The 288,358-nt window shown below is 43.1% G+C and overlaps 4 protein-coding genes across 10 annotated transcripts; 2 read left to right on the forward strand and 2 right to left on the reverse strand.

The window, feature by feature from the left end:
* Positions 1-9,689: 9,689 nt before the first annotated feature.
* On the reverse strand, positions 9,690-15,660 carry PKDREJ (polycystin family receptor for egg jelly). Its single transcript, XM_005534704.3, has one exon. The coding sequence runs from the start codon at positions 15,658-15,660 to the stop codon at positions 9,700-9,702; it is 5,961 nt and encodes a 1,986-aa protein (XP_005534761.2). The 3' UTR covers positions 9,690-9,699.
* Positions 15,661-15,974: 314 nt separating this feature from the next.
* On the forward strand, positions 15,975-33,861 carry TTC38 (tetratricopeptide repeat domain 38). Of its 4 annotated transcripts, none has more exons than XM_005527002.3 (14): positions 15,975-16,041; positions 19,366-19,443; positions 19,916-19,997; positions 20,348-20,519; positions 21,458-21,631; positions 22,468-22,543; positions 23,630-23,749; positions 26,010-26,069; positions 27,157-27,195; positions 27,916-27,997; positions 28,892-29,057; positions 31,025-31,184; positions 31,466-31,539; positions 31,983-33,861. In XM_005527002.3, the coding sequence occupies exons 1-14, from the start codon at positions 16,018-16,020 to the stop codon at positions 32,074-32,076; spliced, it is 1,401 nt and encodes a 466-aa protein (XP_005527059.1). In that variant the 5' UTR covers positions 15,975-16,017; the 3' UTR covers positions 32,077-33,861. The 4 variants fall into 4 exon arrangements, with proteins under 4 accessions (XP_005527059.1, XP_014111523.1, XP_014111524.1 ...); XM_014256048.2 differs by having other exon boundaries at positions 15,977-16,041; positions 19,259-19,443; XM_014256049.2 differs by having other exon boundaries at positions 15,993-16,120.
* Positions 33,862-34,818: 957 nt separating this feature from the next.
* LOC102101608 (protein mono-ADP-ribosyltransferase PARP12-like) lies at positions 34,819-70,500 on the reverse strand. Of its 2 annotated transcripts, none has more exons than XM_088055390.1 (15): positions 70,124-70,500; positions 66,621-66,753; positions 63,680-63,932; positions 63,465-63,569; positions 63,023-63,091; positions 61,620-61,688; positions 50,194-50,295; positions 48,727-48,850; positions 47,348-47,513; positions 45,453-45,573; positions 44,816-44,912; positions 44,312-44,390; positions 39,508-39,638; positions 37,495-37,646; positions 34,819-36,909 (listed from the first exon to the last, which is right to left on the reverse strand). In XM_088055390.1, exons 1-15 carry the CDS (start codon positions 70,396-70,398, stop codon positions 36,218-36,220), a joined length of 2,568 nt encoding a protein of 855 aa, XP_087911516.1. In that variant the 5' UTR covers positions 70,399-70,500; the 3' UTR covers positions 34,819-36,217. The 2 variants fall into 2 exon arrangements, with proteins under 2 accessions (XP_087911516.1, XP_014111520.2); XM_014256045.2 differs by having other exon boundaries at positions 44,312-44,393; positions 70,124-70,498.
* Positions 70,501-107,036: 36,536 nt separating this feature from the next.
* ETV6 (ETS variant transcription factor 6) lies at positions 107,037-230,647 on the forward strand. Of its 3 annotated transcripts, none has more exons than XM_014256016.2 (8): positions 107,037-107,210; positions 149,614-149,740; positions 201,677-201,841; positions 204,770-204,904; positions 209,454-209,996; positions 223,639-223,781; positions 226,091-226,191; positions 229,746-230,647. In XM_014256016.2, exons 1-8 carry the CDS (start codon positions 107,178-107,180, stop codon positions 229,849-229,851), a joined length of 1,353 nt encoding a protein of 450 aa, XP_014111491.1. In that variant the 5' UTR covers positions 107,037-107,177; the 3' UTR covers positions 229,852-230,647. The 3 variants fall into 3 exon arrangements, with proteins under 3 accessions (XP_014111491.1, XP_014111492.1, XP_087911089.1); XM_014256017.2 differs by having other exon boundaries at positions 149,617-149,740; XM_088054963.1 differs by lacking the exon at positions 149,614-149,740 and having other exon boundaries at positions 107,078-107,210.
* Positions 230,648-288,358: the final 57,711 nt, after the last annotated feature.

Genomic DNA, 288,358 nt, shown 5'->3' on the forward strand with positions numbered 1-288,358 from the left:
TCCATGAAATAACTCAAGTGACAAAGCACATGGCTGAGATCTCAAAAACCCTGTGTTCAACTGAGGTCTATACTCCCTAAGTGCTTCCCAGGACACTGTTCCCTATCTGCTCCTGTGCAGAATTCCAATCCAGTTCTGCAATGCCCATCTCCTCCCTCAAACTGGAGCCATTAAAGGGTTTGGGACCCCACTCAGGAGGCAGGTATCAGGAAGGTAAGTGTTGCAATGAAAAGACTGTGTCTTTTTCTTTGCTTCTGGTTCACCTTGAAATAGTTTTGGAAGCTTACCCCTGGCTACCTGCTCCCATCTAGCTTTCTATGGAAATGAGGCCAATGGAATCACCCTATAACTTGATGAAGTGTTGGCCCATTCCAGCCACATGGGACAAAGGAGCAGACACCTTTAAAAAAGCTTAGGTACCATAACTTTTGTGAAGACAGGCAGAATGGGAAGACTGCTTTATCCTCCTGGAGAATACCCATATATTTCTATAAGTAGGAGAATCTGCACTTAGGAAAGTTACTGTCCATCCTTCTGACAGACTTCAGGACTCACTACAAAGGTGTGGTCATCAGTCCCAAGATATAACACGTAAGAAGTCATGCTCCATCAATTTTGGTGCTAACAGATTACTTGTTTAAAATCCTGACCATTGCTTTACATTTGGGGAGCTTACTCTTCATTAATACCACTAATATTAGTTGAGAGTCACACCCTCAGCTTTTTCCAAAAGTATGGTGTGGTAAGTAGGCTTTTAGGATTGATTTTAGTCCACCAACAATCCTATCAAGCACAGCTAACCATGTGCATGCCCAAAAATTGCACCAATCCATGAAAGAAATGTGGTTGATTGTTTGCAAACTGGGTATCTTTGTTCACCTGCATCATTTTCTTGTACAGACAATTCACGTTGTAATTATCAAGAAAATTATAGCTTTTAGCTAAAAACCCTCATGCTTTTCATGGTGTGAAAAGTGTGCAACGGTGTTCTGCTGCAAACCAGTCAGCTTCTGGAAGAGAAGAGGGCTGGCATCATGTCACTAAAGGACACAAAATGATTCACACAAACACTTTTCAGCGTTAGAACAGGAAATAACCAATAATCTTTATTCTTTGACTCCAGTACTTATAGATTCTCAACAATGACCAGGGATTGGATAATTAAGTTCCCACTTTCCCAATCACACTGGTCATGTGAAATGTCCATCAAAAGATGTTTCTTTGAGAAGGAATGTGATAAACAACTTATGTTTATAGAACTTTCATGGGAAAGTAACTAAAACTATGAAAACATTATCAGAAGGTTTTCATTTTCAGGGCAACATCATGAGGCTATGAAGAGGTGAGCACCAGAAATGTGGGTTTGGGTGGTATCTCAGCAGGTAGGTTGTGTGTGCTCCCAGCTGAGCACATCCACAGCCTGTCAAAGGACAGCAGGGCATTACTACTCTTCCAGCTCTGAGCCCTCTTACCCTGCAGACCTGATTCAGTACACTAAGGCTCCATCCCTATTCATGCTTCAGCTCAGAGGTTTTCTTTAGGAACAAATTGCCTGACTATACCTCCTTACCACACAGGTTTGCACCACAGAACAGTTTCACAGCACACAAACCAGAGGGTTTCAGAAGAAACAGACCAAAAGATGTGCTCCAGAAGCACATCCAGAAGCACCTAACACACCCCAACCTGAATGTCTAGCTGGTGGCAATGCAACCTACAGACTGGCACCAGAGGTGATCTAAAACATCCCAAAACACAGAGAATGGGCAGCTTGTATCCAACACCTAAAACCTTGGTCCATAGTTTCAGTCTTGCTAAATCACACTAGTTACTAATGCAGTATCAAAAAAATACTTCCTAATCTTCTTCCATTTTTTTTTTCCTTATTGCTTTTAAGGAACTAAATTGGCTTGTAGAGGAATCCAACAGCTGCCAACAGTAGAACAAGGTAAGAGGCAGAACTGCAGCACCAGCAGAAAGCAGGGCTGAGATGAGGGACCTTCACATCCCTCTTTTGGAGACAGTAAGCTGCTATTTCTGCTTGCCCAACAGAGTGAAACTGAATCCTCAGAGACATCTGCTGACAAGGTAAACTAGGGGCAAGGTGAAGCAGAGCTGCGACTACTTGTCATCTAGTGTTCCAGAAGAACAGGGAGATCCTCAGAGACTACAGAGGCTTCATGACAGGCACCATGTTCAGAAAGCCCTAGACTGTTAAACTAAAAATTAATTTTGGAAATAATCTCCCTTACCTCATCACTTCTTTACCACCAGCCTTTCTACTGTCATTCCTGGCTTTTCAGTAGCACAGTAGCTTCAGATGTAACACAAATGGGGCTGGACACTGGATTAATAAATAAATTCACCTTGAGAACACCTTAGGAAACTATATTTTTTCATAAATGAGATGACCCTTGGATATGATTGACAGGGATGATTGAGAGCATTTAATTAATTCAAGTGCTTTCAGATTTGTCAGTTAGTTGCAAGTACATGCTACCCATTTCTCCCCGTATATTTCTACCCCTGTATATTGTAATTTGGATTCTCCAAGCTATGCACTAACTCAGCTAAGAAGTCTACACTTTGAACTCTGCATTTTAGGATTACCAGCTAGGTCCCCCTGACATACATAACTACCTTTTCTGCAGGTACCCAGCAGCAATAGCAACACACTCACTTGACTGAATGAGATTCAGACCAACACTTGTTTGCAATTTTTTGTAATCAGTCCTCCTTAAAAAGGAGAAATCATTAACCCCAAAGAAGTAGTGTATGGAAAGTCACTTGAATCAAATACAGAAGACTATAATGGTGACTTTTTCTTTAAAGTAGTGCAAAACACCAAGAACCACAACAACAAAAAATAAGTATTTATGGCAGTGAGGGTCATAGAGTTTGGAATGAATATGTCCTGATCCCACATTAAAATAACAGCCCTGGGTTCAGAGCTGAAGTACGTTAGATATAGAAACACCTGCTATCTCACAGACCATCGGCATGTAGAACAGAATCTGTTCAATGCCTGCCACTGGGAAGGAATGATATCTATGTACAAACACATTTTTGGCTACGCCAGTTGAAAAGCATATGATCCTGCCTGCAAGGCACAGATGAATTTATGATGCTTTCCATCTAACTCCTAGCTTACAAGTCACTGATAGCAGCTGTACCAATTTTTATTTCACTGGGAACATCATTTGTCCTGAGAGCTTGTCACATCAGCACTTGGGAAAGTTAAGGTCCCTAACTAAAGATGTGAGGTCAATGAATGCACAGATGTCAGAGTGAATGCTCCCATTCAGAAGTAATGTTTGCTGTACAACAAAGTAAAGCCATTTCCTTCTGAAGAAAGATATTTAGTGGCAAGTTTATGCATGTGCTTCACACCTTTAGTCTAAACTGCCAAGCAGGCAAATCCCAAGATGCTCTTTCTCACAGAGTCCAAAAAGTTCATTTGTTTTGAATACTCATGTTTTTGTCATAAACACAGCTGAGCCAGACACTGGTTTATCACACTGGTCAGCTCATTGGTTTGCCACTACACACTATCTTAGCAGGATGTGACAGTGTGACAGGTATCTGTCTGCCCTCCAGACACAGGAAGGAGAGTGAGAATACATTTTTCTCTACCAAACCAGCAGCAGAAAAAAGGATGTCTTGAGGAGAAAGTCTAGGGCACTAATCCCTTCTTAATAATGGCAGGTAAATTTGTGACCACAAATTTGGGAGCTGCCCAAATCATCACCAGCTGCTACCACTGTTTTGTCTTTTTACCTTGGAATGTTCTGAAGCAGCACCATGTCCCAGTAACATGTCACAAGTCTGGCTGGCTGACACATGCTGAACAGATTTTTGACAACAGCTTGTCTAGAACTGAATTCTGCCCAAGCATTTTCCACTCTGACTGGAAGCCACAAGGTACTTGAACACATCCTTACTTGATGCACATGCCCAGCTCTTCTGGAAAGAATACAGTTAATCATATGTTTGTGTAACCACTGAACTAACATGCTCCACAGGAGGAACAAGCTCCAGGATGTGTGTGAGGTTGGCTCATGTGTCCTGGCAAAAGGTGAAGCACATAGATTTCAGTGCCATAGTAAGGAAATAACTGAAGTAAAAGAAAGGCATGAGTTAGGTAGTGCTGAAAGAGCGTTTCTCCATGCTGTCTGCAACTGATACCTGATACAGACATGGGGAAATGGCTCTCAGTCCAGTTCTGTGGAGACTTCTAAGGACTTCAGGGCAATTCTGCTCAGAGCACTCTGCTAAGAGGCCTGGAAGGCATGCCAGAAATCATAAATCACCCTTAAATTGTCAGGGTCAGTGGCAAAGTAGTAGCATAGATAAGTAATCTGATTTTCTTTCCTTCAAACCTCATTAGCACAAGTATTTACAATGCATAGGTTAAGCCCCCTCTAAATACTCCACAGAAGACTCCTGTATTTCTGAGTCACTGATAAACTAGAGAAACCATACAAGAAACAAAGTGCCTATAAACAGATGTAGACTTTGATTTGAAAGGCTGTCAGATAAAACCAACATTGACACACCCCTAATCCTCTCCTACAAAACCCTTGTTTCTTTTACCTGCCAGGATTTTCCTGCAGTATCCACTGTTGATGACAATAATCTATTAAAATATTCACAGCTCAATTTTTTACAGGTAGGAATGCTCTATACTAGGAGAGCAGGAGTTCATACCCTGGCATGTACCAGTGTTTGACGTGACATATTTAAATACAGCACCAGCAATGCACTTGCCTTCTTCACAAAAATTATCTGCTGCCTAATTGATCAGGTAGTAGATAAAACAGCAGAACCTTCTTACTTGCTAGTTAATTCCAGGTAAACAACTTTCTTCCTCCTGTTCCTTCATGCTATAGTCCTGAAGGCATGTTTAGGTCACCTGTAGCTGCCTCCCTGCTCTTCCTTTGAGGTGACTTACCTCGGGTTCAGCATGAATTCAGGACTGTAATTTCACCAAGCGTGACCATTCACAACTTTCATCCTTACTCATTCTCCCAAAGATCACTTGATTGAATTAAATCTTGATTTTTTGCAGCACCCTTTTCCCTCAGGCTGGGGGGTTGTGCTGGCATTGCTATGCTTTATCTGCTTGGTAGGAACAGAGATCCCTGCAGGCTTCCCTCTAGCCATGGGTCACAGAGCAGGCCCCAAGCCATGCTCCTGAACAGCAGGTTCCATGAATTCCCCATGGTAGCAGCAGGATAAACAGTCTAGGCAGTCACTAGTGAAAGATGTGAAAGCCAGTGTGTTTTCTGAGCACTGTAGGGACAGAAGAGTAACACAGACAGAAAAATCAATACCCCTTCCTTAGGTAAAAAGGCTTTCCGAGCACACGATGAATCTCAAAAAGGCATCTATACCTAAGATCCATGGTTTAACACAAGCTGGGAAACCAACACTCAACAAAAACTGAGTCCAAGTGCCCCCTACTCAGAAATGGCAATGCAGCCTGCCCTAAATTAGGCAGCATTTAATAAGAACCTCAAATTAGGTATGAATTTAAAGCTTCACATGGCAAGGCTGCACAAGTCATCATGTACTCACAACAAAAGAGATCCGAACACTGAAGTGCTGCTGAAGTGATCATCAGTTCTGGATCACAGAACTGTTATTCTTTGCCAAAATGGAAAAACCAGACCTGAGGTCAGATTTCATTAAAACTCCTTCTGGTTCAGCCACAATAAAAAAATCAACCTACAGCCATAGTAACCCTCTGTTCTGAACTCATTTTGGCTCCCTTCCAAACTGCAGCTCCCTATTAGAAATTTGCTACATTAATAGCCATAGTGGAGAAGAGCAAGTTGCTCTATTAATATATAAGTGATGACCATTACTTTTTAAGTTGTCCTTAAAAAAAGCTAAGTGCAGGGCCATACTGAAAGTATCAGCTTGGTTAAGCACAATCTAAACTTAGTGCAATACTTTCCAACAGAGTCTAAAAATAGGAACACCAAGATTTTGTGGAAATACAGGAGGAGAAGCTAACACAATATTTCAGGAAATAAGACACTGCCATTTGACATAATCCTGAAAGGAAGAAATAGAGCTCCGGTGATTAATCTCCCTACAGAAAGCAAAGCTGGGACTGTAAGGAAAGACTGAGCCCCATGACATGGGGTTGCATGTGACAATGTCCGTGCTGTGGAGCTCGTGCCTGCTTTCTCCTGTGACCAGGAAGATGTTCAGCATTAACATACCTGGGAAAGGGAATTTTTTCCAATGAAGTGGAATGACTGCAACTCTCGGTTTGTTAGGACTGAGATCAAGTTGGGTACTGCAGAATGAAGTAAATAAAAACTATCCAGAAGGTAAAGCAAACAAAACTACCAGAGGGGTGAGGGATATGGGGTGAAAAGTGCCAGCTTCAAGAAAGTCTGGGAATAAAGACAGGCTTGTCCCTACTATACTTATAACTTTTGCATGCACACGGCCCAGCACACCTTCTGCAGCCATGTGCATTTCCTCAGGGACATACCGCTCAAGGTTTGTTATCCCATCTGGTGTGAACAGTAAGCACAGAAAAGCACCCAGAGAGATCCACTGACAGCACATCTGATAGAGCAAAGCCCATGGTCACCCAACCCTTAGCAGGGCACTTGCTGGGAATTCTGTCACAAAAATTTGCAAACAGGTTCCTTGTTTCACACCTTCACACCAAGCTCACTTCACTGGCAACAGTTTACAGTGGAAATTAAGTCTTTTAGTCAGGGGTGAGCAGCTTCCAAACTTCCTGACATACACATATGTCAAATTCCTGTCTTCTAGCAGGCACAAGACTTCCTGAACTTTTAGTAATGTCTTCAGGTTACTCTGTTCAACCCTGTTAGAAAGACTTGGCTTCTCAACTAGTACTTGGATTACTTTGCCTAAAAAATACACAGGTACTTCTTTCAACACCTGATGCATCTAACAGGTATCAAGGCACATATACAAGGACCACTTCCATAATTCTCTGTAGGACACAGAGAAATATGGGTTCTTAGATAGTTGAAGACCTATTTTATCACTGAGTGCGCCAGGCCATTCCTTTTGTGCATGCTCTGTACCCTGCACAGTCTGTTCTCCAGAGGGTCTATATTTATGCCTCCTTCCTTCCAGAAGTTCTTTTGGACAAATTTACTTTTCTGTTCATTACAGGTAAAACATAAAAAAAACTACTTTTTCTCACATGACAAATGTAATCATAGATGGAGATGTGCAGATCCTAGAATTTACTATAACAAGAGTGGACTACTCCTTCTGGGTCACATGCTAGGAAGGCAGACACATAAAATTTTCACAGTTCTGACTTTTTATCCAAGCAGCTCAAAATCCACTAAGAATTGGCAGCATCATGTCACAGATATTTAATAAAATTTTCTTTGGCTTTAGATCTCCAAGTGTCCAGCAAACACAGACAGGTCAGACTAAGATTTCACTGAGGTCCAAAAAGAAAGTGTGGGCTCGGAATAGGGTTAATTTAGCATCAGAGATGATGGGGTCTTGACAGAAATTGTATGTTTCTCATGTTTTTCAAAGTTTTTCAAAGAGCTGGCTATTGTTCTAGGTAGATAAGGCTTAAAAACATTGCGATAATGATAGTGAAGGCTTAAAAACTGTGATGTTTCATGCCAGATTTAAATGTGTACTTCCTTTCTGCACATACACATGGCTCCAAGCATGGGTAATAACTTCACTCTTGTTGGGAAAATTATGACAAAATAAAAGAACAGCTGTGGGAGAAGGCATAGTGCAAAGTTATTATGGCCTGTAGTTAAAAGCAGACTTCAAAGGAAGCACCATGGTTCAGGTGTTAGATGTGCAGCAAAAAAGAAAATAAAAAAAGCAGGTGAAAATGCTTTCACCAGGCTTTGACAAAAGGAGCAAAAAACACTTGCCAATCCTCTCTTCCTTTTTCCAGGCCTGGACTAAAGAACAAAGAAGCCCAAACCATTGCAACCACATAGATAACTAACTTCTTTCTTAATCCAAATTGCAGGTTTTGCCTATCTATTGGGAATTTGGGGGCTTTTTACAGCTTTTTCGGTGTAGTGATTTTTGTGCTAGTAAAAACACTGCTTCAGTCAACAGATCAGTGCAAAGGTGATGCACAGGCTAGAGAGCTTGGCATCTCTACCAGCCTGGGGAGCACATCTCCATTACAAGTCACTTCACCAACAGAATCCAAGTGTTTTCCTACAACTCTCATCAAACAAAAACCTTCTTTGGGCTGAACAACCTCAGACTGCTGCATCTGGGCCGAATAAAACTTTCAGGGGATCCTTCATCAGGGTCTTGGCATAACCTTGTCATATTTGTAGAGATCACAGACTCTGTTAGAGGTGAGGCACAAAGTGAGACATAGGTATCACTAAAATGCTTTCATTGTAACAGCTTATTTGCCCCTAATTTAAATGGGAAGTTAAGGCATGAGGAAAATATTTCTTCTACGGGATCCAGAAGCACGAAGGTCTTAAATTTTGTTTACATAAAACATGTCATTTAATTTGTAAGAGTATAGTTACATATCTTTATTAACTACTAGTGCACAGATCCACTTCTTTGGCTCAAAGGTGCCTGGAGCTGGAAGACAGTGGCCTCTAGCTCGGAAACCGTGAGTGTCTCCTGGTCGGCAGTGCCCAGCCAGCAGCTGCTTCCCCCGCTCCCCCACTCCCGGTTCCCCAGCCCGGATTCCGGTTCCCCCTCCCCTGGCTCACGTTCCCCTCCCGGATCCCGGTTGTCTGCCCGGCTCCCCGGTTCCCAGCTCCCCCAGGCTCTCCCTAGGTCCCCGTTTCTACCCCCACTCGAAGCTCCCAGTTCCTTTCGCTCCCAGTCTCCCGTTCCTCGGTCCCCTCCTCAGCTCCGCTTTGCTCCCCGATTGCCGGTTCCTGTGTGTCTCTCTGCCCCCCGCCCTCAACCCCCCATTTCCCGTTCCGTCCCGAGCTCCTGTTTGCCTCCCGATTCTCGCCGGCTCCAGTTTCCCTTCGGCACCCACTTCCTACCCAGTTCCCGGGGCTACCCCTTTCCCCGATCCCGGTTCCCGTTCCCCCACACGCGGCGCCCACCGAGCCACTTCCGGGATGGCGCGGCTCCGGGGTCTCCCTGCAAGGGGCAGGGGGCGCCGGGCGGGCGGCAGGGGGCGCTGTCCGCCCGTGAACACGTCCCGCCTTCCCTCATACCTTGCTCGGGCCTTGGTGGGAACGCCGTGTCCCCAGCTTGTCCCCAGCCCTCGGGATGGACACCCAGGTGTCCCTAGCGTGTCCCCAGCTCTCGGGATGGACACGCAGGCGTTCTCAGCGTGTCCCCAGCCCTCGGAGCGGACACGCCGGTGTTTCCAGCCCTCGGGGTATTTTTCACTCTTACATCAGCATGTGCTCCTTGGGCATCACCTCTGCGAGCTGGGCAGAGGAGTTGATACTGCCGTGAGATACAAGATCTCAGCCACAAAACTTGGGTGGGAGAAGTGTTTTGATAGCAGCTTCAACTCAGGGACTGGCTGAAGTGGAAACTGTTGGCATTCTCAGTGGACTATGCAAAATTTAATAGCAGTGATAATAAGACAAGGTGAGGGATGAAACCTTTCATGAAAATAAGTGTATTTATTTTAATTTTTTCCCTTCTCAGCATGTTTGCTTTCATCAGCTTCCAAAGGCTGATATTGCTTGGTGCCTCTGACATCAACAAGTTTCAGGTACCTCTCTCAGTTTCTTCAGCTGAGTTAATCTCCACACGCTTTTCCTGAGTTACCCATCTGATGTCTTCAGAGTATTTTGGACGAATTGTGCTCATAGCTGAGAAAAGTAAGGATTTCAGAACTGAATTGAAAAACACATTCTGAAGAAAGGAGGTTCCTGATGCTATGAGCCACTCTCGGGAAGTCTGGTAGCCATAGGACAAACCATAGAGCACAATGAAGAAGGACGAGAGCACAGTTATGCTCAGAACCAGTCCCCAGGCCACAGTGACACACCACCAGCACAGCAAGGGCTCAGTGTCTGGGATCTTGCGAAACTGCCTGATGGCAGTACTTAGGCTCCTTCCTCTGAAAAAGATGTCCCATTCTGCGAAATTGAAACTTGACTTCTGAGACTTATCCATCTCAGGGGAATTCACAGTTACCATCTGCTCCTCTGTGTCAATTACATTTGCATCTTTTTCAGATATTATGCAATTATTCCAGTACTCAGAATCTACCTTTGGGTACATCTTAGTCACAACAGGAGGAGGATCCTTCTGGGAATACTTAAATAAGGCAATTATTAACATTTCCACAGGGAGGGTAAGCAAAGCACATTCAATTCCTACTGTTACTGATCTCAAATACCTCAGGTATATCGGAGTTTCATCGTCCTTTTCTGCATTAAAGAACATAATGTTGACAAGCAAGCTGAATAATATTACTGTTAAAAATGTAGACAACCTTTGGAACCGGGTGAAACCCCCAACAATAACAGGAGCAAAAATTGAGAGCCATAGATGGTACTCTGTCAGTCTCCTGTTAAAATTAATAAGAAAATAGTCTAATTTAGGTAGAGGTGTCTGGGGGTCTGTGACAGAAAATTTCCAGTCTCGTGAGGGTTTGTTCTTGTCAAGGAAAAGCCATTTTCTGCACAGAAAGAACCAGACCTTCCTGGTGGACATGTCCTCAACTTCAGCTCTGCTTAAGAACCAGGTTGGAGATTCGCCCTCGTTTTTGAGCCTAACCCTGAAGGAACGAATATCTCCCAAGTTTCTCGCAGTAGTTATCAGAAAGCAATCAATGCTTCCCCGTTGGAAAGCTGGAGAAGGTTTGTGCCATAAACAACGGAATTTACTTCTGCCATACTGGCCGATGAGCTGCAAAAAGACCTCTACTTCGGTTCCAGCATTCCAGCGACTGCCTGTGTACAAAGTGACCAAAAAACTCCCTTCATCAGACGCCTCATTGTCTGGCAGAACGATTATGTACTTGATCTCCTTCTCAATCCTGTCTCTTCTTATAGCCCAGCAGCACAAAAGCAAGTAGATGGTAAAAATAAACAGCACTGTTATGAGGGTCAGTGGGTTTTTAGGTAAGTCCGCTATTAGGTTTCTCCCCAGATCTACTGTGTTGGGAAGAACTACTACCTTGGCTGCCAGGAACTTGATGCTGGGTGCAGGAAGGGCTGACAGACTCCTGCGATTCCGATCGGAGTCACAGACACAGTGTACCTTCTCCCAGTTGGTCAAGGAGCCAACCTTGCATGTGTCTTTGCTCCACTGACTTCCAATCCCATCCAGAAACAGGCAGTGGTCATTAAAAATGTATATGCCCACCACTTTCCGGTTTGGGTACCTTAAGATATAGCGTGTCTCAAAGACAATGGAGATGTTCTGAGTGTCTGCACCACTTTCCTGCACTATGGTTGTCAGCAGGGACTTAGGGAGACAGACTATATAGGGACCTGTAATCCTACAGTCAGCAGTGCTTGTCTCATTTCCACTTGCAACTGTTGGCATGTTGTGAAAAGCAACAAACGAGGCCACTGGCTGAGTGTTAGTGAGATTGGTACCTGTAAATATCAGCACCTTGAAAGTAGCTTTTAATTTTGTCATGATCTGGAAGTATATGTTCGTGGCAGTTTTATTGACCTCAAAACTAAATCCCCCAGTTGTGTAAGTTTCTGTTTTATCGGGTCCCATTACTAAATGAAAAGTTGCAAGTCCACCTTTCCTGCCAAGAAAAATGTCTGTTCTTTCAGGCATGATCGCAACTAGATCCCCATTAGCCTTAGTCTCTGCAATTTTATACCCCATGACCATTGATATGATATCTGATGTGTAACCTAGCCAAGGAAAGGGGCTCTCATCAAATTCAAAAATGGCAGTGGAAATCACAGTATCCGGGGTCACTTCTGAACCATCTCCTTTTCTCAGTGTTGGATAAAAGCAATTGTGGCAGGTGTATGTGGCAGGCAAGTAATTTGTCATGTTCCAGGCTTCATTTTTCTTCAGAGTGATATTCCAGTGTCCTGTTTCTATTAGAGTTTCTATTTCTTCAGGGACTTTTCCCCAGAAAACTATATCTGTTACGCCTTCCATGATGGAGAAAATATGTTTAATTCCATCTGCACTGACATTCTTGAGACTCAGAAGATCAGCTCTCAGGATGTTGGACAAGCATCTTAGTATTCCACTGGTCTGAATTTCTGCTTCCTCAGACCAATGGGTCTGACTCCTCTGTCTCTTCAGAATTCCTGTTACTGCTGTCAGTTTCCCAATGGCAAGGTCTTGTGACATAACATTCATTTTCTCAACTGCCTTTGTGACTTCAGAAAGAACAGCCACTACTTGGTTGACGTCCATGATGCTATTTACTGAAATATTCAAGGCTGTTTTAACCACAGTCTCCCGAAGCTGAGCCTGAGGGAGCTGGACAGTTGGTGTGCCTTTAACATAGTTTAAGAGTGAGGCTGCAAGATAAGCCAAATAACCAGCTCTAAGACGATCCCCAGTCTGCTGATCAGATGTTGATGCACTTAAATGCCTTGCTGAAGCCAGCAGTTCATGAAACACAGCCGAAAGGGATTGAGTTTTAAGTGGCTTCTTTACGTAGACACGTAAAGTCGCCTGGGTAAACGCCCCAATGGAATCACTGACTTGAATATAAAGTGTCAAAGTGTACCTGTGAGAGGGCACTCCAACTGGGAGAAGAGATGGAGGAGTTTTAGGCTCAGAACCAAAGTACAGAATTGTGCCAAATGTGTTTTCCACCACAGAAGTTATTGTGGTAGTTTGGGGTACGTCGGAAGCTACTATCACTTTGTATGTCAGAGGTAAATGGCTGTCAGAAAATCCTCTACACTTAACAACAAATTTTGTCAGAAAAGCTATACCGTGGCGGGGGCTGATGTAACACCTGCCAGCTCGAGGTGGAGTATTTACTGAAAAGGGTATTCTTGAGGATGAAGTCCTACCATCCCAGGTAGTTACACTTATGTGAAGTATGTAGGATGAATATGCAGGCTTTGTGAAAGTCAGAGCATGTATAGACATGTAAGCCCCAGACCTCCCTGTTGATGTTTTGGAAGCCCAATCAAAATGAATTTCTTTAGAGGTGTCTGAAAAAAGGGACCAGTAATATAGTGGCTTGTTGCTTGGCTTACAGTTTGAGCATTTTCCAGATATGGCAAATCTTTCTGTTGGAATTAAACTCCTCCCACAGTTTTCAAGGCATTTCATGTCCAGAATGAGTGGAGGGCCAGGATCCACCTCTACAACTTGATCAGCATAAGCCTGTCTTCTGCCCTTTTTAATTACCAGGCGAAAGTAGTATAAGGTGCTTCCTGGGAGGGATTCTGGTGGTATTTTTTGAATGGGACCTGAGGGTGTTATCCATCTCAAATCCTTCTGTAATGGATGGCATCTGTTTTTCAGGCTGAATTTCATAGCCGTATAGTCTGCTGAGTCTTTAGTGCAGTACCAAGTAAATATCAGCGGTCCTTCCTGTGCATCAGGATCAGAGGATTCAGAGCCGTCAAGAGTCCAGCTCTCAGAAAAACCCACTGTGCGGACTGAGCCCCCTGAAATATTTGCCAATAGATCGGCTCTCTCAATCTGAACATAAATAATATCACGGGCCTTGAGTGATATTGAGGTCCTAATTGGGACTACCTCAACAGTGAAATAAAACAGATACAACCCGTAATCTAAAGTATTACTGGGAACAGTTAAATGTATCATTTTTATGCCAAACATTGCAGAAGTGTTCACTGGATTTGACCAGTCCGGCTCAGTTTCTGTGTCCTTAGCAGGATAGACATACCATAAAGGCTTGACAGATATGCCAATGTGGCAGTCTACATTCAATTTGACAAAGAGGTAAAAAGATAGTGCCCTTTTCTTGTACAAGATAATGGATCTGGGATCAGGTCTCTGAATCCAACACCTGGTTATCCTACATTCTTTTTTCTCACAAACCACTGGTGCTTCTATGGCTTTTGCAGTATGGTTGTTGACCCTGACGCTTAAAAGAGCCGGTGTAGGTGCACTGCCGGTGCAGTTCACCTTTGCCACAAACCCCATGTATTTCTCTGCATCAAAGGGTAAAGCAGAGCGACGGACAAAACGCGTGGCATTTTTTACATGGTCTTTGTATGTGTATATGCTACTCTGGACAACATGGTCTTTTTTTGTGCCAAAAAGCTGCAGATGGAAGGTCCACTCGCACTGTAGCACTGGATGTCGTGCAGGGATAAACCATACTAAATAACTAATGTTCTGCAGAAAAGAAAGACGGCCACTGCTGAAAACATGGACATCAAGGTCTCTTTCTGCCAGTGATCTAATCAAAGCCCTCTTCTGATTCATATAAATGTACATTTTGAACTTGTACCACTGTATGGCCAGAAACTCTATGGTGAGTAAGTAGGAGAGCTCTTTGTATTGGTAGAACACAGTGTGTGTGTTAGGGCAATCTGTGGAAAAAATGCTATTGTTTTCTTTAGATGTGTAAAATGTTCCCTGGTTGTACCTGAAAATGTGAGTGCTGCTGCTGGTCTTCCCTGGGCAGAGGTTGACATGGATGGGAGTTTCTTTGCCAGCAGTTAAGCTCAGGGTACCATTGAGCAGGTGCAGTTCTCCCGTCAATTCCTCAAACCTCTTTCCATCAACATGGAAGTAAATGCTGGCCACCACTATCTCATCCAGGCTCTGAGGTGTAGAAATGGCACAGAAGTTGCTTGATGGTGTAAATGAACTGTAGGAGTGGAGCCAACCTCCTATAGCCTGTGTGTCTACCAGTCTGTAGGAAAGAGTACTCAGGGTAAGGGGCTGAAGCCACCAGGATAAGCTGAGGGGCTGCTGAGGAACACTAAGGAGCTTGGAGCTGATACTGAGGACATGCACCAAGTCAAGCTCCACCTTGAGAGAGAGGTTGAGGCTTACGTGAGGCATCTGCTCAATACTGACCAAAGCAACATGGATGCCGGGGCGTCTGTAGCGCACAGTCAAGCGGTAGCTGTAGTAGGTGGCACAGGTCTGTTGCAACTCGACTGTTGGGTAGACAGCAGGTGATGGTGTGTCCTGGTGCTCACTGCTGGGAAGGAGAAGGGTCGAGGGGACACCTCCCCGGCTGATGAAGCGGTACTGCCAGCCGGCACTCTTGAGGCGTGCACACCAGCCCAGCTCCACCGGCTGCCACACGTGGATAACGTGTGTCTGCGGCCAAAGCACGAACAGCCGCATATCCTGCCCCGAGATCTCGACGCTCACGTTGTGGTGAAAGCACTCGGGTGCAGCGCAGGAGGCAGACGAGCATTTCACTGTAAGAAGGCTGGAGGCCCCGGGTGAGGAAGCTTGTGCTGTCTGCAGCACCACCTTGCCTGACCAGCGTGAGATGTTCCTCACAGAGACCGAGTTCAGGTACCAGAGGCAGCAAGGTGGGGATGGTGGCTGGCCCTCCTTCCCCTCTACCTCCGGCCCTGCTCCTGGGGCCGGCTGGTAATGCAGGGTCACGGTGCTGTTCCACAGGCACGACACCCTGTGCTCGTTGTCCTGCCGCTGGAAGATTTGGCCGTGAGGGCCCGGGCAGCTGACCCGCAGGGGTGACGGCTGGAGACGGACAGGGGTCGCCGCCGAGCCGCGGCAGCAGCAGGCGAGCAGCTGCAGAAGAAGAAGAAGCGCGGCCATCGCGGCCAGAGGGGACAGGGCGGAGGACGGGGCCCGGCCTGCCGGGCGCTGCTCGTTGGGGTGGCCCAACGGCTGGAACAGCAACCCGCGGGCACCGGAGCCCCCTCGGGAGGGCAGCTGGTGAGAACACTATTTAACCTCGGACAGCGCGGACCGGAGGTCGGTCCGGAAGAAGCAACAAAGATTTTTGGACCAATAATCGCCACCGAATTCCCGCAGCCGTCCCTCAGCAGGGGCGCGTGGACTCCGCGCGTACCCGGCACCACCGCCCGCCGCTCGCGTCGGTGGCGGCCCCGCCCCCTTGGCCCCGCCCCTGCTCACGTTGGAGCCGCGGGACGGTGACACTGCGGTTGGACTATGGCTGCGCTGAGGGACTGCAAGGTGAGGGCAGGGCTGGCGGGCTGCGAGCGGCCGGCAGCGTGACGGGCTGCGGGGGGATGGCACGATGAGGGGCTGCAAGGTGAGGACAGGGCTGAGGGGCTGCGAGGGGAGGGCACTGCTGAGGCTCTGAGCCAGCGCGGCTCGGTCCTACCCGTGCCCTGCGCCCAGGGGCGGCGGGTGGGCCTCCATGGGGATCCCGGGGGCTGCCGACGGGCTTTGGGCTGTGGCGGGAGGGGAGCTAAGCCGGGCTCGCTGTGGATGGAGCTTACCTTCATACACTGGTGTGGGTTTCGGAGGAGGGAAGCTGCTGTTGGGATCTGGAAGGGGGGAAGGGTCGCTGTCTCATCGCTTCTACTGCGGAAGCAGATCCATGTCTGGGCATCTCTGGGTCTTGTTCCCAGCGCAGGGGTCCCACGGCACTCACCCGCCCTTTCCGTGGGCCTCAGAAGCGGGTCAGGCCTTAGATTAAATCAGCCTCGGGTCAAAGGGTGCAACCTACAGGAGCTGCTTATTGATTAAGCCATTTGCTCTCTTTCTGATAAACTCCTTTTATGGCAGTGTTTTGGTTAATTAGGGCAGTGGCAGGTTAAAACAAAGTCTTGAAGATTGCGTGTGACAGGTGCATGGTTGACAGAGCTCTGGGGATCTGTCATGCAAGGAATTCAAGAGGTGCTAACTGCAGGCCACAGAGAGCACAATTCTCAGAGTCAACTAAGGTTCTAACAGAGAAAAAAATACAGATAAACAGTCACCAGATCTCATGACTGAACTCTAATCTTAGAGCAGGGGAAAGGGCAAGGCTTTGGTCTCACCAAGAAGCAGTGAGAAGAGCAAAGGCCATGACTCTCTAATACAAGAAACATCACAGAGAAGACTCCTGGAGTTAGAGGATTGTGGGAGATCAGTGTAAGAGAGTCCAAAGGAAGCCGCTGTGGGAAGGGGAACTGATAATTGCCTTACAGACTCTTGAGGCTGATTTTTGCCCACTCACACGCCCTTCTGGATTTCTTCAGTCACAGTCTGAGGCCTCACTGAGAGAAGCCTCAGGACCAGAGTGTCCCAGGAAGTCTAGGTAGGACCCCTTATGTATGTCCAGGAGTACAAGGGGTGCTGCCTTTTCTGTGGTCCCAGTACTTTAGTTCTAGTTGGCAATGACAGATTAGGTTTGGAGCACATCTTTTACATCTCTTAGGAGCCAGCAGCTGCTGTGGGGTGGTTCTTCCCTGTACCCCATTGTCCTGATGTGCTAATAGTGGCACAGAGAAGTGGCATCCCTGATGTGACACAGTCTTGCTGCCATTCTCCTGTTGCCAGAGTGGGAGTTTTCCAGTGAGGAGTGAGTCAGGTGGGCTGTAGCCATAGCAGGACAGAGGCTTTTCAGAGGGGCTGGAAATAGCACTTACCTCAGCTAGATCGGCAGTGTCCTTAGTGATGGATGCAGGCCCATTTTCCGCTAACCCTTGTTCTGCTGGTTTGTTCTGGTGCCCACACACACAGACTTTTCCATTCTTGTGAATCAGCATCAAGTCCCCTCAGAATGGGACATAATTTTCCACTTGGCAAGTACCTCGAGCTGTTGTATAAAATAGTAAAACAGGCAGTGATCTGAACAAGGCTTGTTTTGGATGACTGATGCTGAGGATGGCTCCTCGCCTACTTTGCAGGGCACCATAGAAGATAGCCTGTAAGTAGCAAGCCTAACCTTGCTATCTGCCTGACTTTATTCTTTTTTCTGGATGATAAATGACATAGAGAATAAAAATTTTCAGGTCCCCCAAGGTTGCTGAATAGAGCTTAAAGACTAACTGGCAAAAAAAGATAGAGGGGTTTAAAGGTATGCACACAGGATTATAAACATGGCTGAAACCAGTGGAGAAACAGATAAGAAGGACTGCAGTGTTTTTTTGGCAAGTTATGTAGCACATACAACAGAGAGCAACAGAAACATGAAACAACAGCACGTGCCCAAAGTGAAAGTTCAAGGAAAGGTCACCTTTAATATCAAAGCATTCAGTGAATACAACCACCAGAGACCCCTTTTTATGACTTTCCAGGACCATAAAAAATGTCCAGTAGAAGGCAAATGCATTCAAATTCATTTTAGGAAATAGTTCTGTGTATTAGATAAGAAGCATATATTAATGAATATGTATGATTATGATGGATAAAGACCTTGTTGCAAAGTCTCACCACAGCCACAGAACAAGGAGAGTGTGTCCTGTGCAGGTAATGAATTCCTGCTTTCTAGTGCTTCAAATGGTGTTAGGAAATTTATTCTGGTCAATTTCAGTAACATGGATATAGCATGAATTGTAAAGAAAATGTGTAATTTTAGATTCAGGTCTACTCTTTCAGGCATGTAATTTGAAGACTCAATTACCTTAGCTGTTGGAATGTGAGCCTTTAATCCAATCACAGTGGGAAAGTTTTAGGATATATTAACAAAGTTGTCTTTGCCTGGTTACTTAAAAATTTTGACAGATTATTATAGATAGGAAATGCTTTAAAATGGAGGATGAGAAGAGCTGAACTCTTGCATTACCAGGAAGGACTAAGGCCCCATTAGGAGACATTTGAATTAGCTTGCCCCAGGTCTGGTTTTATAATATGTATTTTTGTAATATATTCTGTCCTCTGTGTACTGTATTAAAGTAATGCTGAACTGATTGGGGCAGCTTCTCAAATGAACTCTGCTCATTTACCAGCAGCTAGCCAGAAGATATTGTGCCTCCGTCATGTTATGTTACTAGAAACTATGGCAGCCCAATTCTGTTTTGCTTTTTAGCTTTATCCATTTCCCATGTGCTTATTGTTATCAGGCTTGTGTATAAATCTGTGATTGAAACTTTCAGTTGATTAACTCAAGAGATTTAGTGGATTTGCTCTGCCAGGCTGTTTGGTCTATAGGCTGATTCAGAAGAACATTATTGTTTATAGAAGATTACAGATTTATAGATTATAAGAGAACAGGGTTTTATTTTACCATATCTCTACTTCACACGAGGTAGCAGAGGAGGTCACCAGCAGCTGTAATGAATTCAGAATGTGCTGTCATTATGAGCTGGGCAACCCATCGGGATCTTCTGTTACACCTGGTGATTGTTGGCTTCTTTAGTCTCACTTCTCAGTCCACCTAATTGAGTCTTAGATGTAACTACAACTGAACAAAAGGTTTGTTTCTACCTCACACTGTCCTTTTAATTTTTCTTTTTAAAAGTGCACAGCAGATGAAGATACCAGAGCAGCATCAGTTTGAGCATTTGCCAGTGTAACCTGGAAGATGAGGGTGTAAAAGGACCATGTATGTGTTTGTTTGTTGTGCAGGCCTGGCAGGATGCTGGACTTGTCCTGTCCACGACCAGCAATGAAGCCTGTAAGCTCTTTGATGCTGTGCTGACACAGGTATGACTGAAAAGCGCAAGAAAATGTGATTTGAAGGGACTCGTGCATGAAACACTCATTACTGTAGTTGATATTTAAATTTCTTATCAGCTGGGAGAGCGTCAAAATCAGGTCACCACAGGAGTTCAGCCTTTAGCTGGCAGCAGGAAAACCTTTTAGCAGAGAGCTGTGCCAAAGGCTGCCATCTGTGGTGAAAACCTCATCCAGTGTGCTTGTTCCACTTGATATCAGCAAATCAGCCGGTTGACAAAAACCCGTAGAAATTCAGGGTAATTGGTTCTGCTGGTGACTGAGTTATATTCAACCCCAGTTTTTCTGTTTTTCTACTACACTAAACCTACCTTAATGCAATATTTGTCTTTTAGTAATTTGCCTCGCTTTTGTGTCTTGGTTTTAAGTATCTGTGAGAACAAAAAGAAGTCCAGTATCATAAAGGATTTCTCAAGCCTTTCTTGCTCTGTCTCTCTTACAGTATGCAACTTGGACCAATAATGAGAGCCTTGGAGGTATTGACAGATGTCTCTCCAAGCTAAAAGCAGCAGATCCAAACTTTAGTGAGTATAACCTTTGATTCTGAGCATGAAAAGTGCTGGATTAATGCCTGCTGTCTTGGTATTTATCTGACTTTGTTTATGCAAGGTCAGAGTGATAATTTCTAGAATTCTGTAAAACTTCCTCAAAATACAGAGCAGACAGAATGCTTTTGTGTGGTGCTTTTTTCTTTTCATTTCACATAATATTTGAGTAGCTGTCATGAAAACCTTCTGAGAACTTTAGGCTTGGGAGACTTCCTGGACCCCTGTGTCCACAAGTCAGTTTTATTGAAAATGCTCAGCTCCTCTGGTGTTTTGTGGAGCTGAAGGCTTTACTGTGAGCTCAGCTGGTGCTGTGCTGTTTCCTACAGCAATGGGACATGTCATTGCCAATGGCTTGGAGTTGATTGGCACTGGGAGGACCGTGAGACTCGACAAGGAGCTGGACAGCGCCGTGAGAGCCATGGTGGCACTTTCCAAGTCACAGCCACTGACAGAGCGGGAGAGGCTTCATGTGTCAGCGTTGGACATGTTTGCCAGGGGGTGAGTTCTCTGTTACCCTGCTCAAGGGACTATGAAGAGTTCCTTTGTCTACTGCAGGCAGAAGTGAAGGTTGGCAGTAGTGGTGTGTGATGTTAGCTGACATCTAGCAGAGGATTTGGGTTAGATGCCACAGATTGTCGCTGAATTTCTCTCTCCACCCTAAGTGCCATGTCTAGCTGGTAAGCAGCACTGTACGAGGTCAAATGCTCTATTGCCACCACTTCCTAGCATTAAACACTACACGTTTTAAATGTGCCACAGATCCATCAGTGTGGTTTACAGCTAGGAAATGAAGTGTTTGGCTACAGTAGGGTCCAGACTCAGATTCACAGAAAGTTATAGACTTCTCTTTCTTGTCTCCCTATGTCAAAACCCATTTTCCCTGTAAAAGAGGGAGATAAGAGTGTCACACGTGCTGTAGAGGTTCACTGCTTCATTCCATATGATAAATCTCTATAAATTGCAGAACATATGGGCTAATGATTCACTTTCATTATTTGTTTGCCAGACAAATGGTGAGCATATATTTACTTCACATCTCAGCAAAGGAAATGAGGAAGCTACTGAAGCCCTGCCACTGGATTTGATTCCCACAAAAGGAGAGGGAAGGAGTGTCTTTGTACATACAAAGTTCCATTAATTATGGTGGGTTCCTGTAGGAACTATTCAGCACTGTAGGAAAATGTTTAGATTTATGGTTTAAGCTTGTTTAATTTTCATTATGTATTACAGTGATACAACATGATTTGTTTCATGAGAGGTGCCAAATGAAGATAATCCAGTTATTAGCTTAGAAAAGACAAGAATTCTGTCAAGGAAAAGAATAAGGCATTTGGTACTGAATTTTCTATTTTTCAGCATAGTTTGAGTTCAGGACTAACAGTAGGGGCAGGCATGTGTGCCTTCTTTCAGTGATGGAAATAAGTTTTTATTTCTAGCCAACTTCCAAAAGCTTGTGATCTATGGGAGCAGATTCTGCAGAGCCACCCAACTGACCTACTGGCCCTCAAATTTTCCCATGACACTTATTTCTACCTGGGATATCAACGTCAGATGCGAGATTCTGTTGCCCGTGTTTATCCTTTCTGGACACGTGATGTTCCACTGAGCAGGTGGGTCATGCTTCATTTGGAAATTGCTCTCTACCTGGTGTCCATAGACTATGTAGTTTTTAGGGTCAGACTTACAAGTTACATGATCTTTTGGAAACAGACACGTAGACAAAAATCAAGAGTCTAGAAGTTATTCAAACTTGACCACAGATAGAATGTGTCTCCAGTATCCCTCTTGACACTGTTGTTGAGAGATTTTTCTTAAGTGAGCTGTGTCTCACTGCTGCCAAATATAGCATGTGGTGTGTAGCACACAGGATAAAATAATATCCTCACTCAGGGCAGTGGCAAAATTTGTTAATTTCTTCCCAAAAATACTATTAATCTTGATCCATTAAATAAATCAGGTGCACATAAAATCCCTAATTTTCCTTTACGCTGGGCCTTTATGGCTTAATTGGGATGATTTACAGCCAGTTTTAAAGGGCCACTTCATGTGGTTTTGTGGGCACTGGGGAAAATATAGAAGTTTGCCTTTGAGATGCTCAGATAGCTTTGGTGACAGCAGTGTCTCACTTCTAGCCTTTTAATTCTGCATCTTGCAACTGTTACGGAGATCAGCAGCTCGTTCTGTGTAGCTGGTGATTGCATTTCATCCAGAGATGGAAATACCCATTCTGATGTGCATCTTGTCACTGTTTGCCATGCTGGTGTCTCAGGGTCACTCATTTCCTCTGAGAATTAGCTTAGCAGTTCTGTATCCTGTGAGCTTGAACCCTTGTAAATTGCACTGCAAGGACTTTTTTGAGTTAAGTGCTCTTTCTAGTATGTTCTTTCAGGCCTGGATTAAACCTAGTTATAAAGGGATGATGTCCTCTTTTTCTCCCTTTTGTTAGCTACGTGAAGGGCTACTACTCTTTTGGACTCGTGGAAACAAACCTTTTTGACCGTGCTGAGAAGGTTGCCCATGAGGTAAACTCCCTACTGTTGGTGCTATAAGCCTTTAGAATTCTCAGACGGGGTGGTGGTTTCTACCAGTTGTTAGTCAAAGTAGCAGAGATATAAAACTCAACATGGAAATGCTCACAGAGCTTTGTGAGACTTGTTGATGACTATTCTCACATCTCTGCTCTACCAACGCAGTTTCACTGGACTGTATTCCCCTCACTTCCTTATGAGCATGCCCTGTCAGATGGGATCAGAACACCCCTATGAAATCCATATATCAGCCTATCTGCTACTTCCCACGTGTATGATTGGCTGTTTACTCCTATTAAAGAATGTTGGATTGTTTTGATGTAGGCTGCTCTTGACAATCAGTTCTGTTTGGCTTCCTGCTCTCTTTTTTCCCTAGATTCTTGTTCCTGGATTGTTGAACAATTAACTGTAACAATGTTCCCAGGGACCGATATTAGCCAGCCTTTTTCCTTTCTATGAAGATAGTAATTATACTTGACTTTCTCCAGTCCTCAGGTTTATCCCTCCAGGAGTCTTAGACACAATTAATCTCCAATGGGTGTTCTTGACAAAACTTCTGTTACATCAAATTGCTGAAAGTGACAATAGAGACTAAACCCTAAAACTTAACCTTTACTAGGTTTATGACTAACTTTGCAAAACACCAAAAGCCTAGTAGGAGTTGTTGGGCCAAGGAAGAGGAATTGGCTGAATACTCAGAGCTGGCAATTTTTTGGAAAAGAAATAGTTGTCTGCAAGACACTGTATCATGGAATATGTTGTGCCTGTGCCTGCAGTTCTTTCATTGATGCATGTCTGTGAAATAGATGTCATTTCACAGTCATAAAGCCTGCGCTTTAAAATGTTTTGCAGGTGTTCATCTCCCTGCAGCAGAAACTGGGAAGTGAAGTCAGCCAAGAAACATTCTCTTCCTTTTCTGTCCAAATCAGACTTCTGGGCTGTGGTTAGTTGGAGTGGTACAAGGATGTACTTAACTTGCAGCAAGTAAAAAGTAGTATCTTTTTTCTAGATAAGCAGTGATAAATGCCTGTATTTGCAAGTTTGTAAGGCTCATTGTGTTTTCCTGTTTTTCACTCATAGGCGTTGGCTATAAATCAGACAGATGCATGGTCTGTCCATACTATAGCTCATGTAAATGAAATGAAAGCAGAGGTGGAGAAAGGCTTAAAATTCATGAAGGAAACGGAAAATAATTGGAAGGTAAACATTTCTGAAAAAGCTCCTTTTAGGTTTTCTTTAATTCCTGCAGCCAAGTTCTTGAGTCCTCTGCCTGCAGTTCCTATCTGCAGAACTGTTACAGTCAATGGAGAGTTTGCATGTTGGAGGGAATCCTCCCTTGAGGCGCTCCTACTCTCCTTGCAGGTTTTTAAGCAGGAAGAAGTGGCATGTTATGAGGGACGTGACTGTCCCTATTTGTGATCTGTTGTGTGGTTAGAAAAATAAAGTGACCACTGGTTCTTTCACAGGCTTTTTACTTAGGCTGAGGCAAGTACTGACAGACAGTTGAGGTACCTGGCTAAATCTCCTCATGGGACCTAAGATAAGGAGGAAGATGACACAGTCAAATCAACTGCTTCAAAACACTAAAATACTTCTTTGCTTTGGGGAGGGAATTTTAGGAAAAACTGTGAAGAAAAGAGAAATTACTCTCTTACATCTTTTCTAGTGTACTCATTACTTTCTAGTGTATCAGTTACCTTATCCAACATGTTTGATACCATCTTTCAGAGTATTGAACAGGTTAATAAGTCTGTTATGTGGTCCTTTGCTGTAAATTAAGTTTCATTTTGTGTTTGACAGCATTTCCCCAGTGATTAAGTCTGTTATATTCAGAGCTGAGGGCTGTGAGGTTTGCCTTTGTTAGAACCCATAAGAGTCTATTTTAGAGTCATCTGAGCTGACTTCCACCTCACCCAAAGAGCAGTACTGGACAGTGAGACTAAAAAGGCTTATTTTGTGTTTGTTTTATTTTTTAAGTTAAGCATTCAGATACTGGGCTTGGAAGTGCAGTCTCTGGCTGAGACTAAGATAAGTGAGACTCCCCGTGGGAGAGTATCCCAAAAAACCTCAGCCCTAAAGAGACCAAAATCCTACATCAAGTGGTGCTCTGTGTGTGTGTCAGTAAGAGCTCAAAGAAGACTTGATCAACCCCTGCCTAGACCAGAGCAACCATTTCCTGAAAGAAATATGTTAGTTTTAATTAAACAGTGATGTAGGGGATAGTTTGGGTAATATCTTAAAAAAATAACAGTCAGTGACTTTTGGACCGATTTTTTAAAATTTTTTTTAACTCTTGCTTCTTAAAATGGTTTCATATCTCTGTAATTCATACTTTATCCAAATAAAATGAAGTGTAAGCTCACTTCTCTCTAGCAGTTTAATCTTTTTCAGAGCTCAAATTTAACAGCAGGGAAGAGGTTTTGTTTTATTTAGTCTAGGTAGTTTATTTAGTTGAGGTAATTCCATTATCTTGTTTCTATAACATTTGGAATGTCAGTATGATACTCAACTTGATATTATCAGTGTTTATGCCAAGCACGTAACTGCTTCTGTTGCTCAGGTTTGGTTTGTGATTTAATATTAAACAAGCAAAGATTACCAGAATGTTTATTTAAGGCCCTCCCATTTATTGGAAACCTTTACCTTTGTGCTTCCTGAAAGCGGTTGTTACAGTTTTCAGTATGACGATTTTCCACTTGTGAGACCATTAAGTTTAACTACAGAATGGGGAGAAAGTGGGAGGAGAGGGGTGAACCTTTCTGGTATTTTAATTTTCACCAAAGGATTATGGAACTACATTTGTCTATTTTTAATGCATTCACAAAAATGAACTGCAATTGCCTTGACTTCAGGCTAGGGAAAAGGATTTGAAGTTCTGGTGCCAGCTGGAAAGGACAGTGTGAAATTGGCGCAGTCCAGCAAAAATTCATCTCGGCTGTGAGCTGCTAGTGTGTTTGGCATCTCTTACAACTTCTGTAGCCTGTAGTAAAGCTTGTTTAAAAAGTGATTCCTCTTTGTCTGAGGTGGGTTCTAGATGGCTGGGACAAGTGGCCCTCATAAAGCCTCCATATCCTCCTCTCTCCACTATCTGGCCCAGTTACTTCAGACAAGATGCCTAAATTTTAGATGAAACAAATCTTACTCTTCTTATAGATGTGGATTAAATTTTTTGTTTTAAAAGGGTGCTGAAGAAAGATGAATTCTGAGGCATCCAAGTGCAACTCTTATCTGGAAAACGATATGGAGGACACCACATCATTGGGTTTGAGGTGTTGCCCTGAATAGCTGCAAGGTCAAGTGTACCAAATGAGAAGGTGTTCTGGCAGCTGATTTAAATGTCTTGTGTCTTTTGTGTCTCCTGAAGTACTTTGTTTTGCTGAAGGAGGAAACAGAAATCTGATTAGATAACTTGAAAAGGGAAGTTATTTTGTAAATAATTTCTTTTTCTTCTTCTCTCCAGGGAAGTGATATGCTTGCTTGCCATAATTACTGGCACTGGGCTTTATACTACATTGAAAAGGTTTGAGATATTTTCATACATGTGCTTTATAGTCCAGATAGGTTATCTAAAGCTCTTTAAAAGGCAGAACTAACATTTACTGGGCAGGGGGAGGGAGGGGGGTCATCTATTTAAAGGGATGTTTTTATAAAATAGCACAATGCTACATTTACAAAGTGGCAGTCCTTTATTACTGTTATTTGGAGAATTTTAATTGCATTGGTCAAAAGTTTCAGTATCTTTCTAAGAATGTTGAAATATTGCTGTGAGATTATTGAATGTTTGAAGATCCAATAGTCTCACTAATTACATTTTGCACAGTTACTTGATAGCAAGATGAAGTTAGATCTCTAATTTTGAGACAAAAATTAATAAAATTCTTACCAAATTCAGTACTTATTTTCTGGCCCAAAAATTTGCTGACTGTAAAAAAAAGAGGCCATAAACTCTAAATTGGGCTGCTAATGCTATTAATTATTGTTATTAATTCTTACTATTAATAGCCTTACTATTAAAGCCTTTAAAAATGGTTGAAATTTTACCCAGCCTGTCAGAATTTCCTTGGATTTAATGCTTAGCACTGGTGGGGTTCAGCTTAATAGGGAGATAAATGTGGCATCTTTGAGAAGGCAGCATCCTTTGGCTAGAAAGCAGAGTAACATAGAAGGAACATAATTTTCAACAGGATTCCAATAGTTTATTTATTTTGCCACTTCCTATCTATGTAACTTTTTTGAAGGCTACTTAAAACTGGGGTTTTTTTCCCATCTCTTTGCATACACCATGGGATGCACTGATTTTTGCAAAAATCCCTGAAATGAACATTAGAATGAGAGGCAATACCTCATGTATCTCCTTCTTGCTTAACTTGTAAAAGTATTGGTACTTATTCTTAGATGAAACCTTAACATACTGATCATTTTGCCTTATTAAATATAGGTTTTTCTGCTTTGAATACCTTGAGGTTTCTTTGACTTAGTTTGTTTTGATCAGGCAGTCCTTAAGAACTATTATTGCATCTATTGATGTGTTTGTCTGTGGTTGCTGCCAGTCAGTGCTGGTTGCTGTGTCCGCACATTAACCACGCAGTCCTCCTTTGCTTTTCCAGGGGGAATATGAAGCTGCTTTGACAATTTATGACAAGCATGTGAGTAGGGGCCTTTTTTTCTTGACTGAGGTCATGCAAGATTATGATGTGTGCTTTCTTCCTTCTGTGTGAGTTTGAAACCTATCACAGTGTGTGATCTGTGTATAAATATTGTTTACATCTCTTACAGTCTTTTAGGGAAACAATTTCTCAGCAGTTCTCGGGAAAATGCCCAGAGTGTTACATACTTTGAGTGACTGAAAGGGCTACAGTGGTACTGATTTCCATTCTGTCCATGTTTCTTGTTTTCCTATAAAGTCCAGTCACCTTTACAAAAAACAGGTTTTGCATGTTAGGTACAAAGTCAACTGCCTGGATTTCAAAACAATCTTTGTAAATAAGCAATATCAAATTAGATAAGAGCACATCTTTGTAAGGATTGTAAAAATACTGCAAGCATTAAGAAAGCTGCAGGACAGATTTCTATCTACTAACATTGATCAAGTGAAGTAATATTTATGGCACAGTTTTGGAAAAAATAAAATACCGTGGTGACTCTCCATATTTACTGAGAAAAACAACACATGTAAAGCCATATAATTTTCTGTCATTGCAAATTCCTGTATTCAAGAAAGATGCAATTAGGACTATTGCAAAACAAGTAATTTTGAATTAATAGAAGGATAAAATTAATTTAGTACTGTGAAAATAAGTTCGATAATCTGAGGAGGTTTCCACTAGCACATCACTTGGCAAGCCTATGAGTGCTTCTCATTACAGATTGCACCACCATGCCTGGCAAGTGGAAGCATCCTGGATATAGTTGATAACAGTTCGATGCTGTACAGGCTTCATCTGGAAGGTAGGATAATCCTTTGGCCGTTCTTTTTTATAACTAATTTTCTTTTTCCCTTGCCCTGGTGTCCATGTTGGGGAAGTATTTCAGTGTAATTATACAGCAAGCTTGATCAGTGTTTCAGAAGAACCTTGAGAAAAGCATAAATATAAAGTTCCTAATAATGTCCATAAGCTTTATTCTACTCAAGAGCTTCCATTTTCCATGCCAGTGTGGCATAGCAGTCAGCTCCAGCTAGCATAGGTCACATACTTCTTCTTTGACAAATTCAGTTCTCTTGTCCCTGGAGGTCTTGAGGCTGAGCAATCAAGTGCATAAGCCTCTAAAAACCCATAGCACTTTCTGGATGTAAATTTCCAGTTAGATCCCTTTTTTTTCTGTTTTGATCCTGATTGAAATAGTTGGTATGGGCATATCAGCTTCTGGCTTTTTGTACTCTTTTAACTCTGTGGCACTTCGCCTTTTTAAGTCAGTGTTTATACACTGGGGTTCATGACAGGGGACATGATGGGCAGACAGTATGTCACACTGTTCTGCTAAATCACTAATGATGTATTGGGGTTTTTATTAAATCCATCTTCTCCCTCTGTCTTGTGATTGCTGCAGATGGCTCGTGGTGAGCCGCATCTCCAAGACATTATGAGTAATCTCATAATAAAGCCAGAAGTTCACACAGTGCAGACTAAAATAATGCCTTGAAACTCTTGACAGTCAAGAAACTCTTAGCCCAGATAAGGCAGGCTGCAGCTGAGCCTTATTGCTGCATAAATCTTGCCACATCAGGAAATGTTCTCTTGAGTTCAGTAGGAATGCTTTTTATGCTGAGTGACTGAAAGTACATTGCAAAGTCATACTTCTGCATGTGGCAATGTTATTTAGAGAAGTATTTTTTACTCTTAGGTGTAAAGCTTGGGGACAGGTGGAATGATCTGCTTGGGGTTACGAAGAAGCACGCCAAGGATCACATACTTCTGTTCAATGATGTGCACTTCTTGATGTCTTTCCTTGGAGCCAAAGACCACAAAACTACTGAAGAGCTTTTAACAACTCTGCAGGAACTTGCCAGGTAAGCAAAGGATTTCCTGCATTGAGTTCAGTGAATAGCTCTCTGAACTTCAGGGCGATGATGTCTCTGGCTTGCTGAAGCTCCAACGTGCTCCTCCCTGCCTTAGCATGTCACTGGAACACATTTGGTTTAAGCAGGCCAACATCCAGTTTGGAGATCTATATCACTATTTATTTTTTAAATTAATATCTAGAGGGGTTTCTCATCTTTTTGAGCAGAAATCTTTTGTGTTTGAGGTCATGGACACCACCTGAGCAGTTGCTGTTTCCTTTTAGTGCGGTCACACTAAGCTGTGTTACAGACAAGGACTAAAATATATTAATAAGAACATTCTACAAAGTATGTCAGCTGTCTGTGGTGGATCTTTTCTGCTCTGGTCTAAAAAGTTAATAACAGAACAGTCGTTGGTAGTGATATTCTAATGGCTACTCTTTCATGTGTTGTTAAGTCCATCTGGAAATTAGGTTTCAAGTACTACTAAAGTAATAATCTAGAATATTTTGCTTTCAAATTAAGATACTTGAAAAAGTTGAATATTTAAATACTACATCCAAACAATGACTGTTTTGTGTTCCCTTAGTATTAAATGACTGTGAATTGCCTTGGTTTTTTTTAAGGGGTTGATACATAGATGCTTTAAACTTATTTCTTCCCCCCACTACACCCTTTTTTTCCTCTGTTTAAGCATCTGTTGCTTTCTTTGCCTTTAAAAAAGGAGGAAGGAGAACCTGAAATTGTCACTATTTGTTCCTGATTATATGTAGGTTCGAGGAATACTGTAATTTTTAAGAATACTTATCAAAACAATTAACTTTCAAAATACAAAACAAATAACTTTTCAAAGAAAGCCTAAGTATGTCTCATTTAAGTAAAGGAAGAAAATGGCAAATATATTTTGTTATTTATTCTATTGTTTATATATGTCATTTTATATAAAGTATAGAAAACTGCTCACCACAGAGGCTTTAACAAACATGTATTAATATGCTATTTATTCTTTCACTCAGTGCTTCCTTTCACCTAGCCTTAATAATATATGTGTACATTTTTAGCTGTAGTTTGAAATACTATAAAGCAGAAAAGATATTAGAAAGCAGACTATGAGCTGAAAGGGCTATATTCATGATTGGATTAATTTACATCTGTCACAAATATGTAATGTATAAATGGTACCCCAGAGGTGTTTTGTATGTACTAAGAAAGCAGTGATCCAACCTGGGCACAAACATCAGTCCCATCTGGCATTGCACCGGTATTTTTCCCTGGCCTTAGCCATGGAAAGTTGCTGGGAATTTTTCAGATATCCCATGGCACTCTCTGGTGGTTGGTGTCACAGGCTCCTTTCTATGGCAATGCTGGACAAAACGTGCAAATGAGGAATTGTTCCATCATTTTCATCACTGGCTGTCTCAAGCTGCTTCAAATGAACATCTGTTGTGCACTTTTATCTTTCTAGGGTGCCACAGTTTGTTTAAGGAATGATAAACACATAGGGCAGTGTTGCCTACAGGAGAATGAAGGCTGGCCCAGTGAAAGAAGCAGGAAGTTTTGTAACGCTGTCCTGAGAATGAGCTGGCTTGTAAGGTCATGACTGGGAGCTCTGTGCAAGGACTGGTGGCTGCATGTGGCCAAAGGACTACAAGTAGGATGTTCTGGTGGGGTCAGCAGAAGAGAAAGTGCAGTTTTCTTACTGTCCTAGCCCAAACTGTTTATTGCAGAGGTAGGAGGGGTTGGTCTTGTGCCTTTTGTGCCTTCAGGAGAATAAAAACTGATTGCTGGATGAATAGCAAAAAGGTGAAAGTAGCATAATCACACCAAAAGATATGACCTAAGTCAAGTACCTGAAACATCAGGCTTTGTACAGTAAAAAAAATAAAAACCTGTCTGCAGGCAGTGGCAGACTGGCATTGAAATATGGCCTATTTATGCTTTGGCTTATGGAAGTTAACCACTTGTTCATTCTACAGAGCACCTCAGGAAGACCACCAGCTTTCCCTGGCCCCTAGATTGGGGCTGCCACTGTGCCAGGCTTTGGTGGAGTTTGAAAACGGGAATTGTGACAAAGCTGTAGACCTGCTGTACCCAATCCGTTATGAACTAGTCCAAGTGGGAGGCAGTGATGCTCAGGTAAAGGAGATCCAGAAAAGACTTTTTGATGTGACTTAATCCTCTTTCAGTAGCCCCCATTAAGCGCTTAACTCATCAACAGCAATTCAGTCTTTGTGAAGTGCTGAACTGTGCTTGTGACTGAATCCAGTTTGCAAACACTTACTAGCAGGGTTAGATATTTATTTTTAATGTTTATATGTTTCCTTCCTTGAATTTAATAGTTTGGTAACCAAGATATTGGAATCAGCAATACATTATAAATTACTTAGTAGTTTTTATTTTGCTGATATTTTTTCCAGAGAGATGTTTTTAGCCTGTTGTTGATCCATGCTGCTTTAAATTCTAAATCAAAGGCCAAACGAAACTTTGCAAGGTGAGTATTTCCCCTGATAAATATTTGTGGAAGTAGCACTGTTGCTAAAAGTAAGAAGTAATGAATATATTCAAACCAATAAATTTAAGGCTAAAATTATATGCAAGCATTTGTGTTAAATGTAGCAACATTTAACCAGGATAAAGAAGTACAATAGCTTCCAATTCCAAAAGTCCGCTCTTGCAGCCTGGATGGATGATCTGTGTAAGTTCCAGGGCAGTTGATTTTCAAATGTTTCTGTCTTCAAATACGTTTTGAATACAAAATCCTGTTGACCATGTTTTGTGAATTGCTGCAACTCCAGTCAGTGCCACTGCTGACATCTGCTTTGCTGGGAAGTCAGAGGTGTGCTCTGCCATGTGGGCTTGCCTCAGCACAGCCTGTTTGGCAGAACAGTCCATCTTTACCATGTGCTCCTCACCCTCCTACTTCTCCTTTCACAGGTATCTCCTGCATGAACGTGATATGATGAGACCAAAGTCACCAATGACTGAGCGACTGATCCGGAAGGCAGCAGCCTTGCATTCCATGGCGTAAGGCTTTCCTCCAGCTTCAGCTCGAAGAGCCAGGACCTTTCCACTATGTCTGGGTGCAGGGAGTGCAGGGGTGCTCTGAAGGAACTTGGGGAGGTATTTGGGGTTAAAAGATCTGAGAGTAATTTCTGTAAGAAAGGACAGAGCTGTTGCATTTTTGAGGGTTGTTTCTTAGATGATTCCACCAGGAAAGAAGAAAACTTGCTGAGAATGCACAGCTTTCTGGAGCATCCCAAAGGCGCTACTGCTCTGGTATGTTTTCCTGAATGTTCCCTCTGACCCTGATTATACACAGTGCAGTAACAGTGCCTGGATTTCAGTCCTTCTTTGGCCCAGTTTGTTACTTGGCCTACATGTGAAGTAAACGGCTCAGGTAATTAAAAGGGAGCTTTTAAATAAAGCTATTAGGAAGGTGGGCCAAAGTCAATACAGGCATGAACTGAATTCCATGTGAAGCTTCCAGCCCATTCAGGCAGGAGTCAGGGGCCTCTGGATTCAGGATCTCTTTCCAAGTATACATTTTTTAACTCCCTTTCATAAAATGTTACATTTTTCCTTTCACTATAGCACAGCAGAGCTTTCTGGCTTTACTGAGTCAATGAAACCAGACAAGAACCAGTCAAGAATAATGACTATTCTGACATGGGTGCTCCCTCAGCACTTCTAAATCCTTCAGGAAAAAGAGAAAAGCCTGGATTTCAGCTGAACAGTACCATTTCTGAAGGGTAGGGGAATGAGTCTTGGTGCTTCTCTGAGATTTTGGATAGTCAGGCCTTAATACCATCTCACTCCAGGGAGTCCCTGCATGTTGGCAAAGTGGGGTTTAAACTAAAGTTAAAGCACACAATTCAGAGAGGTGAAGACTAGGAGGGAACTTCTGCCATGAACAGAGGGCTCAGGGGGATGGACACAGCTCTGTCCCAGCTCATGTGATGGGATAAACTTTGGTGCTGCAAGTCAGGCATGATGTGAGCCACAGACCTCAAGGGACCTCTGGTGCCTCTGGATTCTTGCAGCATCTCAGAGCTAACACATTGTCTTGTAATAGTATTTCAGAAATCCCTACTGATGGGGAAGATAGCATTTCAGAGCAAAACTGAACTCATGCCTCCTCTTCTGGAACAGAAATCCCACACTGTGCAACTGCCCAAGCTCTGACTTTGCTTCCACATCTGCAGGCTCTCCTGGCCCCACAGGCCTGCCTCTTTCCTGTCCAGCTCAGGCTTTTCCTCATATCCCACAGCAGCCTTGTCCTAGTTTCCTTCTGACCTAAGAAAGCACTTCCATAGCTGGCCCTGCCCTTCCTCTGGAGTTCTTGCATTGTGGAACAAGAAGTGGAAGTGCTTTGCTGACATTTTACTTTACCCAGTCCTCCCAAGGCAGAAATAGCTTATTTTTAAAGCAGTAATAATGATTTATTATTACATAAGGGATTGCATTCCTTGCCTTCAGGTCCTCTGATTAATGAGTGTGCTGTTCTTCAGCTTCATCACTGCTTGTCTGTTCAGCCATGGTGGGGAGTGACTCACTTGGGACAAGTTACACTGGGTTTTTACTATTATTTTTAATAAGTGCACTTCAAGCAATGACTTTAGACAGGTTAACTTTTTACTCAAGGAATTTAACAAATTGTGTAAGGGAACAAAAGCCTGAGAAATCTCTGGCTGGCTACGCAGGATGTAACCATTCTAATCCATGACAGTATTTTCAATAGAACATGACTGAGAATTTTGTCTGCTTTGCCTTAATAAACTCAAATACAATCTTTGTTGAGCAAGCAAGTACATGACTTACTTGCATGTGTGAAGCTTTTAAATGTGTTATTCTGACTAATTTCATAGAGGTTTGTACCCACTTTGTTTCTGTCATAGTGGCCAGAAGCATCCAGCAGTGGAGAGCAGCAGTATCTGTGCTCACACAGCCCAAGCATGGCACAGCCTCCCAGTTGTTTTCCTTGGTGCCACTGTCTTGGTAACCAGTTAGGAAGAAGCTGAGGTGCCAGTAGGTGGGAGAACCATTGTTTATTTTCCATCCTCCTGCATTCAGAGTATGCATTTTCCAGCTTTTCTCCCCCTGCAGCTCAGTTATCCAAACTGCAGCTCTAACCTCCAGTCCACCCCTCTCATGGAAAAGCCAAGGCCTTGTGCATCAGAGAGCACCCAGGGTGGTTTGGACCATGGAACAGCTCTGTACTGCTGTGTCCTTACTCTGTGTGTGGTGATCTGGACTGATCCTAAGCTGTCAGCATCCCACTAACACCCTCGTCATACAAACCTGCCTTGTGCCTCACAGGTGTGGGGGTTCCTACAGGTGTCTGACTCAGATTCTTTAAAAGTTACTCATCTGCATATTAAAGAGGTTCATCCTTAGAACGTCTCAGTATCTTACTACTACTTTGAGATTTAAAATCAGCTGTTCTGCTACTACCTCACTTAATTCTTTCATCTCTTCTTAGGACTTCAGTAACTGCTCAGAGCAGCTGTTTAGTTACATGAAATCTAACCAAACTACCCCACTGCTTTAATATTAAACATCTCCTAGTTAAGAAGTTACAGGACTGTTCTCCCTGAATCATGCTATTCTCTCCTTAGTAATTAGCTGAGCACCTACCCTACAATGGTAGTCCATGTGTGCAGTTCCCTGATTTATAAATACTGAAGGAAGACACAGAACACAGGCAGGGGCTGGTTCACTCAGCATGTTAAGACTTGCCACGTTTATAAAAAGACAAATTGCACACTAAAAGTGCCTGAAAACAGGTTTTATTTGCAAGTACAACAAGCTTAGTAATTCAGGAACTCAACAGGCAAAGAAGAGAAAGAGAGGTATTACAAAGTCTTAAAATCTTCCCCGCATGTTTTCATTTAGTTCTAAGTAGTTTTAATAAGATTTTCTGGATTTATCTTTTCTGTTCTTGGAAAGAAAGCGCTATCTTTGAGTGGTTGACATATTTGTATTACATATGCAAAAACCTTAGATGCTGTTGATGTTTCTGTAAAGCTTATCTGAAGGTAAAAAATATGTTCCTCTGTCCTCACTCACAGTTTCACTCTGAACAGCTAAACAGCCTGAATATGGCATTTTGTACAGAGGGCCTTCAGTTTGATCCACTTACATCCAGTAACATCCAATAGAAACTGCACAGGTTTCTGACCCTGGATCACCCACACACAAAGAGGATCCTCGCTTGTCAGCACCCTGCCCCACGCAAGCGGGCAGCAGAACATGCAGATGGTACCTTAGGACAGCAGTTCTATCACTGGCCTTGAAAGAACCTAACTGGTCTCTTTCAGTCCCATTCTATGTCTGGAAAAACGAAAATTAATGCAAAAACAAGACAGAGTATCTCTATGCTCCTTAAGAAGTTTCTCCTGTCCTATTGCGCTACAGAGCTACATCCACTGGAAAGCCTGGCTTGTTGGGACACAGCCTTTGTGTCCTTACAGACATTAGTTGCAGCCGAACCACCAAATTTTGGTGTCTGCTTACTCACATGTGGTGGCTTTCAGTTTCAGTTGAGCTCTGCTTTTGTATAGGTTACAGCAAGTTACTGCAAATTTCCACAAAGAATCTGATTCAACAACTTTCTGTTCCATCTGCCATTGTACAGATGAAAATTATCGAGGACTAACAATATGGATTTAAAATATGCTTTTTCTTTTTTGTTTACCGTTTTAACTCGAAACATGTACCAGCATTAACAAGCAGTGCTTTGAAAACAAACTCAAGTCATTACCTACACTGAATTGTTTATAATAATGATAGATGAGAGGATCAAGAACAGATGAATTTTGCACTAAAAAGAATCTCTGGCTACTAAAAACCAGAAAGCTTCCTTAAAAACTACTGTACTGTTAATTTTTCTTTTAACTGTTTGCGAAAAGAAATTCTATTTTTTTAGACTATGCATTTATAATTATTTGCCCACAGCAGTCATAACATTCAATTTCCCATTCCACAATTCTGATTTTCCTTCAAAGTTTACTGAAATGTCTATGCTTCATTTAAGAGGAAGAGAAGAAAGGCACTTGCAACGAACGTAACATCTGCTTTGCCAGCCCTCCTCAATGCAAAATTTGTTTGGATTAACATCCCAAAGAACTGTACTAAAAAGAAAGAAGAGGGATACAAACTGCCATGTACCTCTAAGATATAACACATTTTCTTCTCTCCTCTTTACACTCTTTTATTCCCTCCACTCTATATGTTCTTATTCCTGCTTCTTTCTGCTCTCTGATTCCTGCCTCTTTCTGCTGTCTTATTCCCACCTCTCCATAAGCTGTTATTCCTGCCTCTTTCTGCTGTCTTATTCCCACCTCTCCATATGCTCTTATTCCTGCCTCTCTGTATGGTCTTATTCCTGCCTCTTTCTGCTGTCTTATTCCCACCTCTCCATATGTTCTTATTCCTGCCTCTTTGTATGGTCTTATTCCTGCCTCTTTCTGCTCTCTTATTCCCACCTCTCCATACGCTCTTATTCTTGCCTCTTTGTATGTTCTTATTCCTGGCTCTTCCTGCTCTCTTATTCCCGCCTCTCTGTATGCTCTTATTCCCACCTCATTCTGCTCTCTTATTCTCTCCTCTTTATACTCTATTATGTACTCTGGGTAAATCTGGTGTTTTTCAAAGACAACAAAAACAGAAGGATTTAACTCATCATCCACACAGCTGTCATAAAACCACATCTTGTCAGCACACTTCTCTGGGGGACGGACATAGGTTGCGTTGCCTTTAACGTAGTCTCCAACCAGAACGCGAGCCACAAACATCATGTGTCCCTGTGGCGTAGCCTGACAGTAGGTGTGGGAATAGCGAGCATCTCTAGCAAAGTAACTTCCTAGAAAATGAGATGAAAATGTGGTTGTGAGGAGAATCTATACAGTGACAGCAAAATCTGAGCATCCCCTGGGTTTTCAGGAGGTATCTGACTCAACTTTCAGGAATTCTCTTACTCAGTTTACAGAATACCACAGAAATTTTTGCAAGGAAGGGGACTGCACTATGCAATTTCCATTCAGTATTTGCAATTTTAGGAGTAATTTTTTATAAGCTATATCAATAAGCACACTGCAGGTCTGTGTGTTATAATGAGAGGAACAGACAAGAAAACATGAAGACCTTCCACAATCACACTGAGGGCATGCAAACCCCTCTGCTCCCTGCCATACAAATTAATTTCTCTTGTAAATTGAGATTATGACCTCAGACATCAGAAAATGCCTTCTACACCAAACCCCTGCAGTAATGCACTTCACACTTCGTGAGAAGACTTACTCCCAACCCAAAGCTAATCCTGGCCCTCTTAAGAAGGACCATAATAACAATTCGTATCTTTTTTTTCACCTTCTGTAGTTAAAGACTTCAGAACTTGGATTGCTCCACTATCAGGGGAGTTTCAGCAGACATCTCACTTTCTACATACCCTTCCCATAGTTAGTTCCATTGCTTCCACAAATTCTCCAGTCAAAGTTCTGAGTGCAGATCGTTTTCATGGAGGTGACATCAGTTCCGTGGAACAGGAGTTTTTCCTGGACTTCCTTTCCTCCATTTTCCCTTTTCATCTTCTCTTTTTGCCTGATAAAAATGAAGGGGAGGAGACTGTGAGCCATGGAAGAAAAGGGGAAAAGAGGTTTTTTAAACAATTCAAACAACTATGTGACATCCATGTAAATGTCAGCTGGATGAAGTTTCCAGCCTACTCTCTCCTCTCAGAAGATGAGACACACTAGCAGCATGATGAACAAGTACGAGATGAGCACTGTACTGACACCACTGCTCAGCAATTCTAGGTAATTCTGGCTTTACTCAGGAATTTAGGCATTTGACACTATTCTAGTTGCCACTGTACCAACCTTTCACTCCTCTGTAGGGCCCTACTGGTTGGGCTTTAAGATATCTTGTCCCTTCCCACCCAAGCTCTCAATGGAGTGGAGACAGCATTAACCACAGAGTCTCTGTGCTTCCACAGTGGTTCAAAGCTTGTGCTCCATGCCACAGCCCCAGCTCCTGCCCCTGCGAGAGGTCAGTGATGCTGAGATGAGGCCAGGACACAAACCCAGCCTGCTTTGTTCACTGCTCACCTCACTGGTTGAGGCCTGAGTCAGACTGAGCTTTGAACAGGGTCAACAGAGAAATCACAACAAAAAGCTCAACTTGTATTTCCCATCATTATTCAACAGCATCCAACCACCTCTCAGGTTTTCAGAAGCTGCTGAAGTGGACAAGACAGTGATATTCTTCAGAAAGTCGTCAGCTATAAATTAAAGAGAGCCAGGGGGAGGAAAGAATCTTTCCAACTTGTAAATTAGTAAATGAAAAGTTAAGAGCAACGGACTGAAATGTCTTCAGTAAGAACTTACTGTGAAGGTGGTGAGGCCTGGCACAGGGTGCCCAGAGAAGCTGTGGCTGCCCCATCCCTGAAAGTGTTCCAGGCCAGGTTGGACAGGACTTGAGCAACCTGGGATTGTGGAAGATGTCCCTGTCCATGGCAGACTGGATGAGCTTTAAGGTCTCTTCCAACCCAAATTACTCCATCATCCTCTGGACTTGGCAATGTAAACTCTGCCTGCTTACCTTAATTACCTCATTGTAGAAGCATAAAAGGTATGCACTATTACATGTTTTGAAGTCTCTTATGTTTTGCTAGATTAAAAGGTTTTATGAAATCAGTAGCTGATAACTGAGTTCCATCATTTTGCAGGTGAAAGCACTTACTTGAACAGTATTTTTCTACTCCATTACCATTCCATACAGTCCTTGAACACTTACTCTTGTTTTAAACTAGACAATTGTTCTAAGCAACAGCTTAATCTTACATCAAACTAACTTGAACATGGTTGAGCCCCAGCTCTAATCTGCTGGTATCCAGCTTGGCCTAAGTACCCGGAGAGTTCAGTATCAATGATGCAGATGTTGAAAACCAGAAAGGAGCTCTGGAACTCGGGGATCATCAGGTTAAAAGAATTCTTTCTCGGTGAATACTGCCTTTGTTCAGCAAAGCACCTTAAATAAAATCTGACTGGAACAAAAAGGCCCATGCAGCCTTACTGTTTTTAGCATTTCATATACCCTAATGGATAAAGATTTGTAACAAACAAGAGGATGTGTGCAGCAGGCAGTTACTGCTCCATCCCCGAGACAACTGCTGTTCCACATCCCTGTGGGTATCCTCATCTCAGTTTTGCATCATGCATATCTTTCTCTCCATGCTCCTCTCTCCCTCTTCCAAGGAGCCATGCAAAGGGAACCTCCCCACAGAGCACTGGCATTTTGTGGGAGGCCTCACACACCATTCTCACTCCTGAAACTGCTAATAACGAAATACCAGTCATGTTAAGGCCAAGGTGGCAACCTCCTTTCTTTCCTAGAAAGCATATATGAGACAACCTGTTCTTGGAGACTGCCACCTCATAAGGATAGGGAAACAAGTACTAACCACTGAAACACCTTCCAGAGGGATGGATTCTGAATCCTCTGTATTTTAAGGATGCTGTAATTTTTCATAGTCTGATGAAACTGCTGCTTTATTCCATTGTATTCAGAGGTTGCATTGCTGATCACCACTGCCTATAAAATACAAACCAAAGCAAAAGAAGGCATGAGGCTGCAGTAAGCTCGGAAAACGCAGAAGCCCAGTTCCAGCAGATAAACTTTCAGAAGGATCCCCAAACTATGCTTATGAAGGGTAATTAAATGCTTTAGATCATGACTATGTGAATAACCAAATATCAAGTAAATCAGAATGTCACTCCTGCTTTGCAAGGACACCTCACCTCTCTTCAGGAAGGATGCTGAAAGGTTTATTATCTCCAAGACTTGACACTTGGAACTTTAAATATCAATGGAATAGAAATTGCAAAAAGAAAATCTGACAGATTATTCCAGATAGTGTCAGTTTTATATCTAAAGCAAATTAAGAACAAAAGATGTTAGATAACAGCATCATTTGTAACTAGACATTTACAAGAACTTCAGCTATTGCAGATGAAACAAACAAAACACAAACAACCTCCTGGCATTGTAGTGCCTTACCTTTTCAAAGTTAGAACTCAGAAAGCTTTGCTTAAGTATGGACTTCAGAAAAAAACCCCTACATTTCTAAACAAACATGACACTTAATACTTGCTTAAACAAATACATCTCCTTTTCCAAAAGAAACAAAGTCTATTTAGCCACTATCCTTTTATTTATTTAACCATACATTTTGTGTTTAAAAAAACATTAAGAAATGCTCATTTTTCCCAAAGAGAATTAAATGCAAAACATAATTAAAACATTACTTGAGCTCTTCTGCTTGCTTTTGTCATGCATAAATTTTCCATTTTTTTCTCCAAAGTAACTCATGTCTTTAATCTTCTAGAATCAACATTTATCTCTATAAACTGCAAAAGTGTGATTCTGGGAGGCTGATGTCACCTGGTAATACCTTCCACTTTATCAAAACTTAAGCCAAGTGGGGACTCAGGATAACAAAGTGAAATCCCAACATCCCACGTTCCAAAGTGTTTTAAGCAGGAAAGCTGTGGCCATCCTAAAAGGTAACAAGGAAACTAACATCTTACCTTACCAGGCAAAAAGTCCCTGTTTTAGAAGGCTGAGCTTAGAGAGAAATAAAATCGGATAAAACTTGTGTTTCACAGCTACATATAAGTACTTACTAATGAGGAGATCACTCACAGGGAAGTATTCTAAAGATTAAGAATAAAGTCAGCTGCACAAGAAAGAAATATTTCTTTGAATTATTTAAAAGCCTTTAAAAAGTTGAGTGAAATTTTCCATGTCTCAATACAGGAGCATTTTCCAAAGTTTTATAGCACATAAAACAATCAGGATGTGCAAGTACTGTCTACACACTCTGTGGCACCACAGCCCAAGCTGCTGTATATTTCAGTACTACATCTTTTATTTAGAATCACAACATGGTTTGGGTTGGAAGGGACCTTAAAACCCATCCAGTGCTACCTCCTGCCATGGGCAGGGACACATTCCACTATCCCAGCTTGCTCCAAGCCCCTTTCAACCCGGCCATGGACACTTCCAGGGATGGGGCAGCCACAGCCTCTCTGGCAACCTGTGCCAGGGCCTCCTCACTAGCCTCAGATGGAAGAATTTCTTCCAATTACCCAATCTAAACCTACTCTCTGTCAAGTTTGAAGCCACTCCCCCTTGCCCTGTCACTCCAGGCCTTTGTAAATCATCAGCTCGGCACAAGGGGGTCTCAGGGCATATCCAGCTCTCACCACCAGTATCCCCAAATCCTTCTCCCACGGCTGCTCCATCTGCTTATCTCCAGCCTGGATTGACCCCAGGAGTTGTCCTGGCCCAGGTGCAGCACTGGTACTTGCTGAACCTCATGGGATTCCCATGGAACACTTGAGTTTGTCCACATCCCTCTGGATGGCCCTGTCCTTCAGGTGTATTACCTACAGTGTTCAGCTTGATGTCATCTGCAAACTTATGAAAAATTGCCACTTAAACTACAAATGTGCTTTTGCTCTGCTGCATCTTTCAGGCTCATGGTGTGATTCTTGGGGTCCTGTGCAGGGCCTGGTGTTGGACTCAATGATCCCGATGGGTCCCTCCCAACCCAGCATATTCTATGGTCTCTTCCTCAGGAACTGTAACCTTTCTAGGTAAAACAGAGGGTCAGCCATGTTACACAAGGCCTAATCCTGTAAGAAAGGTTCCATTATTTTATCATACAATGGCCTCCAGACAACAAAGTTGTTCTCCTTTCTATGAAAACTTTGTGGGTTTGTCCTTATTTCCCCAAGAATGCTTCTCGTGCTAATAAAGGCTCACAGCACCACATTGCTGTTGAAGGCTGATATGGCCTAACTACACAATTGCTTCAGCATTTGTCTGTCACCTTTAAGCATGAAAAGGAAAATCCCACTCAGTGTGAGCATTTGCTACCCTGTTATTAAGGAGCAGAGTTCCCAAAGCAGAGAAGGAATCACTGCTCCGGCAGCAATTCCCACCAGAGTATGACTGCACAAGAGCAGTACTCTGACTCACACCCTGAGCTGTACTTCACTGGGGCTTTGGAAGGAGCAGGGTTGGTACTGGTGACAGTGACCCCACAAGAAGTTACATTTACAATGCACAGACACTCTTCACATTGCATCCTGTGCCTGGTACAGTGCAGCAAACCTTGGTCTGCATGTGGTCAGGATTCAGCAGCACATCAGCCCCACAAAGACTGACAGGAAACCCCACATCCACTGCACACTTTTCTCAGTTGGACATTAAAGAGACAATTTTAAACCCAGCATGAAGTTTCAGGACATAATAAACTTTTTTTTTCCCCCCCCTTTAGCTACTAGTTCCGCTTTGTTAAAACAAAGACAGGAGAAATTCACACCAATTTTCCAGTCAGTGTTACCAATTTCCATTGTGCATTTTATACACTTCTTTCTACAGAACTTTTCTCAATGACTTACAGATTAAGACACAGCAGTACTAGAAAAATAAGCAATATTTCCAAAACACAGGTTCTCATTTAAAGACAAGATGACTTTCTGCCTATCTCACAGGTTCTTTTTTAAAATGGATCACTTGCAGTGCAGCAGATTTTGCCAGGATTATTTGTCCATGTGTGAAGAGAAGGCAGTTCATCGAGTTGTAGCTGTCAGCTCTTACAATGGTCACCACAAGCATGCAGAATCCCAGCCACTGCCAATATTACCTACTGCAAAAAAACAAGCTTAGGGTCCCACAGAAAGATTTAATCTAGCCCAGGCTTTCACTTCTAGTGCCAACAGGTATCATGGGCATTATCACTTTTCCTTTCCTGTGAAAGACACTCACAAAGTAAGAGATGTTTTCTTAGGTGCCAACTCAGCAAGCAAACTGAGCTCTGGGGAACAAGGCAATCCTTCTACTCACACATCCCCACACTTACAACCAAAAGGTACTATGGATCTGTGCAGTGCATTCCAAAGCCTCCCACATTCACCCCAGTGACTCCAGAAACACCTCAACAAATGTTCTCAACTAAAACTTGTCTAAGTTTTCAGAGCAAGTATGGGAAGCAATTAAGTATATACAGCTCAAGAGACCTAAAAAGAACAGAGCTACCTGTCTTTCTGGTATTCTTTGGGAAAATTTACACTTGTAGTTAAGGTGCTGATAAGCCAAGGGAAGAGCACATTCCTTTGTTACTTCCACTGAGCTCCAAATACCACAGGCAAATCTTCAAATGGGTTGCCTGCCAGATTCCCACACACTCTCGTCATCATTATTTCATGTTTTCTCTATGAAAGTCATAGCTCAACAGGAGGATCTCTCTAATAGTTTTGTCTGACCCTGTCCTCTATGCAGTAAATAATCAAGTGTACTTTGCCATCAAATCTTGTTGAAGCACCGTCACCTTCACTACCAAATTTTGTTAAGTGGTGATTTTATAACAGCAGAGCACTCCTTCTCTCTTGTAAGTGAAGTGCTTTACTCCACCCATGACACTGACACACAAACACACACTGGTGCTCCTCAGCCCCCAGCGTATCTGTGCCAACACAACCTGCTCAGCATCACACAAGATTCTGTGACACAGCCAACAAAGAAAACCTCTTATGCCTCTGTTCCTCAAGCAAGGTCAAAACCACTACACAAAGGGCAAGTGTAACATGAAGAAGTCTTTTTTTCTAGAGTCCTGTAGTACTTCCACAAACTGTGCAGCTCTTCCAGAAGGACTGCAGGACCTAGTAATCTTAACACACATTTTGGTCTACACCCACACATTTTGGTCTTGGTAGATCAAATAAGAACATAGACTTTGGGTTGACAAGGGTTGGGTTTGTTTTGTGGAAGACATCACTGCAATATTTTTTTTTTTTTTATGGTTGTTGATCTTTATTTCTGCCATTTCTTGAGGCCAAGGTCTGTGCTCAGATCTGTGATATATGTGACAGTACTGGAGGATATAGAGACTTCCTTTCCTGGATCTCCAATTCAAACTTACTCTGTCTTGAATTTGGTGAGTTTTGGGTTTGGTATTTGGAGTTTTGAGTTTTTGGTTTGGTGAGTTTTCAGTATGTAGATTAACACCTATAATGCAGTTGAAGTTCAAGGCAATTTGGCACCTGTTTCATGAGCCCTTCCTTAGGAGATCACTTAGATCTTTAGTATACCCACGCAAGAAATTACACCTATCCCTTTTTAGCATCTATGCAGTTACAGTTAAGCTCTGAACTGTGCCTTTCCATGAGAATTACAAGAAGGAGAAAAAAAAAAAATACCTTGTATCCCAATTCAGGCAGTGCAGATGCATCCCAGTGACTAGGGCAGGTCTGATTTGGAATAGAAGAATCCCCTTGGCTGCTTGCAAACAGACAGAAAATGAAGTGTTAGTAATTCTAGTACTGCTCCAAACACTCAGATTTGGAGCATTCCCTTTGGCCAATTCCTGTATTTCAAAATTAAAGAAATAAATCACAAAGAAACTGGGAAAGAGCCTCAGTCCATAAGGTGGGCCCTGCATGCTGTCATTCAACCACCACAGGCCTCTTGCACTTGCTTTTTGAAGTAACAGCTATGGCCGAAGTACCTGAAGTAACGTGTACCCCAGGCAGCAGGTGATGCACCAAGACTACAGTTTGTGATACAGCTTCTGTTGCTCAGCCCCATGGATAGGCTTTCACCAGCAGCACCTGTGTTCTTTGTACAACCACTGCTGGCACTAGGAGCCATTCTGCCTTGTAATTATTTCTGAAATATGAAAAACCAACCTAAAGAGCACTTACCCTGTCTTTATCTTATGCACATCTTCAGAAGACACAAATTTTGGTCGCCTGCAGACCTGTCTTCGAGTTTTAAAAGCAGTGTTTGTCTGAGTCATTTCTTGAGGAGAAGAAAGAGCAAGAAAAAAAAATCATGAATAAGTCTACAAGATGGGGTCATCTTGTCATCATCAGTCATTCTTTAATGAAAATTGCATATTCACTGTCAGTTCTACTTGCTGAGAAATATTTGCACAAAGGCTGTATAAGATTCCTGTCTTTCCTGTAACTCTGTGATTGAACCTGTGCCTATCTGTGCACTATGCCTGTGCTTGCTCCCTCAAGCCACTCATGCTCTTTACTACAGCAGCACAAAGATGCCTAACTCATATTTTTTACCATCAACAGATCTACGGTTCATATGACTTTATGTGAAGACTATGATTTCTGGTCAGATGTGAGTCTGGGGAGGGTCAAGGAATAAGGTGGCAAGGTTACTTTTGTAAGGGCCAAATGATGGCCTCTGGGCCATCACAACTTCACTTCAAGTAAGGGAAACCGGTGGTGTCAGGAAAGGAAGTCATAGCTTCTAAAAGCTGGGAGACTTTGTAAGACTATAAAGCACTGCATAGTTGTAGATGAGAACCTTTAAAATTACTACCTTTAAAATTGAGTTCATATTGATGTTCGCCACCTGGGAAACGTACAACAGCACATGGATCTGCTTGATACAAATTCTCAATAATAGCAGAAGATGGTGAGGTCACACTGTTCTCTTCTTCCTTTGTGGGGAGAAGAGAAAAAAAGAAATAGAATGAGAAGTATGGCCAGGCCTAAACCCTGGATAACTAGCTGGAGTAGAGGGAAAGAAGAGCCAATAATAGGAGGATGAAGAATCTACCCAGAACTATGGTGGCCTGAGGCTGAGTACTGAATATTTTTAACATAAACACAAATACATAAATAGTAATGATGGACACACATCTATCCCGTTTATATTCCTGTAACAAGTTGTGCTGGTTCTGGCTGGGGTAGAGTTAAATTTCTTCCAAGTAGCTGGTAGTGGCTGTGTATTGGATTTGTGCTGTAACAGTGCTGATAACACAGGAATGTTTTAGTTATTATTTAGTTTAGGCATGCACAGAGCCAAGGATTCTGCTCCTCTCCCACCCCACTAGTGATGGGACTGGAGGGCACAAGGCATTGGGAGAATACACATCCAGAACAGCTGACCCCAACTGGCCACAGGGACATCTCAGACCATACAGTGTCACTCCAGCATATAAAGCTGGGGGGAGAAGGAAGGGGGAGACATTTGGAGTGATGGTGTTTATTTTCCCAAGTCACTGTGACCTGTGATGCAGCCCAGCTTTCCTGGGCTGAGCACCTGCCTGTCCAAAGGAAGTGGAAATGAATTCCTTGTTTTGCTTTGCTTGGGCACACACTCTTAGTTTATCTTTTAGTCTTTATCTCCTCTCATGAGCTTTCTCACTCTCTCCCTAGTCCCAGGGCAGGGGAGGGGGTGGGGCTGAGCTGCCACCGGGTGTGATCACTGCACTCCTCACCAATCCAGAGTTACTTTGGTTCAGGCTCAAAAGGAAGCAAAGGCCTAGGCCAAGAACTTTTCTAGTTCCAACCTGCTATCTGAAAACCCACGAAGAAACTGGGTGACATGCTGAGCATTGGTGTGTATGAGCTTGGAAACAAACACTGATGATGTAATTAATGCATGAATAGCAGGTGGTTCTTCCAAGACTAACTTGTCAAGGAAAAAAAAAAGTTGCAGGCATAAGGAGTCTCACTCTTACCTTTTACTTTGCTTGTGATTTAACTATGAGCCAACCACTTCATTCCACAGATAGGAAAACCTGAATGAGCTCCTTGCAAGCTCTTCCTGTTCCTGCTAAGGAGCAACTGCACAGCTGTGATCTCTCCTGGACCTGGGACACCTCTCAGGGTGAATCCTTGAGGCTGAATACTCTTTGAGGTTACTCTGAGTCTTTTAAACTGTGCTCTATCCAACACCTTTCCCTGTGCAATTTTCCAAGTCCCTGGATCACTGTGTTCTACCATTTGTGCTGCTATACTGTAAAACCATATGTGGTATATTCATCTGCCTTGGTGGAAGGTGAGATTCTATACAGATTTATTTTCCTGCATTTTTCAGATAGATTACTTTCTCATCAGAGGACTTGGACATACGTGGAAAAAGACTGAACTTGATCTGAGAGAGCAGAGCAACCCTTACATGTCTAAGGAAGCAGGGCAATGCTTAGAAAAGAGGCAACTACTTAGCATGTATCTTAAGGACAGTGTCTATGTGTTAAATCTCTGTAGGAGCCACAGACAACTCCAAAAGGGAGCTCTCTTCCCTCCAACCTGTCAGCATTTTATCATGTTTATTATGAACAGATACAGCTTCACTGCCTTAACCAATGTTGTAAAATTCAAGCACAAGGATTCACTTAATTAATCCTGTTGAGAAAAGGGGAAATGATGCAGAGAGGCTCCATATATTCCTGCAGAAGTGACTCAAAGCACAGGATGTGAACTCACCTGTTTTCCATATTCAATCCACTTGTCTTGGTTGTTCTTCCAGTACCAAATCCACTGTGTGGTCAGTACGAATGTTGGTTTTGTGACTGATGATGGTGTAGAGAGGCGTCGAACCAAAGAAGAAGAGCAGGTCATTGTCTGGAAATTTATGTTCCTACTTGGCAAGCTGTAAGGACAAACTCAGGTTTATTATAGTTAGCAGTGCATATTTTATCCTCTAATCCCCAGTTTAAGCTGGTGCCATTTTCTTTAATATAATGTAACCAAATTTAATTAGATCTGAAATGAGAGTATTTATTTCCCACAGCACATGGCAGCTCTGAAAACCATTTCCAAGCTTCAGAAGTGAACTCTGGCCTGTGATACACCAAATGCCACCTCAATTACATGTGGCAGTGCCAGCTTTACAGACAGTATCAGGCTCCAAGTACACTGTGACAAAAGGAACTTCTGTGATAACTAAGCATGGTTACAGTCTTTGTCAGTACAAAAGCAGAACATGCAAAGTCTGTGACTGAATTTGCCAGCAAACACCTGCAGCCTATCAACTTTGCTATTTTTCTGTGGTTACAAAGGATGCAATCACAGCAACCACAGCTGTGAGTTCTGTAAACTGCATTCATCACTGGAGCTACCTGGGCTCTTACTCCTGTGAAGCTTGAAAAGTTAACTCCCAGGCAGGAAGACTTTGATGGCAGCCTCCTCTTGGGAATATTGCTTGTGATCTACAGAAAACTGCAAATCAAAATAATCTGGTGCCTTAAGAGGCATGGGCCAAAACTAGAATACAATTTTGTGAATGGAATTGGGGTGTCCTATGAATCCAGGTGGCTTTGAGTGGGAATTTTTACAAAGGAGTTAAAAGAAAAACACACTCTTAAAATAGAAATAAAAAAGAGGAAAAAACAGATGGGTTGCTTACACAAAGGACATTTCATAAAATGTCTCTAGGCACATAATAGACCACTATTATTGTTATTGTTATATACTAGTTGTAGTATGAAAGAAATAGCCCTAGAGAAGGACCAGCTCTGAAATCTTGTCAAAAGGCCCAACTTTGTTACTGTAAATACACTGATTAATGATCTGAAATACTAGTAATTTCACTGTATTCCAGCGGCTTTTTACCTTTTACAGAGTTTTAAATGCAAGATACAGTTTTGTTATTTTCAGAAGACAAAACTGGAGTGGGATTTTCATGCAATCTCTCTTACTTTGCTTTTTCAAAAGGAAAATTTCTCATTTTTACATCCTCCCAGCTTCTAAGAAGCTCAGTAATCAGAAACTGAGAAGTCAGACATCTTTAGGAAGAAAACACAAGTTTTCCTACACAGGCTCAATTCACAATACTCCAAGCAAAGAGTACAGCATTACTACACCTGCTGTTCGTTGGGTCACAATATGCCTTTTCAATTTCCTCCATCATGGGAAGTTCATGCCAGTCCAACCCATCATGTATCTCCCATTTATATGGCAAACGGTAATGAACAGATTTGCATTTATCTGTAACAAAATCAGACATAGTCAAGAACTCTGCAGTCAATAACACAAAGAGCAAGACAAGAAAAAAACAGAATAGAACCAGCATCTTTCACATCTTGAGACTTTCTCTCCTGGGCTTTGGTATAAGCAGTGAAGACAGAGTGCTGAAAAGGGGAGTCTGTTTCTGCAGTCTTACCAAGAAAAACAACATATATATATATACATATATATATATATATATACACTGCCAAATGTATTTGAAAGACACCAGAACCTTCCCTTTGCTGAGACACAACACTGGTAGCTGGGAGAGCAGTGCCACAGATAGGAAGTGAATGTTATGTATCACACAACCATGTATCTCAGCTGTAAAAAGTCTAGTCTACACATCACTTAAACACTGATATATTTGGTTCTCTCTTCCTTAGTCCCTTAGAAATCACAGGGTGGTTGCCAAGGCCTGAAGGGTTTTCTTCTGACACTCCACATCCAAGTATGGACCAAACATCTTACAACTTTCTAGCCCACTGTGGCAAATAAAGCATGCTAATATTCCAACCGTTACTTGAGTTTAGTTATCTGGTGGCCACAGTATGGCTGGTTTGAGCCTGACCTTAACAGTTTTGCCCAGGTACACCATTCACATTACACAAGGTCTTTGTCAAGACCAAGAGGTCAGAGGAATAGCAGTACTTTAAAAACTGACTGGACAAGATCAGGGAAAGGAAATGTCATGGTACCTCCTCATAATAAAGGAAAAGAGCCAAACCTGGGAGTTAAATTACTGTTCAGAGACAGCTCCCAAATACAATTACTTATGTTCTTCCCTCAGACCTTTGTTCTGGCCTCCAGAAAGACAGTAGATTAGATTTATCTTGAGCTTAGCTGATACAACCACTGTGTTTTTTTAAGATGTTTTAATTTTAACACCTCAAATCACTTCTCAAAGGACTTAATGAGGGAGAATATGACTATTATCTGATGTACATAGGATAGATACACCAGGAATAAAGGGTGATATACATTTATGAGCTGTCAATGATGACAGCATAAAGTCAACTCATAACTTGATCTTCTAGCTACAGAAAGGGTAACACTACACAATTAAAGGGCTTTGCCACAGAAAGGTACCCAAAGCCTGCCCCCATCAAAAGGGCTGAAATAGACTGGATTATCCAGAGGAGAAAGGGTTTAAGTATGCCATCTGGCTTTTCTCTGATTATGTTTGTAATTCTGACTGTGTTTATTAATGACCTGGAAAGAAAATAAACTATTGAGAAGGCACAATTGTCACCACTGGCCCAAACCATTGAGCAGGAGTGCCCTGCAGACAACTCTTCAACATTACTTTTCATAAAGCTTACCCTTGTTTTTGCAGTACTTCCAGACATAGAATAAACAGATCTCATCACAGTTATCTTTTTTCTTGTCCTTTGAAGCTTCATCAGAGGAACTGTCCTTTTTACCTACAGAAAAGAACACAGCAGTCCATATTTGCTCTAAGAGGAAGATCCTGCATTTGGTACTTCATCCCAGAAATAACAAGGATTTGACTGCAGTAGCAAAGTCAAGCACTTTCAGAATCTGACTATTCCCCATACATCCCAAACACAAAAGTCAGGGCTTTGTGACTGAACAATAAACCCTGACACTGGAAGAAGTCTCAGTGAGGAAGGGCAAAGGCAGTGTCAGGAAGCTCAGAACAACACAGGGTGTGAATGACCATGGTTTTTGCAGTGAAGCTGGCTTTGTCTCCACACCAAGGGGACCAGAGGGTGCATAAACAGCAATGTCAGCTGAACAGACTGATTCGGGGTAGACATGTTTCTGACTCAGCCAGACAAACATGGGGGGAGTGAACACAGGGCTCAGCCCCATGCAGAGGTGCTAAACCTAAACAACCAAACAAAGAATTTTGAAAACAGCAACAAGCTTCAACTTCCCTAGGGACTGGCGACACCCAGTGAGTAAATATTGAGACAGTGAATGTATTATACAGATATGCAATGGGAATCCCATTATTATTGTGATTGAACTGTGCACTGTAATTGCTACGCTTTGTAAGTCAATGTCTGTATTTTGTTTCCAGTGGACTTTGCATCACTTTGCTACATCAGATATGTCACTGTACTGGACATGGCTAGAATAATATGTAATTTTCTTCACAGCAACCAATAAGATGCTGTTTTAGATTTTTGACCAAAACAAGCTGTTAACACACTCATGCCCCAGCTTCTACTGAACAGTGATATACATCAAGGCCTCAGTTTTTCATCCCACCCCCAGAGTTAATAGAATCAGGCTGTACAATAGCTTGGGAGGGGACACAAGTGGGCAAAGGACCCAAACTCGCCAAACATCCCACACTATATAACATTGTTGTGAATTCATGTTGTAAATATTGGCTTTTCACAATTATTCTGATAAATATATATTATATGCTTTCACTATATTCTTTTCTCTCTTAGCAAGTTATAGGCTTAGATAGGAATTCTGAATGGTAAGGATGTGTTTCATCCGGACAAGGCAAGACAATGGGAGGATCAAGCTGTGGAAAACAGGCTGTTATCAGCAGCAGGAAATGGAGAGCAAACTGTTATCAAAAAACTGGTACCAGGACGTGGGCAGCGGGGAAAGATAAGCTCAGCTGCCCTCAGAAGAAGGATGAGGGGCCCAGACCCTTATCAACAACTGACCATCTGCAGAAAAAAGGAAACCAGACTCCAAAAGAATGCTGACCAGCTAGAATAATGATGACCAGCAAAAAAATTATGCTGACCAGCAGAAAATGAGACTGTGCAAGAGCATGATCCAAGAAGGCGGAACCAGGGAGGGGACATGCTTGAATATGCATTAACCCCTCACAGCAAGGATGGGATAAAAGGGGTATCCCTGGGATACCAGGTGTGTTCCTGGCAAGGCGCCAGGGCACCCGGCCGTTTTAACCCTTTGCTTTATTTCTTATGTCTCCTAATTGTCTTTTATTTATATTAAATTCTTTTTATAATTTATTAAGTGAATCTCGTTTTTAAGAATTTTGGGGGCTCTTTCTGGGATAAGCACCTCACCTCTAGGACCACCGGAGATCCAGAACGGGGAAACAGGCGCGCCCCTGCTGAGTTCAGCAGACCCCGCTCCATTTCTCCTAGCGTGGGCCAAGCGGCTGCAGGTCAAAACCCCGAGGACAAGAAGGAGAGGGATAAAGCAAAGGAAAGGGGAAAAGGCTCCCTAAAAACCGCGGTATTTTTGCTCCATAATTCTTGTGCACGAAGACCCAAAGAAGAAGATGGATTGTAAGTAATCTTTGGCGGAGCGGGAAGCGGGGGTTGCAAGATACCCCCGTTACTGGGTTACTGGGTCTCAGGGGAGGGGTTAGCCCCTCAGGAAAGGGAGCCCAAGGTTTTCCTGGCACAATCCACTGGGAAAACAGAGTAAAATGTGGATTCTCTAAAACTTTGTCAAGTTGAGGATTAAATCCAAGAAATTTGGACTTAAAACTGCCAAACTGAGGAATAATCCAAGAAACTTGAGATATTTGACATATTACAGTGCCCATAGGCGTATATTAACAAGTAACTGGGAAGTAAAGAGCACCTTATTGTCTTGCTGTGACTGGGTGGAGTTGAATGAACAGATGTGAGAATACGTAAATAGGTGTGATTGTTGCGTTAAAGTTTGTGGGGTTTTTTTTTGGAATTGTGTTGCTAAAGAGGAAAGGTTTCCTGTGCTGTGCTGGAGTAAGAGTGAACACGGGTCAATGTTTCCACAGGGACTGGATCACGGTGGGGACACATGGAGTGATTCGCTTCCTCCCTGCGAGCTCCTGTCATGGAGCCCTGGGGGGGGGCAAACCAGAACTGGGGCTTGTAGCCCAGGAGCCGCGGGGGTGTTGTATCAAATCTGTTCTCAGCGGGTCTGGTCTCAGAGCAAAGCCAAGGTTATCTTTAGTGGTGATGGTCCCTCCGCGCCTTTCTTCCCCCCCGGGCAACAAGAGCTGCTTGCGGGGGAGGGATCGCTTTGGTGAGCTGGTATGTGATTCAGCGTTTGAAGTGTTTGTTTTTTTGTTTTTTTTAGAAGTTTTTTTTTGCCCCACTGTGGCGGCGGTGAAAGGTTTTCCTGGGAGATCGTGCTCCCAGGGCTACTCCCTGCTGAGCTATTGGGACGGAGGGGCGGGTCAGCCTCAGGAGTGCAAGGGAACTCCTGGAGCTCCGGCCGGCGGTGAGTCGGGCCGAACCCTGATAAGATCAGGCACGGAGGGTGCCCTGAGGGGATGAATTCAGCTCATCCCTTTTGAGTAAAGTGAGGGCAGGGGGCCGTCTAAGTCTTGGTGCCCCTGGATTGTTTAAACTTATTTTGGAGCTCTCAAGCCGCAGAGCTGTGTTTAGGTGGCTGCCGGCAGGCTGGATTGAACCACAGATGCTGGTTCGGGTTCCCTGCTCCAGGCACAGGGGGATCGGAGGAGCTCTCAGTGACTCCTGGAACCTCCTGAAGCTGTGAAACAGGCCGGGAACATGCCCAATGGTGAGAGAGCCAGGCGAGTCCCTCTGGGACCCAGGTTTTCTATGCCGGGGTCTTATGAGACCTTAGGCACATTAAGTTCTGTGATTCTGAGAGTAAAGACTGGTGTCAAACTGTCTCAGAGAGCTTTTTCTTAACCAGATGTGTGAGTGAGATATGGAACAGTACTGGCGTATGGTATCAGCTCCAAACCAAGGGAGCTGCAAGTTGCAAGCCTTTGTTTTCCCGGGTTCTGAGAGAATTCCATGTATGATGGTGCTGTGAGCTCCTGCAGCAGTAAGCTGTGTCGGTAATTAAAATTTGAGATTTCAGGAAGAGCAGAGAAGCTTTAGAGAGAAGCTTAGAAGAATTCCAAGAAATGCATCCTGGGAGAAAGTGGAAAAAGAAGTAAGCTCTGTTTGTTTTTTTTTTTCTTGAGTGACTGCAATATTTATTTTGTAGAGAAACAAACCCATTTCTTAGTATGCCTTCCAATTTCTTTACTTTAGTGAATATCATAAAATTTTGTAGTTGATTTTAATTTTAAAGGCAAGTTACAGTAATTTGCATAGTAGTCACTTCTTAAGGTGAAAACTTATCAGGTTGTCAATAAGTGTGAGAGCTGTTAGCCCTAATGTTGTTTGTGTCCCGTGCTCATGGGCGCAGCCCATGGTTCTTAACAGCAGAACCTGGTACCAGCCTAAAAGCAAAATCCTATGGATTGTTGTAAATCTTTTTACTGCTGCTGAAAATTATTTTGTCTCTCTTTTCACAATATGAAATGCTGATCATCTCTCTGATGATTTCTAAAAAGAGTTATTGTGATGGTGTGTTTAAGTGAAGATCAGGCTCAGAACTGCCATGATTTCTTGTTCTTTTGAATTTGCCAAGAAAGTGCACATGTCTCTAGGAGTGCTTGTGTTGTTTTGCAGCTGTGCTTATTACAGAAGCAGAAGTGGACCCAGTTAAAAGATTAGAATTAAGATTGTTGGTGTTTCGAATGGAGAAGAGAATTGTGGAGACTCTAAACTTGGTCTATTTTAATAAGTACATGTGTTTTTAGAGATGAGTCTTATTTTGTGAAAGAAGAGTTTGAAAACAATTGTAAGACTGGTTCTTGCTATAGATTGTTCATAGTATATAAGCTGCAAGTGTTGTTGAAACATAAAGGTATTGTCAGAAACTTGTCAATGTATCTAAATGCCTATAAGAATAAAAGACCTGATCATATCTTGTCATGAGAAAAGTTACACTAGAGATTATTCACATTAAGCAGCTGTGTGAGGATAGACTCCTTTGTACCTGTAGAAGAAAATTTGGAGAAGAATGATGTCTGTCTTCATTTCTAGCTTGACTGAAGATCTGTTTAAGGCAGTGGAAATAGTAATTGCAGGTTTGTTTTAGTTGGTAAAAGTAGCTGGCTAGCTGACTGGTCTCTGTGTCTAGCGCCTTTGGGGCTTTGGGAAGGGTCCCCAAAAAGGAGGTGTTAGAATTTGTAGTTGATTCTGAAGCAAAGTACTTTGTGTAGTGGAGATTCTGGAGGGATGTGGTGTAAAGAGTGCGAGATGACAGTGGCAGAGAGAGAGGTTTGCGATGCCTTTCATTAGAGTTGTAAAGATTTTTAGAAAGAGAGTGAGAAGTGTCTTGTTGGCTCCGAAGAGTGTGCACTGGCTTGTGAGGAGAAAAAAAAACCCAAAAAACAAAAAACAAAAAAAAACAAAAAACCAAAAAAACTACAACACTTTCAAGCGCGCTTAGAGGCGAGAATTGTGCCCGAAATAGGAGATGTTAGGAGTATCTGGAGCGCTGGGTTAGGAGTTGCTAGGTTTAAGTGTTGTTTTATTGCTTTTATGTAAAGCGGCTGCAGCAGGACCCGGTCCCTGTGAGTGGTGAACAGCGGGGCCCGGTGTGGCGGCTCCCGGTCCTCTCGCACCCGATGTGAAGGGTGCAGAGCGCGGTTCGTGAGGGGCGCTGCTGGAGCGGGACCCGCCGTGTCTGTGCCGGGGTCTCGAGGGGTGCGGGGTGCCGGCAGTGCTCGCCGGCCCGGCAGCGGTGCTGGGTGAGGTTTGGTGCTGAGGAGCGAGCTGGCCCAGCAGAGGAGCCCCAGACCAGAGCACTGTGGACTCCGGGCTCTGCCCCTCGGCTGTGGTGGGAGCTGAGTGTGTTTGAACATGCCAGTCCTGTGTGTGAAGGGACGGCACAGCAGGGAAAGAGGGGACACGAGCTTTGCCCCAGGGTCAGCACGCAAGTGACAGCCTATGGGCCCCTCCCTGCAGAGCGAGCTGCTGAAACAGCCTGCTCGGCCCAGAGCTGCGGCAGCAGGAGGGGGAGAGAGAAATAGCCTGAAAAACTGCTGTGAATGGGAAAGAAGGAACGGAACAAAGGACGAAGAAACAGACCGGTGTATGATGAGACCAAAGCAAAAGTAGTCTAGCTCGTTAGGTTCTGAAAACCTCATCAAAGTGTTTAATTTCTTGAAATAAGATCTCTTTTTCTCTTATTTTTTTTTTCCCTTTCTTTCTTTTACTCTTGTTGTTAAAAGGAAGGGGTTTGTTCTAAGAAACCGATAAAAGAAGTTTGTGAAGCTAAACAAGTAAATATTAACCAAAGGGTAAAAAGGTAATGAATGTAATTTATTTGAAGTCAAAACTAACCTAGCCTTTCTTGTTTAACTAATTTGAACGCACAGAAAGAGATTGGCTCCTATGTTAACTGTTAAATTTCGCTTAACCCAAGAATTTTAAAGAATACTGATGGAAAATTTTGATGTGATGTTTTCATTCTCCCTGTGTTATTAAGAAATTGTTTTCAGGTACTACTGATAATTAAGGCAGAGAAGCTGCAATCTGGACCAAAGAGTGAAGTTGGATTCACACCAATAAGATCAAAAGACCTGAGGACTGGACTGTAACACCCAAACCGAGTGATACAAACTGGACTCTTGGATAGAGGCCGGCGGTAATGAACTGAAACAATCCAAATGACCCAAGGAATGAGCTAAGAATCACGCCTAACTGAGAAGTAAGACCAAGCCTGTATCGGTAGTTTCAAGTCCTGCCTGGACAAGTTCTGGGACACTTTCAATATCCACCCTGGGGAGGAAAAATCCCACTCCAAACAGGAGGACTGGGGCTGTTTTGGTCGGGAAATCCTTGTATATTTTTGCTTTTGCTTGTGATTTGTATAAAGGAGGGGGGGAGAACCACAACTTCCATCAGTGCCACATCATATACCTTGTCTAAATCATCCCAATACGGGACATGCTATCTGGATTAAATATAAGTGTTTAAATTATAGAATAATAGGTATTATGGTTCACAAAGTTAAGCCTCTCGTTGCAGGAAGTGTTGGGTGCCAAATCTATTAAGAATAACTTAAATGATAACTTTTTTTTACAGATGGGAAATTACTAGTGCATGTTGAGTGGGAAGTACCTGAGGAACGGTGGGAAACTGCTGTTAAAAGGTGTCAAAAGAAATTTGCTTGGAAATTACAAAAGAGGAAGTGAAGAAACTGCTAGACGCTTCACTGATTTGGAGATCGACAGTGAAGCAGGAGAATTGCAGCTTGCTTTAATCTTTTTGGGTCAAACACAGGAAGATATCCGGAAAAAACTGCAGAGATTAGAAGGACAAGATACTCGGGACCTGGATAAAATGCTAGAAGTGGCTTGGAAAGTTTATAATAACAGGGAAAAAGAAACGGCCAAGAAACAGCAGGCGAACATACTAGCTATAATGCAGCAAGCCAGTGAAAGGGGGGGAGGCAGAGGTGGTTTTGGGCGCGGTCGTGGTTCTGGACGTGGCAGGGCAGGATTCCAGAATGTTAAATTTGGAGGACAGGGGATGGCCCCTCCTAGTCCCCAGCAAGGAGAGATTGCTCCCAATCAATGCGCGTTCTGTCGTCAGTTAGGACACTGGAAGAATGAGTGCCCAGTGAAAGCTGGATTGGGAAGAATGCCAGTAAATGGACCAACAGGTTACCCCGTGAATCCAGTAAGTGGCGCCCAAGCATTTGTATTGAGAAATTATCAGAATCAAAGCTGACTAGAACAGGACTTGAGGGTCAGGATTGATATTGATGGAAAAGAACAAGAGTTTATCGTGGATACGGGGGCAACGCATTCAGTTTTAAACAAAAGGTTAAGACCTATCAGCGATACTACCATACAGGTAGTGGGGGCAACAAGACAATTAGAAGAAAGACCCTTTTTTTTACAACCATTAAATTTGAGATTTGGAGGAAAAGAAATAGATCATCAGTTTTTGTACATGCCTAATTGCCCCAAGCCATTGCTTGGCAGAGATTTGTTGTCATCATTAAATGTCAGAATCATATTCGAGAATGAGAGGGTGAAATTAGAGGTTCCAGGAGAAGAAATTGCTAAATTGTTTGTAATAAAAGAAATTGATCCCTCTCCTATTCCCATTGAAGTAGATCAAGCTGTAGTACCTTGGGTATGGGAGACTGGGAATCCAGGAAAATCAAAAGCTGCTCAGCCGGTGGTAGTAGAATTAAAAGAAGGAGCTCAGCCAGTGAGAATAAAACAATACCCAATCAAGTTAGAAGCTAAACAGGGTGTCGCTCCTTTGATAACTCAGTTTTTAGCACAAGGAATTTTGCAGGAATGTGAATCAGACTTTAACACTCCTATTTTTCCAGTTAGAAAACCCAATGGTAAGTATCGGCTAGTGCAGGATTTGAGGGCAATTAATAACATTACTAAAGACATTCACCCAGTGGTTGCCAATCCATATACTTTATTAACATCTGTGTCAAAAAAATTTAAATGGTTCTCTGTTATCGATTTGAAAGATGCTTTCTTCTGCATCCCTCTGGCATTGGAAAGCAGGAAATATTTTGCCTCTGAATGGGAGAGTCCTGATACTGGAAGAAAGAGACAGCTCACCTGGTCTCGACTGCCGCAAGGATTCAAAAACAGCCCTACCATATTTGGAAATCAACTGGCGAAGGAATTGGAAGAATGGAAGACTGCTGAGGTAAGAGAGTTACCTTCCTCTTATGTCATTCTTCAGTACGTGGATGACATCTTTTTAGCGACAGCAGAAAAAGGAATGTGTCTGAAATTGACTATTGCTCTGTTGAATATGCTGGGCCAAGCTGGCTACCGAGTGTCAAAAGAAAAAGCACAGCTGATAAAAGAAAGTGTAATATATTTGGGATGTGAAATCACCCAAGGCCAGAGACGGTTGGGAGTCAATCGAGTGGAAGCTATTTGTGCTATTCCCCTTCCCAGGAACTATCAAGAACTAAGGTCCTTTCTAGGAATGGTAGGGTGGTGCAGGCTGTAGATTCTGAATTTTGGATTTCTAGCTAAACCATTATATGAAGCGTTGAAAGAACCGCAGTTGAGCTGGAATCGACAGAGGAAAAAGGCCTTTGAAGACTTGAAACAGGCATTGAAAGAAGCTCCGGCATTAGGCCTTCCAGATTTAAACAAGGACTTTCAGTTGTATGTGAATGAGAGACAGAAATTGGCACTGGGAGTGCTAGCTCAGAGACTTGGTTCATAGAAATGCCCGGTAGGGTATTTCTCGAAGCAACTGGATACAGTAAGTGCTGGTTGGCTGTCATGCTTGCGGGCAGTTACGGCCACAGTGATCCTCATCCAGGAAGCCAGGAAATTGACTTTGGGAAGGAAAATAGAGGTATTTGTGCCTCACATGGTACTGGCAGTCTTGGAACAAAAGGGGGGTCACTGGCTTTCATCCAGCAGAATGCTGCAATACCAAGCAATTCTGAGAGAACAGGATGATGTAGATCTAAAAATGACTAATCATGTTAACCCAGCAGAATTTCTCCGCAGTGGGCAAGAAGAAGGAGAATTAGCACATGACTGCATGGAGGTGATTGAACAAGTGTATGCCAGCCGAATGGATTTGAAAGATGTTCCAATGGAAGATCCGGATTGGGAACTGTTCACCGACAGGTCCAGCTTTGTAGAAAACGGTACCAGGTATGCGGGATATGCAGTGGTAACAGTTACCACTGTAGTGGAAGCAAAAGCTTTGGCTCCTGGAACATCAGCTCAGCGAGCTGAGATCATTAGACTCACTAGAGCCCTAATGTTAAGTTCTGGAAAGAAAGTGAATATATGGACTGATTCTAAATATGCTTTTGGGGTTGTGCACATTCATAGCGCCTTGTGGAAAGAACGAGAGTTATTGAACTCCCAAGGAACTACTATCAAATATAGAACTGAAATTCTAGCCTTGCTAGATGCAGTACACCAACCTGAAAAGGTTGCAATAATGCATGTGAGAGGTCACCAGAAAGAGGAAGGAAAAATATATCGAGGAAACAAATTAGCTGATGTCACAGCACGAGAAGCGGCCAGAGAAGTGTGGACCCAAATGGCCCTGATACCCACTAAGGTGAGTCCTGTAACTCCACATTTAATTCAGGAACCGAAGTATTCCCCGGATGATGAAAAACTAGCATCGCTGCTGAAAGCGCAAAAGAATGCAACTAGATAGTATGTAACAATCATGGGACAAATTGTAGTTCCCACCTGAATTATGAAAGCCATCTTAGAGACGGAACATAATAAATGCCATTGGGGAGCAGAGGCATTGGTAACATTTCTAAAAAGAGAAGTAATTTCTAACCAGATGTTAACATTGGCAAAACGGGTGAATGCCATGTGTTCAACTTGTTTGAAGAATAACCCAATAGTTAAGAAACAGATTCAGTTAGAGAAATTACAAGTGAGACCAGAACCAGGAGATTGCTGGCAAGTAGATTTTTCAGAATTACCGAAAGCACAGAACTTTAAGTATCTTTTAGTGTATGTATGCACTTTTTCAGGATGACCTGAGGCCTTTCCTTGTCGCACCAATCAGGCAAAGGAAGTGGTCAAAACACTGTTGAAGGAAATTATTCCAAGATTTGGGGTACCGTTAGGACTGTCATCAGATAGAAGCCCACACTTTACAGCAGGAATAGTACAAGAGGTGGCCAGGATGTTAGACATATCTTGGGACTTACACACCCCTTGGCGACCTCAATCGAGTGGTCAAGTGGAGCGGATGAATCAAACAATTAAAGGATTTAAAGACATGAATTTGCAATTACAAGCCACATCCCGAATGACTTTACAGAACAGGATGGCACTAGATATGCTATTGTTAAAAGAGCGTGGTGTGTGTCAATATCTAAAAACGAAAATTGACCATTGCTGCATCCATATTCCAAATGTGACCATTGAAGTAGAAAAAGATATTTCTCAATTAGAAACGATTGAATCCAAAACAAGAGAAATTGAAAAAGAAGCACAACATAATTGGATCAGAGCTATATTTGAGTCCTTAGGACTTCAGGTTTCTGGATGGGTTTCGTCAATAGTACAGTACATTCTGTTATTTGTAGTTTTGTTATTAATCGTTTGGTTAGCCTATAAGTGTGTTCTAGGAGTCATCGAAAAAGAAACAAGACGCACCAGAAGAGTGATAAAAGCCTTGGCAAGAACCAATGAGATACGCCTCAATGAAAGACGCCGACCTCCTCCGAAGTATGAAGATGTCGTTGGGCAAGATAATCCAGCATTTGAAAGAACCAACGATAACTAAGAGTTGAGCATTCTTGCAGAAGATTGAAGAATGCTCAAAAGGGGGGGAATTGTTGCCATTTGGTTCAATAAACTGTATTAGTTAGCATTAGTTTGACATTAGTAGTAGTTATGCTAAGGCTTGGTAGGCCACATGTAACCTGCAGATGAACTATATGGCAGATATTGCAATGTAAGCAGTGTAACTAGGAGATAATCTAGGAATGTACTTTGGCAAAATTTAAATGTCAGAGAGATAATCGTACCAGGTAGTGAAAGAGAATTAAGAAATTATGATGATGAAGAAATCGTGTAGAAAACATATAAAAACCCTGTGATTTTTCTGTGAAATGGGGCTCTGTCTTTGGACGCTAGTCCACAGGCTCCCGGGCCCTCAATAAAGCACCGCATAAACGACTTCGGTTGTTTGTGTTTTCTTCGGATCGGGCAACACTAGGAAACTGGCTAGCCTGCATGTGGGATGCGATGAGTGACACAAAAGTGTTCTTTTGCTTGGTTTTCCTCTTCCACTTACTATTTCGAGAATTTTTCCCTCCCTCCCTCCTCCCCATTTTGACCCAAGTTTTTTTGCCTTTATTCTTTCTTTTCTCTTCCCCCTGAGGATCAGGAGGAAGTGAGCAAGTGGCTGAGCCACAACACCTGCATGACATCAACTCTTTTTAGATAAGCTCATCTCAAGACCAGACAGTTGGAAAAAAATCATACCTTTATCTTTATTTCCTGCTCCTGCTGGCAACTGGTCTTGGTTCTGAGCAGGTACGGTGCTACTGGGACCTGCATGAAAAGACTGAATGAACAGCACTGCTGGGCCAGAAGCTCAGCTAGCTGGCAATATCCCAATCTTTGTGGAAAATTATGTCCATCACTCTTGTAATTTGATATGAAACATTACATCATCCATGTGTGGAATATCTAAAAGAACCAGTTCAGAGAGTACTGGATTCTGACAAGCTTTAAAGCCAAGGTCCTTCTGCCCAGAGTAACGGGAGATTTATAAATTGCCATTCACTCACTGGAAGGTATATCAAGACAACACCTCTCCTCACAAAGCTGAATTAATTGCCTACAGACAGAAGGCAAGGAAAGATACTGCATGCACAGATAAAATTTTGTCACCCTCCTAGGAAGGAAAAAATGTGTCCAGGACAGTACAGAGTGCTGCCCAATGCTTGGTCAGAAATTCCAACACTGCTCCGCTGGCCATCTGGTACCATGGTGTTGAGGGTTAGGTGTCCTTTTATTTTTTTTTTGTCGTTGTTCTGGCCTGCCCGTGGAATTTTTACCCATTAGTTTCTGGAATTTTTACCCATTAGTTTCAGAGACAACCTAACTGTGGGTACTTAGTGGGTGCTCAACAAAGGACTAAGAGTGGCCAGGCCCAGGGGGGGAAGGGGGCAGGAAAGGAGGGTGGGGACAGTTTTTGGCTGGGCTTCAGGGCTTCGGGGAAAGACATTCATTTTCTGGGCCGCGGGGTTGCTGCGGGAGAGAGAAGGGAATCTTGCCATCACCCAGACGGAGCTGCTGCTTCTTCTCCTTCTTCCCTCTTTGTTGGTGGCCTCGCACCCCCTGTCCTGCTGGGACGTGTGGCAGTGCCAGGCACCGCAGCGGATACACCTCAGCCACCAGCCCAGGATCTCAGCTCATCCCTGCTGTTCCAGCTGAGTGTTCCTCAGAGCCCTGCAGGAGCACCAGGACTGCCCGCCTGAGGGGTTTGTGAAACAAAGCCTCTCCTCCATCCCGTCTCGGCTGCTGTCACGGGGCCCCTGGTTCCGTTTTCTTGTTATTGCTGTAGTTATTGTTGTTTGTTTGCCTGGTTATACTAGTAAATAACTGTCATTCCTATCCCCAGATCTCTGCCTAAAGGCCCCTTGATTTCAAAATTATAATAATTCGGAGGGAGGGGGTCTACATTCTTTCATCCCAAGGGAGGCTCCTACCCTCCCTAGCAGACACCTGTCTTCTAGAACCAAGACACATGGATTTCAGCACACAGTAAGGCAAGCACATAAGCTGCACTCAACTACCACAGGGAGCTATCAGGCTGCATGAAATCAAATCCCAGTGAAAACCACCGGTTTCAAGACTGGAGGGTAAGAAACAATCCATACCTTTATCTTTATTTCCTGCTCCTGCTGGCAACTGGTCTTGGTTCTGAGCAGGTACGGTGCTACTGGGACCTGCATGAAAAGACTGAATGAACAGCACTGCTGGGCCAGAAGCTCAGCTAGCTGGCAATATCCCAATCTTTGTGGAAAATTATGTCCATCACACTTGTAATTTTCCACTGCACTCCACTGCTGATACAACAGAGGTGCAATTACAGTTACAAACCCTAGCTAGTCAGGTATTGCCAGTCACTCAATTGCTGTTTTGAATTAAGTACTTTAGGCAATGAAAGTGCAGTTCTCTCTCCCACATGACTGTGCTATGGCTTACTCCATTCTTGCAAGTGCATAATAGAGAGGGAAAAAATGTGTATAGATTGCAAGAGGAGAAATAAAAAAGCTGATTCCACAAGGAAATGGTTGATACTATTACCTAGGTATTTACCTTCGGAAGGTGGCACATGCAGCATGGTTTGCACTGTTTGCAAAGTTGTCTTTGGTTCTTTTGCTGGCTTTTTCCAATGATCATTTAATGGTCTGTAGTTGAGTACTGAAAGCACCAAAAGGACAATGGGGTTTAGCTGGGAAGTCAGGCAAGAACAGTTTCTACCTCTATCAAACTCAAAATCATGTTTAAGACCACTATTTCTTGCAACTTACCATACCCCTTCCTCGGTTCCCTGTTGAATTCGATATGCTTGTAATCATATATAGCTTGGAAGTTTGAAGCTATCTTTGCGTCAATGCCTCCGGTTTCCAACACTCTCAATGTGTGGTCATCCAAGAGGTTATGGGACATTATGCATCGAGGAAATTTACATTTCCCATGGAGAAAGTGTCGACAAACATGAAGCTTGTTGCAGTTGTTTTGCTGCTTACAGTGGTGACCTTTTTTGTTGTACAAGGAGCAGGTCTAAGAGTGGGGAGGATACAATAGGAAATGGAAAAGCACATTAGAAGTTTTCTTTGTCCTATAGGAATGCAGCTTTAACTGCAGAAAAATGGTGATTAAAAGACATGTGTTTACTGTGACTTCTTTAATCTAGACAGATTTTTTGCATAGAGGATCAGGTATTTTAAGCTGACTCATGCATTTTCAGTTTTGAAGTTGATCATGTTTTGTTTCCAAGAAAAGCCAACCCAACAAAGTTAGGAGTGCCAAAAATGAATGCAAGACAGTTGCATAAAATCAGATTGGTTTACAGTTATTCTATTTAAAAACCCCTAGAGCATAATAAACAACAAAGAATAAGTATCTCCATAAAAATATGTACAGTGTCAAATGAGTTACAATTTCCTATTTGTAAAGTTTATCCTGCATTAAAGATTTGAGCTTATAAAATGGTAAGAATGCTTTGATATTAGAGTACATATGGAAAAATCAATGCACTTCTTTATTCCTCTACTCACTAAAAAAGAGGTGCACAGAGAATCAGACCAGAGAACAAATCACAGACCAAAAGCTCCTTCACATTGACCACTAAGCACCACAGTAACAATTTTTCTCTGGGAGCAGCCTGTAACAAGAAAGCTTCCTTGAGGAGGACAAACAAAGCTGTCTGGCAGAGAGCCCCAATATCACACTGGGACTCTCACAGGTCCTCTCCAAATCCCTCTTCCCAGGATCCACCAACCACTGCTCAGGGATGATGGGTTGGGCATCAGTCAGGGGGTAGGGAGCAACTGTACTGGGAATTACTTGTTTCTCTTGGGTTTTATACTTTATAAATATAACATATAGATATCTATAATATAGAGATTAATCTCTCACTTCCTCTCATTGCAGTTATTATTACTATATTTTATTCTGTTTCAATTATTTGAGTATCCTTATCTCAACCCATAAGTTTTACCCCTTTTCCAATTCTCCTTCCCATACCACCAGGATGGGAGAGAGCAAGTGGCTGCATGGTACTTATCGGGGCTTAAACTATGAAAATAGGGTATCCACTATTTAGCTACATCAAGAAAGCACATTGTCCCCTTGCATCTGCCAAGAAACAGGAACAAAAACCAACCAAAAAACAAAACAAATGAACACACATGCGCACACACTCCAAACCAACCAACCAACCAACCAACCAACCAGGAGAACCAGAGAGAAGGTGAAGGAACGTGTGAAAATCCCTGATGTTGTGGTGCTGTTGCGTTTTTCTTACTCTGAACCCCAGTTCAGGTCACAGAACACCGACATGTCCTCTTGCTTGAGAGCTTCCTACATGCCATGTCTTCACACACACAAGCAGTCAGCATTTCTAAGCAGGAAAGAGCCAAATTGGCTTTTACATCCCACCTCCAAGCTCTCAGGTTTATGAATGGCCTGCACTGACCACAGTTTTCTCTTGGTTTTGCTATTTTACTAAATACTGATAGGAGTTAAAGTGCTCCTAAATTACAGGTAATTAATGATGCCTGCAGGGGTGACGGCTGAACAGATTTCTAGTAAGCACTTAAGGCTAATACCAAGAATAGTTGCAACTATTTGCTCGTTACTGGGAACAATTAGTAATTCTCCTTGCTTATCACCACCATGTTCCTTCAGTCTGCCAGTAAAACATACTTTAAAACACTACACCATAAAAAAATTATATTTTGTCAAAGACTAGCATTTTCACAGCAGAGAACAAAGAAACAACAGAACTGTTGCATCAACAAATCTGTGGAGATTATAACCTTCCAAAGACAAAGGCAATACTTTGGTAATTTCTTAACCAGGAGCAGCTGCAGTCAGAACAGGATATGACTGATTTTTAAACAGCCAAACATTGAAGACAGTATTGCCCTTATACACACATGCTGAATCAGAATGTTCAACCAAATTTAACAAAACCAATGAACAGCACACAATATGGTCAAAGGTTCCTTTGTAGAAAGACAGAGTACAAAAACTCTGTGCACTTTGGAAGAGCCATATTTGAAACAAAACTGACTGCAGTAATTTGGTCATCTTCTCACAGATTCTTCTCATCTCTTATACCCTCAAGCACCAAAATGGGGGCAGGCCTGTGCAGGCCTATATGAACTGGAAAAGGAAGGGAGCACTCACTTCCTAGTCTTCATCATCTAATAGGGAAAAAGCAACAAACTGGGTTTTGGCCATACCTTTCACCCTGTAAGCAAGTACAGTTATTGTGATCTTTCAACTCTCTCTTGCTTATCTCACCCCTTTTTAAACCTCTGGTCAAGTTGCTGACATTTTAGTTTGCTTGTTTTGAGCAGCTTTATAGCCATGCTGTTGGGATAACAGAAATAGCACACAAGACAAGCTGTAGCCTTGCTTCCCACCTCCTGCTATCAGAGGGCAGGTCTGCTCCTGACACATCACAGATGACAGGGCCTTCACCAGATGCATGTCTCTGGGTACTTATTAAACAGTTTTACGGCTGTGGGAGTGTTTTTTTTTTATTATTTTAAGTACACAGCCCTTTCACAGTCTGGCTTAATGTTGTTTCACATTGCCATTCTCATTCCTCTTTCATTCTGACTAATCCTGTTTCATATCTTAACAGCTGGATGTTAAGATCAGAACTCCACATTCTCTCTTGCCCTCTCCCATTCCTAATGAACAAAAACTTTCTCTTAAGACATCAGTACAACTTACATCAGGGAGGAAGAATGCATCGTTTTGGAGAAGCAGGACTTGCAGCTCATTCTCACTGAGGCCAGACAAATTATGTTTTTTTAGAACTTTTTTGTTCTCCACATTCATGATGTCATGCGAGTACTTACAAGAGCTGCAAGAAAATACACAGAAATATCAATGTTTATTCCTTTAGTCAAGTTCATGTAAAAAAGAACCTCAGATAATGTGCAACTTGAGAGAAAGGTGGCTTGGTGGGAGTCTCTGTGAACATTTAGTTGGTGTCTGTAATTAGCCAGAGAATGGACCAAACAGCAGAACTCCTCTGTGAAGTGCCGTGACCCTATCCTCCTCATTTTAAACATCAATGCAGCCAGACCCCATGCATTCTTTGCCTCCAAGATGCAAGTCAAGGAAGATCCAAGTCAAGTCACATGACCTAATGTAAGAAATGGTCCAAAGTTTCCTTCATTTGCCTCAAAAGTGTCGCAAGAACAGAGACTAAGACCCTAAAGACCCTACGGGACTTTGTACAGGGGTTCTGGGCTGGTTGAGGTGGATGCTTGCCAAGTGATTGTTTGCAGGTGTACTTGCTGTGCTGCCATGGTGCACTGCCTTCGTTCCTGCTGCTGAGCAGGGACTTGTAAGGAGCGGCCTGCTCTGTACCTTACACCTGCTTCCTAGAGCAAGGGGTCTCATCACAATAGCCTAGGAATTTCCCCACCTCTTGGCCAGCTGCCCCGCACTTTTGAAACAAACTATAAAAGTGACTTTCTAAGTTAACTTCTTCAAGATCTCCCCTTGGAAAAAGATCCTGGTCACCCCGTCTCGTCTGTTGGTAGCTATAACCTCCCCCTTCTCTCTGTTTTCTTTCCCCCTCCCTCCCTCTCTCTCTCTCACCCTCTAGTCTATCACATAACCCGTTGTTGGCACTAAAATAAAGGTACACCATTGTTGTGATTTAAACTGATATCCCTTTGTGTCTTTTTGCACTCTGAGATCAAATGAACCTCACACGACTCTCGCTTGTATTAGCGGATCGTGACACCTGAACAGCTGGAGGGGAAAGCTAATTTTAAAGGCGTACACCAACCATGCCGGAAGTTGCAACAGCCTTCATTTTGTGAACATAAAAGGTTGTTGCCCTTGGGACGGCAAGTAAAGATACACACAAGAGTCTGCACAAAACAGAAGTGACAGTGAAGCTTAAAACAACACATTTTTCTATCTTCAGTAGCTGTGAAGTTTTATTAAAAAAAAAATTTAAAAATCAAAAACCCGGTAAGTTTAACTTACGAGTTTTGATTAAAGAAGCAATTAAGCTAGAATAATGAAGTCAGTGGTGCCACTTACGAAGCCCAAAGTCTGACGAGTATGAATTAGAGAAGGAGATTGCAGATTTTTTACATCTATTTGAAATGGTACTGCAAATCAGTAACCGAGAGGAGATGCGTTGTCAGCCTGTGCATTAATTCAATGCAGTAAAATACAGCTTCCTCATGTCCTGCTCTTCAATACATGATCTGATACAGCCTTAAGTTTAGACATACTCAACCAGTAAAAGTACCTGTCAACTTACCAGACTGAAGTCTATCCCTTTACTCTTTCAGCCTCTAGTTAACTCCTGAAGCTCTCCTTGTGAAGTTTTACCTCAAGGTATATATGCAATCCTTCTGTACAGACCCTTATGTAGGTATTTCTCCCCTGACCCCTGCTACCTGTTGGACACATTCTTTGTAAGCAAGTAAACAGGAAGGGCAGAACTGTGCTGTCTTTGGTCCTGAGAAACAACCTTCCAAGGCTTTCTTCCAAGATGCTGTAGGCACTCAATTAATGACTATGAAGGTAGGTAAGCTACAGAGTGTGTGAGGTGGGACCCATCACCAGTGCTCTTCCACAGTCAATTTGAGACTCCACCAACAGTCACACAGTCTTCCACATCACTTGAGTCTGTACTTTCAAGTCAAAGGCTGAAACACTCTACAAATATACAGCTGAGCTTAGTAAGACATTTAGGAAAAAAGAAAATAACAGCAAAAAGCCATTTGCCAGACATTAGTTAAAAACAGGATTAACTGGACTAAAACAATGATTCCACTAAACCAAAGACCCAAGTAGCTTGCCCATACATTTATCTTTCCAGGGATTCTAAAACAAAAGGAATGCAAGACCTGGAAGCAAGGCTAGATTTCACCTTATCGGTTAAAAAATAGTCTCTGTCTTGATCTAAGTCCACCTGGCAGAATTTCTGCCCTCTCATTTTAATCCAGCTCCCTCCCATGAAAGGTATACTCTTTGCTTTATTAATTTTCAACGCATACTAAAGTGATTTTAAATACTTAGTGTTACAGAGAGGACAGGTAGTTTATCATAATGAAGGGACCTGCCTCATTGCAAACTTTAATTCACACAAAGTTATCCATCATGAGTGTCTGCACATACGTCAAGGCATTTCCAACAGTGAACCCCATGGGAGCTTACTGTATTGCCTGTAATGTAACAAAAAATAAAAAAATCTTATTATCCTAATGATGAGAGCGAGAGACATGGCTTTTCCCCTTCATGCTATCCAGATCTTAGTGCACAGTGATCCATTTTGTTGGGGCAGAAGAGGAAGGATCCAGTGGGATCATGCATGTTCCTTATGCTCCATCAGCACCAGACCTGGGGCTTGGGGTCTTAAACTACAAAGTTCTTCCATCAGTAATTGCAGTGGCAAAGCTGAGTTGCTCTTCTGCATTTGCCTTTGGTTTCTTTTATTTTAAATTAGGCACCACCTTTGGCCACCTGTGGCTAGAGTGGCTGCCGGGCCTGCCCATCCCATGAGTCCTCCATCTTCCAGAAACAGACTGATGTACCCAGGATGATCCAACAGTGCCTCTCAAAGACAGGGCCGTAAGCCAAGCAGTGACATCAAAACTCAACTTTTGTAACTCTCTAGAGCGAAATCAGAGGGCATGGCAGCACTTTCCTTTCTCCTTCTGAGAAAAAGGTGTAAACTATTTTACTCAGATGCCGGGGGGGGGATGAGTGACGGGCGCGGAGATGAGTAGATTTAAACAAAGCAACAAACAGAAAATGAAAGAAACAAAAAACCCCAAATCGTCGGCTTCTACCGACATGGCGGGGGCAGGGCACGAGTCCCTCCGCAGCAAGGATCCCCCGCGGCTGATCCGAGCAGATAACCGCCCGCTCCTCCCGGGACAGCAAGGCGGGAGCGGCAACCCCGGCGGTGCTTGGATGTGAGAGATTTTGGGGGGTGTGAGGGGTTTGGGGGGGCATGAGCGGCGAAGAGAGTGAGTTAGGGGGGGGGGGGTGGGGACTGTGAGGGGGCTGGGGTATGTGAGGAGCGGGGGGGTTTGTGGGGGGATTGGAGGGTGTAAGGGAAAGTTTGGGGCGGATGTGAAGGCGTTTGGGGGGTGTGAAAGGTTTGGGGGAGTTGTGAGAGGTGGGGGGGGGGGGGGGTGAGGGGATTGGGGGGACCCCGGCCGTACCCACGGGCTGCCCACGCCCCCCGCGCTCACCTCACGTAGCACCTGCCCATGAGGTACAGCTTGCAGAGGTGCAGCCGCTCGCAGCCGTCGCACTCCTTGCGGACACAGACCCGCACGTCCGTCACGGCAAGGACCGCCAGGCCGCCCTCCAGCACCAAGAACTGCCGGGGGCCCGCCGCCGACAGCGTGTCCTGCAGCTGTAGTGTCGACAGCCCGATGTTCTCCTGCAGCTGCTGCAACCCCAGCCGCCCGCCATGGGCACACAGCGTCTGGGTGAGGAAACTGGACACGGCCGGATCGCACATCCTGCCCCTCCGCTCGAGACGGGACCGCGAGCGGGACTGTGTCGGGAGCGGGGCGGGAGCGGGAAGAGGAGCAGGAGCGGGGCGGGGACTCCTCACTGCCTCTCGGCCGCGCTGGACGGGAATCGAAACCGAAGGCACGGGCGGGCCCAGCAGCTCGGGCCGCGCTGGGGGGAGGGATCCGACCAGCCTCGAGGTCTTCTTGCCTGAACATCACACTGGAAGTGACTAATGCAAGAAGTGACTGAAAGGATTGAGAGGTTTCCTTGTTATTATTACGGAATCACTGAGTGGTTTGGGTTGGAAAGGTCTTAAAGATCATCTCGTTCCCCCCTCCTACGCTGGGCAGAGCCTCCATCCACTAGACCAGGTTGTTCCATGCCCCATCCAACCTGGCCTGCAACACTTCTAAGATGAGGCAGTCTTGCCTAACCTTTCCTCACCTTGCTAACTTTTGCTCTCTCTACACTAACACGAATCTAATGCAGAGCGTTAAGCATATAATGAAGGATAAAACATATACACAAATAACTCTAATGTTTATGTAGCAATGCCATTACTTTTCTTCCCGACTGGAAGTGAGCTGCTGATGAGCACCGGTTGCAGCAGAGTGTCCTGGCAGGGCTGTAAAGCTGTGCTGGTTTTAGCTGGGGTAGGTTTTTCTTCAAGTTACTACTGTGGGGCTGTGTTTTGGATTTGTCCTGAACACAGGAATGATAACAGAGATGTTTTCATTATTGCTGAGCAGTGCTTGCACAGAGCCAAGGTCTTTTCTGCTCCTTGTACTGTCATACTGGGGAGGGGCCTGGGGTGCATGGGAAGCTGGGATGGGGGGGGAGAAGGAAGGCTGGGACATTTGGAGTTACAGCTTTTGTCTTCCTAAGACACGGTGGTGTATGATGGGGCCCTGCTCTCCTGGAGATGGCTGAACACCTGCCTGCCCTTGGGAAGCAGGGAATTAATTCCTTGATTGGCTTTGCTTGTGTGTGCAGCCTTTGCTTTCCCTATTACACTGTCTTTATTTCAGTCTAGGAGTTTTCCAGCTTTTACCCTTCTGATTCTCTCCCCAGTCCCACTGGTGGGGAGCGAGTGAGTGGCTACCTGGGCCAGGCTGCTGGCTGCGGTTAAACCATGACAAAAGCAGAAGTGCCAGGCTCCTCTTAGTGTTGAAGTAGGGCTGGGGAGGGTCTGTAGGATGGGGAGGAAGCACAGCAAATACTGAATCGAAAGAGGGTTGAGGATTAAATCCATTTGAGATGAGCTTTTATACTGAAACCCTTTGGCACTGCAAGTTTCAGGGACAGTATCAACTGCTCCCTCTGGATCAGGAGGTTAACCTTGAAAATAAAGTGAGTGGCCTGTGTTGCCTGTTGCTGATGGCTGATTTGAAAGGCATGTGAAACTACAAAGTCACAGTCACTGTTCAGGTCATAAAGAGAGAACCACCTCCAGGAATAAGGCCAAGGTGGTACTAGAGCCTGTGGTATGCTCTTTCTTTGTTGTTGAAGGCTACGTAAGAAGCTTTTCTTTGGACATACTTCCTCATATCTGTCCCCCTCCTATGGTAATTGAAGCAATGAAATTATTTCTAAAAAGAAATAGAAAAGAAGAGGGAGGAGTTTGCCACATCATAGCTTTGGAGAAATAAATTGATAGTTCTGGGTTAGTTTATGCTCCAGCTGTGGATATTGGCATTCTCAGGTTTCAACTGATCATCAAGGATAATAAAACTCAGATCCATGCTTGAGGTAGTTTCAGGACTGACTGATAAGGTAGAAAATTATTCAAATAGTGAGTCAGCAATATATTACCAGCTTTATACAGTAGATAATAATAACAATAATAATAGTAGTAGAAGTAGTAATAATAATAATAATAAATCAGGCAAATTGTACAGTAATTTGCTTATATTTATTTATCTTTTGTTTTTTCAGCCAATTCCAGTGTAAACATACATTTCTGCATTAATCCACTCAGAAATCTGAACTACTGGCCTGAGGAGCTTTGCTGCATACTTTGTGGAACAGTATTAACAGAATAGAGCAGTAAAGTGAAGCACTGCAAGCAGAAAGAAGCTACAAATGCAGTCTTGGCAAGCATGTTCTATTCTCCATTTAAATACATTCAAGAAGGGTTTATGCTCAGAACTGAGTAAAAGCAAACAAAGAAACATTGCTGGATTTATCCTGTTTGTTACTATGTTTTGCAAATACAAATGCCCAAATACTTGACTTCCTTAGCAGCTTTAAACAGAACCATATGAAACAGCACAACTGGGTAAGGCAAAAGGGATCACTGTATGAAGGAATCCCAAAATGGTGGTTTTTTCATAGTGATTCCAGCATTAAGTATAAAGCCCTTTGTTTAAAGTTAGAAACCAGTGTTGCTGGATTGCTATAACCTCTTGCTACCCTTTAAATCTTTCTGTCTGATGTCCTCCACTTGCAGCTCTAGTATTTCCTTCTGTCCTGGTTTAGGGCAAATTTGGGAGAGAACTTCTGAATGGGGTCCCTCCAGAAAAGAAATTCAAGCAGCTCCTCCCCCAGCTGGTCTGGGAAAAGATTTCCTTGGAGAAAAGTGGAAAAAAACCTGTTTATTTAACAGAAATGGAATAATATTAAACAATAAAACCTCTCGCTGTTTGAAGAGATGACAAATCCAGAAAAGTCCTTGCCATGGGTGTAGCTCAGCTCGCTCAGTCTCTTATCAGTCCCTCTGGTGCTGGAAAGTGCCAAGGCCCAGGCCCTGGTGGGCCACAGGCGTGAGCTCCCGGGGTTTGTCTGGGTTTTCAGTCCAGAGCAGGTTTGAACAGATCCAAGAAAAAAGGAAAAAAACAGTCTGGGGAACTTCTCTGCCTCAGCGAGCTAAAAACTAACTAAAAGCAAAGGAGAGCTCTGTCCCGCTGTCTGTCCGTGCTGCAGACAGCACAGTCCAGGAGCAGGATGGGGGACAGTGAGGGCTCCTTCTGAACACAAACTGTTTACTGCTACTTCTTCCCCATCTTTGCTCAGAGCCAGTCTTAAAGGTGCAGAACTTAATATGTAACATAAACAAGGTGATTGGGGATACAAACATCATAAAGTCACCCCAGGACACCTTGTTTGCCCTGACTCTGGTATTCAACTGACTCTGTAGTAAGCAAAACCAGCTTTCAGAGAGTTTAAACTGAAATATGGACTGGTATGAGCAAAGTATGAATGGAAGTGGCTGTGTGCAAGCACCAGAAGAAACAGCAGAACAAAGGTTAAAAGAATGGTCTGTGTTAAATAACCAAACCCACAGCTTAAGGCAGTCAAATTGAGAAATGTTTTTCTCAAAGCAGAAGTTCTGCATTCTGTCAGCAGAAAGTTCTACCATCTGACATGCTGGACGTGGCAGGAAGATACAGCACATCACAAATAACATCTATTTCCTGTTGGTTCAACTGGGAGCAGACCATAAAATGTGGAAACACAGAAAATGAGCAAAGAAGTCCCAAGATGTGGGGTGGGGGGAGGCAGCAGTAGCCAGACTGAAGCACAAGGATGCCACCACAGTCAGTGCTGGGTTCCACAAGATTTCCAAGGCAGTTTTCCCCTGCCAGTGGACAATAACACAAGAGATACCAAAGGGGTGTGATGGTTGGTGCTCATCTTCCCTTTTGTTACATGCAGCATGGATCCTGGAGAAACCAGCACCCCTCATGGGCTGTGAGTATGGGGTTTGGACAGTGTGAACAGAGTTGGATAAATTGAATGAATGTGAATGAAAGCTGGAGAACTGTGTTAAATTAATGCATACCTAAATGCAACTTCTGCAGCTTGACTGGGTGCAGATGCGTTTTGAAACAAATGTGCCTTGTCTGATGTATAAGCACAGGACATGGTTACACTGGATTCTGTGAAGCTGCCCTGCTCTATGTGAAGTAGAGGCTATTCCTGCTCTAAATAGTTGGTACAACCCAGCTTCCATGGTGCCTCTGACTACATCAGCAGTTCTTCCTTGTGGGGATGGCTAAAGTGTGCAGAAACACCCTGGAAATTATGCTGTCAAACCGGCTTCCCCCCTTTTTATTCTGACATGACTTGTTCATTTTCTCTTATTATCATCCCCATTCTACTTCCTGAGACTATTCTTTCAGGTCTCAGCTTTGGCTCACTTTATGAGTTATTCTCTGCCCCACACCCAACTCTTCTTGCCTTGTATTCCCCAGACTGTTTCAAATAGCATTTTGCAGAACATCCTGGCACCACTGTCTTCTTGTTTTCCCCCTTCCATTTCTTACACAGCCCTCCACCAGTTCAGTACTGTTTGCTTACTTAGCTAATGGCTGCGTTTACAACTTGCCTGAGGCTTTCCAGATAATTTTGAGGCTTCTTTGTTCTGTGTAAACTGTTGAGCTATGTGATAAAAGTTCAGCTGGTGAGAGGTGGGAGCTCTCTTCTCACCTGACATGCCTGCCCTGAACACACCCAATAATTTGTTATAAATGACTTTCAAATTTCAGACAACCAAGTCTAATTAATTGATAGTATACTTTAATAAATTGGATAAATTGGATACAAAAAAATAGTAAATAGCAATATAACATAAAAGGAATACAATTTAGTAAAATAAAAAGGAATACAATTTAGTAAAATAATACAATTTAGTAAAAAAAAGTACAGTTTAGTAAATATATTCAGATATATATCTCTCTATATGTACGTGTGAATACAGTTGGCCAGTGGTTAAGGATGGTTAAGGCACAAGCAAAACTGACAGGGGTACGGGGAGGGCTTCCACTTCATGTACAAAACAAAGCACTTCAAGATAAACTTATATACTGTACACTTATACATATTCATTAATGCTTCCCGTAAGTTTCCTCCTATTTCTGATTTTTCTGACTTTACATCACTTTTCTTCACGGCACATGCCTCACTTGTTGTTACGGGGTCTTCAGTCTTCTTTTGGTGGTCTTTTGGTGAAGGCTTCTCCTCTTCCTCATTGTCCTTTGGATAACCTTACAGGTTTGCGAGTGTGTACTAAGTGTTGTGTTATGTTAGTCTACTAATTAGTTTTATATTTACTGATTATTAGGCCCAATGCCTAAAATCGTTCTAATTTTGTCCATTTCAAGGTCATTTTGGTCTTATATTCTAAACTACATCCTGTACCTTAATTCTGACATGTAGCATCTGTAAAGGGGTACATCTGCTTTGTAACACTGATTTTTGATAGTTTCTAATACTAACTTTAATAACAGTTACAATTTAGTTAGCACGAATCAATTCCATTTATTACAAACTGCAGTCAGTTCAGACTGTCTCATCCCCTGCACAGGCACTGGAAGAAGACACAATCTTCATTGTAAATTGTAATTGTGACTCTGCTCAGGTCCCTTGCTGGTGCGGCTTGGGCTGTGGAGGTGGCTGGGCAGGGACATGCCTCCCAGGCACCTGTCCAGAGAGTAGGAACAGGAGTACAAGCCAAAATGGGAAAAAGCCAATTTGGATCGTACAAGAAAGGATGAAATTATTGTGAGAAATTTAGGGGAGGAACAAGCGTGGGAAAATAAGGGGGTAGTCAGTGACTGGAGTGAGTGCAGATGTGTGAGTATGTGATAGACCAGCTGGTGTAAAGGTGAAGCTGGAAGCTGAGGGCAAGTGCATCTCCAGGGACCAGCTCAGGATGAGACCTGTTCGTCTCTAGGGGCAAAACCACGGGGAGCTCAGCTATGGGACCTGGAATGTCCTGGCTAGCGCTGTGTGACAGTCTGTCCTGGCAACTGGAGTATGGCTGTGCCTTGTGGGTCCCTCTGTGTGACCACAGTGTGGGACAGCTGCAGTATGGGAGTGGAGCCATGTGCCTGGGAAGCCTCATCTTATAAGAGATCTGAGACACTCACCTGCTCTCTTAGGTGGAGGACAGCACAGCAGCTGGAATAACAGGAGAGGAAGGGAGGAGAGAAGGAGAAAGATGCAGCTGGAATGGCAACTTCTCCCAGCAGTGCCAAGGAGAGCTGTGGTGAGTCCTCCTCCCTTGTGTGTCTCAGAACCCTCCCTGCCCCTCCACTGCCCCCCTCCTCCCTCTTTCCCTCAGCGCTGCAATTTTTTTTTACTTTGGCTCCCTTGTATCTACCTTTTCCATCTTGCTCTGAGCAGTTCCCTGTCCCTGTATTTGCCCTATAGTCATTGGTTTCTTCCTCCTTTGCTGTCTGTCTCTGGCTCCCAGGCAGTATTTTGGAGTTCTTCCCTCTCTGTGCTGGAGCTTGTCAGTGTATCTCTGATCTCTGTGTCTCTCTGTCCAGCAGCTTGTCCCTGTTCAAGGTTTTCCTGCTTGGCTCTAGCATGGAATGAATCTATTTCTTTCTCCATCTCTCTTTGCTCTGCTCCCTGCAACTCATTTTGAAATCCTTGCTCTCTGTCCTGTACTGGGATGTGTTCTTTCTCTGTCTCTCTTTTTTCCAGCTCCTGCTCCCTGTTTATCAATTACTTCTTTCTTCATCTCTCAGCCTGGTGTTGAATCACAATCTTTAATTCTTCCTTTCCCTCCCTGAGGCCCACCTCGGGCTCCCTGTCCCTATTTTAATTCCTCATTCCCTAGCTGGTGCTGTTCTTCCTGTGCAGGTGGTGCTGAGTCAGGTCTTTATCTCTATTGTAATAAATGGAAATGATTTCTGCTAACTAAATTGTAACTATTTAGAAAGTTACTATTAGCAGCAATCAATGGAATCAGTGTTATAAGGCAGATGTACCCCTTTACAGATGTTACATGTCAAAATTAAGGTACAGGATGTGGTTTTGAGATAAGTGATGTCCCAAGACAAAATTGACCTTGAGATGGACAAAGTTGGAATGACTTTAGGCATAGGGCTTGAAAATTATAAAATGTAAGACTAATTTGTGGAACATAATGCTTACTTACATAACACAACACTTAGTACGCACGTGCAGCCTGTAAGGTTATCCAGAGGACAACAAGGATGAGTGTAAGCCCTCATCTAAAGACCACCAAAAGAAGATTGAAGACCCCCTAGCAACAAGTGAGGCATGCGCTGTGAAGAAAAGTGACATAAAATTAAAGAAACGGAAATAGGAAGAGGCTTGCAGGAAACATTAAGGAATATGTATAAGTGTACAGTATATAAGTTTAGTTTGAATTGTTTTGTTTTGTACATGAGGCAGGGTGGGAAGCCCTCTCCACACCCCGGTTGGTTTCGTACCTGAGGTGGAGTGATAAGACCTCCCCGTACCCCGGTCAGTTTTGCTTATGCTTTAATCATACTTAATTACTGGAAAATTACATATATAAATTGTATTCTTTTGCTAAATTATATTCTTTTACTAAACTGTATTCTTTTATACCAAATTACTATACAATTTACTAAATAGTATTCATTTTTAATTAAACTGCTGTTAACTCAATAGACCTAGTTGTCAAAATTCTAATTTCATTTATAACACCTCTCTTTACATTCTTTACTCTCCCTCCATTAGCCCATTGCTACCACATTATTTTGCCATCTCTGTGTTTGGCTCCATATCCCTGTTTTTTCCCTTCTCCTCTCTGTGCCCTGTTGCCCCTGGCTGTTTTCAGTTTCTCTGTCTCTCTCTGCCTGGCTCCAGCTCCCTGTTTTTTCATTCCTTCCTCTCTGTCTTGTAGGCCATCAGTACTTTTAATTTCTCTGACTCTCTTTGTCCTGCTCCCTGTGATTCAGTTTCTTCCTTCTCAGTCCTGTGGATGGCATGATTCTGTCTCCTCCGCTGCCTCTTCTTTTCCATTTTCCTGTCCATTGCTTTGAATCCCACACACCCCCTGCATCTTACTGCTTCCCACCCCTGTGTTTTACTTCCTCCCTTCCTGCTGCATAATATTACAATAGTCTGTTGCTTTTTCATTTTTTCATCTCTCTCCATCCATCTTGCTGTGCCCACTTTTTATTCCTTCCTCTCTGCTCTGTACTCTGCTATTTTTTGGCCTTTTCCATCTGTTTGTCCAGCAGCCTGTCCCTATTGGTTCATTCTGCCCTCTTCCTCATTGTCAGAGACTGAAATATTATAGTTTATGAGTTAACCATTTTCATGAAAGACTTTTGCTTATTATAGCAAAGCTATATTATGAAAGGCGCAGAGAAGACCTCCACACTTAGAGGCCTTACACTGCTCGTTGATGAAGATAAGATAAAGGAACAACTCATGGCTGGGGACATTCACAAAGCACAAGCTTAACACCTTGAGGGCAGAGACCACAGCCCCAGGGCTATAAGCTGCCAGGCTCACAAAGGCCCTGGCACCCAAGGGCAGGGGAAAAAGGCACAGTGGCTGCCCATCCTGCACTGTGCAGAGGAGCCCAGCTGAGGGGCCCTTCACCAGGGGAAAAGATTATCCACAGCAGAAAGGGGGGACACAGCCCATCACAGGGGTCCCCAGACCCTGCCCCACAGCACTGCAGCACGATGTGACGGACCCTCTGTGGCAAGGGACGGTGTCCCCTGGCCCCTGCAGGGGAGGCACGGGGTCATTGCCACCTGCCCCAAGCTGAACTAATCCACTGCATTCTGTACTCCTCAGTGTGGCGTGGCACGGCTGCAGCAGAGGGAACCCTCACCACCAGGACCAGATGAAGGGGAGCAATGAGACATTCTTGGGACCCTCGGATGGGTGATATCCTTCCACCTAACCTCTGTCACTCTCCCCCTGTCCCCCACTCCCCGTGCATCCTTCCTTCCTTCCTTCCTTCCTTCCTTCCTTCCTTCCTTCCTTCCTTCCTTCCTTCCTTCCTTCCTTCCTTCCTTCCTTCCTTCCTTCCTTCCTTCCTTCCTTCCTTCCTTCCTTCCTTCCTTCCTGCCTTCCTTCCTGCCTTCCTTCCTGCCTTCCTTCCTGCCTTCCTTCCTGCCTTCCTGCCTTCCTCCCTCCCTCCCTCATTTTTTCTCTCTTTCTCTATGCCTCTTTTATTGTTAAATAAAGCATATTAATTTTTTGACATAACATCTAACGTCGTTTGGTTTTAATGTCGTTTTTGGGTATATTTTGAACCTTCAAAGTTCCTTCCGGTTTATGCACAGAGACTTAGCTTTCTTTGCTCTTCTGGATTTAAACCGGATCGTAACACTCCTGCACCCACCACTAGTCCCTGGCATCGCCATCTCTCTCTGTTCCCAGTGCCTCTGTGGCCACGTTTCTGTGTCCGGTCACACATTCCTCCCTCTGCCAATCCCAACTTTTCTCTCCGCTCACTCTCAGGAACGAGTCTGGCACATGGATGGGCTCTGTGTCCCTGCTGCCACCTGCTGACGGACCTCGGTACTGCTCCTGCCCCCGTCCCCCCGCGGCTGGGTTCAGTTAGGGATCCCCCACCTCCTTAATTATTACAGATTAGGGAGGCACCACAAAGCCTCCCCTACTTCACCCCTGAAATCCCCCCGGCAGAATCCAGAACATGCGGACGATCGATGGGAAGCAGCAACGGGCTGGTCAGTGAGCTGGGGTTTGGGGGTGCCCCGGCATTTCGGGCGGTGAAAATTTCGATAGTTTTGGAGGTTCCCTCATAATTTTTGGCGGGCTTTGAATAATTTTTGGGGTGCCGCGGTCATTTTGGGGAAGGGCTCCCGTAATTTTGGGAAGTTTCCCTGTCATTTTGGGGGGATTCATCATTGTGGCGGAGTCCCTCATAATTTTGGGGGGGTTCTAATAGTTCGGTGGGGTCTCCGTTATTTTGGGGGGGTCCCATAATTTTGGAGCTGATGCGCGTCATTTTGAAGGGGTTCCTCGGTTTGAGGCTTTTCTTGAGTGCTCTATCCAGGTGCACCCAGGAGCCCATTCCAGGGGCTTTGGAATAACGGGAGGAAGGAGAGCGCCCGTGTCGTGATGGGAGCAGCGACACGGCGGCTGTGCTTTACGGCAGCGTGGCGCCGTGAGGTGGTAGAGCGTTTTACGGCAGTGTGGTCGTCCAGGTGGTTACAGTCCAAAAATACCTGAAAATTCATAGCCAGGGTGTGTGTAACATAATAAATCCTGTCAGGTTTCTCATTTATATGTGTATATATATATATATATATATACAGGTAATAATAATTTATATAAAAACTGATTTAAAAATAACCTGCCATATTATATACAGGGTTTGAGAACATAAGAACTCCTTAATAGATCTATAGGGCTTGAAAATGCGAATAAAAATTTCAATATATATAAGTGAAATTAGAATTAAGGGCTTGAAAATGTGAGAAATTATGATCTATAAGAAGGAAATAGAAATAGCTCTTTGTGGTGAGCCAGGGGAAGAGCAGAGCAGTTGCTGAGTGTCATCAGGGTAAAATTGAGATAATCTGTAGGAGGCAGGTAGGGAAAATTTGGAAAATAAAGGCAGTATTGTAGAGAATGAACATTTTGAGAAGAAAACAGGGTAATCAGTAGTGGAGAAGTGGATAAGATTTGGGTAGTAAAATTTGATGTACTCTCTAGGGGAAAGAATGAAGGTAAAAGTGAAGTCCTCAGTAGAGGACATTTTGGGGTTAAAATTGAGACAGGTAGGGAAAGTTTTGGTGGTAAAAGTTGAGGTATTTTGTAAGGGACTGTGGATATTTTGGAGAGAAAACACGAGCTAATCTAAGGGACAGAATAAACATTTTGGGGATAAAAGAGGTAATCTGGGGTTGTAAAATCTAGCTAAACTGCAGGGCACATAATGAATATTTTGGAAGTATAGTCTAATCTGACCTATAGCAGACATTTTGAAGGAAGATTGACGCAATTAGTAGGTGACATTTTGGGGGTAAAATTGAGGTTATTTGTAGGGGACAGGTATGGAGAACCTAGGGGTAGAACCTGAGGAAATCTGTAAGACACAGAATGAATGTTTTTTGGTAAATGTGAGGTAACCTACTGGGGACAGAATGAACATCTTGGGTTTGATATCTGAGGTAGTCAGTAGGGGACAGAGATAAAACTGGGGTAATCAGTAGGGAACATCTTGGGAGAAAAACCTGAGGCAATCAGGGGATGTTTTGGGGCTAAAATCTGAGGTAATTTTCTTAGGGACAGAATGAACATTTTTGAGGGAAAAGCAAAGGCAGATTGTGAGGTGGAGCAGAGGTGATCTTTTTGAGACGAGTGCTGAATTAATATAGATGAAACAAAATCAGCCTTTTTTGGGTAGAGAATCTGGGGCACTTTAGAAAGAAAATAGAGCTTTTCTGAGAGAAAGTAGGAGACTGAATATTTTGGAGAAGAAATTTGAGGTAATCTGTAAGAGACAGAATGAGCATTTTGCAGGGAAAATTGAGGTAATTTATGTGATTTGTGGAAGGGTTTTTGGGGTTAGAATCTGACAATCTACAGGGGACAAGTATGGAACATTTTTTAGGGAAAAACTGAGCTAATGTGTAGGGGAGAGAATGCAAAAGCCCTACATAATCTGCAGAGGGGAGTAAAATAAATATTTTTGGAATGAAGTTGAGTCAATCTTTTGGTAGAGAATGAAAATATTGAGGTAAACTGAGGTAATCAGTAGAGGACAGTTAGGGAAAATTTGGGGGTAAGATGAAGATAATCTCCAGGATAGAGAATGGATATTTTGAGGTAAAAATTACATAATCAGTAGTGTATAGGAAGGAAGGACACTTCCTGCCCTGAAGGATGCCAGTCACCACTAATAACCATTGGGACACTGAGCCTTTGACCACAAGCCTCCAGATTTGACCATCCAATCACTTTCTTATCCAATCTAACAGTCCACTCATCAAATCCATCTCTCTCAAATTTATTGAGAAAGATGTGGGGGAACATGTCTTTACAGAAACCTTTTACAGCTGTTATAATAATAGGTTATTACAAATGTTGATGCTTCTTTTTTTCTTCCTTTCATGCCACTGCTTGGTTTCAAAAGCTCCTTGAAATTCCCTGAAATCTGTTTTGATACACAGTCTTCTTTAACATAATCAATCTGCAGCATCTGCCTCCCAGATAATTTATATATTTGATCCAAACACTCTGTGTGCACTCATATTTTTGTTCTAGCAGGTGTGCTGCTTCAGGTCATTTGTCAAGGCTGGACACAAGCACACAAAAAAAGGACCTCACTGTCATAGTTAGGAGTGCAAATCAGGTAAGCTAGAGAAGACCTTGTTTTGAGAGAGTTAAACTAAAACGCAATTTTTTTCACTGCAGCTGGCATTCTCATGGTTAGTGGTAGTAGGAAGAGAAAAGGGAAATATTCAGCCCTGGGTCATGTTTTTCTCAACCCTTCTGAGCAGAGTTACTGGGGGAAAACTTAATGCAAAACTTCAAGTGAAGTAATGTTGAAATACTCTGCATGTGGATATAACATCAGTTCTAACTGCAGTCTTTTAGAAGATTATGGAACAAACTCTCCTGGAAATTAATTTACCATCATGTTTAACATCTTGTTAAATGAGAAGTGCACCCTTATCAAGCTCTGTGAAGCCGGGAGGAGCAGTTGCTACAGGGAATTAGGCTTTCCACTCACAGGGATCTTGACAGGGTGGATAAATGGGCTGACAGTAACCCTGTGAAGTTTGAATGAGTGAATGTAAATCCTGCACCTGGAAGGGAGTAATCCCTTGCAAATGTCCAGGCTAGGGCTGACTGTCTTGGCCTTTTTTTTTCAGAAAAAAACCCAGGGGGTTCCTAGTGAACAATCAGTTGCCCATGAACCAGTGGTGTGGCCTTGTGGCAAAAAAGCCCATTGGCTTCCTGGAATGTTTAGTAAGATGCAGCTAGCAGACCCAGGGAAGTGATCCTTCCTCTCTGCTTGGTACTGATGAGACTGTGTTTGGAGTTCTGTGCCCAGTTTTGGGTTCCCAAGGATAAGAAGGATAACAACATACTGGCAGAAGAATGATAGGAGCTGTTTGAAGCCCTGGCATGTGTGTGAGGAGGGGCCAAAAGAGCTCAGTGTGACCAGCCTGCAACAGACAAGGTGAAGGTGAGACCTTACTGTGTGTTCTACTATGGAAAGAATGGAGGAAGAAAATGGTTACACAGAAGGATCCAGGCTCTCAAGATGTACAAGGAAAGGACAAGAGGCAACAGACACTAGCAAAAGATCTTCCAATTAAATAAGGGGTAAAAATTCTTCCCACTGAGGATGGAGATCCAGCAGTCATTTTTACCAGTGGCTCGTTCTCGCAGGCAGACTTTACAAGCATTACCTAAAATTTACCTGTTGTTAGCATAAACCTGAATTCACAAGAGTTAATAGTACAGTGAAGACAACATGGTGAGTCTCTTGAGCCCCTCAGTCTCTACAGTAATCTTCCTTGCTATGAGGTAGTGGGATGCTGAAAATCAGCAGGAGTTGCTTGCAGCTCTTTGGGAAAGATTGCTATGATTTAGAGCCTGTGGGGAAAGCTAATTACATAGGAAAAGGATAAGAGTTTAAAGAGAAAGATAAATGAGAAGGTAATGAAAATGAAGCAAAACTCCAACACAAAGTAAATGTTTAGATTATTAAAAAAAAAAATCCACACAATTTCCACACATAAAGGATGGAAGCTGAATGAAGAAATACACTATCAGGAGCAATAGGGAAGGCTGGATTGTTCTCTGCTTAAAATCAGACCCACCACATATGCTGTCAGTGCAAAGCACTTGGATCTTCTTATTTTCCTTTCCTACCCTCAGGGCCAAGTGTCTCACACAGCTGTGGTACCAGGTTGGAGATTTTCTCCTCTTGTGATGCTTCTGGGCCCAGGAGCCCCTAGAGTAGGAACAAAACTAAGGAGAGCTGGTAGGCAGAAGAAGTGGGTGTCAATGCCGCAGAAAGGCAAAGGCTAAAAGACTGGTCAGAAATCAAAGGACCAAATAGGTGACGATGACATAGTAAAAACCATATTATGTCCTGGCTGCCCAGCTGCTTCTGGGGCCCTGTGATAGAAACAACCCATGTGAGAGACACAGAATATGCTGAGTTGGAAGGGACTTATCAGGATCATGGATTCTAACTTGTGGTCCTGCACAGGTCACTCCAACAATCCCACCCTGTGCCTGAGAGCATTGTCCAAACACTCCTGAAGCTCTGGCAGCCTTGAGGCTGTGACCATTCCCTGGGCAGCCTTTCCCAGTGTCCACTCATGCTTTGGGTGAAGAACCTTTGCCTGATATCCAGTCTGACCCTCCTCTGACACAGCTCCAGCCATTCAAGGGAGTGGAGAGATCGGTACCCGCACCCTTGCTGCAACTTAGGAGGATGTTGAAGACTGTGATGAGCTCTCCCCTCAGTCTCCTTCAGGCTGAACAATCTGCTAGTGAGTGTGTAACCACTAGATGGAACTCAAACACTTTGCATTAATTCACTGATCATCCGCAGAGAGCTCATCCTGATTTTAGGTAAAGCTCTGGGTCTGGTAGCTGAAAGTCAAGACCTCAACAACTGTGCTCAGTAGCAAAGGCCTTTTATGGAAATACAGCAAGAGCTCCTAAAATATGGGCGAATAATTCATGCATTTTAGTGAGCAGGGATACTGAATATTTTATGTCCAAACCATGGTAATGTTACTGGTTCTTACTGAGTGGCACAAAAACCTCTGATGACTTGATGGAGAGCACTGGGATGCATAATTCATTAGACAGACCACCAGCACGTGATTTTGGGTAAGTCATTTAACATAGCTGTGGCATGGTTCCCCCTTTGCAGAAGTGAGTTTTAAAAATGTCTGTCTTAAAGTGTGCTTGAGCATCCAGTATGTTATTCTTGAAGCTTTTTAATACTCCTTGGTGTGGTACATCTTGCCAGAATACAGTGGCAGACAAAAATGCAGTCATCTACAACAGAAATCCTACATTCTGCTGTCCTCCAGTTTTTGAGACTCCAGACTTGTTTTCTTACAGCCCAGTAAATAAAACAAACTAAAGGACAGCTACCATTCATTTCTTAAAGGCTTAGAATATTTAATTATAATTAAAGAATAACTAGTATTATAAAGCCTAGAGGTGCCAGGCAAGATCAGCTCTGTGTTATGCGGTCTCTTGTACAAACAGAGTAAAAGGAATTCTTTCCCGTAAGCAGGTTACAGTCTTCAAAGGAAAAAAATGTACCTGGGGACAAAGGAAGCAAGCAGTACCCTAGTAAATGCAAAAAAGCCATGAGGGAATTCAGAAGTAAAAGAGTAGCTCAGCATTTGGTGTAAAGCTGGCATAGCACCACTGATCCTGTGAGGTTACAGCAATTTATACTGAGGATATGCCTCAGGTAGGGGAAGTGTCTTCTTAATGTTGGGTTCAAAGTCTAGCTTAGAGTTGAACCAGATCCTCTGAATCCTAATCACAAGGCTTTGTTTTCATGCACTTGCTTCCCCACTGGCCAGCCCCTGGAAGGGTGACTTGCTTGTCTCAGATTGTGCTGCTCAAGGACTCAGCTGAAACATCACTGCACACAGCTTGTAGGAACCCAGCTGGGATTTTACATGGGCACAAAGTGATGTGGAGAAAGACTAGTTCAGATATGAAACAGAAGAGACTGAAAAATTGCAATTAATTGTTTTAAAGGAGTACCAGCTGGAAGGAGAGTAGAACTCTTGTTATTACCAAACAAATTGTAAAAATAGCTCATATTCTAAATGATGCTTAATGATTAAGTATTGTCTTTTCTCACCAAACACAGTATCTTTAGCTGTTATCAGATAAGTAGGTTGTGTGTTAATTTAATATACTGAATTATAATATATATAATTATATATATTGAATATATTGTTCCAAATGCATTAGCCATCTTCAAAGTCAGTAGAGATTATTTTTCCTTACCTGCACTGAGGTGATACTATGATTATATTAATAGTAGCAATATATTTCAGAGCCATGCAGAGATATTTGATTTCTCAAGACACATGGGAGGCTCCAAAATATTTCTCAATAGTTTTTTTACCATTCAAATAAAATTTACAACCCGGTAATAATGGTGACCATTCTGAGAAAAAGACTCTTCTTTATCAATATATATGTATAAACACCAAGAAACTAGTGAAAGTCATCAGAATATTGAAAATGGAGCAGGAAAACCTGCTCTGGTAGTAGGAGACTAATGGGCTTTCTGATATACAGTCCTTCAGAGAAATAAAAACAGATTTCTTACGAGTACATTTTGCTGATTGTCCATAGCATGCAAGTAAAGGGGTAGGGAAGTTCCTAAACTAATGTATAAATTAATTGATAGATGATATGAAATACATGAATTGATAGCAGAACAATCCAAATATGTAATTTAAAGGTCTGTACCGTGTTTAAGCTTTTAGTCTTCCCAATTCAGCTTGGAGGCTTAACAGGAGCAGTTTATAGAACCTAATCTGAAGCCAGTGAACTTTGGAGCCCCTCCTTTGGAGGGGTTTAACTGGGAGAGTAAAGCTCCAGAGAAATTATTACCAGGCAGGGTCACCCAAAAAAAGTACAGAAAAAGGAGGATGAGCACTATCTATATGGAAAGCTCCTCCCGATTCACAGACCCAAGAACATTGCAGTTCCCACTTTTGGCATTTCTTCCTGTCTGGGTGGTGTTAGTCAAGCAAGATACAAATCTTTTCTCAATAGAGGAAGGTCAGTCAAATGAAGTACTTAGATTGAGGATAGGTAGACGAAGAGTTTTGAATTGGAGCCTTGCCTTGCATGTGAATTCTGAATTTCCTGGCTTTGGTCAGTGCACTTCTTCTGTTTCACAAATGCTAACGACTGAATAAATCCATCCTCTTGCTCTTGTGAAGGAGCAGTTTGCCTCAGAGACTTTGTAATATTCTTGGAAACAAGGACATAAATGAAATGAAGAAGCAACTGACTTGAAAAAGGAGGGTAGCAGAGTTGTAGTCCTCTTGGCATATAAGAGACTGTGTTTGTAATGATAAATTTTATTAATATGATATAAACTAGCAAAACTTTAAAACAGTAATCAACACTTAGCAGCTTACTGCTGATCCTCCTAAGAGTAAATAATAAATGCCCATTCAGCTGTTTTTTCACTTCCATAAAACTCTTTGCACTGACCATGCAGGAATAGTGTCTTCCAGATACTACTGACATGCATTCACAATTTGTGCTTTATTATAAAATCCCTGTGGTCTTGGCTGGAGACAGTTTTCCTAGACTTTGGGCTTGATTATCTTCTGTGATATGCAGGTGTTTGTTGGAGGGCACAAGTTACTGATGTGCAACATGCAGAAGTCATAAATGTTCTACATTTAGTTTAATCCTGTTCCATCTATTCTGGAATAATTCTGCCTCCAGGAAAGGGCAAATATGAAATCTGAAGTACAGTTGACTAACAAAGGTAAAACTGGAAGCTTTGATCTGAATTGGATATCATAAAAAATAAAAGGTGGTCCACAAGTTTTGCTATGCTGTGATGACTGATGGAGAACAAGAGTGTGATAATTGTTTGCAAGCCTTTCCTGGAAACATCTTGACTGTTCCAAGATGATGGAGAACAAGAGTGTGATAATTGTTTGCAAGCCTTTCCTGGAAACATTTTGAGGGTTCCAAGATGCAGAAACTCAATCTGAGGGTGATGTAGCAGTAATCAGCATTTTACCTGAAAAATGTTAACAGCATTCTCTTCTTGGAAAGCTGAAGTGATAGGGAACATGCTGCCAGCATTTAACTTGGGACCAAGCAGTGAAGTTTTTCAGGCATGTAGGCAATCACCAAGCCAGTGTAATGTAGGCCAAGTTAAACCTGCAGCACAAAATGTAGCACAAAATCGGAATCAACATTTGAAGATTTTACTTTTCCAGCAATTTGCCTTTAGATTTTATCATTGATTGGAAAGGTTTTTATATGTGTTTATATATCTAAATATCTCAAGTGCTTGTATATTTGTGGCACTTTCCTGCAGCTGTGAACATCCCATGACTAAGTGGAAAGATATCCTTGCCTGTTTGTTGTGTAGTGCAGGGTGGTTCAGCAGTAAAGTCAGTCCAGCACCTCTTAGCACTCCAAGGGCCAGCCACCATGGCTGGCCATTTAAACAGTGCCAGAGAACATCCCCAGCCACAGGAACACAGCTACCTGCCCCATTCAGCCACAGACTGGAGTGGTCCTTGGCAGCACCTTTTCCCTTGTACCAACCATCACATACCTGAGCAAAGTCTGAGCGTGGTTTGGGAGTTGATGTGGGACATTAAACCTCAAAGGAGGTTTTGGTGCCATCAGGCTGGCTCAGAGGGGTGACCTTAACAATGATGTTGTTGGCTGTCACATGCCAGCCAGTGTCTTGGGGACACCGTGTTTACCTGGTTTTACTGATGTTACTTGGGAGTAAGAGATACAGTTTGCATGCACCTGTGGCATCCCACTCTTAAGGGGAAGGGAGCACCCAAGATTCATAGTTGCTCGTGGTCAAAAGGAACAACAAAAGTCAGAGGATCTGAAAAAACTCACGTTAGTAAATTACACCCTTAGCATGGAGATTGGTAGGTTAGTCCCTGACCTATTATATAAGCACATGTCAGCAGAGGTTGGATAAAGGGGTAAGATGAAAAGGAAGAAAGGATGAAAGAGAGAAAAAGAGAACACCAGTCCTTGTTCTGGCATTGATCCAGCCCATGGGAGGTCCAGGGTCCTGGGGCATGCTTCCTGGGCTTGGTGGGGGTCCTTTTCTTTTTGTAGGTAAGTTTTCCCTACCCTGAAGATGGGGCTTTTATTTTCTGTGCTAATTAGTTCTTAGGCACAGTCCCTTCATTCAGACCTTTCCTGAAATTGGTGTGAGGGCTAAGGGGTTCTGGGATGGTGTTGATTCCCCCCTACACTCCATACCCACTTCTCATCCCTGTGCTTGCTCTGTGCTGTGTTGTGCTTATCTCCAGGAACTAGAACCAAGGGTGCTTTGTCCCAGAAAGTGCTGCCCTACCTCCACATGGCCTCCTTTTCCAGCCACACTTTGTTCCTTCCCACAGCATGTTATTGTTTGCTATTTCCAACAATCTTTAGTTGGCTCCACAGCCATCTGGCTATCAGTGTTTGAGATACACACATTAGCCCCTTATGTTCTGGGATTCTACAGCACTGGATGATTAACCTTGCTGGGAAAGGGAAGATTTAATCCCAGTTAAATTACTACAGTAACAAGGTTGCAGCACCTCCATTACCTGTAGTGCCCTGGGCATCTCTAAATGTCCCATCATGAAAGGCACTGTCCAGATGCAGGTTGTTTCTGCCTGTCAGTGGGCAGGAAGGCTTTGCATCCAGCAGTCTCCCTCATGACTTGTGCCACATGCCAAGGTAGCATATTTTTTAGCACCTCATCCTTGGACTTTTGCAGTACTGAATGTGTGTGTGATATGATTGACTGGAGTTCTTCATGAATGTTTGCATGAATAATAGAAACCTTTCTCCTGTCCCATAAGCTGTGTCACTCCTAGGCTCCCAGTGACACTTGCCAGTTTTGTCTGCTCACACACAGAGTGCACCGGGCTTTCTCCAGGGCTTAGACTTTCCCCTACACTGTAGACAGGCCAGCAAATTGGCCCCAAGACATGCCTCTTGGCTTTCAGCCCTTTCCAGCTTAGGAGAAACTAACAGATGTTCTGCTCTGAGTTCATTACAGGTTTCCAGGCAGGGGAAATTAGCAGTCTCTTTAGCATTTGCCTTTTCCACCTGAGGAGGAGTCACATGCAGAGGAGCTCCTCAGCCCTGCCTATCTGATCTTATGTGGGCACAGATCCCTCTCAGTTCACCACCTAAACTGTCCCACTCCTTTGCCACTGTGGTGGCCCCAGCTGGCCCTGCCTTTTCTCTCTATGGCGAAATGAACTAGCTATGCTCAAGAAGTGTTATTCCAGAGAATCTGCAATTGCTTTAGATGAGGAGTCAGAAAATTTAAAAAAGCCCCAACCCTCTAAGATCTTCACAGAATCCCAGGATAGGTCAGGCTGGAAGGCACCACAGTGGTCATCTGGTCCCACCTCCCTCCTCCAGCAGGGTCAGAACACACACAGCACAGGATTGTGTCCAGATGGTTCTGGAGTATCTCCAGTGAGGGAGATCTCCACCCTCTCTGGACAATCTGTTCAGTGCTCGGTCACTGCCCAGGGAAGAAGTTCAGCCTCATGTCCAGGTGGAACCTCCTGGGTATCAGTCCCTGCCCATTCCTCTGGTGCCATTGCTGGGCCCCACAGAGCAGAGCCTGATCCCTGCTCTGAGCCCTCCCTGCTCACAGGGACACCCAGGGCTGGGGGCCCCTCTCAGCTGGGGCTCCTCTCAAGGCTGGACAGTCCCAGCTCCCTCAGCCTTTCCTTGTCAGGGAGATGCTCCAGGTCCTTCATCTCTGCAGCCTCTGCTGGCCCCGCTCCAGATGTGCCTCACAGGGCTGAGCAGAGGGGCAGCATCACTCCCTGACCTGCTGGCACTGCTCTTCCTGATGCAGCCCAGGGTTCCAGTGGCCTTCCTGTCCCCCAGGGCACTGTGGGCTGATGGTTCTGTCAATCAGTTGCCATGGTTATTTACTTTTCTTTAAACCTCAGGTTCTACATCCCGGTAATTGCATGAGAAACTGGGTTCTTGCATTAATATAAATTATAATAAAAGTTGCAAATAAAGGTATGGAATTACTGATTCTAACAGGCAAAACAAGAAAGGCTAAAAACCCCAACAGAGGCAGATGCATGGATGTGCAGTGAGGAAGGATGAGAGCCAGATGGGCCATGTCCTAGGTGGCATGTCCCCACACCAGGTCATCTGATGAGCAACTTCAGCATCAATTCATGTGACAAGGGCCCATCCCAGACCCAGTCATACCAGGAGCAAAAGAAACACCATCCCTTCTTCCAGGCCTTGCACCAAAGGTCAGACGACCCAGTCATACAAAGAGGAAGGTCTCTTCTTCCTCCTCCTCTCCCTTGGCTGCGTCACCTTGTCTGACTCCAGCACAGGCAGAGTGGTAATGCTAGGGTTTGAGCTGGAGAGTTGCAGGCACTAAAAGCAGGCAGCTGGAGGCAGAGAAGGTCAGTTTAATCACAGGTCTCTCCTTTGGCAAAGTAACATCACAAATGAAGTTTTGCTGGTGATGTTTTAGAGCTTGTTGGTTTTAAGTGCCTACATGGGGAGTGTTGCCACTGGTGCTGAATAGATCACATGGACACTGCTTGAGGTGTGAAAGGAAGAGAAAGTTTATTTTTCCTCCCAGGATTTATAGGTTTCTGACCACGGCCAGGGATTGGATGGTCAGGATAACACTTTCTCACTGCACTGGCCATGAGAGATGTCTATCACAAGACGTGTAACAGAAGGAATGTATACCTATCTCTATGTTTACAGTTACTGTCCTGGGAAAGTCTTAGAAAACTATGTCAGCAAGCTCAAAAGCTGAATTTTCAGGGCGACAGGGGAGCAAACCTTTCATCAGTGATTAACCATTATCATGTGTGGTGGACTTGTAACACTGTTAAACCCATCACGGCAGTGCTTAGCAAAAGTATACTCTGTAATGTGAGACAATGCCTTTGCAGTTCTTACTTATTTCTAGTAAATTCAGTATTACCAATGACATCAATAAAAAAACATTATGCCTCTTTCTTTCATCAGCAGAATATTGCTGGAATCAAGATGATACTGAGTGTCTAATAGTGGAGTGGTGAGGATAGGAGATTCTTACCTGGAATGTGAGAGGGTTAACTCACATGGGAGGGGCTCTGAACCAAGAAGGATATCAGTTTTCTGACCTTGGTGTTACAGAGCCTCAAAATGTTTGAGCTTGGTGCAGGAGTTGTCAAGGAAACTCTATAGGTCCTGTGAAATATATACTGACATGATAATCACAATGAAGGTAGGGTTTGATGAAGTTATTGGAGCTTACTTTCACTTTATGCTTCTACAAATTCTTCAGTGCTGAGCTACTGGCCTTATTATAATAGATGCAATGATCCTGTTCGCACCAGTGAGAGCGAGACAACACTGTCCTCCACTGCCTTGGAGCTGTGATGGACCTGCCACAACAACATGAAGCAGAGGCAAATACACTGCAAGCACAAATGGGAAGCCTGGAATATGTGTTTACATGACAAAGGGATAATTCGATCCTTCCTCTGACCCATTGCAGACACCCAAAACAGTCACTAAAGAGAGATCTTTTCCTTTCAATGCCACAGAGTGACAAGGGAACAACTGATTTGGACCCCCAGCTTTATTGATTGCAATTAAGGTTTTTTCTTGGTGTCCATCAGTAAAGGTGAGAGCAGAATTAAACCCTGTTTGAGGAAGGAAAGGGTATCTGAATTTGGTATTTTTTTTCTACTTGGAATTCTCCCTGGCCATATTAAGTATGGGCCACTACTCCATGAATCCATAGAGTTAGGAAGCTTAGGAAGAATCGAGGAATCAGAAAAAAAAGTAAGAATATTAATATGGAAATTAATAATTCAGATTGTGTGAGTGGAAAATGATATAAATTGAACTCTGGAAAGACAAGATTAACTGGGTAAATTTGACATTACAGCAGTGATCCCTCAACTGAGTCAGTGACTGCTCCATATATACTATGCCAAAGGCAACTCTGTATGGGCTACTTTTGAAATACTGACTGAAAGGCCTTGTAGCAAATGGAAGAAGAATCCAACAAATGGTAATTAACCAAATTATATCATGGTCAAAACAAAGAAAAGATTAATCTCTCCCAATTAAAGTTAAATCAAATGCTTTGTAATATGACACAGATAAATACTTAACAGTTATGAGATGCAACATCAGTGCCCATAGGCAAATACAGAACAATATATTTCTAAAGCGAGACACTTGAGAAACTATTTATTTCAATTGCAGGAAGATTTATAGTGTACTAAACTCATTATTAACAATACATAGCAAACATGGGTTGCCACACATTATATGATAAATTTGGGCCTTAAAAAATTATCACATTCATAAGGATGTTCTCCTAAATCAGGGTAGCATGACACTTTATATATTGCAACACTTAGCTCCAGCAAGTAATGTTGTTAGAAAACATTAATGCTGTTAGACTTGTTAAACAAGCAATTTGTCTTCCAGGATTCCTTTTTCAGTTGAAAATCACCGTTAACACCCGTCATAGAAACATGTTCACCTTTCAAATCATGTGACCTGGTTTTATTGTAGCTTATGTGCATTCTGAATTTGTGTCTCTGAGGATGGTAAATAGAGTGAAAAAATAAACCTCTTCTTCCTCTTTACGATAATATCTACTTCCCATGCTGTATTTTTCATCTGTTCATGCTCAGCTGCTTTACCACTAGCCTAATTCTGTTTGGTGAGAAAGGTGTAACAGAGAAGGGAACTCAGATGCAAAATCCCTCATGAAGGCACTAAACCCCAGGTTTCTGTGTTCTCTGGTCTCTGGAGGTAGGGATGGCACTGTTGTACCATGGCTGATGCCATTGTGACAGTTGTAAGTCTGGCACTCTGGGATTGGCCAATCCTTCAGGCACACTGAGCAAATTTATGATCAACAGTGGTCAAAGTGGCAGCTTTGATTTAAAATCATGAGCCTGTTTAAAAGGACTGAGGAATTGTTCCTGTCTCTTTTATCAGCTGCCCGTTTCCATTTGAAGGACAATTGCCCAGCTGGGTACTTCAGCCATGGTGGCTCACTGCATCCAAGTAATAGTGGTGTTTTTATAGAATTGTCAGACATGTGGATGTGTCTTTCTTCCTCACGCCACATCAGCAAACTTCCGTGATTCTGTGATTGATTCTGATTGGGAAAAGAGGTGAAAAATCTCATCAAAAACAGTTTCTGATTTTTATTTGGAGTGAAGCTTTTCTGTTTTGCATGCATACATATCCAGAAAAATATATTTTCTTAAGCAAACTGAAGAAAGTCTTGTCACTCATCAAACATTCATGGCACTGACCTCTAGAGTTTTAAGTGATTTGAGTTCTCTTACACAAATTAGGAAGCAACTTTTCAATCAGCTTCTCATTTTTCTTTGTAAAATAATGTGGCATTTGGCATCAAGAAAGGCATTTTAAATAGAGACAGCTGGTGGCAAGTGTTTTCAGGGAGAAACCCTGAACTTGTGATTTTCCTCACTTTCCCTCATTACAGATTTGGTATCTTTAAACCATAACACTTTTTGGTTTTTTTCCCCCATCCTTTCCTCTATCTTGTGTCAGTTGGACTTGCAGCTAGAAGGGTCAGATAGAAGGGTTTGAGGCTTAATAAACAGTATATAGGCCAGACTGTTCAATTGGGATTGCTGGAGATAGAAGTATTGTAGAGACTAGACCAGTGAAAAAAAAACCACAACTATGCTATTTCTGTTGCTAAGATATTTTGAGATTTTCCAACTTGTAAAAAGGTTTGAGAAAGGACTCTGTGTCTTGGAAGATTAATCTGTGGGATAATGTACCAAGGAGGGACATCTAGAACATGCTGTCTTCACCTCTGCTCTCTCTGCAGGTTTTGATGGCAGACACATCTATCTGTGAAGCACAAGGATTTAGTATTATGCATGTTTTTACCCACTCTGCTAAGTGAGAGATTTGGAATCACAAAGTAAGAGAATCCAATCCCTTATCTGTTACAAAGAGGTGGTAGAGTTTTCATCAAATAAAATAAATTGAGTGTTCATCTCCCAAAAGTATCACACATCATCTGAGAAAATAAGCTGAGCATGGGAAATCTTGTACTAATGAACTTCATTTTCAATACTGGATGATCAAGTGGTGGGGGGGCGGAATTGTGTGGGATTTTTTTTGGTTTTTTTGTTTATTATTATTAATTATCATTATTATTGAATGCATCATGTCATCAGCATGAGAAAATGGCTTAAGGAGCAGTACCCCCAAAGTCCAACCTTGGCATTGAGAGGCAGTAGATTTACTTGCACAAATATTGTCACCTGAAGACACACATTTATTGTCCAGAGAGGAACCAAATGTTAAGTACAGCCTTGGTATGAAGTTCCTTTGACATTTAAATTCCCTTTATAGTTCCCTTTCACAACCTATGACATGCCAGTTTTGGCCATTGAAGAGTGTGATGCAAGATGCCACAGTTTGCTGTGGCTTCCTCTTCATCTGGGCAAATAGCCAGGATCTCTCTTGTAGATGGAAGTAAAGAAAGGAAAAAATAGGTTTTTATATGTCAAGAACTGCTGGTTTTAATTTTGGGAAGCATATTTTTAATAGCAAATTAGTGGGCATAGCAGATGTGTTTTTTCCTATTAGCTTTTTGTTCTTTAAATAAATGAGCACGTGGTTATGGACAGGAGGGTAGATGAGAGGAAAAGAAGGGGCAGCTTGTTTTTGAGAAGTTTTAGAGATTCTACTAGACTTTCTTTTCTGAATGGTAGCTTTGGGAACTTATGTTCCCAAAGTTCTTAGAGACAGAATAGAATGGAGTAGAGTGGAACGGAACGGAACGGAACAGAACAGAACAGAACAGAACAGAATAGAATAGAATAGAATAGAATAGAATAGAATAGAATAGAATAGAATAGAATAGAATAGAATAGAATAGAATAGAATAGAATAGAATAGAATAGAATAGAATATCAGTGGGAAGTGACCTGCAATTGCCTGGAATCTGCATTTGACGAGGTAGGAGATTAACCCACGTGAGCTGGCCACGTGAGCTGGACCTGTGGAGGACCAACACATCTGGAAGTGTTTCACCTTTGCATCCTTCACTCAGATGAGATCTCTTTACAAAAGCAAGCAGCCCAAACAGGCATTGTGTGGAGTTGCATCAGAAGGTGTGAATCACTGTCTCTCTTTACTGGGTGCACTGAAAAGCAGCATTTACGAACTGAAAAGCAGCATTTATCTCCCACAGGTGTGCAAGGCAGATGATGGAGCTCAGAGCACTCCTAGAGATGGAGGATGGTGCTATTGGCAGTGGCCAGAGGGTGGTAGCACTGCACAACTCCTACTACTCTATCGTCTTCAAACCACGGTAAAAAATAGCTGCATTTCTTCATTTCCTGTGAGGAAAAGAAGAAAGAAGAGGTGAGGAAAGGCGGGGATTTTTAAATGAAGAGGAACTGTTACAAAAACTTGTCATTTTCCTAGGCCCTAAAAACATTATGCTAATTCAGACTAGTGCTGGTGGCAATTTTCTGAGCTTCTACTTTTTCAGAGAATTCTCCTGATATGACAGCCACAGGCTGTCAGGCTTATAGTTTCTCTGCTGTGGCACATAACTACCATAAAAAATGACCCCACCATGATAGTGGTTATATGCAGCTTCTAGGCAATTGCAGGTCCTTTCTAACTGAGATATTCTATTCCATTCTATTCTCTTCTGTGTCTAAGGACACTTTGGGAATGCAATAATATTTGGTGTTTTGGAAGTCTTCTGGTATACATGTCTCTCCATTTTTGTAGTTGTAGGTAACCTTAGTTTTTCTGAAAATTGTAAATCTTAGAAAATTAATTTTTGAAGGGCACAAACCACACTAATGATAATATCAGAACTATTGTGTGTACACGTACTTGTGCATATAGTGGTGTCTGACTGTTAGTATTACTTAGCTTGTAGTTTAAAGCGTAGAGGGTCCAAAGCTCATAGTTTCCAAATGTCATTTCATGTGACATTATGTATTTTAGAGCTATAAAAAATAAACCTGGGCTGTTGACATCAGTCATCCTTTTCGCTCCTATGCCACTGAGAACTGTGTGCCCCTGTCTGTTTACTCCCATTTCCACTTGCATTTACTGTAATAGTTTAAACCAGAATAATGAATAATGTGTTGGCCTTGCTGTGTGGCCATAGGCAGGTGGCTTCACTGCTCTGAGCCTCAGTTCTCCCATAGGTGTAACAAAAATAATGATGCTCAGTGGAGGGCTCTGAGATCTCCAACTGCTGTGGAAGAGACAATAGTGTGATTATAATTGCCCAGGCATTGTAAGACCCCATGTTTGGTGACATTTTTTTTGTCTGTCTCTTGACACTTTTGAACACTACCATGCATACTCTGACTGTTTTTTTCTCCCTCCCCACTGCTGCTCTTTCCCCACTTGCTGCTACCTCTCCTCTGTCCCATAGGCCTCGCTCAAGAAAATCTACTTTGTCTATTGACCCATTTTCTTCCTATTGTTGGGTTCTGATTTGTCACCACCTTTCCTTTCATAACTGTTTGTATTGACAGTTCCTTCACCACCATCCTGTTTTCTGCTCCCCTCCTCCGAAATTCTCCTTCAGCCCTGACACTTTCTCTAGAAACAGCCTCAGGCTATTTCTAGCCTTCCTTCTCTCATCAAAGCGTTTGAAAAATCAGCTCACTTCCTTCTCTTGGCAGGGAGGCTGCAGTGGTTCCTGGGCCAGCCTGGGAACCAGAAGCTCCTGGCTAGTGATGGCCAGTGTCACTGTGTCACCACCCGGCCTTTGGCATGGCACTCACCCTCTCTCCGCTCCTAGCTTTAAAATAGAAGCAGTACTTGTGTGCTTACCTCACATGGATGTTGTAAAAACTTAATTACCATTTGTAAGATAGTATCTAAGAGTGAAACGTGTCTTTATCTCTTGCTGTGGTAGTTGTGACCACTGCAATCTGCACATAGTTCAGACCCCGCCATATGGAAGTATCTTCCACAGGCAACTAAAGCCTTCCTTTCTCCTGGTCATAAAGGTCCCCGTGCCATAGTCCTCTGACACAGAGAAGTCTCCCTGGCTGTGAGGATAATAGGCAAGGAGGCTGAATTTCCCTCCAGTCAAGGTCCAGCTATACAGCCATTATCTGATCACCCTCTCTCTCTCTGCCCCCCTGAAATTGCTGGTGAGGCCTCTTCTGAACAAAAATCCTGGTCCTCATCGCAACTGCCTTTTCCAGCTTTACCAGTTGTTTTGCTCTTCCCTTTCTCTACAGCTGACAGGACTTGTTCAAGCTGCCCTCCCTGCTCCTCCTTCTTGGGTGCCCTCTCAGCCTGCCTTGATGGGAACAACCCAAGACAAAGCCATTGCCTTCCTGGGCAGCAGCTGTGGGGACAGCTCTGGTGAGCTGGTGTCCACCCTCAAGGTGGGAAGGGGCAGTGAACCACATGCTGGGCAGGCAGCAGTGGTGATCCCACCACTTCTAAGTAACAGCCCAGGTTAGGCCGTGGCACACAGATCTACCCACCTCAGCACTTCCTCCCGGTCTTAATGTTGGGGTCAGCTCAAATTTCTGGTCTTATGCCACTCCCTACATGCACCAAAGAAAACCATCAGCAGCCTGGGCTGATTATTACCTCTTTCCTGGGAGAGGGCAATCTGTTCACTGGGATGGAGGTGGCAGAATGTGCAGTGCCTGCAGAAGCTGCAAGTCAAACCTGCCTTTGGGTCACTTTGGCTGCTTCAAACCAGGATAGTCCAAACCCAAAAGGAACAGAAAAGTGGTTTATGTTTTGTATTCTTAACCAAAATATTTTTTTCTTTGAAGTGTATGACTGTATCTGAGGTCAAGTTATAAAAGGATGTGAGAGGATGGAGTAAGACCTGTAAGTGGAAAGTGCTGCTCAGCCAGGGAGAGCAACTAACTCTTCATAATGCATGCACTCTAAACTACATCCATAAATGTCAGGCATGATTTAATAGGCTATAAAATCCTACATCATGATGCCACTAGAACTATTGAAAATAAAAGCAGATAAATCACAGTTCTGTGCAACAAGCTGTACTCGTGTTGCTATTTTTTTCATCTACCAGAGTTTCATTGTACCATTTGCTGAGCATACACAACTCTCAGCCTTGAGTTTCCATTTCCTCCTCTATTTGCAAACTTGAGTTTTCACATAGCTCACTGGCTTTGCAGCTGTGTGGTCACACTGCTGGAAGCCCTGGCCCCAGAGGCTGTAGAACTGCTCAGAAAGGTGCTGAGCTTCCACAGGCTCAATTTTTCCCCTCAATACCAGGGGACACAACACCATTATGAGCAGATTGACTGCTGTTGCTCATATAATATTATTCCTCACATTAGGTTATGAGCATTAAATCTACTAGACAATTTTTATCTGGCAGGAAAACAATTTGTGTCACTCTTGACTGCCAGCAAGATACAGAGTTACAATGACATAGATGACAGAGTGCACACCACAACTTGGAACTCGCATGGCAGCTGTAATTCTGCCACCCTGTGGAGAAAATAATGCTGAAGAGGGAGGGAGGGAAGAGGGAGGGAGGGAGAGAGGGAGGGAGGGAGAGAGGGAGGGAGGGAGGGAGAGAGGGAGGGAGGGAGGGAGGGAAAATATTACTAATAGGGAGGATTGGGTTTTTAGAAAAGTTTGCTTCACCTCTACAGCTGAGGTGACTAAACTGGAGAAGTAAAAATCAACCATAAATCAATTTGGACTTACCTGACACAGAATTTGAACTCTGTTCCTTCAGTTTCTATTTTTTCTTTATTTTTGTTGAAAATGTTTTACGGTAACAGAATATAGCTTGATGTTTTTTTCTACTTTTACCTTGAGTTACATTATATAACTTAATGCTTCTTAATTTTCCTGGTTCAAATAATTTAACTACATATGAAATAAAAAGTCGGGTGGAAAGGCAAAAAAGAATAGAGAAAAGTAGCAGAGAAGAAAGAAGATGGAATGAAAGAGAAAAATGAAATTTTTCAGCATTCAGAATTTGTGGGGAAAGTTTGAAAATGTACTTTACAAGACAAAATCTGGAGGCAGATAACAAAACACACACACATACAATTCAAGGAACTTTCCAAAGTAATTTTTTCCTTCAAAATCTTGTGATTTTGAGGTGAGACACAACTGACTCATTCTTTTGAATTAAAGAGGTTGTAAATACTGACATACACGTCACTGTTCTGGACTGTGAAAAAAACCAAACACAAAAGTAATAGCTTATGCCTGAAATTGGGAGCTGGGCATCTAGTGCTTTGCAGAATTGTCCTCCAAAAATCCTATTTTTGGTAACCTTTTCTGCTTTCCCTTACTTAGTGCTTTTCAGAAATGATGAGCCCATTTCCACAGCAATTTCTCTGTGGCATCAAGGACCTTGATGTCCTTGTCCTGTTCTGGCTGCACCTATGCCTGACCCTGGACAGCACAGCCCTGCCCCTAGCGCTGCACGTCTTCTGGTGATGCCAGGAAGTTCCTCACATATCTGCAGAGATTTAAATTCCATTTAAACAACCAGCCCTGCTAAAGTAGGTTGAGTGGGGAGATTTCGCCCAGTGCAGCCCAGCCTCTTACCCCAGCTTCTCTACAGCTCCCTCCTGCTGACCTTCCCTTTTCAGCCCAGGCTCAGGGGCTGCTCTCCCTCCTCCCAAGAGCCTCTGAAACAGCCTCTGAAACAGCCTGTTCAGCCTTGTCCATCTACAGCCAAAGGCAGAGGTACTCTGCTTTTACTCCTTGGTCCTTGCATGCCTTTTGGCACTTCCACACATTTTGCTGGGGCAAGATTCTGTAGTGGCAGGGCAAGGACCAGCACTTGCCCAAGCCTCTTGATTCTTTGGAGGTGAGGAAGAGGAACTGCCAGTATGAGCTGAGGGGACAAGCTCCATCTGTGCTCTTGAGGGACCAAAAGATTCCAGTTTAAGGTATCCCTGTCAGTTTCCATCTGCTAGCACCATAGTCAGAGGAACTGAGCTGTCTTTAAACACAGAGACACACATGCACAAACATACAGATTATGTATTCCTGTGCCTTTTTACAGGACTAAAGGCAGCTGCTGGCACAGTCAAATGAGGGTGTGCCATGACCTGCACAGCACAGCAGTGTGGGATGTGGTACTTTTACATCTTTTGCACTCTTAGCCCTCGAAGTTTTGTTTTGTGGCACCACACTGCAACCAAAACACTAGGAGAGGTGGAAAAGGACTTGGCTGTAACCACCTCGTGGTGCCATGGGACTGTTCCACAGTGGCATGAGAGGGGGCCTGTGGTCCCAAGCAGTTTGGACTAACCTGATAGTCATGTTTAGCTTTTGCCAGGTTGGTGTAACTGGAGTCAGTGCTCACAGGAGTTCTGTCAGGGCCACTCACTGCTTCATTTTTATGTGCTACAACTTGAGCATATGTGTCAGGAGTAGCATTGTCAGCATGTGTCTTGATTTGTGATTTGCGCAATGGAGTCTTCTTCTCAAACATGACTATAAATTTGTCTCTCAGAAAATCCTGCCCTGCTTTGAACAACAGTAACATTCTCAATTTCCCTTTCTCGAGCACAACAGACACTTGGATCAATAGAAAACTTTTCCTCCTATTTACAGAAGCAATACACTAGATGATTCAAAGTAATACAGTATGTGACAATGTGTGAGGATGACATGGCTTTGACCATCAAGAATGATGTTCAGCATGATTTTCTTTTCATATATTTGCTGCTGGATGAATAGGTGTCATACCAGGATGATTGCATTTCTAGTTTGGCTGTTGTGGGTTTCTGAAATGGGAAAGCTATGTGAGTGCCTAAGAAAACTATTCAAATATCTTTGTATCAAAATGCCTGCAGCTTTGGAGAATGCACAAATACTGCTATTTTGACTTAAAACCAAATCAAATCAAAACAAAACAAACTTCTAATCAAAATCATTATACTGGTGCAAATCCTATTCATAGAGCCAGACTATGTAATCTCAAATAAGATTAGAGTCTTCTATGAACCGATTTGCAAGAGTGCAATTAAAATGGATATAGCATTTCTCCCTCTAACACTGTAGACTGTATTTTGTAACTATTCCTAAAAAGTCAAGGATTTGGGACTTTTACCACAAGAAACATGTCTGAGTCTTGGAAAAAGGACTTGCCTGATAACATGAAGTGAAAGCTAGTCTTAATGCTAATGATGAGAAGCAGCATGACTGATGCACACTAGGGCCATAAAACACAATTTGATTTCAGAAACCAATTTGGTAAGAGGGAAAGGAATCACAGTGCTAAATGTGCAATGGGAATCACTTCCACAGCACCTCTGTGTATCAGCAGAGCACACCTCATGGATTTCCCTTTATCCCTTTAAGACTAAAAAATCAGTTGCATTCTAACATGAACATGTCCTTGCATGTTCTGTGAATTTACTGTCTCCTACTTTGCTCCTGTGCTTTGTTGCTTAAGAGCTTGATTCTGTCCCTCAGTTTGGAAGAGCCATCTCTGTTGAGGCCCAGTAATGTCAGCAGACCCATCAAGTCACATTTGAATCTGCTCAAACACTGAAAGAAAAATAAAACCAGTAATACAAGTGAGGCAAACAAGTGAGCACTAAATGAGTCAGTTATGTTGTGCTGGGGAAAGATAAAGGAAAGGAAAAGATATCAGAGGAGAAGCAGAAGAATGAATTAATGATAACTGGGCACTGGGAAGTAATGACTGGTTTAAAATACAGGAAAGGAAAAATACTACCATGAACAAAGTCTCCTTAATAAAAGTCAATGATTATTGCAAACATCTGAGGCATTTCTGTACACTGCTGAAACCAGAAAAACAGTACACAAAAGAAGGAATGAAAACCTTGGCTTTCAGCTGGATGTAGGTAGCCAAGTGTCTGACTCCTTTGGGAAAAGGGCTTCAACATCCTTCTGAGACATATGAAAAAGCCCCTAGCCTAGCTGCTGAGAGAATAGGAAGACACTGGGAGTCCTATGGCCTGTGAAAGAGGCCCAGGTGGCAGAGAATCAGTGGGAGCTGCTGGGCAGACGTACTGCTGTGGACAGAAAATTTTAAGTCCCAAAGGAAGGGTGGTTTGTCTCCACTACTTCAGGTTTGTTCTGTTTTCAGGGACAAACTTTAGGCCAGAAAATACAATACAAATCCAACCTAGAGCCAGATTTTTCAGACCACTATAAGAAACATACTTCTGTTGTTTTTCTCATCCTGCTGCTGTCCCCCAACACACCACCCATCTTCCCTTTCAGGGAGAGCCCTAAGCAAGGTAGGTACCATGGCCTCACGTCATAGGCCATGGTACCTTTTGCCTGTATTAGTGCTGCTGACATCTATCTGAACAAAAAGTTAGGGGAATTCTGGCTGGAGTGTTGATGACAGGTGGTTCTGCCAGATCATAAATCCTGCTTTTAACTAATGGGTCCTCTCTGGAGATAAGCTAAGCAGTAGCCTCTAGGTGAGAGGGAAAGAAACTCACTGGGAGCCTGTTGAAGGTTAAATATGAGCTAATGGACTTCCTTTCAGCTCTGTGCAATCTCCACGTGGCACAGATCTAAAGGGGAGCTGACAGCCAGAGCAGCTTCCTCCTTACATTCCCAGAACAACTGTTCTGCAACCATGGACCACCCTGCACACCAGGAGATTTGGTAGCGTTTTTCTTCTCCCGCCCAGAGCAGCAGGCAGGACTTTAGAGTCTGAGGTTTCAAGAGACAGAGCTAATGAGAGGAACTGCAAGAAATCAGGGCAGAGAAATGAGGGCAGAACCAAGCAGAAAAGCAAACACATAATACAGGGTTTGGCCCTCCTTGTTCAAAGGGTTCAAAGGTGTTCTCCACTCACAGTGTGTAGCACCTAGCCAGCATGGTTGAGGCATACCTTCTTCTGTTGGCAAGGGCACACCACAGGGTGGGGTGGAGTATGTTTTTTCCAGCCACATTTCCTCCCCAGCTTTCTTACAGCAGCTTCAGTGGGATTGACTGTGGTTGAAGAGGTGCTGGAATCATGCCTGTGGCCTTCTCTACACAGTCACCATTTCTTTCCTTATCTTTTCTAGTTTCCATCCGTTGCACTCACATTTAGTGTAGTATTGGAAAAAACAGGATGAGCTGGAAGAGAATAGCTCTAAAACAGGTTGTGGTCTTGGGCAGATACTTGCAACCATCCATACTGGATGGAAGAAGCTTCTGGAAGAGGAAGCTCCAAGCTTCCAGAAGCTTGAGAGGTTTGAGGGGGATGGATCAAGGCCTGTATTTGTAAGGGCCATTAATCAAAGTGCAAGAAAAAGCAGCTATCAGTGATCCCAGAAGGAACAGATGTTGAAACTACAGGCAGAAAAATGAAACTTGGGACACACATCTTCACCAGAATGTCTTTGGAGAAAACCAGATTGCAATGGCATTGCAAGAGGTAAAACTGAGGACACATGGGACCAGATCTGATTCAGAGCTGTGTCAGCTGACAGATTCTGTACAAGCCTTTGAGGCAACTTGGAGACAAATGAAACCATGATGGGACACCATGTGGTTACCCATGGGCTGAGAAAATGATGACCAATTGAATGGGTATCAAAGACCAACGACATAAGTGATAAAGTGGCTGCAGGGACTGATTAATGAAAGGAGGTAAGAAGAAAGGATGGTAATAACTATGCAAATAAGTGATACCTGTGTGTAAAACACAAACAGATGTTGAGGAGAAAAACTGTTTAGGGGAGTACACAATATGGGTGTAACCAGAACTAACTGGGTGAAACTGGACAAATGAAAATACAGGCCAAATATTTTCCTTTCCATGGGACTTTCTGGACTGTGAAACAGACTTGAAAAGAAAGAGGTGCAAGCCCCATTACCTGAGGCATTTAAAAGAAAAATCATACAAGCACTGTAAATCCTCTACCATCAGGGATGCAGAGTAGATGACCTAACAAATCTTTTCCACCTCAAATTTATGTATTTGATACAAAGAATCTCAAAGACCTCCAACTTGCCATAAGACAGAGAATAATAACCCAGCCCTTGGGGAAAGCCAATGGTAATCATGTAGGTAAAAAGGCAAAATGTCATAGTGATGAAACAGAGAGGGAAAGAGGGGAGAGAGAGGCAATGCCTTGTATTTGGCATTCAGTTTTGGACCCCTAACTTTAAAAAGGACGTTGAGGTGCTGCGGCATGTCCAGAGAAGGGCAGCAAGGCTTCTGAAGGGTCTAGAAAACATGTCTTATGGGGAATGCCTGAGGAAGCTGGGGTTGTTTAGTCTTGAGGAGGCTCTGGGGACACCTCATTGCTCTCTGCAACACCCCAACAGGAGGGTGGAGGAAGGAGGGGGCCAGTCTCTTCTGCCATGCCTGGAGTGAGAAAATAAAGGGAAATGGCCTTAAGCTGAGACACAGGATTCTTAAATTGGGTATGAGAAAAAAAATTTCACTGTATAGGGGCTTCAGGCATTGGAAGGGGCTGAAATCACCATCCCTGGGTGTGCTTAAAAGCCATCTGGATTTGGCATCAAGTGATATAGTAATTAAGGGGATACAGTAGTATCTGTAGTAGTATCTTGTACTGGATGATCTTGAAAGACTCTTCCAACCTTGACGATTCCATGACTCTGAAGAGCAACAACTCTACTTCAGCAGTTCAGCTGTGCTGAGGGAAGACAGTAAACATGAATCCTTCATTGTTGAATTCGTCCTATATTTAAAAAGGGTCATTGGTTGCTAGGCTGGGAGGGGGATAGTACCTTCCCTCCCTGTCCCTCATTTAGTTTAAGGTCAAAATGAAGCTGTAAGAGGCTGCAAAGAATGGGTTCTGGTTTGCAAAATGGACCAAGGGGTGCCTGCACCTCTTGGCCATGTAGGTGGAACCAGCTCTGCATTTGATGGCAGCACACCATGCTTAAGGCGGGCACCAGGAAGTATCAGCTAAGCCTTGCTTTGAAAGCACCGCGCTTGGATTCCCTCTCTTTTGCCCTTTTTGGTAGCACCAAATCACTTACAGGAACCTACCCTATCCCAGTGCACAGAATCCTTCAGCAGACTCCAGAGGCAGCTCTGCCTTGCAGTCCCACGGGCACAAGGCAGTGCTCTGCTCCCACGCACCTTCAGGCCTTGCAATAAAGTGGGTGCATCTTAAAAACTAGTCAGGACACCCAAAAATGCCAGTAAAATCACGGAGAGATTTGAAATAAGAGAAGACCGGGGTGTTTTTCACTTTCCTCCTGCTCTTTTCACTCCCATCACGAGGGCTGGGGATGGTACTGTTCCAGGTGGCAGAGAGAAACCGGCGCCGAGTCCATCGCGGATGGAAATCACACACAAGGCAGGGATTTGTATCCGCCCGCTGCGGATGATACAGACACATCCCTGAAACCCTGCGCTGGAGCGCCCGCGTCGGGCTCCGAACGCAGGGCCAGGCCGAGCTCTGAACACGGGGACGGGGCCAGGCCGGCGGCGCCTCCGCGGACGCCCCGTTCCCTGCGGTGGCCGCGCTGCGCTTCCCGGCCGGGGCTGCCCGAGGGACGGCGGAACAAAGCTCACTGTACTGCCGGGGCCCGCCCCGGGACCGCCGCTCGGCGCTCAAAGGGCCCACGCGGTGGCAGACGGCACGGGCTTGGCTACCGCGATGTGGCCCGGCCGTGCCCTTCCAGCCTCCTCTTACCCTGGCCAGCCCTCAGCGGCACCCAGGGCGCCGGCCGGAGCGAAACGCACTCTCGCTCCGCCTGCGGGGCAGAGGCGCAAGGCCAGCGGTGGCCGCAGCGGCCCCTTTAAGGGGCGGTGCTGGTGCCGGGAACCCACGTCAGTTTCGGCCCCGAAACTCCGGATCAATGAGCGGCGGCGCGGGGCGGGGCGCAGCGCCCGGCCCGGCCCGGCCCCCGCTGCCGCCTTTCGGTTTCTCTCTTTTCCAGGAAGGAAAACACTGGCGGGGAGCGGGGCCGCGCCCCCCACCCCCCCACTTCCCTTCCCGCGCACTCCCGCGCCCCCTCCCTCTTCCCGCGCGCGCGCGTCGCTTCTCAAGCGGAGACGCGAGCACGCGCAGGGCACACGCGCGGGGGGGGGCGCGGGCGGCCGCGCGTGCCCGCGGGGAGCGGCGGGAGCAGCAGCAGCGGGGGGGGGCCCCGCCCCGGCGGCCGGACCCCCCCGCGCCACTCCAGCCGCGCCGCGCCCGCCCCCGGGCCGCCACTTCCCCTTGAGGGGACGGGCCGGGCCGGGCCGCGCCGCCGCGCCGGGAGAGGAGCGGAAAGTGGGGAAAGCCCGAGAACTTCCCGTCTGCCCGCCGGCGCCTGCCCTGCCGGGCTCCGCCGCGTCCCTCCACAGAGATGTCCGAGATTCCTGCTCAGTGTTGCATCAAGGTAAAGCCCCGTCCTTCTGTCCGCCCGGCCCCTGTCAGCGCGGGTCGCGTCCGCCGGCGCCTCGGGGCTGTGGGCTTCGCCGTGTTTTGCCCAGGTTATTTTGGTGGAAGTAACTGATTTCCCTCTTCTGTTTTCTGTCCGGGTGGGCGAAGGGCGGCCGCGGGGGTCGGTGCCCCCCTTTGCGGGTGCTCCCCGCGCCACTCCGGCCGCGGGCGGGGACGCGGTGCAGCGGGCTGTCAGCGCCCTGCGCTGCCCCGGGGCACGGCGGCGGGCCCGGCTCTGCCGGCGTGGCTCTCCACGGCGCGGAGCTCTGAGGGGGCCCCGGAGCCCGGCCCGGCCTCCCGCGCTGTTGGCTGCCCGCCGTCCCCGCCAGCAACTTCGTAGAAAGTTTCCTGCCGTCGGGGAGATGCAGCCGCTGCTGATTCCGCCAGCAGTGGATTGTGGGGCTTTCTTTCTTTATTATTTCTTTATTTTTTTAAAAAAATATTCCCCCCCCCCCTTATTAGCTGTATTACTACTGTTTATTATTGGTTTTAATTTCTGGCATTGCTTGCCGGTGGCAGGTAGGAGAGTCGGGGCGGCCAGCCCGGCCCCGCTCCAGCAGGGGCTGGGGGATGTATTTCCCCGTGCCTTGGCCTGCTGAAGAAGGGTTTAACCTGGGAAGTTTATCGTTCTAAGTGGAGGCGGCACAAAGCTGAGACAATGGAATCAAAATTGAGTTTCCTTTTTTGTCCAGACCCTTCCTATCTAGCATCCCACTGCTTTCCTCTCTCCTTCGCTCACTCCCCGGTTTTGCGTTTTATTTAGGAGTCGCTTTGTCTTGTTGCAAGCCAGGAATCTCCCTTCTGCTTGTGACTAACTGTGCCCGAGTAAGAGATCTTTAGTGGTTGTCCCTCCCTGCCTGGAAGAAAGAGTTGACTTCCAGACTCTCTCTAAGGGGAAGAGCTTGGAATAAACACTTATTCAGCATGATGCTCTTTTGTTTGCTTGTCCCGTGTGTGTACAGGGGTGTCTTGCATTCTATATGGTGGGAACACAATTTGAAAACTTCTGGGTGTATTTTCTCTCACTGAGTTAAATGCAGTCAGGCCTGTGTCCCGTGAAGTCTCGTGGCTTAGAGTCTAGTTTGACTTTTCCTAACACAGACAAGCAAACTGGATAACGGGGTATTGTATGCGTGTTACTGTATGGTGAAATGCTAGTGCAGGCAAAATGTGTTCTATTAACTCATTGGGTCCCTAAAGCTACATAAAATGAGATATACCTTCTGTTTTTTTCTGTGTAAACCCTGTGGAAAGGTAGGATGAGTTCTCTGGACCAAAGAACACAATTGAATGTCACGAAAAATTGGTGTCATATGAGCTGTATTTTCTTGTTTTCGATATGTGTCACTTTGAAAATAGGAGGCTTACTTCTGCTCTTTCTGAAATCAACAACCATCCTGTTGATTTCAGGAACTATAAAACTGGTCCTTACCCAGCGTCACTAAGGTATGTTATAGAATCATACTGTAAGTAATCAGGTTCCTATCTGGAGAGACGCAAACTTCTCCTTCAGTCTCGAAATTAATACATGCCACATTTTCATTACATTTCAACAGTTACTGGAAAACTTTTTTTTTTAAGAAGTGACTGATTCTAAACATCACAATCTGAATTTATTTTTTAATGTACTGTTTGTTTATGTGTAGAAGCTGCTGTTACTATTTTACTAGTTTCAAATTTTAAAAGTATAACTTTTCAGACATAAATGTGCACTTCAAATGAAAGCATTTCCTCACCAGTCTAACCGTTCTGAGTAGCTGTCCCTTCAGCTTTTCTAACTATCATTGGTTTTTGGACACTTTTTAAACCCGGTGAGAAAGGTGATTGCATTCAGCAGCTGGATTTAAGAGGAGCTGTTTAAATGGTAGTTGATTGTGTGAGTGCAACTGATAATTTCTTCAATATTCCAGTCTCTTGACATGGCGTGTGATACTGAGGTAGAGGAAAAAGCTGCACAGAGTACCCCAACTTTGCTGCCTTGTTCTGAAAAGTAGGCAAGTGTTGTGCTACATTGGTATCACGAAGTTTCACTACGAGACTGTGAATGGTCAGCAGTGGTGCTGGTGGGTGTGTTTTCTTGTTCTTTTGTGGGTTTGTTGTTGGTGTTCTTTCTTCCCCTTCCTCCTCCAATTTGGGACAAGGATGCAGGCAGTAAATGCCACAGCACCTGAGGTGATGAACGTGGAAAGGTTCAGCAGAGAAGGTGAAGACTGGTGCTTTGTTTATGCCTTAGCTGCTCGGTGCACAGTCTTCCTACCTCATCATGTTAAGAGAAGTGTTCTGATCAGATTTGGGAAGACTTTGAGGAGGTGAAGTTTTGGTCTGTATTTTATTACTGGTAATCAGTATAAGCTTGCAGTAATAACTTGGTTTGTGTTAAGTAGTTATCAGTATGTGTGTGTGATTGTATATTGATATATACTTGCTTTGCAGCAAGTATGTGCTGGCTGACTCCTCTGAAAGATGAAAAATACCCTGCTGATAGCCAGACCTTGCCAGCACTTGGCTGTGTGCTGGCCTGGCTCATGGCAAGCAGATCCACTGTGCAGTTGTGGCAGGGAGGTTAAGTGTGTGTGTAGCATCTAAAGCTGCAGAGAGAACTCATCCTGGAGTTAAGAAAATAAAACCTGTGGGGTGAGAGATGAATGTGAAGGTTGGGCCCTCAGTATTTGCTGCAGCTTAGGACATGAGCATACTCTCTTCATGGACTGGGAGGCTTTAGAATTGTGGTGAGCTCCAGTCTGAGAGGGCTTGAGGGCTTTGACTCTGAAGTCAGCTGAGAAGGGATATCTGGTGTGGTTGTCACAGACTCTTTTTTCATAGATGGAATATCTGTGTTGGTAGTAAACGTGTTCCTCTGATCCTGAGCCACAGTACTTAGCTGATTATTATTGCAAATACTGCCACGACATTGGCACTCATTACTGTATTGGCAAGTGATCCCTAAGGCCTCACCTCTCCTCCCACAGATGGGAGAATTGAGGCACCAGGGGAGTGTAAACATCTTGGCAAAGACATATATGGGAGCAAAAGCTCAAAGGGAGACAGGACTAGCAGTTTAGACACAGATGATGATTTTTTGATTGTCTAAGATCTATGTGGTGATAAATTCTGTTTAAAACCTTGCCTGGAGTTTTCTGATTGTCAGGATCTCCTTGTTTTATCTTGCCTGAAATAAATTTACTTTGAGAATATCACTGTGGCGTCATATGGATATTCAAAATACAACATGCAAGTGGAAGGCTCCTGAAGGGCACAGTTTAATGTGTTTATTTTATTTTTTATAAATTTGATACTTTCAGTTGCTTATTCTGACTTACTATGCAACCATTCAATTGTATGGAGTTGTGTGGGAACTAAAACTGGGGATATGGGGACAGATCAGCTGCTTCAGGTCTTGCTGACCAGGACTTCTCTGAGCCCATGGTCTCTTTTGTGAACCTGGCTGATGCTTGAGCTGAGAGTGCTTTCTGTGGGCACCACTGAAAGCACAGACCCTCACTGTAAGTCAAGTTTGACAACTGGTTTCAGTGTAGATTTTATGTAGGTGCATGCTGGTGGATATAGGTGCTATCTCTTGTGTTGAGCACAATGGGGTGGCTGCAGGAGTCCTTCAGCATGGGATCCTGTATCTGAAGAACTTAACAGAATGATCATTTTGGATTGGAGTATGTACTTTGTAGTTGTTCAAAAAAAAAGGCAGAGGAAAAAAAAAGCTGAAGGGCAAGGAAATCAGTGTAATGTTTGAGTTTTCAATCTTAACTGGCTTCCCCTGACTGACTTAATTTTTGGATGGTGAGTTATGTTTCCTGATACCTCCTTCATGCTGTTTCTGCAAAGAGCCGTCTCTCACTGAAGGGTTCCCATGCTGAGGGACTGTTGAACACCACATGGCCAGAATCCTGTTGCCCTCAGCCAAGGCTGATCATCTGTTAGTGCAGAGCATGTTCCTTAATGTTTACTTGTGTACAAGGAGGAGGATCCTTCTGTTAGTGTCAATGACAAAGCTGTCATTAAATTCAGTGGTGTAGGATTGAATGGTAGAAGGCCAGTGTTTGGAAGTACATACTATTTAACGCCTGATTAATCACTTAACTCCTTGGCACCAAGTAAATTGAATCCCTCTGAAGCAAAATTTTACTAGCACTGCCCCAATTAAACACTGGTCATTAGCATTCACAGTGTCATTACAGGTGAAGTCAGTTTCCTGGGAGGCAACCCATTAAAATAGCATCTTGAATCTGAAATGCCCCAGTGCAACAGAGTATACTTTAATGATAATTTATATGGATATTGCAGCATGCATCCCAAAGTGCCTTTTGGAGGGAGGAGACTAAAAGGTGCTCTGCTGATAGAAATGATGATAAGAGGCAAATGAAGCCTTGTACAGTGACACAGAAGCAATCTTTCTGCCTTTATAGAAGTTATCTGTGTCCTTGATTGCTTGCGTTCTGAATTCTTCTGACAAAAGCTCTCTTAATAACCTGCTTACTGCCAGAAAGGGAGAGAGCTAAGGTAACTGGTGCTTTTGGCCAGTGATATAGTTTTGACCTACAGTCCAAAAATTGGCTAATTTGTCTTTGGGTTTTTTTGCATATATTTGTTTTGGAGTACTTTGTAGTTCATTGCCTTCAGCTGGGCATCCCCAGACTACCAACAACTCAAAAGCCAGTGCTTCTGAAAATTATCACCTTGGCCTTTGCTTTCTTTATCTGTGAAACAAGCATAAAATAATAATAAATGCACCTATGCAGGGCAGTAGCAGGGCTTAGTACTTGTAACATAGCATGGAAACAAACTGTGTTTATTACAGAAATTTCGGACAATGATGTGATTTTTACCTGGCTTTTTAGTTTACACAGTGTTTTGGGGGCAGGAGTGTGGTTTGTTTGGCTGTTGGCTTTTTTGGTGTAGGCCACCTACCTCTGCTGAGCCGTCAGAGCAAGATCTTGCAGCTTCAGTGAGTCCTGATGTCTGGATCAGCCACACATGGGCAGGGTGGTGTTTCTGTGCCCACAGCCTACATGGAAGGTGGCTTTGGGAGAGGCTGGCACGTGTTGCTGCCACAATCCTGTTCCTGGCCCAGGGCAGGAGCACCTGGGAGGGATGGCAGCCAGATGTTGCTGCTAGAGCTATCCCTACCACTTTCCCCTGACCACCACCCTTCCCAGGGCTCCCTAAAGCTGTATGCAGAGCAGGCTGCATACACAGTTGTTCCAGGTGTTACTCTTTCCCTGGCGAGGGAGGACTCCCTGGTGAGGACTGGATGATGATGAACTGCTGCCTTGCCACAACAATTGATTTTTAAGTTGCATTATGTCTCTGTGCCTCCCAAGGGAAGGAGGCTGCCTGGAACAGCCTATGGGTGGGATGTTCCTTTAAGGCAGTTGTGAAGCAGCCAAATCAAACTCAGGTATGTGTTCAGGTTCAGCCTGAGCAAAGAGACCAGACAGGCCACCAAAGCTTCTGTGCTTTTAACAGTGGAGTTGTGGCTATTGATTCCTGCTCATGTGGGTTATTTTTCAGGTCTACAACCCATGCCAAATTTAGACCTTACTGGTTCTGATGTTGCTGAGTTGTCTTCAGGCAGTGTTTTGTTGATGCACGGAGGAGAACTATGCTCTTCATCTACTTTAGTAACATGTGGGACTCAAGCCTCGATTATACTGATTGCTTTTGTTTTCTTTCTTTTATTTATTTTTTTTTCCTTTTCAAAAATGCCACTGTTGGCAGGAAAATAAATGTAGAAGACTCCAGCCAAAGTTAAACATGTTTATGGAACATCCTGGAGCACTGGTAAATGAAGGATTTTGAAAAAGGTTAAGCTTTTCACTGATAGATGGTATCATCTGCTGTAATGCTACAGAGCTCCACAGTGAACTGGGTATAACAATCAAGGAAGGCTATAAATGATGCTTCATCTAAATGAACTTCCAAAGGTTATTCCTTGTTAAGTCACATGCAGTGTCTTTGCTTCTATGTTGTTCTTGTATAGTTTGCAAAGACTGTCTTGGTTAAGACAGTCCAGAGAGAAAAAAGGTATGAAGGAGGTTCTCACTGCAGTGTATGTTGGTGTTCTATGGAATGTATGCACATAGAAATATATAGTATTGTTAATAATTTTAAAGATGTGTATGTTGCCAAGAGTAGCATTGGGTGTAACTGCAAGAGCTGTGTTAATACAACTCTACAAAAGTACTTTGGATGTGACAGCTGGATTTCACTTATTTAACTATTAACAGCTGCCCAATATTAAATCCAGAGTCTGGATGTTTAATTTTAAAGTAAAATTGAATATGATTATGAATAGGAACAATGAATGATTTCTAGGGTTTTTTTTTTGCTTGTGTGTTTGCTTTTGTTGCAGGTTTTGTTTTGGGGTTTTTCTAGCCAGCTTTAGTAGGGTCTGATCAAGAAATTGTAAGTTATTTGTTTTGGGAGTTTATTCTGGAGAAACAACTGGCAACCACTAAGGAGTATCCTTAAAACTGATGAAATAAAGCAGAGAGTGAGATTATTTATATGGTTTGAATTTCAACTGAATATAGCTGAAGAAGTGATTTTTTTCATTATGTCTTCAGTGGGATCCTCCTCCAAAACATCGATTAACAGAAACTAGGAACTTCATGGTCTACATGGTCTGGGATTCTGTGGACATCTATGAGCTTGGAGCTCTACTAGGTAAATAAAATGTCAAATAACAATGCCACAGATAGCAGTACTAAAATTCGGAGATGGATTTATCCAGATAGTAGAGCCACAACAAGGCATTCTGTAGCTGCAAACCACATTTCCCATTTATCTTCCTCCTTTTCTTCTTAAAAAGGATTTCACATAAAAGTACTTTCCATCATTGATGGAGCCCTATGAAGCTTTCTTGATGCTCTTGGAGGTTAAATTAAGTGATCCCAGCATTTCCAGCAATACTAGGGAGCACTTTCCTGACTTTCTGTAAGGTCTGTATTGTGATTTCCCCTCTCCATGACAGAACTAATCCTTTTTTTCTCCTTTTGGATTAGTACTGGAGATAGTTGTTCTACCAGGTTCCCTCTTGAATGGCTTGTTTTTATCTTCCTACCTGCCTTGTGCTTTAAAACACAGGCAAAGCCAAGCATTTTCTGACCTGGCTGAAGTTGAGCTTTGAGCTGGTAGAGTGTGAGGAACTTCACATTCTGGGCTGAGGCTTTTGGTTCCATTTGTCACTGGAGGCTGCTGGGAAACAATATTCCTCAGTAGATGGATCCTCCCTGCCACATCTGTGAGAAGCTGCTTGGATGTTTCCAGAGGGCACCACTGTAAAAGACTGGCCACAACTTAAAGCCTTCGGGGCAAAGGAGGTAGTGCTGATGGGCCATTGTCACCTGTGCCACTGCCCTTCTTCTGTAGTGGCTCTGGTCCCAGCAGTGTTACTCCAGCTCCCTGGGAACTCCCTGCAGTTCAGGTCACCGCTGCTGGGTTGGGTGTCCAACTGGCATGGATGCCCATGTCATTCAGGATGCACACCTGAGTGGCAGACCCACCGTCTCCCTGGAGGTGAGGAAATGAAGGGCTGGACTGCTTTCACAGAGGGATATGAGGATGCACTCAGTGCTGCCAGGGGTTCCAGAAAGGGCACCAAGTTGCAGGAACAGGAGTGTTGATGGGTATAAATTCACTTCTCAGTTGGCAGACTAAGTGGTTGTGTCACTGTCCTATGGCTTGAGCAAATGTGCTCTCTGAAAGAGGACTTGGGGAAGACTGTAGAAGCAGCTTCCAGGAGAAGGTTATGGGATGTAAAATGTTTCATGGCTTGTGGCTTGAGATACGTATCACCCATTGCACAGTAAACAATGGGCTCAAATACACTGGAGATTGTGTCCAGCTACCTCACAGCAGCTGAGTCATCAGAGCCATCCATGACTGACTGTGTGCTGGCGTCTATTACCTCCCAATGGGGACAAATTAGAACCTCAAAGTAAGAAGAGTGAATTAATAGTGTATGCAGAGCCAATTAGCACAACCAGGTGAACCATGTTGACCGGCCGTGGCTGCAGGCTTGGAGAAATGGGCAGAAAGTTCAGACATAGTTTTTTTTTTCTTGGTAATTTTGAATGGGGCACTTTCAAAATTTTTCTGCTTAACAGAAACAGTGAGGTCTCTGAGATGTTCAGTAGTGTTTGTTGATAGACCTTCCAAAACTGGTCTGGCACCTGGGATCATATTTTAGGAAATGGTTTGGTTAGTGAATGAAAGAGAAAGCTGAGCTCAGTTTTTGATTTGGGGTAAAATAGGAAAATCAAACCATAGTGGGAAAGCAACAGAGAGTAAAACAGAAATTATCTGTATATTGCAGTTTGAATCTGTTTATCACTTCTGATTACAGCATACCTTTCTGACTGCTGAAAGATACAGAAATGTGCAGTGGAGTTACCCAGGGAAGCTCCTATAGGAAGACAGGCTACAGTGCCTAGGACTTTTTGGCTTGGAAAGGAGACTGCTGAGGGAGATATAATAGAAAACTAAAATTGCACAGCAGTGTAGTAAGGAGAGCAACTCTTGATAGTTCAAAGCTAGAGCAGGCAATGACATTACTAGACAGGAAGATTAAAAGTACTTCTTCCATCTGTGGAGTTACGGAGCTCACTGCTGCAGGGTCGTGTGGAGGCTAAAAGTGCAAATGGATTTAAAAAAAGAGGGTAGATGAATATGAGGAAGATATTAAGACTAACAACCTGGTGGGGAGCTGGAGGGGGAACCTCCCTGTATTTACACTGGGGAAAGTTAGTTTTTTCCTGTTTCCCAAAACAGAGACTTCTTTTGGGGACAAGGTGACAGGCTTGCTCTGATGCTGTATATGCATTCAGATGCTTCCATGCAAAATTTTGTACCCTGGAAGGATGGTCTTAAATGCTCTTCTCCTTTGGATTCTTTTCTAAGTCTTAGTTCCAGCAGTATTGATTTAAAGAAGACTAGTTAATTGTTAGTGAGAAGAGAGCTAAGGAAGAGTTGGTGTCTGTGACTCAGAGACTTGTGAAGTCAAGGTTGCTTGGACTAGCAAGAGGTTGTCTTTGTTTCTGTATTTATCCAGATTCAAATGACAGAAGGGAAAACTTTCAGGGAGTACATAAAATTGGAATTACAGGTCAGGATTTGAAGTAGTTTTCTGGTTTTGGGGAAGACACAATTGATTGCTTCTAAGAGCCAAATGTGTGTTACCATGCTTTTCCAAAGGTCTCCCCATTCCCATTATCACCCATGTGAAATGTGTTCTTGAAGCATTAACTCTTTTCAGGGGTGTGACAAATGGGGTCCCAATTGGAGCTTGTAGCAATGGGCATCAGAGTTGCTGCTTTCACTGCCTGGCCAAATGTTACAAGCATTCGCTCAACTGTGTCACTTACTAAGGAATGCTGTCATTTGTACAGACCTTGCATCATGCTTTGACTGTGATTTATTTTTTTTTTCTTAATGGCAAACAGAATGTCTGTACAAAATCAATTCTAGTATTATTTTGCATATGTAGTTTTTAGGTATTTTCCTAAAGAGAGAGTGAATTCACAGTATTGGATGGCCACTAAAATGTATTGATGTGCAGTTAAAAATGGCTTTTAACCTAAATTTAGTTTTCATCTCTGCTAATCTATACAATGTCCACAAATACCTGTTTAAGTAATTGGATAGTCTCATAAAGATTTAGTTAGGTTTTTATTTTGGCAAATAACAAATTACTTTATTTGCTGGATGATTGATTTTTTAATTTTTTTTTTATTTTGTGTGTTGTTATGATCGGCTTTGCAGTGAAATGTAATTGCAAGTGCAGTGTCCAGCATCAAAATCTGAGCATTAAAGGTAGTTCTTAAGAAGAAAGAAAGGTTTAAAATAGTACATTAAATGTAAGTATCTGGTACTTTTTGAGGTAATATTACATAATAAAGAACAAACTTTTTTCTTAAGCATTTTTTTTTAATTGTAGTGATTTAATTGTACGGATTGTTTTCTGCCATGTTGATTTAGTATTAGTAGATTTTGTACCCTCACCTTGAATTTTTGTTGACTGGATGAAGGAAACAAGCTTTCTATTTCTGCAGCCCTAAAGCATTTATCAGCTTTGGGCGATTAGTCATTGTAATGAACTAATTGACTGAACTGAAAGAAGCAAATCATCTCTCCATATCTGTTACCAGAAGCTGGCTTGCCTCTTTGATAGGCTCAGGCTCTAGAGGTAGAATAGTGGGTCCCACTCATTTGAATGTGCTTTTGGCACTAAGTATTGTACTTGGGATTTAGCTTTAAAATTGTTTTCTGCTATTGTAGTTATACCTGGATGTCAATGCACTCTAGTTTCATGTTTCTTAGTTTGTATTAAATGAGAAAAAAACCCCAAACCCCTTAAAATTTCAGTTTTTAAAAGAAGTGGCCTAGAAAAATTGCACATGTTGAGACATAATGCCTTGAATACAGTGCTGGTCAGGGTTTCTTTCTCTCCTCTGCATGTTACTCTTTATACTGTGTTTTCTTTAATGCTTTAGTGGTGAGACCCATCTTCTTCCATTGCAGAGTGCTGCAGCAATGGAAAGTCAGCTGATGTGAGAGAGATTCTTCCCATTTGGTGTTAAGGTTTGGCTTTGCAAGCAGGAAGGGGAGCCATTGTAGCTGCAGGACAGGCTGTTGGTTCCAAATGAACCCAAACTCCTGATGGCAGTAGTGTTCTTGGAAAGAAAATACTCAGAAGAAACAGGTTTTAGCTTATGTAGTAGAGGTGTGTGTGCTTTCTCAGGTGCTCAAATGTCTCAGCTCCATGTTTTAGTGTGCACATTGTCACTACCAGCTCCCCCCAGGGAGGGAACCAGGATTGCCCTGCTGTGCAGATAGGCTTCATGGAGTCTCTTGGTCCCCTTGGGCTGCAGAACAATAACCCTGTGCTTCACCAAAGTGGTGTCCTCAGGCCCTTTGCCTGCAGCCTGCCTGGGTCCCCCCTCACTGCTGGTTTGGCAGGTGATGCTGTGCTCATCCCATCACTCGTGCTGGCTCTTCCTGCTTGGGGCGAGAACCTCAGGGCCCTATCGCATGTCCCTAGGAGGTGAAGGCTGATGTCAGCATCGCTTCAACAAGTCGAGTTATAAGGTGAACCTAAATACTGATGAGAGGTCTGTTTTCCTTCAGTCTAGACTGGGGTTTCATAATTCTGTGTTTCCATCACTGGTCCACAGAGCACTCTGTCATATGAAAAGTACTTGTTCAGCTCAGTAGGCCTCAGCCTCCTTTTTGTTGAAGAAGAGGAAAAAGCCTTTCCCCAAGTAACAACTGAGATTCTGTCACTTTCTTAGCCTCAGTTAAAAGATGAGCATAGGTAGACCCAGGTTGTTGGCAGGTGGTTTGCACAGTGGGGAAGGTGTGAAAGTCTTGGATTGCAGACACAGAGATAGCCCCTTCCATTATTTGCCTACAAAGGACACTGAAAGCTGAAGTGAGGTTTAGAGCGTATTTAAATTTAAGCATTACAGTGAGCCTATGTGTATTTAAATTTCCATCTTCTAAAGAGGAAAAAACAGCAAACCCCAAAATATATTAAGGGATTTAATTACTAAAGTTGGCTAGAATGATTTTGGGGATGGAGAAAGTACTATTTTTGTATTTCTTTCTACATAACACCTGAGAAACAGAGCCACTTTTGACTGACTGGTCCTCAAAATACTTTTTATCAAATTACTTGCTCAAAAAATAAAAAGTGGTTTAGTTGATATCTATGCTTCTGGAAATAAATACATATACTTGAAAAACAGACTTTTTTTTTTGTTCAGAATTTGTCCCTGTGGATTTTCTGAGATAGCCATAGTCTTCAAAGTTCCAACACACTGCTGACCTGCATGTTTTTGTAGCCACATATTGGTGGTGATAAGAGCCCAGGTGGGAAGTCCTGCACTTCAGGGCTGGAGCTTCTGTCTTGATTTTCCAGCAAAGTTCCTAGGCTATGCTGCTCTCAGCCCACCCACTCTCACAGCCAGACACACAGAAATTTTAATGTATTCTTTGCAACTGCTGCAAGGTGAAACGTGGGGAGGCTTTCCACACATGTGCAGATAGGGAGCTGTTTGAACCAAACAAATATCTGGTATCTGTATTCCTGTACACCTACTCTAAGCTGTGGGATTGAAGGTAGTTGTAGGAAGGAAAACAAGAACTAAAGAAATAGGGTGGGCTTGAAAGTGAAGGTATTAGGAAATGAGGATGGAGAGTTGGCTGTGATGAGCAGCAAAGCCCATTGCAGACTCCTGTGGAAATCCTACAAATTGCTTTAGTCATGAGAGACAGGGAGAAGCTGAATAGGAAAGGGTTATCTCTCATTATATGGGAGGATCAGATGGTAGCACCTGGCAGTTTTGAAGAGTGGGAAGTCTGTTTTCATAAAGCATGCAGTGAGGTTCCCAAACTTGCTGCCAGCAGGTGTAATGTAGGGCAGTTGTTTTCAGAAGACAGTTTATACTACATGCTTCTATCCAGGACCATTCACTGCAAAGAGAACAGCTGTGGTCCTTGGCTCAGAAAGCCCCTAACCTGTAGATTTCTGTGGGTATGTGCAAGAGATAGTTTATTCCTTGTGCTCTTACCCTGAGCATTTCCTGTTGGGTGTTGCTGGAAATAGGGTATTAGCTTAGACAGACCTTTGAGCTGACCAGGATTACTGTGTTTTTCCATTTCAATTTAGGACTTTAATATTTAGTGCTTTACTCTGTACAGATGCCTCTGACAAGTGGAAAAATAACAGGAAAACCTCTCTTGTGAATCAGACCTTCTGCTCTGTCTCTTGAAATTGTTGTGATACTTCCTTAGCAGAGGTAATCTGACCGTCTGAAATTCATGAGAAGAATGATCTTCAGACTATGAAATTAATTTTGTTTGGGAAAATTCCTGGGGATTTTCCTATCCTTGACTCTCCTCTTGGGCTGTGATGCTATTTATTGGCATAAATTGCCTTGACCTATTTTATTTCTCAAGGTTTTTCCCAAGATTTGGCTGAGGGTGGAAAAAATAGTTAGATTATCAGATAATTCAAATGTTGTGTGCTGTGTCAGGCACACCTCTTCTGATGTCTGATAAGTGAACACAGTTCCTTGCAATGAACTTTCTTTAGATGGCACAAACATATAATCACATGACTGTGGCTGATGAGCAGGTGTTATACAATACAGGGACAGTTCCAGCACTTCCATAATTTATTTAATTGGCATGCCTGAAACCTGCATGGAGTGACTATCTTGATTTCATAATTCAGTCTTTTTGCCTTTCAATCCCTGACTTTTCAAGTTCCTAATAGCTGGGAAAATTGAGAAGGAAGTGTTGTTTACTGAGTGCCTGGACTTTACTACGCATAACAGTTAAGAGCAAACCAGCAGGCAGGACCTTCTCGTGGGACCATGTGTACACCAAATGTTTTCCTTCAGTGCATTTTGAGCCATTTCTCAAACTATGCTTGTCCAGTGCTAGTGCAGTTAGCGGGCAGTTAGAATTAGAGAAAGGAGCTGGCTAAAAAGGAGAAAGCTCAACATGAAGATGCTTGTGTGTCCTTTACAAAACCCCCCCATCTGGAATGGTGTCCTACAGCAGGCAGACATACCCACTCTAACAGCCTACTTTCACACAGTAATCATTGCTTGGCTTTAGGTAGGACTGAGTTGTGATGCCTGTGAAGCACAACTTGCTCACCTCTAATTCTCCTGAGGTCCTGTCCCTCTGCAGCAGCCTGGAGGGTACCTCTGGGGACCTTCCTTTGCTGCTCCCAGGTGCTGGCTACAGAGCCTCAATGTCCAAAGACATTGCACCTACTACCACCACATTAAAACAGAAGCAGAAGGTCCCAAAGGATGCTGATAGCTGAAGAAATTCTGTTTTCCCAGTGTTAAACACAAGGAAGTTCATTTTATCATTCCATACAAAAATGAATGAAAGTATGTCTGTGTACCACATGCAAAGTCTGGACATGGACTTTCCTAACCCACTGTGTGAGCACAACAGTAACATGATCCTGTCACCAAAGGCTGTGCTATTTGCCTGGTTGCATAGATAAATCTTTCATTTCTAACTCACTGATGTCTTAGCTGTTTGCACCTTGCTTAGTTCTTGAATTTCCTACCCAGGCTTTGGGCATTGGTGTGGCTCATGGTGCTTCGGGAGTGGGGGCTGGAATGCCATGGGTGGACAGATGAGCAGTTAATGATGCTTTAATGCAGCACACGCTTTAGGCTGGTGAAGCAGGGCTAAATTTTACCATACCTGCCTTTTCTAGTGCTCAGCCTACCCCCTTCTCACCATTCCAAATGGATAGCCCTGCACAGATGTACTGAATTTTCCTTCAGGTTTGTACCTCAAGTTTTACCTCACCTTTCATACATTTGAAGCCACAGTCCTTAAAAATGGTGGTGGTGATGGCAAGGATACTGGGAAAACACCACCCTAGGAGACTGTGAAGTGTTTGTTCTTCAAGTCATTTGAAATGGGAACTAAATGATATGCCTTGTTTTAGAAAGCAGGAGTATTCTATCTGATCTTGTCCTTCCAGTAGAAAAAAAAGTGAGGCATTGATAATTTATATGGCAAAACAGTTGTAAACTTGGAGTGATTTAGACTTCTAATGGAAAGTACTTTAACTTGGATTTTTAAACTGTGTGCCATATGAAGGGATAATCTTAGCCTCTCTGATTTCCCATTGCTGCTGGATTGCGCAGCATCTGCCTAAAGTGAAAAAGCAGTGTGCAGATACCAGTGCACAAGCGTAGCAGGCTCATGTGGCCAGGTCCATTGCCTGCCTTCCCTCCATTTCTCAGTCTCAGGTCTCATTGGTGTTTGTTGTTAATTATTCTGGTTGTGGCCTTGTTAAGAAACTCTGAAACCTAAGTATTTTTCCAAGCACAAGTAATTTGTTGTTGGAATGTTTAACTAGTGACTGACCTCCTCTTGTTTGGCCTCGTACTCATAAGAGGTGAGGATCTTTGACTATGAAGTAAAGAAGAGTCCTGCTCAAAATATGGTGAAGCATGTGAAAATTGTGACTTTAGTAGTGGTTCTGGGTCTTTGTTCTAGGTTATAACTCTGCCAGTTCCTGACTTATACAATGTGGCTGTACAACACTGTCACACTATCCTTCCCTGCCTCAACAGTGTCCCTGAAGGAGTATTTGCACATATACAGCTTTGAGTTGGTTACTTCTCCACCAGTTTTCAACCATTCTTTAAAGGCACTACAAAAGTGCACTGCTGTTATTTCACTGAGGAAAAGGTTTGATGAAGCTCTTAATGTAAGGTGGTATTACCCTGAAAGATCTTGTTCCACCCTTCCTCTTTCTTCTCCCATGGGCTGGCACAAATGTTGGGGTGGATGTGTGCATGACAAGGCTGCACCGGGTGAAAATGGACAGCTTGTGCTAGTGCAAGGCACAACCTAGTGGGAACAGGCAGTTGGGAGCATGGGGAGGGCAGGTCATGGTTTTTTTGGTGGTGGTGTCCACATATCTGTGATTAAAGCATTGATGAAACTCAGAATAAACCTTTGGCCAGATCAGTGTTACATGACATCAGAACTGAAGTTTTAAAGGATTCATGCCTGCTTTTTTTACAAGAACTTTACAAATCCCTTCAGGCTAGGTAGATTAATTACAGGGAAAGTGGTCAAGGGTTCAGGAAAACTGCTTTTTTAAAAAAAATACACCAGGCAGCTGAAGCAGCATGGTTTGCTGCTTGTTGTAGTGTGAAGGGTAGAGCTGTTGCTTGGAGGTGTGAATGAGCCTTGTGGTATCAGTGTGAGGCCCTGCCACAGTCACCTGCAGCCTCCCAATCATATTGTAGCTTGCTCTGTATTTGAGCACACCATGGCTAAGCTGTTTAGGTTTAATTGCTTTAATAAAAATAGGCACTCGCACGTATTGAGTTTTTTGAAATAGACTGAGAGCACTGAAAGCCAAACCCCCCTTTTCTTTCTTTCCCCCCTTTTTTTGGATTTGTGTGTTCTGTACCACTGGTGCTGACAGGCTGGACCTGCAGCAAAGCATGAAGCCTCTCTGGGTCAGGGACGAAGTTTGTCCCACGTGCCTAATCTAGAGGGCATTTCAGAGTTTCAATTACCTCTTAAAATTATGTCCTCAAAGCATGCAAACATTGCAATGATATGTTCAGTCCTCGAGCCGTGCTTACCACAGCTTTCTTGGGAGTTTGGTGTGCAAAGTATCTGTGACATCCTTTCAATAGAAAACTAGGCCAGCTCACAGATCTTGTTTTACATTTCTTGGATCTTCTGTGTTGGCTTTGCAACATAGTTATAAAATATATCAGCCTGATGCATCTACTCATTATCCTGGACAGGGAGGGTAGGTTCAGGTTAAGGTTACTCTATGGAGGTACAGGAAATTTCAGTCCAGCTCCTGCTCTGTCTCTGTGTTGTCTGTGACCTTGAAGTTGTTTAATGTGATTGCCATTTCATAAAGTGTTAACACCTAGCAAAATGAAGTCAGATGAGTGGTGGAAACTGTGGTTCTGTTATACAGATAAGATCCTGCCTTAATCCTCTGCTGGATCATTAATGCTGCAGAATTATTGGTAGTAAGATTTAGGGTTTAGTAGCAGTGGGGTAAGATTTTGGATAGTTCACCCCTTCCTTTTTTCCTCCTCAATAAAATTTGTTGTGAACTCTTACCTGAAAAACTCTGTAGATACCACTGTGGTGCTGTGTTGGTTGATGCACAAAAGAAGGCCTGAATCCTGGCTAGGATAATTAACTTAAAATTTAATGAAAATCAGTACTGAAATCTGCTCAATGTGGAACTAAGTTACAATTCAGTATTACCCCTAGGTTTTTGATTTGTGTAAATTTTAATGAAATAGTTTCTTCCAGCTAATAGCAGTTTAGATGTTGTGGTAAAGACTTGAGGAATTTTCCTCCAAAGTTACTTGAAAAGCTAAAGAAAATTCTGCAGCTAAAGGAGAAATGTCATTCTTCATAACATGGAGATGGTAAGACGATCATGTTTTATTGGACCTGATCTCTAGCCTTCAGTGAATTCAAAAGGATTTGGCTGAAGTCTGCAGTGATGACTGATAAAGAGAAGCTCCTTGTTAGTCAGTGGCACTGGTCATAAAGAGAGCTGGGATAAGAGACAGATATTGTCACATGGGTAACATCAGTAGTTTTAATTAATTTTCTGAAAGCTTGAACATAAGGAAAAAAGAATACCTTAATTTTTTCAACAAAAACAAACCCATAGAAGTTGTGTAGATTCCTAGGAATTTATTAACAGCAAAGTCCATTTGTCTGTTTAATTACTATTGCTTTTATTTTGAGGTATTCTCTTACAAAGCAGAATTGATTCAGCATTTCAGAACTCCAGTAATTAATTTGTTTTTTCCTGACTCAGCTTGAAGAAGCTGACTGAAAGAACACCTTTCCCTCCAAATACAGACGGACAATACGTTGTCTAATAATGATAATTTCTGAATAGCCGATGATTGGAGCAGCAGCAGAAATAGGAATTGGTGGTGCTTTCTTTTTTTTTTCCTCCTGACCCTCTGCAATGCCTGCAAAGTTGGAAAACATAAATAATCTCACATACTGGGGGAAGGTTTTTATCCCTCTCTCGCAGCAAAATACATTCAGAATGTCTCTGACAAATAAGAAATGGGTGCAGAATCTACCTCATTAGTTTTGTTGACTGCTGTAGAAGACATCTGTCTTCGATTAATCTGGTTATTATTTCATTATCTCCTTGTGGGTACTGTGGTTGGAAGAAATCTCCAGTTGTTAAATCCCTTTCAAGTTTGATTAAAGTGGTTCTCTCTCTTGGTTTTGTGTCTTGTCCTATCTCAGAGGTGTGATTTCCTCTTTGTTCTACTACTCCTTGCTGAACACTTCACACAGTACAAACAGATGCTGAGGTGCCAAGGTAGGAGTGCACACAAGTTGTACTGTAGATCTGTTCAGCATGGACCCAGTGGATATCATGTGAAGAGGCTGGATGTTGAATGTTTTTGTTGAGTTTAATTTCATAAAGGAAAGAACCCATAGCTTTACCCTTTCCTGTAAATAGGTAGATATTGGACATTGTAATTACCAGATAGAACTCCTAAATTTATGGAAGTGAGATTTTAATTTTTGTAGGGGGAAAAGAGGGGGAAATGGTGAAAAGAAATTATGAAATATTAGAAATCCTTGATTTAGAAATGTATATTCCACAATTGCCCTCCCTGCTTCTCTGTCACTGTTCCTGTGTCACTGCTGGTGTGGGCTCTCAGGTCTGTTAAGGGACAGCAGCTCTGACCTGACAGGCAGCTCCCAGGCATTATTCCCTTCCTTTTGGTTTCCTAGGCTGAAACAATCCATGTTTGCCACCTTGTCTGAGATCAGGCAGTTTTCCAAACTGCAGCAGCTGTTTGTATATTCCTCTTAGTTTATTTGAGCTGATGCACAGAGGATTTTGGAGCTGCCTCTGCTGGGCTCACTTAAGTTTCTGAGAGTTGTTTTTGCTGTATCCATCCTTGAATTAGAATCAGCTCAAGCAATGTTATTGTGCAATTTTTGCTCAGGTACAGCAGACAAGAAAGGTGTATGTGTATGTGTGTGGGAGGTTGTTTTTGGTCCTGTAAATAATAATAATAATAATAATAATCTCCAACTCTTCACTGGTCACTTCTTTCCTATCCCTTTACTCCCAAAGAGTGTTCCTGTGTGTTTTACTGGTGATGTAAGGTTTCCTTTGGAAGTTAGGTGCCAATTTGAGCTTCACTTAGAAGCTTTACAAAAAGGTTGTTGAAGTGCTGAGAGAGTGCCCTTTGAGCATCTTGCCTGCCTTCAGGGTATCCCTATGAAGAGCTGTGGGTTCTTAAATGCATTGAGAAGGGGCAAGGGGATCAGTTCCTGGAAGAGTTTTCTTTCCCTGGAGGACCCTGGAGGAATTTTGCTTGTACTTGTATACACTTAGCGGTGAGAACAAATGCACCTTGCTCTGCATTTCTTGGAACTGGGTCTTGCTCACCACTTACATCTCTAGTAGTAGTGCTGTGTGTTGTTGTGTACTCCTGATTACTGTGGTCCTGCAGTGGTTGTGGATTTTTTGCCTCTTGTGGTTTGAAGCAGAGTTGCTGAGGACTCTGTGTGTGTAGGAATAGCAGATTAGAAAATGAGAGGTTGGTAGGCTCAAAGAGCTTCCTGAAAGTGTGGGAGTGAAGGCCAGAGAAAGGAAGAGAAATATTTTTGAAGCTATATCTGTGCTTTACATGTACAAGAATAGCAGGCAGAGTGTATTGACAGAGTGGTGTGAGGATAAGTGCTGCTGCATAGCGAAGTGTTACTGCTGTAAAAATCACTGCTGTCCACTAGTGAAACAAATTCTTCCAGTGTGAGTGCAGTTTTACTGGTATGGTTGGATCGCAGCACGCATTCTGCTCACACAGCTGTGATAGTGTTAGTCAGACCAGGTGAACGCTGATAAGTCTGCACGGGTGTCTGTAGTGTATGTGCAGCCCTTATAAAAATTATGGATGAGGTGTGAGGAACAGCTCAGATAATGTCTTGTGACATGCTCTGTCCCTGGGAGGAGATGGCTGGGTGTTCTGCTCCGGGTCTGTAACGTGTGTGGTTCATTACTGGTGCAGTGGTGCTTGTGTCCTTCCTCCATTCTTGTAGAATGTCCTTCCTGAAAACAATTCAACTCTTAACCTGAAAGATTGTAGTGAGTGGTAACCAGGCCTTGGGTCCTTGGTGGAGCAAGGAAACATTTTGTTTTGTGTTTTAGCTGCTGTTTCCAAAGGCTTTACAAAGCAAATCAGTGTAATTTCCTGTTCTTCTAATGGGAAAAATGAGGCAGAGAGGAGCAGGGGTGAGAAGGGAGCAGCTTATCTTGCGCCTACAATCCTAAAAATGGGAATAGCAACCTGTTTTGCTTTAGCCTGATGCTTTGGGCACCTGTTCAACAAGATATTTAAGCATATGCTTAATGATACAATGATATGGCAATAGCTCCCTTACCATTTCCTCTTTTCAGAGTGTCATAAGCAGTACTTCTCTCTGAACCCAGACTGCAGGGCTGTGCCCACTCATGCCAAACCACTGGAATCATCCAAGCTGTCAGTCAGGACACAGCTGGTGTCAACATCTGCCCTGTAGAACCTGTCTTATCATGAGGGATGCAGAAGGTGGAGCAAAGAGTCATCTGGACAGAGAGGAAGTGGTAGTAGTTGGGTCGCAGGAGATGGAAACAAGCTTGTTTGACAGGTGGCTCTTGGATGCAGTTGACTTGAAAAGAAACTCCTGAACCTCCAGATGAGCTCAGAACAACCACACAGAGACAGGACAGGGTCACCAAGCAAACACTTTCATGCACCGGTGTAATGACAGCTGTTAGTCATGCATTGAGTGTTTAAGCAGTGTAGTACCTCTGTTTAAAAACAAACACCAACCTAAACCAGCATCAAACCCCAAACCAAATGAGCAATGACTGTTGCAATACATCTGCTTGTCTGTCTTCAAAGAGACTTTCAGTCTTTGCAATTATCCTGGTATAAAATGTTTCATGGTTGTGCTAAGAGGCAGACTTGTGTCAGCCCTGGAAGCTGCTTTAATGAACCCAAAGGTCTGACAGCCAGCCTCACTCTTTTAAGAGCAGCAATTTGTCAATCGCAAGAAAATTACCTTTTTCAGGATCTCAACTCAGGAGCTGTTTGCAAGGTTGTGGGATTACAGTGCCTAGAAGGCATTACAACTCCATTTGCTGCTGCGTTCTCTTCATATATCACATGAGATACCATTCATTTTTCTCCTCTGAAGACCAACCTCAGTTCACTACATCCCTCTGGGCATGTTGATCATTCTGGGGCCTTTGCCACTAATTTTGGAAGGATATGTTTCAGAACTTTCATCTGGGTTGGATTTTCTCGGTGAGATTGTTTATGTGAGAACAAATTTCAGGATCATATCCCAGGATTTTATATACTTTTGTTTCTTTCCATCTATAGATCCAGGATTTTTGTGAGTGTTGCAATCTTAGCATCAGGACTTAATTCACTCTGATTAGAACCAATGGGAGTTTCCATTACTAATTGCCACTGATGTAAATTCCAGCTCATAAATTAGGGATCAAAATGTATTATGCTATTATTATATGCTACATTAAATGCAATGAAGATTTTATATATATATATATATATATATAATAATTTTATGTGCAATATATGTTGTTGCTTGCTACATTTACTTTTAAGTAATGTTACTTTCTAAAATTAGAGATCTGCTGTAGGCTGTTTTAAGAGTTAGTCTGAAGTGGATTCTTTTTTTGTCCAATCCTGGAGACAGCTGGGTTTTTTTAATGGGTGACTCCTTTAGCACTCTGCATGCTTCTTGCCTGTGCCTCAGTAATCCCTGCATTTAAGAAAAAAAATAAAATTAAAAAAATATTCCTCTGTCTTGTACAGCATTCAGCAATCCTCAGACATCTTGTTCCACAGATCATAGGCACAAGCCAGTAGCAACAATAGACTGATGTTGTCTTTGATGTTTGGAGCATGCAGATAATTTTGTTTTCACAGAGAAGCAAATTCTGTAAAGGATTGAAGGGGTGAATTGATGTCTAAAGATGGGTAAAAGGGGCAGCTGTATGGAATGAGAAAAAGAGATTTGTCACTGCCATAAAGGTGCTACCAAATTATTAAGCATTGGGTTAACATCTAATCCCTTAGCCAGAAGGCTTAAGATTTTCTTAAATAACATCTGCATAATGATTTTATAAATGGTTAAATGATTTAATAAAAGGTTGAATTAAATTTATTAAATGTTCAGTAGAAAACTAGAGCCACAACACAAGGAATATTTTATCAGTTTTCTCTTTTGTTTTGGGAGATGCACAGGTCAGACAGAACTGGTGGTTCAGAAAGGGAATGCTCATCTCTGCAACATCTCAGAAGACAGAGTAATAGAGCCCAGCTAAAGGAAAAAAGGAAGATACCTCTCCTCCTTAGACACCTACAATTTGTGATGCAAATCAAAGGGAGGCACATGTACCAATTTTGAAACTTATTCTTAGCTCACCCAGGTAATTGCCATACCTGAGATTTGCATCAAAAATTTTGTTAAACTTCTGTAACCAGATTACCAGAATTGTACAAAAGTTCTGTGATCTAAGGTTCTGTGATTTAGACTTGGGTTCTGTAAATGTCTACTGAGATTTTCTGGACCTGCACTTAATTTTGGCCAACTATAGGTTGAGCATATTTGACTTGAGGGTGAAATAATTGAAAATTTCAGTGTTTACAGTGATGAGTATGACTAAAAGACTAGAACAACAGCTCTTGATTTGAACATTCCCAAATTTGGAAGTCTGAAATTCACATCTGGTTAGAATTTTTAGATGGAAAGATTTTATCCTTAAAAAAACAATAGATCACTGATGCTGAAACTTAAACAATTACAAAATAAATCTCTCAGGAAATACAAAACATGGTATGGAGGGGTTTTTTGGTTTTTTTTAGGGAATTGATTGCAGTGCTTCTCACCTTGATGTTCTCAATTCACACTGTTATTTCATATTGCTGAAGTTGAAAGAGGATGGTAGCTTAAAGCAAGGTGCCAGCTCATGGTTAAACAAGCTTTGGGACTTTTGGATGCCTGTCAGTGGGAAAGCCAAGGGTTAATGGTTTGTTCTGTCAGCTCTTGGTGCAGAGATGTGGTGTTCACACACCGGGAGCAGTTGTACAAATGCACTCGGCCCTGCTGGGTTTGGGGGATGACATATGTCTGAATGACTCCAGGCTTGCGGCTCAGTTTTATATGATTTGGGTTTTTTTTTTTAGAATCCTTTTTAAAAATACACAGGAATTAAGCAATTTCCTTTACATGGTGCCTTAGCCAAAGCCCACTGAGGTCACTGGGAAGACTCCCACTGTTTATAGCCGGCATTCAGATCTGTCTTGTGGTCCTTACAGCCTAGGCTACTGAGAGTATCTGTAGGGATATGTAACCATCTTAGTTCTTCTAGAAGGACTGTCCTGCTGTACTTCGGTTACCATGGAATAGATTGCCCACATTACTAACAACATAATTATTCTGAATCAAAAATACTTCAATTCCAGAATTGTCTCCATGTGGGGAGCTACTCGGGAATAAAAATCAGGCAATGGCTTCATCTGCAAAAGCTGTGCTCCTTGTTTGCTTTCTGTAGGCAAGGTGTTTTGAACACAGTTGAAAGGCAGTAAGGTGAATCCCTTTTTACATCAGCACAGCCTGTCTTCTGCTAAACTTTCCTGAATTTAGTTATTCTGATTTATAAAATGGAACTAAAACATCCATCCTCCCCGGTCCCAGGTGTGCAGAAGTCCTTACTGTGGGCTCTGGCCACACTCCGAGCCTACATTCAGGTCTCTGTGGGTGCAGTTCTGTGCCTGTGACTTCAGTGGGACACTCTGTATGTGCAGATCTGATGACAGGATTGTGGCAGGAGTAAGGGAGCACAGGTGTTGCCCTTTTTTTAGAGATCAAACCTATCCACTTTCACATTTTAATGGGAGCCCTACATATGAAGATGCTGGAGTAACCTGAAGGAAAACCATGCGTCATTGCCTTTTCCCACTACTACAGATGAATCAAAACAGTAAATTAACTCTTTTTATAATGTGTGTGTAGATCCTGTGAGTGGACTTGGAGCAGACTTTAAAGCTGAGATATTACAGTTTCTATTTTTTTTAATGGATCTAACAAGACCCGCAGGTCTAAGCATTTTAAGGTCATTTTCCAAACTGCCATATTACTCTAGTCTTTTCACCTACTCCTTTAACATCTTAACTTTTCTATTAATGTGAGTACTGGTGAATTCACTACACAACTACAATATTAATTCCAGACATTTCACAAGACAGTTTTTAGACATTCACCCACATGATGATGTGTTAACTTTAAAGCATGTACTTCAGAAATAAAGGAGTTAAGAAAAAAAAAAAAGGTTATAATGAGACTTATTCAGTCCCTTTCTTTGCAATACATAAATTCATGTGCAAATACAGAAATAGCAGGATGAGTTAATGTGTTTCCCTGCCATTTTTTTATACCCACATGTGCTGTTACCTCTCTGTAGCATGTTTGTTACATAGAAATAGAACATGGCATTTCCCATGAAAAATATAAAAACAGTTGTATTTTTTTAATAGATCTTTCCTTCATAATGGAAAAAAGAAGCTTTTTTCAAGCTTCTTTCAAAAGAAGTATCCTATTTCAGGAGAAACACTTTTTTTTCCATAAGTGTAAGGACATATTTTGTTACCCACAAACAGAAAATCCATAATTCTCTGTTTCACTTCCTGTCTTCAGATCTCTGCTATTAATCTGTCCTAAGAGCTCATATCAATTAAAGCAAATATAGAAGCTTGTCATTATTGGACTTGGAGAAATTTGGTTGAAAACCTGGTCAGACATGTTTTGCCTCCAGTTAATCCAAACTGAAGAGGTGCTGCCTCAAGTATGTATCACTATATGTCCCTTCCACCTCCACCCTACCTGTCTGCAAAAGGTTTATTTGTTCAGCTTTGCCTATGTAGTTGCTTCCTAATCCAGTCCAATCAAAATAATCAGTTTGGGATTTTTTTCCTTAATATATTCTGGATAGCAGATTTATTTCAAGTTAGAATGTTGTCATTTTCTTTAAATGGTGAAACTGGGAAGTTGAGATTCCCATCTCGGTGAGATTTAGCTCTCAGTGAATTTGGGGTCTGTTGTGTTTTCCTGAGCCAGATTTTCCCTGTATCTGAAGCCTACTTTCTTAGTGGTCTCTACATATTGAGCTAAAAATCTCTATTAGAAAGCAAAGAAGTTAGGACTGCAAACAATTTCTATTTAAAAATAGCAGAGAATGTACTTTTCCATTATAGGGAAAAAATGGGAGGCAGACGGTAGGAACTTTTGACAGTAGGACTTACTTTTTTTTGTTGGTAGAAAAGGGCTTGTTTTGGAGGGTCCCTTTGTTCTGTAAGTAGGTGGGAACAAAAAGACTCATCCCCTTCATAGCCTAAATTGTACTATGAACTTACATACCCCTGGCACGTGGCTTGGGCTGGGTGCTGTAGGGCTGGGGGGCCATTCCCGTCTGCCAGGTTGGGTTCCAGGTTCAGGTAATTGCAATTAGCCCCCAGCAGCTTTAATCATCAGGAAGTTCATTGCCATGGTGCATTTTGTGATCCTAGCTCAGCTGGGTAGTCACCATGCAGCTCCCTTCAAACGATGGCTCCTCTACTGCTCCAGCACGTTCTCTGTGTGTTAAAGTTCATTACCCTCTATCAGGCACTTGAAACATGTGCTCAGCTTGGTGCTCAGCCCCTTGCTGCCTGGCATGGAAGTGACTGCTTCCTGAAAGGGCAGGGGAAGGGAGGAAGGAAAAGAGCAAATGGGTTGGTGCAGAGCATCCCTTCTTCCAGGCCCTCTCTTTTGTACTAAATTTAGCTGTTGTGGCCGTGAGCAGGCTGTGCTCAGCAGCAGCACAGTGTAGTCCCTAAACCACCTCTGTTTCCTGCTGATTTCATATTTTGCTGGAAAGGATGTGGCGCAGAACATGAGGCAGGATTAAGCAAGGAGCCACAGGCGTTAGTGGAATGACCCTAGGGAGAGACAGGCTGGTTCTCTCTCAGCTCTGTCCTGAGGGAGGTAGCTGTGACCTGTCATGTAACAACAGGCTTTTCCTTCAGTGCTGGAATCATTCTCTTGTGCCATGGCTTAGTTGCCTCCGAAACTGCCCGATGCTGAACATTTATTAAGGACTCCATGATCAAATGTTTGCGGTTTGACAGAAGCAGCTGACACTGGTTTAAAAGCAAATATGTTGTAATATTACCTCCAGAGAGCCATGGAAGAAAAACTTTTTCCAGGATTTGTACTTGATAAAATTCTGTTTTGACATAGTTGAGAGAGGCAGGAAGTTTCTTCTGTGACTTTTCATTATAATGTCATCATGAGAGCAGCATCTTTTGCTTCTTGACAATTTGTCTGTCCCTGCTGCTAATTCCCCACCTGAAATCTTAACTTAGCATGGGTGACAGGAAACACACTTCATCAGCCATGAAGTGTGAACAGCCATTCTCATGGTAAGGGTATTAAGAAGAATCCAGGTTGTCTGAAGACCTGTTTTTTGCATGAAACTTGAAGAAAATGAGGTCAAGGTTCAGGTCGGCTTCGGGGATTTACAGTGGTGAAGGAAATCTTGCCTCAGTGCAATTAAAATTTAACTGAAGAAATAACTTCTGGTTTGTTTGGTTGTTTTTTTTTTCCCTGTAAGATTTCCCCTCTTGGCTTCAAAGGTCTTTGAATAAAGAATTATATTGCTGTAGTCTGGCTGAACAAAAGCAATGAAACAGCATGTGACATCAACAGTTTATATAATCATACTTAATATGCTCATATATCACATGAAATAATAAGGTATGGATTTTTTTTATATAGACCTGAAGTTTTCTGAGGACAAAGTGGCATTTTGGCCAGAGATTATATGGATGCATCAGAGAATCGTAACCTCCGTTGCAGAGGGGATCCACGTGGCCTTTACCAGTCTGCTCTCAAGGCTCAGTCAGGTCCTGCTCCTCAGCCATCAAAGCTTATTTAGGCTTTTGCTACCTATACTGGGATGGCTCAATGATAGTTAGCATGGGCAGCTACTACCTTATGTTTAGAAATTTGTCCCGTGTTTATGGATGCTGAGGATTTACTCTTGGCCTAGATTTAGTGTCTGTGTGTGCAAGTGAGCAAAGCCTTTTCTGTTTGTTCTTCCCCTGTTCTCTGAAACAAATGTCCAAAATTTATAGGTGAAAAAAAAAAAAGAAAGAAAGATGTGTGGATAATAATACTCCTTAATGATACAATTTTCCCTGTAAATCTGTATCAGGGTATCAGGGAACAAAGCACTTGCACCTGGGATTACCCTCATTACTGTACAGATGGGCTGGTAGTAGTTGAATGATTTGTGGATATGGGGAACATAGATATGTTAAATGTGTACATAATATATGAAAACACAGATTGTATCACTTGTGCTAGATATTTTGGAGTAGGGAAATGTGATGTGGGGGTTTTTTGGTTGTTTTTGAATAGTGTTCTAGATTGCATGCCTTAAATAGGATCATTCAGTACAAAAAACCCAAGCACCTTGGGAGACTGACAACTAAAGATGTGTCCTCACTGCTCTGTCAATACACCTGGTAACTCCAGTTTCCCCACTACTCCCTTTCCTGTTTGCATACCCATCCTTACGTCCACTAGAGTGCTGCTTTCTGCTTGAGCTTGAAGTGGTTGAAACTCCTTGTTGCCAAAGCTCCAGTTAGGAAAACAGTAGAGTAAGCCATCCCAGTTCCATTAACTTGGCAGCTGTGTGTAGCTAGTCAAATGCCTCTGCTCAACCTGAGGGTCACTTTTGCCTAGGTTTGACCCCTAGTGTCTTCAGGTGGCTCCTGGACTTTGCTCTGGGGCAGGTAAAGAGCACACCCTTTTGCCTAAAATGCTTTGGGATTGTGACTCCTGGTGACAGGGCAGTTAAATCCCTGCAAATTAATGAACAATCCCTGTTCATTAAACTCAGGGCTTTGGCTAGATGAGAATTTGTGGTCCAGTGTAAATTCAAAGGAAGTGATTACAACTGATTCCCGTTTACTAATACAGGTGTAATATTTACTAGCCAACACTGACTTCAGGATGACCTTTCTGGGTGGTTGTCCTGGGATGATACACCACTTCTGAGATCAATGCCATTGCTGTATGTTAGGTGCAGTGTCTGTTCTCATGAGTATCGAGATAAATTAGTTCAAATTAATACAGGACAAAGGAGCTTCTAGATGACCCCTTGCATAGCAATGAGTTGTATAACAAGATTAATGTTGAGTTGCATCTCTATAAGGAATGGAGGTGGCTTTATCTCAGTAATGTTTCAGATGCAGCTGGTGTTGGCTGACCAAAAGAAATCTTCCAATTTTGGTTTAATCAAAAGGACTAATGTTGCTAGGGTATGAAGGTGGAATAAAATGGTTTTCTTTTAGAAAAAAACCTCTGCCTTCATTAATAGCACCTGTATTCTGAATAGTGAAAACTCCATCTCTCCCTCATCTCTAGGACTGTTCTCTAGGGCTTGCTGAAATATTTTGATTCGCAGTTTTTTCTGAAGTCTGCATAGCTAGTGCCCTTAGAATTTGTATTTCCATGGTGGGGGTGGAAGAAGCCCACCACCTTCAACAAAAAAGATGTTTATGCTTCTGACATTAACGGCTCTTGAAGGTAAGTGTCTTTGCTGCTTCTACAGACAAGGGGCATTGTGATGTTTCCTCTCACTTGCTCTCATGGGTGTCTTTTGTTTCCTTCCCATCCTCAACAGTGAGATCTGATTCTTTCTCATGTTCTCTGCTGTATCTGTGAGATAGCACTGTTCCACATTTTTTTCTCCCATGCAATAGAGAATTTGTGCCCCTAAATTTTCACCTGTCTCTTAGTAACAGGATTCCTCATTCTGTCTCCAAACTAGGAACTCTGTGTAAATCTGATAAAAATTTCTAATGTGCCAAGGGTGGTATATGCATCTCCCAACAGTACAGATGTTTGTTTTTGTTTTTGGTTTTTTTTTGTCATCTCTTCTGTAATTACAGACTTAGCTATGGCCTGGCGTATTACCCATGCTGCAGGGTATCACGGACTATGTCACCAGCCACATATTGCAAGTAATTGGAACAGGTAGTTCTGCTCCCTGAAGATACCAGTATCTCTGTTTTCCATGTTTGCAATTCTCAGTGTTCAGCAAAACGTCTGTTTCTTGTCAATAGGAATGTACATGCTTGCTCACAGGGTTTTTTTGAGCTTAGTTCATGCAACATCAAATATTAAGATGTCACATTTATTTCCAAATACTTGCAGGTTGAAGTGAGTTTCAGCAGAGGTTTCTGATTAATACTATAATTTTTGGTGTTAAGACTAAGTTGAAATGGAGATATGTAGTAATATGCATCTATAGCGGAAGTGTATGTGCATACATGCATGCATGTGTTGAAAGGTAGCAGACCTTTGCTTGAGAGCCTGTCCACTCTTTCATCTACATCATTTAAGCCAATAAAAAAGTTTTAGGTTTCCATCCAATTCACGCTTTCTCTTCTTTTAAATGTATTAGTAGTTTTAATATTTCCATTCTGGGGCCTTGGATCATTGTACTGTGATTCCAGTCTGGATGGGGATAGGAAGAGGAGGTGTGTTAAAAGTATGTGTTATTTTTTGTTGCGGCTCACAAAGTTACATAATTTTAGCAGTGGATTGAAGGCAGGAGGCAAGTAGAGTGGTCTGTAGTTGACTGCATGACAACTGCAGTTTGTTGCATGGATATAATCCCGTCACACGCCCAGTGTATAATTCTGATTGGATTCTCCTGGTGTGAAGAATCACACTTGCCATCAGTGGGATGTCCATCTGTCTGAGCCTGAAAGCAGCTCAAGGATGCAGGCTGTAGAGGAGGAGTCTGTGGGATGGCTTCACTATGCCTTACGAAGTCTGATGCTCATGAGTTACAAGCATCCAGTCTGTTTTGAGGGATTCTTTCTTGCACTGCTGCATGCTTATGAATGTAGATATTACTATTGAATTCTCCCATGGTGGCCACTGAGGGAGCTGGACAGGCAGTTTACAGACTTTGGGGGTGGTGTTTCTGTGGGGCTTAGGAGGGTTGGATTAGGAGGGCTGGCTATTCTCATTCAAGGTGATCTGGAGGACTCTCAACAGCTTTCTGGTGTAACTGAAATCTGGTGAATGTTTTTTTTTTTTGGTTGCAGGTGTGTAAGGAGTGGTGCCCATTCACTTGCTGTGCAGTGAGATTGTAAATCCCTCATAAATTGTTTGTAAATCACTTTGGGATCTTTCTGGCTGACAGGCAGATCCTGTGTAAGCACATCACCCAGCTCTGCAAAGCCCAAGCCTTAGGGAGCTAAACCGGCTGCCAAAGCAGCAGGTGTGTCAGCTCGAAGTTACCCGTGAGGAGCAGCTGTAGGCTTGAACTTTGCCCATTTATTTGCTCAAGGTTTTATCTCATCCTTTATTATACAGCCCAGTGAAAATGAGTATTTGCCGTGTCAGTTAAACCGGGGCTGTGGAGTGGCAGCTTCATGTGTGCTCGGGTGGCCTCGCGGGTGAGAGAGCGGAGCCATCACTGGTGTTGGGGGAAGGCCATGCTTCCTGTGCCATCAGCAGAGATAGGGACACCTGAGCAAACAGTGGGGCACCCTGGGCTCTGGGATAGGGTGACTGGTTTGGTACACTCCACTGATTTTTTTCTTGTTGTTTTTAGTTTTTTGTATTTTGTCTGTAGCTTGTTGTTGTTGTTCTGGGGGTATGACATTAGAGCAAGGCATGAGCACTCCAGACAGAAAGCTAAACTTGCATTTTAATTTTAATTTTGTTTTGGGATTGTGCAAGTGGACAGCAAAATTAGTATCAAAAAAGAAATTTCTTCTGAATCAAAAACCAAGTGGAAAGTGTAGCAGCACAGTGTGCTGCTGTGCACAAGATTGTTATTTTGAAAAAAACCTAACCAAAACAACAATTCTCAACATTAAAAAAAACCCTATGTAGCAACTGAAAAGGCTATTTTTGGTGTAATATTTTAGCCAGATTCCATGTATTGAGGGAAATGTTTACTAACATTTGTTACTACTTCTGGTCTTCAGGCCCCTGGCAGCAGCTTTAGAGCCAGGCAATGATGAATAATTTTCTGTCTAGTGCCTTATAGGAGGATAAGGTGGCATCAGTTTCTGGGATTCAGAACTGTTTGCTGTTGGAGTTCAGGCATCCATAAATCACCACTGGTTGGGAATTAGACGTGGGTAATGTAGAAATGACAGGACCGAATATGCAGGAAGTCAGCTGGTTGCTCAGAAGATCTGATCTCTGCCTCAGCTTACCTTGAGCAGTTCATTTGACTACTCTGTGCCTCAGTTTCCCATCTTATCTGCCAGGTAACTTATCTCTTTAGCTGTTAAACAGTTTTGAATGGGACTGCCTTCCATTCAAAACAGCTGTTCTACTTCAACACAGTCTTAATAATAAACGTAAACAACCATGGTCTTTGGATAGTCAAAATAAATTCAGGAAGATGCTGGTTAATTTTTGATTTTTCAACTGTGTTACCAGGGGTTGATCTTTGGACCTATATAACCAAACTTTTTGCTTAGTTGCTTTCTGTTATTCTGCCTTTCGAAGGACTTTGTGGAAAAGAAAGCAGTATAAAAATCACACAACTGGTTTGGCAGGTCCTGTATAAACAGGAGAAATGCCAGGATAAGTCTTACATCTTTGTTGCCAGCTTAAAAAAAGTGGGTTAATTTTCTCCTAATGAAAACTTCAGCAGTTGCTCTGTGTGGGGATGGGCATGTGATGGAAGGGGCTTGGGGTGCTTGCTGGAAGGAACATTCCCTCAAATGCTGGGAATATTGTCTCAGTCACCTTGTTGGCTATAGGAACAGAAGAAGCATTTTATCATGGTTCTTGTAAGCAGACTTGGTTTTTTTTTCCTTCTCCCAGTCTTCTCAGATGGGGCTCAGCTCTGGTGTTAAACACACCCTGCTTGATTAACTCGGGGCTACTGACATCCCCCTGTTTTGCTTTGCTTGTACCAGGAGTGAGCTGTGCTGGTATTTAAGATTGTGTAGCTGTGAGTTGGGATGGGTGAGGAAACCTGCCTTCCCAAATGGATCCGTGCCGTTGCATAACCGTGGGAAGGGTTGGAGTGCCTCTGTCCTGATTCTTGTGGCAAAGGAGGGATATGTTTCTGGAATGGGTTGGAAGCTCTCTTCTGATTTAGGCTATCTCTGCTGCCACTTGTGAGCTGAGAGATTTCAGTCAATGCGTTGACAAGGAGGAGTGTTAGAAATCAGAAGTTCCTATGAGGAGGACGTTTAAAATCAATGCTAAAATGCAAAACGAAATTATGCGTTCTGAGAGCTTTTGCAAGTTGTCCATGTAATTTTACTTCTCTTGTAGTTCATCGTTCTGTTTCTAGAGCAGCAGCACAACCCTAGAACGTGGCCTTGTGAGTGGAGGGTTGAAATGGGATTTAGGTAACTTGCTACTTCTTCCTGCACCTCTGTTCCTAACAGTAAACTAGGATTCAAACAGGCCCTTTCCCTGGTGCTTCACTATTTTGACTATTTTGGCTTTGAGCTCATCAAGACTGTCCTCTGCTCACTATTTCTGGAACACTTTTGGGCAATGGGCTGGTGTCTGTTGGCTTCTGAGTGATACTACTATATAAATGTCAAGTCCTAGCAGTGGGGTTTACAGCAAAATAGAGTTCTTGAGAGACTATATTGTTTTCTAAGTCAAAGTAGGTTTCACCTCAGCCTCTGTACCCTGAATGGGTACCTAATCTGCTTATGTTTTGGTCCCTCCTCTTGTGAGTGTAATAACATTTCCCTTCATTGCAAGAAAGTGCTAAAGGTATTATTATTTAAATAAATAGTGTAGTAATAAGGACCATGAAGAAGCCTTCAGATTGAGTTAAAATGGGTTGAAGACTATCACTTTACTCTCTTTTTTAAATATGTCTGAAGTTTACTCTGTTTCAACTGGCTCAGTTCCCAAGCTTCGCACTTCTGTAGTGAGGCAATATTTGCAGGTCAGAGGCAGTCTTATGGTAAGGGTGGAGTGGCTCTCACTGCAGTGTCCATTCAGATGTGAACCAGCAGTGCTTAGTTGTGAAAACAAGCCAAAGATAACCAGAGTGAAACTTCAGCACTTGTGTTCTGCCAGGAACAACATCATAACCAATGCTTCAGGATTATGAGCTAAAACAAAATAATAATTTAAGGAAGAACAAAAAGTGATGGAGAGGTTGAAAGGAACAATTAAAACAATTGGGGAACTTAATGAACAGGAAAAGCTATGGCAGAAGGAAAGCAGCTAAACTGAAATTTGTCACAGGGCTTGACACACCTGTGGGCCTCAGCATTTATCCCATTGTCCTGTTGGCACAACCGAGGCAGTAGGGGCAGTGGTAGCGCCACAGGTTGTTTTAGAGAGTCACAGCAGGTCTGGGAACAGGCAGACTTGTGTCCTCACTGTTTCCCTTCAAACCTTTTCCGTAGAGCTTGTTTTATGCTGTGCTTTGCTGTCTACATCTGCTACCCAGCCCAGTACAACACCCCTATACAGGAGGTGATCCACTCCTTATTCCTCTTCTGAGTGCTGGGAGTGTCCCTGGAATTTCCAGAGTGAAGGAATAAGGTCTGTGTGGGGTGTACCCTGTCACATGGACAGGTCATACCTGGAAGGCATCTCTTGTTTTCAGAGCAGTTGGGAAAGGATTGCTAATAGCTCTCCTTACGAAACAGAATATTCACCCGCTTAGTTCATTACTTACTAGCTCCAGGCAGGGACATGGCAGATTTGCTAATAGCAATGGTCAAATCATTAGAGTGTGCAGCATTAATGGAGGAGAAAGCATTTAATAAAGAGCTTGGCCCTGTCATTGTCCATGGAATATAGACCATATTGTTGAATTCAGGCTTTGCTCTTTTCCTGTCATCTACCACTTGTTAAAAGTATGTCTTGCTCAGGAGCTTCAGCTTCTCTTCAGACACATATGAAAGCATATCTATTCTTCTTTTGGATCACATATGCAGTGCCATGACCGGCTGTTTCTGTACAAATATATTTAAAAGCTCCCCTTAAAGTTCTGCCAATCCTGATGGTCCATGCTGAGGACCATGTTCTATAGGAAATAAAAGATTTTACTGTGCCTTAAGCTATCCCCCAGGTGGTTAGTTTTCTTTTTCTAAGTAGTATTTTGGTGTCTGATGATCAGCAAAAAGTTCATTTTCTTCTGATTTGCATTCTCGTACCATTAGACTGCTGACTGAAGAGACCTTATAAAAGCTGCTAAATAGCTTGTTTAAAAAAAATAATTTAAGAAACCAATTTTTGTACAGGCTGACCTCCTGCAGATTTTGTTTCTTTTTATGTAACTTGGCTTTCTTCAGTGGTCTCCCAATGCATCTTTGTTTTAAACACAGCTTCTTACTAGCTTATCCTTCCGCAATATGCCTTCCAGATTATCTTCTCTTCACTCTGTTTTTATTTCCTTTTGAATGCTGGGGTGTATCTGTCCTTTCTTCTGTCCATCTCAGTAGTTTCTTTATTCCTTCCTTACAGGCTAGATAATTTGACTATTGTAAAATTTGCCTGTCTTGCATACTTAGGGGTGTGTATGTGTGTGTATGATGTAGAATGAACTGCCTGCAAATGTGCAGGATGCAATATTCTAAGTGAAATCCTACCAGCTGTTTTTTATATACTCTCCTTTGTCAGCTAGAATTTCCTTTTCTAGTCACACTGATCTTAATGCTGTTCACATTGAAGTAAGTAGGTGAAAGAATAAGGGTAGAGGAAGATTGTAATTTGATGTTTTTTCCATATTCAGTTTCTGTACAGTAGTCAAGGTCAGTGCAAGTATGGCCCTTTCTAGGAACTCCCTCTGCATTTTATGTGTTGGGAGATGAATAATCTGAATCTTTGTGATATTTTGTAGTGGCAAACATCCATGATCTCTTGTTTCTGGACTAGCTTATTAAGACAGTCTTTGAGAATGGGTATTTTATTTGGCTGTCTTTTCTCATTGAGGATTCTGTTTAGTTTTACTCAAGTAGATCTGCCCATTTTCTCACCAGCAGCCCTTGTTATAGTTGTCCTATTCCCTGACTGGCCTAGATTCTCTCTGGAAAATTGTTTTTACTTAGAGGTGCTTTAGAGCAAGGGGATGTGGCACGCTTCCCTGCCATGCTGTGTGTGCTGGGTTGCTGTGGCACTACATGAATCTTTAGGAGCAACAAACTGTAAGGTGTAGCATTAGACCTCAGCATGGCACTCACATTTATCTGGGCATTTGGCATGTCCTTTTTCATGGATAGCCTGCCAGAAATCTGAATTGTGGAGAAATGCTGTGGTGGAAATGCAGGGATGCTGTGTATGCCAATAGTAAGGAGATAACAGATAAGGAGAGACAGTAAGTTTTAAGTTACTGGAGAAGAGAAAGCCTAAGACCCATATATGGATTTTACTTCCACCAGTGTAAATCTGTACCAGAAACACTGTTTAAAAATAAATAAATTTTGCCGGTACAGGTGGGAGCAGGATTCAGGTGAGCAATGGGACCAAGAAGGGTAATTTCTTATATTTGTAAACGGTATTTTTAAAATGTATATTTCAGGATGTTGCAGCTCCACAGGAATTCTGTTTCCATTAGTGACTGAGGATTAAAAGAAGCTATGACTTTGATGTGAATTGCTCTCCTATGCTTTTTCCACTACTTAATTGATGGACAATTAGATATCCCAGGACAGTGAATCAGTTGACCTCATCTGTGTGACATTTCTGACCTGTGATTTGCGCTGTGTAAATATTTGATATCCTCTTTTGTGAAGGACTCTGTTCATAATAACTGTAGCTTCAGTAGAAATGTTCAGATGGCAATGCACATCCATGGTAGGAATGTCAGAAATTATGATTGTCCTTGGATATGTGTTTAAATGCATAGTAACATTGCGACTTTGACAGCTCAGTAATGCAACCAAGTAAAAATACTTGTGCCATGCCAGCCCTGAGGTGAAGAAGAGGAGCTTTCCCATAACACATGAGAGGGCAGCTCCCTGTACACCATGTTTCCCCTTAGTCTTCCCATCTCAGTTTCATGGCCTCCAGGAATCTTGCCCTGAAATCAGCACATGACTGCAGTTAGGGTGTTCAGGGTGTTGATTCCCACGCATAAAGGCAGAGTTGTACAACCACCGTATGTTACAGAGATGAGGCTCCTCAGCCCCGCCTGTTTTAGAAAAGAGAACACAAAAAGTGCAGTGAAATATCTCTGATGTGCAGCTAAGCCTGGAAAATTCTTTGCTGTTGCCTTCCTTGCTTGTGTGCTGCTTACTCACTGGCCACAGTACTCAAAGCCTCGTGGGATTTTTTTTTTTTCCCCTAGCTGTACAATTAACAGTCTCTCTTGAGCCTTCTGTGGTGCTTTGTGTGCAGTGAGTGTACCAAAACATCATGGTATAGATGCCAAAAGGACCCTGTGATTCACAGTAGTGGCCCAGCTTTTTCCATGCCCTCCTTAAACAACGGTCAGTAGCAAGTTCTTCAGAGGAATATTGCAGTGACAACCCCAGGATGCAGATTTTGGAGTTGCATGTTGAAAAGGACTGGGGGCATATAGTTTCTTAATGTCAGGCAACTGAATCCATGGTTGACTTCTGCCTTGAAATAATATGTTGGGGGGCCAAGTCCCAGCTTTACTGCTTCTTCTTGGAGCCTTGCTGCAGAAGGGTGGGTGGATAGATAAGGCTTTACTCCTGTGTGGAGTATGATGATTCCACTTCCAAATTCTGAACCAGAACCTGCCTCTCATGTATTTTCTGCTGCCTAGCTGGGATAACTACAGATAAAACTCTTTGTTATAAATGACCGATCCTTTGATGAACTGTACTGGGATTTTTGCCTTAGCTTTATCTTCTAGTTTTACCTGATACTGTCTTCACATAGCCTGTTCTATTCTCTATTCCCCCATATTAGCAGTGAAGAAATAGTTTTTGAGCATGTGGCTCAACTAGATTTTTGCTCCTTTGATACTTGCTAATTTGAAATATTTTGGAGTGCTTATACAATAATGCAACTGTATCAAGGCATTTCCAATGATAGCATTGACCTCCTCAAGCTGCCTTTTCATAGCACTTGAGTGCATTGGTATTGCTGCTGTACAGTTGTAATTTAATTAGGACAGTGGCTGTAATCACTATGGGAGAAGCATGAACTTCCCCAGTGTCTCCTTTCCCCTTCCCATTACACCACTATGTTTATTTATTTGCTTGAGTAAGGACTGAGACATGAGAGCCATCACCTGCCCCTGAGCAGGGAGGACAGGCTGGAGGGAGGAGTCAGGGAGGGACTGAACTTCACAAAATTGTTAAGGTTAATGACAAAATCTCTGCTCTCTGCCCAAGAAAGGAGATGTTAATCTTTTCCCATTGCTGCTTTGCATAAGGTCCATTCCGGAGAGCTGTGTTTGTTTTAATTTCTGTAATTACTGATAGTGTGCTGATTATGCTGCTATAGATTTGACGTGAATTGCTATATTAATGGGATCAAAAATTAGGAGATGTCTGCCATGGAAATTACGGAGACAACAGCAGCTGGGGGAAAGGAAGGAAATGGAGAGTTGAATTCATACCCTGTTACTGCAGAGCCTTTGTTGGCTTTTTTTTTGAGCCTGAGCCTTTGTCCCTGGCAGAAGTTGGAGTATGCAAACTGTAACATTGATCAAAGTCCCCAAATGTGCTATACACTCCATTAGGGGCTCTGATTTCCTTCTTGCTCCCTATATTAGACCATGTAACTCATCTCATAGCTGTCTTCTAGACTTTCATATGCAGCTGTGGTATTGCATACAAACCATTGGTTGAAGAGTGCATCTGTCTGCCTTCCCTTTCCTCTTCTCCTCACTTGCTTCTCTAAGGATTAACTTACTTGAATTGCTGTTTTCCCCTGTGCTGCTCTGGCTGGTTTGCTGTCATTGCCCTGCTGGGTGCCCAGATGTTCAGGGCCTTCTGAATTTTTCCTGCAACCACATCATTTCCCTCCAGCCACCCTTGTCTCTAAGGTGCTTTTTCCCCTTCTGCTATACTTGAGCTACCTACTCCTATGACAATCCACAGTAGGGAAAGTCAGACCCTCACAGGTTACCCCTGGCTCCTGGTCCCTTAGCCTGACTTTCCATTTCATGGCACAGATACATGAGCATCCTGGAAGGCAGATGGGTGTCAGCTTTCACTCTCTGTTCCTTTCTCCCTATGTGGTATCATTATGTGCAGTATAGAAGCATAAGGTATTTGCAGATCACATTGGCTGTTTTGATTTCCTGAAAAATTATTGAATTTCTTTGCTTTATCTATTAAAAAAGGTAGTTTCACTATACCACCTATCCAGCTACTGAAATAACCATGTCATTGGGACAACATAAGAGCTTGCTTAGCAGACTTCCTTATGTGTTTTATTTTCATTTCTACAAAAACATGTATATTCTTTGTGCCTGTCATCTGAGTGAACTTAGTAAAGGGACAAAAAGACTATCAGATTGCAAGGCTGTTGGAGTTCAGAAGGGGGCAATTATATAAAAAGCCTGAAGCTATTTTTATTTGCAGCCTCCCTCATCCTCAACTGTTAGACTTCTTTTAAATTTAATTTTGATACTTTAATTTTTTTATTAATATTTTTATTTTAGCAATATGAACTATTTGTATTCCTGACAGAAAATTCTGTTAAGGTTGATTTTTTCAGTAAAGGATATACCCCAATTCTTCAAACTGAGATCAGTGTGTGCTTTGATGGTTTTGGGATTCTAGTCAGCTGTTTGATACACACCTACTACATAGTCATGGTCAGCATAACTTATGATTTAGACAAGATGGTTTGATCTCAGCAGCTGAATATTTAAAAAAGAGAAAGAACCCATAGATTCTCTTGATTTTTAGCCATGTGTTTCAGCCTGTCTCTACTCAATTGGGCAGGTACAAGCATGTTCTACTCTCAGTAGGCCTGGCTGGTTGGCTTGGTGGCGCTCTTGGAGTACCAGCCACCAGAGAAAACCTCAGGGAGCGCCTTCCACAAAAATTGACTTCATATAGCTCTTCAATTACTGTAAGCAACATGAAATTTCATGGTGAAGCTTTCTTGACTCCCTGTGAGCTGAAGAAACTGATCAAAAATGATGACAGCAAGCAATATGCCATCTGTTTTAGTCACCTCTTTGTGGCTACTGGCAAAATGCTCAGGAGTTGCTATTTTGAAATTTCTTGGCTGGTAATTGTTTGGGGCTGAGCATTTGGTCACTTGTAGGTTTAGATGTTTATGGAGTCCCCTGGCAGGTGGTGAATATGGAATGTGGTAGTACCAAGCTCTTCCTTAGCACTCATCACCAAAAATCTCACAGGACCACATCAAATGTGTATTGATTTAGTTTCTTTTACCAGTAGATTAAGCTGCAGCAAGGCTGTTTGCTCAAGAACATGCAAGGTTTATGCAGGTTCTACCAGCGCTACCTATCCTTCCTCCCAAGCTGTGGCCAAGCTTGGACAAGCCTACCATTCTTGGCCTTAATACAAAGGGAAATATTAAACTTGACTAGTTAGGAAGCGCTTTCAGAAAAATTGCTAGTAGCAGAGTATCTGGTTGCATTAACCTTAGAAGCATGAGACACCAACCATGTTTTTGTTTGGATTCCACAGAGAGAAGCACTGGTCAGTTCTGGAGTTGTGAAGATTAAGGCAATCTGTTCTCAGTGGTGTGAGCACAATAGGTGCCTCCTGGAAATGTGACTCTAAAAAGCCTCAGAAAGCCTGGATAAGCACATGTGACCTTGTGCATTGGCTCTGCAGGCTGGGCACTGTGTGTGGTTGAGCACAGAGCAGGGGTAGGTTGTAGAACTAGACTGGTGTTTGCAGTTCTGCTGCCAGCCACATTACTGCCCCATGCTGAAAACAGGGATTAAGCTAACTTTTTACACAAGCCCAGTGTCTTATCCTCTCTGTGCCATTACCATTCCATGCCTTTTGGAAATCTGTCCAGAGCAGTTAAAGGGCAGCTCTTTCAGCATGCAACTGTTAAATATATTACCCTTGAGAGGCACATGCTGTCCTTTTTCAAGACACCTTAACTCTGAAATTGCTTAGCTCATTTGAGCTGTGCTCTTGCTGTAACTCAGGTTGTCTGTGTGTCTAATAAAAAGAAAAAGACTTACCTAATGTCTGTAAATTGCTTTGATATTTAGGCTAAAGGTGCTGACAGAAAAATGCAGGATTAGCAAGAGAGGGCATTTCAAAGGCACTAATAGGAATTGGATAACTAACTCCCCTTCGTGCCTTGTAAAATGCCTTCTGCAAATAGTAATTCACACAGTACTGTAGACATCCAAGATGTGTGGGAAAAGTAACTGCAGTTCCATATCTTGTTTGGTTTGGCTGTCCTGTCCTTATGAATACTATGAAACAATGAATCAAATGCATTTGTTTAAAACAGTAAACCTCAATGAAACTGTCATGGTATAAATCGAGTTATGGTATGCCTTTAGGAGATTGATCAGTAAAGGCAGCACATAGTGGAAGCATAATGCCATGGTTTGATACAGCACCTCCTGGATCCTGAGAGAAATGGACAGGTTCTGGATTTGATTTCATTTTCCATTTGCTCTTGGGCAGTGAGGAGACCCTTTGATGCCACTTTGTCTTTGCAATGGTGATTCAGTGGGCATGAAATGTGACCTGAGCTTGGACTGTATCCTGCATTCTTCAGGAGGGAGGAAAAGGACTTCACATCTCCCCCCTATCCTCTAGTGCCCATTAACAGAGACAGGCATCTGTGCGGCTATGTTTCAGAAGTGTTCCTCTTTTTATAAGTATCTCCATGGACAAAGCGAGCAGCTGAAGTGTGGTTTGATTAGCTGCGCTGTGAATCGCAGCAGAGAAATGCTGGGAAGTGCCTGGTGTCCCTCCCCTCCAGGGGTGCTGTGCACCAGGGTGAGAGGTGCAGATGAGCACGGAGAGCCACACCTCTGGAATGGGAAGCCCAGAATCAGCTGGTTTGAGCTGGGGAAGTTGAAAACCAGATAATGCCTTGTAGCTCCACAGGTGTGTCCTTCATTGCATCACAGTGAACATCCTCATTTGGTAACTGCGAAAAACTGAATTCATGCCAGCTAATGGGTTGCTGTTGCCTGGACAGTAATGAGCAGAAAGAAACTGAGTTTGTGGGAGGCAGGAACATAAGATTGAACAATTTCTCTTTAAAAAGTACTGAGCTGACAGCCACAGAGGCCATACTTGCAGAAATAAAGTGCTGTCTTCTCAATGTCTAAACATATAATAGTTTGTTCTCTACATCCTGTTAGTCTTTTCTGCCATGTGGTTATAGGGTGTTGTGGTGGGACTCCTGATGTTGAGGCTAAACTTCTGCTTCTGCCTGAACTCCTGAGCAGCAAACAGCACCTTGCAAAAGAATGAACTGGGCTTGCTTTGAAGTGGTGGCTGCAAGACTTTTTAGGTGTTCCCTTTATTTTTGGATGTCACCTAATCTGCCTGCAGAGTTTTTTGCAAACCTCCCCTTCCCTTTGGTGCTTGCATTACACTCTGCAGGTGCCTCTATCAGCCTCAGTCTATTTTCCTGTCTCATGGCTATGATAATGCTATGGTTTGTCCTAGAAGCAATTACCTTCTCTTGGTCCAGCACTAAATTTGTCTTTTCCATTTGCTGGAGATCAAGGTCAGGGTGAGAGGCTGCACTCGCACTGTCCTGCAAATGCTCAGAAATTACAGTAGCTCCTTCTGCTTCTGTATGTGCTGGGATGTAAATCCATACTGTTTGCATTGGCATCATTGCATGTCAGTAGCATGGTTCTGGAGAATAACATGCATTGCCTTCCAGGAAGCATATGATACTGGATCCCTGTAAAATTGTGGCTATGTTTACTTACAAAGGGTATATTTTGTATTATGATTGCAGTACATGATGGGAGGCTTAGAATATGGAAGAATTTTCCCATCAGATAACATGAAGTTTCAGTCTTAGATTTCTCATCAGGCATTTTTATAAATAAAAACCTAACTGTGACAATTCTGAAACTAATACAACATTCACAAGTTGCCCTTTAACTCTATTTGACTGTATTTGGTTGCAAGTTAAACTGCTTCAAAGAAGGTAATAGTAGCTCATTTAGCAAAAACAAGAGTACTATGTTACTTGATGGTAAATAGAGTAGTCTTTAGTGATGTGTTTTTCTGCAGTAATGACAAAAGTTATTGATTAATGTCTTTAAAAAGGTAGGAAGGAGTATAGTGCTAAACACTTAGCTTGTTCAGATCATGACTGATTTGTTAGTGTAAGATTAAGTGGTTTTGGCACTTCAGTGGTGCTTATGCATGTATCAAGGAGTTGCTGTCAGATTTTCTCTGACATAAAACCCTTGGAGTCTCTCCACTTGCATGTCACTTCCCCTTTCCTCCCATGGCAAATTTCTGAGAGGACTGTTGGAAACTTCATGGCTCTTTTGAAAACTAATGCTGAAAGCATAAATCCTAAAAGGTGCTTGGCTCCACTGCAGTGCTGGGCAGCGCTGGCCACCAGTGTTGTTTGTGGGCTCTGGGGCTCCCTGGGCAGCTGGTGCATCACTACTGCTGCTCACATCACCAGGCATACATTTCCTTCCTTCCACCCACATCCACCTCCTCTGCCATGGTTTCATACCTCTGTTCCAAAGTTCACGTTGTCCTCTCTCTTTCTCTCCCTCCCCTCCACCCCCCCCCCCCACTTTCTTTTAACAGCAGGAAAGAATTTCGTACACACCTCCAGCAAGCCCGGTACCAAATTACACTTCGTCACCACTACATGTCCCAATGCCTCAAGCAATCAGGATGGAGGAAGACACCATCAGACTGCCAGCACACCTGCGTGAGTGTCAGCACGAGGCTGCTTAAGTTCTTGGACTGAGGAGGGGGTGGGGCAGGGTGAGGAGTTATTTCTGGCTTTATGGAAGGGAGCAGGGAAGTCCCTGGCTTTATACATTATTTTTGGGGTGGTTTTTTGTTTGGTTTTTTTTTGGTTTTTGGTTTTTTGGCTTTTTTTTTTGTTTGTTTTGTTTCGGGTTTATGTTTGTTTTTTAATTTTCTTTTTAAATTTTTAATAAGCTCTTGCTGGTTTGGTTTTCCTAGCTGTTGTTTTTAACTGAAGAAAATTATGCTTAAATACAGTATGCTGAATGTCCCTTCCCATCTCCTGCACCCCTTGTCAAGCATTTGGCCCCTCATGACAGGCACAAATATGGAGGATTTATTTTGATGGGAAGTGCTGTGTTTCCTTCCACTTCATTGGAATTGCTTAGTTACGTTCTGCAACACAAAGATCAGAGTTTCGCCAGCTGTGGCAAGTGGAACACATTTGTGCTGTGGCTATTTTCAAGTTCTGAGGGGGTCTCAAATACTTGTGATGCCCAGGCTCTCTAGTGTAGAGCATGAGTACTGCTTTAGGCAGTGGGAAGGAGGAGGAGTGAGCTTAGCTGAGCACAAAAGGATGCTGCCAAGGATCTTGGATATCACTGACATTGGAACAACAACTGGCGCTGAGGGCAAGGTGAGAGCCAGGTACTTCCTTGCTGAGATGATTCAGTGTTTGACAGATAGGAAAGGCCAAGGTCTGCTGGCCAGTGAGAGGTGAATTAGGATGGAGACAAGAAGAGTGGAATTTTCCTTTCTGGAGGGGAAGCAGTACTGATGGAAATAAAGATGTTTTAAGTAAACTTTAGTCAGGTGGGGTGCTTAAGCAACAATGAACAAGAGGGCCAGGAGCAAACAAAACTGTTCTTTGCCCTCTGACAAATGAGTTTGGGATTTTTGGGGGGGAAGAGGGGTAAGTCCGTGTTTATCACAAGACACTCTCATCCTCAGCTGTCTTCCACATACATTCCTTTCTGAATGCAAACTGTGTTTAAAGAATTTCTGTAGTCCTGTGCTCACTCTCTTGCTGGCCATTGAGTTACTCTGCCCCACAGTCACTCACTCCCATGTTCACATCTCACATGTCCTGTGTGGCTCAGTTTTCTGTGCTTCCTGGTGAGAATGGGAGCTGCTGCTGTAATGTTTCTGACCATGCCTGGTCCCTGCCTGAGCATCCATGAGTTCCCAGGCCTGGCTTGCACGCGTGTGAAGCTGCTCAGCTGTTCCCCTGGCCCTGGGAGGACTTGGCTGCCACACTTAGAGGGCATTTCTATGCTTTGCCCAAAGTAGGCACAAGATACCCCAACACAGAAGCAGTTTTCCTCCAGCAGTTCTTCTCCCTACTGGTGCTGTTTATCCCCAGATCTTTTTGGGTTTTTCCTCATTGCAGTAGCTGGTAGTTTGCTTCTGCTGTGGGAGCCTGTCTGTCCACTCCACAGCCAGGATCACAGCTGGGTTTCCAGTTATTTGTTGCCCTCCCCACTGTGTCTGGCAGATAAATAAGGCAGGGAGGCAGACTCTTGATACTGAAAGTGGTGGTACATACTGTACCTGCTTCCTTCCCATCAGGTAGCCAGCATGCTGGATAGTGTTGAATTTATAAAGCTTCTTCTCAGTGAAGACTTCTTTCACAGTATTTTTAGAATGTGATCCAGCCTTTCACCTTGACTCTTGTTTTGGTTTTCTGTTCTTTTGGTTGGCATATTTTTAAACTTGCAAGGCTTCTTTCCCTTTAGTATTTCTACACCAGTCTGACTTGTTGCAGTGTAAAAGCACAGATGATTAATAATGAAATATCTGTGAAATAGCCTTCCATAAAGTTATTGTCTGAGGTCATAAACAACATGGAACACATTTACATAGCCTTACTAATTGTAGTCAATGGGAGTGTAGTATTTTGTAGCTCAGTATGCAGTCAGTATTGACATAAAACACTTGTCAACCAACATACGACCCAAACACTGTTTAAACCACTCTTCAGGTACATAGCTTCATAGCTAGGCCAGCAGCAGCCATTCTGAATTTCTAAAATTATCTCTGCTATAACTTTTGTTACAAAACTTCATGCAGTAATTACTGTGTTTAGGTCCAGTAACTGAGCTATGACATGTGCAGAAAGATTTCTGCTCTTCATGTAAAAAACTTAAGTGATGAGGAGGATATAAGGTCTCTAGATGTTCTTTTAATGCTTAATTATCTCCTTATTTGCTTTTTTTTTAAGTGCCCTATTTATAGTTTGAATTAGTCAAGCTTCAGTTTCCAACTATTAGATCTCATTATCGCCTTTCCTGCTAAATATTGTCGAAAGACTCCTCCTGATATGGGTGTTTTTAAATTGTCACTTCTTAACCTTTTCTTGACTAACCTGGATAGGAAGAGAGGTTCCTAAGGCTGTCAGTCTTCCTGTTAAGCTTTCAGATTTCAAATTCTGTTTATATCACCACTGTGAACTGTCTCCCACTTCAGACATCCTTCTTAAACTGAAGACAACAGAAATGAAGATGATACTCCAGTAGTCTTGCTAATACCATGTATAGAAATAACTCGGTTCCTTTTGGATTTCATGTGATGAGGTTTTAAGAGGTAATAATACAGGGTTTTTCAGTTCCTGCATGGACTCCTCTCACTTATTTTTTGTTTATTTGTTTATTTTTAGACATGTGTCTGAGGTACAGCTTTGATCTTAAATCCAAACTGCCTCAGAAGTCAGGTAAAAGAACTAATTTCTAGTTCAGCTGTGTGTGAAGGTTTGGTTTAGATTTGCCAAGTCCGAGGATTTTCTAGGTCTGAGATTTTGTTTGTTTCCATCTCTACACTTGTTTTTGTTGTTTATGTGCAGTGTAATAACTTCTTTCAGCCCTCACTCATTCCAGTACAACAGGGAGATGTGGTAAATTCCTCCATTTACACACACCGAGCTGATAGGTTGTCAGGCCTGCACTCCTTCTGTTTCTATGACATTCTGATGGCATTACACAAAGTCAAGGCAGGGTTCAGTCCCAACTCACACATCTTCCATGTACCTGTGCTGTAGGTGCTGCTGAAAAGAACAGTTGACCCAAGGAGAGATCTAGAGACAAATTGAACACGTAGAGCATTCTCTGGATTCAGGCAATTTTATGCCTTCTGATAAGAAATTTCACTGTTTCTTAAATTCTAGAGCACTCTGAAAACACCAACAGTGTCAGAACAATAAGTAGAGAAATTTCCTTTGGTGTGATAATTATTTCTCACTGCTTAGTGAGCAAATGAGCCTCAGGGAGGCTGAGCTGATTTTATCCAGAGGCTGGGAAAAAAAAAGTGCAGTTTGGAAGGGTGGAATGCAGACCTCTCTTTGCTACAAGCTTCCTTCTCTTTGGTCAACAGAGCTAAAATTATATAGACAAACACCTTTTTCTAGGGGTGATGTGAAGGTACTTTCTTCTTCTCACACAGCCTTTCGTGTTTTAAGTAGCTGCTTTTTTTCCAGCCTATTGTATACAAATGCAGTGTGATCAGTCTAAATCTCTGGGATAGTAAGAATAATTTCTGCATAAAACATACCTTTCTCTGGTGCTGCATTTCTCTGTAAGGGACTTTTGACCCATAATTTCAAACATACTTGTCTGCCTAACATCCACTAGGAACAGAGTATTGGGGGCACTGTCAACAAAATATCATTTGGGATATGGGGAATATCCTTTCCTACATTTCAAGGATGTAGTCAGGAAACAGTTGTTCTTTTGTCCCTGGTATGTCTGCCATGGTAGCTTTGCAGCATGTATGATCTCCACTAGACTACTATAATATCAGATAGAAGGAGTGTTTGGAAAACGGACAATTATACTGAGGATTGAAGAGAAGCAAGTTCAGCTCGCACACAAGGTACTGCCCTTGGTGTCTTCTGGGACCTTGGATACCTTGTTTTAGCTCCCCCACAGTAAAATGAAATAGGCCCATGAGTGCAAAAATTCTTGAATGTTTTGAAAAATAATACAGAAACTGCCCAGGTATCATGATAATGAAAAATGTAGAGGTAGGTGGAAGTCCTCTGGAACTATTTACATACCCCTTATCTCTGGGGAAACACTATTTTGCCACAGAGAAAGTGCAGTTTTGTGGTGGGGGTCTGTATTTTTTTTATTCCACTTTAATAAAAGTCCATCTCTTTGTCTCATCTGGTAAAATGTCATTAGCTACTTATTTTATGCTATGGCTAATAAAAAGAACTTGTAAAAAGTTATTGGAACTGGACAGAAGATACAGGATATGAGAACCCTTCCCTGTGTCTGTTAATATGCTCTGAATTACAGAGCTGTAAATATGTGCTACAGGCTTCATGGTTTGTCTCCTTCAATATAAAACTTCAGCAAGAGAGACAGAAGAAATCTCAGTGCTGAGAAAGGACTTGTTGCATGCTCTGACCCTGTGCAGCATCATTCCCCCTTGCACACTTATGTTGATTTGTACAGTTTGATTTTTATCTCTGAAAGGCATCTTCTCTTGAGAACATGAGTGTGTTTGTATAGGAAGAGCAATCTCATGGGCAAAGATTTCAGAATTTTCTATTGATAAAAAAATGAAAACTAGTTCATTTTTCCTCTGAACTAATTACTTTTCTCTCCTTAATGTTGGCATCCTTCACATGTCTGCAACCCATTGTCATAGTAAGACACGCTACACATACTTTTCTCTCATACTTTTCTGTGTGCATAAAGCAATTATTCTTGGCAACAACTAATTTTTCTTGCTGTTGCCTTTTTTTCTGAGCCCATAACAGTCTGCACTGATGTTCAGAGTGCAGTGATGCACTCGAGATGTCACAGTACATGCATCACCTCCTAGGGGAGAACCTTTTCGTTGAGACTACGGTGTTGTCTTGATTCACTCACTTTTGGGGCATTGTGGTGGTGGGGAAAGCTAAAGACCTATTTGTAAAATCTTTTGAGTGCCTTTTGTTTCCAGTGTAGGCTTGGGTTCTGGTCTTTGGTTTTCCAGTATGTGAGAAGTTCCAGGTCACAGCTGATTTGGATAAACTTCACAGAATACAGACCTGGTCACATACAGCTAGTGAGATCACATTTTTTATTTCAGTGTTTTTGTGTCCTTTGTTGTTACTGACTGTTCTACTTCCCTCATTAAGTTCAGAAAGGAAATTTGTTTAATTTTCTGCAATGGTTATATTAAAGGCCTTTAAGTTTTTAGCGAGTGTTTCATAGAAGTCTTTCTGCATGGCTGTTTGAATACTCTGGTTTGGTGGGAACTAGTCCAGTGGTTCTGTATTGGTTTGGCATCTTTGTGACCTTAGCTGTACCACGTACTGCAATAAAGTTCTGTGTGGACATGAGTAGTAGGGTAGGACAGGTTGTTGGGCAGTTTCTTTAAACTAAGACATTTATTAGATCTGAAGGCAGTTTGTTGCCAGTTTCTTTCTTCTGATCATGCATTGTTGCTTATATGTATCATTTGTGTTTTTAGGGCACTAGTTTTATTTTTTTTTCTTATTAAAGGAATGCAGGAAACAATTAAGAGAAAGAGGAAGAAACAACAACACTCAGGATTGCCAAGGATTCATTTCTTTTCTGTATAGTGTCTATTAATTATGCTACTCCTTTTATTAATCCTTTGGCACCTGTTAATTATTCTACAATTTTGGCTAGCAGCTGGAAAGCCACTTTGAAGCATTAAGCATATTGTTGTTTAGTTACTAGAATATTCAATGCATTGAACTGAAAGTATGCAGTGAGATGGGAAAAAAAGCCCTTTACCCTAAGCCACATTTAGAGCAGCAAGCAATAAAAATATTTGCTTTGGAAGGATCTTCGTGGAACAAAACTGACTGACGCACATACAGGGAAAATAAAATAAAAGCTTCATATGACAAAGGGACTGGGAGAGGTGGCCAGAATGTCAAATTAGTGGCTGAGACTAATCCTGGTTCTGCTGAAATGAGTGGTTAAATTCCCACTGATTTTTGTGGGACCTGGGCTGGCCTGTTTCTCAAATGATTGGCTTCTGCTAGACCTCTCTTGGCTCTTCTCTGACATGGCTAATTAAGCCTTGTTTTTCCCTCTTACCGCCCTTGCCTTTTCTCCTATTCTGCTTTTCACCTTACATGTAACCAATATCAACCCACTACAAAAAAAGAGAAAAAAATTAAGCATGGCAATGGCACTGCTTATTGCAGTATTTAATCTTGATGTTACATCTTTGTCTTCTACCACAGGCTATTCTTGGACATTTTCATTGTGAGCTATGCAGAGAGGGTCCATCCAGCAGTGCCTCCTGATCTTTCAGTTTATAGCTGTTAATAATCTACTGATAAGCTGACTGGAGTGTGGAAATCCCAGCCAGCCATCCTGTCTCCCTAAGTGCCCATTACTTTGGTTAACCCCAGCAAAGCTCCTTCAGGACTCTGAGCTGTGTTGAGTTGTTGGGCAAACAGGATGCAAATCCGGAGCTGGGGAAGCACTGATCATGCCTACTTGTAAGGTAGGCTGCTCCACAGGCACCCCTCTGGTCCTCACCTGAATTGAACTCATCTGCTTCACTCTGCATCCCAGGGGTTTCTAACAGTGAATCTCAGGCCAGCCTCAAAGAAATCATCCAAACAGGGAACTTGGATGGGTGGGAAGCCCAGTCTGAGTCACTCTTGTGCCATGGCTGGGCACAATATAGATGATAATGTTTTATATGGACTGTGTTGCTCTGGGAAGAGTGAAACCCCATTACTGATTCCACTGGGAGAACTGTGGCCTTTGGGTCATGAAGATCCTGCTTTGCATTTTTCTGGCATGGTCTTCATTCTTCACCTGTAGGAACCTAGCCACGTTTGCACTGGGGTGACACAGGGCCCCTTCACTTGCCACTTTTGCAAACAGCTGGTGAGTTTAACCCTAAATCTCTTAACCCCTTACTGCTGCCTGGTGATTGTGGCAGAAGCATCCAGGTTAAGTGTGAAAAAACTTGTAAAGGGAGCTCACTTGCTGTGAGCTGATTTCTGCTCCTTGAGTGTTTATAGAATCAAATGGTTTTTATTCTTCCCAGTGTGCCTGGTTGTTGCCCAGAGTTAATGGCAGTTTCCTGCACTGAAAGTTCCCGGTGGAAGTGTGTGGAGGGGTAAGATCCTTCCTGCCTCAGTGGGAACTTGCAAAGCAGTCGTGACGTGAGAGGTCAAAGAGACCTGTGCTTCAGGATCTGGAAAGCTGGCAGTGTGGGAGTCCTAGTGGTGCTAAGCAATCTTTTACCCTTTTGGGAAGCTCCACTGTAGGGTTTTAAATCTCCAAAATACGCATTCTCCTCTATTCAGAGGGGAAAGGAAGTCATGCCACTTTAATATGGGATACAAGCTTGATCCCTTGTGGAATTCCCCTGGAAAGACTGTAGAGGAATAAGAAGCAAAAGCAGCGGGACATTTATGGTATTGCTGGGTTTGAACCATTTTTAGCTTTGTCTTAAAGGGACACTCTCAAGATCAGCAGACCTAAAATTAGATTGCTTTTCTCTTTCAATCCCAAACGTCTATTTAATTTTTCATATGTATTACATTATAAATGCTTCCATGCTCTCTTTTTAGAATTATTTTTTGTAAGAAATAAACCGAATGCAAAGAATGCAGCATTCATAAACAGCCGTACAACTAAAGAAAACACAGAAGAGAAACTGCATGTAAGCCATGACTAACAACTGCACAATAAGGAACCATTGTGTGGTGAGAGCCTTGCCACAAAACAAGTGTGGTAGAAAACCCTGCAGAAACAGCACAGTATCATGATCTTTTGACAGAGATGAGCTGCTGCCTCTTGGAAAAGAGCAGCTCTGTCCAGCACTGAGAGGGGCATATAGTGTCTGAGGAGAAAGCTGCTGTAGCTTTGAGGTCCCAGGAATTAATGTGGTAGGTCATGTGTATACACACACAGAAAGAAAACAATTATTTGGTGCCCTTTGTAAGGAGCTGGATTTCCTTCTGCTGTACTTTTATGTCTTTCCTCTCCTGTGCTGCCACTCCTTCTGGTGCTTAACAAATGCAGCCTGGTAAAATATCCATTAAATAAGGTTTTATGCCATTTTTAGAACTCCCCATTTTACTGCTGGAACAGGACTAAATGATTCTTGAGTTTGTTGAAGACAATTTTGGTAAAATGATTCTATCCAGATTTGGAGGCTGAGCCCAACACCTCAGCCAAAAGCCTTTTTTCAGTATTGTTCTCCAGAGGTTCTTGGGAGGGTGGAGCGCTTAATGCATCAGGCATTCCAGCCTTGTGGAATGCTTGTGCACTTTTATGGGATGAATGAATTTGAATATGCTCACTTCTCATGTAAAATGTTTTGTGCAGGACTAGCATGGTGCTATTAATGTAGCAGTGATCCTTGTTCAAGAAATTATGAGTTAGTTATATATTTAATAGGCATATGGTTGATGATGTGAGTTAATAAACAATCACCAGTGATTGGCTTTTGAGAGTCAAAGCTTTAGGAAACTTGCTTAACTTCAAGTCTTTCCTCATGAGTTTTTATGCATAGAAGTCATACCCCAGGAATAGCCTGAAGCACCCTGTTTTATTTACTCCATCTGCCTGTCTAGTTTTGATCTCCCTGTGCTTTTGTATCCCACTGGAAAAAAAAAGTGTCTGCTCTGCGCTGGCAGCATGGTCAGGTAGCTTTGTGGCAATTATACAGACCAGAGAATGAAAATGTTAAATTATATCAAGTAGACATTAAATGAATGTCTGCAATGATTAACCAACATGTTCTTCCTGCCTTTAGAGTCCACAGGCACAGTATGGGGTGTTCTTCAGTCAATGGAGAGGAAGGGTAAAGGCAAAATTATGGGGGTTGCTTTGGAGACAGTGGAAGCTTTTCGATTTGAGAGCTTACTGAGGGGTTCTTTGTAGCTGGAGATTCACTATCCCAAGTGCAGTGTTTGTAGCGCTGGATCCCATGGGCTGTAAGAACCTGGACCTCTCCTGCAGTAAAGCATTTATCTGCCCATGTCCTGCATGGACTCTGCCCTATCCTGGTGCTGTGAGGGTGTGGTACCCCCATATGGGCTTTTTCCATCCCCTCTCTAAGGAAGAGTGGTAGTTTCAGTGTCTTTTGGACTACGCACCACTCCTACCCTGAGGGTGAAGGGGGAACATGTGAACGGAGCCACAGAAGTTCAGTTGAGAGGGGCTGGGAACTGTAGAAACACAGGTATTTCAGAGGTAGATACTATAGCACTGATAATGAATTTGCACTGTCTCAGCATCCTGATAAAAAGGGTTATTTTCTTACTGTGTTCTCAGCATTCTCCCTCTTCAAGTTCTCTAGGCGCATTTTTTTTAATGTTTCCCTCAAGTGTCTTAAAGCTTCTTGTTTGCAGAATAAACATCCCAAAGGGGTTGTGAGCTCGTCAGAGCACTGACATTTTATTTTAAAATGCCCACCAGCAGCAAAACAACACAGAATATTTTTGAAGGGAAATTTCCTTTTTGGGTTTTTGTATTCCTGAAAGAATTTCCGATGCAGGCAGATAGTAATTCCCAGCTACATACTTCCTGATAAGGAAATGGCTTCAATAAATGCAGCTGTAAATAGCTACCTTTTTATTTTTTAAAAATGTAGGGAGATCTGTTTAGCTTTTATTTCAAATTACTGAAAGAAAGGAGGGACAGTGTACAATAAAAGTCTTTCCAAAGAAGTAAAGTTTTTCGTCTGCATTTATACGTTTAATTTTCTAAAGCTTAGATGTCTATTTCTGCTCATCTTTCTCACAACACTGTAAAAGAAAGAATCCTGCCTTTTTATATGGTAAACATAAATTGCATTTTGTCTCCCTCATGAAGAGAAAGTATTGCCTGCTTTATGCAGAATTCTTAATGCTTTTGCTTGTGCCTATATTTGAGTACTCTCTGTGTATGGTTTGTTTAGGTGCTTTGTTATCTCAGAATAAGTAGTGTGATCTTCAACTGCATTTTTTTTCACATTTGCTGTGGATATGCTGTAGCAAATGCATGGTTAGACATAAATTCCTTTTTTCTAAAAGTAACTTGCTAAGACAATTCTGTGCAATTAGTTTATAAACCTTCTGAATTTTCTGCATTATCTTCCCCCTTTTTACAGTTCTGTTTCATGTATTTTTAATTTTATGCCTTTCACTTTGGACTTCTGCTAAAATTTTCCCTTGCAAGTCGTGCTTTTTTAATTCTTTAAAAAGTGAACACCAAACATACAGTACCTTCAGAGAAACAAGTAATTGTTTACCCCCATAAAAATTTATAGAGATGAATAAATTTGCTTCAAGAGCTAATGTGAAAATGGCTTTGCAAGTTAGATTTCAAGCTGGCTGTACAAGTTATTCAGATTACAGCTGAAGATATATATACACATCGTCTGCATTGAGAGTTTTACAGAGGGTGAGTGCTTTGTAAATCATCTTGAGCACCACTTGGACCTTAGTTAGTCCCAGGTTTCTGTGCTGCTGGCATGTCCTGCATAGCTGTGATGGATGGGGGTCTCCAGCAAAATCCTGAGGCACAGCTGGGGATGGGCATCATCCCTGTGGGTGTTGGTGGCTGGGTAATCCTCTTTTCCCACTTGCTCCTGTCCTGAGCTCTCCCTGGTTTTCCTGGGGTGTGGGTGAGGTGGATGTGCTGGGCTGGATGTGCAGCACTGATTGAACCGTGGCCAAAGCCCCGGCAAGGTGACGGTGCCACTTCCTCAGTGCCCGCAGCCAGCAGAGAGTTGGGGCCCAACACAGCAGAGAGGAGGTGAAATAATCCCCCTTTTCCTCCTCCCCCTTTCTCCTTCCAGCAATTTCACAGGACCTTGTGACTTACGGCCAAATCCTGCCTGTGAGGGCACTCAGCTGCCGTGGGCTGCTTGGCTGCTGGCAACACTCATGGCTGGCCTGGAGCCAAGCAGATTGCACAAGGGTGCAGCTGGTGGCAGATCCCCCCCGTGCCCCTCTTGCTTCTGGTTTGCTGGAATGACTTGGCAGGGCTTAGCATGTGCCCCTCCATAGCCCCTGAGCACATTGCTTTATTCAGTATTCCTTTGTAGGCACCCAGAGGAGTTTTACCTCCAGTTTCCTGTGCTCCTCTCTTGGCTGCACCAGAAAGGTTGATCTGTGTGTGCAGGCCTTGCCACACCTCCTCAACAGGCCCATGGAACATGCACAATTAATACGGCATTAATTAATTATGGGGAAAACTCGCTGCTGGCACAAGAACCAAGGCTTGCAGCTTATAAAGTGAATCCTTTGATGCTGAGCTTTAAAGAACATTTCCATCAACTCAAGCCAGCAGAGAGATTCTGTGATATTTATACCCTCCTTCCATACAGACTCCAGAGCGCTAGGTTTGGCCATCCTGGGCACCAGCAACAGATGTGGTGGTGGTAAAGGAAGAGGGTTCAGAAAACATAACCAGGGTTTGATCCTCAGAAACAAAATTGCACAAGTCTTGGGTGAAAATGTTGGGGCAGAGCCAGAAGTGATTTGTTGAGCCAGCTCAATAGGTGCGAAAAGTGACCTACTGGACTGGTTGAAATGAACAGTTGTCTTACTGTCTCCAGCGATTCCCACAGTTTTATCCAAAACATGTGTGTCTGTGAGTAAATTTGTAAGCTTGTGCTTTGCTTCTACTTACTTGGCCAATGTTTGGAGGAAGAGAGATGAAAGAATGACTGTGCTGGTTTGGTTTGTGCAATACTGAGAATTTCTCTCTTTCTACTTCCTCCTTCTCGGTAGTGCAGAAGGAAGTAGCCCCAGTCCTTGCTGGTCCACAAACCAGTTACTCATTTCAGTTCTGCCACTTGAGTGGGTCCTTGTGTATTTCCTAGTAGGGGAAATCTCCCTTTTTGTGTGTAAGTTCCTCCTTCCTACTCTCTCTTTTGTTCTGATTTCTTCCAAGCAATCTGTCTCCTTCAATTTTTAACTTCTTTTGTTAGCTTTCACTTCCTCTCCATGATTCAGTGAAGGCGTTTTGTCAGAAAAACCCTCTGTACAAAATACTTCTTTGTTCCCTTTTTTTTTTCTTTTTCTGTGTTATACTTTATATCTCACTTCCCTGGAAACTTCCTTAGTAGTCTTACTACCTCTGGGCTTTTAGCTTCATTACTCTGGGTAGTCATTACTGTGTTGCCAGGTGTGTAATTGTTCAAAGCACCTTGATCTTTTTATTAGAGGTTTGGGGTTTTTTTACTGCTCTTTAAATACTAATCGGCAGTGGTGACAAATATTGTTATTAAGTACATGGGGCTTGTCTCATCACAACTCTACAGCTCGCTTGGAGGTTTTTTGCTTGTTGAAAGTGAGCATAACCAATTCACAGGAGTCATTCTCTACTTCCACTTCATGTTCTAAGGGATGTAGTGTGTGGTGTGGAGTGTTGGTGAACCGGTCACTTGCAGTAGAAGATTTTAGTGGAGGATTTGAAGCCTTGGATCTCAGCAAAGAAGAAACGAGGGGTAGTACTTAATGTCTGTAAGAGCTGGAACATTTATAGATCTTCAGTTTTTACACCCCCTCTCAGATTTAAAATCATGCAGAATGAAAAACAAGCAGAGGAACTGGGAGTGACAGCAAAGGTAACAGTGATAGTGAGCTGAGCTGTGTTTGTGGTGGGCAGACCTCTGAAGCAGCTGGGCTGTTCAAGGAGTCAGTATTTGTTACTGGCCTCCTGCTGCACCATTATCAGTGTGTGCAATGGCAGTGACTGAATCTCAGAGGGTTTGGCATTGATTCAGTTCAACAGAACACCCAGAAGTAAATCCAGATGTCTTTTAAATCAGTTGGATCTGTAGTGTTATGGTGAGTTCTCCTTAATTACGATTTTCTTGTGAGAGTTCTGGGAGAATCTAGCTAGTCCCGAATAACCCTCAGAACACAGCTTCTCATGCATGGCCTTTCTGGTGCTCCATCATTTGCAGTGAGAACATGTGTGCACAAAAGCTCCACTGGAACTCAGACAAGAGTTAGTAATTAAAATTTATTTTAAAGCTGAGAATTTTTTGGTTTTTTTAATCTGATACATGGATCTCCATGTGCATGTGCATATCTAGATCCTGTGGAGAGAAGGCTTGCTCTAGTACTTAGGTTTTATGCAGAGAGACTGTAATTTTTTCTTTTGAAGCTAATTAGCACTTAGAATGTGTTACAACCATTTCTTTTAGGCAGAGTTGTAAAATTACTTCCTATGATGATACAAAAAATGGGTGCAGAAGATGGTGGAAGGTGCCTTTTGTGTCACAGGAGTTGCTAAGCAGGCTCAGAATTGCTGTCTTCCCCACAACAAGCAGACACACAAGGGCTGTGTTTGAGTCTAGAGGCCTAGGTTTGAAGGGGTCTTTCAGTCCATTTTTACTGCTTCAAGTGTACAGAGTCAGCAATATACGTGTGAAATTTCCAAGTTGGCTTAAAATTATAGATGGGGCTCAGTCAGCTGTTTTTAATGCTCTCTTACTGCATGCACTCCATAAGCCACTTCCTGAAGAGTACTAATATGAAGTCTAATCCACAAACAGTTTTGGCACCAGTTTGGAAGCTGAAATAATTAGAGTATTCTAACCTATTGTGAATAAAGGTAGCTCACACTGATAATTTTATCTTGAAATGACTTGGCCCCACTCTGAAGCATTTTCACTGTGAAGTTTTGTAAGTCCGTATAACATCAACAACAGAAAGTCTGTAAGATTATAATTGGTTTTATAAAACAAGTCTCTTGGTCAAAATTACTATAAATTACACGTATGCTTTTAATAATTTGAGCATCATGAAAGTCGCACTTCAATAGATTCTGACAACTGGAAGAGCAGGGACATTTTCAGTATGAGTAAAATGCCCTGCATGTCTACCTCTGAAATACCTGTCATCTACTAAATTAACTGTTCCCGGTGTCATTTGGAATTGGGATGAAAGTAAATTAATCTTATTCTGATAATTTTCTCAATTTTTCATATTGGGACCACAGTAGAAGGAAATCTCATTCAGAAGGATGCTGTGGTTGTTCAGCAGAAAACAACTATTGATGCGAGTAGCTCGTGACTTTTTCATGTGGTTTTACAGTGAGACCTGTGAATGTCCCTTGACTATAGAGTTAAGCAAAGATAGTTGTCAAAAATCAGTAACCAGACTCAAATTTGTATAGCAACTGTGCAGAGATTCCACAATTTTGCACCAAAATCATTAGGGAATTGAAGTTCTGACACAGGCTTGTTAAAGCTCATGAATTCCCAGGAAGCTGTCTTAATGCTTAGTATTTATTCAAACTCTGTCCCACTCAGGGTGTGGTGGTCTCATTCACGTGATCATTTTTAGTGTGCTAGGGAACCTAGTTAGAAAAGACTGCTTCCCCAGTCCTCCCATTCCTAGGAAACAAGATGGGGAAAAAGGACCCTGCAGTTTAAAGAAAAGGTAGTTTTGTAAGTGAATAGGATTGCAGAGAGAAAGTTACAAGGTGACTATGAAATCATACTTCGTATGGAGAAGGTGACCAGGAAATTATTATTCACAGTTCCTAACAGAGCAGCGAATCCAGAGATCCAAGAGAAGTCATTGGGCAGCATGTCTAAAAGAAACAAGAAGGAAGATGCATCAATACATGAAAGAAATCATTGCAGGAAGATATTTGCAGGGCTGAAAGTGTGAATGGATCTCTAAAAGGAACCAGATAAACCTGTGGAGGGAGGGATAGGCCATGTGGTCAGTATGGAAGCAGTGGCCCGAGTACAACCGCAGCTCATGACGTCCTTAAACCACAGATTACCAGAGGCTAAGATAAGTAATAGATATTATAGTAGAGATTGCTTCATGTTTCCTTATTCCTTAAACTTTTTGCTTATATATCAACTGCTGTCGATTTTTGGGTAGATGGGTTGGGGATCTTTTCTAGTATGGTAGTTTTTATATTTTCCCCCATGTCATAACCATCTCCAGTGATTTGACAGTAGTGTGGATGCCATCCAAGCAGATATATATTCAGTATGCATATGCTACGCCAGAGGGCTCTTTTAGGTGATAACTAACTCATCAGCTAGAGGCCACAGGAAAAAAGTTAAGTAGGGGGATTTGCCTTTAAGCAATTCTGACAAAAGTCTCTTTACACAACAGCAGACTGGATCGCTGAATGTAATGCCAAGGGCAGCAAGAGAGAGAGAAAAAAAAAGTAATGTAAATTAGCTGGCGAGGGAGCAGGGCAAAGCTATCTGGTAAGGGGGGGAATGGGAGAGAAGGGCAGGCAGTTGCCTCCTGGAGCTTCAGCTTTAGGGACCAGATTTGCTCCAAGTGCTTGAAAAATTTTGAAATTGAAACTGTGGAGAGCCTCTCACCACAGCATATAATCCTCCAGTGGATTGTAGTCACCCCCATATGCTATTCTGTTATCCCTGGCATTTGTTTCTCCCATACACCCTCAAAGGGTTGTTTTCATTTTTCTGCTGTTGTTCAGTCCAAGATCCAGTTTGACCTGTGCCCCTTTTATGGGCCTGTCTCATATCCATGTAAATGTGTAACACGGATTTCAGTTCTGCTTCCTCTTTTGCCCAAAACAACAGTTTGGGTTTCTGGATGTAGTCATTAAAAAGAGTTATTCAGTATTATTTGTGATTTAAAATGGTAAATTAAAAACTAGCTGGAAGACTGGTAGTGCTTCTGATCTGTATCCCCTTTCCTAAGGTGCTTCATAAAATACCGTATATCATTATTCACTCTGGCCTGGATGTTCTTGGCTCTCTCCCACTTACTGATTCACAAGATGTCTGTGATATTCATTTTTGTAAATGTGGTTCTCCCCCTTCTTGCTGTATATCCTCCCCTCCCTTCTCCTTTGTTTTTGAGCTCATTAAATAAAACCCATGGTACGTGTAAGGGACAGAGTGCAATCTCTGACATACCATTGAAAGAGATCTAAGGGTGTAGAATTTCCCCCCAGATTTTTCAAGTGGGAGATTAGAATAGTTTGCAAAGCTTTTCTACAGCTCCCCCTCCTCTTCCTCTGCTCTTTTGGAGCTCTGTGTGTCTTGTGCCTCTCTTTTTCTAGTAAAAAAAACAGTGTCTTGTGTCCTCAGAACACTCCTCGCTGTCCCTGAGGAGAGGGGAGCTGGGTGCAGTGGGGTCCTCTCTGTGAGGGCAGAGCTGCAGATCCCAGTGCTGGCTGCTGTAAGCAGGCAGGGGTGTTTGCAGGGCTTGCATGCCAGAGCCTCTTCAAACAGCTCTGCTCAAAGGCATGAGCTGGGCTCACTTCTGAGGGAAATTTCCTTTTTGGGGAAGTTGCTGCAAAGGAATTTCCTGTGTGGGCAGACAGAGCTTCCTGACTTGAAGGCTTCTTGGAAGGGAAACGGTTTCATAATGAAATGATAAATTAAAGACATACCAGTCCTGGTTCGCTTCAAAACAGCTATTGAGAGAGCTCAGGCGGTGCACCATTATGCTCCTGTGCAGAATGAAAATAAATTGCATCCTGACAGGATTCTCCATAGTAGACCATATCCTTCCCCCAGCCTTCCTCCCTGTAGGTCTCCTTTTCCTTCTCCTTTCTTCCTCCCCTGCTATTTGCTTCACTGTCATCTATCTTTTGCAGCCCGCTCTAACCAACAGGCGCAGGGGCACGAGGTCGGGAAATGTTTGCCAAATGTGTTCCTTCCTCCATGGAACAGTCAGCTCTGGTTTAAGCGTGCTGTGCTGCCTGGCAGGATGAGTGCCCTGGCAAAACTGAGTGCCATTGCTGCTGATGTGGTTGGGGCAAGGAGAAATTCGGGATATCTTCAAAGTTTAAGTCAATGCCTGTAAGGAATGTTTTGGTGCGGTTGTGAAAATATATGGGAGGAAGTGTTGCAGATAACCGTTTCCTGTTAAATAAGAGGAAAAAAAGGACATTTGCTCCATCCCAGTCAAGACACAATGGAGGGAAGGCATCACCAGAGAGCTCAAGCTGTTTTCAATGGCACCAAGCACTATTTCCCTGCTCTGCCCCATCATGATCTGTGGAAAAGGGAAGGCAAGTGCTTATGCTTGTCTGTGCCCCAAGGGGTGCCCATAGATGTGAGCTCAGTTGGGCTGGGTGAAGAACTTTGATCAGACTGCTGGGGTTGCCAAGTACATAGTACCTGCAGATGGAGGATGTAATTTCAGATGGCACAGGGTTAGGGGAAACAATCAAGTGCGAGTTATATTTTACCTTTCTTTGTCTCAACTGTAGTGTCTCTAAACTGATGGGTGATTCTGCCTGCAGCACCTAGTTCCACTAAGTGATCTGCCACACACGGATGGAAGTGTGGCATCAGCGTTTTCTTTTCTCCCCGGAGAGAAAGCCTTTATTCCCTGCCTCCTATTTGGCTGGCTATTAACACTGTTCTAATTCTTTACAGGACTCTCCAGAATTGGTGTGTATTATGTACCTTGTTGTTCCAAGGAGGTCTTATCCCTCTCTATTGCTTAGTGAGTTTCTTTGGAGTTTGGAAATACTAAAATCACTGGCAGAACACTGCTTGATTTTATAAGTGCTATGGTTTTGGGGAAGTTTTTCTTAAAAATGCATATGATGGAATTAGGTCCATGACAGTGAAAGTATTTGAGGTTCTATTTGTATTTTTTAAAGCAAGTCTGGCCTGTGTAAAGGAAAACTGGAAAAAGTGGTTCACATGGCTCAGAAGTCAGATGCAAAGGACCCCAAAGTGGATAAACACTGAGCTCATAATTTTTATGCTGTCACCAGCTCTCGATAGCATTAAATTAATTATTAAAATCAATGTGCTACATACTTTTTTTTGCCTTTGTCCATGCTAATGTATCAGCTAATCTCCACATGAAGAAATGTCAATGTACTTTCTATATTGCCTTCTTAGGCTAGGGTGATGTGCACTTCTCTTTGTGTGCTTGACACAGCCTCAAACAGCTGTGGGGTTTGTTATCCCTCCTTTCTGAACTGTAATCTCCCATTGTCTTCCCCCCCAGACAACACAGGACTCATTTCTGTCATCTTTCTGTTCCAAGCAAAAACTACACAGAATTACTTCTGATCTACACAGAAATAAAATCCAGGTGGCATCTGTGATGGTGACAGCTATAGCCGTACCAGGAGGAAATCTGAGTGAGAGCACAATGATGAACTGCTTATAAAACAGAACAGTTTTACCAAGGTTTTGTGTGTAACAGAGGTTTGCGTTGTTAATCAGGTGCCACTCCAATCATTGTTCAGCATCATGATAGTGAGTTCCAGTAAAATGTGGGTGGGAGGACACTTAATTTGTGCTGGTTTTTTATTGCTTTAAATGCACACATTGCTTGTTCTTGGCATGATATCAAAAGAGTGCTGGAAGAAAATGAAGCAGAAAAGGGACATGAAAAATGACCACACAACTGATCTGTAAGGATATTTTTTCTGCTTCCATGTGGAAAGCTCAGAGATTACTGGTAGACATTCTTGCTGGGATGGCAGAAGGGGGAAATCTTATATTAGAGATAGTGGGTCAATAGGGATTTCTCTAGCCATGATGAAGTTTAAATAAATTGTAGGCAATTACTCCTGTCATAGGAATAGCTGTGGAAGGCCAGTGCAAGGTCTTTGAGGACAAAGGAAAGACTGGAGAGGTGAGGTAGGATGTATCTTACTACTATTACTGTTGCAGAGGATGTTTCAGGGCATTATCTTGAGCTCTGTCCCTCCATGTAGCCTGTATTCCTGCTCGAAATTAGAAGGCTGAGCTATGGTACATGTCCCTGCTCCAGAACAGTTCATTTTGTTATATGTTTGTCTGATACCAAATATTTGTGTGCATTTCTCTTGTGAAACTCTTTTCTCTTACAGTGCAGCATGAAATAGGTGTAATGTTTGTGAAAGCTCAGTAGGTTTGGTATTGGAAAAATTGGGAAGTAATAGGAAAGCCAAAGATCACTTCCAGGTAGCTATTCTTTGGATTATTCTACTGTTCTGAGTCATGGGTTGTCAGGACAGTAACTGGTGTTTTATCCAGCTGGATTTTGTCCTGATCATTTGAAATGCTTCCTTTTTCACCTCAGTAATTTGCAATCACAAATCTATTGCAGCAAGAAATGTTAACAGGAAAGAAATGTAAACACTCCAACTGTGTTTTACTTCCTCTAAATATCTATATGTTTGTGTTGAGAGAGTTATTGAATTAAGAATAAAGCTTTCCAGGCAGCCCTGGGAGCTGAGATAGATTCATCTCCTGAGGATCTGGAGGGAGAGAGAATGAGGTGTGCAACAATGCTGGTTGGTATGTTGCCCAGGCAGTCACTGTGATGGAATTTCAAAATGGTAACAGAGGCTGTCCTATACCAGCTGCATTTACTTCCCACGAGAAAGTGGATTGGCATGGAGAACACTGAGGTTGAAAGAGAAAATTAGGGACAGGAGTTTCCTCTCTTGCACAATCCCTATTTAGGCATTTTCAATCACTACCTCTGACTGTATATGAAAATGTTTAACTTCTTAATTGCTGAAAGATGTAATAACTTTCTCCAGAAAATTTGCCTCTTAGTATTTGAACAAATGTTACTTGAAGGGAAAGGGTGAAAAAAGTTGTGGCTCCCCATGTAACTTATTTTACTAAAGGATGAACAACGTGGTAGTGAAGACCTGTATTAAAATTCAGCATAAGGTACAGATAAGACAGTCAAACACCTCATAGTCTTTAGTAATTTGCATTTTTTTTCCCAATGCTTCTCTTAATTTTTTTCCAGGACCGGTTGCAAGCATGTCTAACTAAGCAATGCGTATTGACAGTAGGTTTGCTTTTTCAATTATCTTTCAAAGCTTTCTTGGTAATAGCTTAAAAGTCTCTCTGAAATCCACAAAGTAGAATTTGAAAAGGAAAATATTTGTCCTTTTTACAGAATGTCTTTTCAGTTCAGCAGTCTCAAAACCATAATCACTTGCATTTCCCTTGACTCAGAGATTCAGCTCTGTCTAGTTAGACTAATGTGGCCATAACTGTCTGGTTTAAATGTTTTTGGGGATGGGCAGTCAGCTTTTTTAAAGCAGGTGGAGGGATGGGATCTCTCTGTTCACACTGACACTAAGATTGCTTATACCTGTGAAAAACTAAGAGAGACAAAATATTATTTTTCTTAGGGAAATTTCCTTTCTAAGGAAGTTAGTCATATGAAATAACTATTATTATTTTTAAATCCAGTATGAGTTGAGGGAGTGCCCTGATTACACATTTCCTGGAAGAGGCCGTTGGTGACGTATCACTGACTAATGAAAATCGCCAGTTAGAAGTAGCTCTTTTCTATTAACTATTTTGAAAGGAAAGAGTGTTTTAAAAGCACATGCCATTGACATTTCCTTGTTCTTTCTTTTTTAACCCACCATCAGTGGGCCTGTTTACATCATTAGCAGCTACAGATTCATGGCCCTCGTTGGAAAACACTAAACTATTCTGATATAACAAAATAAGTAAAACCAAAGCCTGATTGCTGTTATTTGCCATTAATGAGGGTAGGCAGCTTAATGCCACAACCTAAAATTCAGAGAGGAAAAAGAGAAGCACAAAGGAGGTACAACAACAAGCATGACAGTAGATGAGTTGGATTTGCCATGAAAATCAGGATAATGTATTATCTACTGGTGAGCAGAAGCCTGCAAAGTGCTCTGTCCAGGGATTAAAGATGGAGTTTTGCACACGTATGAGAAATTCTGTTCAGAAAAGGGAAAAGCTGTAGGATAGAACTTCTCCATTTCATTGCTACTAATTCAGGTTTTTCTAGTATGTGTTAAACTAGTGTCCAGGAAATCTGGGAGCAGATGAGCCAGAACTTCTAAATACCATTTTAGTCGTTACGTCTAAGGCTCTGGGAATTGTGTTGCTTATGCTTAGAAGAGCATGACTTGTGACTTGTGACTGCAATTTGTTCAACTCAAAATGACCTCCAAGCCTTACGGGAAGTCAGCTTAAACCACCCCCCACAACCAGGAAAGCATAAAAATATGCCCTTCTCCTACTAATACCATAAGAGATTTTTTAGTTTTAAAATTGTAATCTTGCAACATTTTGTTTTGAGTTTAACCCCAGCAACATTAACATGACAGAATTATGCAAACATGGAAATTTCCATGGCCTGAATTGCACAATTTCAAGAAACAATCTGAGTTATTAAATAAACATGAGCACTGATGCATTAGCATTGAAGGGCTGTGCATACTCTGTAGCTGTTGGAACAGAGAGAATAAATACACCTTTCTTCTTCCCTGTTCATTGACTTAACACAGGAAGGTATGAACAGTACCTGGCTAAGTGTGTGTGCAGTGGCAAACCACAGGGGTTGTTTGGAGGGCTGCTGCCTGAGATTTACCATTCAGTCAAAGAGGTAGTACTAAGGGAAGACACAGCACTACTGTAGGTGTTAATGCTGTGCAGTGAAAGTCTAAAGTGTTTCCTAGTGTTTTAAAGATTTTCCTTTGTACTTTCATAGGATCCTTCATGGCCTGTGACAGCAGCTACTCTGGGATATAGTAAGAATTTCCAACTCCACCACAAATATTTCTGTGAAAGGTGCAATGCAGGTACCAAACCAACAATGATATACATTTCAGCTTTCAGCAACATGCTGTACTTAAATAACATTATATTCTTACTCGGAAACCTTAAGCCCACCAGAGTACATCCTAGGTACTCTCCCATAAGTGAGCTACTAGGCTGTATTGTTTTACTGGTGTTTCCACTATGTAAATTCACCTCAGGCCCTGTCATGCCTATAAGGGCAGAATGCCTTTTTTGTCTTTCAGTGCTATAGTTTCCATTATTACAAGGGTGCTTGGCTATTGTAGGGATGAGTCTTAACAGAAATTAAGATAATTAAGTGATTAAGGTAAGTAAAAATCCAGTACCAACATCTACCTTTTCATAAGTGAAAACCAAAACCAGTAATGGCCATGAGCACGTTGATTTGGGATATGTCAGATGTGTAGCTGTTGGAGGAGTGGGATTCTAGACAAATCATCCAGCAAGATTAATGACTGGAGCAGTCTGAGGAGCTGATGGAGCTGGTACTATTTTAAATAGGATTAGTGTAAAGAGGATTCAGTTTGGGGATGCTTTCTGAAGGGTGATCCTCTAATGCCCCAGCCTGCTTGATGGTTTTAGGGGAAGATACTTGGATTTACCCAGGGCGTTGCACGGGAGAAACAGCCAAATTCTCAGGAGGCTCAGTAACAAGTTTTTCTTGTGAACTTTAAAACATTCAAGGTACTTAGTAAATTTTAAAACATCCAGACAGAGTAAGGCACTCTGCAAACTTCAGCTCAGCAAACTTTAACTTATCTAGTCTTGAGCCAGTCAACTGTTCCTCCAGTTCTCCTCCAGATCCACTTAGGGGGTCTCTTCTAAACCTGGTGGCCTTAAAGCGCCGTGTGCTGCTCATGTGAATCTGGAGTTCTTGATGGAGTTTTCCAAGTCAAGGTTTTGAGAATGCCTGAGATGTGTGCAAAACCTGAGATTTATTGACCTTCCTATGGTTATATCTTGCTGCAAAAACCTGTGTCCCATGCAGACTGAAGGTGTGTATATTTGTGGAAGGGATTAGAGTTCAGGCTGAAATGATGAGAGTTGATATGAGCAAAAGGATTGTGTGAGGAGTTAGGGAATTACAGAGGTGTTTTCTGTGAAACTAAGAGTGGAGTGAAACAAGAGACCTTCGGTCTGCTCTGTGAAAGAAAGAAAAACAGTGATCCAGACATACACTACCTGCACTGGGATAGAAAACGGCCATATTTGGCATCATGTGACTTGCAAACGTGTGCAAAAGACATTATTCCAGCAGAAGCAGTTGATTTTTCTGAAGGCTTAGTCAGTGAATATAAATGAATCAATGTACTCTTATATTTTATTGGGTGATTATCAACTGGTGAAACTCTTCAGGAGAATGATGGATGTGGTTTCTTTATTTGACTGTCAAACAGAGTGTTTATGTGTCATTCTTCAATTACATGAATTTGCCTAAGGCTTGCATTATTGGTAAAAACTGTCCCATTTGCTGTATTTAATGATCTACAGGTTATCAAGCCTTCTGCAATCTTTTACTGGCTGTGACAATTTATTGCGTGATGCTCCTTGCTTTTCCTACCTAGAAGAAGGACCTTTGTAAGGATAAACACATTAATTTCTAGAAAATGTGTTTAAATCTGCCAATGAAAGGTGCTTATTTCCATTATTCCTGGGTTTAGGAATAATTCTGTCTGAAGAGGGTGGAAAAATAGGGAATGTGGGTCAAAAGGCACTGACAGATAGAAGTTTATCTAACAGGCTTGCCTTGAAAAACCATTTGAGGAAGGGTAACTGAATGCGGCAATGTACCTTTGCCCTGAGCAATGCTGAGAGAAGCTGGAGCCCCATAATGCCTTGTCCCAGCACATCTGTGTTTTCATAGTTAGCACTGGATGGGTGGAAAGTCTGTAGCGCACGCAACAGTAACTAGGAAGAGCACAGAGAGTGCACAAAACATGAGCTGGGACATGTTTCCTCATTTGTAGTTATCAGGACTTTGAATATGTGGCTGACACCTTAATTCTTCTCCGTAGTCCATCCTCCAAATGGTCACATAAGTCTGCAAACACCAACAGACAATGGCTGCATTTTGGAAAAGGTTTCTGATGCTACTAGCATAAGCAAAACTAGTTGGTGATTTTTCCCTTCCAGTGGTTGAATGCACATGCTGGGAACTTCAGAAAGAGTAGCTCTGACATTGTTTCCTTTGTGGCATTTTGCTGCATGTTCCTCTTCAAGCACATAGAAACAACTGCAGATTTTCTACAGTGTTTCCTATAGTATGAAAGGCAATGTAATTTAAATTCATTTTAAAAGACACTGATTTGACTTTTTGATGTAAAGGAGGGTTTGATCTTCCTGATGTCATTTCAGAAGGATATCAGTGAAAATGATATGCAGCAGTGCAAAACTTGTGTAAAAGGAAAAGAGAATTAAGCTTCAATATTTGAGACCAGTACTGATATTTACCTTTGTGTTAAAGGCCTTGGCATATGTTACATTTATGTAACAAGAGGGAAGTACTTCACATTAGTGGTGTTTTGCTGACCTGGGTGGTTTCTGTCGGTCATAGGTTTACAGCTATTTACTTTCCAGGTAAATATAAAGGTGACTACTAACTATGTAAATATAAAGAGGTGGCTATTAAAAGACAGTAGCTGTCCATGAAAAAAACATGCTCCTTGGCAGTGCCACAGAGGTGTCAGCAACTATAGAGAGGTGAGTAAGGAAAGACAAAGTTGTTGCTAGTTGAGAGCTGTCTGATTATTTAAAGTGAGACTCAACAAAATTAGTGCAGTAATGCATTAACATTTCCATCTTAAGTAAGCAATTTTAAGTAGAGGACATAAGGTCCTCATAGTCCAGGTATCTTCCAGAGCTTTAGAAAACAAAGAAACAATGTTGCTGGGGTTTGTTCAGAGTCAGCATTTCCAGTCCTTTCACATGAGGCTATCTGGTGTTCTTAACATTAAAGGAAATTAGGAAGTTCAGTCTCAGTCTATTACTTGTGTTGCTGTGACTGTTCTGGACTAGGTTCTACTTTATCACATTCCATGCTTGTTGTGAGAGAAACAACATACTGAAACAGGAATCTTTGCAGAGATAATAAATAATACAGATGAGGGAATCTCAGGCTGCACTAGAGAAGTTGTTCCAGTGAGATGATCCATGTCCTCTGACTCAGCCTCTCTTGCAGCCACAGACAGAGACATTGAACTACTTCAGCTATGTAAGGTCTGGTTGCGATAGAGAAATCTGATCCAACAACTTTCTTCCCTCTCTTCCTATATCCTTAAACACACTAGAATTCAAATGTTTTGACCATGGGGCTCATTATGGCTTATATCAGTTGTCTGTTGTGTTTCAGGTTTTTTAAAACTTTTTAAATTCTATCCTAATTGGTATAGTCTTTCTTCACACAGCACAACACCATCTCCAGAACCCATAAGTATGAAAACCATCTAGCATACATTAAAGACCCACTAAACATCATTTTTTTTTTCAGTTGCAGAATAGACTAAAGGGAAAAATGGGGGAAACAGGCCAGTGAAAAGGGAGGACAGGCTCTATCAAGGGAACATGAAGAGACGGAACATGAAGAGACTTGGTTTGTGTCCAAATCATGCTAGCAATGATCGTAAATAAACACTTGGTGGTGATTCAGTGGATTCTGCTAAGTGAATGGACAGTATCTGTCCTGTCTTTGAAGAACTGTCCATGCACATCCATCCCCTAACATTAAACAAACTACAGGTGTATCTGTGAGCTCAGGTGTATCTTCCAGGCCTGGAGGTATCAGACAGCAATGCAGGTTCTCAAAGCTCAAAATGACCTTTGTGTCTCAGGGTTATCCCAAGGCTGAGGCAAAGTAATGTAAAGTGGCTCTTCTCTAATCTACATAGTAGAGACTTCGTTGGTGGCTGGTGGTTCCTGCTTTCCCAAGCACTGACTTCCCTACTGATACAGAATTGTCATGGAAAGTGATAGAGAAAGTTTAACTGGATGGTACAGCATCAGAAGGGGGAGAGAAGCCAAGAAAAATCCACTGTCAACCAAACAAATTAAAAAATTAGAGAACTCAGCATTTTGTCAGTCACTTCACCCCCTGGCATTTCCTTCACAGTTAGGACTTTAATCATCAGTAAAACAATAATAACAAAACATGTACAAGGATTCCAACCATCAGCTATTGTAATTCTCTTCAACACAGCAAGACGCTCTTCAGCAAATAACCATTAAGAGATTAAGTCTCTTTTATGAATAGATTGTTTGGTATGCTGAAGGCAATGTATTGGACATATTTTCACAGGCTTAAGGAGTGGAAAACCTTGACAACATGCTAATTGTCTATACCTGGCATAGAGGCAATATGAAAGCCTTGGTAGTATTCTGTGCTTTTGACCAAAGTAGCATTCACTGGGGATTGCTTGCTAATGTAGCAGCCCTTGCTTTGACTGCTGATAAATGTGAGTGTATATTAGGATGATGCTTTCACACCAAGATCCTGGAATACCATTTTTGCTGAGGGACTTTCAAAACTTTTAGAGTTCCCCCATGAAAGGGGGTATTAATGTTATTACCATTGTTCATTTTGGAGAAGGGAAAATGGAGGCTCCAATTTCACCAAACACAGTGTACCAGGGTCATATAATGCCCCTGCTGAAAATACCAGCCCTTCTGCTGCTTTGGCTGTTATTCTCACCTGCATGTTGGCTGCTGGCAAAATTTCTTTTTCTGTTGCTCAAATACTCAGACTGAGAAATTCCTCTGGGTTAAAACTAATGTTGGAAGAAAGTAGTTGGGTTTTGGTTCTTTAACCTTGCTAATTTCTTTGATTGGAGTGTTTGTATAGCTACTTGAACACTAACAAGTTTCACGGGAGCTATGTGAAAACTGGAACATGAGATGGGAGTAGATGGGAGTAGATAGGACTTACTTATTGTGACAGTGCCACCTTAAATCAACCTAAAGCGCTCATAAAACTCTGGCCTGAGGTACACGTAAAATAGCCTTTTGAAGTGCTTGTTCACATCACTTCTGGGGGCTCCCCCAAGTCAGCTTTACTCTGGTTAAGGTAATATGCACAGGGTCCCAATCAAACACAGTCTTGTGGCGCTGCATCTGAATTTCAGCCAGCATGCCCAGCCCACAGAGGCCACAGATGAGCAGAAATTGCAGAGATGGCATCAACAGTGCAAGACGCAGAATCCAGTAATCCTCATTTGTGTTCTCCAAAGCAGTGAAAAGACATTCCCCACTGCGTGATAGTAGTAGTTAATTGGTTTTGATGTGTTTTTTCCTTCTGTTTTTATAATGGCTGATTTATAGGTGTGACACCTCTACTCCTCAAATGTAATAGCAGCTGGGGAAAAAAAAGGACAAGGAAGCAATTTTTCCTGACGTTTATTTCTTGGCAAGGCACGGTTTTCAACTTTAAAAGGATGTATGAGGCAGAGAGAACTCATGTAAACATGTTCATATGTGCCAAGGTTCCTTTAGATTTTGTCTGAATGCCTCCCAGAACACAGTGACTGTGGTTCATTGTCCTCTTATAGGAACTTGGTATTAAATTGTGAATTCCATATACACACAAGATAAAGAGAAAACAAATGAGGCTGTATCATATCTCTTACAAAAACCCTGAGTCTTCATTATTTCCTCTCCCTGGTTTCTGAAATACTTTCAATCTGAAAATAATGAAAGCTGTGATCATCCCAAGGAAAATTAGAATAAACACAACTGGATGAGGTCCATTAAGGAGTGTTTCAATCACCTGCTGCTGTGCTCCTGCAAAAGCCTTCCACCTTATCTCTGCAGCTGAAAGGGTATCACTCAGAAGAATGAGACTTCACTTTTTTAGAAGCCTGATAGGGATCAAAAGAAGTCAAGTGGTAATAAACTCTGTGTCAGTGATTTGCATTATGATTTAATAGTCCAGTACCTGGTTTTTTTGGGTTTTTTTAAATTTATTTTTTTTAAGTGTACTTCAGGAAAACCACTGCTATGTTGCTTTATTCAGGCAAGGTCCTTGTTTCATTGCATTATAAAAGTATTGGTTAGTGCATGTATGAGTGGTCTTTGCATGTGCAAGGGCATATTTAACTTTGAACATGGAGACACAATGTTTTGACTTTTGCTGATGTTGTCTTGTGAATAATGTCACATCCCTCTGGGGTGGATGCAGAGGCAGATACCTACACAGCTGGATAGCATTGGGGATGTCCTCTGCAGCTTCTCAAAGGAAGCTCATCCAAAATTCAGGACTTCATACCCCTGGTGCTGGTCATCTTTTTAAACCTCATCCAAGCTTCTGCCACATAAATGATGGGTGTTATGATTTTTAGCTTAGCAAAATGCTGTTAGGAACAAAGAAGAAAAAGCTCTGTAGTATTTTCCTCCTACCAGCTCTGCCTTAGGAGGCAGATTTTGGTGCTTGCAGGCTGAAATCTCCTAGGATTTACTGTGCTCCCCTCTCAGAAAGCTTCTTGCAACATGACTGCTGCTCACAGCTCTAAGCACACTTAATTATGTTTCAGTTTCTGTTCTGTCTTTCAATGCAGGGGCTATGCTGAGAAATACTTTGGGTTGATAATCTTCATTCTAAGCATGAGGAGGTTTGTTTTTCTGAAACAGGAATGAGGTGCTGAATGAGGTCACCACATCAATAATTCTTGCTTATTGATAATCTGTCATGTGCATTTATCGGCAGCTGATAAAGATGAGGATATTGTTGTGATGTAGATCACAGCAGGTCTCAGAGTCAGTCAGCCCATTTTAGTCTGTGAGATCAGATATGCATCTAATGCATCCATGTTCTTAGTTCACACCTGCTGATGGAATTCATGAGGTCATTCAGTGTGTGTGTGTCTACATCTGCTTCATCAGCTGCTGGTGATCTGCAGAAATTTGTTGCTGCTTTGAAAGATGGATCTTGATGAAATAACCAGTTATCATCCTGGCTACCTGATGTATTTTTTCTTTATACTGTATACTATGCCTACTTCAAAAACTACAGTCATCTTGTGCTGCTTTGCACTAGATTTTTCTTTCTTTGTATTTACTTGCAGATGGGTGTGTTTAAGCATGTGTTTAAATTTCAGTGCTTTTATGTCTCACTGTCTGAGAATGAGAGAGGAAGATGGGGAACTGCCAATGAGGAAATAGTGTCTGAAAGATAGAAGAATGGAAAATAGTGAGAAGTCAGGAACATTTTTAGGGAGGTGTAATGGGGAAAATAAAATCCCAATACAAATCTAAATATCCCTAAAAGTCTTGGAATCCTGAGTGGAAACTAACCCGGGGTACTTGCATATGAACAAACGATTTGTGTTTAAAATCCCAAGTTCTCTATGGATTGTACAATGCCCACAGCAGATCTTTCAAAGTGCATGAGGGTAAAGACTTTTACTGGACAGGGTGTAACATTGGCACTTTCAACATAACAAATTATCAAAAACTTTCCAGGAAATGGTGCAATTGTATAATTGCAAAGTATAATAAATAGATCGCTAAAGCATTTGTGGCATTATTAGATGTTCAGAAGAAAAGTAAGTACTAAACTCACTGTAAGTGTCCAACTGGTAGTCCTTGGTGTCATGGCCTAATCTATACTGTAGGACAGTTCTCTGTCACACTGCCTTCCTTGAAAGTGAGAAACATCTACTGTAGTACCTGCTGGATTAACTCTGGCACTTCTCCTTACTGCCTTGGATTGTCTAAGTGTTTGAGGAGAAAGCTTCAGCCATCTCCCTGGTGTGTGGGAAGGTTGCCGAAGTCTGGATGCTGTGCTCTTACCTGCATAGTGTATCACTCCATTCCTGGGGACTTCCTAATGAAGCTTTGTCTCACAGCAAGGTTAGCTCTGAAGTCTTTTCATTGCCTTGGGGAATTTTTTGGTTTTTTTCTTTTGCAAAAAACTCCTCTGAAGTAAATCACCTCCGAAAAAATAGTTGAATTCTTAGAGATCTGTTTTCCTTAAAAACTAAAGGAAAAGCTTTGCCTCTGAACCTGCATGTTTGAATTCTTGATCGACCTGATCTGATGTTTGATAGTAGAATATAATGTTTCTGACAGTGGCATAGAAATATATAATTTTTTCTGCCTTGGTCTCCCAGATAAGCCAATCCTGCAGGGCATTAGGCAGAGCCTTGCCAGCAGGTAGAGAGAGGGGATTCCTTCCATCTGCTTAGCCCTGTGAGTCTGTACCTGCAGTGCTTTGTCCAGTCCTTGTTTTCCCAGTGCAGGTAAGAAATGGACATACTGGAGGAAGTCCAGTGAAGGGCCAGGAAGCTTATTAAGGGACTGGAGCATCTAACAAGAAAGGAGAGACTGTGAGAGTTGCAGTTATTTACTCTCAAGAAGAGCATGCTTGGGTGTGTCTTGTCAGTATGTATATTTGGTGGAAAAAAGTGAAGAAGACATAGAAAATGGGCACAAACTGAAATACAAAATATTCCATTTACACTGAAGAAAAACTCCTCTAGTGGGAGCATGATCGAACACTGCAACAGGCTACCCAGAATGGTTCTAGAGTCTCTAGATACTCAAAACCTCAGCGGATGTGGCCCAGAGTAGCAGGTTGACCCTGTTTTGATCAGGAGTTGGATTTGGGGGATGCCTTAAGATGCCGTCCAACCTATTTTTTTCTGTGATTCTGTGCTGTGTGCAGGCTGAGAAACCACAGGAAAAGCCTACAGGAAGGAATGTCAGGCTGCTGTTGACTGTTCTCCTTAGTCTGCTGTCAGGATAAAATAAGCCTAGCAAAAGGAGATGATGTAGGGAGAAGGAACTGTTGTTGCTAAGGGATTTTCAGAACAGTTTGGAATTATAAGCGTTCTCTAAATTATCTGATAAACCTTGTTTACAGGATATCATCTATACCCCTTTATTTTCACTGAAGTTCATTCAAAAATTCTGTTTTTTATTTGGGATAGTAAACTCTAACTCTGCTCTCAAGTAGTGTCAAATGAGAACTTAAATGGTTGTGAGGTGCATTTAGAGTTTTAGGATGGCTGAATAATTCATGTCAAAAGGGACCTTAGGAGGTCTCTACTCCAACCTCCTGCTAAAAGCAGGGTTAGCTCTGAGGCCAAAGTCCCTTGGCTTTGTTGGGTTTGGGTCTTTTAAGCCTCCAAACATGGAGATTGCACATCTCTAGCCAACCTGTCCCATCACTTGGCTGTCCTCTCAGTGAAAAATATTTTCCAGTCTGAACCTTTTGCTTTTAGACTTTTCCTTAGGTGAATGAAGGTAACAAACAGGTGCCTTTGGGGGTTTTTAGGGGGGGTATATGCAATCTAGATCTCTTACTCTCTTGTGCACTTCTAGGAGTTCCCCCTATGCCGTTACCTTTATTTTGAAGCATTGAAGGGTGTCTGAAAAGCTTATCTGATGTCTCCTGGGGTTCATGCCTTTAAGGGTTTGCAGGATTCAAACTGAATTCTCCTCCCTTTCTAAAATAACTTTCTTGTGCTTATGAGGAATGATTTAGGATTGGGAAGGGCCTTGATTTGCAGGAGGGTGTGTCTGGTGAAATATAGCCAAAGCATTTCTTTTTAAGCTTTTCCTTCTGTTAACTCTGCTGATAATGACGTGCTGGAGATCAGAGCTTGGGCTGTAATTACATGAAGTTTGCAAAGAGAGGAAAGCTCCAAAGTTCCTTTCACACTGCTTAGCGCATTTCTAGGAAAAACCATCATTAAAATGTTCTAAAAGAGAAAACATGTGTGGAATCTTAAAAAACATTGTATCTGTGTATATATCAAACAGACTTTATTTCTGAATAATGTCTAAGGTAGCAAACCTCCCAAGTTAGCTCCAGTAGCATATTTTTTCATGTGTGACAGAGGTTAATTTGGTCATGCTTGTTACTCTAACCATAGCTGCTTTTTTTTTTTCTTCTTTGTGGCAGTATTTGCTGTTTCTTGTTGTTCCTAAGAACAGATATTTGCCAAAACAAATGTATGTGAGTGATAAAAGCCAAGAGGAATGTCTGTTGGACCACAGGAAATTTCCTGTGCAGGAAGAGATCTTAGGACTTCCTGTGGAACAGAGCATTGTGGGTCTGTTGGCAGAAGTCCCTTTACCACAGCTGCAGTTAACCAGAAGAGGGTGGAAAATAGTTGGCACTGCCTTTTGCAGTCACATACCTCAGAAGAGCCTGAACTAGATACTTAAAAATCCACAGCGTAAGCAAATGGTAAATCAGAGTGGGTTTGCAGGTTGTTACTCTCAAAACCAAAAACAAAGAAAATAAGAATGGTGCAGAATTTCAGGTCACCTCTGCTCATACTCCCATGCTTCTTGTCCATCTTACAGACTTGGTGTACATGGTACTATCCCAAAGTTTGATGCTGCTAGGAGTCCTCTTCAATGAAATGTGGCCATGGTGCCTGTACTTTGTACCCCACTGTACCTTGCAGGATTTACGAGACATTGTTAGCCAGCCTGTACCCTCCAGCAGGGTTTTCCTGTGTCGCTGCATGAGGCTTCCCAGTGGTTACTTCCAGGCAAGTTCAAATCACTAAACAAGCCATATTCCACACATTGTATTAAATCTGTGTGATGCCAGAAACTTGTGCTGATTGCCTGAATTTCAGCATGGAAGACCTTTCTTTTTGAGAGATCTTTACTTTTGCTTATAGCAGATGTACAACTCTTTCCCCAGCTCTCTGAAACACCACTTGTGGGGAGCAGGGGATCTGTTTCTGGAAAGAGGAGTGAGGAGACAAAAAAGGAAGGGCACAGGATGCTAACACAAAATGCAATAGTAAAAAAGAGAAGAGACGACTGGATATGAAAGTCAGATAAGGAAATGAGTGTAGTTCAAAGGGCAGAAAGAGTAGGGGACATAAAGAAAAAGGAGCACATTTTTTATAGAAAGGGAAACTGGCTGGTCTGGAGACAAATGTATTTTTTGTAAGAGTGTACACAGCATGATTAGATCCTACACAAGAGGGAATTTGTGATGCAGGGGGTGTCAAACCCATTATTGGGTGATGGCAGAGTGAGCTTGATATAGACACTTGGCACTTCATCCTAGACTACAGTTGTGACTTCATCTGTGGGGACAGTTGTGTGCCCTCTGCCTGTACCTCATTGGGAAGGTTCCACAGAAAATCCCCCTGAAATGGTGCCCTGAGTTGTGGTCTGTGTCCAGTGTGACATTAAGGCTGTTGCCTCTTTTCAGAGAACTCAAACAGAACCTCACTGTGACATTTAGACTTCAGTCTTGTGAGCCAAACTTGACCACAGTGGTCTTACCTGGGGATTTCTGAACCTCTCATGTAGCTTGATTTTCCTCACAGTTTGGACTGTGACCTGGTGCCCTTGCCTCTGCAGCTTCAGCATTTGTTTTTTTTCCTCACAGCTGTGTGCATATTCACTCTTCTTTTATAGTACCAAGGAACTCTTTGTTTGCTTACTGAGTGCTTCCCCACAGGAAATTTCCTGTGATGGAAAACTCTGGGGAAGCTTCCTGTCAGAGGAGAGGCTGCAGGGGGCAGATAACGGAGACATTGGAGGCCACAAACCGCAGCAGCTGAGGAAGCACCGTCACCCGGCGCTTTCTGCCGAGGGAGGTTGGGCGGCAGGAAGAGCCAACCACTGTCTTGAGTGATCTGGGCTGATCAGATGACAGGGGAACTACTCACTGGAAAACCCACAGCTGCTGTTGACTGCTGAAGCCTTCACTGAGGCTGGGTGCTCTAATTTGCTGGTGTTGAGCCCATGTCTCTGGAAGCTATGGATGTCTTTTTGTCATGGGGAGCAGCTAGGTCAGCACTTCTCGGGCTCTGAAGAAAGCCTGTAGTTACGTGTCCCACTGTGAGCTGGGTACTAGGCGCAGCTCTGAAGCTCACAACGAGCTGAGGAAAAGAGTCATTGCCTGATGGGAGAACAGCACGTTTTGATAATGTTGCCTGTCTCCTACCAGTTGTTTACCTAAAGAGAGAGAGTCCCCTCTTTAGGTACCATAATAATTTTTGAGCCCATGGTTGACCCTAGAGAACCACTTTGTATCACTTACTGGAGTTCTGTCTTACATTGGTGCAAAAAGGATGGTCTGGCTGTCAAATAACTTACTGTGAATGGCACTCCAGGCTCCGTCAGAGACCTCTTGCCATTTTGTGCAGGGCAACACTGGAGCTTGGTGAGCTCTTAGGAACTCTGGCCTGCAACTACTACAGTGTTTAATCAGTCCAAGGCTGACAGTGCAAAATTTATCTGAGGGAAGCACCCTGATGCCAGAGAACTCTTCACAGGCATGCAATCTTAATGGTCATGATGTTGCCTCTGCAGTTGGGTGGGACCTTAGGCAACACTAAGGCAACTAAAGTACCTGAAAATTACCTTCATACTTCCACAGCTCTTGCCTTTTTGCCTTGCCATGCCTCAGATTGTTCCTACTAATGTTGGGATGGTAGTGCTTCTTTCTGCCCCTATTGACATCTCCTCTGTCTAGCTCAGTGCAGGACTTAAGAGTTGTCAATCTGTCAGCCCAGAGATGTGCCAGCCCCAGGAACCATACTTTGAGCTCCCCTCTCACCAATCTACCCTCTGCTCTTCTACTCTGCAATGTCCCTTTCAGCTCTTCAATTTTTTTCCCCCAATCCCTTCCATACCTCAGCATTCCATGCTGAATTCATCTGTACCACACAAGGATTTTTACAATTCCTCACACAAAGTTACTGGATCCTGATAACATTCTTTAAGCCTCCTTGTTGTTAGTACTCATCTCCATTTGTGATTTGTTGCTTAAATACTGCGTACACAATGGGTTTTGTTATCTGCATGTAATTCTTCTGTAGGTTGATTTATCCCAGGCACATATGACAATATTTTCTCTAAAGATGCAAAATCTTTCTGACATTTTTACCTTGATGTTTCTGTTTTTCTTCAGAGCTCAGCCTCTTGAATATGGTGAAGGCATGTTATTTTCTTCTTTGCTTTTCTATATGTCTTGTTTTAAATATTGAGGTTAAAAATGGGACTATGAAGTCCTGAAGGAGCTTCTTTAGATCTGCTCCCCCTAGACTAGGAAAAGCAGGTGTTTTGAGCTCTTAGTTTTTGATATGGTATAATTTCAGTACAGCCTTCATTCAGCCACCAGTGACTGTTGTGGTTTGATTAACAAACTTGACTCAGAAACGTGTGCAGTCTGGCCAGCTGGTCCAGCCGTTGGCTTGGTGACATTGGCCAGCTGGCTGTCATTTCTTGGCTAAAAGGGGACCCCAGATTGCAAGTGCTGCTTCTTGGCTATGGGATAGACAGGAGTGAGACACTGCTGCTTCTTAGGTCTCCTGAGAAAGAAGCAGAGAAACAGCTTCAGAGTTACGTGTAGTCATCTGTCCCTATGTTTTGTAACCTGGATTGAAGGTATCTGGGAGAAATTGCAGGCTCATTTTCTGGGGTGAGTGGTTGATCCCCTTGTTTTTCAGGTTTCCAGACAGTAGCCAGTATAAGAACTTGGGTTTGATAGATTTTCTACTTTTTACCTGTTGTGGCTGATAATTTCTTTGCCAGGACAGAGACCAATACATTGATGTTGAACTCTCAAAATGTCCAGTGCCCCAAGATCTGGAACAGACCTCAAGAAGGAGAGGAAGTCTCTCCTGTACTTTCAGTGCCCCTCTACTGGGCCATGTGGACAGGAGAGAAGTATGCCTGTGCACAGGCAACAGTGAGAAGAGCTTATACTTGGGGTGGAGCAGAAGGAAGAGCCTGCAACAAGGAGGCTGGTCAGGGAGATCAGCATTGCCCACTTATATATATAGCACAGCTATAATTCAAGAGAGAGGGATGTGAAGTTGAATGAGGAGGATAGATTTCTTAATCTTGCCTTTCTTCTGCTGTCATGTACACCTGCTGCTGCACAACTTGCTGGGAAAAATGAGCCAGAGGTGGCAGGGTGTATGATGCCCTCCTGGAGTGTTGGTTCCTATAACAAATGACAGTATATTCCTGCTGCTATCAGTTATTTGTTTAGCAAAAAGTGACAAAGGTCTGTAGGTTGGCTGTAAAAGGGCAAACCATCCTGCTGCTGACCCATGCAAGTTTCATTATGATGCCACTATGGAATTTCTGAGGGTTTGGGTTTTTTTTTTTTTCCACCACTACTCATACTTTAAAAACAAAGGAAAAAATTGCACTCAATATATTTATTCTGCATTATAGCACCTAGGGTTTTAAAGGTGAAGAAATGTCAGAATTAATATTGCCTGTAAGTACCTTGATCCTCCAATTACATGAGCCTTGCATATGCATCAACACTTGCAAGGTCTTGTAAAGTGTGGGCTTTGGGGTTGCATGGATAACTTCACTAAATACTGATAAAGAGGAAAGGGGGTAAACCCTAGTCAGCAGAGGGGATAATGGTAGGAGAAAGCACTGTATTGTTCATTTTTAAAAATGTCCTTTTGTTTTAATAATTTGTAATGCTAATAATCCACTAGGAAATCTGTGATATAGTGTGTTAACAAAATAACGTATTGGGAAAACTCAAGTTCACTACAAATTGGCTATTAAATATTTTCAGTGAAGCAAAGTGAAACAGCTCAAGGCTGCAAAGAAATGATCCAACTGGCAGATTAATAAACTGAGAATTCACACCCTTAATTTGTAAATATAAATAGTAAAGTTCAGAAGTGAAGTCATTAATAGTCATTATCTTTCAATAGACTTTCTTGACATTAATTTTTAATACCATAAAAGTAGTGTCTTTGAAACAAATTCTTCCTAGAAGAGGTAAACCATGTAACATTTTTACTGTTTTTCAAAAATATTCTAAATTGAAATAAAGAGCTTTTAGAACTGGCTATCAAACTGGTTTTTGTAACAATTACGGAAAATTTTGCTTACCCCAAAATCTTTCTTACTCTAAAACTCAAAGTAGACCTCACAGTAAGTGTTATTAAACCCAAACACAGAAGAGAAGTTGCATCTTGACTGCAATTGGAATGCAAGTGGTTGGATTAATGCCAACCTTGAAATATGGCAAATTTCTTCCATTTTGTTTTTTCAGTAGGTCTGATTTTGTATATTCAAACAAACTTCGTTGGGGTCTCACCATTCTCCTGAGTATTGTAAACTCAGTTTTCCTTTCCCCCTCAGTTACTGCCCATGGAGATCAAAATGCTGCCTTCTCTACCAAAATCTATGGTGTTACCCCATCATTTCTGTTTTGTTCAGCTTTTATGAACTGGGGTTTGGGAAAAATATCAATAAATGGCATCCTCTTAATAGTTCTGCATGGAGATTACAATCCAAGGAAACTCTCTAGACAAAAATAGTATTTCTCTCCTGTTTGTGCATTGCCAAGCACACTGGGGTCCTGGTTTATGATTGCAACTGAGACACTACAATTATGCAGAGTAATAACGTAGGCCTGTTGAATTAAATGATGAAGGTAATTTGATTTCAATTAGGATTAGCATCTCCTGGGCCTTCACATGGACCAGGGCCTTATAGTATGAGCTGATGTATGTAGAGAAATAATGTGTTCTGTCTTTCTGTGAAAGCAGAGCACAAGGCCCACTGGTTTAAAGATACTTGATATTTTTAAGCTGCCATGAAAAAATAAGTTAAGGGTTTGTTTTGTTAGGAAGAACTTCAAAATGTGTTCAAATTTCAGCGTGGTCCTTTCCAGAGTAAAAAATTTGGAATTAAGGTGACACAGAAACACCAAGATAAAAATGTGTAATTTTAAGAAAGAATTTTACTAAGAGAAGGTGAGTTTTTTCAGCCCTTTCTTTTCCTGGTTGGCAGTTGTCCAAGTGAGATACCCCACTAAGATCACTGGAACTGCTCACAGGAATATGAGTTAAACCATGCAGCTCTCAGTGTCTTGTTTATTACTTAAACAAGACTTAAATTGATGCTGCTTGGTATTCATCTTCCTTTTCACTATTTATAAGGGTTGCTTTGTAATTTTGCATTTATCTCAATTTTTACAATGCAAGTATGGATATCACTTGCACTCTTGTTTAGAATTACTTTTAGTTTGAACAGATGTCAAATGTTTATTTTAAAATAAAAGTAAGTAGTAGGCTTTCATTTAAAAACAGAAAACATGCAGCCATTTTGAATGTGAAAGGAACCTATACAGAGAAAGCAGAATTCTTTTTGCACTAACAGCACAATTTTCTTTGTTTCTCATTGTGTAGAAATAGAGTTACCAAAATGTACACCAGCTTTTTACAGGAAATGAAAAGAAATCAGTAAAGAAAGAATGAGAATCAGTAATGAAAAGAAATCAGTAAATGTTTACTAGAATGAATATTGAGAATATCTAATATAAGGTTTTCCTAGTGCTTCTCTGGCACATGGAGAACTTACAGAGTGGGGAGGGAAAGAGAAGAGGAAAAAAATATATGCAAAGCTACCATTTGGGTAGAGTTATGCAAATGACCTTATCAGGACAAGCAAAAGGCCTCTCCACCATTCCTGCCAGTTTGGAAATAGCAGCTATGGACACACTCAGCTCCCTCTTCCTGAGGAGATGCAGCTTTAGCCTCTGATGTTGGCAACCACACCATGAAAGGAGATGAAAAATTGCCTCCTCTTTTATGTCTTTTTAATAGGTTGGCAGAGATGTTAAATGAATCCTGGAGAGGGCAAGCACCCTGATGATATCTCAATACCATTTTTTCAATTTCATATGTGTTCTAACAAATGAAAGGAGCAAAGAAGCCACCAGGCTTTGACAGGGGTACAGAATTAGTCCCAGATTTCTCTTGAGGCACTGGTATCCATCTTTGCTGACTTCCAGTTTGAAGGGAGAAGGCAAGAAGAAACCTTACCTTTCACGATTTTCACACGAGATGCAGACATGCTTTTCAAGTTGGAAAGCCAGTGTTTTCAAAACCTTGAGTGGGCACTAACTGGTCTGTTGTTTAACATTCACCTGGGTGAATTGAATTTATGGTCAATATGACATATTGGTGAGGATTTTTCATAGCTAGGGTTGGTTTCAGTTGTCAGGAGGCAACCAGAGAGTTCAGTTAGATAAAGGGGTCAGCTGAAGTGTTAGCTCTGGGTTGGGTGTGCATGCTGAGGGTGCATCTAGTGTGTAAATGCTGCTTTATTCAAGTTGCTGCTTCCGAGGCTTAAAGGATAAACCATGTGTGTAGCATTACTTAAGCAAGAGGGTAAAAAAACAGGGGGAAAACAGTAACAGTGCCATGATATTTTTTTTTTGTAAAATGCATGCTGCTCACTCCTTGTTTCCCTTCTGATAACATCAAGGTATTTATGTGCAAACAAAAGGTTCCTCTTGCCGAGTCAGCCTCCTCCTCCCACCTGATTCCGTCAGCAGAGTTCCAAAAGCATGACTGTGACAGTGCTAAATGAATGAGGCTGAGCTTGGTTTGACAAGAGAAATCTCCTCTTCACATGATGTGCACACCTCAGGGGTAGCGAGGGGAAGAGGAAGTATAGAAGAAATCCAAAATGAGGCATCACAAAAGATTTCACTAAAAATCAGTCACAGTGCTTTCTTTTGAGAATTAATCTTTGAGGGAAGTAGTGTTTCAGGACCTAAATCAACAAATTTGTTCACAGCCGGGAAGACACAATATTGAACAGGACCAATGGCCATTCTGGCAGCTCTGGAAGAAGATATAAGAAAATAATCCTGTAATTTATTAAGGAATAAGCCAGCTCACAAATAAATCTTTTAATTTGTATTGTTGATTATCCAAACACCTGAATAACAAGGGTGTAAATCTTTACTGAAACTGCATTCATGTCCTCAGAAACTCTGCATGGTCTCAAACACGGAGGACTCTGTTTTCATGAACATTCAGTACTTGGGTCCATATGCTCTGTTTTTATTATCTGCCAGAGAGGTGTGAGACATCTAGTTTGCAGATTTTCTCAGGGCTTCACGGGAAATTTTTGACACTTTACATTCCCTAATATCATTTTGTGTGAAATTGCTGGAGAAGGCTTCTCCCAGTTCTCAAATTGACAGTGTGCCCATGTCTGCATTTCTGCCCCATGCTGTCAGTGCCAAACTGACTGCCCCCAGTCGTGGGGGGGTGGGGGAGGAGGAAATCACATTAGCAAGCAAAGTATTTTAGAAAAGTAGTTTTCCACTTGAAACTTGTTAAGAAGAAATAAAATACCTGGGAATATCAACTTGCTTTGCACTTATGGGTATGAATAAGCTTAATTAATTTCTTAATTTCTGTAATGTAGCAATTATAAAAGCAGGCATGAAGGGAAAAAGCTAAGCCAGCCTGAAAAGTTAGGGTAGAAGGTGTCCTTTCTTCAAAATGTAGTTCATTCATCATCCTTTCCTAATGTTCATGTTTGCTTCCTACCTGCTTAATTCTCCAGTCTGACTTTCTAAAAGATTGTGTTCCAAGCTTTGCAAGTTGGTTGTGAATCAGTCTTTCCAGGAGAGCAAAAACTTGAGATGATTTGGAAGTTACAGTACAAAAGAATAAAGCAAAACTGGTTTGGACTTTGTAAATTGAGTCCTGAAGCATTGGAAAAATAAAGAGAAATTACTTAGTGGAGACACCTCTGTAGCTCTCCTGATTTCAATGTCATTGTGATTAAGTTTTTGTGAGTATGAGTGGTGTGTGAACAGACAGACTTACAAATCTGGATTTCTGCAACAGATAAGATAAAATAACGAGACAAATGACCTTCACAGAGCTAAGTTTTGCTAATGTATGGGGGAAGCACAGCTAAGACAATTTTAATTAGACAGGTTGGTGAAAAAGCATTTCAACTTCATTTTCTCAAGATCCACATAATGAAGTATATGAGGACTCCAGTAGTTTCAGTTGGCTCCTGGGGACATGAGCATCGTATGCATAGTACCATGCTGTCACTTTGCTTGTATGCAGTATACCTTCCCTCTCCTGTCTGCCCTTATTGTAATGTCCTCTAGCAGGAGGTCCTCCTGCTTCAGTGTTTTATGCTACCTGGCACAACTGTCAGCCGTGTAAAAAGCCATTAGATGTTGCTAAATATTTGTGTCAGGTGCTGTAATTTGATTCTCTTTCCCAGTATTTAAACTTATTTACCGTTATTTAGCCTCAGCCCTTCAGAAGAGGTGGCGCTGTTAGTGATACTGAGGGGTGAGTTCCTCACTCCTCCCTGCTGTCACAGCTCCACAGCCCATCCCAGCTCAGCTCTGGGGGCTCACAACACACAGTGCCCCTCTCCAAGGACAGGGGTCCCCTTTCCCCTGGCATGTTTTCATTGATCATAGCAAGCACAGGGATTGTCATCCTTTCTGTGGGAAAGGAAGGGTGGAAAAGACAGAAGTCCTGGAGATAGGTTCACTGATGTCAAGGTCACTGAGTGTCTGTACCAGCACAATAGGGTTATGTGGCACTAGGAATTGTGAATCTGGGATGATACCAGTTACCCATCACTACTACGTGTCTGCAACCTCTCTCAAACTCAAAAAGGATGAGACACAACCTTCCTGTGATTCAGCTCATCCATTTGTTTTCCTTTTCATTCAAAACTTGATCCTTTACTGGAACTGCATAGGTAAATCATTTGCCTCTATTGACATTGCAATCATTTTTTCACTCTTGAAGCAAGCCTTTCTCGGTGACATCATCTAGATTAAACTCAAGTGATACAACAAGCCCATGCATTATTTTTCTGTGGCATGACATGTTCTGTAATAATACTGGCTGAAGCATTTTCTCTGTTTTGTTACCACATCCAGCTGTTATTCTTTTTGCAATTTGCCACCTCCCAGGCAGTTGTGCTGACCTAACTGTTAGTGCAATTGTGCTCTTAATCTCTTCAGAAAGCTGATCTGGCAGAAACCAATGTACATATATACATGAATACAGATTATCTCTCATCAAGAAACAGTGTAGCTCCTCCATCAAATGCACTGGCACATCAATATGGTGGCCAGAAAGTCAACACTACGTATTGTCCAAGCTGCCGCCTACGATGAGCTTGTTTGAAGGACGCTGTCATTATTGCAGACACCCCAGCACTGGGACAGAAATTATCCCAAACAGGATGTTGCATGTTGTCCCAATTGATAAAGTTCATTTCTTATTCCTTGTAACAGTATTTTCAAGTGGTCCTGAGTAGAGGTACTAATGCATCAACTTTGTATGATTTCCATAGAAATAATAAATGCAAGCCAGTTTTTTGGGGGCCCTAATATGAGAAGTTAGTGGGTATGCTGACTAGCTTCAGAGCAAGAAGGAGTTAAGTGCTGGAGAGGAAGCAATTCTCAAGCTGTAGCAAAGATAATCATGATAATTTATCATCTGATAATCAGAGAGCACACACTTAATTCGTTCTCATTATCAATGTATTTCAAGCACAAGTACCTCAGTACAAGAGGCTGTTCTGAACACAAGTTGCACTGGAAGGTTAAAGGGCCCCATGGAAATGGAATGCAGTTACTTCTCCTGAATGTGTGATGTGTTGTAGTGAAGTTTGGAGTCCATCTCAGTGGCTTCCTTGTCCCCTGAATATTGAAAAGGACCCCTTTTCAAAGGCATCTAGAGCTGTTCTTTGAAGCACTTCACCTTTCTCTAAGACAGCAGTTTCTTCTTGGAGAAATGACTGACAGTTTGTAAGAGCTGTAGGGATTTGGTTCATTAAGGAACCATCAAGAAATGAAGCTAAATCAGGAGTTTTTAATCATGTCAGAACTCCAGTTTGCAGCATCTTGGGAGCAAGAGATGCCTGCAGCATGCTAAGAGTGGGCTTTTACCTCCAAAAATGTGGTTCAGAACTAAGTACACTATGCAGTGTCCAAAATTGTAATTTGTACTGTTTCCACCAGTAATTTAATATTTAATGTCACCTGAAGGCAGGTCTTTGCATAAGGCACAGAAGAACTCACGTACTGGTGTATTGAAGCAGGCTGTCATAGCCCTCCTGCATTAGGACTGAGAATGCAGGCAGAGAATGCCTGCATGAGCAAGACATCCAAAAGTAAAATCAGTAACAGTAAAAGTATGACATACTTCTGCTACATGCTGGTGGCAATTTTTTTTCTGTGGTGATTTGCTTAATGGTTACAGGCAGAGTAAGCCATGGTTCTGTAAGTAAAGCCAAAATCTGCTTTTACAGTAGCAGTCTAAGTGCAGCTGCAGCTCACGAGCCTTGTAGCCCCAGTGCAGAGGAAGCCAACAGATGACATCTTGCTGTTACGGCATAGACTGTTCTGTAGTGGAGCTGGCCTCACGTTCCCTGGAAACAGCCTGGAAAACATGCTCTTTGTGTACACACTTCCCCCCTCCCCAGCTCTCACAGTCACAGTTGAGTTAAGAAGCAAAGTCCCAGCCAAAATTCCTCAAGGGAAAGGGACCCAACTTCTTCAGGATGTGAGCCTCTGAGAACAAAATCTCCCTGGGAGAAAAAGGCAGCTTCTTAATACGAAGGATTGTAATGTTGTTGGTGGTGTTTTGTTGATATGTGAAACTGATATTTTAAAACTTTCTACTTGATTCAGCTGTACAAAAAGAAATTTCTCACCCCTCTCTTGCAAAACTGTAAGATCTCTCTAAATTTACATCCACCAGAAGATCAAGCTGGCATAGCTGATGGTAGGTTAAAGTGATAAATTGCTGAAAGGAACTCTCTTAATTTTAGGCAGTTGTATTTATTGCAGCTAGCAACTATTTCTTCAGTTTTTCATATCTTTCAGCATTGTTGGTCAGGTACCTAAACTTGGAGATTCCAGTTCGGTTACTAGCATTACTGCTACATACTGTAAGCATGGTAATAATCTGAGCACTCTGCTCCACTATACAGCAATTAGGTAGCAGGCAAAAGACTTAAGTAAAACCATATGTAGGTCAAGACTACCAAGATAAATTTATTTCTGATTACTTACAAATCTTCAACCCCTCAGCCAGAGATCAAGGCCATACTATGTAAAAAAAAAAGAAACACGTATTGACAGTTCATTCTAATACGGGGTTGGGTTGTTTACCTTAAAATTACTGTTGCCAGGATGCATCACGTAATTCATACGAGAAGTGGGAAGGTAAAGTAGGTGTAAAGGATGTAAAGATGCTCTGCATATGTCCAGTTGTAAAGAGGAGCAGAATAAAGTTCCTGGATTTGATCCCTCAGTGTATGGGCAGCCATCCATTGCCTTTGTGCCTCACATCTATAAAATCTATAAAATCTAATTTGTCTGCAGTTGAAAGGCACTGTGTAGTGTCAATGTGCAAGTGTTACTAATTATCAGCAATGGCCATAGCTGGTGCAGAAAAATGTAAAGAATGCTTTTTACACCTGGAATTTTGACCTGGATTAAAATTAAATTGGTTTGAAACAGTAAAGAGTTCCTGAAAAGAAAATGGAAGTTTTTATAATCCCTTGACTTCTGATGGCAAAACTGTTTGCTTCTGGCAGCATCATCTCTTGAGCTAGCTACCCTGTGACTTAGTCAGGGCTCAGCTGCTCTTGTTTAGGATGTAGTTTTTGCACATACAAGGAAAAAACCAAGAGAAGACATTTCTTTCAGCTCCTTTTGGAAGGGAACAGTAGGAAAGCAATGTCTGCTCCATGGACAACAGCCAAAAATTGGTTGAGAAGAAGTCAGGAGTAGATTAAGACTGTAAATGGGAGCAGATCCAAGCCAGCATATCCTTCCTCCCTGTCCCACTGCCACTGCTGGTGTTGCACTGGCTGCTGTGGCAGGAGTGCCGTGGTGTGGCAGCCGTGGGAGCAGCTGCTGGTGGCCAGGCAGTGTCGTGCTGTCCATGGCTCGCTGGCCCCTGCTACACTCTGGCCTTCTCTGTACATGCTGCTCAGATGGAAGAAGCCAGCCTTTACCCTGCCTTGGAAGGAACGCTCTTGTCAGGTTTTTAGGAAGGTTTTGCAAACAACATGAAAGGAAGCTAGAGCCGTCTGTGGAGTTCTTGAAAGCTCTTGGATGTGGCCCATGGAATGAGTGCCTAGAAAACCCACTGGTCTTTTCATCACCTCTGTGGTTGCTCACTTCTTTAGTAGCTTTTCCCTTTCAGAACCTCAAATCCAACTTCAGCACACAAATTGGCACCGTTATCTAGACTGGTTTGTCCTGGCCTGGGTGAATTTTGTTTCAGGCCACAAACTGTCTGTCAGCAGCAGGCAGGCTGCTCCGGCATTGTAATATTTTCTGTTTCTGACTAATCCCAAAGTGGGGCAGCTCACAGAGGACATCCTAATATCCGTTTATTCTATAGGTTTGCTCTGGATGATGCAGTGGAAAAAGAAGGGAGACAAGTGGCTGCTTTGGGTCAAATATTTGGATCTCAGTTATAAGAAACTGGCCACTGGGTTGCACTAGAAGCTTTAATCTGACATCAGGTACAACTCCAAGGACTTCAGGAATTGGGCAGCAGTGTTAAGGGACTTTTCTGACTTGCTGGGGCCAGGGGTCTTAGCCATAGCTGAGTAATTTTGTCTGAGTTTACTAACTTGTCCCTACATAGAAAAGGGGTTGGGCATAAAGTGAGAAAGAATATATTCTTCATTTTGAATTCTGTAGTGTGGTGTCAAATTTTGTGGGGCTTTTGTACTGGTGACTTCATCTGCCATCGTTAATCAGTGAGCTGTCTCAACACAGCAAGCTAATTTAGAGTCCTGCTTGCACATTTGATCAGCAAATGCAAACCGTGTGTAATGTCAGCAGGTCAAGCAAGGTGATGGAACATAGGATTTTCACCTCAGTTCCAGAAAGGACCATAGTTGCTTCCAGGAAGCTGAGCTTGGCACAGGGTGTGGGCAATTGAAAAGATTTATTTCCCTGTATGAGAGTTCATTCTAATCAAGAATTTTCCAATCAATATGTTTCTTACAGACTTTCCAAAGGCTGCATTAGGAAAGCAGTTTTATTTATTTTATGGCCCTGAGGGACTTGAATGTGTCAGCTTCCCAGGGTCTCTGTATAGACAGTGAAAGGAGAAGGGCTGGGTCACAAGGCACCACACCAGCAAAGTCATCATGGCAGAAACCCATGGCAGAGCTTCACTGGGTTAGTTTCTGCAGATGTCTGCACACATGGAGGCCCCAGAGCAGGCACTGTGCATGTAGAATTACCTGCACTTGTGCTCTACCTCTAATACCCTGTTCAACAGGACTCCAGGAAAAATAAGCCTGTGCCTTTTATTTCAGATTACGACTGAAAAAGCTGTTTTGCCCACTTTTCCCAGCAGTGTAGGAGATTCCCCAAAGCCTTGTCATTCTGTTTACAGGCACTTTCAGACCTTCTTAAAGAATGTGCAAGCCTCACTTGTGGTTTCTTTTCCTGCCACAACTCCTCTGTTCTTATCCAATCATTTTTTCCTCAACAAGACCTGTAAAAAGGGCATTTTTGTCCACTGCCATGCATTTCCTTCATACCAGTTTGTACTCACCTCCCAAATAATTCTCTCTGAGGATTAGCCAAGATTAACCTTTTCTTCATTTTCTACCTTTGCTTATCTCTGGGCCTGGAAAGTGCAGAGCCAGCTCTCTACTATAAGATGAGGCAATACCTGCAACCCAGCAGCAGTGAATAGCCACTGCTTCTCCACTGCCTGGGTCAAGGGGCACCTGCTGGAAAGAGCAAATGGTCAGGCACATCAGTGCACACAGACTTCTGTCCCCTGCCTGTAACAGCAAGTGCACAGACCACCAGTAGTACAGGATTTACCTGTGGCAGGGCTACATCTTCCACATGCATGCTAACCAGAACAGTACCTGAGGGCATTTGTTTACACTCTCCATCTGCATGGGAATAGCTAGGCATGCCACAGATTTCTGTCATCTCTGAAGAAAGACTTCCTGAGAAAGCAAGATCTTTACCCTTCCTGCCTTGACCTTCCACAGCAGTGATAGTTCTGAAGAACTGCCAAGCACCCTGTGGGTGCTGGGTACTTTGGGGAAGTCATTTGGGTTAAGAGATGGATGCAGCAGTCCCAGCAGAGAGAGCACAGAATTGCTGCCTCAGGGAGACCTCAGTGCCTCAGTTTGGGAAGCTCTTCAGCATGATCCCACACTGGTGTTGAGCTCAGCAGTGCCCTTCTGGGGAGCAGGGTGGTGGTGGTTCTGTCAAGTCCAAGCATAATACCAGAACAAGGCCCCTGGTCTGCAGCAACAGTCAGTGACTCCAAACAGGGAACCAGAGAGCAGCACACACAGCCCCATGGCAATGTTGAACTGGCATTATTTGAAGCATCTGTGCAGCATTTTGAGCTTTCGAGCATTTTGGATGTTAACTGGCAAAGCCTAATGACACCTCTTCTCATTTTGGTAGTCCAGCATTCCAAACAAAGATGTGAGACAGGAAGGGACTTTAAAAAGTTGCTCCAGCAGAGCCCGAGAGAAAGATTTAAATCTAATAATAAACTTTTCTTCCAGACTGTGTTGCCTTTATAAAGAAATCAAAACTAAAACACAACCTCATCCACCTCTTTCTTGACATACACCATCATATGCAGAAGCATATATTATGCTTTACAGCTAATAAGAAAAGTTTTTGTTAATAACAAAGAAAGGAAGCATCAGTTCCTAAAGAGTTACTCAGTAGGAAACATTTAAGTGTTCTGAAGTTCACCAGCATCATTTTCCCACTAAAGACTCACAGTAGCTACAGACATGAGCTGGCTTCCCTCATGCTGCCAGTGATGATGCATCTGTCCTTGGATGTTTGGGAACCAACTGCTGATTTGCATGCACTCGCCCCTTTGCTGTTTGCCCAACCATGCTAAGTAGTTTTTGGAGTGGGAGTGTGAACAATTCTGTCTGCCCTTCAGAAAGCAGGGATAAATGGGAGGTCTGTCTTTACCCCCTTCTCACATCATCATCCTGCCTGCCAGGCGGGAGGATGGAGAGCTTAACTGAAGTGGAACAGAAAGTTAGGCAAAACTTACTATGAATGCTGTTTTCCATGTGCGTGCTATCCTGTGGCTGTGCCCTCATCTTGAAACTAAAGCAGAACAGCAGCTCTTGTTGGTGCTGTGCATCACATTTTGCATTGGCTTTGTGTCCTCAGATTGCTCCGAAATTAGTCAAGGTGAAAACAGCCTATGGTACCCTATACTTCACATTTTAGGTGTTATCTGTTGCATACACTGAACATAGCAACTCATACTGTAAAATGCATACTCTGTCTTCCAAACCAGAGAAAGGATTGCTGAGTGCAAGTGCTTTGCAAGATTCAGGGTCAGCTACATCTGTTCAAAAAACAAAGTTGTAGCCCCCCCCCAGAAGTCTGTGGTCAGGTAAAAAAATTGCTGGCTGTGTAGTTCTAAGTGCAAAGGTTATACTGCCTGAGCAGAGCACTCTGTTTTTCCAACCTCAAAGCCATGCTGAGGGTCTCTTTGTCAGAAGTGAACTCTTCAGAGATCATCTACTACCTAAACTGTTCAGCAGACCAGTACATTGCTGTTTGTGCCCATGTCTGTTGGTGTTTAACAGGTTTACTGGCTACTTCAAAGTGTAAATTACCCCATCAGTCCCTCTCCATTGTACTTTGCTGCTTGAGAATAGAAAGGAACGAAGATTGGATTTCTTTTGCACTCGGGATGGTTACCAGCCTATGCCCTACAGTGTGAGAATTGATCCTACTCATCATTTATAAGGTAGCCAGAGTAACAGGTGTTAGAAACAAGACTCAGGTGAGGAGTATGCTGCAGAAGTAGACACTCTATTAAGACACCAATGCATCAGCCTGCAGTGCTAGAAAGATGAGTACAGATTTTGTCCCTGTTTAATGCATACAAAGCTATCAGTTTATAAACATGTCAATAAATTACTGTATTTTACTCTGCTGGAGCTGTGCTTGGAAACTGACAGAACATAGAGAATACACTGGAACTTCACAGAGCCAGATTTTGAGGGTTTGCATGGCTTTGTCTAATCTGCTTTCAGCTATTGAGTTCAAGAAGTTTTTGTTGTTGTTTCATTTTTTCACTACAGAGATAGGGAGACCATGATGGGGAATGCTTGCCAGATTTCAACCAGAGGAGCAAAGGAAGAGATGGGAGCAGAGCCAGGTCTGACTCTTAGGTCAGAATTCACCCTGGGAAGTCCATGGCCACCAAGAGGGTAGGCTGGGAGAAAGGCAACATCCCCCATGTCTGATCTGCACCTAGTGAAAGCAGGAAAACCTTCACGCTGATTTCAGCAGTTGGTTCAGCAGGGAAGACTCTGCCCTCATTTTGCAACACAGCTCTTGTTTTCCTCACTTTATTCTTCTTGGTAAACACCTTTGTCAGTTGAAGACAGTGCTGTTAGCTTCTGCAGAGAATAAAACCAGAGAGATAAAAAGAGCCCATTTTCCTCCACTGTGGGCATGACAATAAAAGAAGATGGAGAGAGGAAAATAAGTAACAGCACCCAAAGAAGAAAAATAGTATAAGTGGAATTAGTTTTTCTTTCATGGACAGTACAGGAAAGCATTTTCATGACCTACTGATAGCAATGTACACTGTGCTGTAAAATCCCTTCAGCTGCAAACCGACCATCTCATGACCTTGTTTTCACAAAACCAGCTACTTCTTCTTAAGAAGGGTCAAAGAAGGTGGCATTCAAGTTTAGTAGATGCTGTACTGCTCATCAAAGAATTATTTTTTGAATGACAGTTTCTGAAGCACTTTCAGCAACACTGCTGTGCACCTCTAGAAAAGCCTCCTGGGTCTGAACTGGTTCAGCCTCACAAAACAAATGGGCATGTGGTGGGGGCATGTTTTTTTGAGAAATTGACTTCCCAGGAAAGCAGCAGGGAAGGGAGGGAGGGAGGGAAGTGAGAGAATAAGCAATCCATCTAGGGAAAAGCAGTTTACTTATTTTATGGTACCTTATGTTTTCCAAACACAATGTAAGTATTTTAATTGTGGGATCACCCCAGGGATGAAGTGATGTGGCAAATCTACCCACTCAGTTTAGCCATAGCCAAACTGAATTAGAGTGGCTGCTTGCTGATTCTCAGTTATTTCAAGCCAAGTGGTCCTAGGTCATAGTACTTTGGGGCTTTTCTCACAAGTTTCAGAGGTGCTGCTGAAACCCAGCAGAGACCTCATTTGTAGTGTGAAGTGTTGGGTCTGTTTCAGAGCTGTCAGCACAGCTCATGGGGCTTGTCTCTGTAACTTATCTGTTTTGGGTCTAGCACTGATCAATGTAAAGCTCTCTTTGGACACGGTACTTTTGTAGTAGTTGAACAGAAGGCAAAAATTCCCTTCAGGTGGGAAATGTCGATCTGTATTTGTACAGGGAGTGATTTATTTATTACATCATTATTTTTAAGGGAGCACACACCTCATGTGAATTTATCTGTACAATTCTGTCCTTGTCAGCCTGATTTTCACAGTGATGTTTTCTTTTGTTTCATGCCTCATCAGGCAAAATGCACATCAGAAGGCCAGTTAGATTTCTACACAACAGTTCTCCTTTGGGCAATTTATTACTTGCATTGCATGGCAAAGAGGAAGGCAAAGGGAGTCACACATGAGCATTTTAAGCACTCCTCAGATGGTCTTGTAAAACCCTTTCATATGTTGTGGCCTGCCTGCATCATATCTCACCTTTCTTTTAGCTACAGCAACACCCTGGGGTCTGGAGTGTATTTTCTGCAGGAATAGCCCTTTATTCAGCAAAAGATGAACCTCACTGGCATTTTAGATGACAGTTTCCATGTCTGTGAGCAAATCTACACCTCACTCCAGTCCCTTCAAAAAGAAAGGTCCTACAGAAAACTCTGCCCTCAATAAGTAGACTCTTAATTCATAGGGGGAAGAAAAATTACTTCATAAATAATTAAGAGCTACTACTTGTCTCTATAGTACAATTGTATGCTACAGTTGAAAACCAATGGAAATTCTTGTTATGGCCATGCAGAATCCCTTTCTTAGGTCAGCTCTGACCCTTTCTCAGGCACAATCTCAATTCCTCTTCTGACAGAGATTCAGTTCTGTATGTAGCTGTGGCTCTGGGACTTTACAAAGCTGTTGTCTGGGAATCTGGCAAAGCAGCAGAATGCAATTCACTTCATGTTACCTCTTGCTAAAACAGAAATAAAAGGGTTGCCTATCTGTTAAAGAAGTAAAAACCAAACCAAAACAGGAGTGGTACAACTCTCACAGCCTTCTTTTAGTGCTTGGTAGGAGGAGAATAATCAGATCTCAGAGAATGGTGTGCCAGGAAGGAAATTTCTTCCCATGTGCAGCGTACAATCAGCCAGGTGCAATACAAGGAAGGGATGTTCATCTTCCTCCAAAGCATAAGGTACTGGCTCCTGCCAGAGGCTGTGTAGCAGAGGTCTGATCAGATATGGCAAATTTTATGTTCCTATGCACAGTGGGTAAGCTTTATAGCAAGTCAAACAATGAGTCATCTCATGAGGGGGAAAGGAAAATAAAGCTTTTATTGCCCATTGGATTGGAGATAATCTCTCTACTTGGGTATAAACAGCTCTTCTCCATGCTGCCTTCTCGCCAGGGGAAGGAAGCTATTTTAAATTTGTGTGTAGAACAGATATTGAATTGTCATACCTCCCAAACTTTTCTGCCTGGGCCCAATGAAGGTAGCAGGCAAAATGTCTTTGATGGTAGTGTGGTTGGGCCTCTGTGAGTAAACACAATAACCTTGGCTGTATAAGCTGTATGAGCTGGCTGGCAGAAAGGGAGTGCCAGATTCTCCTTGGCATCTTGGAAAATCTGTCCTCAAACCAAATATCCCTACTATTTTATTAAAAATGCTATACCTTTTTACATGGACCCGGTTACATTGATAATGTTTGATTGCTATACAGGAAACACGGGCTAAAGCAGTGCCAAAGGTGGCACAATATTGGCCCTGGTTTTTCTCTCCAGTGTGAGAATGGCACCTGCTCACATAATGGCACCTGGAGGAGGTGTGGGCCTGTCTGAATACACCTCTCTCAATAATACATGTTCTGCAGTCACACTGTTACAGGGGCCATGTTTAAGCAACCCTTCCTTACAGACACCATCTCAGCCACCTGGAGAGAAACCATGGCTCTCTTGGATTTGACAGCTTCTCATTATTCTTGATCTTGATATTTTCATTATTCTTGAATGTACAAGGGGTGTGAAGAGAGAGCACACCTCTCTTCCATGAAAGGGTACACACCAAGGATGGATGGAACCTGGGACTTTGCCTGCTGCCTGTTTTGTGCATCAGAAGGAGCACATGGAGGAAAATCCTTTTGCACAGTGGAAGCCTGGAATGAAACAGTGTCCTGTGAGCTTTCTTCAGGATGCTGAGGCAGTTCTCACTTCTCAATATGTCACAGATAAACCAAAGTGCCAAAGTATTTCACAGTCCAGTGCTTAGAGTAATCCTGCACAAACAGGACATTCCTCGCCCTCAGTTTCCTCTGAGACTTTGTATGTTATGCTGTGGGTAGAAGGGGGAGATTCAGTGATGTCTGCCTGTGTTCCCGTGCCTTGTATCAATTTGGTAACAGAATTGTGGTCTTTTTCTGGCACAGGTTTGCAGCCGGTTTACTGGAGCAGGGAAGATGTGGCCCAGTGGCTCCGGTGGGCAGAGAAGGAGTTTTCCTTGAGGCCCATTGAGAGCAACACCTTTGAGATGAACGGCAAAGCTCTGCTGCTCCTGACCAAAGAGGACTTTCGATACAGGTCTCCTCATTCAGGTGAGGATTATTTACAAAAGCTGCTATTGGAAAGAGAGAGGAAGCTGCAGTAAAAGCTGAAGAGGGTCAGAGGAGGAATGGTTACCTTTGCTGGGGTGGACTGGGAGAGGGAGGGTAAAGGGAGGACAGAAACACTTGTATGAGGCAAGGACAAAAAGGACAGAGAGGGAGGGAAATCCTGTTACACCTGAGTTGTAGGCATGTTTGAATGCAAATTCAAACCCAAACATCCAACCTGTTTATAGTTAAAACTCCCTGCAGAGCACCCAGAAAGCAGGCTGCTCTGACAGCATTTTGTGACTTCCAGCTCTTCCCTGTAAAGGCTTATCTGTTCACAGACCCAGCTACAGCAGCAAGTTAATCAAGTGCTCCAGCCTCTTTAAGCAGCCCATATTAGCATTTTACATCCCAGTTATCTTGGCTGAGGTGCTGCTAAAAGTGACTGCAAAACCCCTTCCTTGGGGACTTTGCCTCTAACAGCCACTGTGGGATTTGCTTTTCTTTACCGTATTCTCACATGTGCTGGAGTCCAGTCCTTAGCACAGACAGGTGTGTACATCAGTCTGCCTATTGCTCAGATTATGTCTTCATTTATTCACAAAGGAGATTTAGAAATGTGTGTGTTGCCTGCCTATATTTGTATCCCCTGTGGTCTGTCTGCTCCAGTTTTACAGTCAGAGTGAGCCTCTGCCCTCCTTTGTCAGGGGTGTTTAACTAAATATAAGTTGCGAGCTTTGTTTTTTGTGACCACATGAGGTATTCCTGCTAAATAAAAAGGCTTGCACTTCAATCACTATAGGTGATCAAAGAGCTTGGACCAAGTGGTGACAGAATTGCTGTGAGGAGGCTTCGAGTGCAAGGCTCACATGGTGCAGGAGTACAGCTGGTGCTGCTGAGATCCAGCTGATAATCAAGCTGTGGGTCTAATTCTGCATCAACCTGCTTGGCCACTCTCCACAAGCATCCTCCTGCAGAATCATCTGCCTCACAAACTGTTGCCTATGTTTAGTGTATATAAAGTTTTTAAAGAATGTGCTTTAAATCCAGGACTAATTTTGTATGGAAGATCACTGTAATACATTAGTGAGAACTAATGCCTAGAAATGTCTTTCTTTTTTTTTTTCTTCTTTTTTTTTTTTTTTTTTTTTTTTTAAATACTGGTACAGCACTTGGAGTGTAGAAATTAGCCCTGCTTGAAGCAAAAGGAGTATTGAAAGCAAGGACTGCAAAGGACACCTTTATGTATGTTGTCCGCAACTCCCCTTCCTGCCTGCAAATTATGCTCCTATTTTTCCCCTTGTATGCTGTGAGGACAGTTGAAATAAGCAGGATTAAAAATGTTTCTAGGCTGGAAATAGAGTGTTCCTAGAGAAGAGTCTCTGACTTGCAAAGACTCACTTTATTCAGAAGGTTAAGCTGAATTTGGGACAAAATAACCTAGCTAAAGGCTTCCTCCCTTGCATTTTGTCTCTTCCTTCCTTCCAGGTATTCCCCACTGATAATAAACCTTGTGGAGGATATCTGAGTCAGTCCCTAAAAATTTAGATAACTGTAGGTAAAGGGTCATTGCCTCAGCATTTCCCAGAATCAACTGTACATGAAATTTAAGAACTGTGAAATAATGTTTGCCACAGAGGCATTAAGTTTTTCCAGACTGAAGCCACACAAAAGCTGTACCATTTCCCCTCACGGTTAAAGCAGAGAAGGGCATCCACTCCCACAGTCTTGCCAAGAAAGGAGCTGACAGCCCCACAGCTGTTCTGTTCAGGGCTGCCCAGGGAAGGGAGGCAGCAGAGGAGGGAGGAAGTACAAAATGTTTTTCACCATCTTAACATTGCTGCATCTGGGTGATGCAGAAGTCTCAGCTATTTCATTAGGTAAAAAAAAAAAAAATGCAGATAGCTTTATGGATCTTTTCACTAGTCTGTCTGGCCAATCAAAAGAGGTACAAATTTCCTACCTTATTGCTTGGAGTGTTACAGCACTAGTTATTTATGATTATGCTACTGTTGTGTTCAGTGATGGAAATTATGTGGTAAAATCACTTTTTTAGACTTTCATGTAACTGGGTGCTCAAGACTTGGTTTTTAATTAGCTTTTCAGGTATTGCAATCACCTTTTAAAAATGCCCTAAAGTCACTGCTGAGACAGTAAAAGCAGCCTAGATGTTAAAAATAAAGGAAGTTGAACTATGGAAAGCATTATGGCTTTAACTGTTTCACAATAAGAAATGCAAGTTGCCCACAAATTAGAATACTGGCAGTTTATAGAGATGAGGGATAAATGGTGCAAAAGCTTACAGTCTCATAGAAAGAGCTACTAAAAAAACCCCATGTTTGAGAAAACTCTCCCAGAAAGTGTAAGGTTTCCTAAGTGAAACTTCACTAACTTCCTTTTCAGATAATATGTAATTGTCGCAACCTGTTCCTCTGTAATATGAGCAGTGACAAGCAAAAGAGCAGGCAGAATGAAAAGGCAGGAGACTTCCTATCCTGTGATGTACAATTTCACTTTGAAATGTGCAACCAGTTACACCAGACCAAATGCATAAGTACCTTACATGTTTCATGTAGGTGTTGGAATAAGGTCATCCATACAAGATGTAATTTATAAAAGGCACAAAATAAGCAGTTTGTCCACTGGTCTCCTGGATATTGTGGTGTTAGGTTCCATTAAGGAAAGATATAACAATTACAGTGCCAGGGAATGTTGTTCTGTATTGCCAGTCACATTCAGAGGTGTGATGTGCCTTTTTTTCCTTTCAGAGGAGAACTTTGCATACAGGTGGAATGCAGGATTTTACTGCTAGCATTTTTGGGTCTGAAAATAGCACTCAGGAGCCATGAATTCCTTCATCAGATGGCTAAATGAGCCTTCTCATCAGTTCTGTACATTTTCATTTCCTTTTTCCTGCTGTTTGTCTTCCAGGTGATGTTTTGTATGAACTCCTTCAGCATACCCTGAAGCAAAGGAAAGCTCGTATGCTCTTCACACCTTTCTTCCACCCTGGGAACTCTATACATGCTCAGCCAGAGGTCATATTGCACCAGAATCATGATGAAGGTAACTGTATCATTCTTACAGGAGCTGCCATTACAGAGGCTAGTAGGAATTATGTCATTTTCTTGCTCCAAAGTTACTTAAATAAAGCTGTTCTCCTCCCTTTGTCTCTATAGCTTTGGAACAGTCAAATGGTCTAGTGAGTCAACAAGCCTTTCTCTATTTATCTTCTATTATTTTGTTCTGTTTCCAAAGCATCTATAAAAGCTATGTCAGATACAGATTAAAAAGCAGAACATTTTATTGACCCTATTGATTCATTTTCCTTACACCCAGTTGGGTAGACAAAGTTGCTTCATGGAGTTTTAGTATCCTGGAGATGCAGCTAAATGCAGTTGTTGGCAGAGGAAGGGAGGGCAGCCTCAGAGGGGAATGTCCAACTCCCAGTCACTTCAGCTGACAGTCTGTCAGAACACCATGCCAGAGTTCCTGGCACTGAGCCCATCACATTGCTCAGCTGCTGGGCTGGTTGAGCAACTCCTGGAGAGAGAAGTGGGCTTCTGCAGGTTTTCTCTCAATTTTACTATCAGAATTACTTGCTTAGGTCTACTTGTGTGCAGACATACCATGACTATCAGAGGTAATGAAAAAAGAATAGTTAAGTTTGTGGAATTGCGTATTTGGGCTTTTTCTACTACAAATTGGAAGTATGCTTCTTTTCACTGGAAAATTGAGGTTTTAATTTCTTTAAAAATACACATACTGAAGTACTTCTTGGATTCCTTTGGTATATAATAGAAATATAGAAAAATCTAAAATATAAAACTTTAGCTTTTTCAGAGGTTCTTTCCATCAGATATAATTCATTTTTTTTCAACTAAAATGAATTTGATTTTCAATTTAAAAATCTAATAGAAAGTAGTGTTACTCCTTTCTTGAGTAAACAGGAGAAGAGAATATGAACAAGTTAGGATGTCACCCTCGTCTCTGCTAACTGGAGAAAAGGAGTGCTAATTCTATTTCATATGAATCTATTTCAAGATTCAACATGGGGTTGCAAGAGAAGATTCAAGGGTGCTGTCTGACCTCTGTAAGTTGCCTGTGGCCAGTCTGAGCTAGCCAGTCAAATGGCACCAGCAAAACCCTGATACTAAGCCAACAGCAGGACAGCAGCAGGTGGAATAAGGACGCTCCAAAGTGTTTCCACACAGCTGCGTAAATATTCCAAGTTAGATGAGGTTGCTGCAGGTCAGGATGAGGTTCAGTTGGCAGAGTTGTGCAAGAGATGATTGCCTTCTGTATTCAGGCCATTAGTAAAATCTCAGTCTTTTCCTCAAGTTTGGCCTTCATCCACAAGTGTCCCCATTCTAAATTTCAAACAGAATTACTAGCTCCTCTCTCAGACCCTCCTACAGTGAACATACGGAGCAACTTTTCACTAGAGAGGATTTCACTGTGATGATCAGTTGGCCTTTCATGTGTGTCATTTAAAAATACGTCTTTTACAATCTAGTGATTAAGAAACAGCTTAGATTTTTTCATTACAATACTCTGGCTGTTGATAGTAACACTATTCTTGCTTAGAGAACTCTGTGCTATTACTTAAAACTCCTCTTTAAAATGACAAAAATTAGTTCTAGGTTTGCTGTTAGAGGAACTTCTAAATAAGTAAAAGAAACTACAGCTTGCCTCCCACAAGACTGAGCAATCAAAAAAAATCTCTATTCCAGAAATTTACAGGCAGGTGAATTTGTTTATTTTGACATTACTTCTTCCTCCTGTTTCACGAAGTCACTTGGGAGAAACTAGCACAATTGAGTTTTCATTTTCCCTCAGCAAAATATAACTTACTTAGAATGAAAGCAAGGAGCAGAACTTAATGCTGGCTAACTCACAGACTGTGACAGAGGGGACAGGTTTTACTTTGGCACTATTTTGAGTGGTTAAACTTCACAGATGATGTATCTGTATTACAGTCTCTTTTTACTCCAGTGATCTTTTCCACTTTCTGGCTCTTTTGCCTATTTCCTAATGGATTATACTTATGATCCTGCTTTTAAATGCTTTCCATCTAGTGGTTTCTTACTAGGCTTAAACAAAGGGGGTTTGGCTGTTTGAAATCAACTGACTGCAGTTCAGGATGCTGGCTTGGAATGGGCTCTGTTCCTGTAGAGGGATGAGCAATGGAAAGTGAATTACCTTAATCTCCAGTGGTCCTTCTGATGGAGCTTTGAGTCATTTGATGGGATGCTGTGCAGGAAGCTTACACTGTCATTCCCTGCACTTCTTTCGTGGGTAAGCAGAGAGTGCCAGTCTTTGGGTCTGTCATGCCAGCAATTGTTCACTCCCAGAGTAAGTGCAGCCCCACCCATCCCTATATGGATAGGTCAGCAAATTTCCTGGGAGGTGAATTTCCTTTCACAGCTTTGTCTTCAAGAAAAGAGTGTTGCTCATTTGGAATGAAGAGCTAGAGTGAATCTAATGCTGCCTGAAATGATATACCATATGTGCTGAACTTACAGTCACCAGATGTGCCAAGGAATGAATGTGATGAGGATTTTATTCTGTTCAGGGTCATTTGTGGCCATCCTGCTTGGAGCTGAGCTGGAATTGTTTTATGGCAAACAGCATCTTTAGCCATGAGGGGATTCTTTTGTTAAGTACTTTAAGAAAAAGATCTTGAAGGAAAAAGAACCACTGGTGTGTATCTGTTTGAGATGTTTCCTCTTCCTGCTTTTCCAAGAGTTCCTTGGTCTCTACTTTCTGTCTCCTCTGTCCAGGTTCAGTATCACCATGGTTTGGAAGCAGATAGGTAGGAGCATCTCTGTTTGGAGTTTGTCAGAGCCAGCTAATATTTGCAGAGAGCTTGGTGAAAAGCACAGAAGGGCATTCCTTTTTACTTTAAAGACAGTTGGTCACTTCAGCCAAGGCATTAAATAAATAGGACAAACAACACAATATTCTGGTCTATTTACGGGCCAAGAATGCACACAGTGCATTTGAATATACAGTGGTGGGGGTGGATGGTCTGTAGAAGATAGGACACTGAGTAAAATTTGGGAGTTGATTTTTTTTCTGTTGTGGCAAAGAAAGGAGACTTTAAGGAAAGACAGCCACAGAGGTAGGTACAGTTGTAAATTTTTTCTCTTTGATCTTCATTTGGGCTATCCCACATTCACTGGCCAAATCGTATTTAAAACTGTTTGGGTTTAAGCAAGAGCAATATATAGCTCTGGAGTTTCATATCCTTCTGCTGTTCGATTGTGAGTATCTTGAACAGCCCTACAAATGCATGTTTCTTGTCTGGGACCACAGGTGTATTTAATAAGTTTTCTAGAGCAATGTAGGTTCTGCCTAAAATTCCAGGTTTTCCTGTAGACTTCAGTGTTCTTGTGAAGATGCCATGTCACTGCCAGGCACTACATTTTCTTGGGACTTGAGCTTTTCCTGTTCAGGCCTTTCTCTGGGTATGTGCTTATCCATCTCCTGATGCCTGCCTGGGTTCCTGAGCAGCAGGAGCCCTTTAGTGTTCAGCTCAGCAGGGTCTTCAAACAGGTATCACTGCCTTGGCAAGAGAACAAGAGAATCATTTAATGTTCAGAGAAAATGGAGTGAACAAACAGGCAGCCTCAAATAGGCAGCTACTTCTTTCAGTTGTTGACACGTACCCAGAAATTTCCTTGCTATCACTCAAGGCTTTCAACAAACAGCACTGAAATTTGATCTTTGTTTTTCCGATAAAAACCTCTTAGTTACTGTAGCTCTGGTGCTTCTTTCCTCTTCCTCAGTAGTTTCCCAAGTCAAATTTGGTGACCTTAGCTAACCTGAAAGTTTGCACTGGCAAAAATCTTAATTTTGTGAGAGGATTGTTAGTGGTTTATCTCTGCTACTTTTAAATATTGCAGCTGGGAGAGTGTGTTCATGCAAAAGTGATGCTAGAAGTCCTCCTTGTGAAGACATGTAAGTGTTTATATGGGACAATCTATCAGTAGACACCACAGACTAAATTAAAGAAGATGAAAATCTCATGAAGATGTTACATGCTCTTAAAATCACGGCAGTGATAAAACATAGAATTTCATAAAGAGCTTCCTACCAGTAGGGTTTTTTTAAACAACCCAGTTCATGTTTCAGACTGAGTTGTTCTCTACTTTAACCTGAGCCTCTACCATCTAAAACTTAATGCCTGGTGTTTTGCTGGAGACATTTTCCCTTTTTTTTCTTCCCCTTCTACCTTACAGCGCTCATCATAGTACTAAGAGGAACAGAGAGACATGAACGGTAGGAGATAAGTTTCCAAAAAATTGCACAGAAACACAGTACTGCTAAATCAGATCTTACTTTCTTCACATGTGTTCAGTCAGCTCCTCAAAATGGGATTTCTCTTGGTGTGTTTCCCAAGGATCTGTTGTTACATGGTGGTGGAGGGAGATTGTTTTCATTGTTTTCATTGTGTGTGGAAATAATAACTATCTGTATTTATGCAGTACTTTTCTGGGCATCTATAGGTCACACGAATAAAAAACATTTGCAAGCTGTCAGCAGTAGATCCTATACCTTGATCACAATATAGACAGTCTGTATTTTGGGGACTTTTTTTTTTTTTCCACAGATAGCTTTGTGCAGAGACCTTCGAGGCCATCCACAGAAGCAATCCACCACAACCCCCCAACCATTGAACTGTTGCATCGCTCACGGTCACCCATCACCAACAACCACCGTCTGTCACCAGACCCTGACCAGCGGCCACTGAAGTCCCCCATGGACAGCACCCTCCGCCACCTGTCCCCGGCCGACAGGGTGCCAGGGATAAGGCACCAGCATGAGAACAACCAGCAGGAGTCCTATCTTCTCTCAGTGTCCCCAATAGAAAACAACCACTGCCTGCCTCCTTCTGAGGTGCTCCAGAAGCCCTCCAGCCCTCGGCAGGAGAGCACCAGGGTCATCCAACTGATGCCGAGCCCTATCATGCATCCTTTGATACTGAACCCCAGGCACTCCGATTTCAAACCACCGAGGTTGTCTGAGGATGGTCTGCACAGGGAGGTCAAGCCCATCAACCTGTCCCACCGAGAAGAGTTAGCTTATATGAACCACATCATGGTGTCTGTCTCCCCTCCCGAGGATCACACAATGCCAATCGGCAGGATAGCAGGTAAGAGATGTTCTCTAGGCTACACCAAAGTTGATTCTCTTCATTCTTAACTAACCATGTTTTAAGAATTTCTTCTTTCCTTTCGCTACTCTGTGACATCAAGAGTTTACTGGCATTCTACAAGTTTCACTACATCTGTGGCTTAGGCAGTGCAGTATTAATAAACAAGTTTCAAGACAGGTAAGCAGAGGTGCAGAATGACTTGCCTGTGATCAGAGAATGTGTAATTAGTATTGAAATATTTGCATACTGACACTTGCTGCCTCTCCACCCACTAGCAATCCATTCATTTCCCGAGATGCCTATCTCTGAAGCCTTGTTCTGCAAAGAGAGAGTTTTCCAAAAGTTCCATTCACATTAGTGTGCACTCCTATGGAAAGGAAGAAACCCTGTGTCAGTGGCCTTTGAAATAATGCAGTGTCAAGCCCATTATGAAGCTGGAAAGACTAATGAAATACCACCTCAGAGTCCTACTTTGTAGCCTTTCCTGGGCTTCTCACATCAGGACTGTCCCTTTTTACGGAAACAAGGTTGGCTTTGTCCCACACAAACCACAGGCATTGTCTCACTTTTGTTATTGTAAATAACTGACATCACAACAGCTGAATCAGGAAGCTGAGGTTACAGAAAATGTTTCTTGTACTCCAAAGGGAACTGTAAATAGGGAGAGGGGGAAGGGGAATCCAGCCACTTCAGAAATGCACTGGATGCCCCAGTAACCAATTTCTTTTGAGAGATGTGTACACCACACCCAGAAAGATTCCATGCAATTGTGTCAGCAGTGACCTAATGTGATCCTCAGTTCCTGTGGGGTATTACACATGTCCACAGAGCTACAAACACCTTGTTCTTTTTTGTCCTTACATGCCTTAAATTTGTTGCAGATATAGTGCTGCCTCAGCTTTAATGAGAAAGATAATCTATTTTCTTAAGATTTGCCACTTTAAATTCCAAAGATAAGTATCTTACCATCTAGTCAAGATCAAGCAAGGACCATGATCTAACTAAGAGAAAGATGAGTTACAGAAGTTAATCTTCTGACATTTTTGCTTGGTTGAGATTTGTCTCTCTCCTTTTGATTTTTATTACCCACAAAATTCTCAGCAAGTTAATAAATAAAGTTATGGCAGAGAAAATACCCTACTGATCACATCACTGGAGATTTCCTTCCCACAAAGTGTTTTTGGAACATCAAGACAGTTAATTTTTATTTTCCAGAAACATTCTCTAAGAATAAACCCTAGTCTGAAATAAAGGTAAGAAAAAATGTGGAGAGTATGTGGTGGTGTAATTTTTTTACTTTAAACTCAGGAGTTTTCTTACATAGTTGGGAATCTTTGGTTTCTGCACGTTGTGCAGTGGGTCCAGTGACACCAGCCCCAGTAATTCTCATGTCCTTTATATCCCTATGTTGTTTGCAGGGCAACAGAGCCCAAGCCCATGAAAATATGGGCCTAACATAGTTGCTTGGCAAGTATGTGTAGCCATTCAAAATGTTATCCAAAGGCTATATCTACAGACATAGGTGCTTTCACTTGCAAGCCCGTGGCTTTGCTGAGACCCACAAGCAAGGGTGGCATACCTGAAATAGCTGGTGAATTATTTCATGCCAGAAAAACCTGGAGTCTGTTCAAGCATTTGGTTCAGATGAGAGCAGTGTTTTATGGCCCAGGGTTGGGGAATTACAGAGCTCATGGTTAGATTGATTAGATTTCTGCTGATAAATTGGCCAGCGTACTTCCATCAGTGCCCGAGTCCTTTAATTGTAAAAGCTCACATGCCTCATTTGATGTACAGGCGCAAGCTACTGCTCCTCTGGTTGGATTGTAATGGCCCCTGAACTGTAGAGACACCCTCTAAAGAGCTTACAGCTAATTTAAAGGTGATAAAAACTGGATTACTACCAAGCATTTAGACAGCCCATGCTTCATGCCTGAAGTCAACTTCACTGGAGCTGTTGAATTCAATGGCAGCATACTTAGGCACTCAAGAAAGAAAGTATCTTTCTACCTGTTTGCCACTCATCTCACAGCTCTTGCCAATAAGTGATTTAATTTATTTTTATGTCATCATAAATGTATTTTCTATCTATGTCCTTACCTTTACTGCCACAGTTGACATGGAGGTGCTTGACCAACCATGCTTGCCACTTCAGTGTGAGAGAGACCATGAAAGGTGTGAGGACATGGCTCTTAAACTGCAAATGTACATCAATGCTGATATATTCTTTAAAGGAATTTTTTTAGAAATCACTAGCATTGTTTCCATTTTCTTGATGAGGATGACTGATGGGTTGGGCAATGAAAAGAGTTACCAATAGTCCAGTGCCAGAGCTAAGTACTCAGTTGTTTACAGTGTGAAAAGAGCCTTGACTTCCTATGGCTTAACCACTTGCATGCAGGTGATTTTTTCAGGGGAGATAGTGATGAGGAGCTACTAGGGAAGCCTGGTAGGCTGCTGACTAAAACCTTAGGCTGTGCTCCAGAACATCTTCTCTTCCCAGCTCAGATGTTTTATTTTGTAGAAAGAATTTTCCCTCGACTTAAGACACCTCACAGCCTCATTAATCTGTTCACTTGTAGATTGAGTGTGTTTTTAAATGCAGCATGCAATTAGTTGCTGCTGAGAAAGAAAACAATGTTTTTGCTTGCTGCTATACACAAATTCTCTCTTTTCAGGAGGTCAATCAATACAGCTCTGGACTTTCTGTCAGACAAAATAATGACCTCTACTCACTGGCTGACTAATCTTTCCTACCTTTTTATGTAATACCATTTTTCAAAATATTAATTTTACTGGTAAAGCACTTTCCCTTTTACAGCAAAGGATTTCAAGTTGAAGGTCTTATTATCTTTTCATCTTAGGCCATTTAACACTTTTCTAGCAAAGCCAGAGGCATAAAGTATCTTTATATTACTCATTAAGGTCACATATATTATTCATCATTGGCTAGAGTTGATTTTGAAAATTATGGTTAGCTATCTTCTCAACGCAGTGTGCACAAGTCTTCTGTGTAACTTTGTCAGAACTAGAGGTCATCGTGTTGAGATGATCAAGAAACAGGTTTGCATCCCCTCTAAAGACACTAAAGGCAAGGGATAAACAAAGTAACTTAGGCATCAGTAGTCATCTAGTTAACAGCATGTAAAAATATTTAAAATACCTCAAAAGGGGAGCTCAGCAGGGCAGTGTAACAGAGAATTTTCCCTACTGGAACTGCTAATTCAAAGGATCAACACTTTTGGTAGCCAGGTCCTAACTTGAACTGTAGCAAGCAGGCATTCTATGTATGGCTTACTTTTAGCTCTGAATTTTTTTCAATAGTCTATCTTGGCTCTCCAAAAACCGAAAAACCGTCTCCAAGGATATCTCTCTCTGGGGGAGAGATTTTTTTTTTTTTCCCCCTCTTCGCAGTTGCAGTTTAAACCAAGGGGAGCACCTCAAATTAGCCCTTCTGCAGACTGGAAATTCTACTCCCCATGAATCTCTGACTGTGAAGGTTCTGTTATGAAGCATTTTAGGGCTTTGATATCTTGTAAAAGGTACTTCCCCAAGGTGCAAGAGGTAGCTATGGGACTATCCAACTATAACAGGGTTGGTTTCATCCTAACCTTTATCACATAGAGGTTGTCTTAGAAACATCCAAATTACGCTAATTACATGGTAGTATTTACCTCACTTTAGATTCAGTCACTTAAAACTCACTAATACAATTCTGGATATTTGTTGTGAGGGGAAATACATTGCTGAGCAGGTCTCTGAGATTTCCAGCTCCCAGTGTCTTTTTCTGTACCAGCTCTGGGACTGAAAGGCTTGTTCACTAATCCACAGCATGCTGAAATCTAAAGGCAGGTGAGTCCTGTGCCTGGTGTTATCTATTGGTGTGCTGCTCTTATCAGCTGGGTTACCTTAGCAACTGGGCTGTATCTGACTTTATGAGCTGCCAGATTTGTTTCTTCCCCTTCAGGAGTCTGAGGAAAAGCCAGTCAATGTTTAAACTGTTGGGAGGCACATTGTCTACCACTGTGTTGGTTAGGCCCATAAAGCCATTGATTGCTGTTGGAATGAGGATAGACAAGATTCTTACCCTTTGCCAAAGTCATGACAGGGAGCTGCCTCCTTGTTTATCTCAGCCTCTCAGTGTGCCACACATCCTGAGAGTACAGGGGCCCATGGATCTGTGGCAAGGCGCGTGTATGTGACATCTCAGTAAAAACAGTCTGATGGCTGAAAGTGTGAAATTGCAGTCTCATGGTAAGAGTACATCAGCTCTGAATGACTCACATTCTACTGAAATGTACAAAACAGCACTTGGGATGGGTGTAGGCTCTGAGCATGGGGAGGTCTTCCAAAGGGGTTTGTTTTGTGTGGGGACAGAGTTTGGAGGGGGGACAGAATCATGGATTCTCCTCCTTTGTTTGAAAAAATAACTTGTGTGGGAGGGAAAAAAAGAGGAGGAGACAGAAAGGACCCCTTTCATAAATACAGTGCTTTAAAAAATTGCAAATCAACTGGTACTTTTTTCTGTTTATACTCCAGAGTTGGGCTGGAAAGCTTTTAAATGAGGATAAGAAAAACTCAGCTAATTGAGCTGTCAGATTTGTAACAATAGACATTTAGAGCTTAAACATCAGAAGACACCAAACCTCAAACCAATGCACCTCAGCAGAGTCTCCTCACTACTTAGCTAGTAGGACCAGAGCCCCAGTGCCTGCATCTGCTCCAGATGTGTCCATGGGACATTTACAACTGTGTCACATTGTAGGATGATCTTTTGGGTTTTTTTAACTCATATACCAGCAAAATCCTTTGCACAAATTCACCACATTAGTTTATTATTTGTAATGCACTACACAACGTTAGTTTCTTTTTCTTTCTGTACAAAACAGCTGTACAGTCACAGTTGCAATATGCAATGGCCTATGCTGGATGGTAGGGAGGGAGGGTGGGAAAGGAGGCAAAGAACAATTATGGCTCTGTAGTGAAGAGAGTAAAACCAGCATCGGAGCACAATTTAGAAGTTACAGGTTTTGTAACTGATATCATTAGCCTTCACAGAAGGCTGGAGAAAAGGATAATACTGGGTACTATTGAAGGGCATTTAAAGAATAATGCAGACATTGGGCACAGTCATCCACAAAGGTAAATCCCATTTAAGTAATTTGCAATGTTGAGTTGCTAAGATCACACACCTAGTGGATTGAGGGAAGGTTGTGGGTATAGTTATTCTGCACTCTAGGGAGGCTTTTCTTACTGCCCCTCACAGCAGCGTCAAGTTGCATGGCTGTGGGATGAGCGGGTTCCCACTGCACTGGGTAAGGAACTGTCTAAGGGCAGGGCTCAGAGGGTTGTAGGACATGGGGACACATCTGGCTGGCAGTGTTCCACAGGGCTGTTCCACAGGGCTCAGTTCTAGGGACAGTCCTGTTCAATGTATTTGTCAGCAATCTGGATGCAGAAATTGAATGCATCTTTAGCAATTTTATTGATGGTACCAAACTGGGGAGATGCTGTTGACTGTTGAGGGGCAAGATGCCTTGGAGAGGGGTCTGTATAGATTGGAGCATTGGGCTGTGATTGATGGGATGAAATCTGACAAGTCCAGCTGATAGATTCTGCACCTTGGGTGGAGCAGTGCTGAGCACAAATATAAACGGGGAGAGAAATTCTGGGGAGCATCCCTGTAGAGGGGGATCTGGGGATGCTCATCAACGCCATGCTCAGTATGAATCAGCAGTGTGCCCTGGCAGCCAGGAGGGCAAACCACATCTGGGGTGTATAAACACACAGCTGATCTTCATGACAGCACATAGCATTGCTAATACCATAGGAACCCACCTGTGTACCCACCTATGATTGCCAAGGCTGTCTTCTTCACTGTCATGAGTGATGAACCCAGCAGGATGTGACAGCATAGAAGTGGCTGGTGGGGCTTTGGTGCCCACAGACTTTGGGAAGCAGCTTTGGCAAGATGGTCACAGCAGCTAAGCCTTTTCAAGTTACAGGCTGGCAACCTAGAGAGAGCTAAAACAGTGGTTCACTTTGGCAGTTCTAAGTTGTAAGTGGTAGGGGCCAGTAGCTGTTTTCCAGGGAACTGACCTTCCTTCATGTAGGACAGCAGCTCATACAAACAGTTTGGAGCCTTGCAAGAACATGAAAATCATGGTGTAATGCTGGCCTGTCACTCCCCTTTGGATATGACAGTGATAATGTCACTGGCCTTGTTTCATCACTTGCTCTTGCAGTCATGTATACTTTTATATTTCCACTGCATGCCATTTCTCTTGGAGCCCCTGTGGAAGCCCAGACTGCTGGAGAGACTGAAGTGTGGATGAGAGTCATACACATAGAGCTCATATTCGTAGGAGTTTTCATTATTACCTTGAGAGTCTCCTTAACATGGCATTAACAATTAATTTCAGCATGAAAGTGGGCCTTCCCTGCCAATTTAACTAATGGCGCTCAAGCTCAAACAATGGCTGAATAGCAATAGGTTAGATAGATGGTTGTAGATTTTCTGTGAAGTGTATTGCTTCACAGCTGTCTCCATTCTTAATGCACAGTTACAGGAGCAGAAATTGCAGTCAGGTCTTGTTCAGGTCTACTCAGAAGCCAGGACTGACCAAGCCAGAGAAAAGCTCAGTCATTTAGATTTTATTCTTCTCGTTACTGTACTGCAGCACTGTGCTGCTTTTGCATTGATTGACATTTGGGGAAGATGTAAGAAAGATGGAATATGATGTGTACCTCAGGGTGATCTGATTGTTGGGTGAGAACCATGAGTAAATATCACTGCTTTACCCTTCTAATCCATATCTCACAGCAAGAAATGAGTAAGTGCACTGGTGATTTTAGCCAGTGCTAAACCCACCACAAACACCCATTTACATCCCATGGCTAGACAGATAAGTGGGTTCAGAGTACCCTAAGCATCCATTGGGGTCAGCAGGATGTTACACTCTCTTTTAAGAAACTTGCCTTTTAATGAAAACAGGTGTCTTATTTTCCCTGTGTACTTCCTTCAAGCTAGAGTTGTTTCAGTAATTCAGATTTTCTTCAACAAAGCAAACGTGGATCACTTTGAATGCTCTTAGTTAAACCAGGAGAGCACACTTTGTTTACAGTGTTGACACTTCACTGTCTCCAGAGATAGGCCTATTTAAGTCTGGCTTTAATACCAATCACTTACAAGCACACACATCAGTTTATGATAACTCAAATGCAAACCATTAAACTGCTAAGGGTGTTGGGAAGGGAAGGGAAGGGAAGGGAAGGGAAGGGAAGGGAAGGGAAGGGAAGGGAAGGGAAGGGAAGGGAAGGGAAGGGAAGGGAAGGGAAGGGAAGGGAAGGGAAGGGAAGGGAAGGGAAGGGAAGGGAAGGGAAGGGAAGGGAAGGGAAGGGAAGGGAAGGGGAGGGAAGGGAAGGGAAGGGAAGGGAAGGGAAGGGAAGGGAAGGGAAGGGAAGGGAAGGGAAGGAAGGGAAGGGAAGGGAAGGGAAGGGAAGGGAAGGGAAGGGAAGGGAAGGGAAGGGAAGGGAAGGGAAGGGAAGGGAAGGGAAGGGAAGGGAAGGGAAAATCATGTCTTAATGTGGAGTTTTAACCCCAAGAAGCGGAGGTCACATCTCAGTTTTTGGCAAGGGATGCATCAGAAATCACCAGTTTATATATGAAGTCCTTTCAGGAGGGCCTTCCTGGGAACACACCAGGAGCTGTGTCTTCCAGCCGTGCTCACACCTCCCACAGTACTCTGGGCTTTCTGAGAGAATGCAAAAGTGAGTTTCATAGGAAGCAGTCTATTACAGACAATGATTTTTTTGCTCTTGAAAAAACCAAAAGTCTAAACCCAAGACTGTACTATCAGAAGATAATAGAGATTCTCACACTGGGGTTTAAAAATTATTAGCCTTGTTGGGAATGCCTTTGATGCAGTTAAGTCATTCCTGCCAGCTTCTCTAAAGTACAATTCTGAAGGTAAAACACCATTCTTAATTCCCATCATTAATATGTTTGGCCAGTTTTCTGATGTCAAAGAGGTTGTGAGGTGTTTGTAAAAAGTGTATGTGTACAAGCAGAGGTTGAATTTCTTTTCCAGTCATTGCCTTTCATGAGCAGTAAAGCTGAGGAAAAGCCACAGGAGAATCAGAGACAGGTTTCTTTAGCAGGAGTCTTTTCTACTGTTGTGGTGGAGCAGAAAAAGAACAGCACTTGAAGAGAATACTGAAAATGCCCATCTATTTGGTGGGAATGAGGCATGGAGCAGAAGTGGACAGGAAGAAAAAAGACTGGTTTTAATACAACAGTCTTTAGCTTTCAAAGTCTTCATCTAGCAAATGGTCTGTGACCCATCTATTACATATTCATTGTGATTTCAGTGCTCTTTTCTTCAACCACATGAGGTATATTTTGGATCCTCCTTCCCTGTACAAGTTTTTAATGCCAAAGACAGAGCTTGGCTTGCTGTGTTATTTTTACAACCTCACAGCACAACTGTTAGCAGCATGACAGTCTCAGGTTTCTGCTCTCCTTCTGCATGATCTCCCACTCAGCGTTTGGGTACAAGACAGAAGCAACATACAACTGTTGTATTGGGTGATCTGGCAACCTCTTTGCTCAGCCCCAGCTTGAATTTACTGAGCTGAACAAACAGTTGTCTGTCAAGAGGTTTCTCCACAAAAAAACATTGGCTTTACTGTACCATCTTACTATCCTGCTTCCAGTGCAACATTCACAGAAAGAAAACTATTTTCCCTTGGTGACCTGGATGTGGATTAGCAGACATTGGTTACCAGGATGCTCAATCTCAGGATCGGTCAGTTCTCCCCCAGGCCTCAGAGCCATTTGAACCCTTAACCATGGGCTTGGTTACTTTTTTCTTTTGGTTTTGTCTGCTAAAATTAATATGTCATGGATAGATCTTAAAGCTGGATTGTATCTCAGCACGGCATAATGCTCCTGCAGCATGTCTGTTAAGGAAATTCCCCAGTCAGACCATTCCCAGAACTCTGACAGTGGCATTCCCAAGGTCAGAGACCTTCTAGGACCAAAGCCTTTCCCCAGCTCCAGTGATTGTGAATTATATCAGTTTATGATTTTGACGCTGTGAGCATCACCATGCTGTCTTCACACACACTTCAGGTGTACTTAGAGAAACCAGAGGGCCAGAGAACTTCCAGGGTTCTGTTCATTAGTTTCAGTTGCGAACAGTCATTGTTTGCTTCACTCTGAACAAATGCAGCTGAAACACAAGACACCTTGTGAAAATTAAAGGAGGCTGAGGTTGGGAGAACTCTTCAGCTGGTAGAAATCACAGAACCATTTAAGTCAAATGATATGCTGGAGAGATTTTAGGCTAACCTACACAGCAAGGGATAAGGCCTCAGCTGATGTCAGAGGGAGAATGACAACGTTCCTTTGGCATCTCTTCCTGTGTGGAGCCATGTTGGGTTCCAAGGCAGTCATCAGCCAGATCAAACACTTTTTATATAATGCTCTTCAGTGCAAGATGTGGGTAGGTCTTGCAAAACATTTCTGTGGTTATGGGAGGTTTTTGGTAGTTGCTACATGAAGAGGGCCAGCTCTGCACCATGGGCCTCATTTAAACAATAGAGGGCTCAGATACAGCATGTGTTTTAAGTAATATTTTGGTGCAGGGGAATGTTATATCCTGAACAAGAGAGGTCTTTAGCATGCAAATGCCTATATTGTTAACAGCATTATTTAGTCCTGGGGAGTACAGATGCGAGACATCTCACTACTGCAACATGAAGATGATGTTGGCCAAATGATACTGGAGAAGTCATTTGTAACAGCTGGACAAATATCAAAATACTAGGAAACTAAGATCCAAAATGTTTCATTTACAGATCATTCTGAGATGGCAATTCAATACTAAGGGATATTTATTATTATATTATAGCTATTAGGAAGTATTTAAACACTGGTATTCTTTAGGTGTGTATTCAGAAGACTGTGCCTAATCAATTAATAATAGCATAGTTTTTATTAGCAGGAGTGGGAAACTGCTGCCTCTTGCACATGTAGGGCAGTGCTTATGGCAGACAATTTGAGAACCAGCTAAGTACTCTGCACCTTATCACTACCTTGTGCATAACTATAAAAGTCCCTCTAGAAGCATTAGCTGCAGGAGGAACGCTGTATCCATACCTCTCCATTAGAAGCTGCAATTTGCCCTAATTCCCAGGTAATTACTTAGTTCAGACTTGCTTAGTATTACAGCTGAGAAAATGGTAGGGCATGGAAGTCCCAGTGTTTAGGAGTCCTTTCCACATTGCTGGGCCATTCACCACCTTCCTACTCCAGCTACAACACCTTAAAGCCTCTCAGTCTCAGCTCTATCTGCAGCTGAATCTCTGTAGCTGCAGACTGTACAAAGTTCAACTATCTGAGTCCATTTTTAAAAAAAAGTTTGTGTGTGCTAGGGGGAAATGATGTTTCCCTGTGCTAGGGAGGCATAGTTGCTTAAGTAAGCTTATAGTAAGCTTATTCTAGCCAAAAGGCAGGAAATCACAGCATACCCAAACAGGTACCAGCCCTACCTCAACTCCCCTACTGAATCTCCCACACTTCAAAACTTGCTTGGCCTCAGCAACATCCATGTACTTTCTTGCTATTATTCACTAGCCAACACACACCCTGTGGAGAGTCCCCTCATGCAGCAGCTCCTTTGGAGGCCTTCTGACAGCCAAGGAAGAGATTGAGCCTTCATGGATTCATTTCCACCATCCAGACTTTCCTCATACAAATAATTGACATTTACAAAACAACTATCCACATACAAGTCCTTCTCTCCATTTCCTCTGTCCTTCCTAAAAATACACATCACACTTTTGGCCTTCCTGGAGAATGCAACTTTCTGTATCATAGAATCATAGAGCATCCTGAGTTGGAAGGCACCCACAAGGATCATCAAAGTCCCAACTGCCAGCCCAGCACATGGCAGCCCCAAGAATCCCACACTGTGCCCTGAGCACGTTGTTTATCATCTCCAGCAGCCTTTTGTGAAGGTGCCTCTTTTCCTAGCAGAAAAGCTCCTTTTGAAATAATTTTGTAGCCTTGCCTCTTGTTGGGTTTTGACTAATTTCACAGGCTTGCAAATGGGCTCTACTATAATCCAATTTCATTCTATTATAATCCAATTTCAATCTTAAGAGTTACCAGGTATCCTCGACTCATTGTCTCTACTGTCCTATTAAAGATGGTCTCTACTAGTAGATCATTTAATTGCTGATCTTCTGTCAGTCAGGGAGAACCCTCCAGGACCTCATATTTCTTTTACTGTGCAGTCTTGAGAAAGATATGTAGGGCAACCATTTCTGGTTAAAAACAAACAAAAATCCCTTAAGTTCCTGTGCTCAAATTCCTAAATGTGTCCCAAGTGAAACTAGAAGGAAGGCAGGTTGCTTTAGGTCCTGTGCAAGCAGAGCTCATACATAAGTAAAGTGTGCTGCAAAGCATCAGCTGCTCCACGTTAACTGTGTGTGTGGAACTCTCAGCTCTGAGGAGAAGAAATGGAGTGAGCCTGAATATTTTCTACTGGTGTTTAATGCTTTTTATTTCCTATTTGCAGTGTCTTTAGACAGTTACCACAGTTGCCCTGATGCTCAGTAAATTATGTAAATACAACTGGATCATATATCTAAATTTGCTGATAGACAGCCATATGATTTAAATCATGTTTTTAAGTGGTTGTAGGAACCAAGCAGAGTTTTCAAGGATTTTTGGTTTTATCATTGAAGCAAACAGGAGTCTCAGATACTTGGGTAGTTGTGGTTTTTTGCAAATTCCACCAACCTACTAAATACCTCTGCAAGCCTGAGCAGCTCAATCAGTTGAGAATAAGGGATGGGGCCCTTGATCACTTACAGTTTTTCTTGTGAAGCTCTCAAGATGCAGATCTGAGTAGTTCTCATTTGTATTTATACAAATGAAAAGGTGTATTTATATTCAAGCTTAGCCTAAATTCATCCTAAAAACTAAGGGAACAATAAAAAACCAAATCTGCACTTGAATCCTGCCTCTTCTTAGTACCTGAAGCTCTCTTTGTTTCCACCTAGAAATCTCAGGTTGCTTTTTTTGTCTGCTTCTTTGGTTTTGTGCAGAAGAGGGGCCCAGGGTGTGTGTCTGAACGTGAGAGAGAAATTAAAAATAACTTTGCCTATTGCAAAAATTGAGGTGAAAGTAAAGAGGAGTATAAATCATATCTCTGCAGAACTGTAAATATGAGCTATAAGGTGTTGCAATTGGAGGTTGTCTGCTCTGGCTGAACATTCAAGAATATGACAAAGCATGACATTGACTGGCTTCTCCAGGAGCACCATCCCTCCAGCTGACCCCAAGGATTCTTGCATTAAAAAAGACATTTTCTATAAATTTCTTGCATTGAAAGGGTTCTAGAATTAATTGCATGTGTGTCAAAGAACCATTTAACAGCCTTACTATCCTTTTGTCTGAAAACCTCCCACAATATTAAAAGGCACAAACCAGAAGAGCAATATAATCTCCCTTGTCTTGAATCATAAAGGAAGTCTAGAAAATAAGCTCTTTTCTAATGTGTGTGTGTGTATGTGTGTGTGCAAAAACATTGTCAGAAAGGCAGAGAAGAATAGAAAGACAGGCTGACAAGAATCGGTTTTAACACTTAGAAGCTGGATTTCTTTGGTTGCCAGCCCTTGAACAACTCCAACAAGCCATTTCTCAGAGGCTGGTATTGCTTTCAAAGTAAAATGCAACCCCACAGCCACCTTAGAAATCTGGATAGCTGAGCTGTGAAAACCCTGTTGTTTCTGACAGCAGCAGTAACCCCAGCTCTGCACAATCCACATTCCAAATTCCATATTCACAGTTATTCTGTGCTTCACACATACTTTGCAAACAGGAAGTAAGAGCAGCTCAGCTCTTGGCTTCCTCAGTCTCAAGAGACTGCCATGAAACTGAAAAACACTAAACTAAAACTTAAGTGTCTGTTAGACCTTTAATTAGTGACCTAAGGAGTGTTTGCCAAGAGGAAATTTGAATTCAATTATCCAAATAGAAAGTATTTAACCTCTTGATAGCACTCAAGTAATTATAATACTTAAGTGTTGTTTCTTTCCAGGAACCTTAAAAAGTAAAACAAAAAATCAAATTGAAAATGGGATAAGCTGTCAGTTTTATATCACAAGGAGTCTACAAAGGAAAGCTGTAATATTGCCCGTGCTTTAGACTCACATGTTAGCACAGAAAGGGGCAGCCTCAAGCAGGGAGAGCAGGTTGCAGGATTCATGATTTCTCCACTTAAACAGCCAGCAACAGCATCAGGGCCAACAGTGTGAGCTTTATGTGCTTCAGTACAACCATAAACACACAACTAAGACCAGCAGGTCACCTCACACAGCTTTTGATGAGATGGAGAAGCTCTGTCAGTGTCAGGAGAACTGGGATGCATCAGAAGAGGCTGTATGTTGTAGTCCATTTTGCAAACATTACTTGATACGAGCCAAGCCATTTTCATTTCAGGTCACGGCAGCTGTTTCAGCCCTGATCCCAACTGTCCTTTCACTACACATTCACCCAGAAAGTTTCCAGAATTAATCCCAAGGGAAAAAAAAAGGAAAAGTAATTATTGTCTTGCTTCTTTCTTCACAGACTGTAGGTTGCTTTGGGATTATGTTTATCAGCTGCTTTCTGATAGCCGGTACGAAAATTTCATCCGATGGGAAGATAAGGAATCCAAAATATTTCGGATAGTGGATCCCAATGGGCTGGCCCGTCTGTGGGGAAACCACAAGGTAAGGAAGCAATTCAATTTTCCTCCTGCAGCATTTTGCCTCTTGTAGCATCACAGGATTCAGTTATAAACAGGAGAAGAAAGGATGGCATATAAATTACTGCTGGAAAGCTGTAATCTTTTGTTCTATATACATTAGAAATAGAAAGCATTCATCCTGAAGCACCAAAACCTAATCTTCATATAAAGAACTTGTTGGTTTAGTTTAAAGACCTTTTGTTATAAATGCAGGAAATTACAAAATTACAAGGAGTGCAAGAATTAACAGTCCTTCTCTCAAGGCATCTTACTTCTTCTCAAAACCTGATGCTGAGGATATTCTGATGAGATGTAGTTTACAAGGAGCTCTGTACTACAGAGCAGGAGCTTTCTGTGTTCCTGTCTGCAGCAACTCCTGGAGTCCACACGCTGGCCTGTAACAGACACCAAATGTTCAGTATTATGTACTTCTTTCTAAGAGTGCAGTTCCTGCTTTGGTCTTTGGAAAGCTATCACTGATTTTCACAGTTAGGGGCTGAGTTATGTATAGATATTTCTGTATATGTATATAAGTATATTCAAATGAATGTATGAATAATCAGCATGGGTTTATAAAAGGGAAATCATACTTGGCCACTGTGATATCTATCTACAACAAAATTATTGGCACAGTAGATTCAGGGAGAATTGTGTATGTAGCTTATCTTGATTTTAGAAAGGCTTTTGAGCCTCATAACAGCTTCAAAGACAGACTAATTAAGTATGAATGACCTAGACAAGAATACAGTGAGGTAGATTGAAAAGTGGCTGATTTGCTGGGCTGAAAAGATGGTGATCAATGGCACAAAATCCAGTCGCTAGTCATTTTACCCCTGGGACTGATTCTGGGGTCAGTACTGTATGTCCATTAATGACTTGGATGATGGGACAGATTCTCAGACAACACAAAACTGGGAGGAGCAGCTGTCACACCAGAGGGTTGTGCTGTCATCCACATGGTTCTGAACATGCTGGAGATATGGGCTAATGGGAATTTTATGAAACTTACCAACTTGCACGTTTAATAATTGGGCCATGCCATCGTGTCTCATGCTGGGTGTCTAAAACAAGCTCCTTCAGACCATTGTCCACTTGGGCAACACAGTGGCCTTTCATCATATAAGAAATGGAAGAAGCACACTCAGTATTTCAGGGAGGTTCCCAATGAGGAGTCTAGATTTTGCAGGGAAAACTTTATCCATAGTAATATTTCATTGCCACGGGAGCTCTTGATGTGGCCTCTCTTAGCAGAGTTATTGTAGTCAGGGCAAGCAGAGGGGGCCTGCTCTTACTGGGCATTTTAGGCAGGTGGATCAGTCTCCTTTGATGAATCCAAGCTCCTGACATGGAAGGTCCCAGAACAAAAACATGCTTCTACTGGTTTGGCATTTTTTTGCCCATGGCAAGTAGCTGCTTTACACTTGTGCACACACAGCTTTGCCAGCAGGGTTGTCTCTCTGCTAGACAGAAACCACTGCTCCTTGGACCAGAAAAATGCTCTTCATGTAGACATAGCCTAAGGGGCTGATCCTGCTCTTCCAAGTCACTAATTTGGGGGCTGCCCACATACAGCTCTCTCAATGCCCGTCACTTCTGTCTTGTGACACTCAGCTTCAACAGGGCCATCTCGTTTGGGGGCTTAGGAAGGTTTTAATGAATCATCTCACACTTCAGTATACCTCAGTGCTCTGGCCATGGCCTTTGGGGCCAACAGCTCCCAGAATGTAGGGGAGGATCTGTCAGAAGCAGATGTACTACCCAACTGGCTTCTTGATTTACACCTGTGTAAGAGGAGAAACAGTGCTCTGTGAGCATTAACTAGTTTATGCAGGGGAATCCCAGAGGAACAGTGCTCCAAGCAGGGATTGCTGACAGATTCAGCTTATTAGCCACTATTTCCAGGCTTTTACAATAGGTGTTTTCATTAGGAACAGGCCTGTCACATCCCACTTGGCATAAGCATCTCCCTCCATCTAATGTCTCCTTTTGTAGTTAATTAAGTCTTTTGTTATCTGTATTCCAAGAAACTGTAGAAAAGCCTTGCTTGGAATTTTTGTTAGACTCCTTGCTTAAATTGCTCTAAGTGGAAAGAGACCCACAAAACTTTGGTGATGAGGGCTGTGGGGGTAGAACGGGCCTGCAAACAGCAAAAAATGGTACATGTAATTTCTTGAACTGTCTTGGTTACTCTAGGTAGCTGTGATACTTCTGCAACTCATTTTGGGGCTTAGAAAGGTTTTAATGAATCATCTCACCACATTTTTTCCCTTTTTTCTTTTGAAAAAAAACCAGAACAGAACAAATATGACTTATGAGAAAATGTCCAGAGCCCTACGCCACTACTACAAACTAAATATCATCCGGAAGGAGCCAGGACAAAGGCTTTTGTTCAGGTAATTTTCTTTCTTTGCCATTTCTTTCTATGGAAATTAGTTTTAGAGGATGGAGGATGGAATTGCGTGTGGGATACCTCATTGCCATAGTTGTAACACAGGTGCAGATGGCCATACATTTGTAAAAGCTATCTAGAGCAGTGCTTTCCAGCTTTCAAGGCAACCACTCCAATTTACAAAAGCACGGGTCTGTCTCAATGGTCAGTGGAGACAACAGAAGTATTTTCACTGCTTTGTGCAAGGCTGTGCCATTGTTTAAGGCCTTAGATAAATGATTCAGCCAAACTGCTGGAAAACCTACTCCAAATGGACTTGTCAAACACAGCTGCCAGTGAAAGCTGAGCAGGGATTAGGCATTTCCTCAGGGGCATCACAGAAGAGAAGCACTTGATGACCACATCTTTGGTGCTGCCTTGAAGGAAGAGAGGTTGCTGCAAGAGCTGTTCATAAAGCCCAATGCATCGGATTGGATGATACAACCAAGAATTTAGGAAAGAGAGCCTGAAACAGCATTAAAACAGGGAGCTATTTGTACAAACTTGAGTGCAGATGGCACAGAATGAGAGCACTCCAGTTCTCTTCAGACAACACAAGCAAATCCTAGTGCACGCCTGACCCTCAGCGCACTGAACTCAAACCAAAGACTGCTTTGCTGTCAGTGGCCTGGATCTAGCAGTGTGCTTGGAAATGGTAACAATAGGAAGACAATCTTGGAACTCGTTTTCTTAAATAGCTAACAGAACTGCATTAGCACTCAAACTATCTTCAGCTGAAAAGGGTTCTGTGGGATGACTTGATTATGTCAGCTCTTAGAAGGAAACATAGATGCAGGAAGAAGAGTGAAGGAAAGTAGCAGGCATGGGCAAAGTCCAGTGCTTGATAGTAACTGTTTTTCTGGTATAAAGTTAAAACAAGGTTGCTCCATCAGTACCAAAGGTACCTGTGTCTCCCTGGTCTTGTGTAAAGACTGTATTGCCTTGGGGGAATTCCTGATGCTGAACACTGAATGTGCTTCTCTTGAAGCCTTTCCTTCAGTGGGGACATACACAAAAGATGGAGTCCATCTCTTCTCACCCCAGCTGCCTATTTTCTCAAAATGGTTGTAACTTAATGCCCTTGGAGACCTGTAAGACTTGGCTAAATTGACCAACAAATTCAAAGGTCACCAGAGAGCATAAAATTTGAGCTATATAAACTTCATTTCCTTTGGAAACTAGGAGAAAAAAAACCAGCAAAAGATTTCTTTGCACAATTCCCAGTAAAAACTTTTTGATGTTGTTTTCTTAGACCTATTTATATCTGAAGAGAAAAAGAACAGCTGCAAAAAATCAAGTCAATAATGTTCCCTTCTTGGCTATTCCTCACAAGCACAGAAATAATAGGAAATGTGACTTTATTGTGCAGGCAGTTGTCATCTGCAGATATCTGTTTAGAGCTTTAAGTAAGACGGAGTAAGAAGATTTCTAATAGGTTGGCTGGGTGTTTTCTGCAACAAAATAGGTCACAGACAGTATTTCTAAATTTTCATGCAGTCCTGAGTTGTTGATTGTTTGTTTGTTTTTAATGTAATCAAATGCTATTAGAAATACCCACTCTGTGGTTTCCTTGATGTGACTTAAAGCGCAGACCAGCAGGAATGCCCAAAATCCTGAACTGCAGTTCACATCAGCCCATGCCCCACATAGAAAGGATAAGGGCAGTGGGACCACTCTGTGTTTTGATTTCATCCTCATGCAAGAGCAACAAGACAGTGACAGGGTTTAAATCAGGGCACAGTCTGGCCATGGGCTTTGGTGTGTTTTCAGTGTGTAGCCAGGCACTGATTCACCACTCCTGCATATGAAGTTTTCACCACTGTAACACCGTTTGTAGCAGCAGCATTTTTCCAGCAGTGACACAGCAGTGAGTCATAGTCCTTTTTTTTTGTTTGTTTGTTTTCTTTCCCTAAATGCATATATGCACATGATTTCCAAAATTAGAGGGAATGGCAAAACGTTAGTTCCAGGCTATGCTGTATGTTTGCTGAGAGGCTTCAGCAGTGAGCATTCTTTCATGTGAGTCAGTGATACTTGTTGGTTGTTTTGGTTTTTACTGGGGAAAGGATACTGAACATATCATCAACCTGAAGTAAAATCAGCTCTTATGATTAACGCATTTCATACTGCTGCATGTTAACCAGTATGTTGTTTATGAAAGACTCTGAAATTTTGTACCACTTCCAGCATAAGCATCTTTCATCCTAATTTCTCCAGAAGTGCTTGGGAGTTGGGAAACTGATTTGTGTTGAAAACAGGATTTCATCCTTCCTGTGCCACTCTCTCTTCCTACACCATTAAATTAAAAAGGAAAAAGCAGAGCCTTTCTGTGCTACCTCTGTGCAGTAATACACAAAAGCATCCTGGCAAAAACCAAGACCACAGAATTAAACTGCAGGCTGGTAGATGTCCTTTCTCATTTCCTGCTGCTGCCATGCCTCCCCAGATGCAGTTTCTGTCTCCAGCACCCTGCAGACTTACTGCCTTGTGACACTGATGCTGGGAGCCATGGCATTCATTACAGAGGATGCTGCCTCACTGCAGTCACAGTTGCTACAAGCACACCAGAAGAGACTGTCTTTGCTTACAGTTCCCTAGCCCTAAGCCTTTTCCCTTCAGGGCCTTTTCAGTTTCCTAGAGCTTGTTCTGGCTTGGACCTTGGCTTTTCCCCCCTCTGTTCCTTTGGTGTTTCATGTTCTTCTCACTCACTGTCTTGGTTAGGAAGACAGGTGTCTGCTAGGGAGGGCAGGAGCTTCCCTTGGAAGGAAAATGTAGATCCCCTCCCTCCGAATTACTATAATTTTGAAGTCAAGGGGCTCTCAGGAAGAGATCTGGGGATAGGAATAACAGTTCTTTACTAGTATGTATAACAAGGCACACAAACAACAATAACTACAGCGTTAGCAACAAAACAGAACCAGGGACCCTGTGACAGCTTTCTGGGCTGAGATGGGAAGGGATGGAGGAGAGGCTTTGTTTCACAAACCCCTCGGGCAGTCAGTCCTGGTGCTTCTGCAGGGCTCTGAGGAACACTCAGCTGGAACAGCAGGGATGAGCAGACATCCTGGGCCAGTGGATGAGGTGTATCAGCAGCCTCCCCACACCTTGCAAGGGCTTGTGCTTTGAAATATGCTGATCATAAAGACCTTTCATGTCTCTGTCACCAGACACCACACGAGTGTACCTGGGCCAAGTTGTCATCTGACATGACAACAGCAAACAATATGAGGGAGAAGAAATAAATATCATTCTTCAAAAAAAACTATGTTTTTTGAAAAAGTCTGTGGTTCAGATTTGAACTTTCAAGAAGCTGGGGTAAATGCCAGTGATTTTTTTGTTTCCTTTCAAGGTATGGAGGAGGGAAGATAACTGGGGAGAAGCTGGGAAATACTAAGGCTTTGGGAAGATACAGCAAAGATTATCTTGGGAGCTGTAGAGCTCAGGGGTCTCAACAACTTGATGAAGATAATGAATTTGATGAAGACCCCTAAGAAATGTGCTCGTTTCTCTGTTTTGCAGGTTCATGAAGACCCCAGATGAGATCATGAGTGGCCGGACAGACCGCCTCGAGCACCTTGAATCCCAGGAACTGGATGAACAAATATACCAAGAAGATGAGTGCTGAAGGAAACAGGTGCACCCCCTCTGTGGGTCCAGGGTAGAAACATCTGATAGTCGGCATGGTTTGAGAGGGGAAGCAGCAAGACAGGAGCAGTACTTGAGGTCGCCACTTAGCTTGAAGACCACACAGGACCTGAAGCACCTTAACAAAACAAACAGGCAGAAGTGGTGCTGGCAGGAAAGCAAAGGGGAAAAAGCCTGGACTTATGCACTACTTCACTGTTCCTACAAAGTCTCCCTTGAGTTTTTCTTTCTTTTTGGTTTGTTTCAGTTTTGGGGGTTTTTGTCATTTTTTTTCCCTAATAAACATGCAGTTTGACTTTCCTTATCTCACATAGGACAAGACATCAGATTATGCTTCTTCTTCTTTTTTGTTTTTTTTTTTTTTTGTTCTTGGAAGGCTTTCCTATGGAAATAGAGTGCTCTTATTTTCTGTGCAAGTCTCATGACACAACACCCCATAAACAATAGCAACACAGAAGGGATTTGCTCAAGGCTTCCAGTTTGCTTGGATGAATTTATATGTGCTGCCACTGGGAAATGTGTTGAAGCTACCAAAAGAATTTCTCACACATACCTGTCAAATGAAGAGGAGACACCCTTCATGTGTAGGCTGGGCTGTCATCCCAGCATAGCTTGGGCTCCCAAAGAGTACTCCGAGTGGCTGTTAACGGCTGGAATATGGACCAAAACCAATCACCTAAGTGCTCCGGAGAGGAGAAAAATAAATGTGATAAACTTCTGCAAGTGACTATCAGTTAACATTCTCCCTCCTTCTCGCAAAGAAGTGATAGAATGGAGCAGGGGGAAGGGAGGGTGGGGACAAATACATATATATGTGTGTATATATATCTAAAAGTTCCATATATATATATATATATATATATAAATATATATGTAATCCCCCTGGTATATTCACAGTTGTGAATTTCAGTTCAAAGTTTTCTATAAAAAGGGAAGACTGAAGCATCTGTAATTACAGAAGGAAGGGGTCTTTCTCATACCTGCTAGAAGTTTTGGGGTGAAAGGTGAAGGACTGTTCCTTACATCATAGAAAGCAAAGGGACTCATCATATGGTTTGTATTACTCAGAAGCCCTTCCAGGATCATTTTGTGCTGCTGGAGAGGTAGATGATTCACCACTCTAAAAGCTGATGTTAGAGAACTAGAGACCAAATAGCTATACTTATATCTTGTAATTGATTTTGGCTTTGTTTTGGGATTTGTTTATTTTTTAATGCCTCCCACTGCCCTCCCCCATCCTACAGCTCTGCCATCAAGGAAGCTCGTCCCAGCTTGCCTGTTTTTAACATTTAAGACAAGAGAAAAAAACAACCTACAGCCATGTTGCTTTCTTGGTGGTTTGGGGTTTTGTTCTGGTTGCAAGGTGCCTCCATTTGGTTTGCTGCACTGAGGGTGCTTGGCATGAGGCAAAGAGCTATGCCTAGTTTGGTCACAGAAAGCTCAGCAGTCCTTGATGCCCAAATGAGAAACTGCTGGCCAGTTTCATTTCACAGCTTGGGCCATCACAATAGGAATGTGTGTGGTGTCCAGTGATCCATCAGCAGTGGTCCTTTGAATGCAAGGAAGATCTAGCAGCAGAAATGATGCTTGCAGAGGGAGAAGGTGTATAGGGAAACTGCAAGAATCACATGGTGCCTGAAAGAAAGCACGTCCACAGCAGTGCATTAAGAGCAGAAAGCCTCTTTAATGGAAACATAAAAGAAACTAGATCTGGAAAAAAATCAAAAGGCTAATCTAATCCATTTCAACCAAAAAACAAGGTACATTCCCATGACAGAGCTTTTATCAGCTATTAAAGCAACACGACATTTGATCTTTCCACATATTTAACAAGAGGGTTAATCTATCCAGGAAAAAATGGCACTCGGTGTCCCCTGTGTTTAAACAGGGATAGGCCAGTCTCACCAAAGACTTAATATTGAGTCACAGGTCGTAGAAGGAACAGCTTTGTTAAGGGTGTAGATAAGCATCGTACAACAAGGAGAGATTTTTCTGAGCCAGTATCTGATGAGGAATGACAGGTGTACATTTCTCCCTGAGCTTTTCCCAGACACATTTTTCTATAAAATCACAGTAAGTTACAAGTCCCAGCACACCACATTCTTTATCTGTCCTGCCTCAAAATAATGGACAGGGGAGTGTTTTTCAGCAATGTGTCACCTGTCTCTGTTGTGACTCTGAAGTCCTTGGAGCTCATGAGGTGTGAGATTGGGAGACACTGTGGGACTTAAGTAGTCACAGATCTGAAACTTAAGGTCCCTTGAGACCGAGGGCCCAAGGAGTTACTCTGTCACATTGCTTAAGGGCCCCCAAGTTGCAGCCAAGTCTCAGGAGCTGGAGTGAAGTGGTGAACTTGTCAGATGGAGTGTGATCAGAAGTACCAATGTAAAGGAAGGCTCTAGCTGGATCCTTGGGTGTCCTAGAAAGAAACCAAATTTTTGCAGAGGATGATTCATCCTCTTTACTGCTGTGGTCTAGACAACGGCATAACTCCATTATTTTCCTTTGCCTGCTGTTACAAGATTGTGAAGGACAAAAAAAAAAAAAATAGGGACTTTATATAGAAAGTGCTCTGATGAGTCACAGCTTTTTGTCATGGCCAAGGTGCACACTGCAAAATACAGAGAACCAGAGACAATCCACCCATTTCCTCACCATTATCTACCAAACTAAGTCCATCCTCTGCACTGGGTAAGACAGAGAAATCACATGTGTTGTCCTATAGGGGAGCATTATAGTGGAATTGTTCACTTTTACAAAAAATTGCAATCACTCCCACTTGCAGAATCTAAGTCAAAGGTAGAAAAAAATGTCTGTGGCTGTTGGAAACTCTTCCCAGTTCACACATAAAGGACATCTTCAGACAATGTCATCAACCACAGAGGAGTTCTCACAAGGCTGATGCTAGTTGGAATGAAGATAGCCTTTGACCTTGGAACATGCCAGTCTCAGAGAGGCCCTTCCTGTCTCCGGCCAGCTCTCCTGGTGCCAAAGGGAATGGTGTGGGTCACACTGGAGCTGCCACAACTGCAGGGCCTTGGGGCCTGTTGTGGGAACTGCAGGAGTTGAACTACTCTTGGGGTCTTGAAGTGAGTTTATCAGGAATGACTAAAAATACAAAAAGTAGTGGCAGGCTAGAGCAGCTGCAGGAGGGAGATTCCTATTGACCTCACATCCACTGGCAGATCCATGGGAGTGCAAAGAGGCAGCATTAACAGCCTGAGCCATAGGAATGCATCGCTGCCTGCCAGGGCTAGCAAAGGTAACACTGTCTTTCCACCAACACTGACATCTGCCTCCTCCCCCTCTCCCAGTTTCTGATTTCCCAGTGTCAAATTTGCCAGCAGCAAAACAGCCAAACTTTCTGCCTTTGCCACCAGAGCAAATGGGGAAAGGGAGAAAATGTTTCATCCTTGGAGACACACAAAAGTCACCTGGACACAGTCCTGGGCAACTGGGCCTGGCTAGCCCTGCTTGACCAGAGGGGGTTTGACCAGATGACCTGCAGAGATCCTTACCAACCTCAGAACCTAGCAAAGGTTCTGTGTGGTTAAGTGCTTAAGCAAAGGTTAAGTGGGACATTCATTGTCATCAGCTTGCTTTATAAACCTCAACACAGGCCAGTCAGGTAGGACATCAGGTATTCCACAACAGAATATTTTCTTGATTAAAGTTTGAAACCTGTTGACTGTTTCTCCATCCAGAGAACACTACTGGGGCCCTTTCTGTGAACACTAAGTTGCCGCCATCCTCCCCAGATTTCAAACTCCACGTATGCATTCTTCAGATCTTTTTTGTCAGACTGCAACTGTACGCGAATCCAGAGTTTGAGGTCTTTTTTTTTTTAAATAAAATTCTAGTGTTTTTATTGATGATGGCTTTTGGTTTTTTAAGGTGTGGGGCTAAGGGACTGAATCAAATGAATGTAACAAAACAAAAACAAACAAGCCTATTCTCAGGGCCAGTGAGTTGCAAATAATTTTTAAAATGCTTGTAATTACATCATCTCAATAAAAAAATTTAATATAAAAGCAGGAATGCCAGATTTGTTGGTGCAATCATTGCTACAAGGTAATTTCTTTTTAAGAGCCATGGTACCTAAGAGTATAGCACATAGCAGCTGTTTTCAGTCAGGAAATGAAACCTGCAGGCTCCCCCTGTCCAAAAACGTATGAGCAGTGCCTTGATCTTCCCTGGGAAGTGTTCGGGAAAGTTAAAGCCGCCCCTTGAAATATTTGCTTTGCTGTCTGTCCTGAGAGATGAGCCAGGTACTCCTCTAATGACTGGATGCGTGTACCTGGTTCTCCTTCCTTCTCTTGGAATGGACATAGAAGAACAAAGAAAAACTGAAAATGAGTTGCTGTGATGCATCTGACTGATGCATCTTTTTTAGCCTGCTAAACAGGCCAGATCAAAGACTGAGAGAGCAAGAGGTTTTGAAGAATATTCATGTTTGGAAACCAGTCTAGAAACCTAGCCCGTCTCTCCCAGCATAGCAGGACTTTATTTTCAAGTGTCATCCCTAACCAGGAGGTGAGGAGAGAGCAGACTGGTCCCCCCATCCCTATGTCCTGTATGGTGGGGTTCCTGTTGCGTTTGACAGTGTGAGGCATCTGGAGGGTTTCTGAACATCCCTGCTCCAGAGGTGCCACCAAAAGTCACACCAAACAAACACATCCCTGCTCGAGAGAGATGCCACCAAATGCCATGGCAAACAAACGCATCCTGTCAGTGGCACACAGCCCACAGCCAGTGCTCTCTGGTGGGAGCATCTCGAAGAATCATGGAATGGTTTGGGTTGGAAGGGACCTTGAAGCTTATCTCACTCAATCCCTGCCATTGACAGGAACATCTTCCACTTTCCCAGATTACTCCAAGCTCCGTCCACCCTGCTGTTGAACGCTTCCAGAGATGGGACAGCCATCTTCTCTGGGCATACTGTGCCAGGGCCTCACCATCCTCACAGGGGAGAATTTCTTCCTTATATCTAATAAAAAACCTATGTTCCTTCCACTTAAAGTCATTCCATCTTGTCCTATCACCTCCATGCCCTTTTAAGAAGTCCCTCTTCAGCTTTCATGTAGGCTTTCTTCAGATACATGAATACAGATACAGATACATCAGGCCTGTTTAAGTTCTTCCTGAAGCCTCCTCCAGGCTGAACAACCCCACCCCCTCATCCTGTCCTCGGAGAGATGCTCCAGCCCTCTGATCATCTTCATGGCCCTCCTCTGGTATCATTCAACAGATCCATGTCTTCATGACAGGTTAAAATGTTTGGATCTCATCTACAGCTCAGGATGACCCATAACAATCTGGCTGATGTGTAAGATAGGAGCACTCAGCTGCTCCTTGCTCAATATCTGTTTATTTTCTGTTTCCTTTCACTGGTGTTTTTAAAACACAAAGGCAAAGAGTAAGCAGTAAGCAAACCCCTTTCTGAGCCAAGACATCAAGCAAGAAGGAAACAAGGTGTGTTCCTCCATAATTCAGTCCCTTAAGGCCATTTTCCTTTAATTTTAGAAGAGGAAATACATCTATCCTACACCTTGGCACAGCTTTCTTTTTCACTCTGAACAATAGCAAATGCTGGAGGTTGAAGGCATAGTGGAGGAAACTCTCAGTGGTTTTGGCTATTGCTCTGGTGAGGATTAGGCTCAGCTTAAGAACTAGTCTTGAGTCCAGAGAATGTCCTTCGGAGGCTCTGGGACAGAAGAGACACAACAGTGCGTGTCCAGTATATCTTCCTTCCCATTTTCAAAACTGACTGAGCTGCACAGGAAAGCTCCCAGGCCAACACGAGCACAGGGAGCAAGGACAATGCAGAGGTTTGCAGACTACAGCTGCCGCACACAAGGTGGAGCATTCCATCTGGCTCCCCAACACTGACCAGGAGAGATTTAGCAAGGGTGTCAATGAAGACCTCAGTGACTGTCCACACACCCTGAGGACTTACAGAGGCTGCTGACAGCAGCATTTTTTAATTATGTAGGAAGAAAATTTTTCACTTCTCCCAGATTCAATGCCACCTCTGAGGCACAAGCAAACAAAAACATGCTGACCTCAGTTTGAAACCCAAGCAGCTTCCAAGCATCACAGAAAGAGCCACTTAGGAAAGATGTGAGGAGAGAAAGGATGCACTGCCGCAGGTTGAAGCCCAAAATCAAATGTGCTTCATTAACTACCTGAAAGAAAAAGTTGGTGTGTCAGTGTAAGTGTTCCAACAGTACAGGAAGAGGTGGATCTACCACGTCAGGTGTGTCCATACTGGATCCCCATGCACCCAGGGATCTGCTGGTTACACTGGGTTCACCCCAGGCACACCTTGCTCAGTTCTGCTGCAGCCTTCTCACCATGCAGAACTGGAAGCTGAGCTAAATTATATCCACCTGATGGGAGAAGGGTGTAACTTCATGAACTGCTTCAGAAGAGATGTCCCACTGCACAGTGCCATCCTGCCATGCCCAGCAAGGGGGAGGCTGCAGAGGGAGGAGGGGGAGGTTTGGAGCCTGGTTCAAGCTTTCACCCCCACCAAGCAGCTCCTAAGAGCCCAATAGAGAGCCAGGTGAGGATGAACTTCCCAGGATCCACTTCCAAAATAAGTAAGGACATGAGGTGCCAAGAAATCAATGCCAGGGCAGCCAGAACTCCAGCACAAAATGTAAGACAGGACTGTGCCAATGGTGAACAAAATCACATCAGTTTCTTCATTCTAGGTGTCCCTACCTGTTTTCCCCAATCAACTGAAAAGTTTTATGTCATTTTGAAGCCAGGGCAGAAAAGCAGAGGCAAGAGCCTGTCTTCCCACTTGAATCCCTCCAGTCCACTCTTTCCTCACCTTATTGCCCTGAAAACAGGAGCTCAGCCTGGGCTGGGTCCAATAGTGCTAATGTTACCAGTGAATGAAACATTTTTTCATCCTCCCCTGTGGCAGTACTATTGTATCCCTGCTGTAACAGCCCTTATTTGCTCAAAAGGACAGCACTAAGAGTGCTTAATGACCATCTTCCAGGGTTAGTCATCATAACCTGGGCAACCTGTCTACTTACTGTCTCTCCACCCCTGGCTAGATGTCCACTGAAGGGTAAGGCTTAGGTTGTCACTCTTCGGGACACCCATTTCTTGTGATTCTTGGCAGACTGGGTCAGGTTAAATGTACAAATAGGAAAGAAATAATCTGGCAATTGCTACAGAGAATTGGAGCAGTACATCTGTTTACTTCAGTGTTGTCTACTTGTCAACAAAAGCAAGTGTGTGCATCTCTGCCATCTCAGTGCCAGCACAGGAACCAGGCTGAAATACCAATTTAAAACCAGGCAGATCTCTTGGTATGACTGCTCCAAGCTGGCTGTCACAAACTTCAACCAACGTTTAGGGGGAAAAAAGGAAAACACAGCACCCTCCCATAAGACAGTAGAGGTAGTTATGGGCGATATGATCAGTTGTAAAACCTGCAGGGACACATCAGTCTCTCTACCTCCTGCAAACACCTCTGCATAAAGTTTCCCAGCATCTCAAAGTGCTGGAGAACAGCCACAACAGGAAGAATGATAACGGTTCAGGAATTAGAATTGATCTCCTACTGCCTGATAAACACTGTTAGCCTGGGGTTGTTGACTTGAAGCCAAGTTCTGCTAAATGGACAAAGTTTCCAAGTCAGCCCTTCCTGGTGTTTGACAAGGTGAAGGGAAGGAGCTGAAGACAGCTCAAACAAAGCAGGTATTTTTTCCAGTAGACTCCGGAAAGATGCGAGTGCATGACCCTTCAGAAGAAAGTGAGGAAAAGAAGCAGGGGTGGCATGAAAGCTGAGGCAAGCAAAGAGTCAGTTTGGATGATCACAACAAGGAGTTTTCACCAAGGGAAGGGCTGCCAAGGTCAGTAACTTTCACTTGGCCAATGTGTGCTTGCAGGATCTGAGCAGGTCTCTATTCAAAGCCCTGCAGAATGAGGACTTCACCTCCTCTGTACCAAAGGTGATCTCCTGCATTAAAATGTGTCCCTTTCTTTTCATTTAACTCCATCTTAATCCTGCTTCCAACCATTAGCTTTCATTATGCTTCTCTTCTCTAACTCTTGTAAACCACAGTATTCCCACTTGTACATGGAAATCCTTACTGACTGCAATCAGTGCAACTCTTACTCTTTTTTCCAGTTAAGTAAGCAAGAGAGGAACTGAAGCTCCTTAGTGGTTTCCCAGAGGGGCTGCTCCTGGCCCAGAGAGCTGCAGGACACATCCACACTTGTTTCTTGGGGTGCTGACCAGGTCTTTCCTGCAGGAAAGGCTCCAGAGAGCCTTGAGAGTCTCTTGGGAACTGGCTGATGTGAAACAGAATGGGGAAAGGGAGGAACACACACTGAGGCATCTTTCTGGTTCCATTAGAGCCCACATAACCCAAAATCATGCTTCTTCCAACCCTCCAGCTAGGGTGGGAGGCTCTCTCTCCATTTGGGAATGACCCTGGGGAGATTGCCTGCAAATAACAGTAGCAAACACATCAGAAAAAGAGGCTGCCTGTGTCTTTATTTCTTTTCAAAATATTCTTAGTGTTGGTGAATGCTCTTTGGAACACGCTGCCTCTCAGATTCTTCCTCTCCAACTAACATCCCAGATCACTCCTAAAATTTCTATAGAATCAGCAAGCAAGAATAATTAATGGGCAGACAAATTTCACATAGCCAGGACTTCACCAAGTAGTTAATTCACATAATCTGACCCACCACTGAAATTTCCTCAACATTTCCCAGACAGGAGGAAAATGGGCCAGAGAGATCTGCCATCCCACAGTAACAATTTAATGCATGAAGTGACACCTTTGCTCTGCTAAAGCCAATGGAAATTAGGTCTATATAAAAATCTGTGCAACATAGAGATCTGAGCAGTGTCCACAAAAAACATCCTACCCAGGACAAATAGAGATTTTACTACAAAAGTAAAACTTAACCTTGGCAGCAGCCTTCTCAACCAAGTCAATTTCCACCCTAGAGTGAAAAACACAATAATTTGTTTTGATGGTACTTTGCAGAGACCTGTATTCAGTGCTGACATCCACCAAATCCCAACACAGATGAACTGACAGCACAAAATCAGCCTCAGACCTAAGGCCTCTCAAAGACTGAGGCATCCAGGATTATCAAATCATGTATTTCACAACTGGAAGAGTTTCAATAGAAACAATTGCACAGCAAAAGGCTGTTGTACAAAACAAAGGATCCACTTCATTAAAACAAGCCAAGTCCATCTCAAGACTTAGGAACTTATGGTCCAACTTCCTAAAGGACTGATTAACCTACAGTTTTCATTGAAGTTAACAAAACCCATGGATTTTGCATGGGGAGGGGCAGAGGGAGAGACACTCATTCCCCACTGAAAAGCCAGCAACAGAACACAGCTACGGACGTGAGAGGCAGTTGAGAAAGGGTAAATGATTATCCAAGAGAATTACACAAAGAAGGAAACGTTTCTTATTCAGCCATAAGTCTTTCAGGAAATTATTCATTTTTCAAATGAAAGCATTTTCTATAAATTCAAAACAACTGTTTTTCTCACAGCTTTTGTTTACAAAAGAGGGAAGTGTTTCAGCTCTGCTCTCTCTTCTTTCATCCTTCCTCCAAAAAATGCCAACCAAGCCTTGTATCTTGGGTTGGGAAGTCACTTTCTGGGGGGGGAAGAAGTGTTGTGAGGTGCTGCTGAAGAGCTGTAGCTGCTGCTGCTGCAGAAGGAGAAGGCAAGGAAGAGAAATTCTGCTCTTCACCTGTTAGCAATGGGGACAAGGCTATTTGTAATGAGCTTGTTAGAGCCCAAGGCTTGCTGCCAGAAAAGCAAAGGGGAAAATCAATTCATTCACCTCTTCAAGAGCCATTTAGGCAGTCCTAATAAGAAAACAAGTATCTAGTTCACTTCTGCTTCTTCCATCTTGATTCTTTTTATGTAAGACACAGCCACGTGTGGTCTGTATGCAATGAGTGAGAGATTTCCAATCCACAAAATAAATGTCCTGTTGTCTTTTGCTCTTTTGATCTCCTGTTTCACTGCAGTGTTGCCAGCATCCCTAGGAAGCCACATGAAAAATTCTCAGTGCTATAACTGAGTCTCTCCCTAAACCCAGCTTTGTCAGGAGTGAGGACATCTCAGATGTGATATCTGCTCCTGTCCACCACCAAACTAGGAGCTGTAGTAATAATGTGATAATATATAATATATAGTAATAATGTAGTAATAATGTGATAATAATCAGGAAAACAATTTGCTTGTAATTTAAATCTTATGAATGCTGAAACAGAGCAAAATTGAATAAAAATCACAGGCCATGGACACAGGAACTGTCTCTGAGGGCATTGGCTGCTTTTTGCTTCTGTGAAAACCAACAGTGTCTTAATGTGTTACCAAATTGAGAACATATTGGTAAATCCATCCAGTTACAGAAATGGATGTGCCTGTATGGAAAGAAGAGGTGTCAGCTCAGGCACAATCATGAGTAGTTATTGCAAAGCAGCAGGAGACAATACACTGCTTCCAATAGCATCTGCAGAAAGCAGAGGAACACAGCTCCACCCGAGACTAACAAGGGGCAAAAAGGATAAAAACACAGTAAATAACCAGCTCCCCAGTTCTTTCTGCTCCTGTTACACACCCTTGGGAGCAGCCAATACAACCTGTCTCACCCTAATTGACAATAAAGGAGTATCTCTCTGCAGTCTCAGATATTAGTCTGGTACACCCAGGTCCTCCCATGTACTCCCACACCCCTCCTGGTGCCAGCACCAGCCCTTTGGCAGCTGCCATGCACACTGACCTGGTGAAAATTACCTGTACAGAAGGAAGCAGCTGGTTTTCAGCTCCTCAGTCTGACTCACCACCCAACCACACAAGCAGCAAGCTGCTGTAAGATGGATAGTGGGAAAAAGTACCCCAAAGTGGGGAGAGGAGTGGGAAACCACAGCCCAGCTGGATCCCACTTGGGGCAGCTCTCTGTGGCCATCTGCTTCTCATGGTGCTCCATGCTGATGTTCCTTTTTTGCTTTCTAAAATCTAACCCAACCCAACACACCCACAAGTATTTTCATTTTTGAGCAAACCAGGCTGGAAAACTGCAGCCCTCACCACTTGCTTTCTACCTTTCAATTATGACCTCCCCAACTGCTCTCTGTGAGAGTGACCCAACAGTTTTGTTTCAAAAGAGTTTGTAGTTCCTTTGTAGGGGTGTTCATGGCTGGGCAGAGGAATGAGAGTGGGGTAGAGGAACATGGAAGCAAGTAGCACTTCCGTGGTTCATACAGGATGCCTAAGTTCCCAGAGCCAGACCCTGCTGTCTTTCACTGGTGCTGCATCTTTATTCACCTGGGAGCACCACTTATCTCCAAACAATACTGTTGTCTGCCACTGATGGCCTCCTGTGTCAAGACCACCCTGTGTGTAGGCTTTAGAGAGAATCCCCATCCTTTCTAAGATAAAAATCCACTGGAGAGAAAGTTCACTTCAGTACATGTTTTATCTGATTATCCAAAACACAGCACAGTCTGCTGGCTGCTTCCTTGGCAGTGTGACACACACTTCCAGCACCCTCTCATCTTTGATGAGGAGTTGGCCACAGGAGTAACCACCTCCACACAAGATTGCTGAAATTCCCAGGCTCTGAAATCCCCAGGATATTCACTTGCCAGCTCCCACCAGTATTTTGATCTTCGCAGCCTCAGTGAAGATGAGCTAGGGAAAGATGATGGGTGTTGCAAGATAGGTGGGTGCTGCTCTATTCACAGAGGCAGCAGGTACTTTCCTAATGTCCCTGATTGCCCCTGAGACACTTCCCCTCACCGTGAACCCTTCTGGTCCTTTACTGCCTGGTAAAGTCCAAGAAAGACACTGAGGGGATTTTGGGGGTTCAGTTTTGTCATTTAGCATCATGTGAGAAGTTGTTAATTAATTTAATTTAACTCTGCAAGCTGCTTTGGTTTTTTTTTACATCTTCACACAAGTATGAGACCAGGTGTGCAGATCTTTGCTTGCATCGATAGTCAACAACTTCAGAGCCCTACAGAAAAGCACAAATGCCTGCCAAAGACAAATTGCTTTCGTTCTCTTCCCTCCCCCTACAAGGAGGCAAGGATAATTGCAGTAGGTGTTGTATTCCCCACCCACATTCTTTTTCTCACTGCCAAACACATTGCATCAGGAACTATTAGAAACTTTCTCCTTGTGTAGGCCCTTAGCCTTTATGTAAAATGCTAACATTTTTCTTCTTTAAAACCAAGCAAAACAAAATCCCACCTCCTATATGGACTCACTTTCAGGGAGCCAGTTCAGATGATAAGGTGAGGAACTCAGTGGGATATCTACAGCCACACAGGCAGAGTTGATCTCACAGGATGCTCAGGGACTGTTCATTCCATCATGGAGACAAAGATAAAAGAAGAAAAAGCTTTCTAAAAGTTATAGCTGCACACACTCACCACAGAAGGATTGCAGAATATACAGCTTAGATCTGCAACTACTTCTGCTTCTGCCAGTGATGGTGTGCTGTTCCCCAAAGGACCTCCCCAGAAAGCAGGGATCTATAACTCAGTGTGATAAACTGGCATGGCATGACTGAAACCAGATGGACACTAAACACCTGACCTCATATGGGAACTGGAACATCCATTATCAACATTGCATGCAGAATCACCAACTCAGCAGCCATCTTCAGCATGAGAGCCTAGCTAAGATCAGTGCTTGGCACTTACCAGACAGACTGAGAGCGGTAAGTGATGGTTCATATTTAGACATTCAGGCAGGTGCAGGCAGTGCCTGTCCAAAGCAACATCCTCATCTAGAAGAGGTGCTTCAATCTCAGCTCTGTCTTGAGATGTCCAGTCCAGACAAAGAAAAGCACAATGCATAATCCTCCACAAGCAGTTGCAACAAATATTTCAAACAGCAGCTTCATTTTGTTTCATGGAGGTCATGTTTTAATGCTGGTTAGTGCTCAGACCTGTCCTGCACAACTGATCCCACTAGCCCCTGTCCACAACACAGCAGGACTTCACAGGAGTTCCAGTTACCAGCAGCTAAACTGCAGGGCTGGGCCGTCATCCTTGAGGGGCCCAGCTGGAGTCAGTAACCCCGGTGCATGGGGCTATGGGCTGAATGTGGGCTGCCAGGGACCGCATGGGGAATGGCTGCACTGGCTGTATCCAGCTGGGGGTGAGGCCAGAGAGGCAACATTTAGCCCCAGCACTTTACTCAGGATACCCCAGGAAAATTGCATCTGGTGTGCTGACTCAAGTCAGGTTTTGTTCAGGATAAAATATGTGTGAGAGCTGTATTCCAGAGCTATGACTATGATGAGGTGGAGCAGAGCAGGGCAGAAGCCCTTGCTGGCTGCTCATGTACCTTCAGCCCCCTGCCAAGGGCTGAGCCCAGCAGCCTTCACTACCTAGCTGCTGTGCCTGCCCCAGGCTGTGTTCCCCTCACCAAGGGCTCTCTGGGGTCCCCTGCATCCCCACCCAGCACTGCTGGCAGCAGTGGAGGCCCCAGCAAGAAGCAGGCACCAGTCTATCACAGCAGGTATATCAATTTCTCTCTGACACAAAATTAAATGCTCCCCACCTTGCTGCCAGCAGTTTTAACCACATCACAAACAATGAGGAATCTACAGAAGTATTCAGAACATTTGGATGCTGTGCCACCACAGCAATTAAATCCATGCTCACTTTCTCACACAGTGCCTGGAGGGAAACTGACAGCATATCAGGGCAGAGGAGGACATGCTGTGGTAAACTCAGCTTCCTCAAAGCCCAGATCCGTGTTTCAACCTCTGAAACCACACTCACTGGCAGGCCTTGTCCCAAGAGCCTTGTTCTCACTGTACGGGGGGTGCTCCCTGTCTTTGGAAGACAATCCATGTGCCCATGAGGGACTGCAGTGCCCAGGGCTGCCTCTTCAATGCCCGCCTTTAGCAACCACTGTGGAGTTTGGGGCAGAACAGCAGCTGAGCAGAGCTGAGGAAGGGGAAAGTCCCCCTACTCATGGCTAGCAGAATCATAAAATCATGAAATAGCCTGAGCTGGGAGGGACCCACAAGGATCATTGAGTCCAGCTCCAAGTCCTGCACAGACACCCCAGCAATCCCACCCTGTGCATCCCTGAGAGCGTTGTCCAAACGCTCCTGGAGCTCTGGCAGCCTTGTGGCCATGTCCATTCCTGGGAGCCTGTTCAGTGCCCGACACCCTCTGGGGGAAGAACCTTTCCCTGATGTCCAGTCTGACCCTCCCCTGACACAGCTCCAGCCATTCCCTTGGGGCCTGTTCCTGGGCCCAGAGAGCAGAGCTCAGTGCCTCAGTGCTCCTCTTCCCCTCAGGAGAAGCTGTGACTGCCATGTCTCCCCTCAGTCTCCTCCAGCTGAACAGACCAAGTGTCCCCAGCTGCTCCTCACACGGCTTCCCCTCAAGGCCCTTCAGCGTCTTTGTGCCCTCCTTTGGACACTCTCTAATGGCTTTATGCCTTTCTTACATTGTGGCATCCAAAACTTCACACAATATTCGAGGTGAGCCTGCCCCAGTGCAGAGTAGAGCAGAACAATCCCCTCCCTGGCCGAGCTGGGCCTGGTGCCCCCCAGGACATGGTGCTTTCAGGGAGCTGTGCCATGCCAGGGTCCTCTCCTTGCTCCAGAGCTGTGGCTGGAGGAGGAGGCCAGGCATGGATCCCCTGTGGACAGGCAAGGAGAGCAGTGCAGCTGAGGTGCTTCCAGTGCTCTCCCCTCACAGCCTGCCAGAACAGGCCTGTCTGCTCCCTCCTTCCCCGTGTGCACTTCAGACCTGAGCTCTCCCCACCAACCTGCCTGGGGGCCAACGGCACCCCCATGGAAGACTTCTCATGGATCTCTATTCATCAGAAAAAACAGAGTTTTTGTCACAACACAACTGCACTGCAGCAGTGCCTCGGCTTGGTGGCATCTCAGAGGGTGAGAGGTGGGTTTCCCCCAGCCCCTCGGGCAGCAGTGAGCTGCCTGGGTCCTTACTGCTTGCACTACCTGCAAGTACAGTGTGGCTGGCTGAGGGAGTGGCTGGGCTGTCCAATGCCCAAACCTTCCAACTGTCATCCCTTGAACCTGTCCAAAAAAAAATCCACCAATACACACTTATTTTCTGTATCAGGCACACAATATAAAAGAAACTATAAAAGTTTAAGTAATTTAACTGGCCGCATTTTGACATCCAATCTTTTCTATTACTGGCACCAGGTTTCCAGTGAGGAAGTTGAGGAGAATAATAACACCACCTTGAAGTCAGGTAGGAGATTCCTGCTGGAGGGCTGCACAGGAACTACCCAGCACTTACTGCCTGTTATCCTTGAACAAAATCCCAAGCCAGCATCCAAATGTAGCTCACGATACCTCCCAGTCTCTCACCCTTAGGCTCTTGTTGCTTTCAATGCCCTTCGACAAGGCACATGCTGTCTCAATTATCTTTTCAGCAGAAGCTTCTAGTTTATTTGCAGCCCTCAAATACCTTTTTGTTCCAGCTGATTTCATTACCTGGTGGAAACATGCTCTTTGCAGCGTGGGTTAGCTTGCCTTCACATGGATGTGTGCTGCCTAATGAAACAGGGCCCTACTTACTCAGTGGAGTTCCTAGAAGTTAATTCAGCAGAAATAAAGAACAATTTAACAACTTGGCTACCAGAATAAAGGCTGATGGCCAGTTTACAAATCACTAACCAACCAGATGAGACTAAAATCCTCTGCCTGGGTTCAGCTGGACGAGCTATTTTTGTGAATAGTGTATTTTCTGGGAAAAAGCCATTTCAGATGGACTGTCAAAAACTGCAAGTTCAGGTCAAGTGAAGCAAAGAGTTCCAGCTGAAAACAAGCATGAAAAAAAAAATTGTAGCATTGAAAAAGTTTAGTCTGGTATCCCTGAAAATTATTTGTTCCAGAAATGTCAAATAGAAACTTTTTGCTTTTTCACTTCAGGATAGAAATTTTCATTTAAAGATTGACCTAAATTTCTAAAAGGAAGATGTTAATTAACAGTAATAAGAAGTAGACTGTATCACTCTGGATCATGTATAGCATTTCATGATAATAAATGCTTAACCTTCTTTTTTTTTATTTTTCAAGGGGAAAAAAATCCAGATCTCCTTTGCCTTGAATCAGCACTTCTCCCAAAAACATTCACCTTAGCCACTGAGCAAAACTATGACCACCTCCCTACTGAGTGTTGCAAACACTAAGAGCAGTTCATAGCACATCTTCTGCTATGATTATTTTTGGTGCGAACAACCAGGACCACAGAGAATTTACGCAATATAGCCAGGGACATAGGATGGGCAAGGAGAATAAGAAGACTTTAGATCTTTTGATACACATTTTCCTGTAATACTGTAAACACGGTTGCCACTTACAGCGATCTTTTTTCTCCAGCTAAATGAAGGCTTAACTCTTGTCCCAGGGTCCATCTGAGGAACATTTTAGAATTGCAGTATTATCAACATGGGAAAATTAAATGCAAAGAGGTTTTTGAGCTGTGATTATGTAATAAGCAGCCTGAAAATTTGGGGCGCCTGTGCTTTTGGCTGCCCGACTTTGGATACCCACAGCCTGATTTGCATGAGCATTAACACATGCAGAACTCCTACTGAGATCAAAAAAACAACTCAGTGCCTCTGCAAAAACAGGTTGCTGGCATCCAAAAGCAGAGGCACGTGCATTTTTCCAAAATCTGGGTCTGCACCTCTCATCTGAGGTGGCCTCTGAGCCAAAAGCAGTTTTCAGCCTCAGCAGCTCCTGACAGAATTCAACCCAATTTTTACCTCTACAAAAATCCCACAAAACCCCTCTTAGAACTGTGGAGAGAAAAATTATTCTGCTGTCCTCTTTCTTTATTTTGGGTTTGGTTTTTTTAATTGTCCTGATTTGGGCCATTTCTTCTAGAGCCTAGAAGGTACTAAAGTACCTAGAGGTACTAAAATCACTCCACACACATTACAGGCCACTTACATGTGCATACTCATACCCAAACACAAAAGCAGTTAGGTTATAGGAGACACACAGAGGTCGAAGATACACACAGGAGCAGATACACACAGGAGCTGAACAAGAACCTGTTCTGTCTATGGCTAGGTACTGACCATCCATACTCTGCAGCCCAAGGGTTATCACTGCTAGAAAGCCATAGCAAAAGGAGGTAAATGCAGACAATGTGCCATCAATCTGTGGCCAAAAGAAGGGGGGAAAAAGCACTTCCTGATTTTCTGACAGCAAGATGGACTCCAGAACATTCTGCATCAACTGTCTGCAGTGTCTATCTATGGAGGTTTGCCTTTTGGAGTTTTTTTCAAGTGGATGGATCCATCCCTATTTGGCTTGGAGAAGAAGTACACATTTCCAGAGCTTGGAAAGGGAAATGTCATGCCTAGGGAACGTAACATGCTAACAGTCTAAGAGTGACTGGGTTCCATCCAGCTGTGACAGGGCTGCTGGGTGCATCAGAGCAGGGTGACACATCTCGGTTCAGCAAGTGCTCTCTTTCTCGGAGAAGGGCAAAGGGCAAGAGGCTGAGTGTTTACAGAGGGTGAGGTACACAAATTAACCAAGCAGGTTTCATCTAGCCTGTTTTCAGCTCTGATCTTCATCAAACACAGCTTGATAGCAGGCAAATTACTGCAGCCCAGGGAAAAGTCATCACACTGGGATGCCCGGGGCAGCAGTGCCAGGTGCAGATGATGCTGCAGAGGGACCATTTCTGAAGATGCTCAGCAGATATGCACCCTTTGTCTTTTTCAAAGGCAGCATTAAAAGCCACACTTCCCTGTGGAAGAGCAATGATGGACAGAAAGCCAGTAGAGGATATTGAGCAGAGAAATCTAATAATTTATAAAAGCAGCTTAACCCAGGTGGCCACAGGTACTTTGACAATCTGTTCTGGGCAAGAATTGTATTTCCTATGAGTGCTTTCATTTTGTTAGTCTGTGTTTCAAATCAACTTTGACACAACCTCAGTGACAATTGCTCTGAAGTCTGAACTAAATGTGCTATGGAGATAATTATTCATAACCACTCAGATGGCGAGGGAATATTTTCCTTTTGAAAGGTCCTGCCAAACCTGTCCTGTGCTTTGTTTACTTTCAGAGGCACCGTGGTCATTCCTGAGGAGGAAAGGGGATGAAGGAAAGAAAGGGCAAAAACAGTGTGGCAGAGAACAACCTTCCAAAATCACAGATCAGAAATTCAGAAAGAAAGTATGGGGACAATTCCTGCTGGAAACTGCTGCTTTGCATGGACACCAAGCAGTCTTGGGTCCACCTCTGTGACACCTTGGATCTGTATCTTTTTTAGAGAGAGTTTACCAGCTATACTTTGTAAGTCAGTGGCAAGGTGCAACCCAAACAGCAAGTGTTTACATACTTGTAGAGGTCAAATCTTATTCAGTCCCCAAGAGGGTTCAGTATACTTATCTATCTAGGATTTTACAGTGTGGGGATTGGCCGGGTTGGAGTTGCATACATACAGATCCACAAAAGCTTTGAAGATACATAATTTTTACATAAGAGTTAGGAGATTGAGTTCTGGCTAAAGTCTGAGTAACAGTCATTTCAGATGCTCCAGGCCCAAATCTGCTCCCACTAAAGTCCCTGGAGACTCCAGAACAGCAAGCCAAGACCCTTGGTTTTTTTGCCTACTCTCCTTTTAGTGTCTTTCCTCTGTTCATTTGTCTTCCACTTAGGCTGTTTTTTTGGTTTTTTTTTTCTGTTTGACTGTTTCTGTCATTGGGTTCAACCAACACTTCCTCTGGCACAGTGTTATTCCTTAAAAGTTTGTAAGATTTTGTTTCCTGAATTCACTGCTTTTTATTCCCCTTCCCCTTCCTATTCCCCTTTCCCTTTCCTCTTCCCTTTCCTTCCCTTTGCAGGCTTTTTAGTATCACAGCTGGCCCTTCTACCCCAGGCTCACATTTGGTATCACTTTGAATGTATCCTTCCTGGTGGCTGCTTCCTGCCTGCCCACTCACAAACACTTCTCTGATAAGCATCATATTGCCTCCTGCTGCTCTTTTCTCTTTTCCTTCAGTGTTCTCTTTTGCTGTTATCTTTCCTCCACTTCCACCTCTTAAGTTTATTTGTTCCTGAAGATCCTTTCAACCATCTCATCTCCTGTTCTTCCTTTCACATCATCCCAGTCTCTCATCCTCATCTCCCCTCGTTTAACTCCTCCTTGCTTCCTGTGCCTGCCTTTCTTTTCTGCACACAAAATTCCCCAACACTTTCTTTCTCAGAGAAAAAGCTGAGCATACAGAGAAAGGATGATATTTTTGTTATTATCCTCAGGGGGATATATTTGTTACCTAAGTTAGATAAATAAGCTCCTTATGCAATCGGTGGAGAAGGGTAGGACAGCTTAGGTTTATTAGATGTTGTCTTCCTTTATTGACTCTGTAGGGAACCTAACTGACTCCATCTGATTTAGTAGCCTGAAATTAATGAAGTCACATGAATATCCTCTGCACTCAAACAAAATCTCACTTTTGTTTAGGTCCATGTGAAGGAGAGAGGAAAGGACAAAATATCAATAACACAAGGACAGTATTTGGCACTGACCAGGCAGCCTCAGCTCCTGACATGGTAGGTGCTGGTGGAGTGTGGGGAGTGGCAGCTTTTCAGAGATCCAAAGGAGAGGAAAATGCTTTTGCAGAGACCTGGGAGGAATGTGAGCCAGCCAGAATGAGGTTTTGGAGTGTGACAGCCAGGTCACCTTTGCAAAACGCCCCTGGGGGATAGATTTGTTCAAGAAGGTTAGGGCCAGCAAAAGTGGAGTCATGCAGCAAAAGGAAGCAAAGAGCTGAGCAATGTGGTGGCCAGAGCAAGGAGCCAAAAAAGAGGAGTTGTTTAGGAGACTTGAGAGGATCAAAGTTGCCAGCACCCGGGAAGTTTCAGTAAAAGTGAAGGAAGGGTGGCCATACCAAAGTCCCAAGGTCTAGGTTTTCACTGTGTTGGCAGACAGACAAGCAGATGCTGGATTTGAGAGATGATAGACAGAAACCTCAGGAATGGAAAACAGTTTGGATGCTGGAGTCCAGTAAGAATGCTGAATAAAAGATGAACAGCTTGCTATTTCAATTCCTCACTCTGGGGACCTCCACAGACCATCTGCAGACCTGGGTACACCTCTGATATTTCCTCTGCTTGATTTCCTATGTCCCCACCAGGTCCTGGGCTACAGCTACTCTTGTAACACTTAGTATGTGCTCACTGAAGACAGAGCTGAGCAGAGTAAGATCCTGCATCTGCTTCAGAGTCATAAAATACTGCTCTAAAACAGGATAATGGTTCCAAACCTATTATTTAGCTTCCCATGTTCTTCACCTTGTTTGCTTTGACAAGACCACTGAAAACCACCAGGCAGGTGGGTGAGTGAAAAGGAATATTAGTCTGGGACAACACCAAAACTGGAGGACAGGAGGGTAAGAAGCTCAAAAGCTGTGCACACTTTCATAGCTCATGTCTTTAGATGACTTCCAAGGCAATTAAACAGTATTCTCTAAACAAACCCACAACTATCCTTCACTGAGAACTACTTGCAGCTCTATTCATTTCATCCATAGCAGTGTTAGATTTTTCCTTTTCATTTTAATGAAGAAGAACTTGCCAAGTCCAGCTTCTCCCTGAGATCTGATAATATGCAGGGCAAGAATGGTGGTGGGAGGGCTCTCAGTACTCTCATAGTGAATAAACATGGGAATTTTCCAAACCAATTAAGAGCCAAAGAGGTGCAAGAAGACAAATACCATGGAACTGCGAACACTTTAAGAAAAAATCAGCCTTTGATCGGAGACACAAAATAAAACCAGATTCCTAAAAGTTTCCCAAGGTAAGTGCTTTTCCTCCAATCCTGCTATTTTCCCTCCCCCTCGGCAATGTTATACAAGCACCTTGCTTTGTCAAAAGTACAAAGCACTTGGGAGAGGACAATGCATCCAAAGTGACTCCAGAATAAAACAAGAAAAACCTTACAGCACAAGGATTTGTGTAGGTGGGGGCAGAACACAAAGCACAAACAAATGCCCTGTGAGAGACTGGAGGAAAAGCCGCTTTGAATGTGCAGAGAGAAGGAACCCTCACCCTTTCTGAGGCTTTCTCAGTGTAGCTGCAAAGCTGCTCTCTGACTCCCAGCCCTGTGAATTTCCACTCCAGCCTCGCTGTTTATAGCCAGTACACAAAGCCCTTATCTCCCAAGCACAGCTTTAGATTATAGGAGGGCACGCTGTCAAGAGAGACTGTCAAGGCTAATGAGCACACGGTTAACCCAGTGCTGCAGCAAAGGGACACCTCTGGAGGAGCTGCTCGAGGCTGGGTTTGCAGCTCAGCCAGATATACATTTCTATCATTTTCCACCCTCCTTGGTTATCTCCTATTGCTCTGAAGGTACGGCTTGACCACCTGATCTCCGAATAACTAGGAAACCCTGAAAGCCTTCACAGCCTACAGGAATGCGGTGCTTGCTGTGTGCCCGGCGGGAGGGGGAAGCACTTCCACAGATGGGAGGGGTATGCTTTGCAAAATATTGTGGCCGTAAACGTTCTTTTTGTTGCGTGTATAACTGTGTCTTTTTGTAGGGATAGCACGGCTTTTAAACATTCCAACCAACAACCAGGGCAACTCATTCTGGCGGCCAATTTTAACGGGATATGCAAGTAGCTCCTACAACCCACGTGGGAAGATATAAAAGCCAGGTGCCTCCGTGGAGAACACTGAGCTGCTTCCAGTGAAAGAACATCATACTGAGGTGATACCTGTGAATTCAACATGACTACCTTCTGCCCTGTGGCATTATCCACCCAGAAAATGAGTTTTTCCAACAAAACTATTCTTTATTCTGAGAAAAAGCCTTCCAATCCTCTGTGCTCTAAGGTTATTGTTTCACAGCACAAATTAGGAAGTTACAGTTGGCAGAGTGGAAAAAAGAGGAACCTTTTGGGAATAAATTGGTCTCTCATTACTATAAATGAAAGACAGCATGAGACTGTTGAATGTGGAAATCACAAACATCCTGGTACATATTTTCCCATTCATATCATACATTCAGATAAATTGAAAGTGATCTTTTGTATCATACTTCCCCCGCCTATCCAATGCAGTCATTTCCCCTAATAAACTTCCTAGTGCTTTGTGTGGTCAAGTGGTAGATGTCCCCAAGGAATGAAGTTTCCACCACTTCCTTGCATTGCACATCTCTCCATTGAGGAGATTCCTGAGATTCAGTTCAATGCTCTTTTTATAGGAGCACTCCCCCTGATTATTCCCCTGCATACATCCTTAACTAGATCTGTTTAGCATTTACTTTTTTCTAATACTGGCAACAGTTACCACGTTCGCTCTTTGTCGTCTTCTGACTACTTCATGGAGAAAAATTTAGGGGTGGCATATTCATAACCTCCCCTCTGTTTTTTTGGTTGCTGTTCTTGAATCCCCTCCACCATGCCTCTGTCTATCTAGAAGTGCAATACACAGGACTCAGGGCAATATTCCACATGCTCTGCCTTCCCACATGTAAGAGAGTGGCTTCCCACACATTGCCCACTTCTGCAGCTTAAGAAATACCACTTCCAATCAGCTAGCTGCTATCATTCCTAGATCTCCTCAACTCAATTTATTCCTGCTGCATATTTGAGTTTCAAGTTGTTTTTCTCCAGTTTGCATTTTTCCAAGTTGGAACTTGTATTGTTGTTTTCCAGACATTCTTTAATCTCTCTTGAATTGCTTCATATCACTTTCCTGTTTATAAGGGTGTTCACAGTCTTTCCCAGAGCAGCATTGATGTGTTTTTGACTTCTAAAAAAAAAACAAACCAATAACAAAAAAATTAGAAGTGTAATTACACAAACCATCAGAACACTTAGATATCTGCAGTGGAAGACTATGTCTGTACAACACACAATGCCTAGCTCTAAGATCTCTATTCTTCTTCTACTGCTCTGCTTGTTTTCTAAAATTCAAACCACCACTAAAGGGCTCATGGAGTGCCTAAGTGAATACATCACAACCACAAGATCACCCATGGATTTCACTGGAGTGCTGCTTGCTCTGTCTCACGGTGGAAAGCCACCACCATCACTAGTTCCAACAGTATAAGGACACTCATGCTGGAAGAGCTAGTTCCCAAAAATTTACAATACCAAGTTTAAGAATAAAGCTTGGGTGTTCTCTGCAGAACATGGTAAGTCAGCCTGACTATCCCTGAACCCTGTGCTCTGTGCTTACACTCTCCACACCAGCCTGTTTCCAGACCACCACACTCCTGGTGTTGCAGGCTAGCCTTGACTTCAGGGCTGAGATGACCATCTGGAGCTAATTTGAATGGGGATGGTGTGAATTCTTCACCTCATGGCAGGAGCTGAGACTCTCCAAAGGAGAGGTGATGTGTGGATGCACAGAGCCTGCACAGTGACTTCAGCAGCACCTGTGTGTGTATGCAGAGCTTGCTGCAGCACCATTTGTGCAAAGCACTTGAGGCAAAATGAAAGCAGCTTGCCTTCCACCGCTCTCACAGAAAAAAAAAAAAACCATTTTAATCTCTTAAAACACATAGACAACCTTAGTCATGTCACCTTCCTTTTGGGATTAGTATCTTGAGGTCTTCTCTGCACCTCTGCCAAAGGATGATGCCAACTATCAGTGTTCAGTGAAGGAGTTTGCATATCCAGGGAAGGAAATGGCATATCCATTTCTGCCTTTCTGGAGCACCAGCTTACCAATACAAACCCGTTTGGCACATGTAAACTGAGAACTCAGCTAGTTTGGCATGTCTTTGTGCTCAGCCCCTTAACTTGTAGACCATCTAGCTAGAAGCTAGATCTCTGGCTTTAAAACCCCACCTCAGTGGCTGCTGTCTAGCAGAGGCTGGGAGAGGTCCATGGATAATTTCTATGAGTAGCCCAGGAAAAGCAGCTCAATTTTAGTGTTCACAGCAATACACTTCCAGTGGGAAATATCTAGATATTCACCCTCTTACGTTAAAACCACTGCTGGAAATAGATCTGTACTTGTGTCACAGATGACAATAAGAAACCCTAGATAGATGAACAAAGTAAGAGTTTTCTGAGAATGCAGCTTCCCTAGTTGGCAGGCACAGTGGAATTTTTGCTGCTTTGCCTTGCAGTAGCCTAATTGATGAGCACTGTTACTTGCAGCTGACCACTCAACTCACCTTTATTACCTCCCAGGGCCCTTGGCAATTATTCTTCAGAAAGAAGCACAAAATAGTGTTGAGAGGTTTTGGGGTTTTTGTTTTGTTGTTTTGGTTTTTTTGTGGAAAAGAAAGTATCTGTGAAAAATGTGTATTCCTTTCTGTTGTGCGAGTCTCAGAGCTGGGAAAGCTGGGCTTGCAAGAGGCTCTCTCCATGTGCTTCCTCATGGTGAGCCCCAACAGGTTTTTAAAGGGAGATGGCTACTTTCAGTTCAGTTTCATAGGCACATTTTAAAAATGGATCCTAATGATGTGAGATGAACAGGCAAGAGAAACAGGAGCCAACTTTCTCCCTCTCTTCCCCCAAGGTTACCAGGGCCCTCCTCAGGCTGCTGTCCTGTTGTGCCTGCTTTCAAATTCTTTTATTTTCAGTGATCTCTGCAGTACCCTTGATCGCTGAGGAGTTGATGGATTAGCTTCAGTGTTTTCTCCCCAGGAGTTGAATGTGCCATCCCACAGGGCCTGGGAAAGCTATCCTTGCTGTTTGTGAAGCAGTCACACTCTTCTGGGGGACAGGTTTTATGCTACAGGTGGTGGGGGTTGGTGGGTTGTTTACTTTTTCTCTATCTTTCCCTCTTCTTTTTCCATTTCCCATTAATCTTTCTATCCAGAGCCCTTAAAACTGTGCAGCTCCTCACCAGAGAAGACCTCCAGCTCTGGAGTAGGAAATCACACCTGAAGAGCAATATTATAAACAGTTTGGAGACAGGGTTGAGAAGAAATACATTGTCCAGCAGGAAGAAGAAAACCAAATCCAGTCACCCAGCCTGGGACTTGGGCAGGACAGTACCTTTGGACTTGTGCCCCTATTTTTATTTTTTTTTTTCCTAAAGAAAACTGCCAGGAAATGTTTCATTAACATGTGGTTAAAGAAACAACAGCAAGCAGGCCTCTAGCAGCAGTGCAGCATGGCATGGGGTTCTCTAGCAGAGCACACAGTAGCACCTCCTGCTTAATGGCATCAATGACTGTGGCAGCCTGTCCTTGGAGGCCTCCTGTCCACACTGTGATCCAGCCCAACACATCCCAGCTTCTGACAGGATCACAGCACAGGGACACACGTGCCTGCAGGCAAATTATCACACCAGAGGCTGGGACATGACAGGGCGGGAGTTAACCCAAACACCGGGGCCTGCCTTGGGTGAAGCTCTGTGTCATCAGAATTAATGAACTATCATGCAAGACTGCTGGCATGTAAATGGCATCACTCACACCCTCCTCACATTCACAACAAGGCAAATCAAAGCAGCCTGCTGTGCAGAGGTGCTGGTGCCCATCTACCAGCCTACCTGCCACAGGCAGTGTGGAGACCAGCACCATGACCAAGTGTGAACCAGGAGACCAAGGCTACACCAAAAATGGAAGTCAGCATGTTAACAATGCAGCACTGATCTTCCTGAGCTGCTAGTGCTGCTGATTTATAGAGCCAGCAAAATTTGTTTATCCAGGCTGCCTTTATTTTATTGTTATTAATTGTTACGAGGTTTTTTTGGCAGGGATGGAGAACCTCGTCTGATTAAAAATAGCTTTGGGGATGGAAGCTGGCATAGTCACAATGAGAGAAGGATCCAGCTCCAGATCTTTCTTCAAAGAACATGTTCCTAGCAAGTAATTGGGTGCAATCAAATGCAGAGATAAACACTAGAACTTCCCAAGGTGTAGCTCAAGGCTCTGATCCTGACAGTCACTGTTTGCTGGCAAACATTCAGAAGGGTCAAACACCTGCTCAAGTCTCTGCAGACTTTCTGTCAGGACCAGTGTCCTACTGCTTTGCAAGGCTGGAGTGAAGAGAGTATTTTACAGAGACCAGTATGCCTGAGCATGGTGGGATTTCAGCTGCACAAAATACATCATAACAGTTTCAAAAATACGCAGCCTTAAAGACTGAGAATCTGGTTTCATGCATGTGCATCTTCACCCTGTGGAAGGTGCATGGGTGCTTCTGCAGAGCCCTTACCCACATGTTCCAAGCAGCTTCCACAGCCTTCTCATTTTGCATTCCGTGTTAAGCAGATTTCCACAACTGTAAAAATAATCAGGATGCTGAAGAATGGACACTCTAAGTGAAGAGTGAGTGTGCTGAGAACTACAACTACACATCCCCAATTTTTTATGCCAACTGACAGTTGAACATTTCCAGTACCACATCAGACCCATCTGAACACAAATATGAGCTTGTCTCTATGTCGTACACATTTTGATTTTCTCTGCCTGAGCTACCAGTGCGGTGCTGCAAAAATGGCTTTCAAACACTATGAGTGAGCCAGTGTTTCAGCTACAGAAGAGTTATGCTGGTAGGTTCTGTCTGAATCCAAGATTCTTGCTGCAGGACTGAGCAAGCCAGCTTTCCAGCATCCAAGTGCTCACCCCATCATCCAGCTTCACTTCCAGCCAAGCCAGAGAACAGCAGGACTTCTGGAGAGCTGCCCTCATCCATGGCCTTTGAACTCCTCATGAAGAACCCTGCTGCTGCCACCACCCACTGGCTCTCTGAAGAATTTGATTCTTGTGGCTCTTGGGCTCATGAAAACCATGTTATGCGGCCCCACAGATCAGGAGAGGTCTACCTTTAATATGTTGCTTTCTAATGTGTTTTTTTGTGCTCACTTCCAGGAAAGTTTTGGCAATCTGTGAAGTTCGCTCTTCGGAAAACATCTCACACTCTGTCATTACATGAAAATGGCCTCTGGAACAGCTGAAAAATCAAAGTGTTTACCCACATATCCTATTTGCAGGAGGAAAGTGCCATGCTGCATCTTTTTGTTGTTTGTTTTTTTTTTTCTCTCCAGCATGTATGAGAAAAGCTTATAAGCAGATCTGACAGCCTTTTGAATTTTAGTTGAACTGTACACAGCCATTGAATTTCTGAGCTTGCTTTCTGAATATGCACTCGGCAATCAGACCAAGTTTTAGCAGCTCCCAAAGAAAGCACGGCTGCCGTGGTGACAACAGGCGGGTACTCACTGCTGTAAACCAAAACCCAATGCAGCGACACGGAAATCAATAACCCACAACAATTTATCATTGCTGAAGTTCCGGCCCTGTCCTTTGAATTTTTTTTTATTTTTTTAAAACTGTTTTCTTCCTTTGCCACTTTAGCACGTTTGCTCAGGACTGCCTGGAATAAAGGCAGCAGCACATCGTGCCTGGGAGTGCTGAGCCCTGAGTCAGGGCAGCGAGTGCCATCTACTGAAACACCAAGTTTCCATCACCAGTTACTCGCCCACCCCGCTTTCCCCCCCAGCTTCCTCCAGGGTCTGGGATACACTTCCAAAAGACACAAAGGAGCAGGAAAGAGGATTTAAGTTGTTTATAAGGCCATAACCCCTATTTTAGCAGGCAAAACTAGCGGAGGTGGTGGGGAGGAAGGAGATTTGTTTTCCAGGTTTTTGGTCTGCCTTAAGCAGAAACATACACAAAAAGGGGGAATAAAAGTCCCTGCTTGAAAAACATTTCCTTTTAAATGGCATGATATGCCTTTAAGGGGTAGGTAGTAGGCAATGATCCATCTTCACCACATACAGGCTTGCCTTGTTCTTCCATTTCTGGCTGAGTGATAAAACGTTAAATGTCATTTCCTGTATCAGTGGTTAACCACTAGATGCTGGATCAGAGATTTACCAGAAGTGCAATATTCAAAAGTGGACCTGCTGCTTTCAATAACCCTTTCTTGCACCCTGTGGGAACCATTTAATCTTTGAGAGAGCAGAGAAGAGAAAAAACATAAAGGGAAAACAAAACAAAAATACCCTGGATTTTGATAGGGAGAAAATTCTTGAGCTTGGTGTCAACGGCTCACACTTCATATAGGCAGTCATAGGGATAAATCCTTCCCCAGCCAAACACCAAAGCTTGTGAGAAAAGGAAGAAACTGGGCTGTTCCTGAGCCCATGGTTCTATTGCAGCAGTTGGGAATTAGGCAGTGGGGGATGCGACTGTTTTGTGCTGATTTTCCTCCACTAAAAGCCATCATACTTAGCAAACAGACTGACACTGGAATCTAAAACATGTACTCCCTACCAGCCCTTACTTTCTTTTACCAGCCTTACATTTTACATTGCAGAGGAGCAGTTTGTCTGCCTAGGCTGGATTAATTTTATTACTGTCATTACAGTCAGTTTTGGGGTTACAGGGGTGAAAAATCATTTTGGGAAGAGCAGCTGGGAGAGCTAGGAGCAGATAAGGAAATTGCAGTTGAGGCTGCATTTCTGAAGGCTAAATTTTGAACATGTGGTTGTGCAATTGCCTGTGCAAATAGAGTTATTTTCCTAATTACATAATATTTGTAAAACACTTAGAACATGAAATAGCTAAGCACACATCAAGAAATACCAGTTAGAGAAAGTGGTGGCCAAATAATGGTGGACAAGAATATAGAAATAATAGCAGCAGGTGTTTGGATGTACACCTGATGTTCAAACTGCGTGTGTATGGCTCTTGGCTGCAGCAGCACCCCTTGCTTTACACTTCAGCCCCTGAATCCCTGCTCTCAAAGGGCTCAAACGACTTGCCTCAGTTGGAGTTCAGGGTGGGGAATGGCTCTGCCTTTGCTGTCTGTTCCACGACACAGCCCTTGCCCCTGAAGGCAGCCTGCAGGGAGTATTGCAATTGAAATAATAAATAGTAATAACTTCAGAGCTGAGGTACCTCACTCCTTTCTACCTCTGCCAACAGGAAACCCCCACGTTTATTCTGTCATTCTTATTTACTCATTTGCACGGCAGCAGCACCCAGCTGACTCAGTCATGAACCTGACTCCAGCCACGGTAGGTGCTGTGCAAACACTCTGTGGCCACATAGTCCTTCCCTGGCAGGGCTGATGCTCTCAGACATGAAAGGGAAACACTCCCAGCACCCCAGGCCAGACACAGCTCGACCACAGGTACCCGTGCCCTACATGGAGTTTAGTTCCTGAGGCTGACTTAAGGCAATAGGAATTGTACCTATTAGATCCTGGACTGTCCAGGCAAAAAAGGCCAGAGTGCAGTGTTTGCACAGCACAGCTCATGTTGCTGCCACAAACAGAGCTGAGTCCAGGGAGGAGGCTTCTGTGCCGCTCAGGGAAAAACTGGGATAGTGGAAGATCCAAGAAGATTCCCCCAAAAGGCGAAGTGTTTTTATTCCTCACTCCAAAAGTAACAGGAAATCAATCTCCAGATTACTCATCCTTTCCCAGGAACCCTGGCTGAAAAAAAATCCAGGGGCCTTGCTATTTTCTTATACACACACACACAAAGGAGCCCTGCAAAGACCTTAACACCAGCTGTGCTTGCCCTCGCCAGAACTTCCTGAATCCACCCCCAGTTATACCCTTGCTTGCCAAGCAATGCAAATATTCAAGAGGCTACCTCAATTCTGCAGTGCCTGGTGTAAAAATCCGCATTAAACCCAAGCAGTGAAGGCTGTGACTCACAGCGACTCGGCAGCCAGAAGTCTTGTCAGGCAGGCCAAGCTTTTATATAGCAGGAGGTCACTGGAACACACTCTGGCTCACCTCTCTCATCAATCAAAAGAGTGCAACTGCTAAGAAACATCTCCTGCTTCCTTCCCTTTTTAAAGTCCAACGCCGAGAATTTGCTTCCTAGTGGGCAGAGAATAGGATGACACAGATACAGTATATCAGGGAAAGAAAATGTAGTTTTGTCTCAGCAACCGCTGAAACTTACAGCACAAATGAATTCTGCTATGTAACCCAGAGGCTGTAGCCAAGAGAAACTTGAGTCAGAAGACCTGATTTCAGTTCCTGCCTCTGCTACTGACCCACTGTTTGATCTTGGGTTAGTCACTTAACTGCCCCTGGAAATAAAGACTTTCCTTGATGACTACTGCTTGGGAACAGCCTGGACATTGTCAAGGACACAGAAGGGCCAGGTGACATCTGCAGCCAAGGCACAGACTGGCCCGTTGCTGCAAGGTCTATGTGGAAGACAGGTGGTAAGAAAGAAGTAAGGTAGAAACCAGGGCTTGCATAGCTTTTGAGGTGTTAAAAAAAGAATTCACAAAATGAAGACACCTCTCCTCTCCCCATACACTGGGAGCATGGTGTTTGTGGGCTTCCAGTATGCAGCACAAGCAAGACAAGCCTCATCAGAGAGCCAGAAGATGACTTGCTTGTCATGCTCCAAGGGTCAAATCTCTGACCACATCAGCAATCCCACACATTCAGGAACTGTGAATCAGGGCTTCAGAAACTTCAAGTCTGACTTCAACTTCCCAAAGTTTCCAAAGCATTCTCTTGCTTACTGTTTCTTTTTTTTTGGTATGAGTACATAGATTATTTTCCATATTTAATTGACTCCAGAAGCTGGAACTAATAATCTGTTTGTCAGCATGTAATGCTCAAGACAGTATGGCCACTCTTTCATGCTTTGTATTTGAAAAGCTTTTTCTATACCCCTGTAGTTCTGTAATGGAACACACCTCCTGCACAGAGGAAAAAAAATCTGACTAAAGACTAAGAAGAGGCATAATCTCTTGAGAATTTTATTTTATTTTTATTTTAGGTCTGGTTTATACCCCAGAATTCTACTGATTTTAAGTCAGTTCATGGCAGACTGAGGACACACAGATTCATTAAACCATGTCAAATCAAATGTCTCAATTTTAAGAACCAGAAGTGGCAAATTTAGCCCTCAACACCTACATCTTCATACACAACCTTTCAAGGTGGTCTCTCCACACAGTACACAGCTCCAGGCTTCAGCCTCAAGCCTAGCTTCCCTCTCTTCTCATCCAAATGAACTACACAGATCTATTTCAGTGGCGAATATGCAGCTTCTGTTCCAAATGTGTGATGCCTTGCAGCAGCTTAGCTGAATTCTGACCCAGCCACACTTCTCCATGCATTCACATCTATCTTTCCAAATATCACCTGACCACTGCAAGAAGAGGGGGTGTTGCCATCTGAAGGCGTTGGTAGGCTGAGGCCAAGAAACGCAAGAGAAACACAAGGTGAGACTGCCACACCCCTGGGGTTATCACAAGTAAACAACCCTTTGAGCTGGCTTTAAGTAGGGAATAAAGGAACACAGACCTGCTTTATCCAGAGGTTGTTTACACAGGTATAGTCGTAACAATCCCCATAGCAAAAGTAGTGAAAAGCTTATGTTTTCATAATGTTTATAATGTTAACATGTTTCATAATGTTAACATTATGTTTATTTATGAAGACTTGTGTTGCTGTCCTCCTGCAAGGCCCCAAGCTGAGGTGTGATGGCTTTTTATCCAGCAAAAAATAGCAGTAGAAAGCAGCCTGGTGTGTGCCTTCTACCTTATGCTACTTTTACTACTCTGTAAAATTTAGGTTTGTACTGTTTGGCTGTACAAGGCTTCAGCATGTGACAAGAACCTTGAGGGCATAACATGGATGTAAAAGACCGTTTCCGCAGTCTAGACTTCCAGGAGGTCTAAAGTGTAGCCATGGTCACCCCTGAAATATAAGTTAGTTTCTTGGTCAACAGTTTCTGATGTACAGAGATTTTAGCATAAGAAGATGACAGGTTTGGCTGTCCTGAAGTTATTAAACTAAGGGGCTGAAATGAATGAGCAGCTGAGTTATGCTTGACAGTTTTTAATTTACCAAAGGAAGGTGAAGATAGTGTTGTGGGAGAAAACACAGAGTTAGTTTTTTTAAGAAAAATGTCTTGCAGAAGGGACTCAAAATTAAGAATTGATACTTTCAGAGGTTCTGAAAATTTATTTTTCTGTGATACTCTCTATAAAGGCCAACACTAGTGGCATTTTTTTCTTTCAAATCTAGATTCTTCTTTATTGCTGCAGACCATGCTTTGCAGCATATCCATTCTTATCACTGTGCATGGATTCAACTGTAATTTGTAGAGCACTGTAGGCTGTGATTTAAACAGACAAAAATATGCTGAAATATAAACTATCATATTTGGTAGGGATGTAAGCAACTCTTTTAAGAGAATAGGCTGAGTTGGGGCTATTCAGCCTTGAGAGGAGTCCCAGCTGAGGGGGGCCCCCAGCCCTGGGTGTCCCTGTGAGCAGGGAGGGCTCAGAGCAGGGATCAGGCTCTGCTCTGGGGGGCCCAGCAATGGCACCAGAGGAATGGGCAGGGACTGATACCCAGGAGGTTCCACCTGGACATGAGGCAGAACTTCTTCCCTGGGCAGTGACCGAGCCCTGAGCAGATTGTCCAGAGAGGTTGGGGAGTCTCCTCACTGGAGATACTCCAGAACCATCTGGACACAATCTTGTGCTGTGTGCTCTGGGATGACCCTGCTGGAGCAGGGAGGTGGGACCAGATGAGCCACTGAAGTCCTTTCCAATCTGACCCATCCTGGGATTCTGTATAACACTAGAGAGTTACAGAGGTTATGATAATTTTGTAGATATGGACACAACAGAGAAGCAGTTCCTTCCATGATAGCGCAAACCCTTAGGGCTTACATATCAGGAAATGGCTCCAAAAGCTAAAACACAAAAACAATTCCCATAATGTTTTTTTTTTTTTAATTCACTTGCTACAATTTACATTTTGAAGATTTCCTCTTTAAGTACAAGAGTTATGAGTTTACATTAAAAATGAAGTGGTAGTTTAATCAGTTGATTGCAAGAACAATGCTGTAATGGGAAAAAAATCCCTGCACTTTTCCAGTATGTAGCTCATATGAGACAATCACCAATACTTCAAAAGTAGTATTGTTTGCAAGTAAATACTGAGATAACCTAGAGACATGGATGTCTGGAATTCTCTAGAATTGTAATGGATTCTCTAGAAGCCAGCAGTGCACTGCAAGAGATGGGCAGACACAAATAAGAAGTAAACTGGGAAAAACTGGTCATTTGGGGAAAGGAGGTGTACTGAGAAAAACTGGGAGGATTTCACTGTCAGGGGCTGTGGGGGTGACCTGTGGAGCCCGTGAACTGCCTTGGGCCAGGCACAGCCACCTCCTGAGGCTTTGAAACAGATGGGACCAGTCCACAGTGAGCAAATGTCCAACCAAAGCAGAACATGGCACCCCCACTCAAATATATTTTAGCATGACTGGCAGGTGTTAGGAGAGAAGTGAGGAGACATGTTTGGATTTAGGAGGAGATGCAGAAAAAACATGGAGAAGACTTGTGTAGAAGAGCAATAGGAGGACGTGGAGGGTGAAAATGTTGAGGGCGTGGCTGGAGACCCACTCTCCAATGACAGAGTGCCCAAACCCCACCCCACAGCAGCAACCCAGGGAAGGCCAGAGGAACACTCTCTAGGAAGGCAAAGAGCAGCAGATAAAAGCCATTAAGCAGTCAACTCCAGTGCTGTGTGCCACCGTCCCCTCACTGAAAAGACTGGGAGGGACTGTGTGTAACCTGTGATGAAACTCGGGCAGCTGAGCCCTGGGACCAGTGAGGAAAAATCTTTGGCAGAAGATCAGCTTGGGGAAGGAGAAAGAAAGATGGATGACAACAAGGGACAACATATTTTCTCTGTTCCTAAAAACAACATTAGCTCATAGCTTATTACAAGAGATGAAAAACTGTTTAATCCTGCTCCCTGACTCAAGCTGCTGTAAAATGCAATTATCTAGGATGCCTTTCTAGGTCCCGTGCTCTAAACTTGGTAAGGCCAAGCATCTATTCCCTTATAAGGTTCATTTTGCAACTATCCACTTGTAATGTCTTCCTGCCTTCCAGCTGTTTTATTTTCTCCAAACTTTCCTTACTTCTTTCCAGAAAGTAGGGTAAAGTCTCTCAAGTAGCTTTACTTCTCTAAATTTGTCACTCATTCCCTTACAGACCTGAAATTATAAACAGCTGTCTACAAAAACACAATTACTTCTAGAGTAACCAGTGTTAAGGACTCCTGGAGAGGGTTATGACTTCAGCCTGCATACAGGAAGAGGGACGGGGGTGCCGGAAACAAAGATCCTGTTGCAGTGTAGTTTCCCTCAGCCTGAACAATAGAGGGACACGTGGGATGTACAGACAATTCCTTATAAAGAAAACGCCTCTCAGTTTACTCAGGAAGCTCCAGGAAACCAAAAGAGAATATAAAACCCAGCAAAGCATGACCCCTGCTGTGTCCCCCAGGTATATGTGAGAGCAAGGAAAGTGACAAGGAGTAGATACCTTGGGCAGTGAATCAGCCTTTCTGGCCTGGCCTCTGGGGCCAAGTGACTCCATCCAAAAATGCCAAGGTGAGGGGAACAGGCTCACTGGCACCAAACACCCTCAGAGGAGCACCTGACCGCTGTCAGCTGTTTGGTCAAGAAATGTTATTGCATTGACCCACATTAATTGCTTAGGAGTCAAGATTTTCCAGACTTATGTGTGAGCAAGTAAAAGCACAAAGGTTATTTTTGTTAGCAGAGATTAGCTCCAAATAAAAGCCAAAGCTACTTCCCTGCAAACTGTCAGGAACTTCCTGTGGAGAAACCCAACTGCTGAATGAAAAACAACTTTGACTGTTAGTGTGAATACTTTCTGAACACATTTCTGCATAACTGTTTATATGAGCATATTAATTTAGACTTAAATTTTTCCTACTCAGTAACTGATGACTCTGGCCAAGCAAGACTCAGTGCTTCCAAACTGCCAATATCTAGGTGACTTCAGCATTCCTACTCACAAAACCACTGACCACTCTGGTACTCCTACCTGCCCAACAAGAGCTCTTCCCTTGCAAAAAGAGCATTCCAACTTACAAACAATTGTAAAAAAAAACCAGCAGCAAACATCACCATAAGAAGCAAAGTCTGTTGTCTGATTTCACTATGTAAAAACTCTTTATATTTTTGGTCATGAGACAAAGCACTTAATCTTCTGCAAAGGTATTCCCTGAATGTAAACCACTGTCTGGTAGACAGATCTCTAGCAAATCATTTTTCTGAAACAAATGAGCATTCATTTTGCATGCATGCATGAATCCGGATGCTGATTTCATCAAAGTATCCACCACAGTGCAACTGCCTCATGATAAAGATGATTCCAGCCTTGGAACTTAGCGCTGTCCACAGAAGTGCTGTTTTCCTTGTGTTTAGACAGGCCATACAGTGTCTTGTGAAGAGAAGAAACATCTGTTTTCATCCTATAATGCAGTAACAAAGAGAGAGCAAAAGCAATATCTTTACAAGAATCAACAGGGCACCTTACCCTCCCCCACCCCTCTCTTTAAGGTCCATCTATATTTTGCCACAGGAAGAGGAGAGGGGAAAGGGAAGTGGAAAAGGCTTCTCCATTAAATGCTGAAGCACTAGAAAAACAATCCAGGAATAGAATGGCCATATTTTAAAAACTGAAGATTTTGGGTTGTGATCCTTCCTTCCTTCCTTCCTTCCTTCCTTCCTTCCTGCCTTCCTGCTGTTATAAATGCAAAGGCAAATTTGGGTTAAATAAAAAAAAACAATTTATTATAAAACAATTTTTATAATAAAAATAAACAATGAGGAAAAACCACAATAAAATAAACAGCGCAGCGCTGGGTGGACAGGGGTCTATACCCAAAGGTATAGGTGTTCCCAAATCCACGAAGGAGGGTAGACTGTCCGGGGTTTTTATAGGGATTTTGTGTCCTGAGGCCAAAACTCTGAGCAGTTACTGTTCAACAAAGAGTTTAGATGGCTGGTTGAATGAATTTCCTGGAACCGTGGAACTGAATCAATAGACGACTGGGCAGAGTCCTCTCGTATGTAAAAAGTTCTGAGTGCTTCTTGATTGTATCTTCGGTTTGGGCTCTCAGAGTGAAGTATCCAAGTCCGGTGTGGAGTCGACAGATATCTCGGCTGGGCTTCCACTTATTGTCCGGCCTGTTTGCATCTTCAGTCGGGGTTTGCAGGGAGGGGTGCCCAGGTGTGGTGTGGAGCCGATGGCCATCTCGGCCTGGCTCCTTTCTTTGTTTGGCTTAATCGTTCGTGTCCTGCTTTTTCTTTCAGGCTGATGAACGTCGCCTAGGGTCGTTACCGCCTGAATGGGTAGTTACTGCTGGGTTTGGGGAAATTCTTCGGCCACACTATATTTTATATACTTTTTACATTGTTACAAATCTAGTTATATACTTATTTATTCTTTCACGAATTTTTATCCAAGGTTACATTTATCACACTGCCTTCCTGCCTGCCTTCCTTCCTGCCTTCCTGCCTTCCTTCCTGCCTGCCTTCCTGCCTTCCTGCCTTCCTTCCTGCCTTCCTGCCTTCCTTCCTGCCTGCCTGCCTGCCTTCCTGCCTTCCTGCCTCCCTCCCTCTCTCCCTTCCTGTGTTGTATTCCAGGGAAAAAAATACCACCTTGTGAAAGCGTGTTGATACCACCACTGCCAGCTCCTCTACTTCCAGCTCACCGGGTAAGATCAGGAATGTCTAGGTGTGGAAGATTATGTCTCAACTACTTTCATGTCAAGAGCCCTCAGGGTATCTTTTGACACACAAGTTACCAGTCCCAGTTTTAGCTGATGTGGACACTGTGTTCTCTCTGTGCCCACGCTGTTTGTTCCTGTGCCCAGGCCAAGTCCTCTGTTTCGCTTATGCAAGTGTTTGGAGCATGGAATTGATCCCACTGAAAACTAACTTCCCCCCATCCCTGCCCTCCTGCACTTTTTGATTTTTCTGGCTCTCAGCTGGATCATATCACTGTGCAATCACTCAAAGGGTGGTGCCAGCAAGTAGAGGGTAGGAAGCAAGGAAGGGGTTGCACCTCTTGGTGGCAGTGGCAGAAGCTGGACTTACAGTGACACTAGGGGCACACACAAACCACCCCTGAAGAGGAGAAAAACCATCACTCATTGTTCACTCATGCTGAGGGACATCCAGCTCCAGTTAAACACCCGTCGGGTTCTGTATGGCAGAGGAAACTGTATCATATAAACATCTTACTTGAGAGTAAGATCAAACTATTTTAAAATGCACTGACAGAGGGCACTTCACATGGCAGAACCCCACGAGCCTCTGGCAGAGAGGAGGGAAGACCATGCACAGGGTGGGCTGTGAAGGAACTGTGAAAACCCCTCTGGGCCTCCTCTGCTCTGAAGCTCCTCTGCTGCACCATCCCACGTGGAAGGTCCTCAATTATTTTGGTGATGGATCAGCTGCTCCCGCTGGGTAGAAACTGCCCCCCCCTCCCCCAGGGGGTGAGAGGTGTGAGGGAGGCAGACTTTGATCCTAGGAAATCTGTGGAGTTAGGCTTTAAACTAAAATTGGTAAGGAAACAGCAAAGCACAAGGCCTGAACAGATGAACAGACAGCAGGCAATGGCAGCCACAACCACGGTGTGTGAGGCAGGAGCACGGAGGGTGGAAAAGCTGCCTGTGGGTAGGCACACACATGAAACAAGGCGAGGTTTTCTTTCCAACGTAGAAAAACAAAAACACCTGCTCTCTCCTTTCTCTCCCCCCTCGCAAAAGCAAATGGGATCTGTCTCCCTAAAGCAGACCCACCATACGTTTTCTCCCACAGGGTCTCCAGCAGTTTTGAACGGGTGTAACCCAGTGTGAGAGGGAAATGTCACGGGTTTGTGCTCTCCACAGAGAGGATGGGATCGTGTTGGAGAAAGGAGGGTTTTTGAGGGATGTTGAGGAGGGGAGTGCAGAAGCTGTGGAGCCCGGGGCAGATGTGCCTGTGTGGAACTGAAAAGCAGCAGCCCCCACTCACGGCTGACCAGCACCCCCGGAGCCTGCCTGTTCCCCAAAACTGCGCTGCGGCATCGGCTGTCCCCTACAGGCACCGCCCCGGCACTATCCCGGGTGTATCCAGGCGGAATCCCGGGGGTGTCCCGGGTATATCCAGGATATCCCGGCAGTATCCCGGGTGTATCCAGGCGGAATCCCGGGGGTGTCCCGGGTATATCCAGGATATCCCAGCACTATCCCGGGTGTATCCAGGCGGAATCCCGGGGGTGTCCCGGGTGTATCCCGGGATGTCCCGGCACTGTCCCGATCACGCTTCCATGGCGCCACCTGGCGCTGCCGAGGGAAGGGGCGGCCTCGCCGGGGGCCTCTCTCGAGTCAATTAAAATTTAAAAATTAATTAGAACGAAATTAAACCAAAAATTTGACACGTAATTAAAACATAATAAAAGTTAACCAAATCCTTGGGCGGAGTGCCGGCTTTTGCTGAGTCCTCTTGACAGTCAGCCAGCTGTCAAAGCAGCCGTGTCACTTTGGTAAGTGGTGGATTAAAGCACTTAAAAGTGATCTTGGTCTTTCTAGGAGTTTTCTCAATAGCATGACGTATTGAGAAACACAGTGCTATCATATGAGGGTGGGTAACACCCCGAATCCACAGAGGAAAGCCCCAAAGAAAGGGGCTTACCTCCTATCCCAAAGCCTTACAGTGGAAATTGCACCATTACATTTTATGTCAGATCATCTCTTCCCCAGGAACACCCATCAAGCCCTACCTGTTCAGCTGTGTTCATAACAGTAAGTATTGTTCACATTATTATTCAGCTAAGAATTTCCTAAAACATGATTTTAAAGGTTTGGTGCCTAAAACTTGGTATGTCTTTGGAACCATTAGTACCCCGTTATGGAGCTTCCTAAGCTGAATTCTAGGCTGCAGGGGAGACTTCAGTGGAAGAAAACACTGCATTAATTTCTCCCCATTTAGGTGGCACCTAAATAAACACTCCAGATCTGAGGATGAAGAGAATATTTGCTACTCCCATGTAAATAATTAATGGATTGATCTATTGCCCTGTGATCTGCACAAGGATGACCTTTACTACACATTGTAATGCCAGTTTCTATGGAAAACCAGGGAAATAGAGCTTATAAAGCAAGAATTTATGAAGAGAGAGAAACATCGAGTTGTTGTCCTGGGCTCCATATGTGAATTAAATATATATGTATGTATGTATATTTATATATACAGTAAGATACACTTGCAGGACAAGTATATCTTACCATTTTCTGGAGAAGCAATTGTTTCTGCAGTTGTGTCTGTGCTGCTCTCTTCTGGCTTTCTGAGACACATATGAAAGAAAAGAGAAGTGATGGAATTTCCTCAGACATCAGTACCTCATGACACCAAAATGTTAATTTGCTCAGCTCACATTGATTCTACTTTGAAAATTTACAGATTTCCTCTGCTTTCAAACATCTTTGATCAGCAGCCATATGGTTAATGTTACTTTTAAGCAATTGCTGGGCATCCAGATTTGCTCTCTTCAAAAAATAAGGTCTGTTCACAATGCTCAAATCAATTTCTGCAACAGTGTCCTGGGTTGATTATGATGTTAAATTGTATCCCCATTCGTCCACCTAACCCAGACACAGGTTTTGTATTCTTAAAATTCCATCTAAGAGTAAAAGTGAGTGGAAAAGAAGAACCGAGTCTGTTATCAGAGACTGTACTGGCTCCCCCCGCATCGGGAGTTTTGACTACAGCACAGACAGACAACAAGACACAGATCGCCTTGGCTTTCCAACTAGCCAGAGCAGAGAGGTCTTCCTGGACTGTTTTCTTTCCCTTTTTTGAAACGAATCTTACCTGCTCTGGACTGGGGACTCGGGGGAGCACCGGGAGCTTGCACCCGTGGACTACCGGGAGCCCAGCCTGGGCAGCGGCATTTTCCAGCGCCAGAGGGACTGATAACAGAGAGAACACCCACAGGAAAGAGACCCTCTGAAGTTTGTCATCTCTTCTGAAGGGCGAGAGGTTTTGTAATTTGATATAATTCATTTTTGTGCTGGGTAGTGCTGTGCCTGTGAAATAAACAGGTTTTTTCTACTTCTCTCAGAGAAATCTCTTCCCGAACCGGTTGGGGGGTGGGAGAAAAGGGCCACGTGGGTTTGCTTCCCGGGGGGAGCCCCACTGGAGGTTTTCTCCCAAATTTTGCCCTAAACCAGGACAAACAGCTATTGAATAAGATTGTGTGTGTGTGTGATTTTTTTAACCGTAAGAGAAATTATAGCATGAAATATCAGTATTTAAAACAAGCAGACATCATCCCATAATAAATATAATTTAAAATATGAAGTATTCTGTAATATTGGCAAACTAAAGGTCTTAAAAGTTCCAAATAAAAATCCAGTAAGATTTGAGCCTCACCTATTTAACCAAGGGAAATACTCTAAGCAAAAAAATCTCCAGAAGTATTTAGAAGCATTTAGATCCAGTCAGTGAAAGGCTGTTAGGATCAAAGGTTCAACCAGATAAAGGTTTATTCCTTGTGCTGAAGGGAAAGTCTAAGTATATCATATAATTTGTCCATTTTGGCCTTGAAAACAGAGGTCCATGAAACATCAAGGATCAACAAGGGGATTGGGAAGAAACTGCTCCCCAAGGAAGGACAAGCCAGAAGATGAGGGCCAAACACTGCACAAGAAGTGCCCCCATGCCTCCAGCCCCCTGGCACAGTCCACAGGACCTGAACAGTGATCATTAACAGCCCTCAACCAGGCGGTACAATGGGTCCATCCAGAAAGCTTGGAGAGGAGATAGGGCAAGAGGCAAGGTTATAGGACAGGCTCTAGGTCTTTCCAGGAAAGAGGATGGCAGATAGGTACAGTTACAGCCCTCACTATTCTACTCAGTCACTCCCGAGAGAAGCTGGGCTCTTCCTTTCCAATACTTTGTGGGGACCTGACAACAGCTCAGCCTCTTTTTCTCTAGACTAAACTTGCCTGTCTCTCTCAGCCTCCCTTTGTAAGACACGAGCTCTAGGCTCCTAACCATCTGGGAGCCTTCTGCTGGACCCTCTTCAGGTTCTCCATGTCCTTCTGTGGACATTCTGCCCCAGGTGTGGGCCCAGCTGCACTGAGCAGGAGGTGGAAGGAGCTTATCATGGTCTGCTTGCAGTGAGAGCAGCCTGCCAGCTCACAGTCAACCAGGCATCCACCATAACCCCAGGTCCTTTTTAGCAAAATTGCTGCTCAGCCAGTTGCTGATATGTGGGGCAGTTCTGCCCCAGTGTGGAGCTTCACATGAGTTCTTCCTGCAGTCTTTGTTGGTTCTTTTCTTGAGGATTTTGAGGTCTTTCTGGATGGAGGCTCTGGCATTTGTCTCTGCCACTTTTCCCATTATAGTATTATAGTACATTTCTCACCTGCAGAGACGCTGAGGGTACACTCTGTGCCCTTCTCCCAATCACTGCTGAAGGCATTGATCAGTATCAGTCCCAATATTGGCTCCTAAGCTCCCCATTGCCAGCACGAGTCAGGTGAGGGGCTGCTGACCACTGTCCTGTGAGTCTGGCAATTAAACCAGTTTTCCTAGCAGTCCTTTTGTTTCTTCCTCCTTTCCAAATCACAATACTGCAAAAGATGCTATAGGGAAGCTTCACTGAAATCAGGATATCTTCCAGCCCCATTTCTTAATGGCCATTTCTGGCTTTATCTCAAATTGAGCTTTGGCTCTTTTGTGACCAAGACCCTAAGCAACGCTTTTGTAACTTCTCTTTTGTCAGAGCATGAAATGCATATTGTAAAATTTCCTGTCCTCTACAATGGGATGATGCATCCCTGAGCTCTCCAGAACTTCTCTATAGAATCAGCCAGATCTCCTGAGCATCTTTCTGCTTCATGGCTGTGGTTCTGCCCTGAGATTCCCTGAGGGAGGAAAAACTCACTCTATACTCACAAGCATCCAAAGTGTTGCCCACCTCCCCAGATTCTCTCCGGTTCCTGAGCAGAGGGCACAACAGGCAGCTGAGACTGGTCCTGCCTTGAGTCATCACAACACATTCCCTTACAGCCCTCAGGAGATTACAGCACTGGCTCTAGGACAAAATAAAGAAGTAAGTTAGGTCCCATTTAAAATTTTACTGCCTCAACCTCACTGGCAGTGGTAGAGATCTTCGGGTAGTGCTAGAGCTGTTTTTCCAGGAGGGGAGAAGGAGAAATTCCCAATGAATTTTGTGAGGAGAAAGGGATGAGAAATGGAATGGTTCATGAATGTTCAGGGTGCTTATATGGAGTTTGTGAGGTGAAAATCAATTTTACTTGTCAAATTGCTGGCCACTTTATCTCTTACAGTGGTAAAAGATGCTATTTTTCACATAGCCCTTGAGCTGTGATTGGGGCTGGCAGGAACCCCTCAAGGTCCTTCATACCATCCTTCCTTCTGTCACAAATGGGCTGAATTTATCTTGTTACTGAAAACAAGTTTACAAGGCAGAACCTCCAGGGCACGAGGGCAATGCTGTCATTAGAAAACAATCATTGTAAGTCTTCCTGGCATGGAAATTTCTGTTGACAGAGGAAAGCAGAACTGGGAGTGAGCTTGGATGTAGGAAATGAGGCGTTCCTCCTCCTGAGATGAAGAAATGTAATAGATGATCTTACTCAGGCTGCAGTGACCAAAAGCTATTAACAAGATGCTGTTTTCTCCCTGCTGTGATACAAGTGCAAAAATGAGTCTGTCCCCAGCTCCAGAATGGAGAGACTGACCTTTAAAAACAAAAGGCTCCAGGCATGAAGGAAGCTACAGGTCATTATTTTTATAGCCATTATTACTTTCTGGATTGTTTAAAAGCATGAAGATGTTTGAAGGGCCTATTCAGCCTTCAGCAAATAAAATGCTCTTTTCTTTGCCAGTGATGGTAGGATTTTCAGGAAAGGACAAGCATCCTCCCATGTGTGTGGATGACATTCAGCACATGATAAACATAACCTGAATATAAATTATTGGTATGAAAACTGGTAATAGCCTGACTTGGTTAATAGTGTTGTTCTTACTAACACATTCTAGACACAGAAAAGCAATGTTTATTTAAATCTGAATTTATTATTTTTTATATATATATAAAGAATCCATTATAAAATTAATCTCAGGCAGCTTTCAGAAAATCCCTTCAACATTTTCAGCATCTCTATTTAATAGAACTTGAATATAACTTATTGCATATCTCTTTTTCTTTACCATGTCTTATGAAAACAATAGCCCTCCAAAATTGTACAACCCTACCAGAAACAGTGACACCTGAAAATCCTAGGATCTGTCAGATACATATTACCAACAGCAACAACAAAAAATCTTCTTACATATAGATGCACAGATTTCTGTTAAAATAACTTGAAAGACACTTTGAAATTCAGATAGTTCTTACCACATCTGTCAAGAGACTTCAGCACAGAAGTTGATGTACACCTGATATCCTACTAATTAAATAAAATAGAAAGTCTTCTCCTAATAACTAATTAGGACCCCAATTTCTGTTTTCAGTTTTTTGGGCACTCCTGACTGCAAGCTGTTTCTAAAAGTGAGACTTTGTGCCTTGGACCCTTATGAATGTAAATAGCCAGCATAATTTCTCAAAAAACCCCAAAACCCAACCTTGATCTCCAGAGCACATACCCCTCTGCACTCTGAAGATAACATTTCATTTATATTGTACCAGAAGAGAAGCAGCAACAAGGCACAGCACTTTTGGGCACAGAATGGGAATGAGGACAAATGAAAAACAGAGTTTCAATGTTGTAGGAATTTCTGTTATTTCAGTATCTTGTTTTCTCCCAGTTTTGGATGGATTGCTGTAGACAATTTTCCTCAAATAAAATATTTAGGGTCAAAGCAAAATAAGTGTTTTACCTAACTCCATTTCTGCATTTCTGGACATTGTCCCTTTTATGTAACCTGCACAGTCAGAAGGGAGAGGTTGTTCCTTAGGGAACCAAACCCAGGGCAAAAAATGGGGCCTCAACTACAACTCCCAAGAAGTAAAGCAACACCAGACAAGGTAGTTGTAATGTAATTTGATTTCAGTGCTATTGAAAACATGTACCTGAACATACCTTAGACCAAAGAGATAAAATACCACAGTTTGGTCTGTGGGGGAAAAGACATTTCATTTCAATTTTATATCCCATTGAAGAAGGATTTTTTCAGTATTCACCAAAGTTGGAATAGAATCAATAAGAAACCCCTTACCAGCTTTCCTGGCGAGCAAAGTGCTGCAAGTGCTCTGTGTCTCCGTGTAAGAAAATTGTGTCATTAAATAACCCTCACAGAGGGCCTCAGATACGGTTTCAGAGGACAATAAAGCAAGTCATAATGCTCACTAAAGATTTCTTCTCCCCCTTCAGCGACCAGAAGTTCCAAACACTGACTCTTCTCTGCCATCATCTACATCTTGGAGTTTCCATCTGGAAAACTGTGTAGAGGACAACACTGTTATCAGGAGAGACCATATCCCAGGCCTCAGACCCACTGACATTCCCAGGAATGCTCTTTTCCATAGGGCTCCACCAAGCCCACTGACCCATCTCCTTAAATTCATTTACAGAATGAAGTCCCTCGTGGTAGCACGGAGTTTTGGAGATTTACAGCACCACGGGAGTGCAAAATCTTATGATTAATGGAGTAACAGATGCCAGAGAAGCAGGAAGATTGTAAACTCAGTTATCTCTGTCTCAGATGAAAAGACTCTTATGCACAAGGATGATTGGTTTTAATTTAAATGGAAAAAGCAGCTTTTATTTGTGATCTTAAAAAAAAGGTAGTAAGTCCTAGAAGGATTGCTTAAAATGGATATCCCAAAATTCAGAAACCATGGTTCTTTCTGAAGAAGTCAAAGATTATATCCCACATTTTCCTTTGGGAAGTATTATCTTAATTTCACACAAAACAACAAATTCATAATATTTTAATTATTGAGGCTTATAGATCTGCCATCAGTGTTATCCATCAAGGCTTCTTCCACTTGCTAGTAGCTGTGAAAATCATGGCAGTTTAGCTCACTGTAGGGTGCATTTTATTCTTATACAGTGTTTTTCTCTGGAAATCTTGCTAAAATACTGCGTTTTTTGAGAAAACCTGATTAAAGAATTTATTCCATTTGACCTGTGAAGAAAACTAACCAACACAGACTGCAGCTGTGTCAGCCTCCGAGCCTCTTGATTCAGACGGTTTCATTCAGCCCATGATTTGCAGTCCCATGCTTCCCACTCAAAACCATTTTTGCATTCACAACCATCAGCTTTGCTGTGTCAAGTTGTCTAAGAACACTGTATGTATTTTCTGCTTGAAGTTCATGAAAGCTTTCTGCTGTACAAAGGGAAAAAACCAAACCCCATGCACACTTACACAAGGATGTGTTCATAGGATCCCAAATATCAGCAGTGACCAGGAGGAATGAAAACTTTCCCTTGGGCTGAGTTATGTGATGGACAGTGAGTTCAACTCTGCCTGCATGAGCATAAGCTGCACATCCATGTCAGCTTCACTTCTAGGCAAATCTTTTTATCTACATGTGTCAAGAAAATACTTAGGAAGTTACTGAAACTCTTTCAATGTGCCTCAAAAAGAATCAGAAGAATCATGGAATGTTTTGGGCCGGAAGGGACACTGAAGATTCTCTAGGCCAAACCCCTGCCATGGGCAGGGACACCTTCCACTATCCCAGATTGTTCCAAGCCGTGTCCAACCTGAGCCTGGACACTTCCCAGATGAGGCAGCCACAGCTCCTCTGGGCCACCTGTGCCAGGGCCTCACCAGCCTCATGAGGAACAATTTCTTCCTTCTGTCCAACTTAAACCTGCCCTCTTTCAGTTTAAAACCATTGTCCCTTGTGCTGTATCGTAGCATCTGGTAAAAAGCCCCTCTCCATTTGTCTTTGCCCCCTCTCTACACTGAAAATTCACAATAAGGTCTCCTCAGGGCCTTCTCCAGGCTGAACAATTCCCAAATCTCCCAGCCTACCTTCACACAGGAGGTGCTCCAGCCCTCTGCCCATCTTTGTGGCCTCCTCTGGACCTGCTCTGACAGATCCATGTCTTTCCTGCTGAAGGCTGGATGCATCACTCCAGGACTGGTCTCACCAGAGTGGAGTAGCAGGATAGAACCACCTCCCTCACAAACAAGAATGTAACATTATGGATAATTCAAGAACCTGAAACAGCTCAATGGCATCAGGAAATTCAACTCAAATGTGAAAGTACTTTCCAGAGACATCTGTATATGATTTTTTAGTCAATACCTCTCTTATATTTCACTATTAATCCAGAAATTTACACATTTTGTGGTTTAGGTTTATTCTTATAGAATAAAGGAATTAAGAAAAACTTGCTTAGAGGGATTTTGTCTCAGTGGCTTTTAGGGAAATACCACTTAATCTCTTATTGAAAAGTCTGGGAGAAAAGAAGACAATACTCAAATGTTTTGTTGACTCCCAGGCTCTGGGGAATATCTTTGGCACTCACGACAGATCACAGCCTACAGTATCCTAAACCAAATGGGTTAAAGAGCAGGGTAATGGGAGACTGCAGTGTCTTTACCTTATACCACCTGAACTGTGCTGAGCTGCCGGTCAGAAGAAAGACAAAAAGTGATTGTAAATAACAAGAAAAATAAAAGGACACAGGTTTTCCCCATGCAGTGTACCAAAAGAAATGCAGTCCAGGATTACTTTTCTACTGGCAGCTTCATGGCACAACTTGAGGTTTCCGAGAGCCTGGGTGCCAGCAGAGCAGGCTGCTCCATAGGAAAAGGGAGCCAGGAGCTGGAGGTGAGAGCAAGCAGCCCAGAGCAGCATCCTCATGGGCATAGGACAGCCCCCAGTACCTGTGCAAGGTGCGCAGAGCTGGCTTGGTGATCCTAACCAGGCACAGCCAAGGCTCAGAAGGAGTCAGGTTCTGGGTTGGCAGAGCTGCAGCACAAAGAATGAGGGCCTGAGAGAGACGTAACCCCTGAGCACAGCAGGGAAAAGCCTACTTCCCAGTAAAGGCTCCTGCTGTGGCCTTCTCTGGCATCCCATCTGGTGTCACCCCGTCACACCACATCTGGCTGCCTGAAGCATCAGTGCCAAACCCTGGGGAGGATGGGGGATGCCAGTGTTAAAAGAGGAGGAGAATGACAGCAGTGCCTCCTTGACCCCCAACCTCACTGAGCCACACCACTCTCTCCACTGCAATACACTGCGAGAAGATGAGACAAAACACTTTGGAAAAAATCCATTATTTGGTAACTTAGAAAAAAGTTTCCATCTAAAATTTACCATCTAATCCAAGGAAGCAAAGGTAGCAGCACCGCTCAGAAACACGCTTTAACGCGCAGTGTATCTTCGTGTGATCTCCCCTCGTACATTTCATTTCTGGTTCGGCACGGCGACAAGCGCCAGGCGGGACTCTCAGCCGCCTTTCGGTGCCTCAGTCTTCTCTGCAGCTCAGTCTGTGTTTCCCGCACTCAAACACCAACGCGGGCAGGCGAACTCTTGCCAGGCAGAAGAGCCAAAGCCCTTCAGGCCGGGTCGGTCTCGTGGTTCTCCAGCGGAGCCATCAGCTCGTCCCGGGGTGCGAGTGCCCGCATCACTGCCGAGAGAGAGCGGCTCCCCCGGGCCTGCAGCCGCTTCCCCCCACCGGGTGTCGCTGCCCGACGCCTTCTCCCCGGCCGGGGCCGGGTTGGGGCCGGGGAGGAGCTGGGCCGGGGCTGGGTTGTGTTTGGATTTGGGATTGGGATCGGGGCCTGGCCAGGGCAGGGCCGGTGCTGTGCTGGGGCTGGCTCGGGGCTCGGGCGGGGCCGGGCAGAGGCTGAGGCCGGGGCAGGGTTGGGGCAGCCCCGCAGCTCCGGCCGGCGCTTCCCGAGGCCGCTGCTCCAAACCCGCAGTGAGCTGTCGCTGAGGAGCCCGAATGCCCGTGGCGAGCGGCTCTGCAGAGCAAGAGATGTTGGCATTTGTTGGGAGGGGATGCGCGGAGGCACCGCTGACCTGCCTGTGCCCAGCTTAGAAAGGCCCTTGGAAGCCCCTGGCACTGTTGTTGCTGGTGAGGAAAAACCCTAACCCAAGCTTTCCATCTCTCAAAATACGATCTTTCCCTCTTTGATTGATTTTTACCCCCCGGAAACAAATATTTCCTTTCAGCAGAGCTCACAGTCTCTTCCCATTTTTAAGGGGAATTTTCTTACATTTTTGGCTCAATACATATCATAAAAATCAACATAGAGAACTTAGTTTTAGTCTTAATGTGAGAAACCTCATGAAGAGACTGAGAAGCTGAAGAGAAACCAAATGTGAACATCCTGGAAAGCGGGCAATTATACTGCAATTATTCAGAATGCTTGTTCTTCTATCCTCTTTCAGGAAAGGCTATTGAAATAAATTTTCCTTGTGAAACAAAGAAGTGGGATGAAAATAGAAAAGCACTGTTGGGGAAGGTGAAACAGGGAAACCTTATGAATGTGATTGTTTGGCGCTAGATTCTGAAAATATGAAGGCTAGAATCAAAGTAGAAATGAAAGCCTGCTTTGAGTTATAGGATACTGAGTACTGGTTAACCAAAGAACAATAGCCTAGCCAGCTAAAGGAGAATCCCTGTTGATAAAACAATGCCTTTCTGCTGATAGAAAGTTCAAAGGTCAAGAAGCAAGGAAAGAACTTGTAAAGCTTGTAGAGCCTAAAATGCAACACTGTATGTTAATATAGGGAAGCGCATAGGCTGGATGTAAATTCTTTAGTGGGTGTGTCTCATGGCGATTGGTTACTAAGAATTAGAATATTCACGATAAAAAAGGATATATTGGATTGTAACAAGAACTTCGCTCACTTAGCTCTTAGCTCTTAACTCTTACCCCTTACCCCTTACCTCTTACCCCTTTACCACTCTCCCCCACTCTTAACTCTCAGCCCCGTCTTCCCTGCTCACTCCATCTGGTTTTCCCTCTTTCCCTCTAAGTTGCTTTTACTCCCTCCTTCCCCCTTCTAACCTCACCTCCCCTGCTCTACCTGTGCTCTCCCTCCTCCCCCTGACCACGTGGATGCCGAGGCTGGTGGCGGACACGGGTCTCCCCTCCTTTTACCCTTATAATAAATTGCTTATACTTGAACAGCTTGACCCTGGAGAAGTCTCTCACCGCGAGCGAGCGTTTTACACTCCAATAAAGCACAATGAAGCAAAAATAATTAAAGCACATTAAAAATTGTCTCTATCAGAGTTTCCCTTTTTTTCCCCAGTTTTTTCCATCTGGGACAGTTTCCAGTTCTGTTTGTTTGAAAAAGCTACTACCAAAATGAAAGAAGGAGTCAGATCACACTTTCCCTTACACCCACATCCACCAAGGCTGGCTGTAACATGTTTAGATATATCTCTGTTCTTATATTGCTCCATAATGGACAAAGTCAGGTCCCTCCACCAGAGGTTTTAGGAACCCAGAGCTCCAGCCAAGGAAGAAAGCTGGCTACGGCTTTTCCTGTGTGCAGCCAAGGGCTGGAAATTTGCAAACATGTACTGCCACACTATTCCCTAAATACCACCAGGGACTTAAAAGAATCCAGGAGTTTTGATTTTCAGTTTAAAATTATGTTCAGGATGGCTTTCTCAAGGGTATATTCTGAGGTGGAAAGTGGCAGAAGATCATGGAATTAGCAGACTGGGTGAGTGGCTGTATGTCAGAGGAGGACATTTCTCCATAGCTAGTGATGCTGCCTCAATCAAATCAAATCAAATCAAATCAAATCAAATCAAATCAAATCAAATCAAATGAAAGGGTTTTTTTTCTACTATATTTCAAAAGTTACCCAGGGCTATTAATACAGCTCTGGTTACAAGATCAACACAAATGCCAAGTGGAAAATGGCCACTTTTCCCCTTTTTTGTCATGATATGACACACAGCAAGGCAATAATTTCTATTGGAACAGGGTAGATACAATGGGACAGTGTTGACATTAGTTTGGTTTTGCTCAGTCTTCCCTCTTTCTGAGTGTTTCTATAAAATACAAAAGTTCACCTTTAAAGCTGTAGTTGTTTAGTTCTTTTTTTCTTGTTCCCTTCAGGCTGCCCTTCCCTTTACTGGGCCTCAAATACCACTTCCTTTTCCCTCCACCTCCTGCCCTCCTTTTAGTGTTGGAGCAAATATATTCTGCATCAGGATATGGGGCATGTTTGAAAAGAAAACGAAAATTGAAGTTTTTGCAGTCCTCGGGCACAACAGATCATTAATAATCCTTAATATGCAAGCTTTCCATCTGCTATTCTTGCTCTGAGGTCAGCTGGTCCAAGGAAAGCAGGAAGGAAATAGGAAGCTTCAGTGAACACAGACAAAAAGCCTTCTATAAGACTGCATGTGTATGTGAACTCCAAGCTGCTATTCCCTGGAAAATCCAAAGTTTACTCTGGCCACATTTCTGTTTGTAGTAGTAAATTCCTCTGTTGGAAAGAAAGGCACCAGGATGAGTTTATCAATGCAACAGCCTCAGAGGAAGGTGCAGCCTCAAGTGCTTTTGTTCTCCCAGTCAAAAATCCCTCTGCATCTCCTAAAACTATTTCTCTGCCACAGATGAATGCAAATGTTCCCCCATTCAGCTGTTTCATATACACCAGGCCTGTCCTAGCAATTTCATGTACAAGCATATTGGAAAAGGAGGATCACCAGTGTGGTGAAAATCCCTCTTAAAATGGAAGCATGCTTGGCATTAGTTATACAGGTAACAAAATCATCATTTTAGTCCACAAGCTAAAAGAACATCACCATGTCATTTTATTGATCTTACCTAATTAACGATTAACATGAGTTTTGGTGAAAAATGTAATGCCATATGAAAAAATATATATTAGTTTATGGCTGTTTATAACAGAAGAGTCACAGTGTAAGCAGTGCATTGGGAAGGACCATTCCTAAACCATGACTATAAGCAGACTGACTTGTTTGAATGTTTTTCTCATAAGGAAGCACAACAGACATTTAATTTTATTGCAAGTGCAGTGCCCTTCTTAGTGAAAGCTTATGAACATGTTTTGATGAAAGACTGAAAATATGAAATAAAAGAAGTGAACTTCTGTGTTCTTAAGGGAAGTGCTGTGCTTGCAAGGCTGTCTCTGGCAGGATAAGTCTAGCCACTGGAAGAGGAGAAGAAAGAATGGAAATCAGCAGGCACCCAGGTGTAATAGCCATGGAAGGTAATGACAAAACCTTTTTTGTCTAAACTCAGTTTCTTTTGCATAATGTTTGTCTATAATCCAGCAAAAGATTCTCTGGATATTAGTTATATATGGATTAAATTATATATTCATCATCATTAATTTAGATACAAAACAGTGTCCTTTCAGGTATAAAATATTTTGTAGTACCAAAAAAGGGAAGGAACTGCCCTGGGATTTTAGAGCTCTAATCCAACCAAGTGAATGGTGGGGGTAATCCAACAGATGACAGGTTGCCCTAAAACAGTCAGCAGGAAGATCTGGTATTCCCTTTTAGCAACTGCATTGCAATGCATCCACTGTACCATGTAGAGGGGTCCCGCTGGGTGGGTTTGTGAGCAAAATCAGCTTCCCACACCATCCATACAGTTCAATTCTCTTGCATAGACAATAAATATCTGGTTGGGTTTTATGGGAAGGATGTGCTGCTTAACGAACACTGGCGAGCTGTGGTGGTCCTGCTTTTCTCTGTGAGAACTGCCTGTGAGTCAAGGTCCTCCAGAAGGAAAGGATCCAGTTGGAAGAGCTGGGAGAGGAAACCCAGCCTTTTCTTCCCCTGGCATGAGGAGTCTTCACTACCATGTACCGCAATCTGCTCCTCTGTGAGCAGAGCTGAAGGGAAAGACCTGGACCTGGGATGGGTCAGTTTGCATGGTTAGGGTGAGAAGGAAGTGTTCCTCTTCCACCATCCTGGAGCAGACAACAGAGTTAGCAAATAGACTCAGGAGCTGGTGAAGGAGGGCACAAAGGCATCTCTTTTCAGCCCCAGCCTTACTCGTGTGCCCTGTCATAGGTATGGTTCTGACTCTTGATCCCAATGAATTATTCTTTGAGGAACTAAGGGACATGTCTGTATCACCTGCCCTTCTCCCTGTGGGGACTTCAACTTGCCAGAAATAAAGTGGGAGCATTACACAGCTGGCATAAGCAGGTCAAAAAGATTCCTAAAAAAACCTGGATGACAACTTTATGGAACAGGGAGCCAACTTGGAAAGATGTCCTTGATCTGCTGCACACAAACAGAGAGGGTCTTGTGAGCAAAGTGGGGATTGGGGCTGTCTTGGCCACAGTGACCACAGAGCCATCGAGTTTAAAATCTCTGTTGATAGGAGGAAAGGTGCCAGCAAAACCTCAGCCCTGGACATGAGGAGAGCAGACTTCAGGCTGTGCAGCGAACCAGTAAGTCCCCATGGAAAGTGTTTATGCAGGTGCTGGGGTCCATCAGTGCTGGTCACTTGTTTAACATCACCTCCTGTGGGCACAGGAACAGACAATTCCAAAATGTCAGAAGGTAAGCAGGTGAGACAACAGTCCAGCTTGGTTAAACAGGGATCTTCCTTTGGAGATAAGGCAAAAAAAAGATGTATGCCCAGTGGAAGCAAGGTCAGGTAATGTGAGAGGACAAGCAGAGATGCTGCTTGTCACTTTAGGGTTCAATTTCCTTTTATGACAAGGTAACACGGTTTGACCAAGGGAATGTGATGTTTTTGGACTTCAGCAAAGCTTTCCAAACTGCCTCCCCCAGGATCCTTCTGGACAATCTGTCCAGCTTCCAGCTGGATAAACATGTCATGGAATGGGTGAGGAACTGGCTCATGGGTTGGGCACAAAGGGTGGCAGTGACTGGGGTGACATCAGGCTGGCACCAGTCACTGGCAGGATTCTGCAGGGTTCCATCCTCATCTCTGTGCTCTTCAACATCCACATTAATGACTTGGATGCAGGACTGGAAGGGAGACCAAGTAAGTTTGCAGATGATACAAAATTGGGAGGAGCTGTTGACTCCCTCGAGGACAGAGAGACCCCACAGAGAGACCTGGACAAAACAGAGAGATGGGAAATCACCAACCATGTGAAGATGAACAAGGGCAAATGCCAGTCATATTTCAGAATGACTGGCCATGCCTTTATCTTACATTAGTCTTTTAAAAAAGTCTTTGTATTCTGTTGTAGGACCCTCTGGTGTGTTCCTGCAGGAGGTAGAGAGGTTTATTGTTAATACAGGAAGTGCCACTTGGGATTTTTCTTGTATATCCACCCAGATCAGCATCAGTACTTGTTATATCAGCAAGTTTAAATTTAAAACCTGCTATTTCACTGTGTATTGGGGTTGCAATAACAGCATTTAGCCCTGTGTAGGTGATGGAGGGATTAATTTTAAAAGGGTGCTGGATGTGTCCTGCGGCTCATTTTGGCTGTGTTAAAGGGAGCCAGCCCTCTGGGGCAGCCTGTGCTCTGAGCAGAGTGGGACCTGTGCTCCTGCCATTCCCTGGAGCAGCTACAGCATCAGGTAAGAAGCTCCCACTGTCCATGCACACACATGTTGCACAAAGGAGCTCTGTCCCAGCTCATGGCCACAGCATTCCTTGCTCCAGCAGGTAAGCAGGAGGCAGAAATAGTAGAAAACAGCCTTCAGTCAAACCCAAACATTTTACTTGCCTGTTGCTTACCTTTGCTTCAGCTCTCAGGAAATGATCCAGTATTTCTCCAAAACCAGGCTGATGAGTCATAGAAGTCATCCTTGGCTCCTCTCACAGCATCACACTGTCTTCCCCTTCTTAGGCTGCCCACAGGTGAGCAGAATGCTGCACCCAACACACACGTGTGAGTGGGCAGAAAGGGAGCAGGCAGGTGGGAGGTGAATTGCAGTGAGGCACAGAGGGGAACAGCTCCACTCCCTTGCGCTCAGGGGCTTGTCTGAAAGTGGATTTGCTCCCTGGGATTTGTCTGCTGCACAGGCTCCCAATCCGAAACAAGTTCAGGGTTAAAAGTTCACAGCTGAGGCGCTGCAGTGTGAGTGAAGGGTGAGAACCAGGCACAAACCATTAGAGCTGCTGCTGTGCTTGTTTGTTATCTGAACTTGGGGTACTCTTGCCAGGGGTGGTGCAAACTCCAGCAATGAGTCAGGAATTCTGGTGCTGTTGCATGATATCCCCACACAGCAGGGTGTGGGGTGGGGTTAGGAGACACTGTGGGCTTGGAGCTACTGTGATCCTTCCTAGTCAGCCCTCAGAGAAGGTTTTTCCTGTGTCCCATGTCTTGCTCCACTGGGTACCTGCCGCAGCCAAAGTAGAAAACTTTTCACTGTACAAAATGCAGAGATGATGCATTTTCCTGCCTGGGGAGGTGGAAGTGATGGGTTCCAAAAATTTCTTGCTTGCAGCTTTACTGACTGATGTTATCTCTATGCTGACTTTTAAGCTAGTCTGCCCCTCATCTTTCCACCTCAGAGTCCTTTTGGTAGATCCATGCCAAACACGGCTCTTAGTTCTCTTAGGGGAAGCTCAGATGTTTCCCAGCCAAAGCTAGCATGCTGAAGAAGGAATCAGCCAAATTCATCCCTGGTCGCTGGAGGGAGATAATTTTTAGAAATCTAAAACCCAAAATGGAACTTTCTGTCTGCCACTGCAGTGGTCCTGCCTTAAATGCTAATTACACACAGCACTGCAATGGAAATTTTGGATTATGCTTATGATATCTTCCCTAGAGATCTGAACCTAGATTTTCTTAAATGTCAGCTAGCTGTTCTTAGCCCCGCTGATGTAATACCACCTCTTGGAGATTTCCACCAGTAGCATCCACCCTGCTCCCCCAAGCTGAAATGATCTATGCAGGGAAGCATCAGCTGGGTTGGTCCTGTTTGCTCACCAGGCAAGAGGACAGCCTACACCACGGAGCAAATCACTGCTCAGACTTAGCTCTCTGCCCGTCTCTTTGGCAGAAATGCAGGTAAGTGTGGACTATTTCTGTCAAGCAAGGCCTGAGGGAAGTCCTTGGTGCTGCCAGCAGTGCCTAAATATTCAATGTAGGTGCCTGTAGTGAAATTAATATTTTTAGTTGGGGAAGGTACTAGAATGAATCAGTGGTGGGGGTATAACTTTCTCACTCATTTTTACTGTTTACATGGAATTAACTGCTGCTGGCCATGAGACAAAACAAAAAATCAAAGCAGCTTTTCTCTCTCAGGTCCAAAGCATTGTAATTTGGAAGACTACTGACTACCAGAACAGTACAGAACAGAGTTCTGTCTTCTTCCAAACCAATATGACAGTGCAGAAGAAGAATCCAGAAGACAGACTTTCCCAAACACTTCAAGAGAAACATATCAAAAAGCTTTTGCACTCCAGGGATACAGGAAAACCACCTGCACACTCTGTATTTAAACCAGGTGTGTATCTGGCTACCCCTGGCTTAGGTTTGGTTTGTTAGTTTTTTTTATTTTTTTTCATCAAACTGGTTTGAGTTTGGATCTTGGGCAAGGTGCCTTCCTGTACACACCTGGGTTACAAAGATCTTCTGTGGGGCAGGGGCTGCTTTGGGCATTATCACCATGCTGAGCAGCAGAGAAAAGGAGGGTGCCCTTGAGACTGAGCAACTCTGGCAAAGCTGTGCAGGGCTGTTGATGGCAGCTGTGTCCTGTGTTCTGCCTGGCCAACCCCAGCATCCACAAACCCCAAGAGAACACCTCCAAGCTCTCCTGGGAAAATACAGAAAGAATAACCTCTCCCTCAGGTGGTGTTCCGAGGTTTTCAAAATTGTTGTGGAGGCTAGGTGTCATATTTGCCTTCTGTATTTTACAATTTCAGATAAAACCAGATCACTTGGTTACCTTTACTTCAGAAGTGGGAGAGTGAAGGCAGTTTACAGAAAGCTGAGCTCTCCCATGCCTCTCCTTCCAGGAGCTGGAGACTCAGCATAATGCTTCTCTGTAGAGATGATTACAGCTAATACAAACAGCACAGCCACCCTGTGTGCCTTTTCCCCAGACAGTGCCCACACAAGGACAGCCCAACTCCAGAGGGGAGCGTTCACCACCACCTCCACACACCCTGTCCCACACCCCTTCAGCCACTGCTGTCTCCTGGTTTGCACCATCTGCATCCCAGTTTGGGAGAGTGAGACTTCATTGTTACATTTCCACTGTGGCCAGTCCAGAGGAGCTATTGCTTAACCCTCACAGTTCAGAAACCCAAGGGTTCCTGAATACCAGAGGTCCTGTGCTGGTTTAAGTGATGGGGACCTGAGCACACAAAGTCCTAAATTTAGTTGTGAAAGGACACAAGATGAAAGCCCCAAGCCTTGAAGGTTTAAACATCCAACTCCAAGCCTGAAACCCAGACTGGATATCTAGCAGACCACAGAATATGTACTAGATCCTAGGTCCTGCCTGAAAATGGATTTCTGTCCCCCCAGGAACTTGCAGGTGCTCTGTTGTGCCTTAGCTTGAAGTGATGTGTGAAAGCCCTAGCAATGCCAGAGTTCAGGGCTGAGGTCACCCCTCTGCTGCCAATTAAAGCAAGTCAGAAAGACAATATCCCATTTTTGAGTGGTAGGGCCTGTCATGTTTGACACAGTATCTGCCCTCAATTAAAGAACATAAATTAGCCCTTAGTGCCAGAAGAAAAACCAAAATGAGGGCCAGATTGATGGACCAAAATAAAATATGAGACAGGAAAGATTTATCACCCCCACAAAAATGTTTGGAATACACACTGGAAAGAAACTTCAAGCAATCCATGGAAATGCTTTGAAACGGGTGTGACTCACAATCACTTTGAAGGCTAAAACTTGAAGGCTCACTTTCTTTGGAAAAGGTTCTAAGATTCAGAAAGTGTATATTGCTCTAAGTGTGGGGGCCTGAGCTAACTTTCCTTTCCCCTCAGCACCCCAGCACCTAGTGTTTTGTACTTCAGCTCTGGGGAAAGGAAGTGGGTTGAGATTGTCACCTCCCCTTCTGCTTGGATAGAGCGTAGGATAAAGCACAGGAAAATGCAGACCCGCGTGGAATCACTCACCAGGGCCTCTCACACAAGGAAAAGGAGCAGGAAACCTGCAGAACATCCTAATTGTGAGCATTGAATACTAGGAGTTTTCAAAACGAAGGGTTGGAAGGGATCAATTATTTTACCTAGAGGTAGTGGCTCAAGAGAAGATGAAACTGGATACAACTCTGGGAACAAATTTGGTGTTAATACTATGCATGTGAGTTCGAAGTTTATTCATGAGGATTCAGTAGGGACATTATCAAGCATCTCAGCCTTAAAATAAGTTGACTAATTATTTTCTGGCCTCAGGGTCCTTCTTTCTAGCAGCCCAAGGATGGGTGAAGATTGGTGCTCTTACAGCTATCACTGAGCTGAGTATTTTGCTGTAGCTGTTCCCAAGACGGATGGGATATTAGCGTTTTGTGCACATTCTGAAATGATAATCTACGTAAATCCAAAAATCCACTATTTGTGGGGGTTTTTTTCTGAAAAAATTCCAATGAAAACAGTGGAAATAGCTGTAATTACAAATAAGGCTTTGAGCTCTTCTAGGCATATATATATACACATATATATACACACATATAAAATACATTAAAAACCCACAAAGAAGTAAAAGATACATCAGATCACTGAACTTATTTTGTCTGGAAGGAACCAAAGTAGAAATCATTAACTGTAAAGCTATCACAGTAGCAATGCAGAAGGAACAGAAGGAACATTCAGAGGAACCTTCTCTTGATGCTGCATGTGAAATTCAATTACTTCTAAGGACTTTTAGACTTACAAGTAGCAAAGTACCTTTGGACATAGGGGAAGGATCTTCACATTTAATATAATCTGTGCTTGCAGTGCTTTTTTGCTTTTCACCAACTCTTCCATGTCACAAAATAACTCAGGAATAGGACTGGCTGGGAATAATTTCAAATATGAGGTGGTCTCACACAACTGTGCAATAGTGAAGATCATCTGCCAAAACCAAAAAAAAATCACCCTGGATCCTTTTCTCTGAAACAATCTTTTTAGCGATGTACAGCTGGCTTCCAGCACATGCTGGAGAATAAATCCACCAAGAAATCACCAAGTACCTGCTGACAGCAACTGCAGTTAATTGTGCACAATGACAAGTGGCAGCTCCATTGGGAAAGGATGTTGGAGAAACCCCACAGTAAATGACGGACCTGAATTGCCAAGCGCTCCCAGCTCTGCAGGTGCTTTGCCCACTGTCTTTTACATTTATGGAAATACTGAAGTTTTTCTACCAACATAAAATTAATTCAAAGAAATCAACAACTGGGACATGATGGTTACATCTCTTGTCTTTTTGGTCCTCATTTTGGAGCCATCCAAAGCTGAAGGACAATACAAACATTAAATGAGAAGAAGAAAAAATACCCGTGTGGTCAAAGAAGCCAAGTATCCTAGACAACAGAAGTCCCATCTCTCCCTTTCCTACGTGCCCTGTGCTGAAAGAGAGACCTGCAACTCTTCCTTACCTGCTGCCAAAATCTGTTCCTCCAATTCCAGCTTTATGACAAGCCCATGCTTCTGTCTTTTTACTTCTAAGCATCTTTTGGATCTTTTTGGGAGCAGAGGGAGGCCAGTGAAGGAGACAATTGGCAACCCTTCCCTTCCTTTTTCAAAATTTGAGGGAATAAGTCTTTCCTATTCCGCTACTCAAGTTGCAACACAGAATGGAGTGGACCTGTGGCCATCA

This window comes from Pseudopodoces humilis, chromosome 5, assembly GCF_049639895.1.
Source record: "Pseudopodoces humilis isolate 2021_Gansu_Grassland_sample_001 chromosome 5, ASM4963989v1, whole genome shotgun sequence".
Lineage (NCBI taxonomy): Eukaryota > Metazoa > Chordata > Aves > Passeriformes > Paridae > Pseudopodoces > Pseudopodoces humilis.

Coding starts and splice junctions, on each gene's coding strand:
- LOC102101608 (XM_014256045.2), bottom strand. CDS start 70,398: ATGTGCGATCCGGCCGTGTCCAGTTTCCTCACCCAGACGCTGTGTGCC. Junction 66,754..70,123: donor ATGGGCAGGTGCTACGTGAG/GTGAGCGCGGGG, acceptor ATTTTCTTGCAG/CTCTTGTAAGTACTCGCATG. Junction 63,092..63,464: donor GCATGTGCCACCTTCCGAAG/GTAAATACCTAG, acceptor CTTTTCATGCAG/GTCCCAGTAGCACCGTACCT.
- PKDREJ (XM_005534704.3), bottom strand. CDS start 15,660: ATGGCCGCGCTTCTTCTTCTTCTGCAGCTGCTCGCCTGCTGCTGCCGC.
- ETV6 (XM_014256016.2), top strand. CDS start 107,178: ATGTCCGAGATTCCTGCTCAGTGTTGCATCAAG. Junction 107,211..149,613: donor CTGCTCAGTGTTGCATCAAG/GTAAAGCCCCGT, acceptor TTCTTTTAACAG/CAGGAAAGAATTTCGTACAC. Junction 223,782..226,090: donor GTCTGTGGGGAAACCACAAG/GTAAGGAAGCAA, acceptor AAAAAAAACCAG/AACAGAACAAATATGACTTA.
- TTC38 (XM_005527002.3), top strand. CDS start 16,018: ATGGCTGCGCTGAGGGACTGCAAG. Junction 27,196..27,915: donor TGACAATTTATGACAAGCAT/GTGAGTAGGGGC, acceptor TTCTCATTACAG/ATTGCACCACCATGCCTGGC. Junction 27,998..28,891: donor GTACAGGCTTCATCTGGAAG/GTAGGATAATCC, acceptor TTTTACTCTTAG/GTGTAAAGCTTGGGGACAGG.